The following is a 288,358-nucleotide window of genomic DNA, read 5'->3' on the forward strand; positions in this document are numbered from 1 at the left end:
TAAAAATGATAAGAAGAGAATTAAGGTCAAATGTATGGGTGGTAAAGGAAAATGCCCCTGGATGGCATACTGTGCTTATATGGATGCAATACATATGTGGCAATTAAGGACTATTGTTGACAACCACAGTTGTAGTGGAGAGCATAAAGTCAAATTACGTAATTCAAAATGGCTGAGTAAGAGTTTGGAGAAAACTGTTAGAGAAAATCCCAAAGTGAAGGGAGTGGAAATTCGTGAGAAGATAAATAGAAAATGGAATGTAGGTGTATCTAGATCCATGGCTTATAGGGAAAAAGACATTGCTTCAGACCATGTTGACGGGTCTTTTAAAGAGCAATATAAAAGGATCTATGATTATGCGAATGAGCACTTAACTTGTAATCCTGGATCCACAGTGAAGGTGAAAGTTGAAGAGAATAAGGATGGACCTATTTTCAGGAGGTTTTATGTTTGTCTAAAGGCCTGCAGGGACAACTTTGTGTCCTATAGGCCAATTATAGGCCTGGATGGTGCATTTTTGAAAGGAAAATATGGTGGTGAATTGTTAACTACTGTTGGAAGAGACGCAAACGACCAAATGCTTCTTGTTGCATATGTCGTTGTGGAAGTAGAGAACAAGGACACGTAGAGATGATTTTTGGAACTTCTGGTTAAAGACCTCGATGGGGAGGCAATATGTGCATCATTTACATTCATATCAGATCAACAAAAGGTAATTGACATGGAATTTTTCCCAATTATGTTTATTTACATTGTTCTTGAAATAAGACCTCTAACAACACTGACAATTTCAAATAACAGGACCTAATGCAAGCTATTCAAGAAGTGGTTCCTAGAGTTGATCAACGATTTTTTGTTAGACACTTTTATGCAAATTTCAGAAAGAAATTCCCTAGAAAGCAGCTAAAGCGATTGATGTGGAAGGCAACTACAACAACCCATCACAAACATGGGAAACCGAAATGAGAAAATTAAAACAGGTCAATAATGATGCTTTTAAATACCTCATAAAAATTCCTCCCAGGTTTGTTTTTCAATAAATGTTGTGTGAAATTATTCATACTTATAATAATGGCATACTTTGATACTAATATTTCATAACCTGTTACAATGTAGATACTGGTCACGATCAAGGTTCACCACCACATCTAAGTGTGATACATTGGTAAACAACATGTGAGAGGCATTCAATAGGGTTATGGTGCATACAAGGTCTAAGCCAATCATAAGCATGTTGGAGGAGATCCGGCTTTACTTGATGAAGAGATGGGCCACAAACAGAACAAAAAGTGAATTATTGTCTGGGGTTATTTGTCCTAAAATCAAGACTAGACTTAATAAGGAGTCCCAATTAACTAAATATTGGATTCCTAGCTATGCTTAATTTATTAATATTTATCATATGTGTTGAAATGTGAAGTTTCTGAATAATATTTGTGTTTTTACAGCTGGTCAGCACAGAAGTTGTTTGAAGTTCGTCATGTGTCTCAAGCTGGGGACAAGTTTGTAGTTGATATAGACAAATCTGAATGTACATGCAGGAAATGGGCTATCACAGGCATTGCATGTTGCCATGCGTTGACTGGTATGAAGTTTCTGAATTTAGATGCAGAGGACTTCATACCTTGTTGTTTTAGGAAGACAACATATGAACAAATATACTCTTCAATTGTGTATCCAATAAATGGTAACAACATATGGAAGATTACCACATATGATGATGTCTTCCCTCCAAAAAAGAGAACATTGTCATGGAGACCAAAGAAGAAAAGAAGGTTGCACGAATGAGAGTTGATTAGGGACGATACAAGAATGAGGAAGGCTGATGTACATAAAAGATGTGACATTTGTAGGGAACTGGGTTACAAAAGAACCTCTTGCCAGAAATCAACCCAAGAACGTGTTGTCAACCCTGACCAAACACAACAAAGTAACCCACCAAATGAACCAATCATGCCATCATCAAATGAGCCTCAAGCATAGGAGGGCAATTTTAATGTTTATCTCAGTGTTGTCAACAATTATGATGTTTCTGTGACAATTTCAGCACATATTTTTGTACCCTTTTACTCATCTGAACAATTTTACCACATTATTAATGTTTATGGAATGTTATCTTTGCTTTCGGAATGTATGAATTCCAAATGTTTGATATTGGAATGCCAAATGTAAAAGGATCAATTTGACCATTGTGTTAATGAATACTTGCCTATGTAGCGTTCAACTTATTTTTGTCAGGGACTTACTTTGATTGCTATATTCATTACGTTCGGCTTAAACTTCCTCATCCTCTTCAGCTACTATTCGGTATTTCTATATTGATACCACTCGGCCTTTAACTCAATTCTTTTATTCCTCCTCTCATATCAAACATACCGATCGACCTTTAACTCAATTACTCATACCGACCACCAGACCGAGTGGTCGACTACCGTACCGACCACGTCTAAATTGTTTTCCATTCCTACTTAAAATAAATCCACGTAATGAGACCTCACTATGCCACATGGTTATTAAAGCATACCTCAGCATGCCACCAGGCAAGAAAGTTAACAGCGTCCACAATAATTAACGGCAATAGCATTATTGACTCAATTTTACCAAAATAGGGACCCAATTGAGAACTTTCAAAATATAATGACCCAATTGATACGAATCTACAGAAATAGGGACCTCTGAAATGATTAAACCTTTTTTTTATAAAAAAATATTATAAACTAGAAAACACAGCTCTGATTGCATTAAAATTTTTAAAATAAAAACAAAATCGAATCATATAAAAAAGATGAACTTATTTGATATTTTTCTATGAGAAATTTTATGGGTTGTACTTCTACTTTTTTAGGTTTAATCATTTAGAACATCCCTATTTCTGTAGGACTTTCTCAATTAGGTCCTCGTATTGTAAAATCTCTCAATTAGGTCCCTAAATGTGAAAAATTGGATCAATTTACGGCTTGCCATTAATTTGGGTGGACGGCGTTAAAAAATGTTGTGCTTGGCAGGGTGATATTACTAAGTTTTACTGACGTGGCATACATTGGTTAGTGATTTGGCTTTCTTTTATTTACATATTTAAAAAACTTAATGAAATCAAAACGCAACACTGCAAAAAAAAATGCAACACCCGTGGCATGGCCGCACCCATCAGCGCCACTCACACAGCCATCATCAACCACCGCGGGAACCCATAACAACCATCCTCAACCACCACGGGAACCCAGAACAACGAGAAAGGACCCTCAACGCAAAAAAATAAAATAATGCAGAAAGGAAGAACCCAAAACGAAACATCAAGAACACAAGAAATTCCCATAACTCAAACTCATATTCAAATTTGAAACCCCCAAAATCATAGAACAGACAAAACCCTAAATCGCAGGATCCAAAACCCCAAATTCACAATTTCAGAAACCCTAACCCCAATGTTGCAAAAGAAGAACTCTAATTTGCGTTCCAATCTACAAAAAAAGAAACAAAAGCAACCCCTGGATCGCGAGCCCAAACACGTTCTCCCTTCGTCGCGAAGACGCTGGAGGGCGAGATCCTCGCGTCGCGAAACGTCGTGCTTGAGCCCCTTGAAACTCGTCTCTCCTTCCTTATGAGAAAACCCCAAACAGAACCCAGGACGGGGAAAGGAGAAAGAAAGGAACGAACAACGCGCCCTCACGATCTACCCGGAGAATACGAAGATGCTGTCGAGTCGCGCTCTCTCTATGCTGTCATCGTCACCGCCATTTGTCCCAGCACGAAACGCAGAAACCCTCTTCTCCTTGCAGGACGAACTAGAGTAGAGGAGAGAAAGGAAAACATTGCCTCCTCTGTAAGACGAACAGAACGCAATGAAATGAAAACGTTGTGTTTTGATTTTCATTCAAGTTTTTTAAATATGTAAATAAAAGAAAGCCAGCTCACTGACCAATGTGTGCCACGTTAGTAAAACTTAGTAATGTCACCTTGCCACGCACAACATTTTTTAACGCCATCCACCCAAATTAACGGCAAGCCCTAAATTAATCCAATTTTTCACATTGAGGGACCTAATTAAGAGATTTTACAATACGAGGACCTAATTGAGAAAACCCTACAGAAATAGGGATGTTCTAAATGATTAAACCATTTTTTTAATAAATTTTGTTATGGAAATAATGCTATTTTTTTCTCCTTTTTTTGTAATTCACTGTTTTCTTGGAAAATGGTTCACCTAACCATGTGCAATAGGAGATCTGGCACAAGAGAAACGTGCAAAAGTGCTGATGCACGAGTTTTAGAAGCAAAAAGTGATGAGTTACACGGAATTACAAATCATTTCTGGTTTACTTTTAGCTTACCTATCATCTTAAGTCTATTTTAGCATTTTAATATCATAGTCTGAAATTTTTACTTTTTTTCTAACTAAAAAGTTTATCTGATTATATAATCTAGAGTTAAATATGTTTTTAGTTCCTAAACTATCAAGCAAATTTGATTTTAGTCCCTCTTTCAAACTAAGGTACATTTTTGTCTTTCTCCTTAAGGAAACCTTAATTTTTCGTCCTCCAAAACCAACAACGTTAAAAAGAAGCTAAGATGGCTAACGCCTGGCCACGTGTGATGACATCTTTCCTTCCTAACTTTTGTCACGTTGGTAAGGAGCCGAACGGTTAAGGGAATACGGGTGAAGGGGTCGAACGGTTAAGGGAATAGGGGTGAAGGGACTGAACGGTTAAGGGAATAGGGTAAAGGAGGCCGAACGATTAAAGGAAGGAGGTGAGGGGGCCGAATGGTTCAACACTTAAGAAACCGTTCGGTCCATTCACACTTAATAGATATCAGATTCCATAACCAGAACATATAATGCTGAATTTTTCACTTAAGAAACGACTCTTCTTTTCATTAAAAAAGAACAAACCTACAACAAATTTACAACAAATCATCCCATTCTCATCAACATTGAAACTAAAATTATCTCTATTACACATAAAACAGAAACAAACAACGTCAACACCTTCATCTACTTTTGAACAATGAAAACTAATTTCTGTAAATTCACTATCATTTTCTAGTACTTTCCATTTCTTCACTATTCACCAAAGTTTCTTTGTTTCCTTCTCTCTTCACGTAGCTACCCCTTTCGTCAAACCCAACATTAGTGCACCATTTGAAGAAGTTGCAGCCAGCGTCTTCACCACCATTCCGTAAAGACAACATTCAACCACAATGAGGTGTTCTCAGAAATAGTACCACTAATTAATTATGTTCAATCTAACATACCTTATACTTGAAGCATCCCCAAAATTACTTGCCTCGATTCTTCATAGTTTTCGCAGTTCTCACCATAGATATTTGTCCATAATGGCAAATCGGTGAAGAAATAGGGTTTTCCTTCATCGATCTGCATGTCGATGAACAACAAGAGTGCTCCTTGGACATTCTCGTCGAAGAAGAACAAGCACAAGCACAAGCTCGAACACCACCACACCTACCCGCTTCGCAGAACTACAAGGTCGAACACCCTTTTGAATTAGGGATTGTGAGCTTCAGATCCAGGGATTAAATAAATCCAAATTGTTTTTCATTCCTTTAAAATCATTTAAATCCACATAATACCCTTATTCTGTGCCACGTGGTTATTAAAGGATACCTCAGCATGCCACCAGGCAAGAAAGCTAATGTCGTCCACAACAATTAATGGCAAGGGAATTGTTGACTCAATTTTACCAAAATAGGGACCCAATTAAGAACTCTCAAAATATGAGGACCTAATTGATACGAATATGCAGAAATAGGGACCTCTAAACTGATTAAACCATTTATGTATTTGTTTTATTGGTTTATTAAAGAAAAGGACTATTGGAAAAGTTTTTTTTTTTACAAAAAAGAAAATGTTTTGATTTTTTTTATGTTTTACCCTTTCATTTTTTGTTTGTGTTTTTCTTTTATTTATTGCAATGACGGTGTAATGTATTTTAATATTACATGAGAGAACTAGGTGACTCAGGTGAAGATGCATAACCACAAGGAACGAGAGTTGGACAAACCTGGAAAATAATAAGCAAAAGTCTTAAAGTTTAATTTCATAGTTTATTTTACCATTTTGTCCATAAATTTTGAATGTGAGACATTGTTTTTTTTTCTACAACGTGTAATAAAGTTGTGACATTTTTTTAAAAGTACTAAATAGTGTTATTCATGTAATTATAAATTTAGACACTTTAAAAATTAGGGTGTTACACAGCTTGTCTCAACATTAGACCTTGGTTGACACATCTCAAACTTTGACCCAGACTAGTCCATCTTGATCCTTGGACCTAGGTTAAGCTTCTTTCGACCTTTAGTCTCAACACAACTTGTATTGACCTTCAAACTCAGTCCTACACATCTTGACCCTCAGCCCAGGCCGATCTTTCTTGACCTTTCACCATATATGCAGGTCTCTACCTTTGCGTAGGCTGGCTTATCTCGATTTTTGGTTTGTGATGGACCGTCTTGAGCTTTAACTCAACTTAATTTGTCTCGACCTTCGTCCTAACCTATTTGACTCGACCTTCTTCTCGGCTTCGACTTGACAATAACTTTTGTTTGAGTTGACTCGGTTTAACATTTAATTCAAACTGACTCGATTCAAACTTCAATTCAAATGAACTTAGATCAACCTTCAAAGCAAGAAGACTTGGTTCAACCTTTAACTTAGACTGAAAGTGTTGTTTTTAAGAACTAATTAAAATCTTATAGTATGTCAAACCATTTTAACCCTTACTTTAACCTCTCTCCCTTACTTTACCTCTTTTGAGAGAGGGCTTTGAAAGTGGATTAAGACTTAACAATAGGTTATGGTTCAAATTTTGACATTCGTAATTAGCATAAATTCAAATGAGAGAATTTATATATCTTGCAGTATTTAATTGGCTGCTTGTAAGTTGCTTTGTAATTGTTTTAAACATTAGTTAATTGATGAAATAATGGGATTACATGTTCTCAAGCTAATTTGATATTGGTCTTGTAAATTATTTTGTCTATTATATCTGCTTCAATTATATTTATAAGATCGTGAAGAGGTGCTTGACTGGCTTTAGCTGGGGAAGTGAATTGGCTGAAATTCTAAGTTTACAATATGATTGGACATTATTAACTTGGCTTATCTTCTGGTTTGCTGCCATTTAGTCGCCCTATTGTGATTGGTTGGATAACATTGGATGAATAATCCTTTTAGTATGTTTATTTAATTCACTAAATAGCAAAATTGGGGGAGTGTTCATCCTATACAATAGAAACTTATAAATTACTTGTATCTTAGTCTTCTAATGTTATTTAGTCCTTTTTTACTTTTTTTCTTTTATCTCCTTTTATAGCTTCAAGTCAGTCTTTTTTAGTCAAGTAAATGGTTTCAAAAACAACAAAATACTCTCATAAATTGATATTTAGAGACTAAAAACTGCTAAAATAGAACAAAGGACTAAATTGAAAATTTTAAAATGAAAAATAATTAGAGGATCAAATCTAAACCAAAAATATTAATTCCACGCCTCAGTCATCTTATATAATTTTATGAAAAGTGTAAAGTAACGGTGTTTGATTTGCTAGTCAGAAACGATTACTTTTTCCAAAACTAGTTTAATATAATAAAAGAATATACAACTTTCACGTAATTGAATTTTGTACTAAAACTTATGAAACCTATTTTGGAGATGAAAGGCCTCCAAACATAATTGAGTTCACACCTACATTCCAGAGAAAACGGTTAAATTTCTTGATAGTAAGCTGGATCAAGAAAAGGAAGTTCACACCTACATTTTGAAAGAACCACAGCTTCTCGTACATTAGACTTGACTGGAATCCTGACAACAGCTTAATTGAGTTTTCTGTTTCAATTGCCACTGCTATTCAGCTTTGTAATAACCAAAGTCATCTGAGTATGACCACTGATCAGAAGGACAGTCTTCTGTCCATGTTAATGTGATTGAGCTTCTCAAAAACTCATCAACTTTAAGAACACCAGATCTGGAGTGCTTGCTGCATGAAGACGGCTATGATGCTGCCCATTAATATATTGATGACATTGACTGCGTCATTGTTGAGCTGCAAAAAATAGAAAAGTAATCATAAATAACTAGTGAAAAAGTACATCTTCATACTGCTACCAGATATACAAAAGTTAAGCTGGTGAATGTAAAAAATGAAATCCAGCTTTGAGCGCGCAAGCTCAAGCATTCTGTTTGAATTTGGACCAACATTTAATCTTATTAGCAAATTGGTATTCAAGAATTCCATAACTCAGAAGAAACTAGAACACATGTACGCAAATTTAATGGGCAAGACGGACTTTTGACATGGATCTGAAAATAAAATATTAGTGCTTTTGTTAACCTACCCATTTAAATCCTTCCTTCTCTTGAAGTGCAGCACCAATTACACTCTCGCCAAGATTAGCAATCTGAGCAGCTAGTACACATATAATTGCTTCATGTGAACCAACCTGTTTAACAATAAAAACACTGAAGCAAGTCACAAAAAGAATTTCAATTCATAAAGTCATCAACAATTGGCCATAAAAGAATAACTACATACGTAAAAGATTCTTCTATACTAACTTTGCAGTAGAGGTGATTTAAATGGGAGTCAAGCTATGTTCCCTGAACTTGTTGAGCCAATGATGTTTAGTCGCTTAATTTGCACTAAATTTCCCATTTTACTCCTATGATAAAGTTCCAATTAAAAAACATAAGAAGGCATTCACATAGTTCTGCTCCTATAATTTATATTCTATCCCTCACAAAAACCCAAACAGCAAATTGTAAAATTATTGATGTGGTTTATTTTATTTTCCATTCCCTTTCTCAATATCGAATTTCCCAATTTCATAGGCATGTCTACAACAATTAAGTGTTGTTGATGCCCCTGTTTCAGATCTAACAGTAAAACTATGTTTTATGTTATATGTCAAATGAATCCCATTTAACTAGTTCAAAGTTATGAAACAACAAATGAGAGAAAAATTATTCATTAGAAGGATGCACGGCTAAATTTCAGGAAAAGTATCTTAACTCTTTGTTGATATGTTGCATTTCATACTACTATTAGGTATCATTTTAGTTAGGAAGGATCGCATTAATTCATGTTTAGGACTTGGCTTTGTAAATTTGGTGGATCTTTCCTTTTTTGAGTATTATATATGCAGTATATCCTATTTACTTTGTATTGTAAGAAATAAAATAGCAGTCGTCCCTTTTCCTGCTATAGCAATTTCAGAATTTGACAGGACCTGCTAAGCACTACTATCTAAGATTTATACTTTTGTGTTCAATGATTAGAAAGCTGATCTGTTCATACTAAACCTACCACTCACTTTAAAATAATTTAAAAACAAAATCAATATCATGCTATTAAATCCCTCTAAGATGTTCTTTCAACAAATGAGTGCAACACCAACATCTTTCAAACACAAATCAACTGGCATAGAAATGCACTACCACCTTAAAAAGACCTAATGCAACCATTATTAGCCTTGCAAAAGTTAGAACTTTACCTCACACAAAACCCTAACACCACCACAATATAACCTAAAAAGGTTGCCCGTAATTCAACCAAATTCCATTTCCATAAGTTTGTATATTTAAGCTTATAATAACATAGTATTTACTATTTCAAAATCAATTTACTAGCATTTCAGACCCTAAACACAGCTTCCTGAATGCCAAAAACAGTAATATTGTAGGTTTTACAAGCCATCGAGGGGAGGACATGAGAAGCCTTCTGGCTATCATGAAGCAAATTATAAGAGCGCAATTCAAAATTAATGTAATAGAAGCTCTAAAAAATAATAAATTACTCTCCCTGTATGTACTCAGAAAACACTACATTGCTCAAATAGTAAAAATTGAGGTAAGTGGTTAATTATAGTAGAGTTTGTGATCTAGAGATAAGTGGTTGTTTATTTCTCTCGCATTAAAGATGGAGATGAATTGTGTCAATCCCAAAGTGATAGAGGTGGTTGCTTAGGTTTGGGAAGCCTATTCTCTATTTAGTATTTCAGTTTAAGAATTTGTGATTAGTATAGATGTTAAGAGACAGGAATTACTGAAGTACCTCACCCACGAGAAAACTGATAAAAGCAAGAACTACGGAAGCTACAATTCCTGCCAAGGTTCCTTCAACGCTAACAGCCCCTTCTGTGCCTCTTGGAACAACCTTAAATGTCGTAACTAGGTACCTGGATATTATGCCAGAAAATGTTTAGAATTGATAATCATAATTCACATTTCACAATTAATGAGAAACCAGGTTAATAAATTCAGAACAAAAGTACTAGTAGTGGCAATAAAAAAATGTACAAAAATATATTACATCTGATTATGTTATAGATTGAATTCACAATGCAATAGATATTGTCAGCATAATCCATGCACCACAACATATGGGTTACGCCAGGGTAGCTTCCAGTTGGAAAATTTATCACCAGAAATTACAGAACAGTTTAGAAGATCTCTGCATCAATAGGGAATCATGATTCTTTGAGGGGTTTCCTCAGTTCATGGCACAAAACTAATATTAGGGGAAGGGGGCAAGGTTCCAAGGTTTTAAAAAACAGTTTGCAATTGCAACTTTAAGTTCAAATGCAATGTTATGGTTTTTGGGGTCTCTTGTAATCACATTGCATCCACAATCGTGGCCACACCAACTGCATTCATCCAAAATTTTCCACAATATCAAGATAGCAGCAAAACAGTGTTTGCAATTTCAAACCTTGGGGTTCTATAAAAGCTAAAATATAAAAATGCATAACAATTCTTCATAAGTAGAGATTGATAACAAAATAACACAAACAACATACACATAGAGTTCACTACTCACGTTGTTTTTCCATATGCCTTCCCAATCTCACTTGAGACAGTGTCGCTCAACTTGGTACAGAAACTGGCAACAAACCCGAGCCTCCAAAGCCGAGAAAATGTCTCTCCCCCAACACCAAAAATAGTAAGGAAGGCGCAAATGCAACCAGCAGCACTAGATCCAATAACACTACCGGGACCCCTTCTTCCTCTTCTTTTCTCAGCAACCCCCTGAGCCACTTTCTGCGCCATTTTGACCTTTGTAGCAGCTGTACCCTAACAAACCCCAAACAAATCAAATCCAAAGAACACAGCCTCAAACCCAGAAGAAAAAGAAAGGAAAATTCTCACGTCCATTCTCGAAATTGCACAGAACTCCATCAATAAGCAATCCCTCTTCTCTAAAAAAAGCTCACCATTTTCGCCATACACTAAATCTAGAAAAACCTCCCCACCCACTTTCAGAATTGAATATAATTCCACGCAAAACCATTTTTTCCCTCAAAACTAATATCTTTCAAATCAAGTTAAGGAACAACTTGATCTCCCACACTATTTGATCTCCACAGTTGTCATTCTCAAAATAAGGAAAAACCACCACCCAATTTCACATCACAGTTCAACTAATACCAAAATTTTATCTCAACATTCATCACTCTCAAAGAGCCCACATTCCCCACCCCAGAATAAAACTCCACGCCACTCCCCAAACCCCAACTTTAAACTGAGAAAAGCACCACCTTCAAAACAAGCTTAGCAAGTAAGAAAAGTGAACTCACAATAACAAAGTAGACAGCAACAAGAAAGAACCCAGAGGGCCCAAAAGCGCGCCAAGTAAGCGTTCCGAGCAGAAAAGCGGCAACGATGCCGGAGAGAGACAGCCCAGTGACCAAAATCGGAGAACCCAAAAGAAATATCATGGCATTGCTGAAAAGCGCAGAGTGCCATGTGGCGGGAGACGATTGGACGAGGGAAATTGCCCCTCCAATGGCATCTTGGATGGACGAGACGTGCATGGCTCGAGGGAAAGAGCGAAGGGGACGAGAGTTGAGAAGTAGAGTGGTGGGTTTTGGAAAGGAAGAAGAGGGTTTGAGGTGGGAAGAAGAAGAAGAAGAAAAAGAAGAAGAAAAAGTAAAAGAAAAGGAAGGTACTGGGAAGGTTTGGAGAGTTGAAAAGGCCATAAATTTGTATTGTGTGAGATGGCGTGAATGGGAATTGAAAAGGGAAAATGAGAGAGGGTTACTCCATGTCGCTGATTCCATGAGGGTGGTTGCGTGTTGGGAAGTCTCTTCAGTACACACCACCAAAAATCACGGTGGCAAGTGTCATTGAATACATATCATGGTAATTTTACCCAAATGAAGACCTAAACCCTAAACTTTTAATTAACAATATTTTATGGAAAAATAATTTGTTATAATAATATACAATATAATCATAGTTATTAAATTTTTTTCAATATTTTTGTTACTTAAAAAGATAGTTCCTCTTGTAAAAGGTAAAATGCAAGATCCTCTCAAGTCATGTCTTAGTTTATGCACAACCTCGAATTATTATCATTATTCTTTACAAACAAAATTGAAGCTCCCAACACCGACATACTTGGTTGATAAACTTCTTTTCTAGCAGTTCATCAATCTGTCTCTTTAGCTTTGCTAACTCTGCCAGAACCATTCTGTACGGGACTACAAACACTAGTCCAACTCTTGGCACCAAGTCTATAGAGAACTCCACTTCTCTACTTAACGACAACCCTGACAATAATACATTCGCAAAATCTCCCACCACCGGGATACCCATTGTCTGCTCCTCAGAACTCTTCTTCTTCTCCTAAGCCATCACCTTAAAACACATGGCTTCATCACTAACATCCTTTAGGACTTCCTTGGTTGAGATAAACTCTAAACCATCTGAGTCTGGAAACACCAATTGTTGCCGTCTACAGTCAAGAAGAACGTGATTGGTAGTCAACAATCCATTCCTATATATCCAGGCCTTGAAGAGGCAAGGAGATCAAGTTCACTTTGAACTTGCATCCGACGACTACAATCAACATCCAACACAGGCTAAATTGGTCGAGATCTGACCCGATGCTGGTGTAGAAACCACCAGTTCACACCTTAGATCACTCACTAGTAGGGCACAAACGGTTGGGATCACTGATAGGGCTTCTTCCCTGGCTTTCCTCTAACAAACTTGTTCTTATGAGTCTTTTCGACTCGGCCTTGGTTCATCTCAGTATCTCTACTTTCTTTGTCTTCGTGACCAAGGCTGGAAACTTCTTGATTTTCAGAGGTACAATCATCGTCATTAGATCATACCTCAGCCCCTGTTCAAATCTTTGACACTTTTACTCTTTCGCCATACTTTGACTATAAAAACGAATCAGATACTCAATCTTGTCAATGTAGTCATGCACCGACATCTTGTCTTGACGCAATGCCAAAAACTCATGCTCCCTTTCGATCTTGGCACTACTCGGAAAGTATTTTTCTAAAAACATAGCTTTGAAACTGTCCCAGGTGATAGCCTCCCAGTTAAATTCCATCAGCCACTGCATACCATCCCACCAGTACTAAGCTTCTTCTTCTAACAAGAAAGTTGCGTAGTTCAACTTTTCCTCCTCTATGCATCTGATCACATGAAATATCTTCTCAATCATCCTGATCCAAGCTTCCGCTTTATCTGGCATAATCCTTTCGTTGAACCTTGATGGGTCATGCCTCAAAAAGTCATTCAACCTCAAATGAGTTCTCGGCTCCTAAGGGGTATGTTGTTGCTCCATCGCATTAATCATCCTATCAACAACCTGATTAAAATCATCGATTGAGGGGGTTTGACCATGAGGGTTAGATCAGCATGCCATGATCTACCACGTATGCCAAAGAATGCACATCAACACAAGTCAAAAGCATATACCAATTTCTCACATAAGTATACACAAATCATCACAACAAATCACAGAGACACATAATAGAAGTTAGTGAATTCACTCCCCAAAAGCCCGAAAATATTTTTTGTTTGAAAATCATTACTCTGATGCCAACAAATATAACACCCAAACTTGGGGATGTCACGGTTTACAAAAACTTTCCAAAAACATACGAAATACTTATTTGTCAAAAGGAAACATATGATACTATTATAAAAACTTTAACATTCGAAGATTTAAACAAATAAGTTTGTCCTCCAGTTCAACTAAAAAAATTAATTGAAATACAACTCAAGGAAATGAAAAAGTTCTTTAAATACATTTAAAATCTCCAACAAAAGTCTTTAGCGTGAATCCTCGTTTTACACCACTCCATTTTTCTGTAACAATATTTACTCCCATATAATACTACTCATTATCATCTCATTTACATGCATCAACAAAAACAAGTGAGCAAAACAAAAATATACATTACCCACAGTGTAGAATAACACAATACAAATCATACCTATTAAGCACACCGAAAAACATATTATTATCAATCATTAAAATTTAAAATCATGCATATATTCTATCTAACTCATACAAACTGTTCATACTCAAACAAAATCACAATAACACCCAAAATCAAAATCAATAACAACCTTTATCGGAAAAGACAAAGAATTAATGGTACATACAAATTCAATCTCATATATTCTCCTAATTACAATCAATAATCACGTTCATCATCACACAGTCAATAAACTTTAAATAATTTTAATTTTGCTGATTCAGAATCAATAACTTTATTTTTAAACAATAATTTTAATAACATGTACATTGAATTTAATTTTGCTGATTTTAAATAAAACTACAAATCGCCAATTCCTACTATATGAAATTAAATTATTTAACAATTTACTTATACATTTTTCAATATTATTTTCTTAAAAAGTTACAACAATTAAAAGTTATTACAAAATGACCTTACACTTATATATTTTCTATTTCTTAAATAATTTATTTATCCATCTCTTATTGTTTAATAATTAAAAAAATTAAATTTAATATCTTTTATTTTACAACATCCAACCATAAATATAAATATACTTCAATCTACTAAACATATATATTTTTAAAAAAATTTCATACCCTTTATTTTGATGAAATTCGAAAACAAAAATTGTAAAACCAATTCAGAATTCAGATTCCCAAAAATCGAATTTGGACTGGTATTAAGGTGAAAATTTCAACCAACCATGTTCAAAATTCGTGTCGAGGAACCCCATTCTAACCTACAGCCAAAACTCTACTATGTAGGTAAATATTGAATTTGAATTCTTTACTGAGTTTTTTCTGTATTATCCCTCTGTTGTGTCTTTGTAACATACTCATGACCACTGATTTTAAAATTTTAAAATATATTAAAAATATTTTTAAATTATTTTTAATGCTGAAGGACAAAACCAAAAAATCTAGAAAATCTGGACTCATAAATATTATCTATGCTACTTGGGTAATTGAAAATCCAACCTGTGCTATTGCAGAAAAAAAAAATATAATTTCCAGATCTTACAACTTGTATCATATGTTGATGAAAATTCAATATTAAATATGATTTTTTTAATGAAACATTAAAGTATCATACATTGCAAAATTTTATTTTTATTTAAATATTATCTTTCAAACTAAATATATTTACTATTTTTAAGTAAATTTTATTATTAATAAGAATTATTATTTAATTAAATAATATATAACAAAACTTCTTAATACATATTTTTATTTAGAATATTTTACTTAAAAAAAATTATGTTATTTTGAAAATGTTATATATATTGTTAATGTTTATTTATTTATAAAATTATATATATTCTAAATGTTAAGTTAAGAATGAAAGATTTATTGATGAAAAACTGAGAGGGCTGGCTCGCATTCCATCTCTTCTCTTTCTCGCAGGCGCGGCTCCTCCATTAGCCATTGTTGTTGTTAGGCACGGGATCGGAGATGAAAGTGAAGATCTTGCGTATCCTTTTCACATTCCGTTTAGCATCATTTTTCCCCTTTATTAGTTGATTGATTATTGCATCTTTGTTTTGGTACAGTATGCTTTTCAAATTTTCATTGCAGAAAACAAATTAAATAATAAAAATGATGTTTTTCTTGACTAAGGTCTCTGATTGGGTACCTCCTGATTTTCTAAACAGAGTAAGTTCTTTCTTTTATCTTCAACATAACTTACATGCTGTTATGAATTTGTTTTGCTTAGTTTATTTGTCAAATAATTCATGAATGATGCTTTCTCATATGTGTGGATTACCATGTTTGAATAGTTAAGGTTAGAGAAGATGAAAAGTAAGGAGGGAGTGGAAATAATTTTTAGGAGGACAGAAGTTGGTGCCAGTGTGAAATTGAGTTCCATTGCCTTTTCACTTCAATTTTCTATTAAACATGAAGAATTTAATTTAACCCTATTTTTGTTCTGAATTGTCACTCTCCTTTATCATTTTTTCTAGTCATTTGTAAATAAATGTTAAGCTCTTCCTAATTTTTTTGTTCTTTCTTGGTAAATGTAGATGGCACGGTATTGCTTCGTGGACTTGGGATGCTCAGGATGAAACGTGTGGGATCTGTAGAATGGCCTTTGATGGATGTTGTCCAGACTGTAAACTTCCAGGGGATGACTGTCCTCTGAGTAAGCTATATATAATTTTTTTATGTGGTAGACTGTGTTGTTATTATATTTGGACCAACTTGTCCTAGTTAAATTTCTGGATTAATCATTGTGCTTTGGGTAACTGTGTTAGTGATAGTGTTAAACTCAACTACACATTGTGTCACTGTTTGTGATTTTATTTGATTTAAGAGTCTCACACTGAGTAGAATATAAGCCTTAAGACTCTCCTATATAATGGACTAATTCTTAGGTTGGAATATCCTCTTGTACTTAAGTCTCAGCAATTGTTGCTTTTATTGAGAGTTATCTTACAGGAAAAAGGCTAATTATAAGCTAGATTAAGCTGCAAAGCCAATACTAATAAATGATTAAAGTTGTCTTAAAAGAGAAAAGAGTTACCATCTGCTCAGTGTCAATAGTGTGAGACGGTTATGGACATCAGGCATTAAGGGGGTTAACAATGTTAAAAGTGTCACATTGAGTAGGATAAGCTGTGAACTCTCTTACATGATGAACTATTCTTTTGGGTGGGATATCCTCTTGTGCTTAAATCCTAACGTATGTGTTCTGTTATTATTTGTGTAGACAGTGGTCCTATTGTGAGGGCTGAAGGAAGTCTCAGAAAAATGTTTTAGTTGTAATATCACTGCCTGGGCCTTGATTAACTAATCATCAACATTGTGTAAATGAATCAATGAAGCTTCCAAGCTTTGCTTATAAGTTTGTAGGATTATAGAAAAAGAGTCCTTTTATTTGGTTTCTTTCTCTTCACACATAGTACACTGTATCACTCTGTCCAAATTTTGTTAATTTTCTAAGTTTTCTAATTATCTCTAAAATTACATCGTTTGTAGTCCTAATTATGATGCAAATCTATTTAAAATGCAAACTTCTCTTGTTTGAATGTGTTGAACTCCTGCAAAGATAGTTGTTGCTCATGTGGGTGACTTGACATTTATGCAAAATATATACTCTAACATTGTATGTTACATTCTTTCCAACACACTTATATTAGGTGAAATTCATGACAATTTGGTTTGTTATTTATTGAGATTCTCACAAATTTACTCAACTAAAGTGTGTGTTACTGTTACTTTTTGGTTTATGCCGAAGCAGTTTCACATGATTGAGAACCTTTTAAGACATCAGTAAGATAAAAATATTATATTTTGAGCTATAAATTCCCGCTTGACTCCCCTTGAAAAACTGTTTGTATTAATGTATGGATGATATCTTTTTCTCGGTATCAAGATTTGCTTATCAAATTGTAGTGTTATGTTATTCTTTATAACGGAAGTGAGTAATACTTGTTCTTTTTTCTTCTTGCAGTTTGGGGTGTATGCAATCATGCGTTTCATTTGCACTGTATCCTGAAATGGGTTAATTCTCAAACATCACAAGCGCATTGCCCAATGTGCCGTCGTGAATGGCAGTTTAAAGGATAAGAGCATTGACTTTTTCCCTTAAGGGTGACTACTAAACATTGTAAATGTGGTGTTGTTAATTTGAATATACTTCAATTTTACCATGCATATAAATGTACTGGATTGTGATTAGTGTTGTATTGTGCCTCTTCATGGATTGTAGGGTTCTTATTTATATTTAGTTATTTCCTTTTATCATGATTATGCCAAAATTAAGGAGTGTCATGCCTGATTTTTCTCATATAATTAATCTATGAATTGGACATTTTTTACCCAATTTAGATAGGGCCCATCAATGATTTGGGATTATTCTTCATTAAAGTTTATGTGCTGATATCTTTACATTATTGGAATCCTTGTGTAACTTATTTTTATTTGCAGAAGATTTGGTATTTCTTTTGTTAGTCTCCAAATACAGGAGATCTCTTAATTTGGTATAAAATCTGATACAATATTTTCCTATTATATTGTCTGCTTGATTGTAATTTTTGAAATAAATACAGTTCCTAACAATATTTCAAATATGTACGCAATATTTTGTTAATTTTTTTATTATTCGCACTAATACATTGTAGTTTCGTAAATTGGTTTGGTGAGCGTTTGAAGATTCAACAGGTTCCTCAGTCTTGGCAGTGTTGGCCCGGAAACAAAAAAAATCTAATCAGAAACAGGTTTGTGAGGCAACATCTAACTACATAATTGCTAAAAAGTCACGTTTAGACATTAGGAACATATTATTACGTGTGTAGATGTAGATTGTGATTTGTAAGTACCATGTTTCATAATGAAGTCTGAAGTATTTGAAGCATGAAAGTGCCCTTGCGATGTAATTTTATTGTGGGTGGTAACCTCATGTTTTTTCTTTTTTAGTTTTTTAATAAAATCTTTATATAATGTTAGCGAGATATAACATAAACTTGGAAAATTCAAACCTTGTTGACTTTTGTGGAAAAAAATGCTCGACAAAGAAATATAGTATTATAAGTTTCAAATTCTCATGGGTTGAGACATCCCTAATATCTCATTATTTTAGTTATATATTAATTATTATCGATAAAGAAAAATAAATCATTGTAGATATTATACTGACACTAATATTTATTTATTAAAAAAAGTGAAAAATAATTAGTATCAACTTGGAGTTGACTAACGGATCTCTCTCATGTGTAAGTCATTTTACAATTTTTTTTAAAAAGAACTGATCTATTTTTATTGCGTGAAAATCAAGTAACCATTCAACTAAAATCACATTTTAGTGAACAGTGATATTTAAAAATTAATTTGATATTTTATTGTAGTATCATAATTTTGAATAACAACAAATGTCACAGACTTTAGAGGATGACCCTCTAGAGACCTGGTCAACCTCACCAGCGCAGCAAAATTGTTTGAATATAATCATGACATGGATATGTTAACACAAGTCGGTCAATCTGGAATCTAATTTAATATATTTTCGTCATGACATAAGGTACCCTTATTGAAACGTTACAGTATCGTCAAGAGCAAACAACTTTAAGGTCAAATACTTATCTTTCTAAGGAGTGTGGAGACACGGTTTTATTTGTAATCAGGCACTCGGACAGGTTTTTGAGACATGCAGAAGATTTCCATCCACTCATGAATCTTTCTAGGGTTTATCTCGCTATTTTTATTCAATGGTTGAGTAGCAATCGTATGTCGCGTTCCAATTTTGCCAAAATGTTAAGAGGGTGATTGCTATATATGCACATTACAAATTGTAAAGTAGTAATTTTGAAGTCATTCTTCCATATGGAGTCGTGTGGGAAGAAAGCGTGGTTGGTGTTGATGGGAGTAATGGTAGTTTTGGGTCATGTGTTAGGCACAAATGGTTGTTTCGAAGAAGAGAGGAATGCACTGTTAGATTTCAAAGCTAGTTATGGCAATGAGTCATACGTGCTACCTTCGTGGTTGAATGACCCAAAGAGCAATTGTTGCTCCTGGGAAAGAGTCACGTGCAGTTCATCTTCTGGCCACATCATTCATCTCGCACTTGGCAATCTTCATACAAAGGAAACTGGAATGGAACCATTTGTATTTCCATATGGTGAAATGGGACCATATAGGTATGTAATGAGACCATTTCGTTTGCAGCCCATGCGTAGCTTAAACTGGTCATTGTTCCTTCCCTTGAGGGAACTGAGAAGCCTTGGCTTGTCCAATTTTTGTTTTCTGGGATTCGTTCGGAATCAAGGTACAAAAAGCTATTGCATCTTCATTTACTTCTGTACTCTTTATTTCTTTATTTTAATTAATTGTTGTTTGGGTTCCTTAACTAGATATTTTAGGTCGAGTTAGTTCATCAGCAAACAAAAGAATATAGGAAGCATTCGGAGTTTTTCAACCCATATAGTAAAACATGTTTCGTACATATATGATAGAGAATGCGCTCATACTCATTGTTTCTTTCTTTTATCCTTTCAATGTGCCAATAATATGCATTTGGGGATGGCAACAAGTCGGTGAGGCAAGAACAATGTCTACTCGCAATCAATTTGATCTGAAAAAGAAAATTCACCCACTACTCAACCAGTTATCTGCACGGATATCTATTTAAAAAATATTCGCAAATATTTTAAAATCTATGAATACCTGCATATACTCGCAAACATTTTAAAAAAATATATTTTTATAAATTATTAAAATAAAATTCAAATAAAATTACAAAAAATATATAAAATATAATATAAGTTAAATTAAATATAAATTAAAATTTAATTTTAATTAAATTCAACCTTATAAAATATAAATTAATTTTAATTTTAATTAAATTTAACTTAATAAAATGTAAATTAAATTTTTATTTTTATTTTTTTAGGATAGCATATATATGCAGGTATGAATAATATAATATCCGCACTCGACTTGTTTATAAGCGGGTATTAAAATATCTGCTACCCGCAACCCACCGATAGTAAATATCGGCAGATACCAACTATCCGTCGCGGATTTTATCCACAAATATCTGTGGGTCTGTGGATGCGAATTTTTTCGACATTCATATATGCATTTCACATTGGTAATAAATCATCACAATATTGATTTAACTTACTTAATTTGTTGAATTCATTTTAACTTGTGTTATGTTGTTTTGATGAGTACTTCAGTAGTTGTTGTTCAAGTGACCTATTAATTAATCCGTGTAAATCTTCACCAAATTAGTCTTGTGTGCATTTCCTCCTCAATATAACCTATGTAAAATTTGAAATAAGTTATTTTTCAATAGTGTGGTGTGACTATACAATATGAAGTTGTGTAATTTATTTGGGGCTTTCACTTCTTAAAAACACAAGAGGAATAACCTAAATACAATTATTAAGATTTTTTTTAGAAAATATTATTTTTAAAATATATAAAAACTGCTTAATTTTTTTTAAGATTTATTTTCCTCCAAACACTCACATTATTATCACTACTATTTTTAAGTGAAATAATTCTTTAACTAAAGCTCAAACAAGCACTCCATTTTAATTTTATGGAACTAATTAAAATATTTTGATGTATAGGCATTTATTTAGAGAGACCTTGGATCTACCAATAAATAAATAATAATTCGCAAGTTTTAGCAAAAATAAAACCCACTTGTATATCCCTTTCATTATCAATAAAAAAAAAGTACTATATAAATCGATATATTAGAACAATTTTTTATCATTTTGTTCACTTGAATCGATTTGGAGGAGAGTGATTGAGTGGATTTAAGAGGATTTGAAAATAATTTTTTTTTATTTTTTATTTGAGTGAATTTGGAGGTAAGTGAGAGTGAATTTGGAAGCAACATTTGTGAGAATTAGTGTAGGATTTGATTGATGTGACAGATTAAAAAAATTTACTTCCAAATCCACACTCACTTACCTCCAAATTCACTCAAATAAACAACAAAAAAATTTATCTTCAAATCCACTCAATTACTCTCCCCCAAATCCATTCAAGTAAACAAAGCCTAAAAGTGAAACGGTTGAATTTTGTCCTTATAAATAGATTATTCGTTTTCAAATGATGTAATTTTAGTCATGCATCAAAACATAATTGTTTATAGTTTTAAGGTGTAAAAAAATCAAATTCTTATGTGAATTAAACAAAAAAAAATGTAATTGCATCATACTATAAGACAATTTTCTTGGTATAGAAGTTAAGCAATGTTTTTTTTTTCTCTCTTACTTTAAAGAATTAGTCAATACATATTTTCAAAATTCTTAGACTGTGTAGCTTAACTTCTATGTACAATAAAGTGAATAAAATAGAAGATGTCTTTCTACAAATCCAGCCCTTTTTGTTGAACAAAATTGTTTTTCATTCTCATCTTCATTCACATTATTTTGAAGAAAATCTTAAGGTGAAGTTGATGTAAATTCTTGTTATATTTTTGCAAATACCGTGTAATGTTCATTAAGAAAGCTGAATGAAGATTTTTACTAGACATTAAGATAGCAAACTATATAAATGTAAAGGTTCACTTTAAAAAGTTTTAGAGGAGAGGAGAGTTCACTCAGACACAATAACAAACGATGATATTCTTTAAAACACAAAATAAGTTGAAATGAAGTAAATGGAAAAAATAGAAAGAGGAGAAAAATGTGATAGAGTGTCCCTTGAAGGGGGTCCTAAGGCAATCCAACCCTTAAGTTGAATGGTGAAGTGTCACCACTTGAGCTTGCTCAAGATAAGGCAAGGATAGTTTCACTCCAAAGCAAAAATCTCACACCAAAGGTTGAATAAAGTGTTTATATTTCTTCAAATTGATCACCCTTTTACAAGTCAAGTATAACCCCTTAAATATGTGAGCATAAAGAGTCTCTAAGCAAGGAAAATATGACCTAAGGGTGTCTCTACAAATAACAAAAGTTAGTTTCTAGAAACTAGATTAACATTAGGTTAAAACGAAGACAACTTTGGTGTGGAAAAATGGTGGTTCCAAGTTGATTATGTCTAAGCATATGGTAGGCGGCCTAGGTGCATGTACCAAGGTGGTACAAGTTGCTTTATACTTTATGCCTTATTATTTCCTCTCTTCTCCACCTCATATGCGACCCACTTTTTGCCATGCCATTTAGGTATACCTTAAACCATTCAAATTGTTAAGACAATATTGTTTATAAGACAGGACCGTCTATCACTTTCATGTTTTAAAGTTTAAAAAACGATAAACGAAATGAGAATTTGACAACGTATAAACCTTGTAAAAACAATATCGTTGAATGAAAGACATTATATGAAACAAGCGTTACAACATCTGAAAGAACAAAGAAAGAGGTTTAGTAAACGCGCTACTAAACGATGTTTTATTATGAATTGAAATTGTGAGAAACACTAGAAGGGGGCTTGAATAGTGTTTCTGGAAATCTTTTTTGATGCTAATGTTTAACAATCCTTAGTAGTGATTAAATGATCCATATGGGCAGTTAAACCCTTGATTTGTAAAAAATTGCTTTGATTGAAGCGTTTATAGCTCCAATGTTTAGCTAATTTTCTATAGCGTCTAAGAGAACTAGCTCTTAAGGAATAATGTGTCTCATGATAAGATTGTTTGTCAAAGATTAGCTATGCAAAACATCTTTTGCATTTGTAGATAGGATGTTTGTAAAGCTAAGACACTAAGCACAAACATTTTGTACCTGTTTACTCAACTGATCTACGTCCAGTTCTCCTTTAAGAATCTTATAGGGTTCCATTATATTTTCAATGAAGTACATTTGAGTATTCACACTACTCCTGGCTACACTAGTCAAACTCAGTAACCCCCGTTATTGTGACTAGAACCGAGTATTACCCACTCCTAGTTGTGCAATATTCTTCATCACTCCTAGTATCCTTAGACAATCCTGATATCTTGCCGATACAGTGTCTAGTTGAGTTTTACCTACTCTCGGTTTTCCTAGTCAACCTAGTAACCTTCGTTACTCTGACTATAACCGAGTTTCACCCACTCCTAGTTGTGCTTTATGCTTCACCACTCCGAGTATCCCAAACAATCTCGGTATCTTCCCGATACGTTGTCTAGTTGAGTTTTACCTACTTCTGGTTTTCCTAGTCAACCTAATAACCTTGTTATTGTGCTATAACTGAGGTTCACCCACTCTTGATTCTGCAATATTCTTCACCACTTCTGGTATCCCTGGTCAATCTCAGTATCTTCTTGATACGTTGTTTAGTTGAGTTTCACCCACTTCTGGTTTCTACTAGACAAACCCATATAGTACCATTTAACCCCACTGAGTTAAACGTAAAGTGTTTGTATTCTCTTCATAATTTGCAATCAATCAGGCCGCTTACAAGTCCTTAGACGATTACTCTCACAGAAAGGATATGTTTACAATACAATTTAATCTAATAGACTTTTTGAATTTTTTTTCTCTTCTTACAAATGTAAGTTTTTGACTCTATACAGATCTGAGAGTATTTTCTAGAATTCTTGGTCTTCCATGAGGATGATTTTTCTTTATGTCTCTTATGTGCCCATCCTCTCACTCTTCTCATCCAGAGGTCTTCTTTTTATAAGCTTTATGAGAATTTAGCCATTAGATGATGCTTGTCTTTGATTTTCAACTCTTCATAGCCTTTGTCATAGGTAATTGTCATAGGTTGAAGTCTACTTGTCAAAGTAGACATCCTTTTTAAGTACTTCATCAAAAGTAGGTTGTACGAAATCTTTAGCACGACTTTTGATGGAGAGATCATTCCGTGAATGTCTTTTTTGTCTCTAACGTCCATTTCTTACTTGTATATAATAGAGAAGTGGATGCTTGACTTAGGCAATCTGCATAGAGTAGAGTAGATATGCATTCAAGCAGATATGTCCCTTTTGCTTTCACTTTTGTTGTTTTGAGACGTTGTGCATTTAATGTTATTTAATGCACGTTCAGAACAACTATAAGCTTTTCAAATTTTCGTTGGTAGATCAACATTTGATCTTTTAAGCATTCTAGTAGAGATACCAAGCAACTCATGAGAGTTTCATCTTGGATGAAAACGTCGTTTAGCACAAGGTATCACTTAGCCTATGCAGGGCTTTTCCTAGCAGCGCCTTATTTAGTGATTATTCATTTGGTTCAAGAGCGTGTTTAATAAGATATCTTCCAACATAAGTTTTTGAAACAATGTTTGTACCTTTTAGCTTTTTTACCAAAAACATCATTTTATACATCATAGTGAGATGTATTTGTACCTTTTAGCATTTTGTGAGGAAATCGTTTGGTAGAGCGTCTACTCATATATTGGTGCGTTTACTAAGACTTTTCTTTCATAAAAAGCCTTTTGATATGGGTTACACAAAGGTAATGCTTTGTTAATCATCTATTTCACTCATAATTTGTTCGTTAGTCCTTAAACCATGTGAAGATGCTAGACGATCTTGATTTTTGTCTTAGCAAACTTCATTTCTTCTTGTAGTATTGATTTGTTGTGCAACACTAACGTTTTGTATTATGTCTCTTCTTAGGAGTGAAGTGTTGTCTTTTAGGCTAAAGATACATTCTTTTATTTTGCAAATATTTTCTTTAAAAAACAATACCCGTTGCAAGGCATGTGTTTCTTGATTGATTTGTGTGCTCAATGCTTTACCAGATTTACTTGGACATTTCTTATGCTCATTACTTTGTGATTGTATATTTTTTAGGCATACTATATGTAGACTTCTTCTACTGATCAGACGCTTCTATGTCATTTTAGCTAATCTCTTTCGCGTTTTTCCGCCGTTTAACGCCTCATATAGCTTTACACATAACCTTGATTTTTACTCCTTATGGTTTTTGAAGTATAGATTCTTCTAATCTTTAGACATTGAATTAGTTAAGCCTATTTAAAACATATACAGTGAATAGTTGTAAATAATGAAGTGATACATATATCTTTCAGATGATGGCAAGTCAACGTTAAAGAAGTTAGAGACATTAGATCTGAGTTATAATTATCTCAATGAGAGCATAATGGAACTTGTGGGTACTCTTCCATCTATCAAGAATTTAAATCTTTCTGGTAATTCTATTCGTGGACCTTTTATGAAAGGTATGAATGCAACTACGTAAGTACTATTATATGTTTCACACTTGGAGATTATAAATGTTCTAAAATTTACTTTTTTTTTCTTTGTTCCAAGAATTATCACGTTTACCAAACTTGGAAGTGTTGTATTTGAGCATGAATTTTATTGGCAATGACACCTTTCTTGCATCTCAAGGTACATGTGTGTATCGTTGCTTTTTTAGTATCATTTAGTTGTTCGAGACCATTGGCTAACAAAGTGATGAACGCATAATAAGAATTCTACCAAAAAGAGAAATTACACTACTGCTTGCTAAAATTGCTAATGATATGAATGATGTTTCTTCTTTTATCTTAAAAAAAGTGCTAATAACTAATATTTACTGATAAAGAAAAACTTAAAAAAAGTGTTAATAAAACAGTTAATGCTCTTAATTAGAAATATGAAGGGATCAAACTATTTTCTAAATCTATACGCAACACAATTTTGTTAAGAATAATGTCCTTATATTCATATATATGTTCTTAGAATTTATTATTATATTTTTATTTATTTTTCATCAATCATTGAAGTAAATTTCGGAAACCTTGCAGATTATCAAAGCATGTCAAGATTGAAAAAGTTGCGGACAGTAGATCTGAGTTTCAATTATCTCAATGAGAGTATAATGGAACTGGTGAGTGCTCTCCCATCCATCAAGAATTTAGCAATGGTTGCTAACTTTTTAGGTGGCCCCTTTCCGATGAAAGGTAAGAATATCTGAATGCAGACAATTAATAATTATTTCATCTCTAAATTGGAGACCTTTTTCACATTCTGATTTGTTTTTGTTTTCTTCTTCAAGAATTGACACTTTTAGCAAACTTGGAAATGTTGGATTTGAGTGGGAATCGTCTTGTAAGCCACATTCCAAACCAAGGTATGTACTTTGTGCTGCTAAAGGTGTTCTTTGTAGTTCAGACTTTTTTTTATCAAGGTTTGCTAAGTTTTAGCTTATGTTTAATAATTTCAAGAAATTAAAATTTATGTATTTAAATTACAAACAATTTTCATTTTTTAAATAGTTAGATTCAATAGAATAATTAAAATGTTTCAAATTTAAATTTTCTTATTTAGATAAAACAATTTAGTTTTCCTTTTAAAGAAAATTTTTATTTTAAATATTTTTGGATAACTTGCCTATAGCTAGACTTTCAACTCAAAATGGCTCATCTTGATCTTCAATTTAACCTAACTCGTCCTGACCTTTGGCTTGTGCTGATTGTCATGACATTCAGTCATGATTGAGACGAGTCGCTCTGAGTCTAGATGGACTCATCTCGACCTTCGGCTTGAGCAACTAATCTGGATCTTCAGTCAGATTAACTCATGTCAACCTTCGACTCGAGTCTAGTCGTCTCAACCTTTAACCCACCTTAATCATCTCAACCTTCAACCTAGTTTATTTGTCTTAACCTTTGGTCATCATGAACTTTGGCACGGGCAAACTCACTTGGACCTTTGCTTGGACTAGTTTGCCTCGACCTTTACCCGAGTCTTCATAAACAAGACCTCCAACTTAGGTTGAATCTCCTTGACCTTTGGTCCTAGTCGACTGACTCAACCTTCGACTTGGGTAGATTTAGCTCAACCTTTTTCTTAGGTCGAGTCAGCTCGACCTTTTGCCATACCAAATCAACTCAACCATTGAGTTAAGATGACTCAACTTTCTTCCTGAGCCGACTCGATTCGTCCTTTAGTTTGGGTTGACCTTTAGTTTTGGTCGACTAGGGTCGATCTTCATCCTAAGCCAACTAGACTCGAATTTTGATCCAAGTCGACTCAGGTCGACCTTCGATCCAAATCAACTTGGATCAAACTTTGACTCGATCAATCTGGGCTCACTTTGGCTCTGTCCAAACTAATTTGGATCGATCTTCTATCTACATTCTTTTCAAACCAACTTGAGTCAACCTTTGACCCAACCATAAGCTCGACCATCAATTAAGGTTTACTTGACGTGTCCTTGATTCCAAAGTGAATGAGCTTAACTTTTTGCCCGAGTTAGAATTGCTCAACCTTCAACCTCTTCTAAACAATCTTTATGGTTGTTCAACCATCTCCTTCTAAAGAGTATTTCTTGCATTTTCCATCACATGTCACTTTGCATCATGGTTAAAGTTTTCAAATTTTACATTTACCTTTATTACTTCTTTGAGCTCCTTATGAAGACCAGCCAGATTTTATAGCTTATATCCTTAAGATTCTCACCCTTAATGATATTTCACATATCACAAGAGATATTCGTACAAAAGAATCTACCTTAAAAAATAATTTTTTGTATTTCATTCAAAATAGATCGCTGGAGTATTTATCTTTATCATGGTGGGCATAATTAATATCCTTTATTTTTTTCCTATTATACTAAGTTAATTAAAGGTCTTTATTTTTACGCTTAAATGTTTACTTCGTCCTCATGTTAAGAGGTGAATTTCTGTTTAGTACCTGGTTTTAAAAATGAAGACATTGGGTCCCTATGTTATGAAAAGTGTATGAATAAGGTCATGTCCGTTAAGTTGACAACAACGACGTTAAGTCCATGCTAATGTGGCCGTACTTTCTCTCTTCTCTCTTCTGTTGTCCAGCTTTTTCTATCTCTTGTTCAACTTTTTCTTTGATGATTTGTTGAACTTGTTCTTTCTTTGTGGACCTTATTCATATATTTTTCATAACATAAGTACCCAATGTCTTCATTTTTAAAACCGGGTACTAAACATAAATTCACTTCTTAACATGGGGACAAAATAAGCATTTAAGCCTTATTTTTATGGTGGAATTCTTCACTAAATAGATTGAGATCGAACTAATGACAAAAAAATGCCTTAATCCATATGAAAATAACAAAACATATGAAATATGTTTCTTTTCCAATATGCCTTAAACAATATGAAAACAAAAGGTAACACATTGTTTCATATAAGAATAGTCAATAATCATAAACAAAAACAACAATTATGAATCAAAATTGTCACCACCTATCCATCATATTCGTCCAATAAGGGCAAATCATGCGATAGATTATGTTAGTTAGAAGTACAAGAGTGAATCTTGAGTTAAAGTTTCAGATCATCTATACTGAACTCATAACCTAACTCGTATAAAAGTTAATTTGAATTAGGTCAAATTTGACAAAATCATAAATAAAACTCAATCCGGTCTTATTCGCTAAGTCATGTATTTACAAACTACAACGTGATGTTTGTGTAATTTTATTTGCTTACCGTCTTTTTTAACAAACCTTATCAATTAATCACAGGTTACGCGACGTGGACGGAAGCTGATTAAAAATAACCATCTATTTGCAAACCTATTGAGAGAACAATTTATATTGCTAATTCACATGGATTATAGAAAAATTATTAAATTAATTTTATAAGAAATTTCAAAAAATTGTCTAAAGGATACAAAATTCTGCATTTGTTTTTCTAGCTGCAACATTGATGTAATTTAATCAATACCTATAATAAACTAACACAATATTTCAGATGCCCATAGCGTTGAGTTCTATGTATTCAAGAAGTTGAAGACACTTAACTTAGCTGACAATTATTTGGACAAGGGAATATTAAAGTCGTTAGTTGCTTTCCCCGCTCTCAGATTTTTGGACCTAGGTTTTAATCCAATCAAAGTGGATCTTGATGAAAAAGGTATGTTTGCCCTACGATATTTCATTCTTTAACTTTGATTTCTGCATTTGAAGTATCAATTAAGAGTATGTATAAGCTAATAATATTGGTAAATAACCTCTTTTATTCTTTGCTGAAGTTTTGTCTGATCTAAGCAAACTGGAAGTTCTTCACCTAAGTAACGCAGGTATCAATGGAATTTTACCAAATCAAGGTGAGCATGTATCACTTCTGTGATTCTTTTTGTCCTTGTTCCAAATCTATTATACGTATACATAATTAGTAGCATATACTTTAAGTGTATTATTATTATTATAAGAGTTTAATAACTATACTTGTTGAATTATCAATCAATTAAAAATCACTCTCATGAATTTAAGGTAGTTGTAAAAATAAATAAATTTAAAGACATAGTAAACAATAGATTTTTTTTTTTTTAAATAACATAACCTGTCACTGTCTGAGTATAGGTTTGTGTAAAATGAAGCAACTTCAGGAACTAGATCTGTCATACAATAATCTGAGAGGAACTTTGGATGCATGCCCTGACAACTTGACATCATTTCGCATTCTTGATGTCGCCTTCAACTACTTAAATGGGAATGTGACACCCTTCCTTGCTCAACTGACATCTGTCGAGCTTCTTGGCATTGGATTCAATGACTTTGAGATATTCTCATTCAACTTTTTTGCCAACCATTCAAAGCTTAAGTATTTAATCATTGGCAATATGAAAGTGGAAACCGAAAATCCGCCTTGGGTTGCATCATTTCAGTTGGAAATACTCCGAATGTGCGGTTGTGAGTTAAACTTACCAGCAGAAATTCCAACTTTCCTTTCAAATCAAACTAGCTTGAGATTTCTTGATTTATCAAGAAATAACCTTGTTGGTAAGTTTCCTAGCTGGTTGCTCATGAACAACACAAATTTAGAAGAAGTCTACTTATTTGATAATTCTTTCACTGGACCTTTTGAACTACCCTTTGATAAAAATCATCGCATGGATCAAATGATAGCGTTGTCCATAGGAAACAACAAATTGCAAGGCGAGCTCCCTAACAACGTTGGATTCTTCTTCCCACGTTTGGAGATTTTGGATGCCTCAAACAATAAGTTTGATGGTCCTATTCCGGCTTCAATTGGAGAGATGTCAAGCTTAGTGCAATTGCTACTAGGTAACAATAACTTTTCTGGCAATGTACCTGAGTACATTCTTAACAGATGCTTCTCATTACTAAGATTGATGATTAACAATAACCAGTTCAATGGAACACTACTGAGTACCATCAGAAAGCTTAGGCTAACTTTCTTAGCTGCGTCACGGAACAACATTGAAGGAGCAATAACAGATGAATGGTGCCAACATGAGTTGTTAATGTTAGACATATCTTACAATAAGTTCTCTGGTGCACTGCCCTCCTGCTTCAAAACGCCAGGATACTTGTTCCTGCAGGGAAACAATTTTACAGGCACGATACCTGAATTATTCATGAGCAACCACTATAGAGCAGTAGCCATTGATTTTAGTGACAACAAGTTTACTGGAACAATACCTGATAGTGTATACAAGCTTTGGTCTTTAAATTTTCTTTTATTGGCTGGTAATCACTTGCAAGGCCAAATTTCCAGTCAAATATGCCAATTAAAACATATCAATATCTTAGACCTTTCGCAAAATAATTTCAGTGGATCCATACCTGCTTGCTTCAGTAATATGTCGTTCGGAAATGTTACCGTTCCCTTTTATGCTACTGATAGGGAAAAACTCACCACTGTCCCTATTGAAGTATTAATGCAACTCAGAACAAAAAATTTATATCTTTCCTTCGGTAGTGATAGATATCAGTTACTGTCCGAACTAGATTTGTCATGTAATCAATTGACAGGAGAGATTCCACACGAATTAGGAGATCTACATGGCCTTCATTCTCTCAACTTATCTCACAACCATCTAAATGGTCTGATCCCAGAGAGCTTCCAGAAGCTACAAAACATAGAGAGTTTAGATATTTCAAATAACAACCTGAGTGGACAAATCCCTCTTCAGTTACAGGACTTGCACTATTTGGCTGTCTTCAATGTTTCCTACAACAATTTGTCAGGAAGAGCACTTGAAAAGGGACAGTTTTGTACCTTTGATGGGAGTAGCTACAAAGGAAATCCGTATCTTACGTGGGATACCTGTAAAAGTGAAAGTTCAAAACCACCACTACGACCAACTCTGTTGCCTGATGAAGTAGAAGAAGAAAACTCTGAAATTGATTTCAATGTCTTCTGTTGGAGTTTTGCTGCATGTTATGTCATGGTAATCCTAGCGTTGGTGACACTCCTTTGGTTCAGTCCTCATTGCTGGAGAATGTGGTTTTATTTTGTCGACGCGTGCCTTCGTAAATGCTTTGGTCAATTTCTTCATGGTTACCACTAAGTTATGAAATAAATGGCTCATGTTAGATATGTTACTTTTAGGCTTAATAGTTTTTTTTTTTTTGTTTCTAATATTTAAGGAGTTTCTTTAATGAGATCTCAACTTTTCTTTTCGTTAATTCAGTTCCTATTTATTTTAAGAGTCAATATGGTCCATTTCAATAAATTGAGAGTGACAAATTTTGAAACGTGATTATGTGTAAATGCCTTTGAACTTCTCCAACTTTTGACTCTCAATTTCTACTCATACACATGTCTCTATTCTGTGCAAAAGCAATCTTTGAGGTATGGTGAGTAGAAACAGAGTGGATGAAGAATTGGATAAGTCTAAAGTCGCTGATACATGATCATATTTTAAAAATGATGTCAGCATCAATTTAACAGTAAAGACCACGTTAATTCCTTCTAAATAAAATAGGAACTGAAATGAAGAAAAAAAAAAATAGAAGATTACATTAAATAAATTCTTTAAATATTGAAATAATTTTTTTTATTAAACCTTACTTTTAACAATAAATGGTATGATAAGTGATGAAAAGACTGTAGTTTGTTTTATTTTCATCAAGTTCCTCAAATTTTGTCATACTTTTGAAGTGTTTAAGTAATGTGAAAGTATCGTAAAGGTACTCTTCAAATATTAAGAGTCAGTGTGTCTGTGTAAGATTTGAAGTTGGTTGGTTTAAAGTTTCACATTGTTATATGTTTATGCAACAACTATTGTCACTTCAGTTATTGATCATCAAGTGTTAGATGATTTTGAAAATGAGGTAATCCCAAAAATGTGTCTATTGGAAATGTATTTCCCATTATTGCTTTTTGATATCATGGTGCATTAGATAGTTCATTTAGTGGGAGAAATTTTATTATGTGGCACGATTTATCTAAGATGGATGTACCTAGTTGAGAGATACATGAAAATCTTTAAAGATTATGTAAAGAATCAATATTGTTGTGAATCTTCAATTGTGGAGTAGTACGTATGCCAAGTTGTGAACCAATAATAGTTTCAAAGAGTCAACATGATGAGAGATGTGAAGGTAAGGGTATTCAATTAATCCAAGATGAAAAATGTAAGTAAAAAAAATTGATGAACTTAAACAACATTGATGAACTTATTCTTTATATTTCCTAACACATTGTTGAAATCAAGTCGACACACCCACCTATGAATGAAAATTGGTTAGTTAACGAACATAACAAAACTTTCTTATCTATGTTTAAGAGAAAGGTTTACTCTCAAATTAATGTTTTCAAAACTATGTTGATGCTAGCTCCTAAGCCTAAAAATCATGTCATCACCTATAGTGATGTTAATTAATTATATATATATATATATATATATATATATATAATCTTTATGTTTTTATCATGTTTATATATTAATAACACCATGTATTTGTACTAGAATTAATATCACAAATCTCTTTTCTTTTTGTATGTTATCATCTTTTATTGTATAGTAAACATTTGAGATAAATATGTTTTAGTTCATAAACTTTGATGTGAAGTTGAAATGCGTTTATGTTTGAATTTTAATACATTTTAGTCTCCAAACTTAAAAAATGAATGGATATAGTTCTTTTAACCTAGTTATGTTAAATTTTTCTAATGTGTCAACTACGTTTCATGCTAACATTTCAATTGTGTACATCGTTTAACATGTTCCCACTTCAATATTAGCTGGGAAACACATTTGACAGATAAAAAAAAGTTAACGAAATTGAATTAAAAAGAATATATCTATTCATTTTTAAAGTTTGAGAACCAAAATATATCAATATTTTCATGAACGAATTTTAATTTTGCGTCAAAGTTCAGAGACTAAAAACATCGGAGACTAAAAACATATATAATTTTAAAATTTTTTCACTTTCTCAAACAAACACAACCAATGAAATCTAGAATTTTTAAACTAACATCTATTGCGCATTCTTTTATTGTTTTAGCTTTGGCCAACAAGATTTAAGGAAAAGGAATATAGATTGAGCATTAAGCTCCATTATAACAAGGGTCATTGAATGCCCATGTTTGAAAAAAAGAAAAGAAAAACAATTCAAAATATTTATATTAAATTTCAATCCTTTGATAGTTTTATTAGTATTAAACATTTATATTGTAGAATAAGGTTTAAAGTAATAATAATAATAATTATTATTATTATTATTATTATTATTATTGTATAATAATAATAATAATAGTAGTAATGAAATTGTAAAACTTAGTGAAACCAATTTTGTGTCATAAAAGCCAGAACTGAAAATAAAAAATATATCTATTCATGTCTAGTAAAAACTGGTTGAAAAGGTGAAAATTTTTCTACCTTACATTTAATAACCATGTTCATTCTTTGACTATAATCATATCGTCCTTTAATTACAACCATGTTAGACTAGGTCATTTATGAACTTTTGTGTATCTCAAAATTGTAACTTTTCATTTTATTGAGACAAATGAAAAAAAAAATAGTATTCTAGAGGAAAGTGTATTCTCGTATTAAAAGAGATAAACAGTAATTAGTTTCCCTGTGTATTTAAAGAGATAAATTGTAATATCAATTTCACTTGATGAGGATATTCCACCTAAACAATGTATGTCATCTCAAACTTAAAATTTATCATATTATTTTGTTACTAATATCCAACAGAAATCACCTAGTAACACATGATTATTTCAACTTTCAGATTAGCCCAAGTTACAATACTGATAACATCTACACTTCCTCAAGGGCAATAAAGAACCAAGGAGTCTTCCATGGCAATAAATAATCAAGAATAAGATGAATGAAGGTACTAATTTCCAAGTAGAACAGCATACAAAATTTCATTCCAAGCATCAGGAACACCAGCCAAACACCAGTGACTACAGTCATCAAAAGAAGTTCCACGCCCTGTGTAGATAGAGGGATGACCATCTCTCCTCAGTTGTGTAAGCACAGTGATGTCTAGCAATTCTACAGGATTTGCCATGTTACTGATAACTTTCTTCACAATATCCACACCAGGATATGCTGCCATTGCTCCTTCCTCTGGTTTAGTTTGCCTTAGGCACCCCTTTTTGCTGTTCAAATGAAGGAAGAAAAGAAAGAAAAGAGTAAGTCCATGAATGCAAATTCAAAGTTATACAAGTGAAATCAACTTACTCAACATGGGAAGCAGCAATTCCCTGAAACAAAACTCTAGTCTTTGAAGGGTCAATGTTAGAATCAACCCATTTAGCCCAAGTAGTGAGTCCAATCTTGAAAGCTTCCATGTGATCCATGTCCTTGATCAGCTCAGTCCCTATTTGAAAGTAATCCCACCTACAAAACATTAAATTGAAGTAATTAGCCACATGGCTACCTCCTCTCACAAAGCATAAAAAAGGTAGCTCAAATCAAAGGTTTTTCATTACGCTTGAGAGTGTCCTGTGTGAGTCCACCAATGGTAAGAATTGAAAATCAAAACATCAACTCCTTTCCACTGATCCCCAGAGCTAATGGTGTCCAACTTCAAAATCCTGCCTTTTTCTTTATCAATAGCCAAATCTACTAAGAACCCATTTTTCAACCACATGATTGAAGCTTTGTACTCCTACAATGTCCCAAAAGTTGAACCAAATTATAAGCCAATCAAACAACTACAAAGGCTCAACACTTTCCTCTGTAAACAGAAAAAAACAACTACCGGAAACGAAAACACGAGAAGTTGCTGTGTCTGACTCGTTGAAATGTAAGTTGAGTTTGGGACTGCAATGTGAAGCAGACAAGTGAGTGACTGCCACATGTTGTTACTTATGGAGTCCCCCACAAACATCATCTTCTTTCCTGTGTTTCTCTCCAAGAACTTCTTACCATCAAACCTGTCACCAATAACGCCATTTGGGGAGGGAAGAAAAAAAAATTCAAATTTGAAAACCTCATGATGACAGCTTGCAAGTCAGTAAAAAACAATGCTGCCATTTAAAATATATGATAAACTTTGGACTCAAAACTACAAATTAAACTAAAACAACTTGATGAATGAGAACTCAAAACTACTAACAAAACTGAAACAATTCGATATAAAACAAAGGTAGAGTTAAGTTAATCATCACATTACCTTGGAAGGTCACAACCAGAGGGCTTCCATCTATAATTGAGGTACTCCTTATCTGGTCTGCCATTTCTTAAGCAATCAAATCCTTGGCCAATGAAAGGACAGTCCCTTGAAGCATCATAGAGAGGGTGGGAAGAGGTTTCATCAATGACCCATTTTCCCTCAGAAAAATCGCATCTTTGGTATGGTGGAGGAGATGCCAGTGCCCATACAAAAGCTGAGGCTAGGAGCAGAGGACCCAACCACAGGGAGAACACCATTTCAAATTGCATCAGACAATGTGTTCAGAGCGCGTGAATGTTAACGTTTGTTTATATAAATAATATAAAAACATGTGGGGTTGGTCCTATGGGCATGTCTAGTGGTAGCTTTAATGAAAGTAATGCAGAGACAAACTATTTGTGTATATAGTTGCTGCATCAAATAAAAGTTAGAATAAGGATAGTATGAGAGATATTGATATTTATTTGAAATATTTAATAAAAGTAAAATGGTTTTAAAAAAATAATTTTTTGTAATTTTTAAAAGAAAAAGAAAATATAAAGAAAAATAATGAATGTAAAAAACTTATGTGTATAAAAATATATTTTTTTAAAAGTCATGGTTCACCATTAATTTGATCACGCGATGTGATTTACGTTTAATTTCTCTAAAGAAAAGGTGTTACTTATTGTTGAAAGTACAAGTTTATTTATAAATGTCAAAGTTTTATATTATGATTGTCTGTGGAAAGTTTCGGTTTCCCAAATCTGGGTTAATCATAATTGCTGTATTTAATAATAATCTGACGTATCACCTCTTCAATATTAACTATCTCTGTCTTCATAACAGTTGTTTTTCAGTTTTCAATTTAAAACAAGAATATTTTTAATTCAATTTTAAATTAGTTACTCTTTTCCTTATTTCACACTAAATATTTATGAATTATTATATTAATTAATTATTCACTCCATATTAATTAGATTAAGTGTGAGACCCCTAATAATTAGTAGTAGTAAATTCTGTCACATCACCATTAATACACTCCATTTCTATACTCACACATTAAAACCCACTCACCAATCCCATACACCACTCTGCTGTGCACTGTGAACCGAGCCTCATCATTACTCTGAAAACATTAAAAACGCACCCTGCATCACATGCACACACGCCACCTGCCGCGGGAGAAGCTTCCAATTCAGAGTTTGGTGTGCAGGTGTCGACTTGGGAGGCGTTCGTTCAAACGAACGTAAGCTTAACAAAATTAGATTTTTGAAAACTCTCTCTCTCACCTGCACCACTCATCTTCTACCTTACGAAACTCAAACCTTCATCTTCTCCAACTTCTCTCTAGAACCTTCCAACTTCTCTCTTCTGTAACTCACAGTTTCCTTCTCCGATCACGTTTCAGAACCGTAGGAACGTTCATCCAGCTGTGATCTTCCTTTTGGACCGAACATAATTGGAATCTAAGCTGGTAAGTTCCCTTCTCTAGTAGTTGTCCATTTAGGGTTTCATACGAAACCATGCTCTCGGTTCATGCATGGACTGTATCTGAGTAATCTCTGATTTTAGTATTTAGATCAAGTGAAAGTGTCTAGTGAAACTGAGGGTAGAACGTTGTAAGAGACAAACCCAACTTTTGCATTAGGGCGTACACTGCTATCCAGGTAAGGGAAGCTTATTAAATTTAATTCGTATGTGTGTCTTGTACTGTATGAATATGATGTGTGTCGCATGAAGTATGAACTGTGTTATCTGATTTTTGGTATATAATCATAAGTATGAGGTGTATATTGGTTGAGTATGCATGATCGAACGTTGCTGTACTACATGAACATGATATATGTTGGTTGAAATGTATGATATGGGTGATACATGTGAATATGAAATATGCATGCTTAGAAGTAGTGAACATAAGTGAAACTTGAATATCAACTTCCCTATGATAACGTATGTCCGACATTAAACGGTTCTCGACCGTTTGATGTTCCAGTAAACTTCTTTGAATTGGAATACTTTTCATTTGGGAAGGATTCTGGTCGAGCATGAGCTATGTAGATCTTTTACTTAGAGCTCATAATGAGTAGTGTCGATCTTCTACCTATCATTCGTACTGAGTAGTGCTCAGTCTTACACCAAGCGCTCATACTCTTTTCTTGTAAAATCTCTAGATGAACATAGTGTTGGTCTAACTTTAATAATGTTCTCTACCGTGCTCAGTCGTTTACTAGCATTGGTGTTCAGTCTGTGAACTATAGCAATTGGTCCCTCCGACAAAGTTGGCCAACCTTGATATTCCGCGAACCGGACCTCAGGTCGACCATCTGTGTCGACCGACCATGTTGAACATCCTTGTAATACAGATCATTTATCTGTGTTGACCGACCATGTCGAACACCCTTGTGAATACAGGTCGACCATCTGTGTCGATCGACCATGTTGATAACCCTTGTGAATACAGGTCGACCATCTGTGTCGACCGACCATGTTGATCACCCTTGTAATACAAACCATCCATCTGTGTCGACCTACTGTGTCGATCACCCTTATGACTACAGATTATCCATCTGTGTCGACCTACCGTGTCGATCACCCTTGTGACTACAGATCATCCATCTGTGTCGACCTACTGTGTCGATCACCCTTATGACTACAGATTATCCATCTATGTCGACCTACCGTGTCGATCACCCTTGTGACTACAGATCATCCATCTGTGTCGACCTACTGTGTCGATCACCCTTGTGATTACAGATCATCCATCTGTGTAGACCGATAGTGTCGAGTAACCTTGATTAATACAGGTCGTCCATCTATTTGGTAATTGGTTCTATTCTGTTTCGGAACGGAGTAAATTCTTCGGTTTTGTTCTCCACGGTTGTCCTCATTATGAAGGGGGTTGAACGTTTGTCTCTTTTAAGAAAGTGGAACATAGAATGAAAATGTAATTAAGAGGATGAATTAAGATGTGCGAACACTATGAGAGCTGAAATTGTGATTGTGGATTTGAACGAGCGTTCCAGGGTGGAACGTCTCATGTTGTTGGATATTAAATTGGTAAAGTATGACTGTGGCTATTGCTAATGCTGGCTTGGTCCATCCTGATATTCCGTGATACTCATCTTCATGTAGAGGAGAGTAGTTCATGTGTGGGAATGGCAGGAGGTCCTTAGTCCATAAGTTAACATGGGCGACGTAAGAACGGACTAACCTCGAGTGGCAGCTGTTGAGGGTTTCCCAGTTACTACACCACTCGGGTGCAAGGACGCCTGTAGCTACACAGTTCATACAGTCCGGACGGTCGTCATTTATATTGCTACTACATGATGATTATAAATTGAACTATGTGTTGTGTGGAATGAAATATTGTATATGTTTGATGTATTATGAAATGAATGATTTTACTTGAATTAAATTCAATAAGCTTACCCTGTGTTCTCTTCCTTGCGTTGTCGATCGTCTCTGTACGTCCGTCCTGTCAATGCAATGATCATCCGTGTGGATGTGAGCAGATGGTGAGGTGTTGCTCGAGGAAACGCTGGAGGAAGAAAACTTGGAGGAAGCAAACCCCGTAGATGTTGAAGTGAAGGCCGAACAGTAGACGTTCGGTTATATGTTAGATTAGATATTTCATTGTACTGATTTTTGGAGCGACCTTTATATTATTTTGGCAGTTCGGGTTGTATCCTTGCCTTGTAAACCGTTGGTTGGGTATGCTTAGGTCGAGCGTGGTTTTATAATTAACCTCTCGTAAGGTCGTTCGACCTAAACCTTTGCTTACGGTACTTAAGACTGATTTGGTTTATCTTTAATCGTAATCAATTCTATTATATGGTGTCTACTGTATTTTTGGGATGTTACATTAAGGATATATAATTAAAAAAGGTAGTCAAGTCTCAAATTTTAAAATTAAAATAAATGAACAATTTACAAAAATGCAAAAGATATTTAGACTTGTTTAGATTGGGATAGGTGAAAAGAAAAGGAAATGAGAGAAAAGAAGGTGAGATTTATGGTACATTGAGTAAAAAGTTTCTAGATGATAAAATTGACATGACTAAAAATATTTATCGTGTGTAATGCGAAGAAAAAAAAACAAACCTTTATTACTATTGCTAAATTAGATATGTGTGTGTAAACACGTGTGTGCGTGATGCATATATGTGTGCGTGTGAAGGAGTATGTGGGATGTGTGTAGGTGGATGAAGTGTGTGTATCTGCGAATACTTGTGCATATGTGAATACGAATACTTGTGTACACATACGTATCTACGAGGGTGAATACATGCATTAACGTGTGAGTAGGTGAGGGTGTGTGGGGATATACGTAGAGACGTTTTTGTGTGTGTAATAAATTGAAAATAAGGTTGAAAGTAGCGTTCAACGCCTTTCAACGCTAGAACCATTGAGAGCTCTATGTAACTGTGGCGCTCAGTGCTCTAAAGTGGTGCTTAGTTCCTGACAGTTTTGATAACATTCTAAAATGTAAGTTTTTATACAATTTTAAAGGCGTTCAAGGGTATTTGCTTCAAATTTATCTTTTATTGTCCCAAAACATGTTCACTTGAGCTTTTGCTAATTTTTCTCTACTAAAATTGATTCCTATTCATTTATTTCACGCACTCAAACAAATAGATTAGAGGTAAAAATAAGCATATACTAAATAAAATACAAGAAAACTAGAAAATCCACTGAACTTGAGGATAAAGCAAGGTAAAAGCTACGAAGAAGTTGATTTATTCACAAAATATACACACAAAACACGTAAAATCAATTGTTATCAAGCATCCCAAGTTTTAGCCTAAATCTCGCCCAGTCAACTTAGTTTTAGCTTAAGTGAAAATGTTCCAGTGCATATCTCGCCCAAGCGAGAAGGTTTAGCTTAGGCGAAAATACTGTTATCATCTCACGTAAGAGCCTCTTAAATGGCGTTTGTCCAATTTGACGGCAAGCCTCTATTTGTTTCAATTTTTCAAAAATAAGGACCTAATTGAGACACCGAATTTGTAGGGGACCTATTTGAGATTCTGGACGAAAAAAGTGACCTACCAAAATATTAAACCTAAATATTATTCATGTTTGCTGACATTGTTCGACACTATTTTTATCAAACATATTCTTTAGACGATTTAAGTTATAAACACTTGTTTGCTGACATATTTTTATCAAACATATTCTTTATCAAACATTGTTCGACACTATTATTCATGTTTGCTGACATTGTTCGACACTATTGTTGAATGTTTGTTTGTTAAACTTCAAAATAAAAGTTGCTAGACAATCTTGTCTCTCTAGACAATCTTTTTCTTAACCGTTTACATAAGCTTTTAGTAACTCTATATAAAGACATATAAGTTCAAGATAATCTGGAAACTTTAAAATAAAGTCTAGAGCCCAAAACACATAAAAATAACAAAAGACAAAAATTATAGATTAGACTTTCGCCTAATGAAGTCCGCTTGCCTAACAAACATAAAACTGATTCGGCCAACGAATTTAACATTATGTAACATTAAAATAAAATTACAACTTATTTAATTTTCTAAATTATTCTTCGATTGTACTCATGATCTTCATTTAAGTTTTCTTCTTCATGGAATATTATAAGATTCAAGGAGACGTGTTTTGATCCTTGACTTTGTCTTGAAATTTTTTTTCCTCAATTTATTCTTATATATGTTCAGGAGATAATCTTTTATCACACTCACTCTCATGTTCATTCTTTTTTATTCACAAGATCTCATCTCTCTTACTAACATGAACACTGAAAAATCTTTTAGAGATGAATCTTTATTCATATTTCAACCCTCATAATACAGGTAAAAAATTTTAGAACCATTCAAATCATATCAGTTGTCCAAAGATTCACATTCAAGATCCTCATAAAAAAAAATGATATTCCATAATATAATTAATTACACTTAAGTCAACATTATTTTAATACACTCCCTCATTTAACAAAACATACAATCCTCACAATAATTAATTTCAAGAAATTATTTAATTTAAACTTTGTAATTTAGACATGAAATTAAAAACGATGAAACTAATCAATAAATTAAATATAGACAAATTTTCCATTTACACCTAATACGGATGAACGTCATTTGGAAGAAAACATTTTATCACCTAGTGAGCGTGAAAATTTACCAATTCAAGAGGGAATTGAAGCAATAATAGCTTAAGGTTGAAAAGTCAATTATTCATCTGAGATTAAATAAAATACAATGTTCTGGTTTAACTTCACTTATTATATTTTAAATTAATTTGACTTGGTCTAATCTTATATTGTGTTGGGTTTATTTTAAAAAATAATTTTTTTAAATGATTTAAATTTAAAAAAAGATAAAAATAAAAATTTTATTTTTAAATTTTAAATCACAATTAAACTTACTTCCAATTTTATTACGACTTGATATCTAAATCTCTCTCTATATATATATATAATAAAATATATTTTTCTTTTTTATCGAGAAATATAATAATAGAATATTTGGAGTGTTTTAACTTTAGTTACAAATATACAATGCTATTGCTCTAAGTAATATGCAATTTCCACAAAATCTGTAGTTTGAAACAAAAGTTAATTTTTTTTAATTAACTTTTGTAATTCTTTTTGTGTTAATTAACTAATTAATTCATTTAACTCTTTTCTATTAAAGTATTATTATAGTATAAGATTTCTTTTACCGTTAATTATTAAGATTTTATTACTTTTTTAAATTTTAAGTTAATTAATTAATCAATTCATTTAACTTTTATTAATAAAGAAATTAATTATTGGAAAACATTCACCCCAAATTCTTTTTTATATATAGTATAACATTTTCTCACCATTAATTATTGATACATTAGTGCAAAAAAGACTTTAGACGTCTGTTATTTTGGACTTTTAATGTCTGATCTCTGTCCGACGTCTATATGAGTGACGTTAATGAGACGTCGGACCTATATATAGGTCCGACGTCTATATAGACGTCCGATCCATACAGGTTAGACGTCTCTGAGGTTGCTCCTAACTCATGGTGATTCGAGTTTACAATTTTATATTTTAGTTGAAGAGAATGTATTGTACATTTTTTTTATTGGATGGTTTTAAAAACGTAGTGGAGGGAATTGGAGAAGTACAAAACGCAAGAAATCACCGCCATAGAACGCCGCCTAAAGACACGAGAATAACTGCACCAAAACCCAACGAAAACGCATTTTAATCGGTTCAAATGAAAGATAATGCATCAAAGAGTGATGTAATCAGAGTAAAATTAATTTAAAACGATACAAAAGTGAGAAAACGAACCTAAAAAGCGTAACCCGTAGAGAGAAAACGCGACGAAAATGATGAACAATGAGTGCGCGTAATAGCTGTCTCGCGTTCACGGTGTTTTAATGCCAAAATTTAGATGTCGGTTCCCCCAATTAACAGACGTCTAAAGTGCTTTAGAAGTCGGAGTGGCGGGATCAGACGTCTAAATTAGTCAAAAAGTGACTTTTTAAATTTCTGGATTTAGGGTTTAGATGTCGGTTCCCCAATTAATAGACGTCTAAAGTGCTTCAGAAGTCGGAGTGACGGGATCAGACGTCTAAATGGAGTCAAAAAGTGACTTTTTAAATTTCTAGATTTAGGGTTTAGACGTCGGTTCTCCAATTAACATACGTCTAAAGTGCTTCAGAAGTCGGAGTGGTGGGATCAGACGTCTAAATGGAGTCAAAAAGTGACTTTTTAAATTTCTGGATTTAGAGTTTAGATGTCGGTTCCCCAATTAACAGATGTCTAAAGTGCTTCAGAAGTCGGTTCCCATCATAACAGACGTCTAAATAGAATAAAAAATTATTATTTTTTAACTTTTTCGTTTAGTTTTGATGTCTATTCGGGGGAGCCGACGTATAATAGTATTTAGACGTCAGACTCTTCCATAATCAACGTCTAAATAGTTGTTTTATTTACGAAAAATGCCACCGGTCATTTTTTACGTTGGATATCTGAGGGTCAGACGTCTAAAAGGTGACGTTAAAGGTATTTTTTGCATTAGTGATACTTTATTATTCTTTTAATTTTAAGGTTAATTAATTCAATAATTTATTAAAATTTTATTTATAAAAATAATTTTAATTATTATAAGAAAATTTTTTATCATAGATTTTTATCACAATTAATTATGGATATTTTATTGCTTTTTAATTTTTATGTTAATTAATTAATTCATTTACATTTTATTGACAAATGGGAAAACATTTATCCCAAATTTCTTTTTTTATAGTATAATATTTTCACATAATGATATTTTGTTACTTTTTAATTTTTTTGCTAATTAATTAATTCCTGTTTTGTTTTTCTATTATAGCATTACTATATAAGATTTTTTCACCATTAGTTATTGATATTTTATTATTTCTTTAATTTTTAAGTTAATTAATTAAGTAATTCCTTTAAGTTTTATTAGTAAAATATTTTTAATTATAGAAAAACATTTATCCAATTTTATCGTTTTTATAGTAAAATTTTTTTTTACCATTAATTATAATTGATATTTTATTACTATTTTAATTTTTGTGCTAATTAATTAATTAATTCATTTAAATTTTATGAATAAAAATAATTTTAATTAACGGAAAACATTTATCTTAATTTTTTTTTTCACCATTAATTATTGATATTTTTTATTTTATGTTAATTAATTAATTCATTTAAGTTTTATTGATAAAAATAATTTTATTTATGGAAAAGCACTTATCTCAATTTTCTTTTTTTTATAGTATATTATATTCACAACATTAATTATTGATATTTTGTTACTTTTTTAATTTTTAATTTAATTAATTAGTTAATTTAAATTTTATTGATAAAAAAAATTAATTATAGAAAAATATTTATCTCAGATTTTTTTATCATTAGTTATTTATATTTTAATACTTTTTTAATTTTTGTGTTAATTAATTCATTCATTCATTTAACTGTTATTTATAAAAATAATTTTATTTATAAGAAAACATTTATCTCAAAATTTTCATCTTATATTATAATAATATTTCATCATTAATTATATTTTTTTTTTAATTTTTGTGGTAATTAAGCTAGATTCAAAAGACAATTCATATAATACATTTGTATATTAAGCATCATACTTAAATCACATTAAATAAGTAAATCAAACATCCTAAAACATGCCAAGACTTAAATTGGATTATCCAGATTTGGAATGAATGTCGAATTATGGCGAGTTGTCCACTTGTTGTGGCCTCTACTGCTTTGCAAAGTCATTGCCAACGGGTTTCATCCTACCACACTCACAAGATTATAGTTTGTTCCACGCCTTGGATCATACTAGAAGCACTCAAGACTAAGACGTCTTACTACTCTCACCACATATGTTAATCTTCTGTACTTGAGAATGAAAGACCATTAACGTATCATAATAACCTTCAAAAGTGAGCTACCTACACTCATTCCTAACAACACTTGAAATCACACTCAGGAATTCCACCTTGAAACTCATTTCACCACTTTGAAACTAGATACACATCCATTAACTAAAAAATCACAACAAGATACTTGTCAATAAAATAAACATAGATAATAAAATTAATTTTCTAGTATTTTCTTTTCTTATATTATATAGATAATAGATTATTAATATTTATTTATTAATTTTTTTACGAGAAATTTTGCAAAAGGAAAATTTTAAAAATCAACCACTTTTCTTGTGTTTTTAACTCAAACACTAATGAAATAAATGAATAAATAATGAACGTGTGTGCAGAAAAATTGACAGAATTTTTTTCCAAAAACTTTTGGCAAAGCAGCACCAATTTTTTGCAAACTATTATTCATAGAAATATTTAAAAGTATTTTTCTAAGAAATTTTTTCCTAAAGAAATAAAAAAAAATGTGTCTAATTCTAGTAGTGGATATAATTATATAATAATAAAAAAAGTAGCTAAACTTCATTGACTCGAATGGAATCATCTGGTAGACTGTAATGCAGAAAATGATCTAGAGAAATTTAGAAACGTGAAATAAGGTAATGAGTGAAATATTAGAAAGTGATTTTTTAAGCCTAACTCAATCCTACAAAATCGGAAGTGAGGTTTACACATCACTTATATATATATTATAAATTTTTCTTATCTCTAGTTGATGTGAAACTTCCAATATACTCCTTTACGTTGAAGTATAAACATCTCGTATTTGATAGTAGAAATTGAATAATCCGATAGCAGTCTGACAACGGGTAGAAAGAGAAATATAATATCTATCTACTTATTATACATATTTGTTACCTATCATGGTTAACTTATGCAACAGACATTTCTTAACTAAATAGTTGAGTAAGTAATCATGAATTATGCTAGTTTAAATATAGAACAAATTCTATTACAAAGGAAGTACTGTCTTATCAAAGTATTACTTCTATTATGATTAGTTAGTACAATGTAATGGTTTTAGAAAAAAAGAAGAAGAAAGATATCATATAAATATTCATTTTTTTTAAATTCCATTTTGGACAAGAAAATTAAGAACTTACATGCATCTAATGATAGAAAAAAAAATGACATAAATTAGTGTGTATATGCATATAGAAGTTAAGAATTGATTGAATTATGAATAGTATTGATGTACATATATAGGTTATATTTGATTAGAGAGGGAATCCCGCCGACAAAAGGAGATAAACTAATTTTGTCAGTTTTAAACTTTGATTGGGGCACTGCAACAACCAACACATACATGCAAGTGTCTTCCGGTGGTTGACACTCAAAAGAATCTTGGACTTAACGTAACAACCTCAACCTCTTGCCCCAAAAACAACTCATCACATCTAACCAAAACAAAACATTTTTGCTATCTTACAAATTACCTTTTGTGGTCCATTTATTCACCCTTATAAATTAATTTTCCAAAATTGAATAATATTTAAAATTTATTTTTTGTTAAATGTTTCAAAGCATTCATATACAAAAAATGTGGAATTTCATTCTACCTTTTATATTGCGTATTTGTTTTGATAAGGCTACGAAATTAGTGGTAGGAAATTATCTAGTACTGGACCATTCTACGTAAGATCATGGTCTGACATCTTTTACGGCAGTGTTATTTATATTTTTTTTCCAATTTTATTAATTTTTTCGATTTTCTCTCTTAATTACCTTACCCTAGGTAGCGTTTCATTATAATACGTATTAATTTAACATAACTTTTATAGGGTAAGAAAGCATGGACATTTTGGTTCATTTTTCTTCTTCCATGACACTATAATACGCACCCACGAAAGTTGATGGTTTTCATTAAAATTTAATCAATCATAAGTTGAAACTAAGACAGAGTTGCATTGATTGAAAATCCGCACATAGTGAGTGAATTTTTTTGCCAATTAATAATTTATATATTAGAAAAGTTAAACAAACCCAATCTGAATGGAATTGCTTATCTTCGTTTATAGCCACAAATAATTGTTAACGTATTTGAGGCCACTGTCTACGAATTTGATCGTAATATACTTAAAAAATATAAGTGTTGTTTGCTTCAATCTTAATACTTGTGAGACAATAAGTCATTCCGGAAACTAATTAAAATAACTAATTTAATTTTAAAGTCGTGATAAAATAATGACTTTTCAATTTTTTATATAGATTTTTTGACGAGAGAATCGATCTCTATACTTTATTTCACATCGGAAACCTATTTAATCGATTTATATAATGATATTTTATGTATAACTGATATGTTTTATGTTGGATTTCTTTTCGTTAAAAGTTAAACATGTGAGGAATAAATGCTACTTCAACTTTAGTGATGACTTCATTAATTGAAACACAGTGCATGAACATGAAAATCCACTGTATCTCACGTAATTTTTTTCTAGTTGCTGCATCTGTGATTGAGATGTTATATTGTTATGATGTTACTTTCATGCACATCATCACCTGATTATCCACCACACACGTTCTTTCCTTAGAGACGTAGTGCAATATCATTATGCCATCAATATTTCCCCACTAATTTTGCAATGAAAGGAAAGTCTCCTTCTCAAATACGTTACATGGTTTGGCTCAAATTGTTGATCAAGTTTGAGATCAGCATGACTAACAAAAGGATAAGGTAAGTTGAAAAATAAAGAGTGTATATGTAGAATTGTAGATATAAATATTAGTAAATTAGTGCTTATAAATATTATAAATTAATAATTATGTTAAATTAATAAACTTGAAGGTGGAAAAATTATAAATAATTATTTCCTATGATGAATAATACGTAGTAATAGAATGATACAAAAAAAGAAGTAAATAAAGATGAATGATATAATCTTATTAATATTATTCACCTTAATTAGGCATGTTTCAATTAATGAGTGTGGTCATAAGCCAACCCAGTTTTCTTTTGTGTACAATTTTATTTTCTTTTGGTATAAGAATTGACTAACCCCCCAATTAAATGATGAATGAAATCAAATAATAAGGTTGTAAAGTATTTCATTCCAAGTGTCTGGAACACCAGGAAGACACCAATGGCTGCAATCCATTCCTGTAGGTCCACCTAGCCCATAAATGGAAGGGTGTCCATCTTTTCTTAGCAGTGATAGGGTTGTGATGTCAAGCAATGTCACCGGTGTTTTGATTGTTCTCAGCACACCCTTCAGCACCGCCACAGCCGGCGGCAATCCGCCGGGGTAGGTTGATCCGGGCACCGGTGTCTGCTGCCGGAGACAGGTCTTTGCACTTGGCTCATTCCATAGGCTGCCACTGAAAAATCAATGTTCAAATAAAAAAACGTTAATCTGATTAGAATATATACAAATTATAAAATAGATAATAAGGTTAGTGATTTTGCTTACTTGTAGTGAGATGGAGAAATTCCTTGAAAGAAGACCTTCACTTTTGTAGGGTCAACGCTTGAGTCAACCCATTTACCCCAGGTCTTAAGTGCTTCTTCAAAAGCCTTCATCCTATCCATGTCTTTCAAGATTTTATTTCCCAGTTGGATATAATCCCATCTGAGAAATTCATCAATTTGTTACAAACCCATTTCATAATTAACGAAAACTATAAGAAATTCAGATGATTTACAGGCTTGCAAAAAGTGATTTTTAAACGTGATTTGGTGCCCAAAAAGTGATTTAATTAAGAATTAATGAACTTACGGTTGAGTGGGTCCTCTTCTGTACCACCAGTGCCATGTGTTGAAGATAAGCGTATCAATCCCTTGCCACAGTTTGCTTCCTTCTATTGTATCGAGCTTCAACACTCTCCCTATCTTCTCTTTCACAACGTCAACCAGATACACGTTCCTATCTAGCATCACTTTAACCTTATACTCCTGCAAATTGTTTCATAAAATACGTACTCATCAATTAAGATTCCTTTAAGATAATCATTAAATAAAAAACATCAAGGAATTTTGGCGTCAGAATCACTTCAATTGCGCTAATTTGTTTACTTTTAAATAAATCTAAGAGGAAATTATTATTTTCTCCAAAAATCACAAAAGACCAAGTAATTTTGACTAGGTGATGCTTGTTTTTGAATATATATATATATATATATATATATATATATATATATATATATATATATATATATATATATATATATATTGTCCTTTACCTTAGTATCTATCAATACACGTTACATGCAATCACAAACCATGCATTTCAAACCTTTATATCGATATCTTGGAGGTAAAAAAAGGTTGAAACATTTCAAAATAGTTTTACTTTAACATAAATTATGAATCAGCATATGAGTAAAACGATCCATGATAACTATCAATTTATCATATGAAATAGCAGTCCAAAGGAGTTGGAAGGGACACGTAAAGACTTAATCAATAGAAAAATATTATCTTATACACCTAAACTTTTTATATTTATTTAATATTATTATTTTTTATTTTTTAAAAAATATAAAAAATTATATTTTTATGATTATTTTGTCTTTATACTCTATATCAAATGAACGTAAAAATGTAAAAATGTGTCAATGTTACCTAATCAATAGAAAAAAAGCTGAGGGCATTTGCTCAAGTAATTTAGGAAAATGAACAAGCAAATCAAAGGGACCACTTCTGACTTATTAATTGCAAATTTGCACCTTTCTCTTGTGGTTTCACTACAAACAATTTCTTACACATCTGTTTTCTAGCGTATTTTAGATGCAAAATTTATTGTTTTTGTTGCTACTTAGAATTTATGTACTAGAAGTTTGTCATATAGTAATAGTAGTTCACCCCAGTTTTGTACTAGTGTTTATAACACGTTTATTAACTTTAAAATAATTATTTTAAAGTTATATCAACAATATATAGGATTAAATAAAATTTTATCACCATAAAAAAAGTAATTTAAAATATAATTTTAATCCTTTTTTATTTTCCATCGTGAATTTTATTTATTTTTTATTCTTTTCTTATATTCCAGGTTATACATTGTCATTCAATTATATCTTAAATATAAGAAAAATAAATTAAATAAAATATAATATGAAAAGTTGATGATTGAATTGAAATCATATATATATTTTTATTAGAATAAAAATAAAGTAAACACGCACGTGTTTCCATGAGTTTAACATATAATGAAGATTAGAAAATCATACCGTTAATGTGAAAATTGAAACATCTCCGACTCTAGTTAAAGTATAATTTGAATTGGGCACTGCTGAATGAAGCAAACAAGTCAAGGACTGCCATTGATTCCTGCTCAGTGAATCTCCCACGAACATGATGCTCTTCCCTCTCATCTTCTCCAGAAAATCTTTCCCATCAAATCTGTAACCAAACATTACAATTTGAAATTTAAAAAAAAATAAAAAAATAACGACACATTTATTAAAATATATCAAATATTTTATTAACTATAGTGTAGACATTATTATAATTTATATTGTTTCTATAATAAATAAAAAATACATTAAAATTATTTTTTAAATATTTTAATATCAATTAAATAGACTGACATCACTTTTCAGAAAAAAGTTAATGAAACAGCTACATAGAAAACTCAACAACTGTTACAATCTGCCGCTGAGTTCACTTTCCAGTTCAAGTTGTTCTCCAAAAAGAGAGAAATTTGTATAAAAGGAAAATGGACACATTGGGAATTAGATGAAATGTAAAAGGTGGCAAATGGAAAGTGTTAAAAACACAAGCAAGAGTTTCCGACCATGGACGAGTGAACCTGAGTGAATCAACTGACACTGTTTTTTTATGGGGGCAGATGTTTTAGTTTCTACGTTAAAAAAACGGGGAAAGGAAAATGGAAATCTAGTGAAATGTTGGGTTGTTGGTTTGTAACTGACATGTTAAAAAGCACTTTTTGCTTAGCAAGTGCAAAAGTGCTTTTATGGGTGCACGTGAAACCGCGTTTTCCAACTCAAGCCAAACAAACATTCGGAACCTCTGTTTCCTCGCTGATGTCTTTCTCGTTTTTTTTAAGAATAAAACTCCCATTAGTAAGCATTTTACAGGCTGGATCACATGATAAGAAATGTTGGAAGTTATTAACTTTACCATTGGTCTATTTGAAAATTAGAAAATATCATTAATTATTATAAAATTAATAATTTTAAAAATATATAATGCGTTTTTAGTATTTTGTCATTAATCGAGGTCAAAATAAACAAGTAACAGAAACGAGGACCACATATATTTAATATAAATATTAATTGAGAGTAATTACTTTCATACGTTTGGAAAAATAAAAGTACTCAATATTTGTCGGTTTTATATTAGTAAATGTTCAAAACCTTGACCGAAAGTACTAATTAATACATAATTCTCACCTTCAATTTTAAGTGCTATATTTGTGAAATTTTAAATAATTTTTTGCTATTTATACTTTAAATATACGATGTAACGCAGAAAAAAAAACATAACTTATAAATATTTTATTAAAGTTAAGAAAATTAGTTATCTTTATTTTTTTAAAAAATAACCTTAAAATACATTCTGAGAAAAACGAGAGAACATTTGTTTGGCTTTAAAAAATCTTTAGTAGTCGTACAGCATCAAACTTTGATCATTAGTCAGTGCTCACAAAAATAAAACGGTTACCAGACAATTTTTTTAGGAGCACCACCACACACATAACTCTTCAATTTCAACCTAAAATTAGTATAACTGATATCGAAATTCAATAAAAATAAATAAATCTTTCATCAAATTTCAAAATTTAATAAAAAATATGAAAATTTTTATTCAAAATTCGATAAGTAAAATAAAAATTTTCTTATCAAATTCTAAAACTTGATAAAAAAAAATAAAAAATTTATCAACAGATTTGAAATTCAATAAAAAGTGAAAAATTGTTAACCAAATTTTGAAATTGTTAGATTTTTTTAATTATTGAGGATAGTTTTAGAATTTTAAAAAAATTTAGAAATATAAAATAAAATGATTGGAGATGCGGATGAAACACGTATTTTGGTAAAATATAAAATTTGAAGTCAACCAGTCCAAAATTAAAAAACTAATATAACACTAATGAAATCCAAAACGAAAGAGTACAAAATTTGTGAATTAAAGAAGTAGAGAGAATCAAAAGGAAAACCTGATGAAAGTTATATGTAATGTATAACAAGGAATTAAACTAGATAATATAAAAATGATTTAAAATGGTGGTATAAATATAAAATAAAGAGTAAAGAAAAAGGTCTGCGTTAGTGTCAGAAATGGGGAAGCAATTTTCCTTGAAAAGAAAAGAGTGGTAATAAATAAATAATTAGGTTAGTTATCATTCTTAAAAGTGTATGAGAGAAAAAGAGAAAGTAATGATAAGAGGCTACCAACCTGAGTAATTTGCTGGCAAGCGGCTGCCATCGATAATGGGTGTAAATCAGATCAGGCCGTCCATTCCCCTCGCACCTGAACTCGCGCTCGATGAAGGGACACGTGGACGGCTGATAGAGCGGGTAGGATTTGTCCAGCATCCATGTGCCCGTGAAAAAATCACCATTCCCATCATAAACTGAACCTCTCACCTTCAACGCAAGAAGAACCAGGAAGAAGAAGAACAAACAGAAGAAACCACGTTGTACACGCTCGCTCATTTCTCACTTTCTTTCTCTCTGTATCGAAAACGGTCCGAGGAAAGAAAAAACCAGACACAAAGGTGGTAATGCGGAATGAACTAAGGAGAGGTTTCTCTTTCTGCCTCTCTCTCTCTCTCTCTCTCTCTCTTACGAATCTGTGTTGTTCTTCGAACTGAGCTCTCTCAATGGATTTATACAATTGTGGCTGCATGTGTTTGTAGCACACTCTGAAGATAGAGACAGAGAGAGGGAGAGATTTATTTAATTTTTTTTTTGTTTTATTTTTCTTTTAGAAAAGAAATTGAGAAATTGGTTGTTACTACCAAATAATGGAGTGATGAAAGGGGAATTAGGGAAGCTTATGAGATTCGTCTTCTACCTGTGAGTTGAAACTGGATTTTCATGATGCGGAAATTGTTCATTAAGAGTTAAATAATGTCATATTTAAAAATAATTAATTTCGTATTGAAATGTATACAGCCAAAGTTATTAAATTTTTTCTTTTTTATATTAAAAATTTTATTTTCTGAATCATCTTTACTGTTTAAATTCAGTCAGACCATTTAAAGCGTGCTGTGTAATTTATTTTGTTTACTTCAATGTAATGTGTATTAAATTTTATATTTAATTGTTGGCATATATGAAATTTACTTACTCTAAAATCAAATGGAAAACTTACATTTAATATTATCCTTTTATTTTATTATAAATTTATTATTTAAATTAATTACATAATATTTACATTTAATTCATTATTAAAACTTATTAATATATTTAATAATTTTCAACAGAAAAAACATCGCAATGAAAATCTTCCTTATTCTCCACACAATTTTTCTTTATAAAAATTATTACTTTATATATATATATATATATATATATATATATATATATATATATATATATATATATATATATATATATATATATATATATATATATATATGTGTGTGTGTGTGTGTGTGTGTGTATGTATTAATTATATGTGATTATATTATAAGTATTTTAAAAATTAATTATAATAATATTATAACTAAGTATATTATAATATGATACTATTGATAATAATTAAATATACAAATTTAATATAATATTATGAATTTATTAAAATTACTAACTATTGTGACATTTATTAATATTTTAATTAATCTTTTAATAATCTGAATTTTTTTTTAATAATATAAATTTTAATTCTTTAAGATATTGATTTACTTTTTAGATAGTTATATAATGAATATATTTATACCATAAAATTTTAAGTGTATGATTTTAATTTCTATTTAACATATCTTCAAAATAATATAAATATAGTTAAATATTTATTTCAAATGTAATTTTAATTAAGATATAAAAAATTTTATAGCCTCAAAATTATAACAGGAATATGTTTAATTTTTAATTTATTTTAATAGAAAATATAAGGTATTATTATTTTTATTAATATTTTTAGTAATTAATAAATATAATATTTTTATTCAATTTCTTTTTGCAAAAAAATTATTATACTTGTAAAATAATTAAGTAAAAAGGTTATATAAATTTATGTTTTATATTATTATATAATTATCTATAAAGAAAGTTATTAATATTTGGTTTAAACCCTCGGTTGGTCTTCAATTTTGTATAGAAATCTCAGTTGGATCCTCATTTTTGTAACTGTCTCAATTGGGTCATATTTTTTGTAAAAATGAGCAAATTTTACCCTAACCGTTAAATGCTCTCAGACGGCGTTAAATTTAGCTGATGTGTATTTTATGTTTTGATGGTGTGACATTGTGCATTAAATTGAATGGGTGATGTGTTTTATAATCATTAAATCCACGTGGCGATGTTGCTTCTTCTTCCCTCTAACCACTGATCACCTTTCATCTTTTCCGCTCCTCCGCCCAAACTGCTTCCTTCCAACTTCCACCCTCAAACCCTCACTCTCCAGACATACACCTTTTCTCCCTCAATCGAGGGTAAAATTCTTCAGATTAAAACATTTTTACTGAAATAAAATTAGAGAAAGAGAATTAGGGATTTGGTCAGTGGGAGAAGAGGAATTGGAATCCTAGAGAAGACGAAGACAATCAACTGCGTTCTACCAACCCATTAGGGTTTTTCGCCTCCACCCAATCGGTTGTCGCGAGTCGCGGTCCAAGGCGTAGCCAGCACTACTGTTCACCATCGAAGGCATCACCGGCCATGGTTTTTATAAGAAGGGTGCCATGGAGGGTATGCGGTGGGTTTCACCACTTTGATTGATGGGTATTCAAAAAGAGGTGAATTCCAAAAGGTGGTGGAGTGTCTGAAACAGATGACAGAACGAGGGTGTTCTCCGAATGTGCGCAAAGGGGAAATTAAAAGAGAGGGATACAGTCTTTGAGGGATGTTTGCTCGGGCGATTCTAGTTAAGTGGGAAAGTTGAGGCTAATGCAACAGAGGAACACTGACGTAATTTTCAGACTAAGGAATTCTTGCACAGCTACAGTGGAGGAGGTTGTTAACTTAATCCTGCATTGGAAGTTCAATGTTCATTCTTTGCAGTAGAGTTAAGTCTGTTATGATTGGTGGCATGGTTAGTAAGACAAAGTTTGGATAGAAACTCAGAAAAATTGAATTACTGATCGAGTGAGGTGTGGGAACAGCGGCAGGGCATACCCATCACTCAGAATACCAACAATGATGGGAGAGACCCAATTCCAACACAGAGCGAAATAGAGAATCTGAACTTCGGAGAGAGAAAGAGAGAGACAGAGAGAGATTGCCGCCGACGAAGCTCCGACCGTGACCGATGGCCAGCAGGGAGGCTTGTGGCCTGACTTGATGAAGAACGTTCAGTGGTTAATGTCCAGATCCCTAATTCCCTTTTCAATTCACTCTTTCCTTTTCTGACCCTTTTCAATCCTTACATATTATTTTAACATAAATTAATTCAATTTTTCCACGTCATAATTTTTTAATTTAAATAAAAATTCCCTAATCAAACAATGCACATCAGCATAAACACATCAGCTAAATTTAACGTCGTCTAAGAGCACTTAACGGTTAGGGTAAAATTTGCTCATTTTTACAAAAAGATATGACCCAATTGAGATAGTTGCAAAAATGAGGACCCAACTGAGATTTCCATACAAAATTGAGGACCAACCGAGGGTTTAAACCTTAATATTTCAAAGTATTAATAGTTAAATTACTAACAAATTAATTAAAATATACAAAAAATATTTAAAACATTAATAATTTAATAAATTCATAATATTATATTAAACTTTAAAAATATGATTGATTGTGCATTTTGAAGAGAATTCAAACACTTGTTGATTAACTCAATTGAGTTAAAGGATTACTAGGCAACATATCAAGTTGATATCAAAATTGTCTAGTGGAAACCAGGAGTGGTTGAAACTCAACTAGATGAATATATCAAGTGGATACCAGGAGCGTCTAGGGATACCAAGAGTGATGAATAATACTGTGCAATCAAGAGTAGGTGAAATTCAACTAGTCAGGGTAACAATGATTACTTTGTGTGACTAGGGATACCAAGAGTGGTGAGAATACTTTGTGTAGCACTTTAACAATAATCTATTTTATCTCATATTCTTCCCAACACACAAAATTTTCATCCTCAAAAATTGTACTTACCAAGAAAAAGACATGGATATGCCCTTGACATATCTTCCTCTAACTCCCATGTGATATCTTGAGTTTTCTTCTCCAACTCCCATGTGATATGCCTTCACACACACGCACTAGTTAATTTCTTATAGTTTTCCCTTATATAACACACACTAGTTAATTTCCTATGCAGTTCCCCCTTATATAACACACACTAGTTAATTTCCTATGTAGTTCCTCCTTATATATTAGTATATGAGTTGAATGATTAAGATTGAATCTAAATAAATGAAGAATGATAATTTTAAAATTGTCTGAGAGTTGTATTCCTTAAATTGATTTTGAATAACAACTTTGAAAACTTTTTTATTCTACTATATGAGGTCACAATATTTTTGTTCAAACAAAAATAAAATAAAGACTAAACCTTACTTTTAGCTTTATTTTTACTTAAATGGAGGGCTTTTTAAAGTGAATATAACACTACAACTCAATCTTTGATTTGGTCATATTTTTGTTAAAATAAGCCAATTTTTACTTAAGCTATAAAAAAAAGTAAATTCTTTGTTTATTTCTTTTTGATTCTTTTCTTTTTATGGATTATATTTGAATATATGTAATAAATGTAAATTGAATATTAGTTTGTATATTTTTAATTTATTTGTGATTTCATTTAAATGAATTGTGTTGTATAGAATGATTATTAAGAATAATAAGACTTGGATCAATTTGTGGTCATATATACAGGATAATAATATGTGAATTATTGTTTGATTATTGTAATAGGTGTCATTTTACTTCGTTGATAATCTAAGCTACATAGATTAAGATATCATGTGATGAGAAGTTGAGAGAAGTGTTCTTGCATACCATGACATGCGTAGATGTGCGGTTTGGATTCTAATGAACTTACCTAATCCCTTATCTTAGGTTAACTTGTTAATCTAAGTAGTATGTGTTTAATCACGCGTTAGTGTTTAGTAGAACATATTTAATACAAATCTTTCAAAAGACATCACTTAATATTTTATTTATTGAATGTATTTGATATTTAGATCCACATGTGGTCTTTATGAATTTTGCATAGGTATTTTGATAAAATTAAATTGTTTTTGGTTTATTAATAATAATGTTTCTTTTTTATATATATTTTCTTAAAATTTTAAATTTATTTCAGTAGCTTTTAAATTAAAATAATTATTAAAATAAATTGTTCTAATCTACATATAATTTATGTATTATTTTAATCTAAAAAAATTGAAACTTACTTTAATTATTTTCTTTGTTATTTTGGAGGCTAAAGAGATTGTTAGTTAATAATGTTAAATATTACTTTTTGCTTTAACAATTTTAAGAATTGATATATGATTTTATCCGAATTTAGATTGCTTATTTTGTTTGGAGAGGGCTTCCTTGTTGGTGAGAGAGGAAGATCCATCTAGATTATGAAGTATCAACTATGAAGTGAGTATTCTTTAAAGGTTACTCATATATTTATAGGATCAACATGGAGCGTGTTGCTCCCTCCACCACCCCAAGTGCTTCTGCACCTCTCCACTATTTTCTTTTATTCTAAAAATACTCTACACCTCCCCACTATTTTCTTTTATTCTAAAAATACCCCACACCTTCCCACTATATTCAACAATCTTTCTCTTTTTCTCTCGATATTAATGGAGCATTCACATGACTCATATTTAAACTTGTGATATATTGCAAAATTTTATTTACACTTTCCCTTAAATAAGTTTGATTCAATCTTATTTTCATGTTCAATATATATTTTTTTCTTCAAATTACTTAATAAATGGTAAAATTTTGTTCTAAATTTCTAGAATTTTTTTTATATATACGTGTGTTTTTTTTTACATTTAATATCTATAATTTTTAACATTATATTATATTTTAACTTACCGACATGTTTGACTCAAATAATTTGAATAAAGTATTTAATTTATTAGATAAATAATATAAAAACATTATTAAATATTTAAAATATAAAAGAAAAGTTATTTGTTAAAGATTTGAAATTTATTTAGTTCTTTCGCAATTATAAAGTTAGTATATAATAATAATAATATATTATTTACTATGTTTATTATTTTGTATTTGCATCTAATTTTTAAGTTTATAAAATGGAAGTGTTTAGAAACACTAATGTTTAAGTTTCCTCTGAATTTTATATTTTGCAATATATCACAAGTTTAAATCTAAGCCATATGAATGCTCCATTAATGTAGAGAGAGAGGTATAGGGTATTTTTGGAATAAAAGAAAATAGTGGAAAGATGTAGAGTATTTTTGGAATAAAAGAAAACAGTGGGGAGGTGCATAAACACTTGGGATGGTGGAGGGAGCAACACCCCAACATGGATAGTTTTAGACCCGTCAATTTGGTCCCTCTTACATGGTTTGACCCTGATTCATGTGGGTTGGGGTCAGAAAAACTCGTAGGACCAAAAAACCCCTCATAGAAAAAGCCTACAAGATCAAATATCTACAAAAATCTTGTGAACTACGACCAACCATGGACATTTCTTTTAGAAGTAATAACTTGTTAAACAAATAATAACCCGTTTTTCTCTCTTACTAGTTTAATTTTCTTTTATTAATATACACTTTTAAATCTTATTTTAAGTAATTAAAATAATTTTTTATATTAAAATTATCTGAATATTAAAAAGGATTGTTATATAATAATTCATTTTTTATATAGTCATTATTATTAATATTATATAAAGGCTATTAGTATAAGTAAAATTATCTGTATACATCTTTCATAATTTTATTTTTTTATTACATTTTAAATTGAAAAATTAAAAAAATTATTCACATAGTAAAAGGTAACTAATCACAAATACTTTAACACAGTAAGATATTATAAACCACCCATATTCTATAGCAGCACGATTACTGTAAATTATTATTTTTTATTTAATCATTATTATTACTTTTTTAATTTTTCAAAAATATATAAAAACATGAAGCGTTTTTTCTTGCTTCAATCAACAAATTAGATCAATGTTTTAAAATTTGTACGTTTTCCATTTCACACCTTAAAATAATAATAAAAAACTCTAATGTTCAAATCCATAATTGTGATTTTCAGATTATTATTTTAGTGTTATACCTTCTTTAAATATTGATTTAATTTTTCAGTTAATTTTTTATTGTTTGAATTATTTAATTATATTTTAGAAGAATATTTATTTGAAATTCAATTTAAGATGTTAGATTATTGAAGTTTAAAATAAATAAAAGAACATAATTTAAAATTTTTAAAATATCTGATTATTTAATATTAGTTTTGATTCAATAATGACTACATATTGTTTTTCAGTTACCTCAACAATTATATAATTACATAAAAGCTTTAACGTTATCATTTATAGTCTCAGACCAATTTCATTAGTAAATATAACTTAGTGAAAAATTATTGTTTGAACTTTAACTTAAATATGTTAAATTAATTCTAGAAAATATAATTTAATGTATTCTTAGACTTTATTAGTCAATGCAAAACTCTCACACTAAACGTAATTATATAATATCAATATTTTTTTTTATAAAAGTCAATAATTAATAAAATCAATAAATATTTAATGTAATTATATGACGATATATAAAAAAAAATATATGAAATGTTATTATATATTTTAGTTAATAACATAATAATAAGTATGATATATAAATATTAATTTAAATATAATAAAATTACAATATTAAAATATTTAATATAATATATAATTCTATATGCATATATAAATGATACTGTTTTTAAAAATTAGTTAAAGTTTTGTAATGAGACTAAATTCACTTAATCCTAATCTTAATTTACTTGAGAAAGGACTTTTGGGGATTCAAAATTTCTTTTGGTTTTCACTTAAAAGACTTCCTAAAATGGAATTTTTTAAGAATGTATTAGAAGTAGTCCCTAGAAAATGGGTCAAATTGACAACTCTAAATAGTTTATGTTCTATTAGAATAATTTTCATCTTGAATAATAATAATAGTATAACAAATAATGATAAAAAATAAAATAACAACTAATATATCAAACTAGTGAGATTTAATAAGAATATGTGATAATAGTCTAAAATTGATGTAAATTTGGACTATTTTCATAAAAAAAATCTTAGTGAAGAGTGCTATTAATTATGTCTTTTTGAGCTTGGTGGTATCCATATATTTTTTATAATCTTAAAGAACTGGATAACGAATACCAGTAATTCCAAATATTGTTTTAATGCATTATTCAAAAAAGAAAGAAAGCAAGAAAACGTTCTTTCTTGCAAAATGAACATGCATCATTCTTATCTCTTTTCTAATGATGCAACATTCTTATCCTATCATCAAATTGTGATTCTAAAGATTCATCATTCAATATTTTCCCTATCAAATATCAACTCAATAAGGATTCATCATTAATGTGTTACGAAACTATTTAATTATTAAAGGAATAAAAGGAATCGTGTATGAGAAATATACTTTAAAGTATTTGGAAAGATATATCATGGTGTAATATTTGTGTATAAAAAATGATAATTTTTTTTGTCTTTCAAACCCATAATATGGTATTTTGTAGTTTTAAAGAAAGAAAATTTACACATGAATTTCTACTTTCTTTTGATATCTGATATTTTATTTTTAATTTTAATATTAGATTTTTATGATCGAAAATAATTGTTAGAAGATTGAGAAGAAGTATTTCCTCAACATATATATTTTTTTAAGAAAAAAACCTTTGTCAGTGAAATGCACTAGTGGAAAATATACTTTTTATAGTAATTTTTTATACCTATTCTAACACTAGTAGATATAAAAGTGAGATTCTTTTATATTTATTGTAGTACCAGCAGGTATAGAAAAAAAGTTTTTTTTTTCTTTCTACACCGGTTGTGACACCCGGGCACGGAGACGAGGGCGGGGAGTGACGCCGGTGCAAGAAGCATGGTGCAGGGGGCACAGACAAGGAGCGACTCCTGGCCCCTTCGGGTGGAAGGGGTACATGGATGAATCGAACATACACCGGAATGAGAGGGATCTGGAGACTGTGTAGGTATGGGACTATACAGTTGAAGGATAGCTTAAAGGAATTGATTTGACTACTCATATCACCAAAAATGCATTTGCTTAAAGGAATTGATTTGACATTATCCTAACTAGGTTAAGTATATCGTATTTAACAGTTTATATAAATTCTAAACGCGTGTTTATATATACGTGTCTTTCAAAAAATTGATATAATTCATAGCTTTTTGCGTAAAATTAATTAACACAGTTGAACGTGATATTTATTTTATATATATATATATATATATATATATATATATATATATATATATATATATATATATAAATTAATGTGAAAACGTTTCAACAGAAAAACCAATAATGAAAAAGAAGAATAAGGAACATTAATTCAAACCATCGTGTATGGAATATGGATATGTACGAAGGTTTGCCATGTCTACATGGATTATGACAAAGGTCATAATCATATTTATGTATTGATTAGAATTTTATACTTGCAAGTTGCAATTTCATTTCCACTTTATGAGCTTACGTACGATGCTTTGCTCGCTGCATATGCAAATATTTTATCTATTCCCAACTTATATAAATAAGACGGACTCTAAAATCCAATATTTCTCTCACATATGTTATGTTTTATATGTATGTCTAATATCTAATTTTGATGAATATGAAGTATTGATTTATTTTTTTAAGGAGATGATTTTTTTTGGATCTTTTTTCAAATAAATGATATACTTTATTAATTTTTTCATGAACTTGAAGACTAGTAAGTGAAATTAGTGCATTATTATTGTTTTGATGTCTTTTGAAAGTTTTTTTTTTAATTTTTAATATAGATGATTAGATTGTAAAAATCTCCAATGAGACATATACACTATTTTTCTTTCATGTTTCAATTAATGAGATGTAATTTTTTTTTCACATATACAACATGCTTTATGATCACTGACACTGTATCTCGACAAATTATTGTAAGATGAGAAGTCATTAATGGTGCAAAATAAAATTGCATGCATCAAGAAAGTTTCAGGGGATATCAAATATTTCAATCTTATCAACCTACAACAACTTCAAGTCTTCAATTAGTGGGTTGGAATAAACATTTATGTCATTTTGAGGCTGTTTTGGACCATATATCATTATAGACAACATCATGTACTTCTCTCATGCATAATCCAAATATAAGTTATAAATTATCAATATAACGAGTCAACAGCTGTGATTGATACTTAAATTACCAAATAGGTTCATTCCATCAATAGCTAAACCAAACCTAAGATTTCTACATTCTTGACCAAATTAGGGGAATTGTTTATCAATATTTTTCCATTGCTTTGAATCAGCTGGATGACGAAGCAACCTGTTAGTTGTTCTCTCATCTGCATGTCATCTAAGGTTTTTAACGTCTTTTGGATTTGTAAACAAACGCTTAAGTCTAGTCACGATTAGAAGGTACTAAACTATTTTCAAAGCAAAACCATTTTTTTCTATCTGATCGTTATCTTCACCATTGTTTTTTGACTTGTATCATAATAATCCACATTTTGGACATTTTTTCAAAACTTCAAACTCTTTCTTGTATAATATGAAATCAATCAGATATGCATGTATTCTTTTATACTCCATACCCATAAGACAACAAATTTTCTTCACATCATAATTACGAGTATGAAGTATCTGAAAAACACTAAAAGGAGAGTTGAATAGTGTTAATGGAAAAATTCTTTTCGCAACCCTTCTAATATAACACATTTGTCGAGTCTTGGATTTATCAAGTACATGCTTAAACGCTCGACGTTATAAATGATTGTAAAAGGTAATTACTTTTAACGTGGTATTTAGAACGTACACTGCAGTGTTTGTAAAGAACTTCCTTAGTTGAACAATAATCGTTTAGTGCAGAAGGTTCTTGTATTTAGAAATAAAAATGTAGTTGCAGGTTTTATAAGAGAAGCGTTTTTAGACAAGAGATAAATAGCAATTGAGCATATATTTTTATACTTCTTCACTCCAACTGAGCTACGTTCAATCTCCTCTGGAGTGGTTTCTACTATAATCTTCAACAAGATTACAATTGAGTATTCACACCACTTCTAGTCTTCTTAGTCACCGAATAACCTCCTGTTACCTTAGACTAGATGAGTATTCTCACTACTCATGGTCTCCTCAATCAATGAATAATCTCCTGTTATCCTAGACTGGATGAATATTCGCACCACTCTTGGTCTCCTCAGTCAGTGAATAACCTTTTGTTATCCTAGACTGAATAGTATTCTCACCACTCCTGGTACTAGACAACAATGCCTAGATTTTCTTAACTCAACCGAGTTCAACAAGTGTTTTAATTCTCTTTAGAATTGTAATTAACAATTGCTTACAAGTCATTTAGACTATTACTCTCACGGAGATGATGTAATTACAATACAATACAGTCTAAACAATCGCAGGTATTTCTTTTTTTTTTCTCTCTCTCTTTCTTACAACAATAAGCAAATATTACAATGAAGCTCGAGAGTATTGCTTTTCTTCTTTTCTCTTTTTCTGCTCAAATGTATTGCTTTTCTTCTTTTCTCTTTTTATGCTCAAATGTCTTCTTTTCTTAAGCTTTTTTTGTGCTTTTCTTTCGAATGCTTCTCAAAGGATGAATATTTATGTTGTATGCTATCCTCTTGATTCTTCATATGAATGATATTCTATTTAATGACTCTTGGATAAATGTTTGTTAGACTAAGCTCTTGGCCTTGATTCTTGTGTCTTCTCTTTCTTCGTGTACAATAGTCGTTGGTTAAAATCAACTTGTCAGAGCAGACATGCTTTTTTAGTACTTTGCTTGAAGTAGGTTGTACTTTCCTTTAGACACCGCTTCTTAAGTGAAGAACATTCCGTGAATATCTCTTTTGTCTTTAACGTTCGCTTATGATATTTTAATTGAAGCTTGGAGATGCGTATAAAGTAGATTATCTGCAAAAAATAGAATAGATTGTGCATGCAACATATATGTCTTATCTCTTATCACGTTATTTTTAAACATTGAATTTTTAGTGTCATTGCTTACCCATAATAACATTGCTAATGTGTTTTTTTATTATTATTATTTAAGGATGTTAGAGACGGGCTATTACTACTGAAACATGTTATGGATCATGGTTGTAATATACCTTCGTTTCGGTAGGAATGTGATTTGACATTATTCATTCTAATTTTACATAATTTTCCTCTTTTAGAAAAATTAGAACAAAATATGGCAAGTGTATATGATTATATATTCATTTATGAATTTTAAATTTTTAGATTTTTCATGAAGGTAATAAATGAATGGATAAATTTACAAAAACTTGATTTAGAAGAAAGAATTACTTTTAAGAGGATCAATTCCTTTCCTAATCGTATTAAGTTTTAAATTCTTTATGAATGAATTTTATCTACAAATTTTAGGTATATTGAGTCTTAATTGGTTTTTCGTAGTACAGTTGTATTTTTTTTATTTTTTTCTTTTAATATTTTAACATATAACAAATAATTGATAGATTTTGAAATATTATCATTATTAGATTTCTTGGTTCCATAGTAATGCCTTTAAATTTAATCTTTTCGAAAAAATATTAGAAATATTATTTAATTTTACCTTTCCAATTGATTTTATTTTATATGTATAAACTAATTAGATTTTCTTTCTTTTAAGAAAAACAACATAGATACTGGAAACTTTGTACAATGACAAAAGGGAACTTTTTACCACCTTATTAAGATTAGTTAACTTACAACATTGTCGGCCATAACAAGATGACAAATACGTTTTCCTTTTCAATAATATAAAGCTCTAATCATCCATCGAATAAATACAAAAGAAGGATATATATACCTAAGTATAATCTATGTACATGTACTAGGGGATGATTATTATATAATTAACCTTTGTTTAGGAAGAAGAATCCATGTTGATAGAATATAAATCTGTATCAGACATAAATGCTGAAGTCTCACCCATTGAGATGCTCTCTTCTGGAGTTGCAAGAGTCTTATTTTTCTCTCTCATATTGTAATATTGTTGCATCTCCAACTTCTTTCCATCCAATACTTCACTTGTATCTAACACCACCTCTTTAACATCAGTTTTTCCTTCAAGCATGCATACAACTGAAGCCATGGTGGGTCTGTGCATTGGAGAAACTTGTGTGCATAAAAGAGCCACATTAATCATTACCACTACTTCTTCTCTTTTAAAATCATTACCCAACCTCTCATCAACTAGGTCCATTAGGTCACCTTCTTCTCTCAAGATATGCACCTATAAAAACAAAATAGAAACAACTTACCTTTGATATATATTAAAATTGAATCTCTACAACATATAAACTTACGGTTGTTTTGTTTTTCAAATGTTGCACCACATTAATATTGTGTCTAACGAGGAGGATGTTCATTGGGAAAATACAACACGAATAAGATTTGAGCTCAATCACATAAGGGATTGACACCACTCTTAGTCTAAAATCTTAAAGCAACGAGTTAATGAATATGTTACTTTAATATAATACTCTACTTTCTCATTTCTATCTAATGTACAACTTGGACTCATTTAAATTCCCAACCATTAATACTGAATGATGTTTTTAGCAGAGTTTATGAAACAAAATTTTTCTCAGATATTGTACAATACAATTTGGAGATTATGAGAGTAAAAGCTTACCAAATCAACGAGAGAGAAACATCCATCCTTTGGCCAGTTCAAGGTGTTACTCTTTCCGCTAACAATTTCTAGTGCAACAATGCCAAAACTATACACATCTGCTTTGTCAGTTAAATAACCATGCATTGCATATTCTGGAGCCATGTATCCACTGCAGTGTTGAAAACTCATACATTAATACATTTTTCAAATCAAAATAGGTTGACCAAAAGAAATTGGTGATACATTTCACATATTTCAAGTCATGGTGCATGTAATCTTAAATATAAAAAGATAAATATAACTAAAAGAATTCATAAAAAACATAATATATATATAATAACTCACTAGGTGCCAGCTACTCTGGTAGTTATGTGTGTGTATCCCTCTTCATCAAGTTTGGCCAAACCAAAATCAGATATTTTTGGGTTGAGATCTTTGTCTAATAACACATTAGTGGCCTTGATGTCTCTATGAACTATCTTTAGCCTAGACTCTCCATGAAGGTAAGCCAAACCTCTAGCAATTCCAACACAGATCCTTTGCCTTGTTGACCAATCCAACTTCAATTGAGATTTTTCTGCTGCTGCATTTGCATTTATATCACAAAAAGTAAAACACATAACATACTGTAAACTGAACATGATTGTAGATTATTGATAGAGTTACCAAACTTAACACAGTTACAAGAAAATCATACCAAATAAAGCACGAGCAAGACTGTTGTTTTCCATGTATTCATATATCAGCATCAGTTGATCTCCCTCCATACAACAACCATAAAGTTTAACTAGACAAGGATGTTTCAAAGCAGAAATCATGCCAATCTCGTTTATAAACTCACGATTCCCTTGTCTCGATTTAGAAGAAAGTTGTTTCACTGCTATTACCGTGCCATCTGAGAGAACACCCTGCATATTTTCAGCTTTGATATTAAAGTTTTGCTTTATGTGTGGGAAGTTTTAAATAAAGTACAAAATGTTGAAAAATTCATAATACCTTGTAAACAGGACCAAAACCTCCTTCTCCGATCTTGAAGTTAATATCAAAGTTTTTAGTTGCAGCTTTGATTTGTCGTAAGCTAAATAAGCCAGTTTGGAAATCTACACCCATTAGTTCTGTTGAGATATAAGAAAAACATAAATATGTTTTCTGAAATCTTTCTACAATATTATGATTGAAGATGGCAATTATATTACATATGTACTGACACAATTAAAACCAAAATTTCATATATATATATATATTGCCAGTAGGTTTTCGTAAGATGTAAGTTTCGATATATTTTATATTTTAGAAACTTAAATTTCGATATATGCTTTTTGACAATATTTATGAAACTAAATATAACACGATTTGACAAAAGTAATATATTTACATAACATTGGTATGAGTGGGTGTTGCCATTTTAAGAATAATCATAGAAAATGCTGAATGTGTGAAACATTACTACATCAATCATCAAGTGTAAACATATTTAGTTAGTCAAAAAGGCACAAACCATATAAAAGTGTGAGATTTGGTACTTGTTATTTTTTTATTATGATCTCAAAACAGAGTATTAATAAATAGACAAAATTGCAATTATTTAGCCATATAATCACGTGAATAACTTATGAAATATAGAAATAGTGTCAAGTAATTTGTTTTCATCAAAATGCATTCTTTTGAAGCATTGTTTTAAAGATTCTCAAAAGCATTTAACAGGGATTTTAAATCATTAATTGATCACCCGCATTCTTTACCTCTAAATCCCCAATTGTTTTATATGCTGGCAAAATGAATCATGCTCAAGAATTTCCTTCTATTAAAAAAAAACCTTATAGTTATTATAATCTCTTGGTCCTTACCTTTTTCTAACGAAACCTTTCTCCTTAAACATCCTCTCCACCAAGCTATGCCAAATATTATGATGATAACAAGTGCTCCAGTAACTACAATTCCAACAACATAATGCTTAGGTACACCATCTTTATCTTCCTCTTGTGGTGTAAAATCTGTTTGATTATGAAAAAAATGGATTAGAAGATATATTATATCAGATGAGGTGATGACACAAGAAAAATAATGATTAATGTTAAGAAATGGACTTTTAAGTCTAACTCAATTTTACAAAATCAGCTTTTAAAATGAGGTTTACATTAATTTATATATTATAAATTGGTCTTATCTCTAATTGATACGAGACTTCGAATACATCCTTCACGCCGAGGTATATACATCTCGAGCATGAGACTAGATATTAACGGGTGATTTAGAGTGAAATAATATATCTACATATATTTGGCTAAGATAGACTCTGACTTCACTTTGGAGAAGGCAGTTAAACTTAGAAGTCCACTCTTAACAATTAGCACTAACCAGGATGAACTGATATAGCTGATATAAGAGGACCATGAACTGATCCAAAAGGTATAGCAGTTGTCCCTTTCCCAGCCCACTGCAACCGAATCTCTAAGGTACTGCTATTCACAGAAGCAGTGAAATTTTTTATGATTGCTTTACCAACTCCTCCGGCTTCTTTTGCAATATTGAAATCCTTCAGCACCAACTTTCTCTGCAATACTTCAATCCAAACACAAATGGTTCACAACGGATTGCAAAGATCAAAAGGAAGTTGTTCAATGTTACAACGTAGAAGACAAAGGTAAAATGCTGAAACCATGCACCTGAACATATATGTCAAATATACGCCTTCCAAGGCTGCTATAGGTTTGATCATCAGTGAACATAATTTCTGCAAAATGAAGGCTTATTGTGTAGCTTCCATTTCCCATGCAGAATGCATAATATGTGAGAGAAAGTGCAGAGACACGTGCATCCATGTACAATTCGCCATTGTTCATATCAAGCTTAGTTGTGTTAGACCAAGTATAGTAGTCTACGCGACCACTATCAAAGAAATGACCAGTGTTGCTGAATACCCAGTTTGATCCTGTTCGACGAAATCTTGCTGGTCCACCTTCTTGTGAATCATCATCATAGTTTATGTTTCCCTTCGATATTAACTTCCCTCCACAATTTACATAGAGAGAGTACCAGGCTGGGACATCCAAGAAAAGGTGAAAAAACAATGTAAGGAATCAACCATACTAAGAAGATTGTTAATATTGTTTTATACAAAAACAAATATATTAAAAACTAGAAAATTGGACAAGTTCAAATAATAAAGCATTAGCTAAATACTAATGTTAGAAACTTAGAAGATATAAACTTACTTTTAGGACAGTTGATATTCCCTAGACATGGAATCATTCCCCTGAGAAAATAATAGACATGTTAAATCAGTGTTGTCACAATTAATAATCATAAGATATAAGTATTATGAGATTAATTTAGCAGCAGCAATACAAATCTTACAAGTCATTATTATTTGCCTTCAATGACGATGCAAATAAGTTCCTAAGGCACATAGTAAATGGAAAAGGCTCAGACAATATAGTCAAAATTCTCGAAAATAGAAAAATTATGCAAAGCAAAAGATTCTTACACGCTTCCCTGTTGGCATGTCAATTGCTCTGGCTTTTCGATGCTTAAATTGTTGTATGACAGATCGCTGTCTCAATGTATGCATGTGATCAGTTCAGAACCAAAGATTAAACTAATAATTTTATCAAACACTTGGTGGCACAGAAACGTAGAAGACATAATTTAGTGTAAAAAATCGTAAGTTGCATATTAAGAATTACTTACGTGTAGTCTGGCCTATCTATCCAGTTGGGTAGTGGTCCATTGAAACGGTTTCCGGTTAAATATCTAGGTAAAAACAATTAAAAAAAATCAATTTTATAGTACTTATTAATTACCGATAAACTATCAATATGATTGAATAAAAATAGAAAAATATACTTTAAATATAATTCTTTTTACGGGCATTTGACACGGTTATTTTTTACTTTTTACTTTTTTTTAAAACATGATTTTTGGACACACCTAAACTTTTTAGGTTCATTTGACATTACTCTTCTCTATCTTTTATTCTCTTTTTCTTAAAATAAAATAAGTACAAAAACTTACATTTTTATGATCATTTTATCTTTATACTCTGTGTCAAATAAGTGTAAAAGTGTATTATGGTACCATTCCTCTTGTTCTTTTTCAAAAGAGTATGGGTAGCGTGACACATATTGATATTTATTTGATACACCTAACAAGAATAAAATGGTTTTTAAAAAATAATTTTTTGTAATTTTTCAAAAAAGAAAAAAATAAAAAGTAAAAAAAGATAATATCAAATAAATGTAAAAATATTATGTGTTAAAATATGAATTTTCTTTTCAAAAAGCCAAAAATTCATTACCATTTTATCATTATTTGATATGTCAAATAAATGTCAATAACGGGTGTTATGTTACACTTATTCATAAAAATATTATTGATTGACGTCTAGGGAAGCAATTGGAATATAAATCCCCGTAAACTAAGATAAATTTCAGTGATACCACCCAAGTATATGCAAAATAAATGAATTCACCGTGGTGAAATAATAAATCAATTGAAGCTAAAAAATGTTGCTTACAACATATTTATATCGTTTAGGCCACCCAAGGTTCTTGGAATCGGTCCAGTTAATTTGTTAAAGCTGAGATCTCTGGGAAAGGTATAATGTCATAAGAGAGGAAAATAATGTGTCAGACATCATGGAATGTTTAGCCCTACAATGCAATAGAAAAAACACCAAGTATAAAAGTGCAACACTTATATGTTTCGAAAATAAGCTAGAAATGTTTAAACTTTAAAGAAATAAAGTTTATGGAAAATTTCGATACTTTTAATTGAATTTTTATAAAAAATTTTTGTTCTTCTGAGTACTTAAAAATATATATATTTGAAGCTTTTTAGTTTGATTTTTTTGTTAGTTACTTAGCTTGAGTGTTATCGTGTCTTAATTTACTTATTTGTCTTTACTTATTAATTACTGTGATGTAGTAGTTAATGTAAAATATAAAGTGATTTTCATTTTAACTAACTGCAGTCTCTTTTTATATATATTAATCACAAAATTTAATATTTTTTAATAATAAAGACAAATAAATAAGATAGTAGTCACGTTATTTAATAAAAACTAAATTACATAACTCAACTGAAAAATAAATTTTAAATACTAATAATCTAAAAAATTAATAAAAACTTAACAAAAAGTATTTAAATTTATAAAAAACATCAAACCAAATTAAGTATTGGACACTTACAGTGATCGTAAGCCAATCAAATCTCCAAGGTATTCAGGAACCATTCCTATGAGATTGCAACTCCTCAATACTCTAGGAAACAATTTAACAATATGTAAATATGCAGCAATAAAAAAACATTAAAATCCTTTATTCATTATTTTTAATTATAAGAACATTTTATTAACACAATGAAAATGAAAAATTATAATAGTAATACTCACACTGTCTGCAAATTTGTTAAGTTTTTAAGTTGGGGGAATGGAGAATCTGGTCCTTTGATCAAGTCGCTAATTCTCCTGCATCACATCTCAAACATGTTGAGGATATAACAGAGAAAATTAAATTTTGAACAATATATATATATATATATATATATATATATATATATATATATATATATATATTTATTGCTATCAAGTTTTCAAAATTTAATTTTCTATATGTATATACTTACAAATCAGTGAGGTTATTCAAAAGAGAAATTCCAGAAGGAATTGGACCACTAAAACCACTTCCTTGCATCACCCTATCATAGTTAAAAACAATTACCCTAATAAACCAATAAATAAATAGCCTTAAATTGCAAAATAAGAAAGGTTCATACAGCCTCTCCAAACTTTTCCATTTCTGAATGAAATCAGGTAAAGTTCCAGAAAATTGATTGTCACCAAGTCGACTGCATAATAATAGTTATAAATTAAAGAAATGTTGATTTTTGCAGTGAAACAAAACATAATTAATGCAATTGAGATTGAGAATAATAAAAGTATAATAAAGGAATGACACTTACATGTGTTTTAGTGTAGTGAGTCTAGCAAATGTTGCAGGTAAATTTCCAGTAAAATAGTTGGATGTAAGAAGCCTATATAAACAACATTGAACATTAAATACATTAATAGTACAATGCACTTTCAAAGCTATTTTATACGAAACAAAAGAAACTCATTGAATCTGGAAATGATTTTCTCAAAATAATTATATATTATCTAAGCATTGAAGAAGAAAAATTGCATGTGAAGTTTTTTTTACCAATGAACACAAGTACCGTTGGTCTTATCTTTAGTTGATAATAGTGAAATGAAACAATATCCCCAACAACCAACATATTATTAGGATAGGTTCTAAGATCACGTTAAGAAGTAAACTTTAAACCTAACTTAATCTCACAAAACCGATTTGTAAGGTAAGATTTGCATCCACTTATATATATAAATTGATCTTATATTTAGTCAATGTGGAACTTTTAACAAGTACTGTTTAATTTTGTTGTGGTAAAAATTAATGAACCAAGCAAAATCAACAAATGGCTTACAATCTTTCAAGTTGAGGGAGATTCCCAAGCTCCAGAGGAAGCTCACCAGATAATTGATTGAACTCGACCACCCTATATATGCATTTCAAGTTTAAAGATAATGAGTTGCCAGAAACTTTTATAAATTCAAATGAAAAAATTACTGTATGTGTGGATTATCATAAACTTACAAACTTTTCAGTGTTGTGATGTTTCCTAGTTCTTTTGGTATTGGACCTGTTACCCTATTTCCGAGAATGGATCTGCCATAATTAAGAAACATGCATAACTGGTTAAATGTTTCAGAAATTAGTAGATGAAATTATGTAAAAAAATATAAATAAATAAATAAAGATTTTTAAATTCTTAAAGGTAAATGTTCGCTTTTGATAAAAAAAAAGAAGAAATGCTTCACCAAATTTATTATGGGTAAAATCGCTTATACTATACCATACTTTACCTAATTATCTTATTCAATTTATATGAATTCACACAAAAATTGATTGATCGTATTTCACTGTTTATTTAAATAATTACAGTACATGATACATTTCCATAAAAACTATAAAAAAAATCAATTCTCCTACGTATAACTTTAAAAATAACTCAATTCCACAGAGCTAGTTTATAAAATGAGATTTACATATAGTTATATATTATAAATTGATTTTATCTTTAGTTAAAATAAAACCTCCAATAATAATAATACTGTTTCAGATAAGTAACAAAAAAAAACATAGAAAATGGAAGAAAGGACAAGAAAGAGAGAGTACATGTTGACGAGGTTGACGGAGCCCCATTGTGAAGGAATTGTACCATTGAGGTAGTTTCTGGTGAGGTCACTGTGCCACATTTGAAGTGAAAATCAAACAAGTAAATGATGATTATGTCAAAGAGATCAATTTTAGAATTAATTACATACATTTCTTGGAGGTATGGCAATCTCACTAGTTCACTTGGGAGTGTGCCCGAAAGATTTTGTGACTTCAGAACACTGCATCATAATCATGGTGTATTCATCCAAAAATGAAATATTTGAAATATTTAATGTACATAATTTGAAATATGAACTGGTTTATAATATTTAAGAATCTAATTTGCGCAATTAGAATATGAAAAATATATATTAAGAGACTAAATGTGTAAATATATTTAATAACCTTGTGTAAAATGTTTGGAATTTTAGTTCTTGGTTCTTTTTCATATAAATATAACCCTTTAATTTTTAATTATTTATAATTTATTTTTTCTTTTTAATTAGTTAGTTTATTTTTTGCTTGGGCATTATATGTTGAGATTAGACATGTTACTACCAAATATAATTTAATTCTCATTTAATATATTATTAAAAAAGAAAATTTAATAAAGTTATATAGAATTAAAAATTAAGAAAAAAATGAAAATAATAATAAAGACTGAAATTACAATTAAGCCTATTATTTACAGGAATTTTCTTCATTTATGTCATTTTTCCTCTAAATATTATTGTACTATTGCATTGGGCTAAAACCCACAAAATCTCAAAAGTTGACCGTAATAGATATGAGAAAGACAGCTTCTTCCTTCACCTCCATATATTTCAATCTGCACTCCCATAGAGTTATGAAATAACCATTTATTCTTATCTTCTTCTTCCTTCATCTCTCTTGGAATAAACTTAGATATGAGGAATTTAGTTGTAATTTTATTTCATTAGTTGCCACTACTTTGAAATAAACTAAAATCTTAAGGAGTTTAGTTGTAATTTTGTTTCATTTATTTCATTAGTTTTTTTTATAGTTCTCCTGTTTGTTTTTATTTCCATTCAGTTTTCATATTAATTATTACAGTCCGGTTTTCATTCTTTATGTACTCGAATCAGGCCAATATGCACGACTATTTAAAGGCTATTACAGTTCAATAAAATACAACACGGTAAATTACAGTACAATTATTTTTATGTGTGTGTTTCGCACTTCAATCTTTAAAGTGGTATCATAGCTTTCATACTCTAAGTCCAAGTGATAAAAAAAAGAAAAAAGAGAAAGTGAAACAATGAGTGAAAAAATATGCGCTTAAGTGTTTTGCCAAAAAAGAGTGAATAAGATGACAAATCTAGAGAATGATATGTCCCTACCACAATTGACAAAAAAATCAATTATGACAATTGGAGTCTACATATGAAGGTTCTTTTTTTATTCCAAGACGTGTGGAATGTAGTAGAAAATGGGTACCAAGAATCGACAGAAGATGAAGAACAGACGGTGACCCAAATTGATGCGTTGAAAAAGACGTGAGTTAAAGACAAATAGACTTTGTACCAATCATATAGAGCAGTGGATGAATCAGACTTTGAGAAGATTGCAAAAGCTACATCTTCAAAAGAAGCATGAGAGATATTGGAGATTACATACAGAGAAGACAACTATGTCAGACAGGTTCGACTTCAAACTCTTAAATGAGAGTTTGATGACGGAGTATATAACTCAGGTAGAGACGATGTTCAATCAACTCAGCAGGAATAGAGAATCATTGTCAGCGAATCAAGTTGTGGAGAAAATCTTGAGATCATTAACATATGATTCCGGAAGCATTGTATGTGCTATTGAGGAGTGGAAGTGGGTATACAAGAAAAAAACCAACACAAATGAAGAGGTAGACCGCTACAAAGCCTGACTTGTTATGAAGAGCTACAAACAACTGAAAGACATTGACTATGATGAAGTTTTTGCTTCCATAGCAAGGAAGGGGACAATCTGGTTGCTATTATCTTTAGCAGCACAACACGAATGGAAGATACACCAGATGGACGTGAAATTTGCATTTTTCAATGGAGTTCTAGAAGAGGAGGTCTATGTGGAGAAACCTTTTGGCTACATAAGAAGAGGTGAAGAGAAGAAGGTGCTAAAGCTAAAGAAGGCATTGTATGGCTTGAAGCAGGTTTCACGAGTGTGGAATGAGAGGATTGACATCTACTTCAAAAAGAATGGTTATGAGTAATGTCCGTATGAACACGCTTTATACTTAAAGAGGTACAAAGGAGATATGTTGTTGGTTGTCCTATATGTAGATGACTTGATCTTCATGGACGGTAGAGCTGAGCTAGTCGATGAGTTTAAGAAGGTAATGAAAAGGGAATTTGAGATGACTGATCTCGCGATATCATGAAATACTTTCTAGGTCTGGAAATGGACCAAAGCTCGACAAACATCTTTGTGTCCTAAAAGAGGTATGTTGAAGAGATATTGCAAAAGGCGAAGATGATGAAGTGCAATCGAGTTTCTGCTTCTATGGAACACGATGCATAATTGTCCAAACATGGAGATGGAAGTCGAGTTTATGTTAGTAGGTATCGAAACTTAATTGGGAGTTTAAGGTACTTAATGAACATGAAGCCAAACTTGATATTAAGCGTGAGAATCACAAGCTACTTTATAAAGAAGTCGAGGTATTCACATTAGAAAGTGCTGAAATGGATACTATGGTACGTAAGAGGGACTACATTGTTCGGGTTGTTTTATACTAAGTTGGACAACTATCGATTAAGTGGGTACTTGGATAATGACTGGTGTGGAGACATGGACAATTGAAAGTTGGTCAAGAACTCGGTCAACCACAAAAGAAGCAAACACATTGACATTCGATTTCACTTTATATGGAAAAAGATAAAGGAAGAAAGTTCGAACATGTAAGGAATGAAAAACCAATAACTAATGTATTCACGAAATCACTTGTTATAACATCATTTCAGAAATACAAAAAGCTAACTGAGACAAAGGATGAAAAAATTTAAGTTTGGGAGAGAGTTTTGTTGAAATAAACTTAAAATATTAAAATATTAAGAGGTTTAGTTGTAATTTTGTTTGAAATTACTTTATTAGTTTCTCTATTTACAATTGTGGCGTCTGTTTTTATTTCCATTCAGTTTTCACACTGTTACAGCTGGGTCAGTTTTGTACACGGCCAATTAATATACTTGTCTAGTTTTTATTTCACTGTAGTTTTCATTATTTATGTAGTAGTCCCAAGCCCATGTGCAGGGCTATTTAAAGGTTAGAATAGTTTAATAAAATACAACATAATGAATTACAGTGCAATTGTGTATGTGTGTCGCTGTTCTATCTTCAATCTCTCCCTCTTCCTCCACCTCCATTGGAGTCCCTTCTTCCTCTTTCACCTCCATTGATGTCTACTTTCTACCTCCATCTCCGAAGCCCATCTTCTCCCTTCATCTCCACTGAAATCCTTTTCTCCACCTTCAACGTCCTTTCTTCTTCCTCTGCCAACCTCTCACCTCACGTTCTTTTTTTCTTCTAAATATTTTTCAATTTATATAAAATCTGAAATATATTTTTTTATTTTATATTCCTAGATGTACAACATGAATACCGTACAAATTTCTATTTGGTTTTGTATACGTAAAATTTCTATTTGGTTTTGTATCTCTACATATTAAAAGAAAAACCAAAATCATAGGAACACAAACAAACCAATTACAAAGCTCATAGAAAAGGAATAAATAGTGCTTTTAACATACATGATAAAAGAAAATACATGCTTAGACTAAGGAATAATGCTATTGCAATATTAATACATGACTTTTATGTAAAAGGATGGAAATATATTCAAAATATTTTTTATTTATTTAATTTTTCTTGATGATGAATAAAATAAAAAATGTTTAAAGTTTAAAGTTTAAAAAATAAAATTATAATATATAAGTAAATTTTCTTAAGTTAAATTAAATTTAAATTTCAATTATTTAATATCGTTATCGAAATTTCTCCTAATGTCAGGTTTGAGATATTTAATTCTTGGTGTGAAATAACATTCGAAAATTTTACATTTATTGACTGCAAAGAAGTTAAATAATATTGTAATGATATTTGGGGAGACAGTGAGATGAAAGGCTTACATGCTGACGACGTGGCAGATAGTAGCATTGGCAAAAAGGCAATTGCAAGTGACAGCATTTTGAATAGATGAAGTCCAATTTCTCTGTCCAGTGCAAGGATCTACGTTGAAATCCCAATCCTTCTTCCCAAGTCTCTTACCTATCTCTTTCATTACTTCCACTGTGTATCAAAACCACACACCACATTACTGTTAACTTTGTAAACACAACTTTCCTATAAGAATTTCTACTAGATAAAAATATGAAAAGCAATATTAAACATGACTTATTTATATAGTTAAAATTAGGTTATATACTATAAAAACAAAATTCCAAACAATTTTTATAACTTAATTTTGTAATGAAGTCAATTTCATTTTTTTTCTTTTCATTTTCTTTTAAAGTTTTATCCAAAATATATTTCTATATAATGAATGAGTTGTGTACCTTCATCTTGAGGCAGAGTAGCTCCCCAAGCCGAAGAAGAGATGAAAGAAAAGGCAAGAAACCAAAGATGAAAAAGTAGATAGAAACTCATGTTGATGATGATGGCAGGAAAGCTCTAGTTTGAGAGCTCAAAGAAGAGCTTATGAAATGAAGCAGCTAGATATAGAAACTTTAAGGATTATATATAAAGTTGACAGTGTTGAAAATAATATATTCCCACAGAAAGAGAAAAATTCGGCACCAGCTTTGCTGCTAGGTTTATGACTGAAAGACTTTATTTGCCAACTTGTGTCTAAACAAGAGAAAATACAAAGTGTTGAATAGAAAAGTTGAAGGTTGCTTTGAAACTATGACTAAGTTGTTACTACTTGAGTTAAATATATGAATGTTGATGAAGTATGAAGGAGGCTTCACGTGCATGCCTTGAAATGTGCGTCAAGTCAGAATTTTGTTTCAATTTATGATAATTTTTTCAGCAAGTTGCTAGTTATGATAATTTGATCCCAGTTATGGTGTTTCTAGTTATAAAAGTCTTGTTTCTTGGTTAACAAAGTCAATGAAGTGAGAAATAAAAAAAGAAGGTTAATGATAGAATTTATTATTCACTACAAGTTACAACGATGTTTCTCACGAAACTGGCTTCTTTTTCTATACCAATATAAGATTGATTTTGTAGTGTTTCGTCATTTTTTTTTTATTTGTCTGGGTAAAGCTTAGTGGTGAACTTTAACTCGTGATCATGGATTAATTTAATAAGTTTGGTCTGGTAAAATTATGGCTTGAAACCGACCAGCATGATTACAGAAAAAATGACAAAAGAAATTAAATAGTCTTTTATAAACTTTTTTTTGTACATTTGATTCTTTTATAAAAAAATAATAATTTACTTTTCTAGATGTAAGTTCGAGATCTACAAAATATTCTTCGTACTTTTCTCCGAATCAACTTAGATTATTCGGAATACTCTTAGTTAAAAGGCACGCTTAAGTAAGAAAAATCATAAATTTGCAATAAATACAATTATCCACTTCTTATTTTTGACCTATATTTATAGGTTTTGAAGTGAACTTATGATTAACGGACTTTTAATCACGATCCATTGATTAATAAACAATGCTTATCGATAATCTTTATTGGATGATGTTTAATAGCATCGATCATTAGAACTGGACAACCCTTTCATATTTTCTCCACGACCATACCATCATATAGTTGAACAATCATAAGGAATAAAAAGTAACTTAAAAAAAATGATGATTTGTTATTTACTACACAAGTAAATAAAAAATAAAATATATATATATATATATATATATATATATATATATATATATATATATATATATATATATATATACACTAAAATAAACTATAAAATAAAATTCAACAATAAATAAATAAGTAATATTTAGTAATATTACATGTACAAAACAATATTGTAATAATAGAAAATTTTAAAAAAATAATACAATTTACAACATCAACTAATCCACACTTTGATAAGCAAAAGTTACATGGATCGAACTGTCACACTAAAGAAATAGAAGACTTTTGGCAATGATCTGAGCATTAGTCTCTTTTGTATTCACAAAAGATGACAGTGTTTTTCATAATAAACATTGTTTTTATATTTAATAGTCTCATATTGAAGTCAAAATTTAAAGTAGTTTGAGTACTCCTTTCACTTTTGAAACAATTTTTATGGACAAAACTTTAATGGAACATGTAACATCCCAAAATTATACAGTCATCAACTATATACTTAGAATAATCACATATATTAATAATTCAAAACAGTTTTAAAACACAGGGAACGACAATAATGAAAAAGGCCGAACGACCGCTAATGTACAAAATTTAATGAGCGTTCACAAAAGATAAGGACGAACGGTTTACAAAACAATGACCGAACGTCCAACTATTTACAATCCACTAAATAGCGCTCGCTCACAGTCGCTCGCTAATCCAACTAAAAACCGAACGCCTTCACTGTTCGGCCTTCACTTCCACTTCTACGAGATTGGCGTCCTCCAAATTTTCTTCTAGTGTTTCTCCCAATAACGCCTCTCCATCTGCTCACATCCACATGGATGATCATTGCATAGACAAGACGAAGGTTCAAGGATGAACGACAACACAAGAAAGAGACACAGGGTAAGCTTATTGAATTTAATTCAAACCAAAACATACATTTTATACATATCAATTCCAGCAAATAAGTTCACAACATATACATTCAATTTATACATAAATTTCATCCAACATCCTGATACTAGACCGACCGTCCGGACTGTATGAATCATGTGTAGCTAAGGCGTCCGTGCACTCAGGTGGGGTAACTGGAATGCTCATCAGTAGCCACCTAAGGTTAGTCTGTTCTGTCCAAGTTACAGTTATGGACTAGACCTCCTGCCATTCCCACGCATGACATACTCCTCTCTACTTGAGAACGAGCACTCACGAAATATCAGGATGGATCACCATCTAAGCTTACCACGTTCATACTTACAAATCTCAATATCCATTCAAGAGTCGTTCCACCCTGGAACGCTCGTTCAAATCCACAATCACAATTTCAGCTCTCATAGTGTTCGCACATCTTAATTCATCCTCTTAATTACATTTTCATTCTATGTTCCACTTTCTTAAAAGAGACGAACGTTCAGCCCCCTTCATAATGAGGACAACCGTGGAGATCAAAACCGAAGAATTTACTCCGTTCCAAAACAGAATAGAACCAATTACCAAATAGATGGACGACCTGTATTAACCAAGGTTACCCGACACTGTCGGTCGACACAGATGGATGATCTGTAGTCACAAGGGTGATCGACACAGTAGGTCGACGCAGATGGATGATCTGTAGTCACAAGGGTGATCGACACAATAGGTCGACACAGATGGATGATCTGTAGTCACAAGGGTGATCGACACAGTAGGTCGACACAGATGGATGATCTGTAGTCACAAGAGTGATCGACACAGTAGGTCGACGCAGATGGATGATCTGTAGTCACAAGGGTGATCGACACAATAGGTCGACACAGATGGATGATCTGTAGTCACAAGGGTGATCGACACAGTAGGTCGACACAGATGGATGATCTGTAGTCACAAGAGTGATCGACACAGTAGGTCGACGCAGATGGATGATCTGTAGTCACAAGAGTGATCGACACAGTAGGTCGACACAGATGGATGATCTGTAGTCACAAGGGTGATCGACACAGTAGATCGACACAGATGGATGATCTGTAGTCACAAGGGTGATCGACACTGCTCATTATGAGCTCTAAGTAAAGGACCGACACAGCTCAACCTCGACCAGAAATCTTCCCGAATGAAAGTATTTCAATTCAAAGAATTTTACTAGAACACCAAACGATCAAGAACCGTTTAATGTCGGAAGTACGTTATCATAGGGAAGTTCATAATCAAATTTCACTTACATCCATTCATTTCTAAGCATGTATACGACATATTCGCACGACTCAACCATAACATACATTTCACCCGACATATATCTTATTCATTCAGCACAGCAACGTTCGATCATGCATATTCAACCAGCATACATCTCATACATTCAGTTCATATCAGGTTTACATACAACATACAGGTATAAATTAAATCACAATAAGCTTCCCTTACCTGGATTCAGTAGCGAACGTCCTAAGGAGTGGATCTTGACTCGTCTAAAAGAAGCTCTCTCCACGTTTCTCTTAAACTCTCCAACTAAACTAACCAAAAGAAAAGGAAAGGTTTAGCCTACACCGTTGCATGCAGCTGAAAACAGTTTACAGGTACCCCAAAACCGGTCGTCCAAGTGAACTTACCAGAACTGGAAGCTGTTCGGCTTAAAATGAAGCTCGCAGTGCAGGGAACGTTCCTACGGTGTTGAAACGTGAACGGAGATAATGGTGGTAAGTTGCAGAAGAGAGAAGGAGAAGGGTTCAAGAGAGAAGGAGGAGAAATGGAGATTCTGAGTTTGGAAGGGGAGAATGGTGCGTTATAGAGAATGGAAAGGGTTGTTTTCAGAAAATTCAATTTCCTTCCAAAGTCAAACGGACTTTCTCTGTTGCATTGACACTTGGCTTCCACTATCAAATTCAGAATGTTCCAAACTGACACCTGGCGGATGCATGCAGAGTGAGTGTGAGTGCATTTTAATGGAGGTGCACGTGTGACGAGGTGCATTTATGGAAGCACAGTGGTGACTCAGCACAGACATTAATGGGACGTGACAGAACACTACAAAAAAAGTGTTAATTAATGAATGGTATTTTTTTTTTCAATTTGCAGAGGTTTTATCTTCCGCAGACAATTTTTCGGGATTTTTTAAATCCCCACGGTTAGAATCACTACAATCGATTTGTAGAAATTTTTCATTGTAGAAGTTATTTTGTGTGGAGAGTGTTAATTTCTTCTATTAGTAATTATTATTTTGTGGAGATTTGAAACCTCCTCCGTTTAAAATAGTTCATACATAATTTTTTAATTTAATAAAGTCTATTTTTTATAATAAAAAATAAATAAAATATAAAATTGTAAAGTACACACAAAATCAATCAAAATTAACTTTATTTATAATTTAAAATAAAGTATATTCATTGACAATTACCATATAAATTTAAAAATACATAATTTAAGAAACATTAATGTTGAAGTCTTATATTTCTGAACGAATTAATAGAAAGTAACACAAACTCATTGCAATATCTCATAATGCTCTGAGCTTAATACTCTTTCAAAGACCGGAAAAAATCATTGATATCACAATAAACGACCAAAATTTATATTTCATGCATTTTTTATTCATAATTTGCAGCACCCGTTATCGACTTCATTCTTAATCATAACTAATTTATCATATAAAAATTCTCATAATGTTCAGTATTTATTATCATATAAAAATTTCTCATGCTTATTATACCATTCATTGCTAGAAAAAAAAAGAGAAAAAAAAAGTACAAAAATTTTTATCTTGAAAAAGTACAATTAATATAAACTAAAAACAAAATATCAACTTATTCAAAATAAAAATAACTATAAAATTTATCTCTATCTTATATTAAGAAAATAAAATAACAATACACTTACAAAATTAAAAAATCTATTAGAAATATTATATCTTTTATCTTTCAGTTAATTTGTTATTATTTATTATTTGTATTTTGGGCTTAGCCCATATTTTTTCAATTATAAATAGAAAACCCTATGTGTGTTTAACACAAGGGAGATTAATCCCATATATAATTTTCACTATATTTAACATGGTATCAGAGCAGGTTTTCTGATCTCTTTTGGTGGTCTTTGCTGTTTGTCGGTGGCCGGCCATCATGACCGCCGGCAGCCCCTAAAAATTTCATAAGATTCATTTTCTCTTCTTCTTAAATCTCAGCACCCAGAATCAAAGAGAGAAGTCTCCTGGGAACCACTGCCTCCTCTGAACTAGTCGCCGCTCAATCGATCGCCGCTCTCTGCTGCCACCAACCATACGTCGTCGGCCACCATCACAGTTTCGACGGGTGAACAGCAGATCTGGACCGTCTCTTCAAGCGCGACCTAACCTTGGCGGTCGCCGTCTTTGTCTCGTCTGCATGCGCTGTCACGCACCTCCACTCTCCGATAGATCTCGGACGCGTGTTCATCACGCGTCGCCTTCTCGGCGTCGGTATCAAACCGCGCCGCTGCCAGTCGTCTCACCGAACCTCCCTCTCTCTGTTCAGACCTTCCAGAGCAGCCATTGCTGCCATCGACATCTGTCTTCTTCTCGCCGCATGCTTCCGCATCTTCGGACCTCCTTCTTCTTTCTGCGTTTTTTTGTGCTTCGTCTCCGCCGTTGATGCACCAACATCTAGTCCTATCTTTTCCGCTTTCGTCATCCTCCAGCTCTGCCGTAGAGGGTTTCGTCTCTGTGTTGCTGTTCTTGCCTTGTTTTTCCTTTCTCATTGTATCTACCATAGAGGGTTTCCCCTCTGTGTTGCTGTTCTTGCCTTGTTCTTCCTTTCTTATTGTATCTGTCGCACAGATCTGCTGTATTTATTGCCTCCTTCTCCGCTGCTCTCCTTCATCCACTTTTGAAGTTGAAGTGTTTATTGCCTCCTTCTCCGCTGCTCTCCTTCATCCACTTTTGAAGTTGAAGTGTTTATTGCCTCCTTCTCTACTGCTTTCCTTCATCCACTTTTGAAGTTGAAGTGTTTATTGCCTCCTTCTCCACTACTCTCCTTCATCCACTTTTGAAGTTGAAGTTTCACAAGCTAATGTTTGTTCATTGACATGTGATAACCCATCTGTTTGCCTCACACTCTTGAAGACAAATCATCTAGTTCAAAACCAAGTTCAGTTACTTCAAGCTTGGTTCATACAATTTGTATGCTCTAGCTTGAGGGAGAGTGTTAGAAATATTATATCTTTTATCTTTTAGTTAGTTTGTTATTATTTATTATTTGTATTTTGGACTTAGCCCATATTTTTTCAATTATAAATAGAAAACCCTATGTGTGTTTAACACAAGGGAGATTAATCCCATATATAATTTTCACTACATTTAACAAAATCAAAACTACATATTCCAATTTTATCTTTATCAAAATTAAACTAAATATTACAGTAATCTAATCAAATAAGACTAAGATAAAATTACTTGTAAACCTTTAATTTAAATTTATCCCAAAAAAAAATGTCATACATTCACAATTATTAGTAAGTGTAATCTGATAGTTTATAGTATCACAATCACAGGAAAATTTGGTGTAAAAATAGTGTGAACGAAAAAAAAAGTCCTCCTAATTTCTTTTCTCCCAATAAGAAGAATCAATATGAACAGGATACAAATCTGCAGCTGATGAAGACGAAGCAGTCCATGGCCCATCTTTTGATGAACTATCATTTCTATGTGTTTCATTGCTCTCATTTTCTTCCATTTGAGAGTAATATTGTCTCATAGCCTCTTGCTTCTTTTCATCCATTACTTCAGATGAATCTGAAACAAATTCTGGAATCACAGTTTTTCCTTCAAGCATGCTAAGAACTGATGACATGGTAGGCCTTAGGTTTGCAGTGGCATTTGTGCACAGAAGACCCACTTTTATCATCATCATAGCCTCTTTTTCATTGAAATTTGTTCCTAATCTTCTATCAATAAGCTCCATCAGATTCCCTTTCTTTTTCAATATATGTGCCTGTTGAACAAAAGCCAACATACCAAGCATTTGAAAATAAAATAAAAGGAAAAATAAATGACAAAAAAAAAATTATGAGAGGGCACAAGTTGAATGTAATGAATGTAACACAAAAGTTGAATTACACGCCAGGTAACACAACATAAATATAGTGTGCAATGAATAATTTGATTGACACAAACAACTGCAGAAAATAGAAGTTACCCAATCTAAAAGATGCAATGCTTCTTGTTTGGGTCTCGGGATGGTATTACTCTTTCCAGTTACAATTTCCAAGGCAACCACTCCATAACTATAGACATCTGCTTTATCAGTTAAATAACCATGCATTGCATATTCTGGTGCCATATATCCACTGCATAATTCAAATCCATATTCATATCAAATTTCTTGAATCAAATCATCTTTAAATTTTGTTATTTGAACTATCATAACAACTTTACTATGTAAAGTTTCTTTCCTTTGTTTTTAAATAATATTCATGGAAAATATTCATTTGCTTACTAAGTCCCAGCTATTCTTGTGCTTATGTGAGTGTTGTCTTCATCATCAAGCTTTGCAAGACCAAAATCAGATATCTTAGGGTTTAGATCTTTGTCTAACAACACATTAGTAGCCTTTATGTCTCTGTGAACAACTTTTAATCTTGATTCTTCATGTAGAAAAGCCAAACCTCTTGCAATACCAACACAAATCTTATACCTGGTTGGCCAATCCAATCGCAAACAAGATTCTTCATTTCCTTCATACATCAATACCATTTAGTCATTTAAATAAGTTACAATAAATTGAGAACTACATTTGATGATTATTATGAAAACAAATACTTACTAAATAAAGCATGTGCAAGACTATTGTTTTCCAGATATTCGTAAACCAGCAACAACTGATTTCCCTCAACACAACAACCGTAAAGTTTGACAAGACAAGGGTGTTGCAAAGCAGAAATCAACCCTATCTCATTTATAAACTCACGGTTCCCTTGCTTAGACTTTGATGAAAGCATTTTAACTGCTATTGTTGTGCCATCCGATAAAGTACCCTATAATTACGAAATAATACACAATTTTTTATGAGTTTTCTGGATTATGTAATAGGTTAATATTCATAGATCAATCAAAATAGTTATGAGAAGTTATGTAATATGTTGAAGGGTACCTTGTAGACAGGACCAAAGCCTCCTTCTCCAATCTTGTTAGCAATATCAAAGTTATTCGTTGCAACTTTTATTTGACGCATAGTAAACAAACCCACTTGCAAATTTAAATGCTTTAACTCTGTCAATAAAATAGAACTAAATTTAGATACTTCATACATATTGAGAAAATGTTGTATTTTATTGGAATAAAATCTTTTATCCATTAAAAAAAATTATCCTACTAAATGAAAATAAAAATTGATTTTAGTGAATATGTAGTGTAAAATTATTACGTTATCAGATAATTGAAAATCATATTTACTATGACTTTTAAAATAATTATCATCAAAATGAGAAAATTTATCATTGATAAAACATTATAAAACGTTTTATATTGTTGTGCATATCCTATTTTCTTGTAAAGATTTTTAGGAAATGAAATGCAAAAATTTATTTGAAATCTAGGAGAGAAGAACAAAACAGCCACGTATATTTAACCATTTTATAGTTTGTCACTTTATTATAGATAATTACCTTTTGCTAATGAATTTTTTTTCCTAATATGAAGTCTCCAAGCAAGTACAACAAGAATGACAAATATTATTGCAGAAACTGCTATCGCAATTGCAACCCCTACAGCCATGCCACCTGAATCTGTTACTGATAATTGCAGAAGAGCAATAGGTGTCATTTGATACCTTAAATGCAAAATTGGAAGAATAAAGTGACATAGACAAAGTGAGTTACCACGAGTGGCAGATATAGCTGATATAAGAGGCCCATATACTGATCTATATGGGATAGCAGTTGTTCCTTTTCCAGCCCAATAAAATCGAATCTTTAAAGTTCCATTACTAACAGTAGTTGAAATTCTTTTTGTGATGTTCTTCCCAACTCCTCCTGCTTCATTTGCAATATTGAAATCCTTCAATTCTAGCTTTTCCTGCAATAGTTTCAATCCAAACCTTAATGGATTTTGACTTCTGTAGTTCTTGATATATAGAGTCTAAACTTAGAGTATTTCTACAAGTGAAGTCAAATGACTACAAAGACTGCTGCTATAGTACCTGAATGTAAACATCAAATATACGTCTTCCAAGACTGCTATATGTGTTATCATCAGTGAACATGATCTCTGCAAAATGCAGTGATACTGTGTACTCTCCATTTTTCAGACACATTCCGTAATAAGTCAAGGAAATGGGAGATACACGTGCAGTCCTATACAATGCAGAATCAGTCATAGAAAGCGTATTTTGACTTTGCTGGATATAGGCTTCTTTATTATCACCACCCAAGAAATGACCAGTATTGCTAAATGCCCAGTTTTCTTTGAGCTTTTTAGATGTTGCTGCCCCTGATGAATCCAAGTCATCATCATACACTATACCCTCACTGCTTGTCTCTTGTCCACCACCACAATTTATATGGAAACGGTCTAAGGCTGTTACAAAAGAAAAAAACTCAGACTTATAGGAATGCCATACTAATTTTTAGTTTATTATAAAGTTTAAATGATATTATTATGTGTTGGTTGTGTTTAAGAAAATGAGATCTTATTTTTTATTTTATTTTTATAAAGGGGTAAATTATATTTTCATGATAACAAAGAAGTTTCTTTTATTCTAATCAACATACTAAAAATAGTAAGTTATACTTTTAGTTATACCTCCGTTTATTCTTTTATTTGTTTTTCTTTTCTATATTTTATTCAATTTTATCATCTTCTGAATTTTGTGTCAGGTTATAATCAACCTTCTTGATACTTTCAATATAATAGAAATTAAAAACGGCTATAAAAGAAGTTTTTATTTTCAAGCAGCAACGATATTTAAAAAAGTTATTATTTTCAAGCACGAGTAATATTTAAAAAAGTTATTATTTTAATTAAAAAAAGTTATTATTTTCAAGCACCAACAATATTTAAAAATTAGAAAAATTAAAATTTATTTGTGAAGAATGTTAAAAGTTTCTTATTTTAATTTATTTGTTTTAATTCCTCATATAAACCATATAAAACGTTAAGAGTGGAAGTGTTAGAATGATAGATTGATTTTGTATTTTGGATTTATAAGATAAATGCTTAAGATTAGAAAATGTGTAAATAGAATTCTAAAAAAATCTTATCTAGAAATATTATAGAAGGAAGAATAAAAATATGTAAGAGCGCCTATCCATATATATTTCTAGATAAGTCCGTATAATGTGTAGAATCATAGGAATATTTTATAAATTTCTAGAAAATGAATTATAGTCCTTAGATTAATGGTGTAATAGTAAGATTCTAACCATTTACTAGTACAATAAGAAGAAAAGACACCGGTTATTTTTTATTATTGGCATCGATTCTGCAACCGAAGCATATGTGGGCGAGGTAAAAAGGTCAGACTTTATGCCTCGGTCATGGACTGAGATAAAACCAGATATGAATATGCGTCAGTTCTTAGATAACCGAGGCAGTATCGTATTTTTTTTTTCAGATGCAACTCGTTTCAGTACGCAACCAGCAACCAGAAATTGTTTCAGTTCTCAGCAACCAGAAATTGTTTCAGTTCTCAGCAACCAGAAATTGTTTCAGTGGTGCAAGTCATTGTTTTTCAAACAACCGAAAAATCCCAATCCCAATCTGAGATCAAAACAGACCTAACATTTCCCAATTTCAGAAACTCAAAGTGCTTGTGATTGTGAGTCTTCACTGGCCTGGCCTTAAGAACAATGCCAAAATCTACAAAATTTCACAGATCTAACATGGTTAAACTTCTACAACGAACAAGATATGAAGAAGAGGCAGAAGAACAAGAGTAGATGGACACCTTCTGCAACGAACCAGGAAGCTCCCTTACGGTTTCCAATCACACAGGGCTTCGACGGTTGGAGGAAGATTGTCGGTCTAGGGCGGCGGCGTTCCATTAAGGGGTGAGAGGGTAGCGGCGACTCGCGGTGGATGAAGATGAAGATATAGAGGGGAAGAATGGGGGAGGCAACAACGACGGAGGGCTCGCCGATCTGGAGCGGCTTGGCGATGGCGATCTAGAGCGGTGGATCTAGAGCGACGGAGCCAGCAGCGACGGAGGTAGCAACGGCGGAGGGCTCGCCGATTTGGAGCGGCTTGGCGATGGCGATCTGGAGCGATGGATCTAGAGCGGCGGAGGCAGCAATGGCGAAGGCAGCAACGACGGAGGGCTCGCCGATCTGGAGCGGCTTGGCGATGGCGATCTGGAGCGATGGATCTAGAGCGGCAGATGCAGTAGTGGCGAAGGCAGCAGCGGAGAAGGCTACAGCAGCGACAGAGGGGAAGAATGGGAGAGAACAGAGGGGAAGAATGGGAGAGCACAGACGGAGAAGAAGTGAGAGCACGAGGGAAGAAGAAGATGTTGGGCCGTGGAAATGAAAAAGATCAGAGAAATGAAGGGTCACACATGTGTATAGGCATCGATTGTTTGGCAACCCGAGACCATAGAACCTTTTCATAAAGTTGTCAGACAAAAAAGCAGAGTATAGGTCTCGGGTGTTCTTCTAACCGAGGCAATATCATCATTCTGCCTCGGGTTAAGATGTAACCGAGGTATATAGTCTTTTACGTTTCAGGTTTTGCATAACCGAAGCGTATATGGCGTGTTAGATTCCACTTTTTTTTACTAGTGATTGGTTGAGGAGGTGCCACTAGTATAAATAGGAGTGATTAGATCATATGTAATCAAGTCAAAAATTAGAAGCACTCAATATTACAATAAGTCTTTCTCTTTCTCAAAATTTTCTAACCTCTCCTAATTATTAGACACACTTCCTTCAAGCCTTTAAAGTTTCCTCCAATAAAGTGATACCAAGAGCCATAAGATCATAAAAGAAATGGAAAATACCAGAGTTCTCTGTCAAGTCTCGATGTTCACCAAGAACAACTATGACAATTGAAGCTTAAGGATGATAGCTCTCCTTATGCACATAATGTGTGAGAGGTGGTAAAAAAAGGTCAGACCAAGTAAGAGAATATAGATAGTTTTTCTCAAGCTCAAAAGGAGAGTTTGAGAGGCTTAAGGAAGAGAGACAAGAAAGTTCTCTATTTAATCTATCAAGGATTAAATAAAGATACTTTTGAGAAGATTTCTATAGTCAAGTCAGGCAAGAAAGCACAACAGAAACTTATGATCTCTTACTAGGAAGTCAGCCAAAAAAAGTATTTTTTGTATTGAGCTTGTGATTTGGATCAGTCTATAATTACAGTTTAAACATAACTAATCATAATTAAGTCTTTAATTAGAATAATTTTTCGAATTCACTTATTTTTACTTTAATAGTGCAATCACAATGATACTAATATATTTTAACCGTTCGATATTTTTTAGGATTGATTGTCTCACTATTTATTAGTCGGTCAATCCATGCTGAACAAGTTGCACTGATTGTAGCTTAGTGTAGAGTTGCATTAATTTTTGTTAATAGAGTGATATATTTACTTATAAATTATATATTCGTTGCCGAAAAAAAATATAAAACATGCTTGGAGGATGATAATTCTCCATTTATGTTTTGTACCATAAAAATATTGATGGGTTAACCGTTAATATGTTCAATTGCTTAATAGTAACAACTTAGTTTGAAAGAACTACTCATACTTACTTCTCGCACAGTCTCCACTAATCAGACAAGTAACAGCTCCCCTGTATGAATATTAAGAAAAGACCAAAACCAGGTTAGCGGAAACACTGAAACACAAACCTTAAGCTTTCAGACTCATTTATGAAAACAAATCCACTTTTTTTCTAAACATCAACTGGATTTTAATCTCAAACCAACTTTAATTTTTTGTAAACACCCAAATAGTAAGCCTTCCACAGAGAAAAATGAAATACACACACACACACACACACACACACACACACATATATATATATATATATATATATATATATATATATATATATATATTACCTTTCGCTCTTTGGGAAGCTTTCAAACAAGTTCCTGTAGGAGAAAAGATATTAATACTAATATGAATATCTTGATAAATTTACAGATAAAATAAATAAAATATTTCAGTTCTTACATTTTGCCTTCAGAATCTTGGCATTCGGAGTTTTTATAGGTGAAGTTGTTGTATGAAAGATCTCTATCAATACATGTAAAATGCAATTCAGAAACTAAGATAAAAACGAATCGGAGTCCCGAGAAGAAATTCATTCTTTCATTCCAAGATCAAGCATCTAGGTATAAAATATGAAATCTAATATACACAATCTAATTAACAAAGAATGTCTAAAGTACTTAAATTAAGAAAGCATAAATTAGGGTTTGAAATAGAACTCACATTGATTTTGCATTGTTATTAGATTTAACTCCATTAGCTACCCACGTAGGTAGTGTTCCATTAAGTAGATTTCCAGTGAGATATCTAAGAAACAATTAAAAAAAGATAAATTATGTAGTAGTCAAACATGAAATAATGCTAAGCTAATCATCGTTAGTCTCACTATATTTCTTTTCTCCTTTCGTTAAAATGACGATTAATATATTTTCTTGAAAATTAAGCAATTGTGTTACTAAGATGGTTAAAAATGCCAAATTAGAACCATATCCAAAAACGTCTGCTTCTAACAGATTATAAGGTGGTAAAATGGTAATAAAAGTTATGTACTGTTAATTAATGAGTGACTTGAATTGGGTATCAATTTGAACTTACTAATTGGATAGTATCATACACCATAAACAAATGTCTAAATTTGGAGGGATGACTTTTGAAATATAGATGAAACATGCTACCTAATCACATAAATGTCAAACCAATAAACAAAATACATTTGAAGTAATGTCATCCAATAAATTTCAATTTTGCTTATGAAATTCTATTTCATTAGTTTTTCTTATTTTGTTTTTGAGTCTCAAAATTTGTTTAGATTTAAACAGCAAAATAAAGTTTTTGAGTAGTGTTTTAGGGAAAATAATATAAAAATTTATGAGGTTTAAAAACAATTAAATAAATAAGAATCATCATAATATAATATTACAAAAATTATATATAACCGTATAAAATGAATAAAAAGTATATTTTTTCCACACCAAACAACAACTAAAAATAACTTACACGTATGTGGGTTTTGATAATAGGTTTTCAAATGTCTCTGGAATCTCTCCGCTTAACCTATTAAAGCTTAGGTCTCTGAAAGAAAATCACCCAAAACAAGTTAAAAAATTCTAAACAAAAGAAATAATAAAATATTAAGACATTTTTAGTGCATTAAGATATTTGAGGAATATAACGAGAAATTAAATAAACTATTCTCGGAGCTATTTAGCTCAATTATTCTTTTCAATTACTTTGAAAGTTAGACTATTTCAAATAAATAGCTAGTATTTTAACATATAAATCAATACTAAAAAATTACATTGAAGAGTTCATATTGGAAAATAGATTGAATGAGTAAACACTCACAAGGTTTCTAGACTATTAATGCTTTTCATGTTCCAAAGATATGGAGGTAATTCATCATTAATTTTGCAGTTCCTTAGTATCCTACGAAAGAATATCAAATTTGTGAATTTTGCAGCAAAAATAGGTTAACGTTCAATTTTTCATTTCAATGGTGTACACCTCAAATCAACGCCATATGGCAGTGACAAAAAAAATAATAATAATGAAAGCAGTTAATTAACTCACAGTGTTTCCAACTTTGTTATATTATTAATTTGTGGGAAAGTGGAATTCGATCCATTAATCAAGTCAGTAATTCTCCTGCATTCAATATTTTGATGAAAATAAGAAAATGGTTTGACAATATTAAATCATGATTACTTTATGAAACATTGTACTTACAAATCATTTAAGTTTTGCAGAAATGAAATTTCAGAAGGAATTGGCCCACTTAAACCACTACCTTGAATTTCTCTGTACAATAACAATTAATACAATTTAACAAAAAGAAGTAGAAATACGACAAAATTTACATTTTCATCCAAATAACAAATTGTTCTTACAATATTGTAAGATTTGTCCATCTTTGAATAAAACTGGGTATCCTCCCAGAGAAGTTATTGTCATTAAGACGGCTGCATGTTAACAATGGAAATTGAAAATTAAATAAAATTCAAAGAGGCTAAAAAAGCAACAAAATTCAAATTAACTAAAGGCAATAAAATGAAAAATTACAGCTCTCTCAATGATGTAAGCTTAGCCAAGGTTTCAGGAAGTTCTCCAGTGAAGTTGTTAGAAGTAAGATACCTGTTGGAATAATATAAATGCATTAATGAATTTGTCCATAACATCATTCTTGGATAACTATTTATTAATTTTTATCACAAACATCTTAAAAGGTATAATATTAATTAATCATATATACAGTTGTGTAGATTATACATAAAAAACTGCAAACGAAATGAAATTTGATTTTGGATATTGCATGACTTACAATCTTTGAAGGTGAGAAAGGTTTCCAAGATCCGATGTAATATTTCCAGTGAATTGATTGAATTCAAGGACCCTATATTGAGTAGTAGTAAGTTATAATGAACAATAAAAATTCAAAAGTGGGAAATTAAGATACTCTTGGATAGCCAAAAACTTACAAACTTTCGAGGGTTGTGATGTTTCCAATCTCTTTTGGGATGGGACCAGTAAGTCGATTTGCAAGAAGAGAACTACCATGAAATTGGAAGACATGAATTAGATAAATGTTTTCAGAAATAAAAACAATATTTGTAAATTATATATTAAAAGCAAAAAAACAGAGAAAAAGAAAATACATTTTGCGAAGTTTGGAGGAGCCCCATGCAACAGGTATTGTGCCATTAAGATAATTGCGAGTGAGGTCACTGTCAAAATAAAGAAAATGAAAAGAAAGTATATTTGTATATTCTTAGTGCACGCCTACACAATTAAGCAAAAGTATAAAAAAGAGAAGAAAAAGAAAGTAAGATAATGGAGTGAATGAAGCATCTTTATATAATTAATGGTTACATACATTTCTTCAAGGTAAGGTAGCCTTATCAATTCAGGTGGGAGAGTGCCTCTAAGATTTTGTGTCTTCAGCAATCTGCCAATTGTTTATGCAACATAAAAATTGAAAATAATTAGACAATATTATGAAAAATAATTTTTTTCATGACAGTATAACAAAGAAAAAGGTTTGGTAGTGAAAAAATGAAAAAAAAAAAAAAAGTGGAAAGTTTCCCATCAATTAAACATTAAATTAGTTTACATTGATTTAAATTATATTTTATAAATTAATTTTATAATGTTGAAAAATTTAGAATTAAAGACTATTATAATAAAATTTAATAAAAAGAATTGACTTTAACTTTTTTTAGAAAAAAATTTATTATCTCTCATGTAATGTAATGATTCAGAATTGTATATTTAGACCGATCAATCAACGCAAGTCCAAAGCGGACAATCGATCAACTCTCCAACACCTTCTAAATAGTATAAACCGATCGATCACCAAATGCGTTGATGACCGTCCAGTCTAGTCTCTTACATATTAATGACAATATAATTAATTAGGTAAAATATGCTTATAAGTTATTGAGTTATAATTGGACCAAACATAACAAAAAGTTCATTTCGACAAAAATATAGAAGTAAGGTAAGAAGACATGTGACTTGCATTTATTGGACATTTAAAACTTAATTTTAATAATTGATTAGTAATTGAATATTGACTTGAATGTTAGAGTGCCTTTAGTACGTATCGCTCACTCAAACTTAAAGATATTGAAAAAAAAAAAGAGAAACTAAGAGAAGTTTGGATTTAAATTGTGAAAATGTAATTCTTGACCTACCGAAAGAAACCTGTTTATAATATTTTATAAAGAAAAGACGAGAAATTTTCAATATAAGTAATTGAACAAACCAATTCGGATCTAGTTTCATAATTGGTGTAAAAGATAAAAGTTGGTGAAAAAATCTAAAATTTTGACAGAAAGAAACTTACATTGAAACAACATGGCAGAAGTTGTCACCGGCGATAGTGCAATTGCATTGGAGAGTGTTGGCATTATCACCGTCCGGAGTTACATTCCAGGGAGGCTTATTACTGCATGGATCTATATTTGTGTCCCAATTCATATTTCCAAGGGTGTTGCCTATATCTTTCAGAGCTTCCACTATAAATAACCAAATTTCAAAGGGCTGTCAGCAAAGGATTTCTTCATTAGCTTCCAAACTATATTTATATATATCGTACCTTCATCTGGGTGAGTGGTATTTTGACCAAAGGCAAGGGATGTGAAGCATATTAGAAGGACTAAAAGGAAGAGAAATTGAGAGAGAGTGATCTTCTTCATCATGCTGATTCAGTACCAATTGAGAATAGTTAGAAAAGAAGTTCGGATGAATTGCAAATGATACAGTTTTATGGTAGATATTTGTCTTTGCAATTTGAGAAAGTAGTTTCATTGCATCTTCGGCAATGAAAAGCAAAGTCAAGAAAATGACTTTGGAATATTAGTAGCTAGGAGTAATCGAAGAAGACCACGTAAGATGAAGCTACTGTTGTAGTCATCTATATATAGAGTGAGAATATAAAATAAAAAGGAAAATATACAAAAAGTAGAATTGAACTTTGGGCTATTTAGTCGAAGAAAAATATATGAAATTATTGACCACATATACAAAGAAGAACTTTGGAAAAGGTCCATAAAAAAGGATAAAAAAAATGGGTTATTTAAACCCTAAGAAATATTTGAATGTAATTGACATTCATAAAAATAAACAAAAAATTATAATTTAAAACTATTTTTTTATATAAATTAAGTTTTTTTAAAAGTATACATATTTATTTTTGAAGTGTTTGTTAAGAAAAATATCCAAACTGGTTCATAAAATGTCAAAGTCTACCATGTCGGCTAATTGTATTTGATTAATGGAAATGGAGAAAGTAAAACGATAACGAAGACTTTTCCAATAGCAAGAAATTACACTGAAGTTGGTTTGAGAGTTATGAACAATTATAGAACAACCTTTAAACGAGGTTGGTGAAGAACTTACGTTTTTCAAGGATCACTTTAAGACTCTCACTGTAGACATCTTTTAACGTGTGATCGAAATCTTATATGTTAATGGTTGTGATGAGATAAATATCTTGTGTACGTATTTTTATAATGATGTTAAATAACTAATTATTTAAATTAAAAATATGAAAATAAAAAATAAGCGAGAAGAATAACTTAAATAGATATTAAATAGTTATAATATTAGTGAAATTAAGCTATGTACTGTTATGTGTTGCTTGTATGTATGGCAGTAGAGATATGGTTTGAACCTAGCTTTGACCAAAAAGTGGATTTTTATTTCCTTGCTGTATTTTATTTTATTTTATTTTTTTCTCTAATTTTTTGGGTTGGGCCGAGAAACCTAAAGCCCAAACAAAAGGCTCAAAAGAAATTTTAAACTACTTAACTCATTATACAATATCCAAAAAAAAACTTATACTATTAAACTCATAATATAAGATCCAAAATAAACATATTCTTGATGAGATGATAAGATTTGAGTCTTCCTTCCAAAGATAACTTTAACTCTTTTTTATCTACTTGGCTATAACGGGGAATATATACCATCATAAGTGGACAAAAAAATTACAACAAAGAAAATATTGGAGGAAGAGATGAACAAAAAATATACATAATAAAAATGAATCAAAGAGAATATTAGAAGGGTTCTATTATTAATACATATTACATCGATTACTTTAAATTTGATTTAAATCAAAAAGTCTAAGAGGCTCTATTATCCTATTACATTGATTATTTTAAATTTAATTTATTACATTGAATATTGAATGAATAGATATAATATGATATTAGTTTATCAATGTAATATGTGTAATCAGTTCATTTAACAACTAACAAAATAGGTTACATAAAATTTTAAAATAATTTGTTTAGTATGACACTCCATCTTATACTTTTTTTTTATATAGAAAAGCCAATATAATATAGATTATCTAAAATAATTTGGTACAAAAAGTACTTTAGATATAAACTCAATTCAATTCAGGAATTGAATAATATAATTAGATACAGATGATTTTTCATTTGTGAATCCAATCAAAATCGGATCGAGTAACGGAATTATAAAAATCAAAACCAATGATAATAAACTAATTCAACGTAATACATACATACATAATATATATATATATATATATATATATATATATATATATATATATTAAAAATGTTTTTTTAATAATAATAACAATTTTATGTTTGATTTATTAATCTGTTATTAGTATTTTCGTTACCTTATTAAAATTATGAAATATTAAAAATATTTGTTTGGAGATTATTTTTGTTAAGAGGTGAAAGTTTTTTAATTACACAATTTGAAGAATTAATGTTAGAGAACATCTACTTGTATCTAAGTAGAAGCCATATATATGTAGGTTTGGAGCTGTTTCCAATCATAAGACTTTTTCTTAGATAGAGTTATCATGTGCTTTGTGTTCTCTTGAATGTGATCTATTGCACCATTAACATCACAATTCAAAAAATTGTCAATTGGTTATGTTGGCATAGGCTACATAACATTTATATTATATTTACTAGGTTGTGCACCTTATTTATTCTAAAAAGATAATTAGCACATCTATTATTGTTGTTGTCTTTTTTATTATTACTATATAGTTGGTAAAGAGTGTAATATGTTAACTAATCATTACAATAACTATTAACAACCTTATGATAATTAATATATAATATCACAATTATGGTTTGGAAAATAGTGTGAAAACAAAATTACACCCTTCTAATTTCTTTTCTCCGAAACTTGGTTAGTTTTAATAATAATAATAATAAATATTAATAATAACAATAATAATAATTATTATTATTATAATAATTACTATAATAATAATAATACAATGTTTTTTCATGTTAAAAATTAATTTTTATTTTTTTCTTTCTTTATAATAATTTTTATAATTATATATAATATAAACAATTATCATATTATAATACTTTTACTACTAAGAATATTTTGATAATCTTCAACTTTTATCAATTAAACCATTTCTTTTATTTGTTATATCGTTAAATCCTACACTAATTTTTATATACTTTACTTTCTAATCAACTTCCATTCACCTCCAAACCCTTTCAAAAAAATAATAATCAATTCAGTCTCAAATTTCTTCAAATTCATCCATTTTCTCTGTCTCAAATTCATCCTCTAAAGTGAACACAACCTTTTATTTATATATATATATATATATATATATATATATATATATATATATATATATATATATATATATATAATATCATAGTTATGGTTTAGAAAATAGTATGAAAGAAAAAAAAACGTCCTCCTAATTTCTTTTCTCCCAATAAGAAGAATCAATATGAAACAGGATATAAATCTGCAGCTGATGAAGACGAAGCAGTCCATGGCCCATCTTTTGATGAACTATTTCCATGTGTTTCACTGCTATCAGTTTCTTCCATTTGAGAGTAATATTGTCTTATAACCTCTTGCTTCTTTTCATCCATTATTTCAGATGAATCTAAAATAAATTCTGGTATCACAGCTTTTCCTTCAAGCATGCTAAGTACTGATGACATGGTAGGTCTAAGGTTTGCAGTGGCATTTGTGCACAGAAGACCCACTTTTATCATCATCATAACCTCTTTTTCATTGAAATTTGATCCTAACCTTCCATCAATAAGCTCCATCAGATTCCCTTTCTCTTTCAACAAACGTGCCTGTCAAACAAAATCCAACATATCAAGCATGTGAAAATAACATAAAAGGAGAAAATTGAAATACAAAAAAGTTATTAAGGACACAAGTTGAATGTAACACAACATGTAAAATTATCATATCTAAAAGTTGAATTACATGCCAAGTAACACAACATAAATATAGTGTGCAAGGAATAATTTGATTGACACAAACAACTGCAGAAAATAGAAGTTACCCAATCTAAAAGATGCAATGCTTCTTGCTTGGGTCGAGGGATGGTATTATTCTTTCCAGTTACAATTTCCAAGGCAACCACTCCAAAACTATAGACATCTGCTTTATCAGTTAAATAACCATGCATTGCATATTCTGGTGCCATATATCCACTGCATAATTCAAATCCATATTCATATCAAATTTCTTAAATCAAATCATGTTTAAATTTTGTTATCTGAACTATCATAACAATTGTTGTTTGTTTTTTTTTAAAAAATATCATAAAAAATAACATTTTTAGAAACTGCAATCGACTTACTAAGTCCCAGCTATTCTTGTGCTTATGTGGGTATTATCCTCATCATCAAGCTTTGCAAGACCAAAATCAGATATCTTTGGATTCAGATCTTTGTCTAACAACACATTAGTGGCCTTTATGTCTCTGTGAACAACTTTTAATCTTGATTCTTCATGTAGGAAAGCCAAACCTCTAGCTATACCAACACAAATCTTGTACCTGGTTGCCCAATCCAATCGCAAACAACATTCTTCATTTCCTTCATACATCAATACCTTTTAGTCATTTAAATATTAAGAATAAATTATAGTAAATTGAGGAACTATATTTAACGATTATTATGAAAACAAATACTTACTAAATAAAGCATGTGCAAGGCTATTATTTTCCATATATTCGTATACTAGCAACAACTGATCTTCCTCAACACAACAACCGTAAAGTTTAACAAGACAAGGGTGTTGCAAAGCTGAAATCAACCCTATCTCATTTATAAACTCACGGTTCCCTTGCTTAGACTTTGATGAAAGCATCTTAACTGCTATTCTTGTGCCATCTGATAAAGTACCCTGCAATTACGAAATAGTTCAAAAATTTTGTAAGTTTTCTGTATTATGTAATATATTATTTATAAAATTGCAATAGATCAATCAGAGTAGTTGTGAGAAGTTATGTAATATATTGAAGGGTACCTTGTAGACAGGACCAAAGCCTCCTTCCCCGATTTTATTAGAAATATCAAAGTTATTCGTTGCAACTTTGATTTTACGCATAGGAAATAATCCCATTTGCAAATTCAAATGCTTTAACTCTATCAATAGAATAGAAATAAAATTAGATACCTTATACATCTCGAAAAAATGCTTTGTTCTATCAATATGTTGATAAAGATAAATGTTATTTTTAGAGTTTGGTTGCCATACATTGTTATCAAATTATAAATCACTAATACTATAATTATTAAGGCAATGATTATAAAACTCAACACAAGTGTCACACATAAGAGGTTGAGATTGAAAGATAAAAAAAAAAAAACTATTTTATGCTATTAGTGTACAACTTTTTTTCTCTTATTTTAATCTACAAAAATCATACCAAACTGGAATATTTTATGCAATTTTTTTAAAACAAATCACAACAAATTGTATTTAGTGAATATGCTGTATAAAATGTTTACATTGTAACCTAATTACGAATGATTTTTACTATAAAAATAGTTATCATTAAAAGAAGAGCTTGATTTAAGATCATTATAAAAACAGTTTATACTGTTGTGCATATACTATTTTGGTGTAAAGATTTTAATGAAAATGAAATGTCAAAATCTATTTGAAATCTATGAGATAAGAACAAAACTAACACATATTTCACCATTTATAGTTTGTAACTTTATTATAGATAATTACCTTTTGCTAATGAATTTCTTTTGCCAATATGAAGTCTCCAGGCAAGTACAACCAGTATGACTAATATTATTGCAGAAACTGCTATCCCAATTGCAACCCCTATAGCCATGCCACCTGAATCTGTTCTGGAACTGTTTACTGATAATTGCAGAAGAGCAATAGGTGTCATTTGATACCTTAAATGGAAAATTGGAAGAAAAAAGTGACAGAGACAAAGTGAGTTACCACGAGTGACAGATATAGCTGATATAAGAGGGCCATATACTGATCTATATGGGATAGCAGTTGTTCCTTTTCCAGCCCAATAAAATCGAATCTCTAAAGAGTTATTCGTAACAGTAGTTGAAATTCTTTTTGTGATGTTCTTCCCAACTCCTCCTGCTTCATTTGCAATATTGAAATCCTTCAATTCTAGCTTTCCCTGCAATAGTTTCATGAAAAACCTTAATGGATTTTGACTTCTGTAGTTCTTAATATACAGAGTCTGAACTTTGAATAATTCTACAAGTGAAGGCAAATGCACTAGAAAGACTGCTATAGTACCTGAATGTAAACATCAAATATACGTCTTCCAAGACTGCTATATGTGTTATCATCAGTGAACATGATCTCTGCAAAATGCAGCAATACCGTGAACTCTCCATTTTCCAGACACGTTCCGTAATAAGTCAAAGAAATGGGAGATACACGTGCAGTCTGATACAATGCAGAATCAATCATAGAAAGCGTATTTTGACTTTGCTGGATATAGTCTAGTTCATTATGACCACCCAAGAAATGACCGGTATTGCTAAATGCCCAGTTTTCTCTGGGCATTTTAGATGTTGCTGCCCCTGCATGATCCAAGTCATCATCATACACTATACCCTCACTGCTTGTCTCTTGTCCACCACCACAGTTTATATGAAAATAGTCTAAGACTGTTACAAAAGAATAAAAAAAAAGTCAGATTTTAGGAATGCAATACTCGTTTTTATTTTATTTACGGAATTTAAATTTTATTGTTAAGTATGGGTTGTGTTAAAGAAGATGAGATCTTAATTTTTATTTTATTTTTATGATGAGCGGTAAATTATATTTTCTTGATAGAAGGACGAGCTAGATTTGTTAGATAGGTTTTGTAAAGGAATTTGTTGCAAGGGCTGAGTGTAGGAGCTAGAAGGGTCAGGATAGACCTAATACATAAATAAATAAATAAATAAATATATATATATATATATATATATATATATATATATATATATATATTTCTGATTATACCTTGATTTTGTGTATGGTGAAATTGGATAATATTCCAAGTAGAAAAATGTATTGAACATGTGATGTACATTAATCATGTATGTGTTTCAAAAGTAACATAAAAAAATACTTATAAAAAAATAAAGTATAATAAATAATTGTGTTAATAAGGATAAATATTATCTTAAACTCATAATGAATTATTACAGTAATTACTTAAAATTTAATATAGTAAATAACTAAAATTAAGATAGAATATTCAACAGAATATTTGATTCTCTTTTACTATTCCAGCTATTAAATTCATTTTGAGGTTTGTGAAAAATGAATTAGAAGAGATGAGAATTAATAGAAGTCTATTGGATACTTTTGCCTAAATCACGATTTGTAGGTTGATGAACATCCAATTCACCTATTCGAGAATGCCTCTAAGGAATAATCTTAGGAGAAGTAAAATTTAACAAATTTTGGTAACTAAATTATCAAAGAGACCAGAAACGTGGAAAGACAAATTTTTTTAATCGTTTGTTAAGTGAGCTTGCTTGGGTCAATTTTAGCTGAGTTAGAGTAAACTTAAATGAGGAAATATTTAGCAGAGATTTTATTAGTAGTAATATGATTTATTACTAAAAATATGGATAAACTTAAATGTTATAATTTTTACTACTTTTTTATTAATAGTAATATGTGTCACCTCAAATGACGAAATATTTAACAAATTTTATGAGTAGTAATATTTTGATGTTATAAGATAGAAAATATCAGTAGATTATCATTTGAGTTATATTCTCGAGATATTATGACTTGGTGAAAAATCAAAATGTAAGTGGATAAGTTTTTTCATATAAAGAGTGTGTTTTGCTAATAAATTGATATCAAGAACCAATTAGCTTGAGTGTCTAAGTGGAAGAAAGAGTCAAAGAGTTTGAGTAAGGTGTTCAACCTTGTAAACAATACCTCCCTCCCTAAGTTGACAAAGATAGTCAACTTAGGGAGAAAATCATAATAATTAGAGTCTGAAGATGAAGACTCTTCTGAACTCCCAAAAAAAATTGAGAAGTGGTTGAAGATGGTTTCCAAGAACCAGTCAACACCATGAATTGATCGAATGCCCAGATAAAATCATTGAAAGATGCGCATGTAAAGGATAAAACATCTTTGTTGGCTTTAAAAAGATAGTAAATGTTAAATCTTTAAGAAGCATGAGACATTATGGAAAAGACGTATATAAGGGAGATGATTGTGTAAAGTAGGTTCAGTATCAAAATTCCAAGGGAGAATTGAAGAGCATGAGCATGAAAAAGGGTAAAGAGTAAAGAGTAGTCAAGTATATATCTCGAATTGAAACAATGGTGAATCAACTCAACAGAAACGGAGAATTATCATGAAATCTAAAGACTTGTCAATGGTCTAGATTGAAGAGCTTGTTAGTTCATATATATATATATATATATATATATATATATATATATATATATATATATATATATATATATATATATATATATATATATATATATAAATGACATGTCTAATTGTTTAATAGTAACTTAGCTTGAAGAAAATATTCGAACTTACGTCTTGTACAGTTTGCACTAGTCAGACATGTAACAGGTCCACTGTAGGAATATTAAGAGAAGACCAAAAACGAGTTAGCAGAAACAATCAACCAAACCTTTAGCCACTTTTCGGACTGATTTAAGAAAAAGTATTAATTTTGTTTTTCTAGACATGGAGTGCATTTTAAACCAACTTTAATGGTTTCCAAATTCCCAAACCTTACCCAAAGAAAAAAAATAATATATATTACTTACTTTTGGCTCATTGGGAAGCTTGCAAACCAGTTCCTGTAGCATAAAAGATATTATTAACATTAATACACATATCTTGATAAATTTGGAGATAAAAAAGAAATAAATTATTTGAGTTCTTACACTTCTTTATTCTCTTGGCATGCCACGGAGGAGTTTTTATCAGTGAAGTTGTTGTATGAAAGATCTCTATAAATACATGTAAAGTGCAATTCAGAAACAAAGATAAAACCAATCGGAGTCTTGCAAATTGGAAGAAATGCATTCTTTGATGTATGTATAAAATATGACTCTATTCAAACAGTAGTAAAGGAAGAAATGTTTATATGCTACAGATTCAGCAAATGGCTGTTTATAACGCCAATCCTCTCTTATCAGTCACTGAAAAGTAATATAACAAGATAATAGAAAAAAGTGGCACAAAGATATGATTGGCTCAATTAATATCTTTCTTTGAAAAAAAATATTAATCAGAATATTATTGAAAATAATTCAATATTGTATGTTTAAGTCTCACGTCAAATAAAAATATCAAAGTTAAATAGTATGAAAGAAAAGCCTCATAAACTCATTACATTAAAATTTTAAATTAAAAGATGTTAGATATATTATATTTATTTTTTATCTTTTAGTTTGTTATTATTTGTTATTTGTATTTTGGACTTAATCTATATTTCTTCTATTATAAATAGATGGTCCTATATGTATATTCAACACAAGAAATATTAAACTACTATATAGTTTTCACTGTATTCAATAAAGTAATGTCAAACTTTTCATGTGAATTAGACTTATTAAGTCATAATAGTTCATCATGGTGATCACTTAGACCATTATAACCACTGGTGCAAAATCCGCTTTCAACATCACATGTTTAACGTTAAACCCCAAAACAATCTAAATGACATTTTTTTAAATAAAATCATGTATTAGACATCGACAACCTCATTTCCAACATCATAACTAAATTTTGGACATTGATGGATCCCTAGGCCGACATCTAAAAGGAAATAGACGTTGGCCAATCAAAGAACAGACACCTAAAGTTATTGAGTCATTAAAAACCTGAGCCGAAAGGATGTTTAACTGCATATATCAATTAGACATTAATGGTCAGAGGTCTAAGTTTATTGTTCAAATTAATACAAAATTGAGCAAGAAGTTAGTATAATGTACTCATTAAATGTCAACCGTTTAGGTTATCCGATGAAATGATAGTTAAACCCTAAGTAAAACTTAATTTCCGTTTGAGATTGATATAGTTTGTTATGAACATAGTACGAATCAAAACTGGATAAATGAACATCCCATCAATGAAGAGTATGAAAAATATATAAGTTTATAAGTTCTTGCAATATGTTCAGGAACATACAACTTTTGTGAACAAAACATATTTTTATCCTTATATTCATTGTTTTAATCAAATGTCTTTGGATTTGGACAACATATATAATCATCTGTTCATCTATGATATAATAAGAACTTGGCATAAAAAATTACTACACAAACTTATAATGTGACGATGAATAGATTATCTTCACGAATAAATGAATATAATTTAAAGAACATGATATGCAATGAACAAATTTTTAGAAGAACTCATTTGTATGATTATCTTAAAAACAATTAAGAGTAATATATTCAATCTAAATAACAAAGAATGTCTAAACTGTTTAAACGAAGAAAGCATAAATTAGGATTTCAAAAATAACTCACATAGATTTACGTCCTCCAGCTACCCACATAGGTAGGGGTCCAGTAAGTTGGTTTCCAGTGAAATATCTAAGAAACAATTTTAAAACTGAATTATGTACAAGTCAAATGCTAATCATCACTAATCTAACCACCGAAAAAATTAAATAAATTTGGAGGTATTTCTTTTAAAAGAAAAAAAAATGAAACAAACATATATGAGAACTTCTACAACATTGAGTATCATGAAAAATATCCATATATTTAATCCCGAAATTTTAGATCTATATCCTTATTGGCAAATTACATATATACATTTAAAGCAACAACATAGTAGAACTCAATAGATAAAACATACTAGCTAATTACACAAATGTCAAACCAAAGAAACAAAATAAATTCGAAATAATGTCATCCAATAAATTTCAATTTTGCTCATGAAATTCTATTTCGATAGTTTTTTTTTTCAATCTCAAAAATAGTTTATGTAGTATTTAAACAGTAAAATAAAGTTTTTAGATAGTATTTTAGGGAAAATAATAAACACAATTATTAGGTTTAGGAAAAGATAAAAAAGAACTTAAGAAACATCAGAAAAATATAGCCATTACAAAAAAAAAATATATTTAACCCTATACAATAAATAAAAACATATTTTTCCACACCAAATAGCGACTAATAAAATTAACTTACACGTGTGACAGTTTTGATAAGCTTCCAACGTTCTCTGGAATCTTTCCGCGTAATTTGTTAAAGCTTAGGTCTCTGAAAGAAAAATATCATCCAAAAATAAGTTATGAAATGTTAAACACAAGAAATAATAAAACATTAAGATACCTTTTTGGTGAACATTAAGATACGAATATAATAACAATAAAATCTGATGAAAGATTAAATAAACTATTCTCGGAGCTAACTTTGCTCAACTATTTGTTTTCAATTACTTTGATATGTTAATTTTCCGAAAGACTGTTTCAAATAAATAGCTAATATTTTAACATATAAATTAATACTAGAAAATTGCATTGAAGAGTTCATATTGGAAATAGATTGCATGAAAAAACACTCACAATGTTTCAATGCCTGTCATGTTCTCAAGATACGAAGGTAATTCGTCGCTAATTTGGCAGTTCCTTAGTATCCTACGAAGCAATATCAAATTTTGTGACTTTTTCATTTAAACGTGTACACCTTATAAATCAATCTCGTACGGCAATGGCAAAAAATTACTATTAATAGTAATGAAAGAAATTAATTAACTCACTCACAGTGTTTCCAACTTTGTTATATTATTAATTTGTGGGAAAGTAGAATCCGATCCATTAATCAAGTCAGTAATTCTCCTGCATTCAATATTTTGATGAAAATAAGAAAATGGTTTGACAATATTAAATCATGATTACTTTATGAAACATTGTACTTACAAATCATTTAAGTTTTGCAGAAATGAAATTTCAGAAGGGATTGGCCCACTTAAACCACTGCCTTGAATTTCTCTGTACAATAACAATTAATACAATTTAATAAAAAGAAGTAGAAATACGACAAAATTTAAATTTTCATCCAAATAACAAATTGTTCTTACAATATTGAAAGATTTGTCCATCTTTGAATAAAACTGGGTATCCTTCCAGAGAAGTTATTGTCATTAAGACGGCTGCATGTTAACAATGGAAATTGAAAATTAAATAAAATTCAAAGTCGCCAAAAAAGCAACAAAATTCAAATTAACCAATGGCAGTAAAATGAAAAATTACAGCTCTCTCAATGATGTAAGCTTAGCCAAGGTTTCAGGAAGTTCTCCCGTGAAGTTGTTAGAAGTAAGATGCCTGTTGGAATAATATAAATGCATTAATGAATTTGTTCATAACATCATTATTGGATAACTATTTATTAATTTTTATCACAAACATCTTAAAAGTTATAATATTTATTAATCATATACACTTGTGTACATTATGCATAAAAACATCAAACGTAATGAAATTTGATTTTGGATAGGCTTACAATCTTTGAAGGTGAGAAAGGTTTCCAAGATCCGGTGTAATATTTCCAGTGAACTGATTGAATTCAAGGACCCTATATTGAGTGGTAGTAAGTTATAATGAACAATAAAAATTCAAAAGTTGGAAAGAGAAAATGTATGATCTATTATTGGATAGTAAAAAACTCACAAACTTTCGAGGGTTATGATGTTTCCAATCTCTTTAGGGATGGGACCAGTAAGTCGATTTCCAAGAAAAGAACTACCATGAAATTGGAAGACATGAATTAGATAAATGTTTTCAGAAGAAAAAACAATATTTGTAAATTATATATTAAAAGCAGAAAAGCAGAGAAAAAGAAAATACATAATGCGAAGTTTAGAGGAGCCCCATCCAACAGGTATTGTGCCATTAATATAATTGCGAGTGAGGTCACTGTCAAAATAAACAAAATCAAAAGAAAGTAATTTATTGTTCTTAAGAAAAATTGATTGTTACATACATTTCTTCAAGGTAAGGTAGCCCTGTCAATTCAGGTGGGAGCGTGCCCGTAAGATTTTGTGCTTTCAGCCTTCTACGATTATTTATACAACATAAAAAATGAAAATAATTAGAAAATGTATGAGAAATGATTTTTTTTTTCATCAAGGGTGATCATATTCAGTATAAAAGAGTTCTTTTTTTTTCCAAACTCATGTTAAACAAAGCACTATGATTCTAAACCTTACTGATATGTCATTACATAAAAATATTATTGAAAAAACTATTATAATTATTTTAAAGAAAATAGAAGAAATTTTCAATATAAATAATTACACAAACCATTTCAGATATAGTTTCATAGTTGGTCTAAAAGATCAGAGTTGGTGAAAATATCTCAAAATTTGACAGGAAAGGGAATAGCTTAAACAAAGAAACTTACATTGAAACAACATGACAAAAGCCGTCAATGGAGATAGAACAGTTGCATCTGACATAGTTGGCTTTGTCTTTGTCAATAGTTACATTCCAGGGAGGTTTATTACTGCATGGATCTATATTTGTGTCCCAGTTCTTATTACCAAGGATGTTGCCTATATCTTTCAGAGCTTTCACTATAAATAACCAAATTTCAAAGGGCTATCAGCAAATAACTTTCTACATATATATATATATATATACACACACATATCGTACCTTCGTCTGGGTGAGTGATATTTTGTCCAAAAGCAAGGGATGTGAAGCATAGCAGAAGGAGTGAAAGGAAGAGAAATTGAGAAGGAGTGATCTTCTTCATGTTTATTCACTACAGAATTAGGAACATGGAGTATTTGTCTTCATGCTGATTCAGTACCAAATTGAGAATAGCTGAAAAGAAGTTCGGATGAGTTACAGATGATAAAGTTTTAAGGTAGATAAAACATGGAATATTTGTGTCGGCAATTTGAGAGAGAAAGTAGTTTCATTGTATTTTCTGGCATGAAAGTAAAGTGAAGCAAAATGACTTTGTATTATTTGTAGGAATAATGGAAGACCGCTTATGATGCACTCTTGTAGTCATATTTGATGTTGATGAGAAAAGAAAAGAGACAATTTAAAAATGAAAAATATACAAAAAAACAAAATTGAATATTTAGCTATTTAATAGAAGAAAAATATAGATTTATCATTATGAGAGATCAAGCTAAGGTTTCAGATACTTTGCAAAGATCCAGAAAAAAAAAGATCGAAAGGGAAAGAATTTAAATCCAAAAAAAATTAATTTGAATATAATTTTAAATAAACTTCTTTATAAACATTTATAAAAATATAAACAATTATAAATTAAAACTATTTTGACATAAATTAAATTTATAAGAAATATACATATTATTTTTGAAGTCTTTTGTTAAGAAAAATATCTATACTCATTCAGAAAGAGTCAAAGTCTACCTAGTCGTATTTTCCATGCAATTATTGGAGTGCATTTATTTGATGGAAACTGGCAATGGAGAAAGCAAAAGGAAGCTACCGAAGACTTTTCCACAGCAAAACTAGGTTGGTGATTTTCTCACTAGAGTAATAAAAGACAAAAAAGCATGTGCAAGAACATCGGTTCTTGAATGCCAAAACGAAAGACAGTCCCTTGTCTGTTGTTCTTTTGACAAAGGATAAGACCGCGGTAGTTTATTTTTTGGTGTCGGTGTTGTCTCAGATTTTAGTAAGTAGTTTTTTTAGGTGTTGCTGATCCTGTCTTAATTATAGGAGTGAATAGTTATGTTACGTGGACAGTTAAGGTTTTCTAACTTTTAAAATTTTTTAATGTTTTTTTTTTTTTATTTTATGTAATGAATAAGTAATACTTGTTGAGTCTTATAGAAAAATTACTAAAGATTGCTGTGACATTGTCGAGCGACCTGTCAGAAAAATCTAAAAAGCATGAAATAAGATTTAAGTTTTATCAAATTTGGGCAGCATGGATGGAAGCTTACTTAGAAGCTCTCAATGTATGGAGGTCACTCGAAGAGGATTATGAAAATATTAAGTAATCCAACCATGACTCAATGTTGTAAAATATGTTGAAAAAATCACGAGCAGTATTTCCTGAGGCGTGTAGAGTCATTGTTTTTAAGGACTTACCCGTGGTGTATTGCGCAAGTCGCCCACTGATACAATAGGAACTTCTCAGAATATTTCTGAGATCTCAGAACTAGCAAGGATTTCTAAAAAGAGTATAAAATAAACCCAGAATAATTTTAGAAGAGGAAAAGAAGAAACTAGAATGAGAAAAGACTCACTTGCGTGTTTTTGGAAGGGGGAAAAGCTCTTTATTTATAGAGTTAGGAAAGAATAAAATGAATAAAAGACAATAAAAGCCATTAAATATTTTACCGTTAATGAATTTAAACGTTATTGAAAAGCTCTCTATTTATAAAGTTAGGAAAAAATAAAATCAATAAAAGACAATAAAAGCCATTAAATATTTTACCGTTAATGAATTTAAACGTTATTGGCAATTAAAGTTATTGGCAATTAAAGTTTTAAACGTTATTGGCAAAAGAAAAAGATAAGAAACTTTTATTCTGGGTCTCATAGGATGTAATGCATCAGACCTGGTATAACAAGTTATATGAACCAGTCTTAGATTGAAATACTTAACACACAGTGTAGTTGATATAGCAAGCTATATGAACCAAAGACACTTGACGTGTGTTAGAGGTTTATCAATCACAATACACTCCCACAATCCTTGTTGTTATCGCTGTGTTGCGCTTAATAGGCCATGCACGTGCCCGGTATTCATGAGTGCTCTAGAGATCATGCCAAGATCTCATGCAAGCGGCCCCACTCGACACTCATATAGGTGATTTCATCAAGTGTCACTACAAAAAGTTAGATTTTTACCGGGGGTTATTTTTTCCGTTTCCGGCGGTTTTAACCCCCAGAAAATATGTTACCCGCGATTACGAAAACCGTTGGGAAAACCTGCGTCGTTAAGTAATTACCGGCGGTTTTTTAAAAAACCGCCGCAATTAGCGGGGGTTTTGAAAAACCGCCGGTAATAGTGGGGGTTTTACTAAAACCGCCGGTAGTAGTGGAGGTTTCACTAAAACCGCCGGCAATAACCGGGGTTAAGCAAAACCGCCGGTAATTTGTGAGGGTTTATGAAAACCGCCGGTACTTTTGAGGGTTTTTCAAAACCGCCGGAAATATAAATAATTTAATTTTTTTATTATTCAAATTACTTGATTATCATTAATAAACCAAAATTAAATAATATGAAACCAAAATTAAATGTAAACATTAAATATAAACCAAAATATTATTATATAAATTGTAAACATTAGAAATACAATTAATGTTTCTTAAAAATTAAAATTAACATGTTATGAATAATAATTATAGTTTCTTCATTATTTTCATCATTTGGTACTTCTTCATTTTATCCATCATTTGCTACTTCTTCATTTTATCCATCATTTTTCATTTTATCCATCATTTGATATGCTTCCTTTTTCAAATACCTATAGTATAAAACAATAATTAGTTAATAATATTTTAAAAAAATTATTAGACGAATTTAAGAACTATTGATGGTTGAAAAATATTAAAATATGATATAATAGAAACTAAATCCAAGTATATCTTTAACCAAAACTGAAAAGCCACAAGCGCCATATTCATATATTTCACTGCCCTTAAAATTCCCAAGTTACTCATGCAAGACGTGTAACACATGTCTACAAGCTAAATTAAAAAAAAAATCATAATAACTCACTTTTTTAAAGTTTAAACAAGCAGGGCCCTTATTATTAAATCTCATTAAATTTTTAAATTAAAGTAATTGAATACATGATGATTACCAATATATGTTTACTATGAGACATTTTTTGAAAAAAAAAATATTACAAAATTGTTATTATTCAATTATAAATTTTCAAAGCAATTCTAAAACACGTGTAATCATTCTAAAATGACAGAATAAAATACACACAAAATAAGAAACAAGCAAAAAAATTGAAGCATAAAAGCATAAATCAAATAACTCTAAAGGTTAATAGTTCAGATGACCAGCTGATGTAGTAGTAGTACTTGAGCGAAAATCAATCCTAAATATAATGCTATTCAGAATATAATAGCAGAGTTTCAGTTTTCTTTTCTCCCTAGTCTAGACCCCATTCAAACATATTCTGTTATGCTCTTATTTGTCAACTACATCTTCTAAAAACCTCAGCCCAATACCATCACATTTCATAGAGATCAGTGCTCAACCATGTCACCAGTTATCAGATCAGGCATCAACACAAAATTCCACAGTGACTATTACAAACATAATTCTACATCTTACCTTTGTCCGGTTTTGAGGGCACTTTTCATCTTTAGGAGGCAATGGTTCTATTGCAGCCCTTTCAAGTAGCAGTAAAACATAATCCACCAGTACAAACATGTCTTTCTCAACATGAACAATTGGTGCTGGTATTTCTTCAGCATCCAGCCATTTCACTTTAGCTTTTTGGTTTTTAGTCTGGCCTTCAAGAGCCTTCAATCCACTATGCAAGGAGTCCATTACCAAAGTAGAAGTGACCTCTTTCTCAATTAAGAAATGCTTTACAACTACTTTCAAAATTATATCTGTCTTCTCCCTAGACATGTGGCGCTTAGAAGTCTGGTCAATTTTCCCCCAGAAAGAAAAGAAGCTGCATGCATTTTAATATTTGATCAGAACAAAATACGACACCAGAACCCAAACGTCTGAGATACGTGGGAATTGATGATAATACATAATATCAAATAGGAAAACAATATGCATTCCAATAAAAAGAAAATATCAAATCATATTTAATTTCAAATAGGATGTAAAACATACATTTCAAGATACACATGAAATAGACATACTGCCTGAAGTAAGCTATAATACATCAAAACCACAATAACCTATTTCATTTGACAATGACATTCATTCCTCTTCTGTATCTTTTTTACAATATGGCTAACATTTTTTCTACTTTCCAGATTGAACGGGAATTAAATCAAATTTTTCAGTACAAGTGTTAAACTATTTATTGATCTGCAAGTGTGAAAAAGAATAAAAATCATCCATCCAAATAATTACAGTAGCAAATTACAGTAGCAAATACTTACCTCGTGAAGCTCTAAAAGCTTATCTCTGATATATTACACACGCTCACGAACCTCAAGACGTGAATCTCCGGTCTATAAAACAAAAACTACTAAGATACAGATCTCTATGTAAGGTCCACACTGGAATAAGTAATTGAATTCAAATATGAAGATAAGGAAGCATTCCTTAAGAATCTAAGTTATTTTGTGCATTATAACAAGAAGATGCTTGTTCTGTTTCTAGATAGTATTTAATCTATTCATTTTGAAAAATGACCTTTAATCGTGTATGCTTCTAAATTTTGTACCAAAATATCAAACTTCTTGAACTTATATTTCTGTTTCACGCTTCTAATTCTCTCTCTGTTGGCTCTGCTCTGAAATCAATGTTTTTCAAAACTGGACTTCCTGATGTCTTTCTCTTGAATCAGGATTATAGAAATCGCGATTCAACACGAGCTTACGTTCCCAGTACCTAACATACCTAACATAGAAAGAAAAACAAGAACTCTAAAACATATATGCATTCCAACCAAGACCATACATCACAACATGCTCAATATAACACAAAAATCAATCAATTTAACCATAACGATTTACATGATATTATAACCACTAAATTTGAATGGAATGAGGTTTCCCAATTTCTAGGGTTTTGGAAAGAGTATAGGACGATGGAAAAGAGAATTTAGATGAGGCTAAGAGGACGAGAGAATTAGGAATTGCAAAAGGAGAGAACTTAACTGTGACGGACGAAGCTCATGCAACAATGGCGGACAATGAATGAAGAGTCAGACGATGGACGCGACTCAGTCGGACGATGAGAACTCAGGCCAGTGTAGTGAACGACAAAGAACGGTGTCAAACAGCAGCTTTGCGGTGAACCATGAGGAAGAGGCGTGCCAAAGTGTATATGAGATTAGAGAAATTAGGAAGAAGAAAATGTGCGCGTGGAAGGCCAAATTAGGGGAAAAAAACAATTATTTTGCTCTTTCCAGCTCTTCCTTCCCAAAGGGCCGAATTTTTTTTTTTTTTTTAAAAAATTCATAACTTAACTGTGGTTTTTATAAAAACTGCCTGAACTTGTTGGAGGTTTTCAAAACCGCCAAAAATAAACCTCCCTTAAAATACATTATTTTGGTAGTGTGTATGCTGCAAATCATACACGTAAGGGATATGAAAAATCATTAAAAACTTTGTTTAGCTAAAATTCTTTCACCACATAGAATTTTAACGACAAAGTTTAACCTCTCAATATTGCAGTCTCTAACACTTTCACACACACCATAGGAAGGGACATAATTGATTAAAATCAATTTAATGCTATCAGAACTAACAAGTGACTTGTTTTTACCCATATGAACCTTATTCATGGGATCTTCAATCACAAAGGTTGGGTTACCATCACTTATTTGTTTGCTAGTGGCTTAAGTCTCATTCCCCTTGATGTTTCTAATATCATTTGTCTTCCTAGGGATTTTGTCAGAGGATCTACTAGATTCCGTTCTGACTTCACATAGTCAATGAAAATAGTTCTTTAGCAACTACTTCACCAAATTGTGTCTATATTATTTTCATTGTAATTCTTGTTTTTAGTTATAGTTATTGCCGATTGGCAATCACAGTGTATTGATACCGATGGGGTTGGTTTCATTCCTAATGGAATTCTCGCTAAGAAGTTTTTCAACCACTCAGCCTCACTATCAGCCATCTCAAGAGCGACAAACTCAGATTCCATTGTTGATCTTGCAATAATTGTTTGTCTGGCTGATCTCCATGTAATCGCACCACCCTTAAGTGTGAATACATAACCACTAGTGGATTTTGTCTCATCTGAATCAGAGATCCAGTTAGCATCATTGTACTCTTCTAGTACAGTGGGAAATCCACTATGTTCAATTACATAATCCATTGAATCTCTTAAGTATCTCATAAGCCTAGCAAGAACATTCCAATGTTCTTGATTTGGACATTTAGTGTATCTACTCAGTCTACCTACTGCATAAGCAATAACAGGTCTAGAAAAACTCATCAAGTGCAATAAGCTCCCAATTATCTGGGCATACTAAGGCTGAGACAATGACTCTCCTTTATTTTTCATTAATTTAGAATTAGCATCATAAGAGGTACTCACTGGTTTTAGGTCATAAAACCTAAACTTCTTAAGAAGTTTCTCAATATATTGTTCTTGGGATAGTAATATGTTATCTCCCTTCCTTATGATTCTAATACCTAAAAACACATTGGCTTCACTTATGTCTTTCATTTCACACATGAAATGACATATTCTCTACTTTCTACCACATCAATTCATAACCCACATGTACCCATTCCAAGATTTATATTTGGACAATCAAGTATATATATATATATATATATATATATGTGTGTGTGTGTGTGCGCTTTTCAATACAAGGATGTACTCTGACATTCACAATCCAACAACTATTCCATGAACACACTCAAACTAAATTGGACTGCATTTAGTCATTCAAATAATATTATACAAATTTAAAATATGCCTTAACCATAATCTGAACAACAATAACAACCAAGTAGTTCACATAAATATGTTCAACAATTTTTATCACATAATATTTGCGCAACAGTAATATAAATTTTAACATAAATAACCAATTTCCACCATTTAAAAAAAAAACTATCTTTACAGACATTTTGAACATGTTATATAAACTAATATATGAATATGAATAATAATCATATACTAATCAACGTCACCTTCTAGCATGAACGTGAAGCCATAAGCATTTTAATAAACTAATTCAAATTAATATCAGAATTATCTACTTAAATTATATACTCGTATATGTACATAACAATAACACCCATTCATCCATCCAACTACATCGACCAAAGATGACACCCATTCTTTTAATTTTTAATAACCCTTGAAAATGTAATTTTACACTTAAAACAGCCACCAAAATAACATAAATCAGAAATATCATTAGCATTCAACACACTACCTCTGTACCCATTTTATTCTATTTCATGTTACTTTAAATTTACCACCAGCTATCTATTCTACCGTCTCAAAACAGTCCAATAAAGTTGCAAAACAAGTGTTTTATGAAGCATTTTTATACTAAAACATCAAGGTTTTTTTTTTTGTTTTTGAAATTTACGTTAGCCCAGTGTAGCAAACCAACACAATAATCATATCAATTCTCAATCACCTAACTAAAATTCACATGGCATCTAACTCAAATTCACATGGGTTGCGTACCAACTTATATCAAAACAGATATGTTTCATTAATTCATACTCGTCATTTGAACATCTCCACAAGCATTCAAAGAGTACAATTTCAATTCCTGAATCATACAGCATAGGAAAAACCATAGAAAAACGTAGCCATTTTCAAATAACAACCATCAAACAACGAAAGAGATGGGTAGCTTCCCATACCTTTTTAATTTTGGACCGTAACTGATGTGTAAGTCCTTAAGCTTGTTGTATAAAAGTATTCTGGGTTTATTTTATATTCTTTGTAGAGATACAACACAAACTTCTCATAATACCTCTGAGGATCTCAGAACTAGCAAGCATCTCTACAAAGAATATAAAATAAACCCAGAATAATTTTAGAAGAGAAAAAGAAAAAAGTAGAATAAGAAAAGACTAATAAAATCAATAAAATACAATAAAAGCCATTAAATATTTTACCGTTGGGGCACTTAATAAAATGAATTTAAACGTTCTTGAGAATTAAAGTTTTGAAGCGTTGCAATCAAACGTTTTTCTTTTTTGCAATAATCTAACGTTATTACAACACTCAAATCATGAATCATGAATACAAAAATAAAATTAGAAAGCCTAAGGCAAAGGCATCTCTTTTATTAACACAACATCATTCAATTTAGATTTGACATATATAAATCATACACAAAAAATTAACGATAACATTTTTAAAATTAAATTATTAGAATTTAAGTTTATGCATTGTAAGTTTATGCATAAATTTAGTATAATTTCAGTTCAAACAATTTTGCATTGTTGTTTGAACGAGTGACCGACCACTTTCATTTCGTATATTTTAAAGATTAAAATGAAATGTTGTCAGAAGTTTTATCAAATTTATTTATTAGCAAATTATGACATTTTTTTTTCTAATGGGTTGGATCTCACCTTGTGAGAATTAAAATTTGATAATAATGAAGCTTGTTAAAAGATAATATGACTCAAAGTTGGATGAATACATTAGCAGCGTTAAGAATATGAAAATGCAGTTTATGAGATACTAAAATATGGTCAAAAGCAAACTATCTTTGTGAAAGAGATATATTGTTGTCCTTATGTTCGTTGTTTAAATAAAATACGTCAGGATTTGGGAGAAACATGTGATCACCTATTCATCTTGGGTATAATGTATAATAAGGAGTTACACAATTTGGACATGGAATGAAAGAAGTATTAAACAATCTCATGACATCAGAAACAACAAAATATATGAAAGAATAAATGAATGATTATTTAGAGAATATAGTATATGATGTTGGTTCAGTACGTATAATAGTTTGATATTATGTATGCTATTTTTGTGAAATTTTTTGTCTTGAAATTGAATGATCACGTTGTTGTTTTGGTGCATCTTAGAATAGTTGTTTTGCATGATGGTAAAGTAAAAATGTGTTTAACAATGGTCACGTAGGTGGGTTCAGTGCATATAAATATGGGTTCATGTTTTATAGTCTTAGCACTGGAAAACTCTTAAAAGAAAAAAAAAATGACGCTTATAATTTTGGAAGCTAACGGCTACAAAATGATATTATTGTAATGTATTTTCTGACTAAAAATAGTTTTGAGTGCAATGATACTTTTCTCCTAGTTAAGAAATTAATTTGTCTTAAGTTAGGAATGTACGATGATCATGTTGTGATGTTGTCTGGTTAGTGTGAAGTTGAAAGATCTGTTGGTTGTTTGTCTTCTTACCGTAGTTTGTATAGTTGAAAATTTTCCTTTTGTTTGTGTGAAGTCGTGGAAATGGATTCTCTTTGTCTGTGTGAAGCAATGGGAGATGAGAGGTTCGAGTATTGCACATTTTCATTTGTGTGAAACAGTGAAAAAAGTAAGGATGTTTCGTCTATAGATTTCTGTCTCGTTGTTAATTATAGCACTCAGTTTATATGTGTCGAAGTTTTTATTCATAAGTTTTTGAAGAGTAGGAGAGACAAGTTTTTGTTGTGACGGACTACTCGAACCGTTTTATTTTGGTAAAGAGATTGTGTATGGAAGAATGACCTACGGTTTGGTATCGGTGATGTGACTTTGTTATGATTTTTGGTTAAGGTGATGTGATCTCATTGGTGGTGTGAACTAAGGCTTTATTGGTTTGCAAGAAAAGTATTGTTCACACAAATGGACGCAAACAGATTAGAAACAGAATTCGCGTTCGCTTGCATGGATTGTCGAGGAAGGAAAATGGAGTAATTCTGGGATTCATTTCTTTTTCAATCATCACGTAAGTGACATGATTTGCAGGGATTATGAGTAATTCTCATATTTGTTCTTGCTACATTTCATAATTCCCAGCATACAACCTTTATTCGATTCCAATTTGGTGCTTCTTATTACGATTATACAAACTACATGTTTGCAGGGTTTGAAACAAAGCTACAGAATAAGGCGAAAGCATATGGTGGTGTTCATCCATGACCGTCAAAGTGGTTGAAGACGAAGACCATATCCGGATCCAAGAGGGAACTGTCCGGTTCCATGAAGCATGGGAGGTAGCGTATTCGGATCCATGGGTTGTACCCGAATCCAGGAAGCAATGTTTCCAGATCTCTTCACTCACAAGACACGTATCCTAATCTATGTGTTTGCCGTATCCAAATCCACATCTTCTCATTTCCAGATCTCTTTATAATTAATTTTAATTTGTTTTCTCTTATTATTATTATAAAAATAATAATAAAATATTTTTTTATATTAAAAAATAATTTTTATTTTTATTCTCTCTTTATAATAACTTTTATAATTGTATATAATATTAACCATTATCATTTTATATTACTTTTATTACTAAAGTCTTTTGTTAATTTTTAATTTTTAGCAATTAAAATATAAATTCTACGTTAATTTTACAAATTTTACTTAGAAATCCACTCTTATTTATTTTTAAATCCTTTAAAAATTTAACAATCAATTCATTTTCAAATCCTTTCAAATCTATCTACTTTCTCTCTTCTAAATTCATCATTTAAAGTGAATATAGTCTAGATGATAGTATCGAGTGTTTTGTGTATAGTGAATGAGTTTAATTATTATAAATTATCTGAGATTGTTTTGTTAATTCATTCTTGTTTGTTTGTATTATACGATGATAGTATAACTTGCTGTTATAGATGTTATTATATTCTTATCTTATTTAGTCCTCTTGTTTTCTTTTATTTTTTCTATTTACAATTTTTGATGTTGTTCTTTCTATTTTTTATTTCCGTTTTTTCTATTTATTCCGTTTCTGTTTGAATTTTTAATCTTGTTTCTAATATATTCTTAATTCAATTTCTGTTTTAAAAATTCTCTAAATTATTCTTCTTGTTTTTAATTTATATATTTTTATGGCTTTCATTTGTGAATATGGGTTTGACTTTAATAACTAATTAATTAACATATTTCCAAAATAACTATTTATAATCATGTTCATATGAAAATTACTCTTAATTTTAACAGGATCAAAAGCACAATTTTCAAATGCAATTTGAGACATATTTTCACCAATCCTATGATGAATATGAGCAAGTTTAATAACCCTTTCAACAATATTCAATGGCACAACTTCAACAATTTGTCCAAACTGACAAAGATATCATTCCTCCTTTAACATCCATCTTTAGAGAGGAACCGACAAGGCATGTGACATGAAATTTTAATAGAGAAAAAATATATTATCAGTTGTAATGAATTAAAAAATACTCAATGAGATTAACGCAATAAATATTGGCATTATACTTTGCAAGATTAACTTACTTAACAAAACTTAATTTGATGATTGAGATTTAACAGTTATATATAAGGTTAAAGGAACCGGTATAAAAGTACATTCTCTTCTCTTCATTGTGAGTGTGATTAAATGGTACTGTGTAATTGTAAGAAAAAAACATAACTCGTGAAACGTACAAAGTTATAAAGAAGGCTTAATAAATGTCAAATTAGTCCATCCTTTAAAAAATGCGTCAATTACGTTCTCACTTAATAAAATTTGCATCAATGAAATCCCTCCCGTTAAATCTGTACAAACGGCGTTAATTATTTTGCATCAAGATAATTAACATCGCTTGTACGGATTTAACGGAAGAGATTTAATTGATGCAAATTTTATTAAGTGAGAACATAATTGACACATTTTTTAAAAAATAGATTAATTTAATATTTTCGGACGAAACTGGAAATAAAATAAGATATTAAACTTATAAAGAAAGAGTTGTACTGATGTAAAATAATATAATTTTCATGACAGTCGGACACCGTTAAATTCTGTCAGTTGAACTAATGCAGTAGGTATCATGTCCCTGTCGCAAAGCTTTCCATTTTCTAAGGATATTTCAAAATGATGAGTTTGTTTTTGTTTTTTATTTCTGTAATATTTCATACCAAAAATATACATATATAAATCATTTAAAAAATAAGTTTGAAGCTCATAAAAAAAAGTTCTTTTTTAATTACATTTTATTACTTTATATTAACTCAAAAACCGCCAAAATATTAAACTTTCTTCACTTAATTAAATATTTACAGTTTTTTACTTTAACTATTTCAGAATTAAATATATTTTTATCTTAAAAGTATTTCTTTTTTAAATTTAATAATAAAATATTTCATCCATACACTTTATAAAAATTATATAAAACATTTTTAACAATTTTTGTTTTCGTATAACAAATAGAAACTATAATAATTAATCTTCACATGTCTTTTATTGAAATAATGTCTTATATGATTTTTATAGAAACTAAATATTTTATACTTTAATTGGAAATAAAAGGTATATTTAATTTTTTATTTTATTTTAGAATTCATAATTCTCTAAAATTTTGGTACGTTTTGTTTTGTTAAATTTTAAAAGGGTTTAATCCTTTTCGACATCCCTATTTGTGTAGGAATGTCTCAGATAGGTCCTCGTTTTCTAAAGTGTATCAAAATAGTCTTTAATTTTGAAAATTGAGATCAATTGAGTCCTTCCCGTTAAGTTGGCTGGATGGCGTTAAAAAAATTGATGAGTGGAATGTTGAGATGACGAATTGTTACTGACGTGGCATTGACCTGGCTTAATGGTGAGTTTTTTAGATTTAAAAAAGTGAAATTTGTAAATCAAAACGCAACGTTTTGATTTTTAACATAAACAGCGAACGTTTTATCAGAAGGAGGAATCCCTAAATTGATGAGGGTTTTGTCGAGGGTTGTCTTTTGTGGTTCCAATTTGGCGGACAATAGGTATCGTTTCTAGATTTGCGAGTGATCTATCGGTGGTATTTCGGTAGAATTAAGAAGGTGTTGGCGGTGAAGCACGTGGAAATCAGTTTTATGAGGTTTTAGCTCGTAATCCAGGATCCACAATAAAAGTCAAAGTTGAAGAGAATGTGGATGGAATCAGTTTTATGAGGTTTTATACATGTCTAAAGGCCTGCAAGGATAGTTTTGTGTCCTGCAGGCCAATAATTGGGTTGGATGGTGCTTTTCTGAAAGGAAAATATGGTGGTGAAATGTTAACTGCTGTTGGTAGATACGCAAATGATCAAATGTTACCTCTTGCGTATGCCGTGGTGGAAGTAGAGAACAAGGATACTTGGAAATGGTTCCTTGAACTTTTGGTTGAAGATCTCGGTGGGGAGGAAGTAAGTTCATCATTTACATTCATGTTGGACCAGCAAAAGGTAATGCACATGACCTATTCCCCGATTATGTTAATTATCTTTGAGGTTGAAATCATATCTCTAACAACACTGTCATAATTTGATTCAACAGGGACTACTACAAGTTGTACAAGAAGTAGTGCCTGGAGTTGATCAACGTTTCTGTGTTAGGCACTTATACGCTAATTTTAGAAAGAAATTCCCTGCAAAACAACTCAAGCGTTTGATGTGGAAGGCAGCTACAGCAACCCATCCACAAGCATGGGAAGCAGAAATGAGAAATATTAAACAGCTTAACGATGAGGCTTTCAAATACTTGTTAAAAATCCCTCCTAGGTTTGTATTTAAATTTCTATTCTTCAAAATCTGCCAAATATTCACAGTAACATTGATGAACATATATATGTTGTAGGTACTGGTCAAGATCAAGATTTAGCAGCAAGCCTCAGTGTGATACTTTGATTAACAACTTGTCAGAGGCTTTCAATAGTGTAATGGTGCATACAAGGTCTAAGCCAATCGTAACCATGATGGAGGAAATCCGACTTTACTTGATGAAGAGATGGGCAACTAACAGGACAAAAAGTCAATCACTTTCTGGGAACATTTGTCCAAAAATCAAGACTAGACTAAAGAAGGAGTCTCAGTTAACTAAATATTGGATACCGTGGTAAGAATGAGGTTTGTTCACTTATGATTTCTTTTAAAATGTGTTAATGGTTTATGATTATAATGTGTTTCTTGTTTTGATTTTACAGTTGGTCAGCAAACAAGATTTTTGAAGTTCGCCATATGTCCCAAGCTGGTGACAAATTTGTAGTCAATTTAGATGAAAATTTGTGTACATGCAGGAAGTGGGAAATCACTGCCATACCATGTTGTCACTCGTTAGCTGCTATGAAATTCCTAAATCTTGATGCAGAGGAATTCATTCCATGTTGCTTTAGGAAGTCAACATATGAAGAAACATACTCTTCAATTGTGTATCCAATAAATGGTAACAATCTGTGGGAGATTACCACATATGAAGATGTTCTCCCTCCACCAAAAAGAACTTTGCCTGGAAGCCCAAAGAAGAAGCGAAGGTTGGAGCAATGGGAGTTGGTGAAGGATGACAAAAGAATGAGGAAGGGTGGTTTCAAGAAAAGATGTGGTATTTGTAAGGAACTCGACCACAACAGGACTTGTTGCACCAAAGCACAACAAACACAACAAAGTAACCCATCAACTCAACCAAACATCCCATCATCAAATCAAGAAGAAGTTGCAGTTTAAGGGGATAAATGAACAACTTTAATGTATTTTTTAATGTCTCTTTGTATTAGACAACAACTTGGTGCTCTTTTTGTATTAGACAGTACTTTGGTAATCATTTTCTATTACACAGCTGATAATGCTAATTTTGATGTTAAATCCTCTTTTTTTGTCTTCTTTTCTAAATAATTTTGATGTCTTGTTTTGTAAATAACTCGTCGCCCACCGAGCGGATGCTCGCCCTGTGGACGCACGAGAGGACGCTGGCCAAGCGATAAGAGGACGCTCGCCCTGTGGACGCACGAGAGGACGTTGGCCAAGCGATAAGAGGACGCTCGCCCTGTCGACGCACGAGAGGACGCTGGCCAAGCGATAAGAGGACGCTCGCCCTGTGGACGCACGAGAGGACGCTGGCCAAGCGATAAGGGGACGCTCGCCCTGTCGACGCAGGAGAGGACGCTGGCCAAGCGATAAGAGGACGCTCGCCCTGTGGACGCAGGAGAGGACGCTGGCCAAGCGATAAGGGGACGCTTGCCCAGTCTCGATGCACAGTCCACGCTCGCTCAGAGAGATGTGGACGCTCGTCCAGTGTGGACGCATTAGAGAACGCTCCCTCAGCGAAAATAGGACGCTCGTCCACAGACGATGCTCAGTGCACGGTCGGCCAGTGAGAATAGGACGCTCGTCCACAGAGGAGGTGTATGATAGCAATATATACACTCATAAAAAACTGACCCTGAGCAATGCAGATTTTTTTAGACTCTTAAAAACACCTCAGATATGCATGACGCAGGTGTATGATAGGAGACTCATAAAAACACCTTAGATATGCAGATTTTTTTAAACTCATAAAAACATTACAACTTCAACATAATAACATTATTTTTACTTATCACATTTCATAACAAAAATAAAGTTTTCACTAATAAGAAGTCTGACTTTCATTGAAATGGAAGAAAAGTACAACACGGTTACAACCCATCAGCCCATTCTCATCAACATTGATACGCAAATTGTATTTATTACACATAAAAGAAAAACCAAAAATATCAACACCTTCATCCAGTTCTGAACAACCAACAAAGATTTCTCAAACTTAACTAAAATTTTCCTATTACTATCCATTTCTTCACTGTGCACCGAACTTTCTTTGTTTCCTTCACACTTCAAGCATTTGCCCCTTTCCTCTTCCACAACATCATTGAACCATTTGAAGTAGTTGCAACCACCCTCTTCAGCACCACTCTGTATAAACAACAATCGATTCTCAAAAACACTTCCACATAATACAAACGTCAAATAAATCATACCTTGTACTTCGAGCATCCCCAAAATTGCTTGCCACGATTGTTCAAGGTTTTAGCAGTTCTCATCGCACATCTGAGTCCATAGTGGCAAATCGGTGAACACAAATTACGGTTCTCCTTCCGCCACACAGTGCATGTCGACAAACAACAAGAATACTCCTTCGACATCGTCTTCGAACAACTACGTTCTTAAACCCACCCACCTGCGTCAACAACCTCCAACACGAACCTCGCTCTCGTCAACCAATTTGGGGATTTCTTCAATTTAGGGATTCCTCCTTCTGATAAAACGTTCGTTGTTTATGTTAAAAATCAAAACGTTGCGTTTTGATTTACAAATTTCACTTTTTTAAATCTAAAAAACTCACCATTAAGCCAGGTCAATGCCACGTCAGTAACATTTCGTCATCTCAGCATCCCACTCATCAATTTTTTTAACGCCGTCCAGCCAACTTAACGGGAAGGACTCAATTGATCTCAATTTTCAAAATTAAGGACCATTTTGATACACTTTAGAAAACGAGGACCTATCTGAGACATTCCTACACAAATAGGGATGTCGAAAAGGATTAAACCTTTTAAAAGTGAAGGAATATAGTTTTTTTAACTCAATTATTTTACATGTTTTTCATGTGTTAAATACGTTTAATGTTATTATTTGAGTAGTTTATTTGGTTTGACTTGTTCCTTCTCTAATTTGAAATAACTGGAAAACATTATAAGGGGTTGAATAATATTGTGAAATTTTTTTTGACAAAAAGTCCTTTAACAATTTTGTTAAGGATTAAACGGTTTACACAAGTTGTCAGAAACTTGATTAGTAAAGTACTGTTTAAACTGAAAGTTCAAAGATAAAATATTTTTCAGCATTTTAGCAAGCTACTATAGTCTTTTGAGAAAGACAATTCTTAAGAGAGATAGTGTTTGGTGACAAGAGCTTTATAAACAATTATGTTAATAAGCAATTGTAGAGTTTATAAGTAAAAAGTTTTGTAAAACTGAAATAATAAACACATATTTATTTTATATTGGTTCACATAGCTGAGTTACATCTCATTCTCCTTTAAAACCTCTTAGAGGGTTTCACTATAATCTTCAACAAGAGTACAACTGAGTATTCGCAACACTCTTGGTTACACCTAGTCAATCTCAATAAACCACCATTACACTAACTAGAACCGAGTATCACTCACTCATAGTTGTGCAGTATTCTTTACCACTCTTGATATCTTTAGACAATCCCAGTATCTTCCTGATATGTTGTCTTGTTGAGTTTCATCCGCTCCTGATTTCCACTAGACAATCCTTGTATTAACCTGATACACTACTTATCTAGCGTTTAACTCAATCGAGTTAATCATTAAGTGTTTGAATTCTTTTCAGAATATGCAATTAATCAGAATGCTTACAAGTTTTAAACAATTACTCTCATGCAAAAGATGTGTTTACAATACAATTCAATCTAATAGACTTTGTTTGTAGGATCTCTCTACTTAAAAATGTAAGCTTATAATTCTATGAAGATTGAGAGTGAGAGTGTGTTCTCTCACTCAACACATCTTTTTTTGGAGCCTTATTTATTGATTTTAGTGCATTTATCAAAAACATTATTTTACATATTATTTGCAAGATATAATGAAAGTTCGTGTAGTATTGTTTAACAATATATAACAAAAGTGCGTTTAGCAAGATTATCTTATGACATGTTGTTGTGTTTATTGAAATGTCACTTGACAATGTATTTACTAAGATATCAACATGTTTATTAAAGTTTTTCTTTAAAAATTAAGATTTCACAATGTTTTTTAAAAATATGCTTCCCTTCTAACGATATTTCCAATTATATAGTTGGTAAAGAGTGTAACACATTATGTTAACTAATCATTACAATAACTATTAAAAACCTTATCATAATTAATATATAATATCACAATTATGGTTTGGAAAATAGTGTGAAAACAAAATTACACCCTTCTAATTTCTTTTCTCCCAATAAGAAGAATCAGTATGGACAGGATATAAATCTGCAGCTGATGAAGAAGAAGCAGTCCATGGCCCATCTTTTGATGAACTATCATATCTATGTGTTTCATTGCTCTCATTTTCTTCCATTTGAGAGTAATATTGTCTCATAGCCTCTTGCTTCTTTTCATCCATTACTTCAGATGAATCTGAAACAAATTCTGGAATAACAGTTTTTCCTTCAAGCATGCTAAGAATTGATGACATGGTAGGTCTAAGGTTTGCAGTGGCATTTGTGCACAGAAGACCCACTTTTATCATCATCATAACCTCTTTTTCATTGAAATTTGTTCCTAATCTTCTATCAATAAGCTCCATCAGATTCCCTTTCTCTTTCAATATATGTGCCTGTTGAACAAAAGCCAACATTCCAAGCATGTGAAAATAAAATAAAAGGAAAAAACAAAGTACAAAAATTGAATGACACGCCAGGTAACAAAATAAATATAGTGTGCAATGAATAATTTGATTGACACAAACAACTGCAGAAAATAGAAGTTACCCAATCTAAAAGATGCAATGCTTCTTGCTTGGGTCTCGGGATGGTATTACTCTTTCCAGTTACAATTTCCAAGGCAACCACTCCAAAACTATAGACATCTGCTTTATCAGTTAAATAACCATGCATTGCATATTCTGGAGCCATATATCCACTGCATAATTCAAATCCATATTCATATCAAATTTCTTGAATCAAATCATCTTTAAATTTTGTTATTTGAACTATCATAACAACTTTACTATGTAAAGTTTCTTTCCTTTGTTTTTAAATAATATTCATGGAAAATATTCATTTGCTTACTAAGTCCCAGCTATTCTTGTGCTTATGTGAGTGTTGTCTTCATCATCAAGCTTTGCAAGACCAAAATCAGATATCTTAGGGTTTAGATCTTTGTCTAACAACACATTAGTAGCCTTTATGTCTCTGTGAACAACTTTTAATCTTGATTCTTCATGTAGAAAAGCCAAACCTCTTGCAATACCAACACAAATCTTATACCTGGTTGGCCAATCCAATCGCAAACAAGATTCTTCATTTCCTTCATACATCAATACCATTTAGTCATTTAAATAAGTTACAATAAATTGAGAACTACATTTGATGATTATTATGAAAACAAATACTTACTAAATAAAGCATGTGCAAGACTATTGTTTTCCAGATATTCGTAAACCAGCAACAACTGATTTCCCTCAACACAACAACCGTAAAGTTTAACAAGACAAGGGTGTTGCAAAGCAGAAATCAACCCTATCTCATTTATAAACTCACGGTTCCCTTGCTTAGACTTTGATGAAAGCATTTTAACTGCTATTGTTGTGCCATCCGATAAAATACCCTATAATTACGAAATAATACACAATTTTTTGTGAGTTTTCTGTATTATGTAATAGGTTAATATTCATAGATCAATCAAAATAGTTATGAGAAGTTATGTAATATGTTGAAGGGTACCTTGTAGACAGGACCAAAGCCTCCTTCTCCAATCTTATTAGCAATATCAAAGTTATTCGTTGCAACTTTTATTTGACGCATAGTAAACAAACCCACTTGTAAATTTAAATGCTTTAACTCTGTCAATAAAATAGAACTAAAGTTAGATACATCATACATCTTGAGAAAATGTTGTGTTTTATTGATATGTCGAAGAAAAAAAATATTATTTTAAGACTTTAATTATGATATAGTCCAATTATAGATGACTGTTAACTTGTTAAGGTAATAATTATAAAAGTCAACACACTTGTCACACATAATAGTATAGTTGGGATTGGAAGATGTAAAAAAACTATTTTATGTTGTTAGTATACTATTTTTATCTCTTGTTATACTTATAAAAAAATATACCAAGCTGGAATAACATCTTTTATCCATTAAAAAAAGTTATACTACTAAATGACACAACAAAAATTGAATTTAGTGAATATGTAGTGTAAAATTGTTATATTTATCAGATAATTGAAAGTCGTGTTTACTCTGACTTTTAAAATAATTATCATCAAAATGAGAGAATTTATCATTGATAGAACAACATTATAAAAATATTTTATACTGTTGTGCATATATTATTTTCTTGTAAAGATTTTTATGGAGATAGGAACAAAACAAACACATATTTCACCATTTATAGTTTGTCACTTTATTCTAGATATTTACCTTTTGTTAATGAATTTCTTTTGCCAATATGAAGTCTCCAGGCAAGTACAACAAGTATGACAAATATTATTGCAGAAACTGCTATCCCAATTACAACCCCTATAGCCATGTCACGTGGACCTTTGCTGGAACTGTTTACTGATAATTGCAGAAGAGCAATAGGTGTCATTTGATACCTTAAATGCAAAATTGGAAGAAATAAAGTGACAGAGACAAAGTGAGTTACCACGAGTGGCAGATATAGCTGATATAAGAGGCCCATATACTGATTTATATGGGATAGCAGTTGTTCCTTTTCCAGCCCAATAAAAACGAATATTTAAAGTTCCATTACTAACAGTAGTTGAAATTCTTTTTGTGATGTTCTTCCCAACTCCTCCTGCTTCATTTGCAATATTGAAATCCTTCAATTCTAGCTTTTCCTGCAATAGTTTCAATCCAAACCTTAATGGATTTTGACTTCTGTAGTTCTTGATATATAGAGTCTAAACTTAGAGTATTTCTACAAGTGAAGTCAAATGACTACAAAGACTGCTGCTATAGTACCTGAATGTAAACATCAAATATACGTCTTCCAAGACTGCTATATGTGTTATCATCAGTGAACATGATCTCTGCAAAATGCAGTGATACTGTGTACTCTCCATTTTCCAGACACATTCCGTAATAAGTTAAGGAAATGGGAGATACACGTGCAGTCTGATACAATGCAGAATCTGTCATCGAAAGCGTATTTTGACTTTTTTGGATATAGACTTCTGCATTAGTATTAGCATCCAAGAAATGACCAGTATTGCTAAAGGCCCAGTTTTCATATATCTTTTTAGATGTTGCTGCTCCCGATGGATCCGAGTTTTCGTCGTATAGTATACCTTCACTACTTTTCACTTGTTCACCACCACAATTTATATGGAAATAATCAAAGGCTGTTACAAACGAAAAAGAGTCAGACTTATAGGAATGCAATACTAATTTTTATTTTATTATAAAGTTTAAATGATATTGTTAAGTATTGCTTGTGTTTAAGAAAATGAGATCTTATTCTTTATTTTACCTTTATAAAGGGGTAAATTATATTTTCATGATAACAAAGAAGTTTCTTTTATTCATGATAACATGTCCAATTGCTTAATAGTAACAACTTAGTTTGAAAGAACTACTCATACTTACTTCTCGTACAGTTTCCACTAGGCAGACAAGTAACAGCTCCCCTGTAACAATATTAAGAGCAGACCAAAAACAGGTTAGCAGATTTCAAACTCATTTATGAAAAAAAGTCCACTTCTTTTCTAAACATGAACTGCATTTTAATCTCAAACCAACTTTAATGCTTTCTAAACACCCAAATAGTAAGCCTTCCACAGAGAAAAATGAAATACACACATATATATATTACCTTGGGCTCATTGGGAAGCTTTCAAACAAGTTCCTGTAGGAGAAAAGATATTAATACTAATATGAATATCTTGATAAATTTACAGATAAAATAAATAAAATATTTCAGTTCTTACATTTTGCCTTCAGTCTCTTGGCATGCTTCGGAGTTTTTATAGGTGAAGTTGTTGTATGAAAGATCTCTATCAATACATGTAAAATGCAATTCAGAAACTAAGATAAAAACGAATCGGAGTCCCGAGAAGAAATTCATTCTTTCATTCCAAGATCAAGCATCTAGGTATAAATATCAATTTATTCAAAAAAGTACTAAACCAAGCAATGTTTATATATTCAACATATTTACATATAAATGGGAGACTTGACAAAGTTAGATTGGAGGAACAGGGAACTAACCTAAAGGATGGAGACTCATGCTAGAGCATCATCATTCTTCTTTTTTAGTATTCAGAATATATATATATATATATATATATATATATATATATATATATATATATATATATATATATATATATATATGAGTAACCCCTTAGGAGAGTTAGACGTAATGTATCTTTAATTTTTGTGATTTTTATTATTTAACATATTTAGTTTTCATTATTCTTGTGTTTCTATTCTCAATCTTAACTACGCGAATTGATTGATTGCACATGTAAGTATCTTATTATTGGACACGATGTCAGAACCTAAAATAAAATAGAACAACTAAATGAGTGAGAGACATGAAGTTTATAGTTGGTCATTCCTAACATCTAAATTAATGCCTAAAGCAAAATTTTAATAAAAAAAGGTCTAAGATATTAGGGTTCTTATTAATAAGTTTAGTCTTTTTTTCTAAGATATTAGGACTTGTTAAATAGTCATATGAAGGTTAGAGTAATACTAGTACAAAAAACATTTCTTATAGCGACTATTTATACTAATTATAATTCTTCAAGTATAAAAGAGGCGTGATAACATAATTGTAAATATGATAACAACTTTCATAACTTATAACAAGTATAGAAAGTAGACGCGATGACATTTTTATAATAAAGAAGAAATCTTTTTATACCGATTCTAGTTATAATTGATATAGAATTTCATACATTTTATTGCTTCCTTAGTTTTAGATTTATTTCATATACATAAACAATTTTCATAATTTCATTGCTTTCTTAGTTTTAGATTTATTTCACATACATAAACAATTTTCATTTTTTAAAATTTTTTAGTCTTAATTCGTAAATAAACACTTTTTTTTAACAAAAAACTTTGTGGAAAACTGGACTTATTTACTTTATGACTTGTCCGATTTTGTACAATTGTCAATTTTATAACATTAGGTATAATAATGGGAGAGAGTTAATATTAAAATTCTCATTATAGCAAAAAAAAAATTCATTTTCAGCAATATAGTTTAGGTTTAATGTCTCGGTAGGTCCCTATTTTAATCAAGAATCTCAAATAGGTTCCTCTTTTTTTCGGTGTCTCAATTGGGTCATTTTTTGTAAAATTGAAGCAATTAGAGGCCTCTCGTTGGACAAACGATCGTTTAAGTTTGGGTTACGTGGCATTAAAAATGTATTCATTAATCTCACGTGGCGTTAAAAATGAGTTTTGTTTTAAAAATTTAGATTACACAGATGTTGAATCAGATTTAGGAAAGAGCAAAGTGGGGAAAATGTAAAAGTTTAAGTGCAGCCCCCTAGGGTCACGTAAGGGAAAACTTTTTCCCCATCTCTTCTCTGTTTCAATTAAACGCAAAACTCCAGAAGCTTGAAGCTTCTTCCCTTTCTCTTTTCACGCGAACAGACTCAACATTGGGGGCGAGAGTATTTTGCGGTTTCGAGCAGAGGCAGAGTCCTTGTGGAGGCGTAGCGGAGGAACGACGATAACAAATCGATGGTGCAACGAGGTCATGGCGACCGGTCCGATTCGTGGTGTAAGGAGGGAGGCTCCCTTTCTCTTTTCCTTTTCTACTTCGCCTTAAAGGGAGAGAAGCATTGATATGTGTCTCGTTTCAAGCTTTGGTTTCGAATTTTGCAAGGCAATGGAGGAGGTTTTGCTCTTCCATTTTGGTTTGGGTTGTGTTTCGCAGAAGAGGAGGCTCATTTTCCTTTCCTCGGTTACTGGTCATTCTCGCACAGAGGGTTCGTTTCGGCATCTCAATGGTCGTTCTCCTGGGTGCGAAGGCTTCCTCCTCCGAAGCAACATGCAATGGTAGCGGAATGGGTTGCGTTCTTGGTTGCGTTTCAGATTAGGGTTTTTTTTTAAATTGGAATTGGGGATTGGATTCATCTGTTTTCTCTGCAGATTGATGGTTATAATTTGGGTTTTGTGTCTTGAATTGGTGGTTCTACAAAGTGTATTCATGTTGCATTTCATTATCCATTGCTTCCAACCCGATGTTATTCACCCATGAACCCTCGCCCTTCGAATGGAATCGAAGAAAGAAGGCTTTATTTTCTCTCACACGAACCCTAATAATACGGAGCCCTAATTTTTTTTTCCCAAATCTCATTTGCATTTCTGAATTGCAGGGGGCTGCACTTAAATTTTTACATTTTCCCACTTTGTCCTTCCGTGATTCAACATCTTTGCACTCCAAATTTTTAAAACAAAACTCGTATGTGAGATTAATGAATATAAATGTTACGAAACTTAAACTTAAACGCCGTTTGTTTGATGACAGACCTCTAATTATTTTAATTTTATAAAAAAATTGACTCAATTGAAACTCTGAAAAGAGAACCTATTTGACATTCTGAATGACCTACCTTTAGTTTATCATAGTTGAATGGCAAAGGAAATAATAATTAAATATCAGATGTGGATAACATAAAACAAATGGTACCAAAGGAATAAAATTATATTTAAAGACGAGGGTCAATTCACAGTACATATTTACACTATAGCAAAAATAAGAATGTGTGGGTTTGGATATCTAATAAATATCCTAATGCGACATTTACATATTTTTTATTGGTGTGCACCTAGTAAGATGCATTATATATATATATATATATATATATATATATATATATATATATAAATTAGTTTTTTTACTGATAAAAAAAAGTAATCTAATATACACAATCTAATTATCAAAGAATGTGTAAAGTACTTAAATTAAGAAAGCATAAATTAGGGTTTGAAATAGAACTCACATTGATTTCAATTTCCTAGATTTAACTCCATTAGCTACCCACGAAGGTAGTGTTCCATTAAGTAGATTTCCAGTGAGATATCTAAGAAACAATTAAAAAAAGATAAATTATGTAGTACTCAAACATGAAATAATGCTAAGCTAATCATCGTTAGTCTCACTATATTTCTTTTCTCCTTTCGTTAAAATCACGATTAATATATTTTCTTGAAAATTAAGTAATTGTGTTACTAATTGGATAGCATCACACAGCATAAACAAATGTCTAAATTGGAGGGATGACTTTTGAAATATAGATGAAACATGCTACCTAATTACATAAATGTCAAACCAATAAACAAAATACATTTAAAGTAATGTCATCCAATAAATTTCAATTTTGCTTATGAAATTATATTTCATTAGTTTTTCTTATTTTGTTTTTGAGTCTCAAAAGTTGTTTCGATTTAAACAGTAAAATAAAGTTTTTGAATAGTGTTTTAGGGAAAATAATATAAAAATTTGTTAGGTTTAAAAAAAATAAAATAATTAAGAATTATCATAAAAATATAATCATTACTAAAATTATATATAACAGTATAAAATAAATAAAGAAAATATTTTTCCCAAACCAAACAACAACTAAAAATAACTTACACGTGTGTGGGTATTGATAATAACTTTTCAAATGTCTCTGGAATCTCTCCGCGTAATTTGTTAAAGCTTAGGTCTCTGAAAGAAAATCACCCAAAACAAGTTAACAAATGCTAAACAATAGAAATAATAAAATATTAAGACATGTTTTAGTGCATTAAGCTATTTGATGAATATAGCAACTCAATAAAATGTGACGAGAAATTAAATAAACTATTCTCGGAGCTATTTAGCTAAAATATTATTTTCAATTACTTTGAAAGTTGGACTATTAAAATAAATAGCTAGTATTTTAACATATAAATCAATATTAGAAAATTGCATTGAAGAGTTCATATTGGAAATAGATTGCACGAATAAAGACTCACAAGGTTTTCAAGTTAATGCTTGTCATGCTCCCAAGATACGGAGGTAATTCGTCGCTAATTTGGCAGTTCCTTAGTATCCTACGGAGTAATATCAGATTTTGTGACTTTTGCAACAAAAATAGGTTAACACTCAATTTTTAATTAATAAATCAATCAAAATAATTAATATTAATAGTAATGAAAGCAATTAAGTAACTCACTCACAGTGTTTCCAACTTTGTCATATTAATTTGTGGGAAAGTGGAATCCGATCCATTAGTCAAGTCAGTAATTCTCCTGCATTCAATATTTTGATGAAAATAAGAAAATGGTTTGACATTAAATTCATTATCATTACATTATAAAACATTAATTGTACTTACAAATCATCTAAGTTGTGCAGAAATGAAATTTCAGAAGGAATTGGCCCACTTAAACCACTACCTTGAATTTCTCTGTACAATAAATATACAATTCATCAAAAATTAATTAAAATATAACAAACATTACATTTTAATTCAAACATCAAATTGTTCTTACAATATTTCAAGATTTGTCCATCTTTGAATAAAACTGGGTATCCTTCCAGAGAAGTTATTGTCATTAAGACGGCTGCATGTTAACAATGGAAATTGAAAATTAAATAAAATTCAAAGAAGCTAAAAAAGCAACAAAATTCAAATTAACCAATGGCAATAAAATGAAAAATTACAGCTCTCTCAATGATGTAAGCTTAGCCAAAGTTTCAGGAAGTTCTCCGGTGAAGTTGTTAGAAGTAAGATGCCTGTTGGAATAATATAAATGCATTATTAATGAATTTGTTCATAACATCGTATTGATAAATAGAAAACTTGGAAAAGATATAACTATTTATTAATTTTTATCACAAACATCTTAAAAGTTATAATATTAATAAATCATATACACTTGTGTAGATTATACATAAAAAAACTGCAAACGTAATGAAATTTGATTTTGGATATTGCATGGCTTACAATCTTTCGAGGTTAGAAAGGTTTCCAAGATCCGATGTAATATTTCCAGTGAATTGATTGAATTCAAGGACCCTATATTCAGTAGTATAGTAAGTTATAATGAACAATTAAAATTCAAAAGTTGGAAATGAAGATACTCTTGGATAGCCAAAAACTTACAAACTTTCGAGGGTTGTGATGTTTCCAATCTCTTTTGGGATGGGACCAGTAAGTCGATTTCCAAGAAGAGAACTACCATGAAATTGTAAATTAGATAAATGTTTTCAGAAATAAAAACAATATTTGTAAATTATATATTAAAAAATACAACAACAACAAAAAAAGTAAAAAACAACAGAGTAAAAGAAAATACATAATGCGAAGTTTGGAGGAGCCCCATGCAACAGGTATTGTTCCATTAAGATAATTGCGAGTGAGGTCACTGTTAAAATAAAGAAAATGAAAAGAAAGTAATTGTGTATTGATTAATGTAGTTGGTGACAGATGCATACACAATTGGGCAAAAGTAAAAGAAAAGGTAAGATCGTAGAGTGAATGAAGCAAATTTATTGTTCTTAAGAAAAATTGATTGTTACGTACATTTCTTCAAGGTGAGGTAGCCCTGTCAATTCAGGTGGGAGAGTGCCTGAAAGATTTTGTGTTTTCAGCATTCTACAATTATTTATGCAACATAAAGGTTAGGAGATTATGCAGAAAGAGAGCGAATGGCAGAGTGAAAGAGTGCACAGAGATTGAGAAAACTGAGATGTATTTTCATTACAATTGAATTAGTGAATTACAAAATATATATGTAACAGAGGAGAAATGTGCTAATTGTCATTTTGACAGTTATAATAGTTGGATTAACACAACACTCCCCTTAATCCAAATTCTCTATAGATTTAACACAGTAAATTTCTCAACTTTTCAAATCTATTTTGCCTAGGCTTTAGTAAAAACATCAGCAACTTGATTTTCTGTGGAATAATGTATTAACTCTAATCTCCCTTTGTTGACTTGATCTCTCAATAAGTGAAATTTAGTTTCGATGTGCTTACTTCTCCCATGGAAAACTAGATTCTTTGACAAACTAATAGCAGATTTATTGTCTACTAAGAGTTGCACTGGTTTCTACACTCAAGCTTCAATTCATCAAAGATTGTCTCCAACCACACACATTGACATGCTGTTTCGACAGAGGCAATATATTCAGCTTCACATGAAGAGAGGACAACCACGTTTTGCCTCTTGGAACACCAAGAAATTGGTGCTCCCATGTATTTGAACAAGTAGTCGTATGTACTCTTCCTTTCTACCTTGTCGCCACCCCAGTCTGAATCACACCATGCCTCTAATACTCCATTTATGCTGTCAGACTTCTTAGGAAATAGAGACCGAAACTAGTTGTTCCTTCAAGTAGCGCAGGATGTGTTTGGCAGCTGCTAGATGTGACTGCCTTGGATCACTCATAAACCTACTTACCAGCCCAACTCCATAGCTAATGTTAGGTCTACTATTGCAAATATACCTAAGTGATCCAACAATCTGCTTATACAGGGTTGCAACCACCTTCCTTTCATTTGCTTGGTTGGTCAGTTTCAAGTTTGCCATGACTGGAATTGAGGTGTTGTTGCAATTCTCCATGCCAAATCTCTTCAAAACCTCATTGATATATCTCCTTTGATGAAGAAACATACCATATGTTGTTTGCCAGAATTCCAGCCTTAGAAAATAGCTTAGGTTGCCAAGATTTGTCATTTCAAACTCTTCTTTTAGACTCTTCAATTTCATCTGCTGAGTTTCATGTCACGAGTAGATCATCTACATACAAGCAGATCAACAAAATGCCTTGTTGTCCAACAGCTTTCACATGGACTCCAAATTCCACAATGCACTTCTGGAATCCAAGCCTTATAAGCAAAGCATTGATATGGTTGTCCAGGCCCGAGGTGCATGTCTAAGCCCGTATAAGGTTTTGTTCAATCTATATACCTTCTGCTCTTCTCCTTCCTTCTCAAATCCTGGGGGTTGTCTCACATAAACCTCTTCTTCTAATGGCCCATTCAAAAATGTTGATTTTACATCCATTTAGCAAATTTTCCAGCTCTTCTGGCCACTGCAACCACTAACCTCACTGTTTCAAGTCTTGCCACTGGTGCAAATATATCTGTGAAATATATTCTAGGTTATTGTAAAAAACCCTTTGCAACCAACCTAGCTTTAAGCTTTGCCACTTCTCCATCAGGTTTATATTTGGTCTTAAACACCCACTTAACATCAATGGGATACCAGTTCCCAAGTTTTGTTCTTCTCAATAGCCTTTAGATCCTCCATCATTGCTTCTTTCCACTCCTTTATATCAATAGCCTTCAAAGAAAGCAAGGTGTACAAGATCACCAGAACTCGTTATATCATATGTCTACAAATACTTCATGATCTGTGAGTCTAGTAGATGAAAACCTTGCTCTTTGAGATCTCCTATTATTAACTCCAAAATTAGTTGCAATTTGTTCATTATTATTAGGATTTTTGTCTTCCAACCATCTAGGCACGAAATATGGTTTCAAGTCTCCCTCAGCTTCCTTCCAATCAAATGTTGCAGTCTCATCCACTATCACATCTCTCCTAATGACAATTTTCTTCTTTTTTGGGTTGTACAATCTATATGCACCTGTTGGATGGTAGCCCACTAGGATAAGAGTCTCACTCTTATCATCTAACTTCTTTCTTCTCTCGTCTAGAACATGTTTGTAGCACACAGATCCAAAAATCCTCAAGTGATGTGCAGTTGGCTTGATTCCTGACCATGCCTCTTCAGGAGTGCAATTTGGTACTGCCTTTGTGGGACTTCTGTTCAGCAAATAAGCTACAGTAGAAACAACTTCTCCCCATAGACTATGAGGCAGCTTCTTTCCTTTGATCATGCACCTAGTCATGTCAAGTATCATCCTATTTCTTCTTTCGGCTAACCCATTATGCTGAGGTGTATATAGAGCAATTACTACATGCACGATTCCTTTGTCATCACGGAATTTGCCCATTTCACTAGAGTTAAACTCACCTCCACCATCAATCCTGAAAATCCTGATCTGAAAACCAGATTGTCTCTCCACCGAAGAACAAAATTTCACAAAATATGAGTACACTTCTTTCTTTTCTTTTAATAAGTCAATCCAGATTTTTCTAGTCCATTCATTTACAAAAATCAGAAAGTGCTTGTTACCTCCAAGTGATGACACGTCAAAGGGGCCACACACGTCTGAGTGGACTACATTAAGTGGCTATTTTGCTCTCTTGGGTGCAGACTTCTTGAACTTCTTTCTAGCTTGTTTCCCAACAGCACAACCTTCACAGATTTTATTTGGAGCGGATATCAGAGGAACTCCCTTCACTAACTCTTTGCTCTTTAATTGACTCAAGCTCTTAAAATTCAAGTGTCCGAATCTATAGTGCCATAGTCATCCTTCTTCTTCAACATCCATGGTGGATAAGCATTGGACTGCTGCAGCATTCAAGTTTACCTTGAATGTCCTATTGTTGGCAAAAGGAGCTTTGAGCACTGGGCGTTGTTTCCTTTCAAACACTTCTATGTGATTCTGTTGCATTGCCATTGTGTACCCTTTTTCTAAGAGTTGTCCCAAACTCAGCAGATTGCTCTTCATTGTTGGGACATACAGTACATCGTCCATGTATGCGATCTTGCGACTCTTGCATGTGATCAACACTCTGCCAATTCCTTTAGTCGTAATCGTGTTGTTATCCGCAAACCTCACGCTATTTTTTATGCTTGGATCAAGATTCACCAGCCACTCTCCTTTTCCTGTCATGTGGTTTGAACACCCTGTGTCCAGATACCAACTGCATGAGTCATCCTCTGCATGGCCCGTTACATTTGATAGCAACATGTGGTCTGGTTCTTGATCACACCTGTCCAACACATGGTTTGATTCTTGATCACACCTGTCCTCTGCCAACTTCCAGCATAAATCATCTTTAGCATTCTCCATCGTGCTCATCAATAACACATGGTCCGATTCTGAGTCACACGTGTCTTGTGCAAGGCTTGCTATCATTCTTGCCTTTCTTCACAGCTTCGTTGTGCCAACACTCTGCAACATAGTGTCCATATTTGTTACACGTATCACATTGGATGTTTCTTTTATCATAGTCTTTTCTGCCTCTACCTCTTGACTGCCTTCCACCTCTCTTTGTTCGCTGCCATTTTCCTCAGCAGATTGTTCAGAGCAGTTTGCATTTCTGCCTCCAGTTCGTCCACCTCTTGAACGTCCTCTACCTCTTCCAGCTCCATGACCCTTTAATTTTTGGTCAGTTCTGGTTTGTAAGGCTTGATTTGTACCTTGATTCATGCTCTTTTCAACATTTTTCCTTTCGATCAACCTCTACTCATGTGCTTCCAGCTAATTCTGCAATTCTTTAACTCTAATGGTTTCAAGATCTTTACACTCCTCTATGGCAACAACTATATGATCATATTGAGGAGTTAGTGTTCTGATTTCTTTTCAACTATCTTTCTGCCTTTCACAGTCTTGTCACAAGACCTCATTGCATTCACCACAACCTGGATTCTCCCAATGTATTCAACAATGGTTTCTTGCTCCCCCATTCACAGAAGCTCATAATGTTTTTGCAAAGACTGCAACCTAATCTTCTTTACCTTCCCAGAATTATCGTAACCTTCTTGTAGAATGTCTCATACCTCATTTCTCGTGGTAGCCTTGGAAACCTTCTGGAAAATTGCATCAGATCTACACTAATGCAACAACATTCTAGCTTTGCAATCCAGCCTCCTATTCTCCTTATACAATTTCTTCATTTCCTCTAAATCACTCTTCGAAGGTTCTTTAAAACTTTTCTTCACAATCTCATCTACTTCTTGGAAGCCAAGAATTGCATCCATCTTGACACACCAATCATCATACCCTTTGTCATCAAACACTGGCAGATTGATATGAATCATTCCAACCATCACTTCCAAGAGACTTTCTTCTTCTTGATAAGTTTTCTTGAACTTCACTACTCTTCACAGGTTTTCGCAACCTTGCTCTTGATACCACTGTTAGAAAATTATGCAGAAAGAGAGCGAATGACAGATAGTGAAAGACTACAGAGAGAGATTGAGAAAACTGAGGTGTATTCTCATTAGAATTGAATTAATGAATTACAAAAGGAATATATGTAACAGAGGATAAACGTGTTGACTGTCATTTTCAGTTATAATAGTTGGATTAAACACAACAATAAAAAATGAAAATAATTAGAAAAAGTATGAAAAATGATTTTTTTTCATAACAGAGTGCCTTTTTTTCAAAACTCATGTTAAACATTACAAAGCAGTATGATTCTAAACTTTACTAACCTGTCATTACATAAAAATATTATTGAAAAAGAAAAATAAAAACAAAAAACATGGAAGCCAAACCAAATCTGTGAACAAAGAATATATAGAAAATTTCTTTTAAAAGAAGATAAACAACTATAAACATGAGAAGTTTATATATTTATTATGAAAAAAAATCAAGAACACATAATATCATATCATTTTCTTGAATTTTATTTTGTAATCCTAGAAAACTCAACTTATACACAATGATTTTCCTTCCTAAAAGTATGAAAATAATTTAACTTTTTTCCTTTCTATATTTTCAAGTATTTTTTACATCTCTTTAAAAGATAAAGAAACAATTTTGAGAAACAGAAATAATCTTACTCAAGAATAGTTTCTAATCAAATATGTCAAAAGTCAATATTATAAAAATGGTTATTAGCAATAATAACTTCCATAATTTTAGCAGCATGTCGAAGTTATTTTGTGAAGTTATTATCCAATCTAACATTGATGGTCCAGAACTATTATAATTTTTTTAAAGAAAAGAGAAGAAATTGTCAATATAAATAATTACACAAACCATTTCAGATATAGTTTCATAGTTGGTCTAAAAGATCAGAGTTGGTGAAAATATCTCAAAATTTGACAGGAAAGGGAATACCTTAAACAAAGAAACTTACATTGAAACAACATGACAAAAGCCGTCAATGGAGATAGAACAGTTGCATCTGACATAGTTGGCTTTGTCTTTGTCAATAGTTACATTCCAGGGAGGTTTATTACTGCATGGATCTATATTTGTGTCCCAGTTCTTATTACCAAGGATGTTGCCGATATCTTTCAGAGCTTTCACTGTAAATAACCAAATTTCAAAGGGCTATCAGCAAATAACTTTCTACATATATATATATATATATATATATATATATATATATATATATATATATATATATATATATATATACACACACATATCGTACCTTCGTCTGGGTGAGTGATATTTTGTCCAAAAGCAAGGGATGTGAAGCATAGCAGAAGGAATGAAAAGAAGAGAAATTGAGAAGGAGTGATCTTCTTCATGCTGACTCAGTACCGAATTAGGAACAGTGGAAAACAACTTCAGATGGGTTGGAAATGAAAATTTTTAAGGTAGATAATACATGGAGTTTGTCTTTGCAATTTGAGAGAGAAAGTAGTTTCATTGTATCTTCGGCAACGAAAAGCAAAGTGAAGAAAATGACTTTGGAATATTAGTACAAGTGATCGAAAGAAGGCCACGTAAGATGAAGCTACTGTTGTAGTCATGTACTTTAGAGTGAGAATATATATATATATATATATATATATATATATAAAGGAAAATATACAAAAAGTAGAATTGAACTTTGAGCTATTTAGTCGAAGAAAAATAGAGGAAATTATTGACGACATAATTTTAGGTACAAAGAAGAACTTTGGAAAAGGTCCATAAAGAAGGATGAAAGGGGTTATTTAAACCCTAAGAAATAATTGAATCTAATTGACATTCATAAAAATAAAAATAAAATTATAAATTAAAACTATTTTTACATAAATTAAATTTTTAAGAAATATATATATATATATATTTGAAGTGTTTGTTAAGAAAAATATCTATACTTACTCAGAAAGAGTCAAAGTCTACCTAGTCGTCTAATGTCTTTTCCATGCAATTATTGGAGTGCATTTATTTGAATAAACTGGCAATGGAGAAAGCCAACAGAAGCTACCAAACAAGCAAGAAATTATATATAATGTAGTTGTTATATAGAAAATTTAAAAGTAGGCTGGTGATTGTCTCACTAGAGTAATAAAATACAAAAAACCATGTGCAGGAACCAGAGGACTATTATATACCTCATTCTTTTCTCCCTTCCCTTCCAATTTTTTTAAATAATGACAGTTCGTCTTCCTTGTGCAGCAAATCATATTCATTGTCCCGGAAAGATAAACCTTCTTTCTCCCTTCCCTTTTCTAATTGCAATGTATTGTATATATATATATAAAAGTGGTCTAGTAGAAAAAGTTAAAAGAAAATAAAAGAGGTGGTGATATAACTCTTCACTCTTAAAACTAACAAAACTAACAACAAATTTAAAATATTAATTATCGCAGAATCATATCGTTTTACTTGTATTACAAGACTCTACGAATAAACATTCAAAGTATAAATACATCAAATTATATAAAGACTGATTACAGTTTTACATAGAATCTTTTAATCTGTTGGTCTCCAATGATGAATTAGGGTAAAGGGGATAATGATCAACCGAAGATGAAGATGAAGGCCATTCAATTGATAAAGTTTGACTTTGATTATAGTACTGTCTCATTGTTTCTAACTTCATTTCATCCATAACTTCACTTGTATTTGAAACGAATTCTGAAACAAGACTTTTGCCTTCAAGCATGCTTACAACTGAAGACATGGTGGGTCTAAGATTGGAAGTAGCATTGGTGCACAGAAGAGCCACATTAATCATCACCATGACTTCTTCTTCATTGAAAGTTGACCCTAGTCTTTCATCAACCAACTCCATTAATTTACCTTCTGCTTTCAACACACTTGCCTAACTTGGAAAGGAAAAATCATTGAGAATCTTTGTAGAAAATCCAGCACATAGAGTTACGCAATTGAAAACCATAATTTAAAAAAAAAAAGTAACTTAACACAATATGTGAGATATATGTCTTAATTTTAGGAAAAATTATGAAAATCAAAAGTAAGATGTTAATCACAATTGCTATTATAGATTAACACTAGATGAAAATTGTATGACACTATTTCTTTAACACATACAACAGAAAGGGTAATTAGATCATTTTATGTAGTTTTTAGATTCGCATGAATAATAGATAAGTTTGTAAGTAAAACTACCGAATCAAGAAGACAGATCGTTCCCTCCTTTGGTCGGTGGATTGTGTTACTCTTTCCACTAACAATTTCCAAGGCAACAATTCCAAAACTATAAACATCTGCTTTCTCTGTCAAATATCCATGCATGGCATATTCAGGAGCCATATATCCACTGCATAAATTCAATTATATAATCACATCAAAAGAAAAGTATGGCTCAGTTAATCTCTTAACAACATTTGAATTTTTGTGAGTTGTCAAGATATAATGAAAGATGAGAAGAAGAGAAAGGCTAACTAGGTCCCAGCTATTCGAGTGCTTATATGAGTGTTGTCTTCCTCATCAAGTTTAGCTAAACCAAAATCAGATATTTTTGGATTTAGCTCTTTATCAAGCAACACATTAGTGGCCTTGATGTCCCTGTGAACAATTTTGATTCTTGATTCTTCATGTAGGAAAGCCAAACCTTTAGCGATACCTATGCAAATCTTCTGCCTTGTTGCCCAATTTAATTGTAAACTAACTTCTTCGCTACCTTTGCAATTTTATTAAAAATGGACAAGAAATAATATTTAGTCAAAACAAAGTTATTGCAATGTGAAATAAAAAAATAAATCAATGTTGAACATATATAAATTAATGATTTACCAAATAGAGCATGTGCTAAACTATTGTTTTCCAAATATTCATATACCAGCAATAGTTGATCTCCCTCGACACAACAACCATAAAGTTTAACCAGATAAGGATGTTGCAAAGCTGAGATCAAGCCTATCTCATTTATGAACTCTCGGTTTCCTTGTTTTGATTTAGACGAAAGTTGTTTGACTGCTATCATTGTGCCATCCCACAAAATGCCCTACATGTAAAGAATGGAATACACTTTATAATAATAACTAAATAATCTCAACAGTCACAATAATCAAACACAAAATTCAGAACAAAATATACATTTTAGATACCTTATACACAGGACCAAATCCTCCTTCTCCTATCTTGTTTGAAATATTGAAGTTATTTGTTGCTACTTTGATTTGACGTAAGGTAAATACACCAGTTTTCAAATCTAAATCCTTGAATTCTGCATCGATTTAAATCATCCTTAATAATTTTGAATAGTAAGCATTTTCCATAGCATGAATGCCCTAAATTAGATAAGGAAACATTTTTCATACTCACCTTTAGATAATGAGTTATTACTTTTAAGGCAAAATCTCCACCAAAGTATGCAGAAAACCAAGATGAGAATAACCAATGTTGCAACCACAATGAGAAGCACGACCCGTTTATGATGACCAGGTGGTGATGGAGGTTTAAAATCATCTGTTGGTGATAAGAAGAAGTACATGTATAAAGTATTATTGTAAATGTAAAGAAAAGAAATACAAGTTGGAGAAAAGACAACCCACCAGAAGTGACAGATATTGCTGAAATAAGAGGGCCATATACTGATCTTTTTGGAATACCAGTTGACCCTTTTCCTGCCCAATAGAAACGAATCTCTAAGGTTGAGTTACTCACTGAAGCAGTAAAATTTTCTGTATGTGCCTTTCCAGCCCCTTGTGCTTTCTTTACTATATTGAAATCCTTCAATACTCGTTTTCCCTGCAGCATTATTCCACCTTCAAACTATAATGTTTCTTTATAAAATGATTTTTGCTGATAAATAATGAGATATAGTACATACTAGCCAATGTACCTGAAATCATATGATTATTCTACTGGGAATGCAAACGTGAATACAAGTTCCACATTAGATAAAAATGAGAAAATAAAACACGGTATAAAGGTGAAAAACTCATTAATCCATTGTCTTAAGATTATTTTGAGTAAAAATTGATGTTAATTCCTTACATGATTGGATTCATATCTCATTAATGTTTATATCTCTTTACTGAACTTACTCTCTTCGATGAACCAAACATATATCATTGATCTTATAAAATATGATGTCATTAATGGATGAATAGAATAGAAGAAAACAAAAAAGAATTGCATTGGGCAAAAGAGAGAGAAAGGGTGGTGACAAGAATTGCTTAAGCATGATACCTGAATGTAAACATCAAATAGACGTCGACCTAGGCTTCTGTATGTGTTATCATCTGTGAACATTATCTCAGCAAAGTGAAGTCTTACTGTGTAATTTCCATTTGCGAGGCAAAATCCATAATAAGTTAAAGAAAGGGGAGACATTCTTGCAGTGCTATAGAGTTTGGCTTCAGCATCAGACATATAAAGCCTTGATATATTTTGTACTTCGTAGCTGCGTGCTTCTTTTTCACTGTTAGCGTCTAATAGGAGACCAGTATTGCTAATCGCCCAATATGACGAATAAGATATTGCTACTTCTTCCGATTGAACGCTTAAATCACGATCATATATTGTATCTCCAATTCTTATCACATCATTTCCACCACAATTTATATGGAAGGAGTAAGAGGCTAAAAACAAGACATTGAAATTTTAAATACTTTAATGCTTACAAAGTACGATAATACTTCTTATATTATAATAGTAACCGAACACACTGAAATTTTGAGACACAATTTACGAAAGTTAGTTGTTCGATCAACTTACTCTTAGCACATGTAGCCTTTATACAAGAATAGGGTCCTCTGAAAGAAAAATAAATAAATAATTGACTTATCAAGTCATGACCAATAAAGTAATTAAATTAAGCAGTATTAATTAATATATCATGAATTTCAACTAAATTTTAGTAAATACACTTGATAAAGGTAAAATGTATCCGAAATAAAACTTACGAGTTATTCTCACTTGAAAAGCTTGCAAAAACATTCCTAGGCATTTATATAAGACATAGATTAGTCGAAAATAAATTCATGAAAACATAGCAAAAATATGAACATGAATATGCAATATTACTTATTTTGATCTAGACATCGTGGTGCTCCTTCATTATCGTTGCTGAAATTGTTGTATGAAAGATCTCTGTGCACAAAATGTGAAATGTGGTAAAGAAAATAAGATGTCAAAAAATTTTATATTTTAATTACCATGAAGAACACTGAATAATTTGATCTGAGGAAACCTAAGTATTGATTAGAAAGAAACATGTGTTTCAAAAATAAAATAAATAACTCACATGGACTTAGCCTTCTTAGGTAATCTCCATTCATTTCTTGATCCAGTGAGAAGGTTTCCAGTAAAATATCTATTACATATATATAATAAAAAAACGAAATAGACTCATCAAAATGGTATCTTTAAGGGAAAAAGAATATATTTTGTCCCTTGAAAATAAGTAAACTTCACCTTATAGTCATTATACAAATTTGGTCTGTTTTTCATGCTGAAATTTTAAAATGCACTATTTCATACACTATGTGTAACGAATGTGTTTTTGGAAGTAAAATAATTTCACTTAACAACTTCATTTTAATACTATAATAAACATCAATGTTTAAATTTAAAAAATTTAAATAATATGTATGTTATCAAATAGATTTTCTTATTGAAGAGTATGCTGGTTAGTTATTTGGGTCATATATACATCATCTAAGTTGTTCTCAATTATCAATTCAAATACATTCCTCTGAAAAAATAAAAAATTACTCTATTAATAAAAGAGTTTATTGCTCTATTAATAAAAGAATCCATTCCTCATTAATAACTGATTTAATTGGATTCATAATCTAACAAATATTTCTTTGAAAAAATCGGATACGTACATATTAGTTGCGTTTAGTAGTCCTTCCATGTTTGGAATTTTGCCCCTTAATCTGTTATAGCTGAGATCCCTGAAATAAATAAAAATTTATTTTATAAGCCAAGGCATATGAACTTAGTGGTAGTGAGAAAATTTTCAGAGGCAAAATATATTTTTTTCTTTTCGTTAAATGAAATTAAACATATTATTGTAAATCTAATTTTGAATAAAAGAATTAAAAATATAGGAGCTAAATTTATTATTTCATGTATACTCATTTTTTTTCTTGTATTCTACAACAAATGTAATTACAAATTATTTGGTGTTTGTGGTCACAAAAATCTGAAGCAAACATGAAGAAATGAGTAAATAAGAACTTACAAAAGTCTCAAATTTGTCATGTTTCCAATATATTCTGGTATTTTGTCGTTAATATTGCAATTCCTTAATACCCTGCAGAATAGTTAAATATTAGAATAAGTATTATTCTGGGTCTTAAAATGGTGAAACATTTTTGTAACGGTTTTTGAAATAAAATACGAAATAAATTTCTGAAATTGAAATTTATTATATTATATCATGTGAGTCTTTACTATTATTTGTTTTTTATTTCTAGAAATTATAATTGCAGTATATTATTAATTTCATATATACCATTATCTGAAATAAAAATGACTTTATTAATTCAGAGTTGCTGCTACCATTAATCAGTACTCTTGTTTTTTATACATTAGTATAAAGTAGCATAAAAAGTTTTAAGAAATAAATTAAATGTCAAATTTATTTATATTCATATTAATTTACAATAATTCGAACACTACTCAAAACTATACAAAACGAGTTCTAATAGTGTATACTATAATCTTATATATCATAACTTAATGGTTATCACTTATTTCAATTAATATTAATGTATAGAATCACTACACCTTTGTTTAGACTTATTTCAATTAAATTAGTGAAAGCCATAAGTAGTAATTTATTCTTTAAATAGTAAGCAAAAGAGATCAAATAAAGACAAAAATAAATAAATAAATACTCACAATCGTTCCAATCGTATCAAGTTAACTGATGGAAAAGTTGACTCGGGTCCATTTAAGTCAGTAACTTTCCTGCATTATAAAATAATTATAAAAATAAATAAAAATAGAATAGTTCATTTTCTATTTTATTTTAGAATTATCAAATAAAAAACACTTTTTCAAAGTAAAAATTAATATCCTCTATTTTTTTCTCCAAAATTCAGATTATAAACGCATTTTTTTATCGAATGATAATAATAGTTTAAATTTTATTAAAAAATTAGTAAACATGTCACTTATTTAAATAAATGTATTAGTAGATATTATTTTTGTGATATAAAGTATGAGCGTACAAATTAGAAAAACAAAAAATAAGTAATTCAATCTGAAATGATAGTAAGAATATATTGTAACAATACTATCATATCATTTGATTTTGGAAAAAACAAATATATTGTAAAATTATTATAAAGAAAAGATTAAATTTTGATATAGGATGGTTAGAACAATAAATATGATACTTACAATTTGATTAAGCTTTGCGGAAATGAAAATCCAGATGGAAATGGTCCTGCCAAGCCACTCCCTGTAATATCTCTGACCAAACAAAACTTATGGTTGTATATGATCAATGAACCATAGAAAAACAATTAAATTTAATTTTGTGGAGAAATGGTTCTCACAATATTTGGAGATTTGTCCATTTTTCAATAAATTTAGGTATCTTTCCAGAAAATTGATTATCGCCCAGACGTCTGCAAATTTGTGATAAAGTAAACATGAAAAAAAGTGACAATTAATTCTGAACAAAATTCTACAATTAAAGGGTCCCAACAAAAAAAAAATTACTAATTCTATAACGTCTACTATATCTTCTTTTAATAATCTTGTGGTGAAATTAAAACTTGAAAAATATATTAATGCTTTATTTTCAATGCAAGAATGGAAAGTGAAAAAAATAATATTTAAATCTAAAATAGATTTGATTTGAGAAAGGTCATATGAAAACTATTCTAACACGTCTGATAATTTATTTTTACAAAAAATTATAAAATCACGTTATATTAAATTTTATTTATTATTTTATATATCGAGATTCAATTACAATAAAAATTTAAACTTAAAATAAATCATAATGTTTAATAATATACATATTCCCTAAATTATCACGTTAAATTAAATTTTATTTATTATTTATATTTTTTTCGCTCATATCATAAATTTGGTTTAAGTTACTGTTATTTGCGTGGACACAGCCGACACTATTAACATCAAGTTAGTGTCGCTTTAGTCGATGTTATTAGCATCCACTTAGCATAATTAAACTATTATCATTAACGTTTACTCAACGTCTACTTAATTCACATGTGTATTCCTTTTATAAAAAAAGATATCTTGATTCAAATAAAATTATTCTTCCAGGAGTCATTAATTCTAACAGTGAGCTTATATGCATTTTAAATAAATAGATTAAAAACTTTAAATCACAATTATTTTAATTAGAATGGATTATTAAATAGTTGGATCTAATGAAACGAGTTGATGGAAAGTAAAAATAGGAAGCTTACACATCTCTTAATGTACTCAGATTGGAAAGTGTTTGAGGCCACTCCCCTGTGAAATTATTAGAGTTAAGTAGCCTGTGGCATCAAGAAATTATGTAATGAGTTTCATGTGTGCAATTAATCCAATTTTCACCCATAAAAAAAATAAACAATATTAAACAAATAAAATTTACTTTATTTTATATATTATAAATTAGTTCTATATGAAACTTCCAACACATGACAGACCAACACATTCTTTGTAAGATGAGATTTGTACTCACTTATATATTATAAATTAACCTAAATTAGATCGATAAGATATGAATTTAAATGCTATAATATATTATATATAAGAAACTAAATGGACACCTTGGTAATTATAAACTAGTTAAAAAGTGAATTTTAAGTCTAACTTAATCCTAAAATTAAAATCAATTTTTAAAGTAAAATTTACACTAAATTATATATTCTAAATCAGTTTTATTTATTTTTAGTCGATGTGAAACTTTCAACATATATTATCTATTTTGCAAAGAGAAATAAAGGATGCCTTACAATCTTTCTAACTGTGGAAGATCGCCAAGTTCTGGAGGAAGATTTCCATAGAAATTATTGGACTCCAGACTCCTATTCAATTTAAAACAAAGTAAGAGAGAGTGATATATATATTGGTAAAATTCAAAACACACTGATTACTGTTCCATTACAATAGATATAGAAAAACTTACAAAGTCTTAAGAGTGGTGATTTGTGTGAGCACTTCAGGAAATGGACCACTTAGTCGATTTCCCAACAGAGCACTGTCATAAGAAATGCAAATCATGATAATGAAAGGTAAATTAAATAATGAAGAAACGATTCAAGCTCGAAAATGGGAGATGGAGAGAAAGCATACATGGTATTGAGAAATTTTAAGGTTGCCCATTCTTTAGGAACTGTACCGTTAAGGTAATTGAGGGATAAGTCACTGTTTCAAAAAATAAATAAATAACAAAATGAAAGTGAAACATAATATCAAACTTGTGATTTAAATAAGAAAGGATTAAATATAAAATTTGCCCTATCTAACTTTCACGTATTTTAGTTTTTAACTTTAAAAATAATAAATATAATTTTTTTTAATCCAATTATATTAAATTCTTTTAATATATCAAATATATTTTTAAATAATATTAAAACAAAAATAGTTAAATAATTTAAATACTAACATAAAAAATATTTGAGATATTAAAAAAATTCAACGTAATTAAATTAAAAAAATTGTATCCATTTATTTTTAAAATTTAAAATTAAAATATATTTAAATTTCAAACACAAACAAATTTTAATTTTATATCAAAATTTAAGAGTAAAAACATATTTTATTCTTAAAAATATTCAAATTAACTATATACTTAAAATCTAATGATTTTTTTTAATGAAAATCTTCGTGTAAATATGATAATAATTAAGAAGTTAAATATAAATGAATTTACTGATACTATTATCCTTGAATAAGAGAGTGTCACGTACATATTTTGAATGTAGGGTAACCCAACCAGCTCTTTTGGAAGATTGCCTTGAAGATTGTGTCCTACGATATCACTGTCATGTTACCACGAAAAATTTGAGAGTAATATTAAGTAATATTAAAATCTTATATATAAAAAAAAAGAATTTATATTCATGAATGGTAATATTATTTTAGTTTACACCCGTATTATATATATAGTTATCTATCACAAAGAGTTATGCTATAATTAAGACTAATTATCAAATCAAACACATGTACTTTAAACCAATTGCATGGTTACAGTGACAGAAGAGAAATTATCATATTAAGATGATATGGTAATGATTAATTTTAGCTTTTATTATTTTATAAACAAAAATAATAATAATTTAATCTTATATAAAAATGGCTCAAGACTACATAATAGTTTTAAACATATAATAATAAGTTTTCATGACAGAGACATTTTGAGGCCACACGATAAACGGTAAGTTGAAAAGTTTTAAAATTGACATTTTTTTTAAGTTTTCTTTATAAAAAATTATACTTTAAATCCTGCAATGATGAAATCTAAAAGAAAATAAATACGACTTCGTACCGAGAGGAGTATTTCATTAAATATTAATGTTTTTGATAAAAAATTGTAATAAATGAGACACGAGCAAATAATTAATGTTAATAATATAGTAATTAAAAATTATGCGTGTTTTTGTAGTGAAAATAAGCTTACATGCTAATAACATGGCAGAATTTGTCAATAGAGCAATTGCAGGAGACATTATTTCTGGGAACTAGTTTTGAATCATAAGGTCCAGGCAAACTCCACTTTAGATTTTCACTGCACGGATCTACATTGAAGTCCCAATCACTTTTTCCAACTGTTTTAGCTATATCTTTAAGAGCTTGTACTGCACAAACAGACATTTTAACATTAACGTTGTGTTCAGTACCTAAAGTCCTAAGTTAAATAAAAATGATAAAAGTAGATTCTTGAAAGTAAATATCTATTAGAAATAGAGTTAATTTATAATTTTTAAGTGGGTGTAAATCATATCTACAAACTGATTTTGTGAGATTAAATTAGATTTAAAATATACATTTAATATGATATCAGAATGATGATTAAAATCGACTCAAAATATATATGCTTCAACATATATAAAAATTTATTAATTTCTAAAAATTATATAAATACCTTATATAATTAAATCCAGATCTTATTAATACTCTGTCTCAAGATAAAGTTTCTCTTTGATAAACCTAACATTTGTTCTTTACATACAGACTTATGAAAATTTGTTTCTCTCAAAATAATAGCTAAAAGTATGTTAAAAAATTCAATATTAATAAGTTAGGAATAAACCGGTACAGAAGATTATAATATGATATATATTTTTATTTAAAATTTGAATATTTTTTTTAGGATTAAATATGTTTTTGGCCCCTTAACTTATAGTAAAAATTGGAATTAGTTTCTCTTTAAAACTTTGGCCTAATTTATTTTCCAAACTTTAAAAATGTATGAATTTAGTCCTTTTAACTAAATTTTGTTAGGTTTATTTGATGTTTGAAGTGCGTTTCATGATAGCATTTAAGTTGTTTATACCATTTGACACATTTTTGTTTCAATGTTACCTGAGAAATACGTTTGAAACATCAAATAAAGTCAACAAAATTTGGTTAAAAGGACTAAATTCACGCATTTATAAAGTTTAAGGACTAAATTAGTCCAAAGTTTTGAAAACAAACTAATTCCAATTTTCACTAAAAATTAAGGGATAAAAACATATTTAATCCATTCTTTTTATATATCATTCAAAGTTCTTATTTTTACTCAACCGAAGACTCAGACGACGACTATAACCATTTTTTAATGACTTTAGTTTGAAAGAAGTGAGAAAAACATATCATACCTTCTTCTGGTTGAGTAGTGGATCCATGAAGTGATGCGAAGCACAAGGCAAGAAGTGAAAGGAAAAGAAAATGAGAGAAAGTGGTTGTCTTCATGCTTGCTGATTCTTGAGTGGAAATGATGGAAACGTTTTTGCTCTGAATCGCAATAAATGGCGGAATCTTAAATAATGGATATTTTCTTAGCAAATTACTATTCTATCCTATTCTCTTAAAAATACTTTTGTATTGACTATTCAACCAATAATTGTTGTTATGTTTTTTAATAATATATTTTAGATCCGTGACAAAGTTAAAAGAAGATGACATCACGTGGAATTGTGGTTGGGAGAATGATGGTGATTTCTTTAATGATGTTTTAAAATTTTAACAAGTACTATCAATAAAAAAATAATTTATTAACGTATAAAGTTTTTATGATTGTATTCAAATAGATACCAAAATAAATAAATTATTTAATGAGGGTATGAAAGTAACTGCTTAACTTTTCAATCCATTATTGAAAGAGAGATGAATGCAAGTGAGAAGGACTGAAGAAAAAATTGGATACGGCAAAGGAAAGGCTAAGAAAGGACAATGAAAAAAATTGTATGGCTTGGGATTTCTCTGTCTTTATGATGGAGTTGGAAATAGACTGTAGCTCGTATTAATGTTTCTGTTATTGTAGTTAATGCTTCTAAGAGCATTATTTTGTCTTTTAGAATTATTTGAGATTAGGGTTTTCTGTTTTCTGTTAAGGATTTTAATTTTTCTTGATAACTTTCTTATTCTTACTGAAACCCTATATATAAAGGGTTTCAGTGTGTTGTCAAAGGTAAGAGAAGTGATACTCAGTTTAACAGTTTTATTCTATCAATAAAAGTAATAATAAAAGTGTTTTTATTACCTCTGTCACCGCGCTCCTTCTTCCCTGCAACTAGACCCTTGCTTCTGCTCATCCATCGCTGTTACAAGTGTCGCTAGAGTTCCATGGTGGGTTCTCCCTTTTCTTCTTTCTCTCTCTCACGAGCAGCATAAGCTGGACTCCACCAACTCTCTGACGCAAGGAAGCTTCTAGTGGAGTTTTCGTTTTAGGCCCTTGGACCTGAGTGCTTTGGGCCTCAGTTGTTGGGCTTCTATTTTTAATATGGTACCAGAGCAGGTCCTGTACCTGTTCTGCCCCTGTTTCTGCTGTGCTTAAATCTTTCTTGTTTTTCTTAGTGATAATCTTTTCTTGTCTTTCTTGCTGTTATGGAAAATATGGACCAATCCAACAACCCTTCTAGCCCTTTTTATCTCCATCCAGGAGAGAATCCAGGCACCTCCCTTATTTCTCAGATTCTTAATGAATTCAACTACACATCTTGGAGCAGAAATATGAGAAGAGCCCTCCTTTCCAAGAACAAGCTAAAATTCATAGATGGAGGGATCAAGAAACCTCTAAGGATGACCCCCTTTTTGATTCTTGGGAAAGAAGCAACATGATGGTATTGTCTTGGATCATCAAGACTCTTTCTGCCCAAATAGCAGAAAGTGTTATATATGTGGAAGATGCTCAAGAACTATGGGAAGAATTAAAAGAAAGGTTCTATAAAGGAAACTACTTTAAATTTTCAGATTTGCTCCAAGAAATCCACTCTATTAAACAAGGAGAAAGGAGTGTAAGTCAGTATTTTACTGATCTAAAGATCTTGTGGGAAGAACTAGAATTTCTCAAACCTATCCCAAGTTGTAGCTGCAAGATTCCCTACAGTTGTGAATTGTCTAAAATTTCTCATAAGTACAGAGAAATGGAACACATTATTTGTTTCCTGAAGGGCCTAAATGATTGTTATAATACTGTGAGGACACAAATATTATTGATGGAGCCTCTACCTAACATCAATCGTGTATTTTCTCTCATTATGCAGCAAGAAAGACAGAAAAAACATGACTCTGGCTTCACCAATCAAAGTGATATTAAGGTACTTGCCAACACCACTGAAAAACAGAATCTGTGGAGGAATGACCAGAATTGGAAAGGTCATAGACGTGGATCTGCATCTCACGGCCAGGGAAGAGGGAGAGGAAGAAACCCAAATTATGGGAAACAATGTTCCCGTTGCCATAAGATGAACCATACAGTTGATGAATGTTATTCTAAACATGGATATCCACCATGGTACAAGAAAAATGACAATAATAGTCAGAGTAATATGGGACAAAGTGAATGGGGTTCTGCCAATGCTTGCTCTACATCTATTGTCTCACTGATCAGTCAACAAAATCCTACTCAGAGTTCTGTTCAGAGTTCTTTCACTCCAGAACAAATGCAAAAATTATTACAAATGCTTGAAAAGGTGGACAGTCCTTCTCACAGTGTCAGCCAAATACACAAAGATACTGCAGATAACAAACAAGGTATGTTCTCATGGATTATTGATACAGGGGCCACTGATCATGTGACCCATGACAAGAATCAATTCATAACATTCAATAAAATCAAGCCAATATCTTTTAGAATGCCAAACAATTCCATTGTTACTGCATATTATGCAGGGACTGTACAATTTTCCAATGAATTGATAATCTTTAATGTTTTATATATACCTGAATTTAATTTCAATCTCATATCTGTCCAAAGTCTAACTAGAGATATAAATTGCACACTAACTTTTTCCTCTAAGATGTGTCAAATTCAGGACAGCTCTACATTGAGGATGATTGGATGTGCTAATGTGTACAAGGGGCTTTACTACCTGCAATCTTTTGGAAAGAACCAGACACCCAGTTTTGTTTTCTCATATGAGCATGTAAATATAAATTTGTGGCACTATAGGCTAGGCCATCCTGGACACAAAACTGTTGAAAGAATATGCAAGATTTTTCCTTATGTTCAAACTACTTATGATAATGCTTGTGACATTTGCCATTATGCTAAGCAACACAGATTGCCATTTCTTAAGAATAATTCTATGTCTGCTAATTGCTTTGATTTAATACACTGTGATATATGGGGTCCTATTTCCATCCCATCTATCCATGGGCATAGATACTTTCTCACTATTGTTGATGATTGTAGTAGGCATACTTGGGCTTTTCTCATGCATAATAAGAGTTAGGGAACTTCTACAAGCTTTTATCATAAAAATTAAGACCCAATTTAATAAAACTGTCAAAATAGTTAGAACTGACAATGGCCCTGAATTCAACTGTTCCAGCATATATGATTCATATGGGATTGAACATCAAAGAAGTTGTGTTGAAACTCCACAACAAAATTGTGTTGTGGAATGTAAGCACCAACACATATTAAATGTTACCCGTAGTTTGATTTTTCAGTCTAACATTCCCTATGCTTATTGGTCTTATGCCTTGTCTCATAGTATATTTTTGATAAATAGACTTCCTTCTTCTGTTATTAAAAATAAAACCCCCTATGATATATTACATGGTAATTCTCCTACTTATCTTGACCTAAAGGTTTTTGGTTGCTTGTGTTTTGCTTCTACTTTGGAAAGTAATAGAAATAAACTTGACTCTAGAGCTAGAAAGGGTATATTTCTGGGCTAAAAAAATGGTGTTAAAGGATATATTGTTCTTGATATTAATACTAGGGAAATCTTCATTAGTAGAAATGTTATCTTTTATGAAGACATTTTTTCCTATAAGAGTGAGCAAAGTAATAAAGATAACAACAATGACAGTGAAGACAAGATGTTTTTCCTTGATAATTTACCCTATAGCCGTAGAGGGGACTTGGTTGAGGATAGAGGAAACAGTGAAAGGCCAGCTGAGAGCACTAGTACCACTGCTGAAGGCAATAATCTAATAGAAGAGGCACAAGAAATGAATCAGAGAAGATCTAGCAGAACAAGAAAGACCCCTAAATACTTAAAGGATTACATACATCAAACTGATCAGCTCTCATCTGCATCCTTGTGTGTCAAAAATGGTTTGAAAACTCCTTATCCTATCACTAATTTTTTATCTTATGAGTCTTTGTCCAAGAAACATTTAAGGTACACTCTTGCCATGACTGCTGACAAAGAACCCAGTTCCTATGAGGAGGCTAGGGACAGTCCTGAATGGACTGATGCTATGCGAAAAGAAATCAAGGCACTATAAGACAATTCTACCTGGGTTTTGACTCAACTTCCCCCTGGAAAGAAACCCATTGGATGTAGATGGGTTTACAAAGTAAAGCACAAAGCTGATGGTGTAGAAAGGTATAAAGCCCGGCTGGTAGCCAAGGGCTACACCCAACAGGAGGGGATAGACTACTTGGATACTTTTTCCCCTGTTGCAAAACTTACTTCTGTTAGGCTGTTACTTGCTCTTGCTGCCTCAAGAAATTGGTTTTTACATCAACTTGATGTAGACAATGCTTTCTTGCATGGAGATTTAAAAGAAGATGTTTACATGGATCTTCCACCTGGATTAAACACTAACACCAAGGGACAAGTCTGTAAATTGACTAAATCTTTATACGGGCTGAAACAGGCTAGTAGACAATGGTTTGAAAAGTTATCTACCTTTCTTATTTCTGCTAACTATGTTCAATCTAAATCTGATCACTCTCTTTTTGTCAAGAAAACCTCTACAGATTTCACAGCTTTACTTGTATATGTAGATGACATTGTCTTAACAGGAAATTCAATGAATGAGATCACTCAAATAAAGGCCCTCTTACATCGATAGTTCCAGATAAAAGATCTAGGAGAACTCAAGTACTTTATGGGATTTGAGGTTGCTAGATCTAAAAAGGGGATACATCTCTGCCAAAGAAAGTATGCCCTTGACATCCTTGAAGAAACAGGAATGTTGGGAAGCAAACCATGCTCTACACCCTTTTTGAGCAACACAAACTCATTATATAAAACAGAGAATTATATGGATAATCCTAGTGCCTATCGCAGATTAATAGCGAAGCTTTTCTATTTGACTAATACTAGGCCTGACTTGTGTTTTACTGTTAACTTATTAAGTCAGTTTATGCAGGAGCCTACTAATTATCACTATCAAGCCTTGCAACATATTTTAAGATATGTCAAATCCAGCCCTTTAGAAGGACTCTTCTTTGCAGCTGACTCTGACATACAGATTAAAGGGTTCAGTGTTTCGGATTGGGCCACTTGCCCTAACACAAGAAGGTCAACTATTGGTTATTGTGTTTTCCCAGGATCCTCAGTGGTTTCATGGAGGTCAAAGAAACAAAGTATTGTATTAAGATCATCTACTGAAGCAGAGTATCGTGCTCTTGCTGCCACTATTTGTGAGATGCAGTGGCTTCACTACCTCCTACAAGACCTTCAAATTCAGCCCACTTCTATTGTTGTCCTCTACTGCGACAGCAACTCCGCCAAACACATTGCCCACAACCAGAGTTTCCATGAGCGAACCAAGCACTTGAGTTGGAATGCCACGTGGTTCGTGAGAAGATTCAAGCCAAATTTCTACGCCTTCTTCCCATTCGATCAGAAGAGCAGCTAGCTGATGTGTTCACCAAATTCCCTCACCGAACGCATTTCAAATCTATCATCCCCAAGCTTGGATTAGTGAACATCCATTATCCAGCTTGAGGGGAGAGTATTAATGTTTATGTTATTGTAGTTAATGCTCCTAAGAGCATTATTTTGTCTTTTAGAGTTATTTGAGATTAGGGTTTTCTGTTTTCTGTTAGGGACTTTAATTTTTCTTGATAACTTTCTTGTTCTTACCGAAACCCTATATATACGGGTTCTAGTGTGTTGTCAAAGGTAAGAGAAGTGATACTCAGTTCAACAGTTTTATTCTATCAATAAAAGTAATAATAAAAGTGTTTTTCTTACCTCTGTCACCGCGCTCCTTCTTCCCTGCAACTGGACCCTTGCTTCTGTTCATCCATTGCTGCTACAAGTGCCGCTGGAGTTCCATGGCGGGTTCTCCCTTTTCTTCTTTCTCTCTCTCATGAGCAACACAAGCTGGACTCCACCAACTCTCTGACGCAAGGAAGCTTCTAGTGGAGTTTTCGTTTTAGGCCCTTGGACCTGAGTGCTTTGGGCCTCAGTTATTGGGCTTCTATTTTTAATATCTCGGATTATAAAATAATTTTTCCGAGTTCATTACAGATGCATATATATATTTTAATGTTTTTTCATTAATAAGATTTAAATAAATCTCTCAATTGTATGAGGAATTTTTATAGGGAAGATACGCTATGAATGATGTACGAGTTTCTTAAGAAATTTTACAACACTTTTAATGTAAAATGAACTTTAAGATTCAATTTATGGATTTTTTTTCATTTTTTTTATATGTTATTCAATTTTATTTATATTATTTAACGTAGAATTTTCAACTCATTTAGATTTATAACCATTTCTCTCTTAAATATGAGTTGAATTTTTTCATAGGTTTTCACCACAATAGAAAATGATTATCTTTATTTATACTTATCTTAACTGCTTCCCTTTTAATCCCTTTCCTTTTTAATCTATTTGTTGTTGGATCTTTATTATTAAAAAACATATTTGTTTTTAATCATCAAGACTAACTTCACTTTATTACCAAAGTTTATTGTCTTGATTCTTCTTATAACTTATGTCATATAACTAATGTCATAGAGTCTTAATATTAGAGGTATTTCAAACTGTTCAGATTTTGAATAGGTTTATAACTCTTGATTCTTTTCAGACTGGTGTCATAGAGTCCTTATACTTCGGTTTTACAAAGGTCTGAAGCCAAAAGTGTGAACCAAATTTCAAAAATGCCTTTAAAAATTTTATTTTTAATTATTTCAAGAAGCTTTAGGTAGCAGTTCTTAGTAAAACTAATGTCATAAAGTAGTTAGTGCTTTAGTTAAGAAAATGACCGATACAATATGCGTTCGGAGGGTTAAAAAAGGGAAAATTTACAAACTCATGTACAATTTCTTCTTTGGTTTTCTTCTTCATTGCTTGCGAACCTGCGTTGCTCCATTACTCTGAATATCGTGGTCATTGCCTCTAACATCGCCATTAATGTTTGAACTCGTTGTTACTAGTTTTTCTTTCGTGAAGGTGTTTCTCCGCAAGGAGCTTTTCTTTCTTCGTTTGTTATCTTTTTTGGTCGTTTTTAAGTTTGTTTATGTTCTTGAGACTAATATGTTGTTTGTATTTGTGTCGAGGTATTGTTTGTTTTTGTGAGATTTTTTTTTGTTCAAAACGCAAGTTATTGCATCATTTTTCATTGTTGTCCACCTTTTATGCTCTCTGGTTCCTATTATTATGTTTAAAATTTACTTTTTAATATGACCATATAATTTTATATAATTTTGTAATAAGTTGTTCATTTTTTGTATGTTTGATATGTGATTAATTGTATGCTTAAATATATTGTTGTACTGAATTAACATAGTTTCTTGTTTTGAAGAAATATATTTTTTAAAAATGAATATAAAAGGAGATGGTAATAATTGTTACATCCCATTTTAACAATATAAAACTACAAAAATAAAAGCTACAAAGATGATAACTTACAACAAACTTGAGATTTCACGAGAAGAAAAGTCTACACCTTGAGAACAAAAAAAAACTATCTATATCGCTGCTTCACCCTCAACCCCTACAATAAGACAACTGGAAAGATGTCCTCCCTAAGCTCACACCCATTAAGGTGATCATTGCAAAAGTGAAAACATCAGACAAACAAAAACAAAAGTAAGGGTAAGCTAGTATGAACAAAATATCACATAATATTTAATTTTCAAATTATAAATTACACATTTTAGAATCACACAACGACCACAGACTTGACTCATTTGAATATACTATGAATGTCGAGCTATAACATGTTCTACCCTTTGTGTGGTGAAACAACTGACCCCTTAGCTATCACACAAGGTTAGTCCGTTAAAACACCCTTTGCCAGATGGAGAAAGGCCCCAAGGCTGGGACCATGGTGGGTTCTGCACTTGTGTGGTGGAACAACTGACCCACTCAAAGCTATCACACAAGGTTAACACTTTAACTTGCCCTTTTCCAACTAAATAAAGGCCCTTAGGCTAGGACCTCTTGCTGCTCTCACGACATGACTTATCACTCTCTACTTGAGCACGAATGATTATTAAAGTGTTAGGATAACCCATTAGAACTAAGCTTCTTACATTCATAATAGCAACACTTGAAACTACAAATAAGGAATTCCTCCTTGGAACTCTTTTCCATAACTTTATTTAGCAAAATAAAGGGAGGTAAAGAGGGTGTTTTGTACAAGGTAGCCCCTCTACTTATTGTTTTGTCAAAGTCAAATTTTATATGCTAACCAATTTGATAAATTTGAATTGCCTCCTAATATTGAGTCTTTTTTTGCAGGATTATGAAGATGTGTTTTCAATAAGGGTTCCTGATGGTTTGCCACCTTTAAGAGGAATTGAGCATTAAATTGATCTCATTTGGGGAGCTTCTTTTTCAAATAGGCCAACTTATATAGAAGCAACCCACAAGAGACCAAAGAGATTGAAAATAAATTGACAGAATTGATGAATAAAGGTTGGTTAGATAGCATGAGTCCATGTATTTCACATGTGATTCTAGTGCCCAAAAAGGATGGTTCATGGAGGATGTGTTTTGATTGTAAGGCCATAAACAACATCACCATCAAGTATAGGCATCCAATTCCCAGGTTAGATGAACTTTTTGATGAATTTTATGGTGCATGTATGTTTTCTAAAATTGATCTTAAAAGTAACTATAATCAAATTAGGATTAGAGAAGGTGGTGAATGAAAAATTATCTTTAAAACAAAATATAACTTATATGAGTGGTTGGTTATGCATCTCGATTTGACTAATGCACTTAGTACTTTTACTTTTATGAGGTTAATGTTTGTCAAAACTTAATTTTGTTTGAGTAAATAAAATTTATTTTCAAAAATTTCAAAGTAATAATAATAATAAACTAAATAAATATAAAATTAAAAAATATAAATAAATTAAATAAAATGGTCGTGATAGGAAATGGTATGGTGAATATAAAATGCGGAGGATTGTGGCACCTTTTTTTCTTTTTCGTCTTTTATATTCTCTTTGTTTAATTTTTCTCAAGTGAACTTCAATCATTCTCCAAATTGAACCAATGAAGGCTACCGACATTTATTTTAATTTTTTTTTTCCTTTTTAAAGAAGGAATTGGAAGGCCTCCAAGGGAGAGTTTCTTTCTCCCTTCATTCTCTTCACGGATCTCCTCTCAAAGACTTCCTTTCAAACAAAAATTTATTAGATCTTCCTTTTCAGGCCTCTTTCTTATGATTTTTTCTAACCGTGCACGAGACCAACCTTAACGTTCATCTAAATTAGTATGATAACCCCTTACCTCCTCATATATTTTGTGATTGTTTTCACTTGGTTTTATTTTATCTCTTAGCATCGTAATTATTCACTGCACACACTTTATCACTATACTCTTTATTTTATTACTACGCTTCTTTTTAAGATTTATTTTAAATTGTTATTTTATTTCATTTAATTACCTGTGTAAATATTATTAAAACAAATTAATATATATATATATATAAGATTGCAAAAATGGTTTGTAATGTTTCTAGTATTTAATATCTTTGTTAATAACCAACTAATGTTTCTTTATTTTTTAAATATTATTGTTATTCTCAAAAAAATAAAAATAAAAAGACAAAAATAAAAATCATAAAAAATGAAAATTATAAAATTACAAAAAAATGATTTTCTAATATTTTAAAAAGGATATAAGTAGAGCTGTCAAAACGGATCACCTGGCCGGCTCACCATGGATTGGCTGACTCATTTATTTAATATCTTTGGTGAGTAATCACTGACTTACTTAATTATAATTTTTTTTAAATAAAAAAAATTACAAATTTTCTATAATTTAAATCTAAACAAATTTCACTCCCAACATGGGTGTTTAACTAATTTTGAGAATAAGGAACTTAAATAATTTTTTCAAGCAAAAAAAATAATAAATATTTTTTTATAAAATTAAATTTTAATAAAATAAAATTAGGTAGGTGGGTTGGTGGGCCAACCTGGCCCATGGGTTAAACCCGCATGAGTCGGGTTTAAATGACCTGGGTTGAAATCTGACCCACATAAAAAATACAAATTTTTCAAACCCAACCCAGCCCGAACCCGTGGTGGGCCGGGTTGGCTCGTGGGTTGTGACCCATTTTGACAGCTCTAGATATAAGCACTCGTGCGATCACCCGCACTCTCAATCTAAAAAAATTAAATAACGGTGTGAGTACATGTGCGATCGTATGCATCAGTCCAATACTCATTACCCTCAATTCCTTAATCTTGCTGAATAATTAAATAATGATCGGCCGCATCAGCTTAGAAAATATAGTATTATAGTAGATAGATGTTTTAAAATAATGAGATCAATTATTTTATTTTAAAATAAGTCGATAATATAAATATAATTTCTTACACTTGTTTCATTACTTAAAACATAATTTATCTCTCTAGAACTCGTTCTCTAAACTCTCTCTATCTTCTCTTTAAGTTTTCTTACTCCTTGGGTTTGACGATTAGGAAGTTCTTAGGAGATCACTACTGAGTAGTCTTCAATATCTACAATAGGGCAAGTAAGTTTCTATCATTTTTTTCCTTTTATCTTCAGTCCATGATCATGCATTGAAATTTGTTTTTACATGTATCAAAAGTTTGTCTTCCTTAATTCTTGGTCAATTTGAGGTTCTAAGATTTTATTCCAATCATCAATCGGTCAATTGTAGGCTTTTCTAGAGTTCTTTGAGTGGAAGCAATGATCAGGTATTCTTAGAGCCATAATAATTCTTCCTAAGGTAAGGGAAACTAATTTGTCTTTCATATATGCAATAAGAAGTTTTAAATTTGTTATTGATGATGTGTTAGGTAGTTAAATGATAACTTGCATGTTCTAAATTAAGTAAATAGTTATTGTTGCGTTTTATGATGAAAGCTTGAGAAGTTATTTATGTATGAATTGTTGTGTAATTGAATGTATTATGGAATGAATATGTTGTTGAGGCGAAATTGTATGAATGATGATTGTTGTGAAAATAGAAGATTGAATTACTAATTGTGGCTTAAATTGATGAGTGTTGGAATGTCAATTTTTGGAATAATGAGTTTTAAAGAGGAACCTGAAGTTTGATAAGGGTTATAAGGTCTGGCATAACTGGTTTATGTCCTTAAATGGTTATAGTATGAAGTTAGATTGAAAGAAAGAAATTGAGTTCATTTTATACTTGTTTTAGGGTGAAATTTGAGGTTTTTATAGGTGAGATTTTTAGGATATGGTTGGTTGTGAGAAACAAAAGTTTAGGGACTGTTTTGAAGTTATTTCAGACTTATTGGAGCTTTAAAACAAGTAAAATATGGTGTATTATGTAGTAGAGAGTTTGTGAGGGTGTAATTGTACGATTTTGGTCCAAATAAGGAGTTTTGGGTAATGATTTTTTAAAGGAGTATATTTAGGAAGAATTATAGGGTTTGGAGTGAGTTGTTATGTCTATTCAAACTGGTTTGGACCCTTAACCTCTAAAGATTTGGTTTAGAAATAATATATTTGGTTTTAAGAAGCTTAAAGAGATGATTTTGAGTTTGGAGTAGCAAATTGGACTTATAGTGATGTTTCCAGAGGTTTCTTAGTGTATATATAGGGTCCTAAGAGGTAGTAGAAGTTGGGGGTAGAGTGTTCAAATTCAGAAAAAAAAGAGACAGCTCTCGGGTTTCAGGGCGTTGACTGCCAATTTTGGGGCGCCTGAGTTATCCAAAAACCCGAGGCAATACACGTTTATGGCACCGGTTATTACAACAACCAAAGCCTAAAGTGCCAGAAGACGTGTGGCAGTGTGATGTTCAGTGTGTTGCAGGTGTTGCAGAGGCCTTCTGCCTCGGTTCTCCACACACCCGAAGCAGTATCCCCATTTCAAAAAGTTGTCAGCACAAAAGACAGGCGGGCAGGTGGACGTTTATGCTTTGGTTCACAATGTAATCGAGGTTGTTGCTGGTTTATGCTTCGGTTCATTGTGCAACCGAGGCGTATAAGTTGGACATAATTACATGACTGCCACCGCATTTTTATAGGCATCGTTTTTGTCTAAACTGATGTCTATTATACGAGTTTAAAAGCCAATTTTGTAGTAGTGACAATAGACTGAAAATGTTTTGGTTTTTGTTTACTCTAACAATCTCAACCTCGCTTTAATCGTGCACCACTAAGATGAACTGAAACTATATCAAAAGAACAAAATAGGAAAGCCGGGGAGGACCACTTCCACTCTAGCAATTGCAACTTTGTCTGTGTTTATGTCTCTCTCCTCTCTCAACACTTCTTTGTGTCTCTTCTCTTTCACATGTTTGTCTCCTAATACCTCTTAACTAAATTTGAAAATTAAGTAAATAATTTCCTGCTATTTTGTTTCGGAGGTGAGGGTGCAGGGTGAGAGCGCAGAGGTATGAAGAAATGGTGGAGTTTGAGAAAGTGGAGAGAAAAATTTTTTTCACCAGAGAGAGGTTTTCAGAGGAGGAGGAGAAAGGTGTGGAAGAGTGAGGAAAATGCAGAGTAATGCCACGTAATAAAAACCTGTACAGCTCATCCAAGTTTCGCTAGGTAGGCAACTCTGTCGTTAATTATTTTAACGTTGTAAGCAAAAAGGACTAACGTGAACCGTTTTTAAAAATATAGAACGATGATGAACTTTTGAAAAAAGAAATGACAACTTTGAACACACCTTACGAATCGAGAGACCAAAATAGACATTAAACCAATAAAATACTTATGTCTTATGAATGACTTATTTAAAGATTGTTCTGGTATTGGTCATATGTAATTATTTATGAGATCTAATAATATTCAAGGAATTAATTAAGAGTAGTAATGAATCTAAAAATACTCAATGAGATTAACGCAATAAATATTGGCATTATACTTTGCAAGATTAACTTACTTAACAAAACTAATTTGATGATTGAGATTTAACCGCTAAAGTACGTTCTTTTCCTCTTTATTCTGAGTGTGATTAAATGGTACTGTAATTGTAAGAAAAAAACATGACTCGTGAACGTACAAAGTATTAATGAAAGAGTTGTACTGATGTAAAAAAAAACATAATGTTCATCACAGTTGGATACCATTAAATTCTGTCAGTTGAACTAATGCAGTAGGTTTCATGTCTCATGTCCCTGTCGGCAAAGCTTTCCATTTTACAAGGAATTTTCAAAATGGTTTGGTTTTTTACTTCTGTAATATTTCATACCAAATGTATATATATATATATATATATATATATATATATATATATATATATATATATATATATATCATTTAAAAAAATAAGTTCGAAGCTCACAAAAAAAGTTCTTTTTTAATTACACTTTATTATTTTATATTAACTCAAAAACCGCCAAAATATGAATTTTCTTCACTTAATCAAATATTTACAAATCTTTTACTTTAACTATTTTAGAATTAAATATATTTTTATTTTAAAACTATTTCTTTTTTAAATTTAATTATAGAATATTTCATCCATACACTTTATAAAAATTATATAAAACATTTTCTAACAATTTTTGTTTTCATATAACAAATAGGAAACTAAGAATGTCTTATATGATTTTGTCTAACATTTTCTAATAATTAATCTTCACTGTCTTTTATTGAAATAATGTCTTATATGATTTTTAGAGAAACTAAGAAAATAAAAGGTATATTTAATTTTTTTATTTTATTTTAGAATTTATAATTGTTCACTTGATACATTTTGTTAAATTTTAAAAGTGAATCAATATTTTATGTTAAATGTTTTTTCCGTGTTAAACACGTTTTATGTTATTATTTGAGTAGTCTATATGGTTTTGTTCTCGCTTTAATGTTGAAATAACTCGAAAATATTAGAAGGATTTGAGTAATTGTGGAAATTTTTTTGTCAAAAGTTCGTTTAACAACTTTAATTATAAATAATTATAAAAATAAATATAAATAATTTTTACAATTTAATTATGGATATTTTTATTTATTTTGGTAAATTATGTTTATTTATTTAGTTTTAAAAAATAGTTAAATTGAAAAAGAAACAGTTATATTTTTAAAAACCTGTTAAATTTAAATAAAACAATAATTTAAAGAATAAATTTGAAAAAAAAGTGAACATAAAAAAGAGAACCCCTTAGATATAGATATAAGTTAAATTTAAAAACATCTGTTAAATTTAAATAAAACAATAATTTAAAGAATAAAGTTGAAAAAAGAGTGAACCTAAAAAAAGAGAATCCTTTTATATATAGGTATAAATATATAGAGTGAAAACACTTACATTATGCATATGTGGACTCACTTTTTTTTAATGATAATAAAAAGTAATAAAATATATATATATATCCAATAAGTTTATAATAATTTAAAATAACTATAAATTATTTATGTTTATCAGTGAAAACATGCATACGGGTTTACTTTTCTTTGTGAAAATAATAAATGATAAAACTATTATTATTGTTATTATTATAATTATAAAATTAAATATAAATCATTTTTATAATTTTATTGTAAATAAGTTTTATTATTTAGTAGGTAATTTTTTATTAAAAAATGGTTAAATTTAAAAAGATCAAATTGAAAAATAATTAAATTTAAAAAAACTACCACTAAAAGGTAAAATTTATAAAATAATTATTTTATGTTTTAATTTTAAATTTTTTATTTAAAAGATTAAATTAAAAAATAAATGTGAACACAGAGTAATTCTTTTTTGATATATATATATATATATATATAATTATTTTAATTTAAATGATAAAATTGAAAAATTAATATAGACACAATCGAAAAAAAATCCTTTTTATATAAGTATAGACACAAACAAAAGAATTCTTTGGAGGCTAACTTCTACTTTTTAATTCTTAAAAGTTAAATATCATGTTTTTAGTCTTTATTCATGCTTGTATTGTTTGAAGCTATAGTTTCTACCATAAGAAGTAAGAGAAATTAAAATTTGTTTATAAGTGTAACGCCCCGGCAACTCACAGGTCACCCATCCCAGAATTACTACTCCAAGCTAAGCACGCTTAACTATGGAGTTTTTATGAGTTAGGCTACCGAAAAGCAAATGCATTTTGGTGATATGAGTAGTCAAATCAATTCCTTTAAGCTATCCTTCAACCGTATAGTCCCATACCTATACAGTCTCCAGATCCCTCTCATTCCGGTGTATGTTCGATTCGTCCATGTACCCCTTCCACCCGAAGCTGCCAGGAGCCGCTCCTTGTCTGTGCCCCCTACACCATGCTTCTTGCACCGGCGTCACTCCCCGCCCTCGTCTCCGTGCCCGGGTGTCACAATAAGAATTAAAGCAAAAGTATGGGTGATAGTTAAAATAAATTATTTTTAAATATAAAGATTGAATGAAAAAGTTCACATAACTTAATTCAATCAAACTTGAAACTTCTTATTGATTATAGATGATGAACAAAAACTATCTTTTGTTTATCATTAGCTGGGAATTCGAATGGAGAGAATTATTAAATAAGAAATAAAGTATATCATTTTTTATGAAGAGATTTCATATTTTACATATAAATGTTTGTATAAAGAGAATATTAATATATGATTATTGTTTTTCTTTCCTAATAATCAGTTTAAAAATTAATTAATGCTGAAAATATATGAAAGTATAACTCCGCAGAAAAGATTTAGGTAACAACGCATTAACTATAAGTCTAAAGCAAAAGTAAATACAGTAAGGTGCTCTCTGTCTTCCCCCCCTCTCTCTCTCCATCTCCTCGTTGGTAATCTTCTCTTCAATTCTCTTCAATTTCCGGTTTTCAGAATTTGTTTTTGTTGTTTTATTTATTTTTACTTCAGTTCATTTCGCGGAGATGACTCCTTTTCATTCGTTGAGTCATTTTTTCTGTTAATGATTGGAAAGTACTTATCTTTTTGCTGATATAAGAATTTTCGAATGAGTATCAGAAAATTTTCCGTTATGCTGTTAGGGTTTTTTAAATTTCTCTAGTTAAGGTTTGATTCTGGTGTATTGATGTTTGTGATCTGAACTGTTCCCAATCACAATCGTTTTTCTTTTATTGTTATTGTTAAGCCTTATTCCGCTAGGTAAGGTTCAGAAACGTTATTAAATGTGAAGTGCATAACTATACGTGCATAAAGTTTTCTCCTTGCCGATGTTTTTGAATGGGGTGATGAGAAAAGTTTATGTGAATTACTACCTCTGGTTCTGCAATTTCTGATATTAGTATTTTTTAAATTTTCAATTTGATAGCTAGTTTTATGTTGTGGTGTTAAGCGATGATTGCGATGCTCAGTCTAAATTTTTGCGTGGATGTTAGCTGAAAAGAAACCATATTAATTATCATCTGCTGCTATGATTTCTCCGCAAATTTGATTTCTGGAATGGAAACATATGATAAATTAACAGTCTCTGTATTGGTTGTCTCTCAAAGTATGGGGGTAGGGCTAGAAAAATGTTCAGGGGTTTAGTTTAGCATGCAGCTCCTGCAAAGAAAAATTTCCTGGTGTTTAGTTTTTGCATGCAGCTGTGCACAACCAATGCCGAGGATCTGGTTATTTGCAGTGAAGCGTACGTCCCTACTTGAGTGATTCTCTCTAAGTGGTGTTGATTGTAATAAAACCCTTGTTGCCAAGCCGTTTTAGTCTATAAAATTTACATAGTTAATCAGCTGGGTATTCTAGCATCATGATGTTTTCCGGGGGAGTGGTTTAATTTGCTGTGACCTCTTTCTCTGTGCCTTTTCTGAATCTTGGGGGTGGTGATTAGATTTTTCTATTCTTTTTTAAGTTTTTGATTGGAGAGGTTTTCTTTTTGTGCTTTTTGTTTTTATTTGGTTTGACTTCTGTTTTTCTTCTGTGCTTCTGCATTTTGGGGTCATACAGTTCATGACCCAAGCTGGTTAAAACTACTTTATTGATTCATTATTAGGGTCAGATTCAACTTGGGATATTTCCTAAAGTGCATTTGGTGTCTAAAATATAATTCAGACTTATTAAACTGAGAAATATATCTGTTAATCTTTTGGTACTTTTATCATGCTGCAAGAATATATGTATGTCTATAACTTTGTTCTCTTCATTTGATAGTGCCCTGTGACAAAGAAGAGAGAAGATGGCTCCTCAATTGGCATTAACCCACTCTTCTCTTATCCGTCTTCCTTCCTCTCCTGCATCTCTTGGTTTTGGAAGGTATTGTATTACAATTCACTACTTGATTTTTTCTCATCTGATGCATATGCTTCCATTATATATTTATATTTACATTCATAATCATTATTAATTTATGGTTATTATTGCTTTTAACTTATAAATTTATTTCACCACAATGAATTCAAGCAAGTGGAGCGTTTCCTGGTCATGTCGTGCACATGTTGTAAAATTTGTATTATGAGGAAACCCATATTTTAATTCTGTTGTTTAAGAAGACCTATATGTCATTAGTTTGATACTTTAGAGGAATATAGTAACTTTGTATGTTGAGTGTGTAACTGTTAGGTTTCTATGGGTTAAACCTAACCAAACAAACAATCGCACCAAAGAATGCTAATCTTGTATTCACAGTGGAAAGAATACTCTGTACAATCTCAATTGGGAGCCTAACCTCCCCCCACAGGGTTAAAACTCCTGTCAAGTCAACAACTGTCAAAACGTAACTAAAACAATACAAGAATTCTATTTATACATTCCCTCTTTCCCGCCTCTCCTAACTGCCTAGGCAGTTAGGCTATTAATGCTTTCCTCTTCTCACATAAACTCTCCATTCTCTAACAGTAACACTAGTGCTTTTCTTGTAGTAGACAAGCAATTGAATTTGTTGATTGGCCAATCCCCTTCTGTTTTTAATGTAACTTTCTTTCACTGTCAAAAATATTAAGGGTTGCTGGAAATAGGTCTTCTAACAAGGATCGATTTAAATTTCATAAAAGTAAATCTAGAAATCATGCTTATTAATCTTTCAAAGTTAATTCAGTTCTGCCCTTTGGTGAGTATGTTTGCAAGTTGATTTTGAGTGGACACCTGGGGTGATAATCAAATCATTGTCTAGCTTTTCCTTGATAAAATGTCTATTCACCTCAATATGTTTAGTTCTATCATGCAGCACAGGGTTGTGAGCTATACTAATTGTAGATTTATTGTCACAATATAACCAAATAGGTTCACACCACCTTATCTTCTGGTCTTCCAATATAATCTTCAACCATAAAAGTTCCCATATTCCTTGGACCATTGCTCAAAATTATGCTTCAGCACTTGATCTCACTACTATATTTTATCTTTTGCTCCTTAAAGTCACTAGGTTTCTACCAAGGAAGGTGCAACATCCAATAGTTGAACCTATTTGTTTGTCTCATGCTTTTGAACTCTGATGGGTTGTTAATGTTATATCATGGTTCCCCTTGCTTGTCTATTTACATTTGAAACTCACCTTTTCTTTCTTATTGGTTTTAAACCAGGAATAAAGATTCGATTCCAGAAAGAGGCTGTATAATCAACAGGACAAAGAATCATACCATGACAGCTTTTGCAGGCAATGCTCTTCGTAAGTTAGCATCTTGTTTCCAAATTTTTTATTTTTTTTAAAATTTTCTATCTAGTTTTAATATTTAAAAAGTTCATTAATTTGATTTTAATAAAACAATAGATGGTTGCAAAATATTTGCTGTAAGAATAATGAAAATGATGGGATATTTGAGACTTGTATGTTGATTTAACTAATCTCGCGACAACCTTTTGCTTAATACCAAGACTTTTGTACAAGGACACGTATACAGCATGTCATATAAAGGCTATACCTTTATCAATTGGTATGTATTATTTGGCTCCAGTGCTCACATATTCTTTCTAGTTGTTTAATCCCCAAATTGTTTGTGTCAGGTAATTCAGCTATCCAACTCACTACTGTTTCATCGCCTCTATCTTCTGATAAAGAAGCTCGCCTCTCACTCAGACATCTTATGTCTCAAAGATGCAATACCAAGTTCTGTGGACAAGCATATATATATCATTCGTCTGGTTTCCGAATCCCAGAAAATGCTGAGAAGCCAGAATGGTGGTGGAGAGCTTTATCCTGTATTCCCTACCTAATAGCATTGCAGATGTCTGCAACTGGGTTTTATCTAGAACCTATCATTCAAAAATTTCCATTCTTTCAGAGTTTGATTTTCTATATCCCAGGAGGTGTCAACCGATTACCAATCTGGTTTCCCATGTTATACTGCTATCTGGCTATTGTAGGAGTGGTGAAAAACAGGGACTTACCCCTTATCTTCAGATTCCATGTAATGACGGGAATGCTGCTGGAACTTGCTCTACAGATAGTGTACATTTCAAGCAACTTCATGCCACTTATACACTTCCCAGGGGGCACATTGGGGTCATATTACTGGGCTGGTGTTGCATTGGCATTTATTTTTATAATGATAAAGTGCATAAGGTGTGCGCTTCTGGGAACATTTGTGAGCATCCCTTTGGTCAGTGAATCAGCTTTCATTCATTCTTTATTTGGTTTAGGAGGATTACAACGGCCTTTTTAGGATGTTATGATCAAGAGTAAATGATTTAAAGGTAGTTTTTCTGTTTAATCAACGGTTCTCTATATTTCTTGTAGTTGAATTTTATTGTTGCCTTCAGTAGAAGTAAATGATAATGTTTTTTTGTTTAATATTCTTGCTGGTTGTCTTCTTTTTCTCGTCTTTCCTGTCCTATATTAAACATGAAAGGTAGATATATCTTATACTTGGGTTTATGGGCTCTTGCTTCTAGAATTTCTCAGGGTTCTAGGATCCTTTGAGGTAAAATTACGAGTTAAAAATGTATTTTTTTTTTACAAAAATTAAATGTAAAATGTTCTGCACAATGTTTATTGTGTGAAAATATCATAAGTAGTTGAAAGGCAAGATTTTTTTTATATACCATGTTGAAATGTAAGCTGAAAATGGAAACAAAAAATGTACAAGTCGAAGAATTAGTTAAAAACTGTGATGTCATCTTATTTTAAAATTAATGTTTGGTAGAATTTTTAGAACGACCATTAGTTAAAATTACGTGTTAAAAATCTCATTTTTACTAAAATTGAATGTAAATTGTTTTGCACAATGTTGATGTATGAAAATATCATATAAGTAGTTGAAAAGAAAGATTGCTTTTTAACGATGATGAAAAGTAAGTTGAAAAGGAAAAAAAAATACAAGTTGAAGAATTAGTTATCAACTTTGAAGTCATTTTGTTGCATTATTAATGTTTAGTAGAAATTATAGAATAGAAAATAGGAATGTATTTGTATGATACTTTTATATTTATTAAATTTAATTTAATAAATCATATTATAGAATAATTGTACTTAATTTTTTTCTTATGTACTTTTATTGATTTGAATTTGATAATACATTAAGGAAGAGTTTTGAGCCAGGTTTAAAATAAAATGAATTAACATTTTGTGAATGTACATTTTTATTATATTGATTCGTATACTAATTAAAATGTTTTAAGATATAATGTTAATTAATAATATAATAAGTAAAACCCTGTTTGAAAACGATTTGTAAGTATAAATTATGAATAATAAAAATCATGTTATCTTAAAAATAAAAGAAGGAAATTTACAAATACTACAAAGGTGAAAACACTTAAATATAAAAGCAAGATTAAGATAACATTAAAAAAAAACTATTACAAGTTACTATAGTTTATTCATTCTAATCTCTACATGATATCATCTTACTTTTCTCAATATTTATCATACTATTTTTCTATCATATAATTAGTAGATACTAAATGAGCTTAAAAAGAACATATATATAAGTTAAAAGAGATAATATAAATATAAGAATAAAAAATTAAATTTTGTTTAACTATAAAAAAAAACAAATGAATAGTTAAACCTATCATGAAACACAAGATTAAATCATACATCACTTCAAAATTGCATGAGGGTTTTGTTAACCTTTTTCTTTAACCCTTAGTGTCTTCTGACTAGTGATATTGGGTTTACCATGTCTTAAATTATTTGTGATTGAACTATGATATAACCAACAATCTCAGCAAATCAAGCAAATGGATGCAATTCACAGACTCTCAGTTTGTTTTAAGCATCAACGTGAGCCAAATTAATGTCTGTAGCTGTTGAAGAAGAATCAGTCCATGGAACGCCTTTAGTTAAGCTCAAACTTCTTCTGTTATTTGTTTTATTTTCATCCATTTGACTGTAATACTCTCTCATTACCTCCAGCTTCATCTCATCCATCACTTCACTACACTGTGAATCAAACTCTGGGACCATTGTTCTGCCTTCAAGCATACTTAGCACTGAAGACATAGAGGGCCTGTAGCTTGAATTAACATGGGTGCAATGGAGAGCCACTTTGACAACCAACCTTACCTCATCTTCATTGAAATATAAATTCAACTTTGGATCAACTAGCTCCATTATGTTACCTCTCTCATTCAACAAGCGTGCCTGAAGGAAAACAGAAAAACGTTTTTATTTGAGAGTTTTATATAGTTGAAACACAACCTATGCTGAGTAGCAACTGTGTAACACTGTTTTAAGTGTGAAGATTCTGAATCACAGCATATTGGACACTTTGGTTGCATCTAGAATTTCACAAAAGATTATAATAATTGTTGGAAGTCCTGTGTTGATTAGATAATGTCAATTTATAAGTAGTTGCAAACTTCTCCTTACAAGCTGGTTTTGTAGAGTTGAGTTGGGTTTAAAATCCACTTAACAACAGTGTCATTTGAAGTACTTGAATCAGTAACTTTTCAGTAAAATCATAGAAAGGTGAAATGCATGCAATGTTTTTCTGCTAGAGTTGCACAGCATGGAAATTGAATCATAGGTTAACACACCACATAAAATTATATTTTTTTATGTATATTCAGAAAGATATCAACAATGGAGAATGTTGACAAAAGAAGTTACCCAATCCAGAAGATAGAAAGCTTCCCCTCTCGACTGCCGAATAGTGTTTCTCTTACCACTTAAAATTTCCGAGATAACAACTCCAAAACTAAAAACATCTGCTTTTTCAGTTAGATAACCATGCATTGCATACTCAGGAGCCATGTATCCCCTGCACAATTGAAATACAAATTCAAGCAACCTTATTAAATAACTGTCAAAAACCTTTCTAGATTGACTTTGATAAGGCTTGTAAGTGTACAATCACCTTTCATAAAATATCTAGATAAAAAGTTTGAGCTTCATGAACATAAACTATCAGTGTAAGTTTTTTTATACTGCTAACTAATTAGAGATCAGACTAAGTTCTAATGTAATGATCATCAAAGTCAACAAACTTGTCATGGTGATTTATGATTGAATGGCAGTGTAAAACCACTTTATACGAATAGTTAATATCCAATTTTTCTAAACAAATATAATATAGTAACTCACCAAGTCCCTGCAATTCTGGTGCTTATGTGTGTATTTTCCCCCACACGAAGTCTGGCCAAACCAAAATCAGATATCTTCGGGTTTAGGTCTTCATCAAGCAACACATTAGAGGTCTTTAAGTCTCTATGAACTACTTTCAGTCTTGTTTCTTCATGCAGGAAAGCTAAACCTCTAGCAATGCCAATACAAATGTTTTTTCTTGTTGCCCAATTCAACTTTAAATGGCTATCTTCTGAGTCTTTGCGAGTGACAAACATCAGACAGCAAGTCATTTAGACTTGTATACATTTTAAGATTGAAAGAACCAAACAAGAGTATATCAGAGCAATGACTTACCAAATAAAGCATGTGCTAGGCTATTGTTTTCCATATATTCATACACTAACAACAATTGATCACCCTCAGCACAACAACCGTAAAGTTTAACCAGATTAGGATGTTGCAGAGCTGAGATCATGCCAATCTCATTTATGAACTCTCGGGTTCCTTGCTCTGATTTAGAGGAAAGTTGCTTAACTGCTATTGGTTTGCCGTTGGGCAGAATGCCCTGAATCATGGTCATTTTTGTGTAATTTCAAAACACAGATTTAGTCATGAATATCCATAAATACAATAAAATTGCACAAAATAATTATATAATTGGAATACCTTATAAACAGGACCGAAGCCTCCTTCTCCAATCTTATGGGAAACATCTAAGTTATTTGTTGCAACTTTGATTTCATGCAAGGTAAATACACCAGTTTGCAATTCTATGTCCCTGAGATCTGCCAGTAAAAGAAAAAAATTATACATATTAAGCTTTTGGAAGAAAAGACTAAGAAAATGAGCAAACATGTGGATATAATTGTTTTTGTTAGATATATTGCGTTTAATGTTAAGTTGTAATCAAAGAGTATAACTGTCTTAACTGTTAGACAGTATAAATACTCTTTGTATTCTTTCATTGTGGTTAATGAGAAAATTTAGTTTCTTGTTTTCTCAATTCCTTTGCAGACCTTTCTGTACTTATGGTGTTTGTGAGATTTTGTGTGTAGTTGCTGTGTGTTTGTGAGTGCAGGTGCTGTCCCTAGTCCAACGTTTACTTTCATCATATAGAATTAGCAAGATAAGCAACTAGAATGTATGGTTAAATCTCATGAATAAAAAATCAATGTTGTGCTTGATGATTCTCAAATGGTTCAAGTAAATGATTGAAGAATGGAAATCATGATAGCAAATGTAGTTACTTTGTGATTACCTTCCATTGATAAATGTTCATTTCCACCAAAATGTCGTCCGAAGTTTGAGTTTGACATCAAGCCCTCCACCAAAGAATGCCAACCAAGATGACAACAACCACTAATGAAAACCCTCCAACGAAGTACGCTAACAGTAATCAAGATGACAACAATCACCAGTGCAACTGCAATTATAACAATCTCTCCTGCAGACATGCCACCTGTCGAGTCTTCTTTTGTTCTGGTTCCACCTGCAGAATCTGTTTGGTTATTAGATAGATAGAGCTACATGAATCAGATAATACCATAAAGGTGACCATATAAAAAATAACACTTACATGAAAACCCATCATATGTGACAGAAATGGCAGATATAAGAGGACCATTTACTGATTTATATGGGATATAGGTCGTCCCTTTGCCTGCCCAGTAGAAACGGATCTCCAGGTCATTATCACTCACATGAGCAGGAAATTCTTTTATGACCTCCTTCCCAACTCCTTGTGCTTCATTTGCAATGTTAAAATCTTTCAACACTCGCTTTCCCTATAACGTTTCAAATACAAGCCTAAATGAGTTTTGCTAATGAATTCTATTCAAAATTATTGTGGCAACTGTTTCTGCTTATGAAGTCAATGAACTGATTGCACTAAGGTTCTTCTGTTTTATAAATACTTTTACAAGAGAAAAATAAGAAGAAAGAATGAAATGAGTTTCTCCATATGTTAAAACTAACCAAACTAGTGACTATTTGGTTAAAATGTTGTACCTGAATGTATACATCAAACACACGCCTCCCTAAGTCTCTGTATGTGTTATCATCAGTAAACATTATCTCAGCAAAGTGAAGCTTTACTGTGTAGACTCCATTTGCTAAACAAAATCCATAATAACTCAATGACATAGGAGAAACACGTGCATTCTTATATAATTCAGCATTAGTCATGTCAAGCCTAGTTTCATTTTTTGTGGTATAGGGTGGAAACTGTCCTTGAGGAAGAGTATCATTGTCCATGAAGAGACCTGTGTTGCTCAATGCCCAATTGTTTCCAATTTGTTTATATACTGCTGGTCCAGCAGGATATGTATCTTCATCATATGTTATACCTCCAATAATAGTCTGGTTTCCACCACAATTTATGTGTAGAGATGTAACTTCTGGAACAAGAAAAGAGGGTCAATCGTCAAAACCATTACAAAAAAAAGTCAAGCAAAAAATGAAATGGTGATAATGAAGGAAATTCATTCAAATCATAATATTTCATCAGACTACTTTTATCTTTTCTTTTCCTGCTTTCTCTGGACATGCACATTGTTGGAAATCCAAGTATGGGTTCAAGTCCCATATTAAATAGAAATGAGAAAGTAGAGTACTGTATAAAGGTGAAAGACCCATTAACTTATTGTCTTAAGGTTTTTGGTAAAGAATGGTGTCAATCCCTTATATAGTTGGGTTTAGATGTCATTGGTGTTTGTATACACATAACATTAACTTTATAGCTGCCATTTTCTTTTCTGTTGTTGATGGTGGAGGTAAGGAATCCATACAAGAAAGATAACTTATGTTGTTGCAGACGTTGGCAAAGAGAATTACAATATTAGTAAGACAATTTAGTTTACAGAAGTTACACATTTTGTTAACTTACTTTTAGTACAGGTTCTATTGCTGCTGTCACAAGACACTGGTCCTCTGAGGGAGCACAAAATGGATAAAAATAACAACATAAATTACACAAGAGAAAGGAAAAGTCAAAGAGTCCATATCTACATGTTATAAAAGGTAGCACATGAGATATAAAACTCACAAGTTATGCCTTGAGAAGCTTGCAAACAAGTTCCTATGACATAGAAAGAGATAGTTAACACTCAGAAAACAAAAAGAGCAGAGAAAATAAAAGAGAGCATGAATATAAGTTTTCATACACATTTTTCTGGTAGCATGTTTTTGGCTCTTGGTTTCCAACACTGAAGTTGTTATATGAAAGATCTCTGCATAATGTGAACAGGGTAATTCAGATGCTTAGAAGATGAAACAATTTCATTAGGTCAATAAAATTATTTTGATATCAAATACTTCTTGCTTTGCTTTCCCATGGAAATTTTCAAAGGGGTTATATGTGTAATGTTCAAATTAGGACTCACAAACTCCTGTCATTGTCCATTGTCCACTCAGGCACCGGTCCAGTGAAGAAATTTCCTGTTAAATATCTAAAGCAAATTTTTTATCAATACTTAAAGTAAAATAAGATACAAGAACCAAAGCTGAGAGCACACCATTTATTGATGAAGCTATCAAAAGATAAATAAGGTAGTAGTCTGCACTGTAATGATTCCCTACCAGGCTTTCTTTTTCTTTCCTAAGTAGAATTTGATTTATTTGAATTATGATAAGTTCCCAGATTTTATTAACACTGTAAAGACAGGTTCTTGGATGATCTTCCTGTGAAAACCAGACAGCCTTGTCTGTATCTAGTGACTGGTACACATAGACATATGAAGATATGATAAAGAGGCAAAATGAGGGTATAATATATGAAACCTAATGATCATTTGATTATCTATAAATTTAAAGTAGCTTCTGCAAAGTATGCAGCTAAAGTACAATATCTAAATATTATCTTACTTTATTCAGCAACCAAAAGAATATATGTATTCCGTTTTGGACTAAAATTAGGAAATGTTAAAAATTCTCACATGTAGGCTGCTGCACTTAATTGTTGAAGGTTTCTTGGCACTTGTCCATATAATTTGTTATAGCTTAGGTCTCTGAAAGAGAAATTTTATCAAGAAAATGTCAAAAAAAGTGCTGAGAATAAAAATCATAATATGTATTTTCTACATGTGAGGACCACAAGAAGCATGCCATGTTATATCCATTAGACTTTTCAAATTGTAAGGATCTTAGATGATCTTTGGGAAAAAAGAGAATTGGAACTTACAAAATTTTCAATTTCGGCAGGTCTGCAAGATACTGAGGAAATGTGTCATTGATATTGCAACTCCTTAATATCCTGTCAAACAATCAAATATATGAATTCTGCAATAACAAATTATTGATATCTCATTCTTTAGATTTAGACGTTCTCAAATCAGTACCTACAGTGAGGCACTGACTTCAAGAAAAGAATTAGAATAAAACAATTAAAGTAATTCACTCACAAAGTATTCAGATTTTTCATATTTTCAAGTGGTGGAAAAGTTGAATCAGGTCCGTTCAAGTCACTAATCCTCCTGCATTTCATATTTAAAGGATGAAAAAACAACACTTAGAGAGAAATTCAGTGTTGAGGCCCTACTAACAAATGAAAGATTAAACTATTTATTTAGTCTCTCTAATCATCTAGCTTTAAAATTTTAGTTCTTATACGAGTGTTGGAAGTTCCACATCAACTAGAGATAAAACCAATTTATAAGGCTAATTTATAATATATAAGTGGGTGCAAACCTTACCTTACAAGTTGGTTTTGTGGAGTTGAGTTAGGTTTAAAATCTACTTCTTAACATAGTATCAAAGCCGCTTAAAATCTACTTCTTAATAATAAGAAATAAGTTTTAATTTCTGTAGTTTTTTTTGCTAATTTAATACTATAACAAACTTGTGTAGGGATTTTCCACCACTAGAAAATGCTTTCTGGTGTTAGAAGCCAAACAAAATTTTATGCATATGTGGAAATGAAATTTTCTTAAATAGAGACTATAAAACTTAAAACAAGATCAAATAGAAAAGCTAAATAAATGGTCTAACTTAATATCAGAAGTTCATGCTTACAAGTCGGATAAGTGTGGAAATGAAATTCCAGGAGGAATTGGTCCACTCAAACCAGAGCCTAGCATATGTCTTCAAAATAAGATTACATTTTGATCATATTTAAGGATCAACAGTCGAAATGAAATCAAACTACAATAACAAAAACAGAGGAAAAGAAAATGTTTTGTACAGGTGACCAAGACTTGTCCAATTTTGAAGCCAATCAGGTATGTTGCCAGATAACTGGTTATCACTTATTCGGCTGCCACATGTGTGAACAATCATGCAAAATTACTGTCAGTTCCAAATCAAAATTTATAATATAATTCAAAGTAACTACACAAAATTTAAATAAGAACCATACCATTCCGTCATTGCAATAAGTCTCGAAAGATTTGCTGGCAGTGGACCAGTGAAGTTATTGGAGCTTAGATGCCTGTAGTAACAATAAATCACCAGCACTGACATGTTTCATTATCATGAACTTAACAGCTATTATACACAAAACTTAGGTGAAACACTTTTTTATGTCAACATTAGAGGATGGTCTTGATTGTCGAAGACTAAACAGCAAAATTGAATGAAATGAAACAGCAGTGTGAACTAAAATGTAGTGCTTACAGTTCTTGAAGGAGGACAAGATTTCCGAGTTCTGAAGGAAGATTTCCAGATAATTGATTGAACTCAAGGATCCTGTGCATTTCAAATTATGTTATATTGAAATGTTATACAGAGAAACTCAATGAATGAGGAAAGTAAAACCTCACAAGCGTGTAAGATTGGTGAGGTTTCCCAGCTCATTTGGTATTGGACCAGTTAGTCTGTTTCCAAGGAGTGAACTAGAGAAAAACACAAATTAGATTCATGTAACATGAAACAAAGTAACCCAGGAATGAAAATCACATGAATTTGAATAATGTTTGAGACAAAAATGTTAAAGGGTGTATTGCTAAATTATATAGTCTTTCCTCACACGCATGATACAAAACACAAGACACCATAACAATACCTGTTGAAAGTCCCATGTTTACTAGATAAGACCAATTTATATCAGAGACATGTTAGAACCTAGATAAAACCCTTATGTGCAATTAATCATATGCTGAAGACATAATGAGATAATTCATAAGTGGGAAGAGAAGCACACATTTTTTGAAGATTGGAGGAGCCCCATTCTCGAGGGATGGAACCACTAATGTAGTTACGACTGAGTTCACTGTACCAAAATAAAAGAAAGCAACAAATCAGATTCACAGTGAAACATTAGCATGCACACTACTTCACACTATTCTTCAGAGTATTAAATACATTTCTTTGAGATAAGGTAATTTGTTCAGTTGTGGGGGGAGAACGCCTTGAAGACTCTGTGATTTCAGAGCTCTGTCACAAAAAAATTGAAAATTAGTTACAAGTATCTATGAATATGATAGAAAAACAGAGTATTTATGATAATTTGTGCATGCAAATTTGTCTTTTTCTTTTCTTTTATGATATGCAATTGGCGGGATATATTAATCAGTTTTAGTTTGATTAATATATGTTAAAGAATTTTATCAAATAGTTTTGGTGAAATCTGTACACCAATATTATTTTTCCATTCATAAAATCTCGTTTAAGAAATCCCGGTTCTATTTGAACCAAACACTGAGAAATAACCATTGTTGTTGCTTTTTTAGAACTGAAATAATAATTGTAGTCGATAAAGAGAATAAAACAGTACTCATGTATGTCATTTTCACGTTTAAACCGTATTTTCAAAAGTTTATGAATTTTTTTAATAACTTTTATTATCTTATTAATCTTTATGTTACCATTTAGATGATGAGTGTAACATCCCAAAATATCATAATTACCATAAATCAGGATTAATTACAATTAACAGTACAGTAAACAGTCTTTAAGATTTAACAGAGCTCAAGGGACAAAGCCGAACGGCTACAGTACAAAAATAACGAGCGTTTCAGAGAAACAGGAAAATAAATCAGAACGAACGGTTTTACAAAAGAAGTAACCGAACGTCCTTAAGATGAGCTAAGGTCTACAACCTAACATCTACGAGCGCTCTAAGGCTCGGCCTTTACATCAACTTCCACCAGATTGGCATCGTCCAAATTTTCTTCTTCCAGCATTTCTTCAAGGGATGCACCACCATCTGCTCACATCCACAACGGATGATCATTGCAAGACAGGACGAACGTACATGGATAGTAGACAACACAATGGAAAAACGAAAAGGGTAAGCTTACGTAATTTAAATTCATACTTCAACATTTTTATTCAAACCATCATACAATCAACTCATATACGCATAACATCAATCAAACATAAATATACTAATGCTAGACCGACCGTCCGGACTGTATGAATCTGTGTAGTTACAAGCGTCCTTGCACCCGAGTGATGTAGTAACTGGGATACACCAAACAGCTGCCACTCGAGGTAAGTCCGTTCTTACGTCGCCCATGTTAACTTATGGACTAAGGACCTCCTGCCGTTCCCACACATGAATACCCACTTCTACTTGAAGAGGCGTATCACGGAACATCAGGATGGACAGCGAGTCTTAACTTATCCACAGTCATACTTTACCAAAATCACTATTCCATATAAAAGTCAGAGTCGTTCCTCCTTGGAACGCTCGTTCAAATGTCAATATCATAACTTCATTTCTTAAATCGTTCGCACACCTTAACTCTTTCATTAATTCACATTTTCATTCTAGGTTCCACTTTCATACAAAGACGAACGTTAATTAACTGTATGGACGAACGCTATTTGAGATCAGGACGAATGCTATTTCAAATTCAGGACGAACGCTGTTTAAAATCAAATACTTATTCAGTTGTACGAGCGCTTGATAGGAGACCTTGCGCGATTTAGAACGATCGTTCGATATAAGGCCGAACGATATTAAAGACGAACGCTCGATATGAGGTCGAACGCTATCAAAGACGAACGCTCGACATGAGGTCGAACGCTCTCACAGACGAACGCTCGACATAAGGTCGTACGCTCTCAAAGACGAACGCTCTCACAGACGAACGCTCGACATGAGGTCGAACGCTCTAACGGATGAACGCTCGACATGAGGTCGAACGCTCTAACGGACGAACGCTCGACATAAGGTCGAACGCTCTCAAAGATCCAAATAGGGACGCTCGTTCACGAGCAGAATTCTTTCCAAATGAAGGAATCCATTCTAAGTTATTTTAAGAGGAAACCGAACGGTTTAAGACCGTACAGTGACGAGCGTCATTTATCAAAGACATGATTTAAGTGCAGATTTCTCAACCTTAACAATTTTCCAGATTTCAACAATTTAACTTATACTTTATACTTCAAATGAATCTCAAATCGATGAACTTTATACTTTCACTTCCAGATTAATTCATATTCAAAAATCAACATACTAACAATTCATACATTATAGTATTCTTCCATCACTCATACGTTTCAACCAGCATGCAGTTCAACAACCCAGAAATCATATCAGCAAACATCCATAACAGCACAACAGGGTTCGTTCATGCAGATCCAGAAAAACACGTATACAGAAATTTCATACAGACAACCCACATCATGCTTTCATACACTCATACACGTATAAATTTAAATATATGTAAGCTTCCCTTACCTGGATAGCAGTGTACTTCCAACAACAAGATTTTAGGGTTTCCTCTAACCACGTCTTACACCCAGGTTTCGCTCAACAGTTCCCACGTAAATCTAAGACACCAAAAATCAACATAATTCAGACCTAGAACTCATGCATGCAACCAAAACTAGGGTTCGCATGAAACCAGAGGAGACGACGCTTAGAAAGGAAAACTTACCAGTTCCGATCCAAGTTCTGTTCGGTCCAAATGAAAGATCACAGCTGGACGAACGTTCCTATGGTTCTGGAAAGTGAATCGGAGAAGAAGAAGATGAGTTACAGAAGAGAGAAGGGCAACTGGTTTTAGAGAGAGATCAGAGAAAATGGAAGGTTTGGTTCTGAGGAAGAAGACGAGTGATGCAGGTGAGCGGAAGGGTTTTTCGAAAAATCATTTTTGGTTCCTTCCAATTCCAGACGAACGAGCGTCTCACTTTCGGACACCTGCACCTCCACTCAGACTTCCAAAACTTCCATCGTGACAAATGGCGTTCATGCAGGCAGCGTTCAGCGCGCAATTAATGCCTGGGACGTGTGGCGCGGCTCATTTATGGAAGCAACTAGGTGATTCATCAGCTAAATTAATACTGATTTGACACCTAATTACGTTTCTAGTTTATCGGGATCTCACAATGAGTGTGTCACCGTAAAAACACAATGTTCACTCTCATATATTCATATCCTTCTACTTCATAAAATTATTATTTTGATTTCTTACTAATTTAAGTATAGATAATAAATAAGGTGACAAATTCGGATTAATATTAACTTTTTATTATATTATTTAAATGATATAAATATATATTATTATGTTGTAACTTAAAAAACTAATACATATAACTTAAATTTTCAACATTAATTAAATGAAATAAATTAATATGAAAACATAATAATTCTTTTAATTATTAATTAAATCATTTATATTTAATTATATATAGAGAGAAAGTGAACACGGTAATATTTTGATAATAAATAAGAAAACTTTTTATACTTATTTTAATTATAATTAATATAAAATGTTTCCAATTCATTCTTAGAAGGATTTTCCATTTGTAATGGAGAGAGACACGATTATCAATGAGACCATCTTTATGCAATACATTAATGAGTATTTATTTTTATATAGTATTTTACTTTTTCATTTTAATTTAATGTGAGAATTAGATTCACGTTTAGATTCTCAACAAATTGTTCCATTAATCTGATTGTATCTTTAATCAATATAAAAAGTGACACTTTCTATATTAGTTTATAAAAAGTCTATTTTTTATATCTACTTCTACACCAGCTCTATAACCAATACATTTTTAACATAGAAAAGTTTTTGTTTTCACTAATGATACCTCATGCATGCTCAACCAATTTAAAAAGCAACAAAAACTTGACAAAAGTTGGTAGAAGTATAACGATACAAGTCATGAATCTCTCCTCGTTAAATTTTATATATGCAACATATTTATATTGTTTCATATATGTTTGTTTTTATCTTTATTTGTCATACAAAATACTTATAAAGGATGAATAGAAAACTTATACTGATATATAGTTAACTAGCTTCATATTGACGCGGTAAAGTACAATTTGAGTTTAAAAAAACATTAAACTGATTAATTTTGTTACATTACAAAATGCATTTGTCTTAGTGTTTATATTTTCTTTCTTTAGAAATAAAATGCAAGACTAGCACACCATTTTACCAAGATCACTTTGTTTCTAACAATTTATCAACTTACATATTATTGAATATTTGACCTTTGTTTGTTGATCATTAAACATGTCTTGAACATCCCTAGTTCGACGTCATGCCTTAAGCATCACGAGCTGAATTTCAGACCTTAGGCATATCAAAATTTACATTCTATAGAAAAGAGTTTTTTTTTTTTTTTTAATCGTACACACATCAAAATTAAAGACAGTGAAGAGAAAGGGACATACATTTTCTCAATATGGCAGAAGCTGTCATTGGGTATTTTGCAATTGCAAAAAATCCCATTATCGATTGTCTTGGTCCAGTTGCATGGATCCACATTGAAGTCCCAATCCTTCTTTCCAAGTGTTTTAGCTATATTTTTCAGCACTGACACTATAACATAAACAAACATTGAATTTCTATAAGCAATGTGACCACTGAAACAACTTTTTGTTTGTAACAAGAGATACATTTACATGCATTTCCTACCTTCGTTCTCTGGCAGTGTGCCCCCAAAAGCAAGCCATAAGAAGCAAATTGGAAGGAGTAACAGGATGAGGAAGAAGTTGGTGGTGTTCATGGTGGTTGGCATTGCAATGGAAAGTGAAGAGAAGAATGGTGAGAAATCAGACATTAAAGGAGGAAGGCGTGAAGAAGGGTCCAGGGAAGACTTTAAAGTCTCTGCAACGTGTTCACCAAACACAGAATCAGTCAACCTTGCCATTGTTATTATTTTCAGCTTAGTCTTTCATTTTCTTCAAAGTTTCATCATTGTGTATTGTTTAATTCCATGATATGATTATATGTAAATGCATTTTACACACACCATTTATATTTGCTAATGTGTATAACATTGTTCTACTATATATTTGTGTGTGAATCAATTTTTGCGAGTTTAGATTTTCTTTTACTGGACTTTTTTTAGTGCTATTCTCTGTTGATCATTAAAATACACTGTTGATATTTTAATTTTTTAATATATATATATATATTTTAATTTTTTTAATATATGAAGATTTTTCTTTATTGATGTCGCCTGAAATTGTTTTTAATTAATGTTTGTTAACAATTAGTTAAACTAAATTGATAAAGATAAATTTTATGACATTGTCAATTGGATTTCTTTTTTTTAAGACTTTTTAATTTCATGTGAGTTGAAAAAGTTTTCTAATCCAAATGGGCAAAAATCATGGCGGAAAATTTTGAGTCAACACTTGGAAAAACGAATTCTATCAAACAGGAAAACAAATTATGTTAATCATCAAACAAAACAATTATTATAAACATTCACCAGTAAAAAAAAGTTTTTTTAGCGCGCTATATACACCTCCAATGTAAGACCCTTGAAAATATTTGTAATTCAGATACTAGATTAAAAAGAAATAGTAAAAAGTGAATAGTAAAAAGTGAATAGTAAAAAAAAATTAATTTGTGGAAGGGATAAGTATTCCACGTTGTCTTGAGTCATAAGAGATCAAAATTCATCAAATTGTGAATAAAAAATTATTTTTGTAATAGTAAAATGAATAGAAAAATGAATAGTAAAATTTTTTGCTATAAATAGCCAAGGGGGGAAGGCTGAAAATTTACACAAAAAACTTAGAAAATTTTTGAAAGAAGAGAGTTGGAAAAATTTCTAGTTGCAAAGGGGACATTCTGGAAGTTTTCGGGGAACGAGGAGATTAAGTCTGTAATAGAGGTAAGGGAAGCTACTCTTGAATCTTGAGTACACAATACTTTGCTTTGGTCTAATCCTAAATCTTGAATATGGAGTATTTTGTTTCTGGATGATCTTGAATTTTGAATGAGAACATGCTTTTGTGATGAGACCCAAGTTTGATGGTTGTAAAACGTGATATTGATTCTGTTATGCTAATTGTACGTTATTATTACTTAGAACATTTAGTTATTTCTTTTGCAATTTTGGAAGGATGAGAAGTTGTCTAACCGGCTCTGCCAGATTCAACTTCTTATTTCCCCAGACCTTTTATTGTTTCTTATCTCTTTATATCGTATTTTTGGAAGGACGAGAAGTTGTCTAACCGGCTCTGCCAAATTCAACTTCTTATTTCCCCAGACCTTTTATTTCTTATTTATTTATATTGTATTTTTGGAAGGATGAGAAGTTTTCTAACCGGCTCTGCCAAATTCAACTTCTTGTTTTCCTAGAAATTTTATTGTTTTATCTATTTTTTTTATTGCATCTTTCTGGAAGGATGAGAAGTTGTCTAACCGGCTCTGCCAGATTCAACTTCTTGTTTCCTATGAATTTTTATATTAAGATTATTTTGATGGTAGGGGAGCTAATCCTTTCTTACATATGATATTTATACATGTTATGATCATGAATATGAGTTATGAACATGAAAAATTTTTGGTAATGGTAGTTATCTATTCACTTGTGTAAATTTAGTTTTCTTGATTATATTTTTTCTTATTTTCGAGTTACTGTGGTAAAACATTCCTTTTAATTGTTTTTACCGTTGGATTTAGCTAAAATTTTAATCCTAAGACCTATTTCTTCACTTTGACCGTTCGGATCATTAATTAAGAGTCTGTACTTGGAGAAATAAGTTCTGCATGTTTGAGTAAATTAATTACCCTTGTTATTGTGTTACTGAGTCCTCTCGGTAAAATATAGATTCTGTTCTATTTGACCGTTAGATCAACCTGAAAATTTGATATATGATTCCTAAGATATATTACTATAATTTGACCGTTCGGATTTGTAATTAGAAGTCTATGTGTTGAGAAATAAATTTCGAAATTTTGAAAAGTATGATGAACACTATATTTTGTTCTAAAGTTATCATGGTAAAAACTTCATATATATTTCATTTACCGTTTCATTGAGCCCAAACTTTAATATGTAGTTCCTAAGATATGTTGATGTATTTTGGCCGATCTATGACCTTTGATTGGTGAAAATATGTTGAGTTATATTCGTTATGGGAAAAATGAGTTTATAATATGAAGTATGATATCTGGCAATATGTTTAATTTATTGACACCAAAACGAGTTATTGTCAATTTATGATTAAAGAATGAACATGATTGAGTTAGGTGGATAAGAGGGTATGAATTGTTGATTTTATGAAATGTTGGAGTGGATATAAGAAATCATTACTTATGAAATGATGTTTACTAATGGGAGTAGTATGTTCGGTTTATACCATGAGAGCTTGATATGAGCAAAGTAACACCCAAGGTTTATGAAAGCAGGCAGAAAGTGGTCTGACCATAAGGCTTTGACATAAACATATGATTCGTAAGTTTTATGAAAGTAGGCAGAAAGTGGTCTGACCATAAGGCTTTGACATAAACATATGATTCTTAAGTTTTATAGAAGCAGACAGAGAGAAGTCTGACCATAAGGCTTCAGAAAGTAAGACATAGTATACAGGTAAGGCTTAAGGAAGCAGGCAGAGAGCGGTCTGACCATAAGGCTTCGTGAGTAAGCATGGTATACTTGTAAGGTTTATGAAAATGAGAAAGATGGTATACTTGCAGAAATACATTATTGAAACATTTATATTATAAGTAGGTTTAATGATTGTATGATATGGTTGGCTTACCCTTATTTGTTTGTGCTATGATCATATAACTCATGTTATATGTGAGCAGATAATGTTACAGATACGGTTGAAAAAGCTTAGAGACGATGAGAGGGATGCGGGGAAAAACTTTCAGGGATTTTTGTAAAAAGAATAAATTTGCATTGAAAAAATATGTTGTGTAAGACTTATAAGTTTAATTTCGAATTTAAGTGGTGAAGACTATATTATTTAAAGTTTGTAAGTTTGGAATTGTACTTTGGAAGAATTGAAATAAAGTTTGATTGTTTATATCAGATATCAAATTAATTTAGTCTTTACTACCAGTAATACCCTTTAAATTATTTGGGGTGTTATAACCAATGCCAGATCTGTGGTCATCGTGAGCCTCCAGAATCTCCTTCACGTCTCTGTCTACGGGGAACATGCCTATTCGGCCACCATTGCGCGTTTCTCCCCCAACGGCGAGTGGGTCGCCTCCGCCGATGCCTCCGGTACCGTCAGGATGTGGGGCACATGAAACGACTTCGTTTTGAAGGAGTTCAGAGTCCTCTCCGGGCGCATCGACCACCTTCAGTGGTCCCCCGACGGCCTCCGAATCGTTGCCTATGGCGAAGGCCTACGATCTTCTCGAAGCTTCTCTGTGTGTGTGTGTGTGTGTGATATTATGTTTGACTTCGTTTATATGTGTGTTGTTGTTCTTACTGAAACATGCTTTGAGTTCTTACTATGCTATGAACCCCCAAAATGAAGCCTTGAGTTCTTACTATGCTTTGTGTGTTGTTGTTCTTACTGAAACAGGCTTATTGGTTGGCTGACAGTGAAGAGATGATGCCTAAGCCAAAGGAGGAGCAAGAAGTGAGGAAAGTGGTGATTAGGAAGGAAAGCTTTGGGGACTCTGAGCTTGAAGGTAGCAGTGGTCAACAAATAATGTCAAGGAGATGAGGATGGTTGTTTACCAGCTTTGGGAACATCAGAAGATCATTTCACAGTGAATCAGTATCTTAAAATTTGAAAAAAAAACAAGTTACCACCTCGGTTACCTAAAAACCGAGGCATAATCCATTCCTTTCAGACTCAGTTCATAACCGAGACATAAAACCTACGTCTTATTACCTCGTCTGTATATGCTTCGGTTGTAAAACCAGTGCGTATAAACAAAAGCAACCGGTGCCATTTCCTCATAATGTAGTAGTGATTGATAAAAAGCAATAAAGATATAGAAAATAACATTTTAAAAATGATGGTTGTTTGAATATAGAGAGACTTTAATATTTAAAGATTTTAATATAAACAGTTTTGTTATCAACAAGTTTTATTATTTTAAATCACATCAACTCTCTAGAAACTATATTTCTAGAGTTCTCATACTTCTTTATATTGTCTAATTGAATAACCGAGACAATATGATTGATTTTAACTGAGTTCTTCAATTTAGACTGATTAGTTTCTCCATTTGAGTAAGTTGAGTTTCAACATTTTTCCTTGATTTTTTATTATTTGTTGCATGTGACCTTGTTCTACTTACATACATATTTTGAGTCATCAATATGAGTCTCTACTGATTAGTTGTTCTAATGGTATGCCTTGATCGTGTTTGTATTGTTCCTATGTGCAAATAAGACATTTTGTGAGCTTGAAAGGGGTTTGGGTTTCTTTTAAGCAAGTTTGTCTTTCTCTGAGGTAAGGGAAGCTAATTACATTGTTTTAGAGTTGTATATGCTTTGAGAATTTCATTTTCATGTTTGGTTTGATGAGAATGGTTGAATTGTTGATTGATTTCGATGTTGCTTGTTGAATTGGTTAATTGGAATTGAATTGGAAAAGTGAGAATCTGATTAATTGAGCCAATTGGTATGTGTCTTGACATTAAAAATTGTTTGTTAACCAAGTACTAAGTAAGGAATACCAATTTGATCACTTGAATAGGTTCCATTTTCACAGATCACTAAATTTTCATCTATTGATTTATAGTATAGCGTTGAGCGATGACAAGCTAGCATTGAGCGCCACTTCCTTGTGCAGGTCTGTGAACATTTTAGCTCTAGACCATTGAACATCATTATTTGTGAATGCTTTAACACTGAGAGGTGGCAAGATATCACTAAGCGTCACTTTTTACTACAGGTTTGGAGCAATTTTGTTCTTGGACGCAAAGCGACAATAGTGTTTTGTTGAACGAGTCTTTTTATGAGGAGAATGATGTTGAACGCCAAAACTGCTGTTTAACGCCACTTTTTATGAAAGGTTTGGTGCTAAGTAGTAGGATTATGCTACCGAGTGCCACCTTCTACAAGAAGCTTGGCGTTGGGTGCCATCTCTGAGTATCAATGCCTATGTTTGTTATTTTCTTCTTCTTTAGTTGTTTGAAATAAATCTTTAATGAATCTTATGTGTGTTTATAGTATTGTGTATTGTCATTTGTGGTGATGATATGATTGTGGACATGGTGATGATGTTCAAAGAATTTCAAAGATTAATACTAACTATCTAATGCAATGTAACTTGAGATAATAAACATGCCTCGTACCTTGTTCACTCACCACTACTATGCAACTAGTTTTTTAAACAAAATTTAAAATGAGAAAGATGAAGTGCAGTTTCACCAATACCACAACTAATTTGTCAACCTAATTAATCATAATGAATTTGATTAATTATGAGATCTTTGTTAATAATCCTAATTTAACTCTAGAAATCATTTACTTTAGTTTGTCAATTTCAAATTATTGTGAAACATATTAACTTTTAGTTAACAATAACAATTAAACTAAATGACATTTCTTTGTAAAATTAGAGATTAATGTAATATTTTTAACAAATCAACAAATGAATAACTCTCATATTATTAACTCTGAAGTAAATATTCAGTCATATTTGTTCAATTATTTGAGTCTACTCATCGTGTAGCACGATAAATAATTACGCAGCCTGATTTTCAAAATGTCAAGACTAGTTATTCTTTGTGGAGCCCTTCATTAATTATTTGTTTTATCCAACAGATGTTTTTTCTTCTTTGTTTTTTGAAAAGAAGAAACTAAGGCCAATCACTTACAGAAAACATGGAAATTGGTCAACAGATTTATAATACAATTATGTTTAATATCCAGTTTTCCCCTTTGAATTCGGACAAGGAAAATTTCCAAAACAATAAACAGCATGGTTGAAAAATAAAAAAAGCAGCCTTGTATTATATGTTTTTCTTACGGTTCTCCATCTTAAAATATGAAAGTCCTAACTAAAGTACGAATTGGTAAAGGCTATTTCTGTTTCTCAAATGAAACGCTGGATTGCTAGTGAAAATTAACGAGAGTTCAGAAAAGTGTAACCAAGCAACATAATTTCTCTGTAATAATAAAAAATATTTTCATTTTATAATTCTAATTAAAATTGTTAATATTATAATTCCGAGCATCAAATTATTTTATATAGGGTCCCGGCGACTTAGTCAAGACAATAAAGAGAGGCGTATGTGAAACTTTTTAATTGTGTTAAAATATTCATTTTGTTTTTCGAAGTATAAGGGAAGGAAATAAATACAAATGAAAAACAATCGAAAAACAAAAATTAAGTTACAATCTTAAGAAGGTTATGTACAAGTAAAAGTTGAGAAACTAAATTTAATGTTAATTTTTTTATGATATATTGTTCTTTATTTTTTATTTAATACTTTCGTACTACTTAAGAGTAGAGACTAAAAATTAAATTAAACGTGTATTTTTCTTTTAACCTTTTGAGATATCTTTTAGACAAGCGTGATAGAGTTATGAATTCTAAAATAAAAATTGTATTACACATGGTCAAGTACCATTTGACCACATTAATATTGGTCTCATTTTAGGACACTATGGTCCAAAAAATAATCAAATATGTTTTATGTAAACATGTTCATTAACTACACTTAAGTAGCTTGGCTGATTACCTATCAGCCTATATTAGAGCTAACAAGGTATTGATTATTCTAAAACTTGGTAGAATATGATCAAACAACAGACTCTGATCAGGTAAATGGTCCATTAAGCCCAAGCCCAAACCCATTAGGTGTCAGCCTATATTAGAGCTAACAAGGTATTAACTATTCTAAAACTTGGTAGAATATGATCAAACAACAGACTCCGATCAGGTAAATGGTCCATTGAGCCGAAGCCCAAACCCATTAGGTAAGACCCACAAGTAATAAATTATAATATAAATAGCATAGTCATTAGGGTTCTCATTAATTACATTTAACCCTTTGTTGACATGTGAGGCTGGCTTGAACATCAAAGTTTCTTCTGTAGACATAACCTCCATTCACCTTATGGAGGGCGAGTATTGAGAAGGAGAAGGACAAGTGCTTTAGAGAGTAAAGGTTGAAGAAGTTCGTGAAGTTGACGTCTTTACAGAGTACCTCTTCATCTCTATAACAACAAAAACAAAGTTACAAAGAGAAACCCTTATTCTCTAGGAGAGTTGAAAAAGTGGTTCCAGAAATAAACCCTTGATTTCCTTAGACCTTGACTAAAGGGCTTGTTCAGGTATGCGCAACAGTCTCACATTGCTTAGGAGTTTGTGACCAAGGACAAGTTAAGTACATCTTTCTCATTTACCTTTTAAGACATCTTTAAGCACAAAATCATGATGAGACTTCAAGTTTCAAAGAAAACAATACCTCAAATGCTATAATTGATCCTAACAAATGTTGTTGTCATAAAGTACTTGAACCTGCATAAAGGGTCAATGGGAGTGGCATCACCCTTGAGGAGTGAGGTGCCACTTAGGTCATCCTAGGTAGCTCCAATTTTCATGTTACCATAGCTTTAAGAATCCATCTTTGTGTATTTGTTAAGAGCTTCTTTCAAAGTCTATATACGGAGACTACTGATCCATCACTTATAAAGGTTTGAACAATTTGGAATATTGTAGTCAATTTGATGTAATTATTGTGTAAGTGAGGAGAGTGCTCTTTGAATGTTCTTATGCTCCTTCCCCATCTTGAACCAAGATTTAAGTGGTGACAACCACCACTCATGTTGAGTTGGACCATTCCCCAAAGGGCATACCATAATCTCCTTCTTCTTCCTTTCCCTTTCTTTTCATCTTTTATTTTTTTCACTTCAAGTCTTTGTCTTATGTTTATTGCTTCTATCACCTTATATATGTTCATGTGTTCTTGTTTTGTGTTCATTTCATCCTCTTAATTGAATAATCTTCTCCTTCTCTTTATTTCTTAGAAGTGCACCTTTACATATGTGTTGGATAAACATAAATGGGTCCCACACCCTAAATTAAGGGTCAATGCTTTTCCATGTTTTGCTCCATGGTTTACTTCATGTTTTACTCCATGCTTTACTCCATGTTTTAAGCTTTGCTGTTTTGGTATTTTGTATGAAGCCCTTCTATAAAAGGGTAGAAGCAAAGAAGTGAAGACACACCAACATAGAAGCAAAAACACAAACCATCGTGAGAGAAGTGAAGCCACGATGAAGGAGAAGAAAAATAGAGAGAGTGTAAGTGTGAGAGTTTTGTATACCATCCGAGAGGGTGAGGTATTTACATAGAGATCCTCAGATTTTGTTGGATAAACATAAATGGGTCCCACACCCTAAATTAAGGGTCAATGCTTTTCCATGTTTTGCTCCATGGTTTACTTCATGTTTTACTCCATGCTTTACTCCATGTTTTAAGCTTTGTTGTTTTGATATTTTGTATGAAGCCCTTCTATAAAAGGGTAGAAGCAAAGAAGTGAAGACACACCAACATAGAAGCAAAAACACAAACCATCGTGAGAGAAGTGAAGCCACGGTGAAGGAGAAGAAAAATATCTCCACTATGAAAGTAGGATTACAGTGTTTCTCTCACTCTCTGAGGATCTCTCAATAAATATCTCACCCTCTCGGATGGTATACAAAACTCTCACACTTACACTCTCTCTATTTTTCTTCTCCTTCACCGTGGCTTCACTTCTCTCACGATGGTTTGTGTTTTTGCTTCTATGTTGATGTGTCTTCACTTCTTTGCTTCTACCCTTTTATAGAAGGGCTTCATACAAAATACCAAAACAGTAAAGCTTAAAACATGGAGTAAAGCATGGAGTAAAACATGAAGTAAACCATGGAGCAAAACATGGAAAAGCATTGACCCTTAATTTAGGGTGTGGGACCCATTTATGTTTATCCAACAAAACTCCCCCATAAACTTAAATGGATCTTCTTTCCCATCTTTGCATCTTGACTTAGTTGAAAAAAGGTACTACGACACCAGCACCTTCACAACAATCTTCAACCTTCTTGGTCTGATATGATGACTTTCTGTTGATGTGGTCTTTTCCTCCAACTTCTTTTTGGGATCTACCATATCAGGGTGTACAGTTCCATTCTTCTGATCTCTCTTCAAGAATCTACATTCTGGCTTCTTGTGACCATCTTTTCCACAATAAAAGCATGTCAGACCTTTGGAACGAGACTTGAATCTTCCTCGTGACTTTTCACGTTTTCCTTTGCTTCTGTTTCACTCCTTCCTCTATTCTCAACAACATTGGCTTCTGAGTGACTACTCGATCCCCTTTCTTTCCTTCTGGATTCTTCATTCAGTAAACTGTCTGTGATGTTATCCAGACTGAGCTTTCCATCTGGTGCTGAGTTACTGAGAGTGACCACCAACGTGTCCCAACTCTCCGGTAGAGAACTAAGGAGTAAAAGAGCTTGTAACTCGTCATCAATCTTCATATCCGCCTTCATTAGTTGGTTCACAATACCTTTGAAGGTGTTGAGATGCTCAATCATATTCTGGTCGTCAGTGTACTCCAACTTTACGAGTCGTCTGACTAGGTGAGCTTTGTTCCTAGGAGTCTTCTTTTGAATCATTGATTCAAGCTTTGTCCATAACTCATACGCATTGGTATAAGTCGATACATGCTCAAAGAGACTTCTGTCGATGTATTTCCGAATCATAGCCACTGTTTTACGATTCAGAATCTCCCAGTCTTTTTCGGCCTTCCCTTCTGGAATTTCCGGATTTGTGATCGGTTCATACAAATCCTTGCAGTATAGATGGTCTTCCATCATCGGCTTCCAGTAGGAATAATTATCTGCAGTTAGCTTGAACATGTCTCCTTCCATCTTGAGTTTTACAGGATTCTGACTTTTTCGAACTGGTAGCTCTGATACCACTGTTGGGAAACAACGGTACTTGTTCCCTCCTCTGTGAATCCCTCAATGGGCACTATGCGGAAGCGTAAAATGAAAGCGTAGAGAAAAATAACACCTGAAATTTTAACGTGGAAAATCCTCTCGGAAAAAACCACGGGACCTAGTCCAGAAAAATATCTCCACTATGAAAGTAGGATTACAGTGTTTCTCTCACTCTCTGAGGATCTCTCAATAAATATCTCACCCTCTCGGATGGTATACAAAACTCTCACACTTACACTCTCTCTATTTTTCTTCTCCTTCACCGTGGCTTCACTTCTCTCACGATGGTTTTTTCCGAGAGGATTTTCCACGTTAAAATTTCAGGTGTTATTTTTCTCTACGCTTTCATTTTACGCTTCCGCATAGTGCCCATTGAGGGATTCACAGAGGAGGGAACAAGTACCGCTGTTTCCCAACAATATGTACAACTTTATATTTATCTTAATGTCCAAAATCTTTCTTTTCACTTTCTTAAGAATGTAAGATGGACTTTTATATGTTACCAATGAGGACATAATATAATATAACTATAACTATAAAATAAATCATATATATTTAAATGATTATCCTTCATTTCTTAGCTATTTTTCTTTAATGTAAATAACTATATTGTCTGGATGAATTTCGGCTTGCATTTTATTTTACAACCTTCACTATTACAAAATGGGCTTTTGATGACGGTTAAAACGATCCTCCAACGACAATTTTTAAACTGTCGTAAATATAGTCATCGCTAAAAGTCTGGACAAAATAACAATGATTTAAATGACCATCGTTAAAAAATTGAAAACCATGACGATTTGATGTTGTCTGTCGTTAAATACAATTTTTTTAAAGTAAAAATGTCAATTCTTCAAATGCTTTAAACTATCTTTGAAGCAGGGTTGACCTTTGAAACAATATCAACAAAACAAATTAAAACCCCACTCATACTAAAAAAATAAAAATAAAATAAAAAAACTTGCCTAGGAGTGTGAACACAAGGGTAAGAATAATATGTCGCGAGACATAAGTGAACAAGTGATGACCAACAAAAACGTGCGAGATGGTAGCAAGAATGCAAACAAACATATAACAAAAATGTAGGTGAACGACGATGAGCAACATCATAAGTAGAACATGTAGTAATGGTGGCAGACGTTAACGACAAAATGAGTGACGACCAACAATAGCAACATAAGCGGCGACATTGCATTTAGTAGTGACAACAATGTAGGTATTGAGAAGGGTGGACAATGACACAAGATGCTGAGAAGAGTGACGATGAGAGAAAACTCATGTTTGTGGGAGCGGGAAGCAAAAATAGAAATATGAACAAATGTGTAGAGGTAAAAAAACAACAGCCTTCAAAAAAATTATTAAAGTAACCTATTTGTCCTTATCTTTTTCTTTCCGGTTTCTTCCTCCTCCGCAAATATATCCATATCTTCCCTTCTTCTTCCGGAAGTGCCCCTTCTTTTTCCTCTAATGACACACCCCTATTTTCCATTTATCACCTTCTTTATTCATTCACACACCTCTTTCATTCTTCAACTTCATATTTTTTTCCTAAAAATATATTATATATTATGTAATTTAGAATATATATATATATATATATATATATATATATTTATTTTGTATTTTAGATTGTATTTTTTGGAATATGCAAAATAAAAAATAATTTTAGATTACACAATTTAAAATAATTTTTTATTTCAATTCAAAATAATTTACAAATTTTATATTTTGAATTATGTATTCTAAAAGGTCGCTTGATTGTATACCATATAACTCAAAATAAAAATCCTAAACTAAAAGGTAAAATTAGAATTTTCAAATGTATACGAGTGCTTGATGAAATTGTGGAGGTCCAGTAAGGCCACGTTTTTTTCTTCCATTGGTTGTTTGTTAATATGAAAGTAACAACAACGTCTATAGAATTTAAAATACAAGAAAAATAAAATATTATTGGTAAATATAATGAGATTATTATTGTTTTGAGAAGGAAAAAACATTATTAGATAACTCTCTAAAAATGGCAGCAAACACTTCAATGCCATGAAAACACTTACAGTTACAAATCAAACATGTTACAATCAAGAGGGAAGACTTAACCCAATGGAAAACAAGAAAGAAATAAAAAGTTTATAATACAAGAAAATTATTTATACAAATGAATCCAATTTGGTTGGAATGTCTCTAACCTCTCTTTTGCAAGTAAGAAGAATCGATGTTTACAGGATAAAGATCTGCTGCAGAAGTAGATGAGGAAGTCCATTGCTCATCCTTTGAGATACTCAACTCTTGGTAGTATTGCCTCATTTTCTCCATCTTCTTCTCTTCCAAATCATTTTCCTCTGAAAACACTTCCTCAATAACAGTTCTTCCTTCCAGCATGCTTACCACTGATGACATGTTTGGCCTACGTTGTGTAGTAACATTCGTGCACAACAGAGCCACCCTTATCAAGACTAACACCTCCTCTTTGTTGAAGTCTGTGCCCAATCTTCTATCAACTAGCTCCATTAGATCACCTTTCTCTTTCAACAGATTTGCCTGCAAAATACAACATTAGTATTATCAAAGACAGTTCAAATCAACACTAGTTGAAAATGCTTACCCATTCAAGAATGGAGAACGATTGTTCTTTTGGACGGTGAATGGTATTGTTCCTTCCATTTATAATTTCCAAGACAACAACTCCAAAGCTATAGACGTCTGCTTTATCAGTCAAATAACCATGCATGGCATATTCTGGAGCCATATATCCACTATAAGATGAAAATGAAAAAGTTTATCAGTTGCATCACATAATAATCCTTTCTCTTTCTTCTAAGTCACTTATCTCAATAAGATTCCTATTATTTCTCTATGAAAGTAAGAAAGAAGGCATAGGAGCTTACTATGTTCCAGCTATTCGGGTGCTAATATGAGTATTTTCTTCCTCATCCAGTTTGGCCAAACCAAAGTCTGATATCTTTGGGTTGAGATCTTTATCAAGCAACACATTAGTGGTCTTGATGTCTCTATGAACAACCTTCAATCTTGATTCTTCATGGAGGTATGCCAAACCTCTAGCAATACCAATACATATCTTGTATCTTGTTGCCCAGTCCAATCTTATTTGGTGTTCTTCAGGTCCTTCATTGGTAAAATCATAGAAATCAGACCACACAACCATATTGTCATATTCATTACTTAATATATAAAATAAATGATAATAAGTAAAATTTGATGATATAATAAGGAGACTTACCAAATAAAGCACGAGCAAGGCTATTGTTTTCCATATATTCATATACCAATAAGAGTTGATCACCCTCCACACAGCATCCATAAAGTTTAACAAGACAAGGATGTTGCAAAGCAGAAATCATGCCTATCTCTGTTATAAACTCACGATTTCCTTGCTTTGATTTAGAAGAAAGTTGCTTCACTGCTACTAGTGTTCCATCTGATAGACATCCCTGCATTTACCATGTATACAGAGTTATTGCAATGTAAAATGTGAACTTGTATAAATGTGTGCTAATATAGACAATTTAATACATAATGCAAAATACCTTGTACACAGGACCAAATCCTCCTTCTCCAATCTTATTTGCAGCATCAAAGTTGTTTGTTGCTACTTTGATTTCTCTTAAAGAAAACAAACCGGTTCGCAGGTCTAAACTCCTTATCTCTGTTAATTGAGGTAGAAGAAATGTCAGAGACCTTTTACAATGACAATTTTTCATGTTTACGCTCTCTTGAGTGCAAGCCTGCTACTTGATACTTAGCAAGAAAGCCAGTAGTCTTAAAGGTTAAATAATAAGATAAACCAATCAAGGCACATACTCAATCTTACAGAACATGAAAAAATTTCATTTTTTTTCACATTCATAAATCTGTGTTTTAGAATAATGTTTGATTGATAATCATGACAATAATTAAAGGAATTTCTTTGCTTACCTTTTTCTAAAGAATTTTTCTTTCCTAGACATCCTTTCCACCAAAGAATACCAAGTACAATGATGATAACTATTGCTACTGCAACCACAATTCCAGCCACAGCTCCTGCAGATATGCCACTTCCATTTTCTGAGGGTGGTGTAAAGTCTGTTTGATACAAGAGACATTAGATGATAATATCTAGACCACATAGTATGATCATAATAAACTTTTATAGCAAATAACAACTCACTAGGTTCCACTTGTATAGCTGATATAAGAGGACCATATACTGATCTAAATGGGAGACTAGTTGTCCCTTTTCCAGCCCAATACAAACGTATCTCCAAAGTACTATTACTCACAACTGCAGTGAAGGGTTTTTTTATTGCTTTACCAATTCCTCCTGCTTCTTCTACAATATTGAAGTCCTTCTGCACCAGCTCTCCCTGCAACATTTAATTCAAATCTTAATGGTTCATGATGAATACAAGCCTTAAATGTTTCAATCTTCTTACTGTTTAAAATATTGTAGCAAATAGTAATTGGTTTGATTAATGAAGTTTCCATGGAGACTATAAAGTGGAAAATATACACTTATTAAGATATTTATGTAAAATATGAAAGATCTTTATGAAAAAGGTAAAAGTGTTAACCATATACATATCTATACCTGAATATAGATGTCAAATACTCGTCTTCCTAAACTGTTAAATGTTTGATCATTAATAAACATGATTTCTGCAAAATGTAGATTAACTGTGTAGTTTCCATTTCCCAAGCAAAATCCATAGTAAGTTAGAGAAGTGGGAGAAACTCGTGCATCCATGTAGAGATCAGCTTTGTCCACAGAAAGAGATGATTTATTTTGCGAGATAGAATAGTCGCCAGCATCCATAAAGTTACCAGTAGTGATAAATGCCCAATTTTTTGATCCACTTCGGTGAAATCTAGCTGGACCTCCATTATCTAAATCATCATCATATGTGCTTTTGCCTTCTGTTATCATCTTTCCACCACAATTTATATGAAGGGAGTATGAGCCTAGGACAAACATGACAAGGTCAGCAATGATGAAATTAAGAAAAGAAGATCTTCAAAATGGCACCAAACTAAACCTAAATGTATTGTTTGTATTATCATAAAATGTTAAGTGATTTCACATTACTAACTTTTAGAGTACCAAAATAATAATTTGTACACAAGCATGGTAGTTTTGGTTTCCTTTACTTCATGAAAGGATTCAAATAAATATTTATAAAAGGTTTCTTTGAAGAAACTTACTTTTCTGACAGACATTGTTTCCCAGGCAAGCAGCTGTTCCTCTGAGAAAATGATCGAAGGGGTGAAATGAATTAGCTTAATATCATCAAAGCCAATATAAGATTCCTAAGATAATAAATTGAAAAACTATATACTTGTAATAAAAATAGTAAACTTACGAGTCATTGTGCGTTTTGGAGCTAGAAAACAAGTTCCTGTGACATATAACAGAAGACTATGAGTTATACTCTTCAATTTGAAACCAAAAATGCACATAACTACAAGGATTCTTACACATTTCCATTCTGACATGTAGGACTCCCTTGGATTGTGAAGTTGTTATATGAAATATCTCTGCATACAAGTTATAAAACCATTAATCCAATAAAGAAGAGGCAGAATCAAACTACAAAGCAATAAAAGTTTCAAAAATATTTCTTTACTACGAATAGGTGAACTATTCCTGTACGTAGGATTTGAAAGAGAACTTACATATTGTCAGCTTTATATGTCCATGCAGGTACTTCTCCATTGAGAAGATTTCCAGTTAAATATCTACGTTACATTAAATATGAAGGGATTAATATACAGAACCTAATATTTATTGATGATCCAACATTAAGTAAAATAAGCTAACCATCCTTAATTACACCCATTTACCAGTGTTCTTGTTCTCTGTAAAGTATACTCTGAATTAAACGTAAAATTTACTTAAATATCATCTAATTAAATTTAAGAGATTTATTCTTTTTTTGTATTGAATAACTTAACTCAATTATGATTGGGTTGAGTTGATCACCAATGATTCAAATAAACCATCACCTCTCAATAGAAAAATCATATCTTGAAACAAACCATTTTATTATTTTTTTGGTTTTTATAAGGTAGCAATAATACTAATAATATATATATATATATATATATATATATATATATATATACTTAATAAAAAAAATTGATATGATAAAACAAAATAAAAATGAATTAAAGCTGAGGTATTACATGTAATCAACATTTCTCAGGGCTTCATAGTCATTTGGAATTGGTCCAGTCAATTTGTTAAAGCTGAGGTCTCTGAAAAGGAAACATATTTAGAATGAGTTTGAATGCAGTAGAAGAAAATGGTCAAAGCAAAGAATTTCTGCAACTTAAAGGAGTGTAATTCTGAAATAAAAAGGATATAGAAGCTGCAAAATAAACTAAACAATATCAGAGAAAATGTACAATCAAACAAAGTTGAAAAACATGTACTTACAAGTTTTTCAAGGTTGTCATTGTCCCAAGATATGTTGGTAGAGTTCCATTGATATTGCAATTCCTCAAAATCCTGGGAAAAACCAAATGGATAGGATTATGTTATTAGAGCCTCTTGCTTGACTTCTTCTAATTTTATTCCATGAAAGAGTTAAAGATTTAAACTCACAGATATTTCAACGTCATGTTATTAAGTTGTGGAAAAGTTGACTGTTCAGACCCATTCAGATCACTAATTCTCCTGCATTTCACATTGGAAAAATAGTTAAGGAAACACAGTTGAAACTATCATTGGTTTTGAAACTTTGCTTACTAAACAAATTCATACATACAAGTCAGTTAAGTTTTTCAGAAGTGAGATTCCAGAAGGAAGAGGCCCATCGAATCCACTCCCTTGAATCACTCTGTCAAACCATAGTAATCATTAATAACTTCAGAAAATAAGACAAACTGATTCAATCAATAGAAGCATAATTAAATAGAAATGAAGGGGTGTTCATACAGTTTTTGGAGACTTGTCCAACTTTGAATAAAATCAGGTATCTTCCCAGAAAACTGATTGTCCCCAAGTCGACTGCATAATTCAAGGGTTAAAATATAAGCAAGGGTTACATTAAGTTCAAAAACAATTTTTTAAACTAGTCATCATTGAATAGTATAATAAAGATTTAAGCTTACATATCCTGCAATGTAGTGAGCTTGTTCAATGATTCAGGTAACTCTCCAGTAAAATTGTTAGAGGAAAGTAGCCTGCATATAATTGATAACAGCAAACAAGAACAAATTATGAATTTAAGCCATGGAAACCAAAGTAGAAGATTCCAAAATATATGTAAATGACAGATAAATTGAAGTGCTTACAGTCTTTGAATTTGGGGTAGATTCCCAAGCTCAAGAGGAAGAGCTCCAGATAGTTGATTGGCCTCCACGACCCTGCCAATCTCAAGATAAAGCACAGTTCCATCATATGACTCTTCAAATTTCTTTCATAATAATTTCATGTGTATGAAATGGAAAATTTTTCTTTGATAATTAACAGAAACTCACAAACTTTGAAGAGTGGATATGTTTGCTATCTCTTTTGGTATTGAACCCGTTAATCGATTTCCGAGGAGGGAACTGTTATGATCAAGAAACATGTTACCATCATAGATTATCTTGTTGCAATGTATAGATAACAAATACCCAGTTTCACAAAACATGTAACCTAACATGCAACAAAACATAGGTGTAATGCTCTAAGTGCTATTGATATTTCTGTCTTGCTAAAATTTGATTTGCATCTCTCAAGAACCAAAACCACCTTAAATATCAGCATTTAAAAGTCTGTGTTAAATTTATGTTTATGTTATATACAATATATATTACCATCATGTGATGGTCAAGTATTCTATAATACATTGATGATTTTAAGTTCTAAAAAAAGACAGGAAAATCATACATGTTGACAAGTTTCGTGGTGCCCCATTCTTTGGGAATTGAGCCGTTCAGGTAATTGCGACTAACGTCACTGCAACAAAGAATGTGTTGTCATGCAAAACAATTCATAGATGTTTGCAACACTGGTAAAAATAAGCAAATTTTTCATCTGGAATTGAATTTGAGAAAAGTTAAGGATTACTTACAATTCTTGTATGAAAGGCAATCTGAACAGATCTTGAGGGAGATTGCCTGGGAGATTTTGTGCTTTCAAAATTCTACACAGTTATTTATCATCGAAATGGTTAATCTTCTAAATCGATTAAGTTATCTACATTATTCTATCTTTCTTTCATTCCATTTTTTAATTGAAATGTTTCTTTGTAACACTTCAAAATTTAATCTTGTATCACAACTAAAATTATTAAACATAAATCTAAAATACAATTTATGCATTAAAAACTATAAATTTTAATAGTACAATGCATAAACTAATATAACAGAAGTTTATCTCAAAACCCTACATTTTCAATCACAATTAGAACATATAATTTTAACATTTTTTAACTGTGTTCAGGATTAAGTGTTTCATCAAAAAATTATGTAATTGGATTAACTGAACTTAAGCTGAAACTATTCATAAAAATCAGATTTTAAATCCTGATAGAAGCTAAACATTTTAGTCAAACAGCTTCACCAAAAAGATCTTGTATGTTATGTTTGAAATACAACTATTTGCTGTGTGCACATTGAATATGATCTTTATGATAAAAAAAGGAAACTAAGAAACGTTAAGACTTAGCTTTCAGTGTTTCAAAAGCTATGGTAAAGTAGAGAAATATACAATTGATAGACACCCCCACATGTCACAGACAAGTTGAAAAAAAAAACAAACATGTTGCAGAATCATCAAGGTGGTGGGTTTAGAAAAGTCAAAGGTGAAAAATTAATGAGTCATTTACTTTTGTCATGAAGCAGTATATTATGTACTGCAGAATAATTGAGCACCTCAAAGTTGACTGAAGCCATTCATGTGGACCTTTATTTTGTTTACACTACATTTATGGCACATGGTGTTACAGTCTTCGATCTTTTGGCTAGTTTTACAGATTACTTCAAACTGCAGCATTATTTAACTCAGTTTAATTTTTATTTTCATCCTGGATTTTTCTTCTGATATAATAGGGAATCTTTATGCAGAAACCTTTTCCAAATATGTTAAAAACATGATTCACTATTTTTTTATCCACTCCCTACTCTTTTTTAATAATTTTTTATCTTTTTTTATGTGATATAATTTTTCTCTCTAATTATATATTTAATTTCATTGATATAAAAAGAGAAACAATTAATTATAGTAAGAACATTGAGAGAATGTAATTATACATAGTTAACTTATATTAGTATAATTTTAAGAGTTATCTTATTTATGTGTTTTGTAATTAATTTTTTCCCTCCACATTAATTGAATAAAATATATAATTAAAAAGGTATATTATCTTCAAATTTAAAACCTAAAGAATGAACATTATTATTTTGTCAAAATACTAAAAAGAGTGATAAGGATTTGGAAAAGGAGAGTCAGAAAAATATATTAAAATCAAAGCAACTTTATTGACTTTTCTCGAAATTATAGTGAATGACTAAGCATTGAAGGATATTTATGATGATAGGTTGAGATGAAACTATTTTTCCATTGTTTTGTTAACTTTTGTTACATAATTTAATTTATATATTAATTAAATTACTTAATGTAAAATTTTATCATCAAACAAAGTTGTAAGTGAGAAAAAAAGTAGGTGTTAAAATATCTTTTTTCTGGTTCTAAAAAGCAATGTGATGAAGAACCTATGAAGAACATTGATCACAATTACCCTATCACAGACTAAAAAACCTATGAAGAACATAGAGAATATGAGTAAGAGATTTACATGTTGGTGACATGACAAACTGTGTCATTGTTATAAGAGCAATTGCATCTTAATTCATTTTCACTCCCTTTTACTTGTACTACAGATGTCCAATTACGTTCTCCACTGCAAGGATCTACGCTGAAATCCCAGTCCTTCTTCCCAAGTGTCCTAGCTACATCTTTCAGAGCTTCCACTGTCATCACAAAATCATCAGTAACTCATCTGATACCAATTTCTTATATGAAACCATGTCCATGATTATGAACTTCACTCACACAGAGAAACAAAAAGATTCACTATGAGGAGTGGTGAAAGCTATTCACATACCTTCATCTTGTGGAAGAGTGGCTCCAGAAGCTAAGGAGGCAAAGCAAAACACAGCAAGGAGCAGAAGGAATAAGAAGAAACGAGGGTAACTCACCCTCATGGTTACTCTTTCTGATTTGATGAATGAACAGTATTATTAAACCTTGGAGTTTTTGAGAAGGGATTCAGGAACATATATCACCACCAGTGTATATAATAACGTGATAGAGAAAGATATTGAGTGATCAAACAGGAACGCAGACCAAGACTTGAACTTTTTTGGTGAGAAATTGAATCAGACAATCTCACACGTTGTTAAAAATGTAAAGGGTGTTTGCAGAAAGATGTATGTCTGTGCTGATTAAGACAAAGTCAACTTCACAAGTGGTGGTTCATTTGTATAATTTAATGAATATAATGATATAAAATAGCAATGATTTTAGTTTCCACGAGATATTATAAGAGATAAACATTACTGAAAAATATACAAGAATCGAAGCCACTGAACACTGTTCTTTTATAGATAAATCTTAGAGTGGTTGTTGACAGCATGAAACAGTTGGCTTTGTCAACTTTTTCGTACAAATTTCCATATTGTAAATGAAAAAGAGGACATGAATTTGTCAGTTTATGCAGAAAACACGGTTGTGAAATTAATGTATGCTATCACGAGCTGACACAAGTTGTTTTATCCAAAAGTTTAATATTTTTATTAGAATTTTGCTTGTGTATATATTTTTACACTGTCAATCTTCACGAATAATTCCTTCTGTAATTTTAAAATACATATTGTAAAATTTGATTAATCTGTTTCTGACAGTTTGAATGAATGTGGGATAAGTTTTTTCATTGCTAAAACAAGTATTGTTATAAAATATTTCTGGTTTAAAGAGTTGGAACAAGTTACAATGTGCGATGCATGATTGAGCTTTGGCAAGTTCACTGGTTTTGGTTTTCCCTGGTTTTGATTCTTCTTTGCCTGCTAACCTAAAAGGTGTGGGTCCCTCTTATTTTTCTTCTCTTCTTTTCTTTTTAAATTTCTTCTCTTCTTTTCTTTTTTAAATTTCTTCTCTTCTTTTCTTTTTTAAATTTCTTCTCTTCTTTTCTTTTTTAAATTTCTTCTCTTCTTTTCTTTCTTAAAGTAGTTTCATTTTCCATATTTTCTTGTCGGCTACGGCAATTGTTTCCATCAAAATTTGGAAACGGACTCAATGATTTTTTCTAAGGAAAGTTACTTAGTTAATTTTTATGTTTAAATAATTAATTTTAATTTTTGATAATAAAAAATATAAAAGTAATTAATTAAAATTGAGTAAAAATAACTAAAGTTACTTGTCTTTTCTATTAAAATTCACTACATCATTTCCTGAAACTTCTTTCCCTAGTTGTAACCAATAAATTCCTCAATCTTATCAAAAACAGAAGTTACGAGGAATAAACCTATAAGAGCGTGATTGCAGTGTTTAAATGCTGTTATTCAGTCAGACAACAATGTAGCTTTGATGAAGACTTGATCGAGTAACAAACAACTCTGTTCCATTCACTTCTTTATACCAATAAAAATAATTTATATTACAATAATCTAATTTAAATTTTATGTGTTAATGGTTGGATAAACAAGTTCATTTAAGACACTAACAATTACGAGAGTTTTATTACTTTAATTGAGCCAATCCAACTCATTTATTCGAGTATGTTATGGGAATGATTGTAGAGAATAAAATTAGTACTTAGTAATTACTTATTTCATATAAAAAAATTTGCTTTATTTACTTGGTATCCATATGTAAAATATTTGAATGTTTTTTAAACTAAGGAAATATTTTTTTTTAAATGCTAAATAAAATTATTTAGAAATTAGTCTTTAAAATATAATTAAAACTAGATAAAAGTAATAATTTTAAAATACAATTAAAATAAAATTGTAATATAAAAATATTAATACAAATAAACTTTTCCCTTCTAAAAATTAAATTTAAGTGAGTTAAACAAAAATACGAGAGTTTTAAAAAAAGTGAGTTAAACAAAAATATGAGTTTTAAAAAAACTTAATTACCTACGTATGAACAAAACAACAACAAAAATTCTTGGATAAATTACTCATAGATAACTATTACCTACAAATTTTAGAAATCTATAAGTAAATTCATACGTAATTATGTATAGGTAATTATGTATGAGCAAATATACGTAATTACATATAATTTATCTACAGATTTATTCTTACCTAACGTTTTCAGAAGCTTTAATGAAATTGGTCCTTTTTTACAATACTTATTTAGTCTTAGACATATTGGAAAAGTCCTCATATACTTGAAAATAATTATTGCAATGACGTAATATATGGAATTTATAATATAATCAAGAGTGCCATTAAATCAAAATTCAACATGTTTATATTTAAGTTCAACAATAAAAAATACAAAGCATCATACAATTCTAAGTAAGATGACAATTAATCGGATCAGATATAGATAGTATCTATCTACAACTCGATCCATAAAATAAAAACTTCATCCACAATCCACCTATTATTCGCGCAGGTATTTGATTCAAAAAAATCCGCATATATTTTAAAATTCGCGGATATCCGCAAATGTAAAAAAATGTATATTTTGTTTATTTTTAAAATAAAATTACAAAATAATATATATAATTTAATATAAATAAAATAAAATATAAACTAAATTTTAATTAAATTTCATCTAATAAAATATAAATTAATTTTATTTAAAATAAAATTAAATATAAATTAAATTATTATTTTTATTTTTTGTGGTTAACGAGTATCGTGATCGGGTAGTATAATATCTGCACCCAACCCGTTTATAAGTGGATATTAAAATTTCTACAACACGTGGATAGTAAATATTCACGGATACCAACTATTCATTGCAGATTTTATCCACAGATATTTGTGACACAAATTTTTTTGTCATTCCAAATCGCAAGTCACTCCTAGATTAGAAAAATATTCTTTCAACAACTTAATTTTGGTTAATTTATTGAGTACTTTTTATACAAGTCACTTCTAAATCAAGTATTTTTTCCCAATTCATTCATTGTTCAAACAAGTATTCTTTCAACAAACACTATAATAAAATCCTTGCAGATCCACTTACAACATGTGACATAGCTACACCTCACTGTTGTTCATTAATACGACCATGTGTTACCGTTTGCCACTAACCACCAACTCTAAGCATATTGCAAGCTTCACAACTCGCACTCGAAGAAGTAGCGCTAGTCGTATACCCAAGCATGAACTAGGCTACTCATGAGAGCACCATTGCGCGCGACCCACTCATTCTAGAAGCATCAATGAAGCAAACACGACAACAATCCAGATCTAAAACTGCCAGACCTCACCAGAAAACATAGTAGCAACCATGAATGACGACATTGAACGATGACATGGAAGATATGGTCTCCAACACTACAAGTTTGTGCCTCTATCCTACTTCGGTTCTGACATCGTACCCACTGAATTATGCATTGCGAGAGTGATAGTGGGAGCACAAATGAGAGTGACAACAATGACAGGAGCGCGAACGAAAGAGACAACAATGAGAGCTTGACCCAAAACTACGATGAGAAATCAAGTCACAACGATGATCACGAGGGCAGGGAGGAGACAATAGCCACCTAGGTTATGACACCATTTGTTACCACTTAATGTAAATATTTAATTGTTACTAATTTATAAAATCTAAGAACTAATTGAAATCATTTTAAACGAAATGATTAAATTAAGATTTCAAAACAAATACGAGGACTATCCAAAATTTAAATCTAATAAAAAAAATAAAATATTTAAAACATTAATTATTTTTATAATCTCAATAGAATAACAAAAAAAATTACTAACATGGCATATATGACATGTGTTATAATGTGAAGAGCTAGTCCATGAAACAAATTTAATGTACCTAGTAATGAGTCATTTAATCTTCAACTTTATTTTTTACAGCCAAATGCATGAATATTCAACTATCATTATTTCTTCTAACAAACTTGATGTAATTAAATAAAGTTCACTCTTTAACATGGTAAAACAAATAAATATTTAAACTTATTGAAAAAAATCATTCTTTATAAAACCATAACAAAATAACATAAAAAATAAAAAAGAAAACAAAAGTAGTACTTTCTGTATGCAACTTTCACAATTTATTAAAAGAAAATACTACTTACTTAAAATTGTTAAAAAAAATACATACAAAGAAATCATGTTTTCTATGCACAAACTTAATAAAATAATAAAAGAAAACCATTGATTTCATATGCATATCAATTACTAAATTAAAAAAAAAATCTCCATACACTGCTTCAATAAGATGATAAACTAAATTGTACAAAAAACAATGGAAAATACAACTTTTACAAAAAGAAAAAACGAAATTGTTCTACATTGATGACTTCCTTACAGTAAAATAATTAAACTCATGATTATAAAACACTTACAAATAAATTTTAAAAATTTGTCCTAAGAAGTGGAATGGCAAATTTTCCCAATAATACTTCATGCAAAATATAAATTATATGTATTTTACATTATTATTACTATTATTATTAAAAGTATTTATGTTGTAGCCACAAATTAAAATTATTTGAGTTAAAGTGAAAAGACACTGACAATAGAATCACAACTGGTTTTACAAGAAAAACCAGAACTTGGTGTACAAACTCACAACTAGAAAAGGAAATATTAAAATGTTGTGTTGGTACTGCAAATTTAAAAACTGTGATTTGACATTTTTTCTTTAGAGATAATTTCTCTTGTCCAAAAAAGATGAATCAAGATGTGTTGGATAAAGATCTGATGCAGATGTAGATGAAGCAGTCCATGTCACTTCTATACTTAGCTCACTGTAATATTTTCTCATTGCCTCCATTCTTTTCTCATCCAACACCTCACTTGCTTCTGTTACCACTTCATTAACAACACTTTTACCTTCCAATATGCTTACTACTGATGACATTGTCGGTCTAAGTGTTGTAGTCACCTGAGTGCATAAAAGAGCCACTTTTATAGCCACCAATACCTCCTCTTTCTTCCAGTCTGACCCCAATCTCCTATCCACTAGCTCCATTAGATCACCTTTTGTTTTCAACATGTGTGCCTGACAAACAAAACAGTATAGACAAAATTTTCATTCCAAATAAATCAAAGTTCAAAACAACCAACTATTCAAACATATGTTTTTTCTACCCAATCAAGAATTGAGAATGATTCTTCGTTTTGTCGATGAATGATATTGTTCCTTCCAATTATAATTTCCAACACAACAATTCCAAAGCTATAGACATCCGCTTTATCGGTCAAGTAACCATGCATGGCATATTCTGGAGCCATATATCCACTATAAGATGAAAATGAAAAAGTTTATCAGTGGCATGACATAATAATCCTTTCTCTTTCTTCTAAGTCACTTATCTCAATAAGATTCCTATTATTTCTCTATGAAAGTAAGAAAGAAGGCATAGGAGCTTACTATGTTCCAGCTATTCGGGTGCTAATATGAGTATTTTCTTCCTCATCCAGTTTGGCCAAACCAAAGTCTGATATCTTTGGGTTGAGATCTTTATCAAGCAACACATTAGTGGTCTTGATGTCTCTATGAACAACCTTCAATCTTGATTCTTCATGGAGGTATGCCAAACCTCTAGCAATACCAATACATATCTTGTATCTTGTTGCCCAATCCAATCTTATTTGGTGTTCTTCAGGTCCTTCATTGGTAAAATCATAGAAATCAGACCACACAACCTTATTGTCATATTAATTACTTAATATATAAAATGAATGATAATAAGTAAAATTTGATGATATAATAAAGAGATTTACCAAATAAAGCACGAGCAAGGCTATTGTTTTCCATATATTCATATACCAATAAGAGTTGATCACCCTCCACACAGCATCCATATAGTTTAACAAGATGAGGATGCTGCAAAGCAGAAATCATTCCTATCTCATTTAAGAACTCTCGATTCCCTTGTCTTGATTTAGAAGAGAGTAGTTTTACTGCTATCAATGTCCCATCAGATAGACATCCCTGCATTTTCAAGGATAATGTTATATGTCTTGAATGTTGTGAAATGATTCTAAGACACCAATATTCAAAATTATATACAAATTACCTTGTACACAGGACCAAATCCTCCTTCTCCAATCTTATTCTCCTCAGCGAAGTTGTTTGTTGCTACTTTTATCTGTCTTAAAGTGAATACACCTGTTCGTAGTTCCAAACCTCTTAGCTCTGTTAATTAAAGAGAAAGAAATATCAGACTCCCTTGTGCTAAAAAAATTCATGTTTACATTATATATAATCCACGTTGCAACTTTCTGATTTATGAGAATTATTTGCCTCAAATGACCAATACAAACACACTTAAGAAGAAAATATATTAACATTTTTTCAGCAAAAGAGCAGCATACTTTGAGAAACTTTTCTGTATGAGTCCACTCAAGTACGTGTAGTTAACTATATTTGTAAATATGGTTAATTTTGTTGTTTAATGAAGAAATTAAACATAAAAGAATGGTAGTTGATTATAAGTTTTGATATAATGTCATCATGATTTGTTTCTTTTATTTTTTTTTTCTTTATGTACTTTTACACATTGCTTTCATTCATGTAAAATTATCAATATATAGTTAATGATATCATAAGATTATTGAAATATATATCTTTATAGTTACCGATTTCTAAGGAACTTTTCTTCCTTAAGCAGCATTTCCACCAAAGTATACCAAACATAAGGATGATAACGACTACCACTGCAACCACAATTCCAACCACAACGCCTACTGATATGCTACTGGGCATGGGAGGTGGATTATCTGCATGATAATTATACAAGATCTTAGATGATATTAAGATGATGCAACATGGAACTTACAAAGAGTAACAACCTACCTGAGTTCACAGTTATAGCTGATATAAGAGGACCATATACTGATTTATATGGGAGTGCAGTTGTCCCTTTTCCAGCCCAATTCAGTCGTATCTTCAAGGTATTACTGCTCACAACAGCTCTAAAAGTTTTTCTGATTGCCTTACCATTACCTCCGGCTTCTTCTGCAATATTGAAGCCCTCCTTCACTAGTTCTTCCTGCAGCAAATTAATTAAAAGAAAATCTAAATTATGATGATTACAAGCCTTAAATATTCAAGTCTTGTTGAAAATATTGTAGCAAATGGCCATGTATAAATTAAGTTAAAGTAGTGACTATAATGTAAAAAAATGTATATCCTTTTGATATTATTCTTGAGTCTATCAAGAGGAGGTCCATCAGGGAGACACAATCATCAAAGAGGGATTGACATCACTCTTTACCCAAAACCTTAAGACAATGAATTAATGGGTCTTTCATCTTTATATAGAGTTCTACTTTCTTATTTTTATCCAATGTGATACTTAGACTCACTTGAATTTTCAACAATTTTGTGTTTAAAAACTATCCAACATATTCTCAATACAACCTATGATGACACTTCCGTTTTATATGTGAAAAGCCCCAATGATAAAGGTAAAAAAAGTGTTAGCCATATACCTGAATGTAGATGTCAAATACTCGTCTTCCTAAGCTGCTAAATGTTTGATCATCAGTGAACGCAATTTCAGCAAAATGCAGAAATATTGTGTAGTTTCCATTTCCCAAGCAAAATCCATAATAAGTCAATGAAATGGGAGAAGCTCGTGCAGTCATGTATAGATCAACATTCTCTATAGAAAGCACAGATTTGTTTGAGACTAAATGCTTTCCCTCTCTGTCGTCATTATTCATAAAGTTACCAGTAGTGCTAACTGCCCAATTTCTGTTTCTATTCCAAAGAAATCTAACGTCACCTCCATCAGCTACACCATCATCATCATATGTGCTTTTATTGACTAAGACCTCCTTTCCACCACAGTTTATATGAAGATTGTATGACACTATAGGACGAAAAAAAAATAGTATCAATTTATATAAAGTGTAGCAAGAAAACAACATGAGTAAAGTATATTCCTTTAAATTGTAATTTTGTAATCTATTTTCGTCCAACAATCTGTTTTCATTCTTATTGAAAATGAATATGAAAGGAAATGTTAACTCAATTATAGGTATAGCAATTTAAAGAAAAGTGATAACAAAATATATCTTTTTGAAGAATATTACAACTTTAGGTTATGAAAATAGAAACTTTGTTAACCTCTGTGGATATCTTTTATCCACCTGTGGAAGATTGGAGTGCATAATAGGAGTTATGGTGTAAAGGACGATCATCCTATCTTTATTAGAATATGAATCAAAGGAACCTCATCTTCTATCTTTTCTTGAGTCGGTGGCATTTTTGCATATTGGGAAATTTGTTTGCATGTGACTCTTTTGGGTTTAAATGAGATCTGAGTCTAATCATATAAGGGATTGACATCACTCTTTATCCGAAAACTTAAGACAATTGGTTAATAGGTCTTTCATCTTCTTTATATAATGCTCTACTTTCTTATTTCTATCAAATGTGAGATTTTGACTCACACTTGAATTCTCAACAATTTTATTTTCAACAATTTTATTTTAAAGAATGAATAGAAAAACCTAAATAAACCCAAAGCATAAAAAAAATGTAATTAAAGGATTTCTATAAATGTTTAGAGAGAGCTTCCTACAGTAAGATGAGTATGTTAGTTTGGAATTAATTGACTTAAGTTAACTATTTTTGAAATAGATTATATCCTTTGAACAATTAAGAAAATAAAAACATAAATAGAAGCCAATACAAAACTAATATGCCAATTAGTTTCTAAGTAAAGAAGATGATATTCGTCAAACAATATACTCGTTGGATGAGCCACCAAGTGAGAGTGACAATTTAAAATTTTTAGATAAAGCTTTAAACAATACAATGACGAGTCCAACTAGTTGGATGAGAATGGATGTGACTCCCAAGAATTTAGATCGTTGGACACGTAGTATTATTGTTGAGAAAATATAATTTTAAAAAATCTAGAGAGCTCATGCATGGATGGTTCATTCAATAAATGAGGTATGAATTAGTTAGATGATACACTCATAAGATAAGACGATACATTCGTTGGATGAGTGTATATGCATGTTAGGCAAGGATGAGGAAAATCTTTATAAAACATTGAAGTGAGATGAAATGATTATAAAATAATGAATGAAAAGTCTATAGGATTGTGTATAGCTATAATAACAAATTATCTTCCCATATTGACCGTTAATATAACTTTTTCTTTTTGGTAAATGATACCTTTAATTTAATGATATGTTTTTATATATTTCTCTCCTTAATACTTCTATATGGTTAATAATAATAAAAGTCTTATTCCAGTTATTTTATATCATAAAAAATAAAAGTTCTTATTATATCAACAAAACAAGATAAACGAGTACCAATATGGAAAGAGAAGAAACTAGGATAAATTTTAACCCATCCATCTCGCTATGCATTTTTATAAATACTTTCAAAAAGATACGTAAGAAAACATAACATTAAAAGGTTTAAAGGAAAGCTTAAATTAAAATGTAAAAGCATTCAGTTGAAAATTCTCCAGAAGGAAACTTACGTTGTGAACATGTATAACCTTCCAAGCAAGCATCTTCTCCTCTAAGACAATGATGAAGGGAAATAATGCCATTAACATATTAAGATCAATATAATATCACTAGCACAAGGGAAATGAAAAAATTTAATGTAGAAAAATGCTAACTTACGAGCCATTCGTGATGGAGTTAGCAAATAAGTTCCTATACATGAATAGAAGATTATGATTCAGGTCCTTATATTCAAACGTAAATGCTCACAATTATATGGATTCTTACCTATCTACTTGATTACAAGTCGCACTCTCTTGGCTTGTGATGTTTAAGTTGTTATATGAAATATCTCTGCGCAAAAGTTATGAAATTTGATTCAGACTCTAATAACCAACCACTAGAAATATGAGAAAATTACCACCAACAATCCAAGAATTAGAATGCACATTCAAACTCCGAGACAATAACATTAAAAAATGATTATCTCTATGTGAAGTTGGAAATTTATTCATTGACTAGAGTAAACTAAATTTTTAAACAAGAGCGAACTATTCCATAAACAAAACAAAGATAATTTAGGATTAGACATATGATATCAGAAGTAAACTCCACATAAAAACCAATATTTAGTTAAACAGAATATTCTCTCAAATATCCTATCATTTATGATTCTTGATTTTGACGATTCACAATATTAATTTTCTTTTATGGTGTATTACAATAATTTGAATTATTCATCAGCATCATATTTAGAAAAGTATTTGTCTATATTACAATAATTATAGGATCTTGATTATACATTACTATTTGTATTTAAACAATACATCATCAATGCAAATTATTACATTCAATACCATTTTCTATCTTGGTATTATCAAGCAAACAACTCTTTATCCATAACCACAACCATCATATCATCCGCTGCCAATCAAAAAAATGGCCTACTTTCTACAATCTTTATCAAGTTGGACAGGGACAATTATCCACTATGGAAATATCTAGTCTTACCAGTGATTAGAGGATGTAAAATTGATGGCTATATACTAGAAAAAATAAAATGTTCGGACCAATTCATTATTGCAAAGAACACGACAACAAAAGTCAATCCTAGATATGACAATTAGCAAGCTCAGGATCAAGCCATTCTAGGATGGTTGATGAATACTATGTCAATTGACATTGCAACTCAATTTCTTCATTGTGAAACATCCAAACAACTTTGGGATGAAGCTCAAAGTCTTGTTGGTGCACATACAAATCCTGAATCATCTATCTGAAATCTAAACTTCACAACACACATAAAGGAGACATGAAGATGGAGCAATATCTTGGCAAGATGAAAAATCTTGTTGACAAGTTAAAGTTGACAGGTTCACCAATCTCTAACTCTGATTTAGTGATTCAGACACCAAATGGTTTGGATTTTGATTACAATTCAATGGTTATCAAGTTGTCTAACTAGATTATCATGAGTTGGGTTGAATTTCAAACTCAATTGTTCAATAGCCTTAACCTGAATGTCTTTGCAAAATGTTGCTACCAAGACGAAGTTTAGAGGCAACAAAATTGGATCCCAAGATGATTGGAGAGACTATAATTTTAGAGACACGAGAAGTGACATAGGAAGAGGTAGGATGTCAAAACCAACATGTCATGTATGCAGAAGGATTGGCCACAATGTTATACAATGTTATTATCGATTTGATAAGTCTTATACAGGAAAAACTCAATCTGTTGAAAGTGAAAAACAAGAAACACACAGTGCATTCAGAGCATTATAAAGGTCAAAATTATGAATGGTATTTTGATAATAGAGCCAACAACTATGTGACTCACCAAAGTAACAAAATTCAAGAACTTGGTTAAAATAGTGGTATGAATTCTTTACTTGTTGGTAATGGTGAAAGACTGGAAGTAATGGCCTCAAGATCAATCAAATTGAATAATCTTCATCTGCATTATGTTCTTTATGTTCCAAAAATTACTAAACATTTGCTGAGTATTTCAAAATTGACTGCTGACAACAATATTCTTGTTGAGTTTGATGAAAATTGTTGTTTTGTGAAGGACAAACTGACAGGGAAGTCTCTTATAAAAAGAGAACTTAAAAATGGCTTGTATAAACTATGTGACAATAAATACTATTATGTCTACATGTTTTTTAAAGAAAATTGGCATAGAAAACTTGGACATCCTAATAATAAAGTTTTGGAAAATGTCTTGAAGGAATGCAATGTGAAGCTTGCCAATTTGGAGAATTGCATATGTTGTCTTTCAAAAACTCTTCCTCACATGCTAATGAAATTTTAGATTGAATTCATACGTGATCAAGTCCTACAAAATAAAGTAATTGTGGTCAATGTTCCTATTACTGATCAAATTGCAGACTGTTTAACTAAACATCTCACTCATACAAGATTCAACTTGTTAAGAGACAAACTTGGCATGACCATGTCACCACCAATTTGAGAGGGGGGGATTAAACTGAATCAAATATTTTGTCAAATATCCTATTATTTATTACTTTTGATTTTGGTGATTCAGAATATTAATTTTCTTTTGTGGTGTAATATTACACTAATTACCGTAATTATTCATCAACATCCTATTTAAGAAAGTAGTTGTCTATATTACCATAATTATAGGATTTTGATTGTATATTACTATTTGTATTTAAACAATACATGATCAACCCAAAGAACGTATGTAGTTTGTTTAAGATGAAAGTGTTAGAAGTCTCACATCAATTAAAAATAAGATCAATTTATAGTATATAAGTGTAAACCTCGTCTTATAAACTAGTTTTATGGACTTCGGTTAGACTTTCTTAATGTGGTATCATTATGTTTCTTTTAAAAAAAAAATAGAACCTGATTAATTATTTTCACATTTATAATCATCTATATGCTTTTAAAGATGAAGGATCACTCCAAGAATGAGAGTGCAACTAGTGTGTTAGGTGTTATTAGTATATTAACCAAGAAAGAAATAAACATAACAAAAGAAAAATACTAAAATGACACTAGTGTTGACAGCAATTACAAAGTCTAATACATAGTCTTATCATACATTGGAGACAAAACATTAATAAACATCTTTATTTACAGATTAAAATAGGATTTTAGTGACTTAAATTTGATTTACTTTTGTTTTTAATCTTTCAAATTAAAAAATTTGCTTGTTAAGTCCCTAAAATTTATAAAATTATTTTAATCCTTCGACAATAACATTTTTACTATTCTTGTTAACTTGACTAATGACATTCACATTAAAAATGGTACTTGTAACTAAAATAAGGACATAATGATTTATTTTTAAATTTTTTTTATTAAAATGCAATTTTATTCTCTGTCAGATTTTATTTTATTCTCTCAATTTAAACGAGATATGTATTTCTCTCAAAACTAAAATTGATTTTTTAGTTTCTCAAATTTGAAGAGAGTGAATTAACATTCTTAATTTAAGATTGAATGTAAAACTTGTTTAATTCAACACGTTATATAAAAAATATTTATAAATGACTAAAAATATCTTTTCTAGCGATTTTCTAAGATATAATGTATCAAATATATTTTTATGATAAACTTTTCATGGTTTTAAACTCTAAAATATATTATACTGTAAATATATATATATATATATATATATATATATATATATATATATATATATATATATATATATATATTAGTCACATTGGCTACAAGAAAATCATTCAATAACAACTACTTTTAGAGACAAAAATAATTAGTCATTATAGTGACTAATTTAGATATTAAGGTTTAAATTACATATATAAGGTTGGTTTAATGGGTTTAAAAGGGAGGATAGGAAAAATTATGGATTCAACTTCTCCCATTAACAAATACTAACAACTAATATTGCCGATAGAAAAAAAAATCTAAATTGGAAGTAATAATGAGGTGATTATATTATGCAATGGATGACTAGATACATCCACTCATCATGTTTGCAAGGATGGGCTAAAATCATATGTGCATGTCTATATCTTGTTATTCAATCAAGGAATCAACTAATGAAAAAATGAGTTTGCCTAATAATGGACATGTATCGGCTTTTTTTTTACTAAAGTAGTGTAATTTTTAAAAAAAATTTACCGGGTAACTTTTAAAAAAGTTGTAAATATGGATAAGTCATGCCAAAAATAGCATGATTTTATTATAAAGAAGTCATACTTGTTGGGTACAAACAAAGTCCCACATCGGATAAAATAAGAAATACACATGGGTTTATATACACATAAGATACATCCCTTAAAAAGAGACATTTTGAAGCGGTACCAAAAATAAATCCGTGAGAGCTTAGTCCAAAGCGGACAATATCTTACTAATGGGGTGACATATGGATATGCGTGTATATTAAAGTCCATGGTTCAGGTCTGGCAACTTTAAGTTCATAGTATTTTCACTTTAGTATATCTTCAACTTAAAAATGTTTTGCACTAAAGTTGTTAAAATATATTAGTTTAAGTGAGTGTAAGTGAGTTTATGTAATACATATATTATTACTATAAGATTTTGACTCAATTATGCATGTCAAATTCTTTTCTATTTTGTAAATGTATATATATACAAAATATATTAAAGTATACTGGTTGACAAAAAAAAGTATAACACTATTTAGTGACGAAAGATTAAAAATATTATTTTCTATAATTTGGAAACTAGAAATATAATTTTTAGTTTGAAGACTTAAAAGAAAAAAGTATCTGAGAGAATAAAAATATATTTAAAAAAATGAGATATTCTATCCATATTGGTGTATATATTTTATGTTTACTAGGCCAACAACATGGTCACTACTTAATATCCATGGACAAGAGCATAAACTATATAACAAAATTAAAATAAAAAATTTCATAAATAATAATGTGGAAAATGATAGAATAATCAAAAGGATAATGAAATAAGAGTATACAAAATTAATTACAGAACAAGAACAAATAATATGTTTCTATTTATTTTTACGCTTCATAAACAATGAGTATAGCTAAATTAGGAAATCTCTTTATGGAAACAGAACTCACATTGACTTGGCATGCTCTATCCATGAAGGCACGGTTCCATTTAGAAGATTTCCAGATAAGTAACTACAATAGAAGAACATTTTGAGATTAGTATATAAAAATCTTAACACTCAACACTATGAGAAATAAGTTGGTGAGTATCTCAGTTCCTTTCGATAAAAGTCAACCATTCTTTCGAAAAAAATTAATGTTACACTAAAGGGGAACATGAATAACCCAAATACGGCAAATGATATTAATATCACAAGGTTGTAGAACCAAATCTCACGTGTTATTTTTAATTAGAGCATCCAATTCATAATGCATGATACATTTCCAATTAGGATCCAATAAAGCAAGGGTGAAATTTTTACAAAAGAAGTGATATTATCTGGTGGACAATGGAAAGAGAAAGTTAAAGAGTCTTCTAGGTTTATAGACATTAGTCATGCTATGGGTGACCATGATCCTAGTAAAAGGAGCGAGTTGTGACGGAGGGCTAGGGTTCAGAGGCAGGGATAGGCTAGTATTGTAGGTTGATGTATTGGATGAAGGGAGGGTAATCTTGCAGCATATGGTTAAGCAAAGGCTTCGATCAAGATTGGGCCAGGGGTGAACAAGGGAGGGATGTATATCATCAATAAAATTGTCATAAGTAGAGATAGGGGAAGAAAACATATGGACAAAAGGAAATTGTGTTTCATAACAAAAAATGACAGGTCATAATATATTATTATCTTTTTATGGGACAAATTAAAACATTTATAACCTCTGTGATTAAGGAGATAGCCTAAGAAAACACACGAAGTCGACCATGATTGTAGTTTGTTAATGATAGGAGAAGGAAACAAATGATAACAAAGATAACTAAAGACTCGTAAATGTGTATAGGAGGGATCATGATAATACATAAGTTGAATGGGAGACTGATTAGACAAGGCTTTACAAGAAAGTATATTAAAAGATAAGTAATCATTTGAAGGGTGTGATGCCAAAACAAAGGAGGAACGAACGAATCAGTGAGGAGAGTGTGAATCATGTTGTTAATGATTCATATTTTATATTATGCTTTGTGATTTTAAGAAGAAGTATAGGACAAGAAGATCATTATCATCACAAAATTGATGAAACAACGCATTATTGTACTTACCCTCATTATCACGTTAAAAACATTTAACTTTTTGCTATGTTTGAATTTGATTAATGAGAGATGTGAATCTTTCAAAAACTTAAAATTTAGTATCTAAGGAAAATGTCCATAGGAAATCAAAGTAATCATTAAAAAATAAAGAGAACGAAGGGAGTGAGGATGAGACAGCAGGTTGGTGGAGGAAAGGCACGACAACAATTAAGGGCAGCGATAACAAAAGAGAGAGCATTGGAGCGTGAAACGGTGCAAAAAAGAGAAGAGCACAACGTCAAATGCTAAAAGGCGATGTTTGAATTAGAGAAAGACTTGTCATGCCATCTAAGAGAGAAAGATAATTTGAATATATATGTGTTTCATTATGCATTGGATATATATATAACACTATGATATAAATCAAGTTATACACAACATAATTATAGGAGATATAATAATCTAATTACATAAATTTGATTAGTTTAATTATAGAAAATTAATTGTTAATTGATTTAATTTCAAATGAATAATTCAGATTCTTCAATAAATAACTAGTATATTCTATATTTTGCATACCTATACATTAATTTCAAAATGTTTTCCAATAAAACCGCTGTTTGTGCTACTTAAGCCTTTATCTATTCGACTTTAGGATAAAAGTAGAAAATACTCAAAATCAATAGATTTGTGTTTGAAGGTTAATATATCTCAAATTAAGAATGGTCTGAAAAATTCATACACGTTTTTCGCTTTTTTTGCTATGGTCTCATAGGCATCCGGAATTGGTCCAGTCAACTTGTTAAAGCTGAGGTCTCTGAAAAAGAAAACATTTTGAACTTGAGTTAGTAGTAGTAAATTTCCTACAACCAAATAGGTTAGAGAGAAATATTAGAGTTTGAACATCAAAGCTTTAAGCATATGCAATGCAATAAAATTAAAGGTTATAAAAGAATCTAAATAATATGTAATAAAATTTTATCATTAGTTAAACAAAATGGAAAGTATGCAGTTACAAGTTGTCCTTTAAATTTGTCATTGTTCCAAGAAATTCGGGTAAATCTCCAATGATGTTACAATTTCTCAGAATCCTACATCAACATAGATAACATCCTTTTATTAGTATCTCTTGCTTGGTTTGTCCAGATATATATTAATCAAACAGAAGAGTCAAAGCAATAAACTCACAAATACTGTAAGTTCATCATTTTATCAAGAGGAGGAAAAGTTGAAGTTTCAGATCCTCTTAGATCACTAATTCTCCTGCATATATCACATTAGAGTATTGGCAAAGTCAAGACAAATTAAATGAAAGTTGAATTTTGAAACCTTGCTTACTGCATAAAAATGGCAAATTCATACATACAAGTCAGTTAAGTTTTGCAGTTGTGAAATTTCAGAAGGAATTGGCCCACTTAATCCACTCCCTTCAATCCTCCTGCCAAATTATACAAATCATTGGTGACTTCAAGAAACAAGACAAGCAAATTCAGATAATGGAAAAACAAATGAAGTAAACCAATAAAGGGAGATAAAATGTAGAGTTCATACAATATCGATATATTTTTCATATTTTGATGAATAAAGTCAGGTATCTTCCCAGAAAATTGATTGTCCCCTATTCGACTGCACAATGAGACTTTTAGTTTAAAAGCAATATTCTTTAAATTAGTCATCACTCCATAGTATAACAAAATATATAAAGCTTACAAATCTAGTAATTTAGAAAGTCTGGCCAGTGAGATTGGTAGTTCTCCAGTAAAATTATTGGAGTTAAGTAACCTGTATATAATTGATGTCAACAATAAATTAGAAAAAATAAAAATATCCAAGCCATAGAAATTATACTAGTTTCAAATAGAATTTAGTCTTGGTTCTACCGAGAAGGTGGTTAAAGAAAAATACAAATTCTGAGTTTAATCCTATAAAAGATTGACATCAATTTCTACCAAAAACTTAAAATAACAATTTAATAATTATTTTACCTTTTTATAATGTTTTACTTTTCTATTTTTATCGAACTTAAATTCACGTTTGAATTTCTAACATTTAATTTTACAAAACTTAACATATAAAACAAGGATTGTCCAAAGTCTTATAAGTACTTAATAATGCTCATTCAGCATCCTTAAACAATCTCAAAAAATGAACTTAAGGCAAAGGAGACACAATTAATAGATAAGAACTTAGATCAAGTTTCATAGAATGAAAATTCTAGGAAAGGTATTAATTAACAAAAGAGGTGTAAATGGAAAAAGAATAAAGTGCTTACAATCTTAGAATTTGGGTTAAATTACCAAGCTCAAGAGGAAGAATTCCAGAAAATTGATTGGCTTCCAAGTTCCTGCTCATTTCATGCTAAAGTTAATTAAGTTCCATTCCAGGCTCTTTAAGTTTAATACACGTTTTAAATTTTGCTTCATAATTAATGTTGTGTTTTTTTAGTCTAAATAATTGCATAATAATATATGCATCAATCACTTTTTTTTTCTGAGTTCTGGAAAGTGAAACTCACAAATCTAGAAGAGTGGATATATTTGTTATCTCGGTTGGTATTTCACCTGTCAATCGATTTGCAAGGAGGGAACTGTACCATTAAGAAAACAAAAATGTCATTAACTTATTCTTAGTAACCGACGGTGTTCTTGAAATTCAAACTATATATAGATTTCCTATTATGTGAATAAAGTGTTGTAGAAATTGATGATTTAAAACTCAAAATAAAGAATGACAGGAAAATCTTACATTTTGACAAGTTTTGTGGAACCCCATTCTTTAGGAATTGTGCCATTAAGGTAGTTGCGAGAAAGATCACTGCAACAAAGAATGTGTCTTGACAAGGGAAAAAAAGGATATATATATATAATTTGTGATTGAATGTGAGTAAGTTTAAAAATTACATACAGTTCTTGAAGGTAAGGCAACTTGAATAGATTCCGCGGGAGCGTACCCGGAAGATTTTGTTCTTTCAAAATTCTGCATGTTTTAAACCACAAAGTAATTTATATGTAATAAGTCAATTACATAAAAAATAAATATATGTTTAACTATCTAAACTCTATATTAAAGATTTTGGCTCAAAACAAATCAAATTTAAAAAGAGTAATCAATATTTTTATAGTTTATACTTAAAAGTTGCACAAATAACAATGATTTATCTTATAATTATAGTAAAACATACTGACAGTTTTTAGAGTTTAAGGAATGCCGTAGTCTTAACTTTCAACCTTGTTACTCAATTTAATGTTCACGAACTAATGTTTTTGGTAATTAAGAAAGACATAATTAAGTATTATCTATAATTTATTTTCGTATAGATTCACATTTCTGTCACTGTTTCATGTCACAAATCTGCTAAACAAATAAATTTATGCTATTCTCGCAAAATCAACATTGAACTTGGACTGGGACGATCCTATATCAATATAAATTGGTTTCGTCCTTTTTTTAATTAATTATATTTATTGTTTTTTTTTATTTACGGTTAAAATTAAAATACAAAATAATAATAAAAATGAAAAGAAAAATAATATTATAAAATATAATTTAATATATTTAAATATATTAAATTATATTAAAATATTAAATTAAATAATTATTAAATTTTAAATAAAAAAGAAAATTTTAAAAACATTTGCTCAGGTATTGAAATCCGTTAACATAGATATCCGACTAATAAATGTTTTTAATTTTTTTTTTAAATTTAATAATAATTTAATTTAATTTAAAAATCTAATATTATTTAATATATTTTTAGATTTTAATAATTATCAAAATATAATTTATATTATTATAATAGTTATATTAAAAAATTAAAATTAAAAATAATTAAAATAAAAGTAGTAATAATGAAAATGAAAAAATAAAAAGAAAATCATAATATAACTGATTTAATATATTTAAATATATTAAATTATATTAAAATGTTAAATTAAATTAAATAATTAATAAATTTTAAACAAAAAACGAAATTTTAAAAAAATTTGCTCTTGATATCAGTTTAACGGATTTCATCGACTAATGTTTTTCAAATTTAATTTTTTATTTATAATTTAATAATTATTTAATTTAATTTAAAAATCTTATATTATTTAATATATTTTCATGTTTTAATATTTATTAAAATATAATTTATGTAATTATAGTAGTTATATTAAAAAAATTAAAATAAAAATAATTAAACTAAAAGTAATAATAATTAAAATAGAAAAATAAAAATAATAAAATAAAAATAATAATATAAATTTGATTTAATATATTTAAATATATTAAATTATAATAAAATATTAAATTAGGAAGAAGTGCAGGATGATTTTAATAAGAAAGAGAAAAAATTAAAAAAATATTTATTAAGGTTAGAGAAATTTTTAAAAAGATTGAAAGTGTAGGATGAAATTTTGGAGTTTGAGGTGGAGGTTGAAACACCTCATAAAGAAGGATGGCTACCACGGAAAAATGGATTGAAAAGAAAAAGAGTATTCTTTTAGCATTTTCATCTCTTTTTCCCACGCAATTCAAAAAAATATTTTGGGTTTATAATTTAGATATTTAGAAATATATTTCAAATTACATAGTTTAGAATACATTTTCAACTTAAGAAATTTGAAAAGTTAGATAAAATGTTATCTGGAATGCATTTCTTCTAGATTACGCAATTTGGAAATTGAGAAATGTATTATAGATTACGTATTATAAAATACATTTATGTATGAATTCCATAAATATGAAAATGTATTTTAGGTTATGTCAACTAGAATACATTTCTAGATTACGTATTTTAAAAATCCAAAACTACATATTGGAATGTGTAATTCGAAATATATTTTTAAATTATGCAATTTTTAGATCCAAAAATACATTGTGTAACAGAATATTTTTCAATTGCACAATCCAATCCAAACATGGGCATTTTAGAAGTTGTAAACACCTTTGTGGTGATGCAAGAAAAAATCACCGAGTGCACAAAGTAATTGCCAGTACAAAATAGAAAACATTTGAACCGAATATATTTATGTCATGAACCATAAATAGAAAGAAACAACCTGTGTGGCCCATAAATAGTCTCAAGCAAATTTGATAGATTAACAGAGGATGATAAACAATAAAGGAAACTCAATCACAAAAACTCTCCAAAACATGGGGAGAAGATGGTCTTGATCAAGAAAACACCTTTCGACCCTCATAAATTTCTTTATCGAAGGAGGATTATATTGTGAGAAATAAGTTAAAATAAGGTGACCAGTTCATGCTACAATGTAATAGTAGTGAGTTAAAAATCTTTATCTAGTGCTTATGAAAAGATACAAAATGAGGTGATGTCAGGAATTAAAATGTAAGCCATATTACCACACTAAATAAATCTGACAAAATTGACTTATATATAAAAAAAAATATAAACTCATTATTTAAAAGTTTTGGATTGGAGATAAGACAAATTTTCTTGTATGAGTTTGTTCATGACTTATTCATACTAAAAATGTCTTCACTCAAGCTAAAGTATACCAATGTGAAAGTGACTAACACATTCTAAAGATGTTCCGGTAAAAGATAATGTTGACTTAGACTATGATAGAGGAAAAAGGAAGGAAGGAGGAGGAAAAGGAAAGGAGAATGCACAATGATGACAATGGTGGTGGCGCGACAATGACTCATCAACGGTGACTGTCGAATTTGGAGGACTAGGAGGAGGAGGAAGTGGAAGAGGAAAAAGAATACTAGGAGGAGCTAAAGGTAGTTGTGAAAGACTAGGCGGAGGCAATAGAAGAGGAGGAAAGAAGAAAAAGAAGAAGTAAAGGAAGAAATGAAAAAAGAAGAGGAAAGGAACGAGGAAGAAGATTATTGAATTGAGATGACGAATTTTATTAACAATAAAAATTCATCGGTAATGGCAAATTTGAGATCATTGATTATTACCAACAAATTTTGTGACCCATTAGTAAAACTTCTCAATGACCATTTTATTTACATATTTTTTAATATCGGTAATTTTTTAGTAAAATTAAATTTTTTATGAATTTTCACGATTATTGATAAATTCTTTCCATTAGTAATATGCGATTTTATTTTAATGACCATTAAAACAAAGTATATTGCTACGAAGGAAGGAAACCTTATGGCCAAGAGAGTTTAGGTAGAGATTTGAAGATACAATTACAATTTGGGGTTTCAAAACGGGCCAACCCGACTCATTCATGTCCAACCCGACTCACCATTAAGGAGTGAAGTCGAAGTTGGAAGAAACGTATGTGTGAAGAAGGGTTATGTTTCCTCAGCATGGTAGGCAACTCTCTCATCTCTCTATGTTGTGGTGTGGGTGGGTGAGAATGATGAAGCAAAAAAAAACAAAAAAAAATATTAAATGGACAATAGGTTGTTGGTAGGTCGACCCTTGTTTTGACCTGGTTGGCATATTAAGCTCCTCCGAGCTTACATGTTCAAATATGTGACCTGATTCATCATTTTATGTCGGGTTGTCTACCAACCCATTTTGACACCCCTAACAACAATCTATATAATAATCCAAGAATTAATCTACAATGAAAAAACTTAACATGTGGACATCAAATTATGTTTTGTAAAAAGGATATTTCTCAAGGGTATGTGAATTTGATAAAGACAAAAACATATCATAATCTCTTTGATATGCTTATGAAGGTTATATCCGGTAACAAGTTCTTTCATTTCTTGGATTTGATCCAACCGATTCAGGATCAAGCCTATAATAGGCTTAGTGGCAAGTAGTGATTCTTACCAAAAAAGATTTGTGCTAAAACAAGATGAATATTTGTAAGATTAGTTCATAAAATTTGCATCCACTTATATACTCTAAATTAACATTATATATAGTTAATGTGAGACTTTCAACACACTCCGTCTCACGAGGGATATACATCTTGCACCTAGGTCTAAATATTAACGGGTAATCTAATAATGATTTGATAGCGAATGAAAACAATAAATCCAACAAATAATAAACTTTGATAGAATACGTTCTATTCATTACTCTCATACTATGTTAATAAATAGACTTAATTATAACTCAATCTTATAAAACAAATTTTGTAAAGTAAAGTTTACTGAGTAAATTGATTTTACCTCTAATGAGAAACTTCTAACATTATTTTTCTTAAAAAAAAAATTCTTTATTTACCTTTTAATAGTTTCATTTTTCATTTGTGAATTCACTGTTGTCGTTTTGTCATTTATATGGTAAAGGCTTCTAATAGTATATTTGTTTTGAGCTATTCCTCAACCTATCCAACCCAAAAATAAATTTTGAATAACTTTTATTTTTTAAACTTGAGCTATATTCTGTAAAGAGAACCTAATTGATTTCATTTACTTATAAACTGTGATAATAAAATAGAGAAAAAGTTAACGATTTACATGCGGGTGACATGGCAGACGGTTCCGTTGGGACCGTCACAGTTGCATGTGACATTATTTTTCTCAACATTATTTTTATCCTTCGTTGACCAATTTCTTTCTCCACTGCATGGATCTACGCTGAAATCCCACTCCTTCCCAACTGTCTTACCTATATCTTCCAGAGCTTCCACTGTCATCACAAAATCATCAAACACCCATTTATATTATTTCTTATATTTTACAACTCATTAAGCGAAACAATTTAACAAATATAAAACTAATTGAGATACGAAATCATTATGTACATTTTAAAAATATAAAATTCTCAATCTTCAAATCATACTCTTTCTGCATATGTTTTTAGCTAGTTATTAAATCAGTTTTCACAATTAATAATCAGAATTTTAGCCGCTTTGAATTTAAATTATAATTTCACTTCAAGAATATATCAACGGATAGGTTTTCACTGATTTTGATATTAAAAGTAAATTTTAAATCTAAAATCAGTTTGAAAAGTAAGATTTACATTCATTCACATAATCGATATGAGATTTTCAACCGTTTTTGAATACAAGTTTCAAAAAAAAATTAATATCATATATCCAAGAGCTCAAAATAAAGAAGATAAAAACATGATATTGTTACTAATGATCATGTTGGTGCTTAACAAGACATAAACTAAGGTTTTACAGAGATAGTGATTTTAGCTAACTGGTGCAGCTATTAACGTACCTTCATCCTGAGCCAGAGTGGCTCCAGAAGCAAAGGAGGCAAAGCAAAAGGAAGAAATAAAGAAGAAGAAGAAACAGTGGTTACTCATAATTGTTCTTGCTGATAATTTCCTGAGTAAACGATTACTTAAGGCTTAGAATTTATGGTATGAGAAGAAGCAACATGGCAGAAACAGATATAAGTCACTATCTAGATATATATGAAGAGACAATGACAAGTATGAGTTGAACTGGTTTAGGAATGAAATATCAAAGAAACTAATGAGAGAAAAAAGAAAGTTGAAAAGTCACCTCCAGAATAGTTGCTATCATAATATTATGAATATTATCGAATAAAAAAATAATTAACTCTAACAATATATGTGATTTTATTTTACGACATAATATCAAGATAAACATTCATCATCATCATCTTAAAAAAAGTAATACTTCAGCACTCTTAAAATATATATATATATATATATATATATATATATATATATATATCCAATTAACAATCTCATTAATAATATAATAATATATATTAGAATTTTAAGTTAAAAATATTCATATTAATTAGTTACAATATGATTTATTGTCTTTTATTTTTAGGGATGTCAGTCAACTCCTTATTTCGGTCTGGATGAAGACTAGTATTCATCATTAATTGTTCTTCTTTGTATTCAGTCTTAAGCTCATTTGGTTGTATTTCCAAGAAACCTCTTCAAATACTAAACGTTATACAAAGTCATTTTTCCTTTTTCTCTTTTTATATTATATATTATTTTTTAAAATTATAATTTGTTTCATTTAAAAAAAATCATTAAATTACAATTAATTTTAAAATAAAAAATACTTATTTATTATATTATTATATTAACTGAGTTCAATTATATCTTATAAACTAAAATTATTAGTATCTAAAATAGTTTATATTATTACTAAAAATTTATAATTAATTTGTAAATTAAAGTTTAAATTAGTCTATAACATTCATTATCAAGAGTTTAAAGAGAAAGAAAAAAAACTTCACAAAATTTAAACTCCCTAAATACGTTCTAAAGATTAAAAATATAACCCAAAACTAATTTTAACTTTTAAAAATACAGTAAGTATATTTTATTTGGCGATTATCTCTATAAATAATGTATCTTTTATAATTGGATATGGTAACATGCATTTAATATGAATATTACAATAAATAATAAAATTAAAAAATAATTTAAGTAATAAGATATTTAATCAATTTTAAAATATAAATTTTAAACATAATTTAATCACAAAATAATCCTAGATATTTGATTATTCCCAAAATCACACTCAAAACCACCGTGCAGATAATTGATTATAATTAATGATAATCGATTATAACTAATGATAATTGATTATTGTCGAATCGAAATACATTCTTGATATAATTTAAGCATTATACATCAACCCTAGATCACATGGAAACATAATTAACACGTATACATGCATTCAAGCATTACATACTCATGTAAACATACTCAAACACATATGATACATCACTTGAATCATCCAGATTCAATCATTGACATGTTATACCTCCAATAATGGGATGCAAAAGAGTCTTCGATAAAAACACCAATAGGATTTTCAATCAGTCAAACTAACTAAACATAATGCTTACAAATGAGAACCAAGAAGAAGAAAATTCTCCAAAATAGAGCTGATGATACGAGACTGTTTTCTCCCAAACTAGACCTCCGATTGGTGATCCCAACGATCAGAATGAAGAACCATACATCTGGAACCCAGTGTCCAAAATTCAGCCCGATCCAATGGTGAATAACTTCACAACGACTAAAACACCAGTCCAGATTTTATGAAATTCTCCAAAAACAGAGTTGTTGATGCGAGACTGTTTTCTCCCAAACTAGACCTCCTATTGATGATCCGAACGGTCAAAAAAGAATAACCATATGTTTAATCCCCATTGTCCAAATATCAGCCCGATCCAACGGTGAACGACTTCACAATAACAAAAACACTAGTGCAGATTTTATGTTATGTGAGAATGACTTATTTTCTTCCTTTCTCTCTCATTTGGCTTTTCCTTCTGTTCAAACGACTCTAATGTGTCTTACTAATTTGACTCATCTCCACTAAAACAAAGTGAGACATAATGGTCCACACTATTTGGCCTATTCTCCACATAGGAAGGGAGCCCAATAACCCAACAGTTACAACATATAGTTGCATAGAAACCCCCAAGCATAATAACTTTGTTCTCCCTTAGCATCAAACCCTTTGTTGGGATAACCCAACAAAACATATATAATACATTCATAGGGAAAACTCATGATAAATATTACATAAATCTTATGTCAATTCATACGTAAACTCTTACCCAACAATAACCACAAATAATCATAATCATATACGCATGTATCAAAACAATGATTACCAATCAAGATAATCAAGAACACATAACATACAACCATAAACAAACAAAGGTAAGTTTCCCCTTACCTTGGTCAATCATAAGGATTTATCTACAACCCTAAAACACCACTAATCTTTCTTTAGACTAAGAGTTTCCTGTCTCTCTCTTTTCTTCTCCCAAAATGTCAATCTTTTCTCTTCCTCTATTTTATTTCTTTGATTTAGAGTTTTTAGGGTTTCTAAACATCAAATCACCCCTTAATTTATTTCTACACTCATTAAATAAAGGTAAAAAACCCTTTTGCCTCTATGAAAAAATATAAAAATAAAGAAATAACATAACAATTGTGTTGTAACAAAATATACACTCAAGAACATTAATTTCTAAACAAAAATCCAAAGTCTTAACAATTTTATTTTTAAAACTCTTATTTTTCCCGAATCTTATACATCCACTATGAGAACTGATAAGTTCTTTGATTTGTCAATGGTGCACACGATACTTTTGAAATCTTTTGTGAGTGATCTCAAGATTTTTCCAATAACGTGGCTAGGTGGCATTTGTTCTCCATTCTTGCCGAGTTGGTTGACCACCTTCTCCACCTGAGTTACGTACTCGATTACTTGCTCTTTGGGCCCATCTTCAACTCTTCAAACTCCTCTATAAGAGTTTGTCTTCGGACTTGTCTGACACGATTGTCACCTTTATATGCAACCTCCAATATCTCTCAGGCTTCCTTTGCTGATGTGACATTCATTATTTTTTCAAATTCTAACTCGTCTACTACATTATAGAGAAAATACAATTATGACCCATCTCTTGCATGTGTTTTCTTCAATGCGATCATATGTACCATTGTCTAATGTCTGTCCTCATTGGGTTCATTGTACCCATCTTCCAGCATATCCCAAATGTCTTGAGATCTCAGCAACGCTTTCATTTGTAGACACTAATTATTATAATTAATTTTTTTCGTCATTTGTGGCACACTCGTTCTGTTGACAACTTTTGTCATCTCTGTCACAAAACACTCAAGCATTCACTGTTTCCTGCCTCTTCTTTCTCTTTTTTTTTTCTCTCTCAATGCTCATGTCATAAAGTTCTGATACTTTATTAAAAATAATCAATAGCCTCATACAATGAATAAACTATATGAATATATATACTACGATTCATTAAAAAAGAAGACTATCAAAATAGTCATGTACAGACCCGATAATAAAAATAGAAGTAAAACAACCACTAATTAGTCGGACTGTTACACTACCTCAAAAAATAAAAACAAATCAATTGAAAAATGCCTAATTTGAATTTTATCACCACCTAACCAAAAGGAAAATGATACTTGAACAACTTCATTTGACAACATTTAGACACGGGACGTGTCTAAATGTGAGCGGTCCACGTTTTTAATGAAAAAGCTATTCAAATCTGACGTGGCAAGGGCCGGGCAGGGGTTAGAAGTTGCGTTTGAAATTTGAAATTCATTTCCAACATTGTAGAGAGAGAAGCGGCGCGAACATTCAGAGGGAGGCTGTGACCTAGAGAGAGAGCCCGAGAGAGTTGGAGAAAGGTAGTTCGAGCGAGAGAGGTCCGACGGATTGCTTGCCGGAGTGCCGCCGGACAACGTTGAAGGCCGTCGGAGGTCCTCAACCCCTCCAGCCGGTTCTGATTCACGGTCGCCGCAGCTCCGACGTTGGCGAACGAACCGAAGACGGCGTCGTCTTCCCTCCGGCCCAGCGAACTAGGTGCGCGTTTTGAGTCTCGCTTCGTCCCACCTGCTTCCCTTCCTGTGTTGGACCTTTGCATTCACCGCCGGAGTGCCGCCGGAGCATCGCCGGAGTGCCGCCGGAGTGGCGACTGTACGGTGGACGAAAAAGAGGGATTTTCCGGGTTGTTAGTCCCACCCACACATTTTTCTTCCTGTGTGTTCCAACCTGCACACGTTGTGTTCACTGAAGGTTCGTTTGTTTTATTTCAGTGGAATGAAGCTTTAATCTATGTATGATGTTGTTTGTGGATGATTTTGGTTATGTATGATATGTTGTTTGTAAGCTGTAAAAATATGACTTGTTCGATGACGGTGGAATGTTGTTTATGTATGATGGAGGTGGTTTGTTAATAGTATTTGTTAGATGAATTAAATGTGTGGTGATTGATACTATGGACATGACACATGGGTTATCACATGGAATCATTAAAAGTGTAGAACTGTAGCACACTGATTCACATTTTATTCGAATTGTTGGAGAAACAAAAGTGCATTATTACATTCAAACTGTAGCAGACTGACTGGAAAGAAACACACGCAGCTGCCACGGTTCACATTGGACAATTGAGCTTTGGCAATTTAAGGAAGCAGTTACTAATTCACTTGAGCTGGGAGGGTGCACTCGGTCCAAACAGCTGATGCTTGTCCAGCTTAGTGAAGCCACGGTCCAACACAAAATCACACATCCCGCACCAAGGCAATGAGGCCCACGAAAGAAGGGAATGTAGCACTCCAGCCGAAGAGAAAACAGAAGAAAGCAAGAAGTGGTGTACACGTGATGTAGAGCTGGACACGGTGCATTCCATTTTGGAACAAGAAGCACACTACACGTTGGAGGCAGCAGAGCATACAAGAAGCGTGGGAGATATTATTTTCTTTGGTTCAATTGGAAGACGCATGGCCTGCACACTGACGCCCCAAGAGAATAACAAACACATCCAGCATGGTCCGGAGGAAGAAAATAGAAAAGAAAGAGGCTGCACTCATTCACGCTCGGGGACTGATAACTGCCACCTCCAGAAATGCAGAAAGAATAGCTGCACGCTTGCTACCACTTTGGTTTAGGAATTCTCTGAAAAGAGGAGTGGAGAAATTATTTTTGTAAGAGAGGTGGAGAACAAGAGAAGGTGGACGGCCAGGAGCAGGGAGATTCTCCAACAACAACTCTAGGTTCTCATCTTTTTTCCAGGGGCTCTGGAAGAAAGGGGGACGACATTCAGCATGCAGATGGGGACGGGAGAACTCTCTCATATTGTTTTTGTTTCTTGGAGAATGTTGCCTTGAGAGAGGAGAACTGCACCCAGCCCACACCTCAGTACACATCCAGCTGCCATATACTTCTCAGACGGACTCTCTCACCTTTGGCTCTTGGTCTTTGGAACGTTGCTTTTGGAGATAGGAGGACTGCATCCATCTGCCAACTTGGAGGCGCACGTTCACTAGCCACCGCGTACGTACACATCCAGCTGCAAATGGTTTCGCTTGGAACGTCTTTGGAGAGCTTGGAATGAGAGGTTGAAGCAGCACTGCATCCAGCTTGGAACGTTCTCTAATATTAATTTTATATTTTCAGGTATAGAAAGTTGAAGCAGCACTGTATCAAATCCAATTTTTAAACAATTTAAGATAGGATATTTTAAATCTATTTAAACTGATAATTGTCAACACCCAATTTCGTCCGGATTGACTAATAGATTTGTTTTATTCATGAGTGTAAAATAAAAATAAAATTAAAACATAACAATAAAAAAAAAGAGCGTTCGTCCTCCACCGTTCGTCCTTTGCCTTATTCGATCGTTCGTCCATTCATTCCTTTACGACGTTCGGCAATTCTCAGCTTCAACCGTTCGGTCATAGTGTTTTAGTGAACGTTCGGTCTTCATTTGAACGTTCGGTCTTGGTGAATTCTCATTTGAACGCTCGGTCTCCATGATGTTTCTCTTCAGCGTTCGGTTTTGAGCGTTCGGCCCAGTATGGTTTGATCAGCAAACAGTGCTCAGCAAAATAGCGTTCAGTCACATTATGTGAATGCTCGTTCGGTATGCTTACTCTCAGTTGAACGTTCGATCTTGATGGGCGTACTTCCAAACAGTATATAATAGGTGTTAATCTGGTACCGTTCGGTCAGGCTTTGATTTGATACTGTTCGGTTAGGTGCTAATGTGATACCGATCGGTCATGTGTTGTGATCTTTCGGCCAGGGTGCAAAACGTTCGTCCCAGTGGTATCCGGTTTAATAATGTTTGATCATATTTGTTTTTAGGTGGCGAGCGTTCGGTTTTGGCATTTTGATATGCTAGTGATTTTAACGCTCGGTTTTGGCGTTTTGGTAACTTTTAAGCGTTCGACCTGGATCAGAGGTTTGTGTATGGTCGTTCGTCATACAGCGTTCGGTAGCAGATCCCATATTGCCCGAGCGTCCAAAAGTAGTGGTGGCTGCGTTTTTAAATTTGTTTTTAAATTTGTCTGAGCATTACAGCGAGGATTCCCACTTTCAACTGCCAAAAATGTCTGCCATTAACCGTCCTCCGAAAATGTCCACTCACAGTATGGGTTTCTACAAGAAGAGAATATTTTTTGGCTGAGTATGGGTTTCTGAAAGAGAGAATCATTTTTTTTGCTGGCACTTTCACTTTTGGGTTGTCATACACGAGTGCCCATCTTGCACCTCTGTACAGATTCCATCTGTAAAGCCTGCTACACCACTACAACACTCTCGATGCTGGGAGAAGAGGATTTTACAGAAAAGGGGAGACTCACCAAGAAAGGGGGCAGGAACGCACTTACTAAAGGTTACGAAAAAGGGAGGAGAGGATCGGTTTTTTTCCTAGGAACAAGAGAGATCAATCCAAGGAGGGAGGAGAAACAGAGACTGGTTACTGGAAAAAGAAGGTCAGCCACAAGGAGAAAGAATCCATCGATACGTGTCCTATCACTTTGGCGTAGTATAGAATTAAGGTCCACTATCGGTTTTGTGTCACTCCATGCCCGCAACCGCAACTACAATTCATTTTCAAACAATAAAACCATCATACCCTATTTTCAAAGAAAGTTATAAGTTTTGATAATATTAAATATACTTACATTGTAACCTTCTTCTTTTGTGCAATCCATGACTACCAATCCAACAAAATTACAACAACAATGTAAGATTAACCAAAGAACATGTATACAAATCAGTAACACAACAAAATCCACTTGGGAGACGTATCATACATATCCAAATCCATCCACAAACAACATCATCCATGTATTAAACATTCATTCCACTGAAAAAACAAAAAAAAAAAACCAACCTTGAGTGAAGACGACGTGTGGCGGTTGGAACAGAGACGATTGCCTAAGTTGTGGGTGGGACTGACAACCCGGAAAACCCTTCTTTTTGGTCCACTGAACAGTCCACACTCCGGCGACACTCCGACGATGCTCCGGCGGCACTCCGGTGGCACTCCGGGACAAGGCCGAAGCAGCTAGGACGAAGCGACACCTTGAACGCGCCCCTAAGTCGCTGGGCCGGAACAGACGGAACACGATGACGTGTTCGCTTCGAGCGGTCGACGTTGGAGCTGCGGCGGCCGTGAAACGGAACCGGCTGGACGGGTTGAATATCTCCGACACGGCCTTCAACGTTGTCCGCCGGCACTCCGGCAAGCACTCCGTCTCTCTCTCTTGCTCGAACCCCCTTTCTCCAACTCTCGGCCTTTCTCTCTAGGTCACAGCCTCCCTCTGAATGTTCGCGCCGCTTCTCTCTCTACAATGTTGGAAATGAATTTCAAATTTCAAACGCAACTTCTAACCCCTGCCCGGCCCTTGCCACGTCAGATTTGAACAGCTTTTTCATTAAAAACGTGGACCGCTCACATTTAGACACGTGTCCCGTGTCTAAATGTTGTCAAATGAAGTTGTTCAAGTATCATTTTCCTAACCAAAATATCCCAATTTACCTAGCCAAAACTAACACTTAAACAAAATGACATAGCAACAATAAATCAAAACAAAATTACACTTTTAACCTTTTTTTTAATTTTAAATTTATTTAACAAATATTTGAGGAACTTAACTTCAAAATAAACAAACAATACAGCTTTTGACAGAACCCAAACAAACCCCTAAACCTTAAACTGTTACCTCTTGTTTCCATTTGCTTCAGTATTAAATAAAGAAAGAAACCTTATCCTTCTCACCTCTTTTATCCATTTCTTAAATCAAAACGTAAACACTCTTTCTGAAAAACAAAAATAGAACAACATACCCATCGTTCAAATTTGAAATTCTTTAATCGTTGAGCCCAACATCGTCTTCGCTCTCATCTTCGTCCACCGTGCAATGAGATTTTCAATTTCAAAAAACTTTCAAAAGCAGAGACGCACGTGAAATAAAAGAAATGGAAAAAGAAAAAAAATAGAAAATGACAAAGAAAATTGACTTTTTTACGGCTGTTAGTATAATAGATAGGGGTGATATAGTAAATGACAGAATCGAAATGACTAAAAAACCAAATATTTGCAAGCGTGACATTAATAAAGGTATGGACAATGATGTAATTTTCCTATTATGTTATTTTCTTATAAGGATTAGCGTTTTAGTTATAGTAGATTAGCGTTCATAATAATAATTTATGCTGGACTTGGTGCAAAAGTCTTCCTTCTATCTAGTTTCGAAAGAAAAGCATAATTATAAGACGACAATAGATATAAAGAGAAACGTGTAATATTAAAGGACACAGCATTAGAGTGAGACAATTTCACGTGTAAATGTGGAACCACGTGTTCACCTTGAATTCACGATGCCATCCATTAATTATATATAAGCTTGCGTTTATTGTTTTTAAAGCAATGGGATCTCTCTCTGGACTTTGTTTTTCTTTACTGATAAAAAAACGAATAGAATATAGCAGCATGAGTAACTCATTTTATGGAGATTATCTTTTTATTAAACTCATGTTATTATGAAAATGTGAACACCATGGCCCCTTAGATCTTAGTCAAACCCATAATCATCAGAATCTATTAGTGTCCTCTTTCTATATATCTTCAATAACCACCACATGCATCTTGATCTTGTCTCATCAACTTATAAACATTTTGTTACTATTTACTTCTATTATAATTCTTTTTTTATTTAAATATATTTTAGTTTAGATCAAATTAGCGAGTTTCAATTTGCATTTTATAAAAGAATATTTATTTTTTATCTTTATAAATTTTAAATTATTATTTTAGTCTTTTATATATATATATATATATATATATATATATATATTAATTCCTTTGAATTTTTTTTATCTTCTCCAAAAGATTTTAGTCATTAGCACTCATTTTAATTTAAGATTGATTAATAACATTTATTTTGTGTCATTGATGATAGAGGACTATTAATTGATTTTATAGAAGAAGAATTTTTTCTATGACAATTTAAAAGATCTATGACAAAGTTAAGGAGCAAACAATTGGAAGAATAAATCTAGACTAATGATGTTCAATGAAGATTAAAATTTAAAAGACATGAAAATCATGGCTTGAAACATAATTCTACAATAGTTTAGACAATAAAAAAATATTTATAATTTTCTTTTAATTATAAACAATTTGTTTGTTTTTTTTATTTATATTTGAACATAGAGAGTGTGTTAAATGCACTTCATACTTGTATTTAATATCCTTCTCTTGAAGTGATATCCCGAGAGCTAGTAGATTTATCAAACCTTGGTAAAAGAGTCTTAATTCAAAATTGTGTAAAACATTGAAGCATACAAGACAAATAGTATTTTCCAAAGTTAACAAAAGTGTCAGAGGGTTGTTGAAGTACAACATCTTTAGCTCATTTTCCAAGAGATTGTTTATGTGACATATGTTTTATACATCTTCTTGGAAAATGAAGGAGACATACATTTTTGTAGGATAATGTATGCATAGAGTTATATTTTTGTGAAGTACAACATAGCTAAAGACAATGGGTGTATCATCTGAGGACAACATTGCTTATTAGACGTAAAAAGAGACTGCATAATGTTATATCATTTAACAAGCGAAACACATTCATCTTACATGTTTTATACTTTGTTATTTGATAATACTTAATTAAAATGAGTTGTTGGATATTTTTTCTCTAACAAACATTAAGTTTTTAATTCCAAAACCCTTTTAATGAAATTTTTAGATCGAAATTGGATATTAATTAGTCTTTTAAGTTTAGTTTGATTTTTTTTAAAACAAATAAAAGATTCCATCTACTTTATATATATATATATATATATATATATATATATATATATATATATATATATATATATATATATTATTAGTATTATTGTTACCTTATAAAAACCATTAATTTGGAGAAATGACACTTAAATATATATGATCAAAAGCATGAAGAAGGAATAAAAAAAGAATAAAAAGAAAAATATATTTAAATAAAAAAGAATAAGCTATGATTCATTATATTGGACCTCAAATAATGGAAATAGACTACTCTAAAGGCATTCAGATTACGAAATAAGCAAACAAAAAAAAGTTATAGAACCTGAAGTAGAAGTCTTTTAGATGCACCTCACTTTCCTAACATCATGTACCAATACACTAGCAAAAAGTTGTGAACCCATTCAACAAGATTCCTTGGTATGAAAATGATAGGTCAAATTTGAAGATTTCAAAATATAGAGAAAGAGTAAGTTGTTGTTGTATAAGCTGACAATAAAGAACAAAGATCATGAACAAATGATTTCTTGAGGCGTGTAGATCACTATCCTTAAAGACTTATCTGCGGTGTATTGGGTAAGTCTCCCAGGATATAACAAAAACTTCTCAAAATTGCTGAGGATCTTAGAACTAGCAAGGATCTCTATTAAGAGAATAAAATAAACCCAGAATATTTTTAGGGAAAGAAGAAAAAAGAAAGAATGAAACTAAGAGAAGAGAGAATAATGATTTCTGATTATATGTTTTGGACTGAAAGAAGTGCTCTATTTATAGAGTTGGGGAACCAAGCCCATGATCCACGTAGAAAATTAATTCTTAATAAACTAGTAACGTTGAAATGAAATAAGAACGTTGGGAGCGATATTTTAGATTGAAGCATAAGATTAGGAGTTGTAGCGTTTCTTGTGGAACGTGCACAACCAAACCAATACTGATATTTTGCAATATAAGTATATAACGTCACTATTTTTATAACAATCCCCCACATATTGCAAAATATTATATATATATATATATATATATATATATATATATATATATATAAACAAAAGAGAAAAGAAATTATTCTAGGTTTCACAAGATGTAATGCATCAGAACTAGTATAGCAAGCTATATGAACCAGTCTTAGATCAAGAAACTTAACACACAATATAGTTGGTATAACAAGCTATATGAACCAAAGACACTTAAGTGTGTTAGAGGTTTATCAATCATAGTACACCCTCACAATCCTTGCTATTATTGCTATTATGCGCTTACTAGGCCATGCGCGTGCTCGATATTCATGAGTGCTCTAGAGATCATGCCAAGATCTCGTGCAAGTGGCTCCACTTGACACTCATATAGGTGATTTCATCAAGTGTATGCTGCAAATCATACACCACCCATAAGGGATATGAAGTTCATTAAAAACTTTGTTTAATTACAAAGTTTAACCTCTCAATAATGCAGTCTCTAGCACTTTCACACACATTATAGGAATGGACATGTTTGATTTAAAATCAAATTAGTGCTATCAGAACTAACAAGTGACTTGTTTTTACCCATATAAACCTTATTCATGGGATCTCCAATCACAAAGGTTGGGTTACCATCACTTGTTTGTTTGCAAGTGACTTAAGTCTCATTCCCCTCGATGTTTCTAATATCATTTGTCTTCTCAGGGGTTTTGTCAGAGGATCGGCTAGATTCCGTTCTGACTTCACATAGTCAATGGAAATAGTTCCACTCTTTAACAGCTGCTTCACCAAATTGTGTCTTAATTGTATATGTCTATTCTTTCCATTGTAATTTTTTTTTAGCTATAACTATTGTCGATTGGCAATCACAGTGTATTGATACCGATGGGGTTGGTTTCATTCCTAATGGAATGCTCGCTAAGAAGGTTTTCAACCACTCAGCCTCATTACCAACCATCTCAAGAGCAACAAACTCAAATGTCATTGTTGATCTTGCAATAATTGTTTGCCTGGTTGATCTCCATGTAATCGCACCACCCCCAAGTGTGAATACATAACCACTAGTGGATTTTGTCTCATCTAAATCAGAGATCCAATTAGCATCATTGTATCCTTCTAGTATAGCGGGAAATCCACTATATTCAATGGCATAATCCATTGAACCTCTTAAGTATCTCATAAGTCTAGCAAGTGCATCCCAATGTTCTTGATTTGGACATTAAGTGTACCTACTCAGTCTACTTACTACATAAGCAATATCAGGTCTACAAAAACTCATCAAGTGCAGTAAACTCCCAATTATTTGAGCATATTGAGGCTGAGATAATGATTAACATCATAAGGGGTACTCACTAGTTTAAAGTCATAATACCCAAACTTCTGAAGGTTTCTCAATGTATTATTTTTTGGGATAGTAATATATTATCTCCCTTCCTTATGATTGTAATACCTAAAGTCACATTGGTTTCACCCATGTCTTTTATTTCAAATTTTGATCCTAGAAACAATTTAGTTCTAGTGACAATCTCATTGCATGTATCAGAAATTAATACACATACAAAATGACATATTCTCTACTTTCAAATTTAGAATATTATCAAGAATATTATCAATATAATTAGGTGAAAAGATAAATTTATTTCTTCAAAAATATTTAAGATTGGTAAATGAGAAAATACCTGGTTGTGCTTTTCTCTTTGTAGGTAGTATATGAAAATTTACTCAAGTACCTCATCTTCTTCGTCCTCATCTGCGGTCCTTACAAATGCGATCAGAAGCCATTGTTGCTGCAAACACCTTGGCAGCCTCCGGGAGTTATGGGTTTCGCAAACATTGTCTGAGTTTTGAAAACAAAGTTTTGATCATCTAGGATTGAGTTGTTGATGTCAGTCATAAGTCCTTAAGATTGTTGTATAAGCTAACAATAAAGAACAAAGATCACGAACAAAGGATTTCCTTAGGCGTGTAGATCATTGTCCTTAAGAACTCATCCGCGGTGTATTGCGCAAGCCCCTAGGATACAACAGGAACTTCTCAGAATTTCTGAAGATCTCAGAACTAGCAAGGATCTCTATAAAGAGAATAAAATAAACCCAGAATATTTTTGAGAGAAAGAAGAAAAAAAAAAGAATGAAACTAAGATAAGAGAGAAGAATGATTTCTGATGATATATTTTGGAGTGAAAGAAGTGTTTTATTTATAGAGTTGGGAAACCAGACCCATGATCCAAAATATCTCCTAAAATATTTCTTAGAAAGTTAATTTTTAATAAAGTAGTAATGTTGAAATAAAATAAGAACGTTGGGAGCGATATTTTAGCTTGAAGCAAAGACTAGGAGTTGCAGCGTTTATTGTGGAAGTGCACAACCAAACCAATACTAATATTTTGCAATATCAGTATATAACGTCACTATTTTTATAACAGTTATACACTATAAAAAATAGGGTTAATTGATATTTGAATCTTTTAAGAGATTAATAGACTTTTGTTATATTTAATTTTATTTATCTTATATTTAAACAATAACTTTAATTTTATATGAGTTTGAACCAATTCTAAGAAATCATTGGATTCAAAACTTGAAAGTCAGAACTTAATGGTCGAAAGCCTCAAAGTCTAAATTGTTGAACTCTAAGTTAATTCTAAGTGCTATTGGAGAAGCCCACTTTGTTAGAAAATAAGCATGATTAATACCGTATTCATCATGAATAAAGAAAATATCGATTAAATATGGTGGTTTTAAAAACAAAATCTATTTTTTTTGGTCCAATTTTAAATTCTTCTTTCCTCTCTGACTTTGGTTTTCTTTCAATAACCATGGTAATAATGTTTGAAACATTTGATTATAGCCAATTTTAATGTATATAACTTTTTTTATTAAATTGTGAAAATGTTGACTTAGGGTTTTTAATTATTTTCGAAATTGCAGGCTACCAAATAATAATGGCAATGAGATGCTTTTAAGAAGGAAAATATAATGAATATGTTATTTATTAATAACTATCAAAAAGCTTATTTGAAAGTGATGAGCACAGCATGGCTAGTGAAAGATGAAGAAATGGTGGCAGTTGCTGACTCTCATGCCGAAGAATGCTGACTCTCATTGGCCGAAGAATGCTGACTCATCCATACACTTTCATTAATTAGAAAAACCTAATTATTATTATTATGACTACTAAAAATTAAACCATTATTAAATACTACTATTAAATTGGTTAAAATAGTTTTAAAAATATATTTTTAATTTATTTTTATAATATTTCCACATTAGATATAGTAATATTATTAATTTTTTTAAATACTTGTTGTAACCGAGTTTGAACTAGTTAATAGAATAAACAGTCTTTGTTAACTATAACTTTTGTGTATTTATTACAAAATTAAGTTTTTTCTACTATTCTCATTAATTTCGCTTGTAACTATTTAAAGGAATCATAAATGAAAACTAGAAATATTTAAGTTCCGATTAATTTTTGTGTAGTGCATAATTAAATATAAGTAGTCATGTTAACATAAATTTTAAAATTTAAATACGTGTCATTCTTATAATAGTTTGGTCCTAAAACAGACAAAGTCCAAGACACTTTGATAAATCCCGGAGTAGACAGACACCCACTTAATTAATCATATTTCATAAATAATAATTAATTGTTGTATTTATTTTTTTTTTTCACTTTTCTATACCTATATATACATATTTTTTTAATTGTTTCCAAATTTGTTTTCTAATTTTATTTTTTAAATAAATCATTTTAAAATAAAATAATCATTTTATTAATTGTATTTTTAAGTAATTATTTTTTAAATTTAATGATTTTTGGGTTTAATTATTTTATTAAATTTAATTATATTTTAAATTATAAAACTATTTACAAAATAAATACAGTTATAAAATTATTTTAATTTTATAATTATAATTTTTTATTATCATAAAAAAAATAACACACATGCATGCACATATTTTCCCTACTAATTGATAAATAAGTTAAAAGTAATTATCTCAATTTAATTTTACAATGGCAGAGTAAATAGAGTTTGTTTATTATACAATCATAATGTAAAAAAATTACGTCCAAAAAATTAAAATTAATTCTTAAAATGATTTCAAAATAGTTGTAATTAAAAGTCAAATTTATTATGCACAACTGTCTATATAAAGAATTCAAATAAATTATTGGAAAATAAATTGAAAAAAAAATGTCAAAACTGTAAGGCAAAAATCCATTTGTTTAGAAAAAAAAAAGTATTTTCTTTCTTTGTTTTTCGATGTGATACTTTTTTTATTTTGATTCACGTAGCTTTCTGACTGTATTATGAATGTTGAAGGAAAAAATATCCCTTCAAAAGTTTGTCATAGGTCAGATACCCTTTCCCTCCAACAAATACTTCTTCTTTCTCTTTTCTTCTTCTCGTCGTTTTTCCTTTATTTTCTGCAACTCTGTTTCAAAACAGAAACAACAGATTAAGGTAGTGGTCCTGATCCTGATACAAGACATGACCAAGATGCGGTTTGTGATGTCTTCAAGCTCCAAGCATGTCTCCATCTTCTTCACTTTTTGCTTTCTGGCTTTGGATCACTTTCAACACTTTGGATCTAATGCTCAACTCATACCAAAAGATGAAGGTGCTTACTTAATTTCCATTTTGCTATGTTTTTTTATGTGTTGGGAATTGTAACTTCCAAAACTAAAGATAAACTGTCTTTTACTTCAACACCATCCTAGCAAAGTTGGGATCTTTCTCACATGTAGTGCAAACCCAACATTCAAAATTTAGTTCATCAACTTGCATTGCTTTTTCTCTCATCAGATCCATAGGGGTATCACCTTTTTATTTTCTTTTCTCTTTCTATTTCTCTTTCATTAACATTTAAGTAGTTTTTGTAAGGAAGTTCAGCATCTAACTTGCTCAAAATAAATTAAAATATATGTTTGGTTTCTGTAATCCCTGTAGTCATTGAATAATCACTGCCTTGGCCTTTTAATTTTCTGGGATTGTTTGGTTCTGATTGATTGGAAGGAAAGAAAATGGGAAGAGGTAGAAATTTTAGAAATTTAAATTGAAATTGAAATTGAAATTTAAAGAGAAAACAAAAGGAAAGAATATTTTGTTTTTCTTTTGTCCTTCATAAATTTCCATTTATTTGTTCAATTAAATGAAAGAAATATATCCCCACTCAGATTTCTTTTCTGTTTATGTTACTTCCATCATTGAAAGCAAAGAGCTTGTATCCTCTATCATCATTGAAACAAGGGATTTGTATGATTTATTTTATTTGTATGATTTATTTTATTTCTTGTTTATGACATTATAACATTTTGGAGTGTTTTGAAGATCCAATGAAATCACAACAATTGTTCTTCACTGTTCCATGTGAAATCCTCTCTAAACGACAATGGAGCCATATTTTTTGTTATATTATTGGGGACCCACTTTTTGAAATTACATTTTTGTTTGACTGGTCTCATAATAAGAATTCTGAATGAATATTTTCTGCCACTTATATTTTAGTTTTATTCTTTAATCACTCTCACAACATTGATTAGCATTATAATATCCGTGATTGTAGCTATCTCAAGCCATGAATCATGAAGTTGAGATAGCTATGGAATAAGCTAAAAAGGTTGAAAATTGTTAAATAAATGAGGGTAGGTTGGTAATAAAAGAAGCATGTGATTATGTCTAAACAGTGGAAGTGGCAGACTGTGTGTCAGATTATGTTCATCCTTTTTTAGATGTTTGCCCTTTTGGTGTAAGCACTAAATAGTTTTGAAATTTATTTTTAGCACCTTTTTCAGCAGTGAGAGAGGTTGCACGGGTGAATCTGTGTAAATGCATCACCAATAGAGAAAAATCACTAAAATATGAAGAAAGTTATATTTTCATACTGTAAATATAATCCAATCATAAACTACAATGTGATGAAAAGGTCACATCAGTTACCCTTTAAAGCATTTCACACTGTGATGAGGATTATTCTCATGAATTTTTTTTTTCTTTCTTCTGTCACCAGCTGCATTAGTAGCCACCTTTTTTTCGCAATTCTGTTCATTTTTCACTTGCAGAAAGAGAAAAAAAGCACTACTATTTTGGTTTTAAAAGTCAAGGGACAAAAAGGAAAGTTCAAATTAATTGTGATGAAAGAATTTTGATAGATGAGTCAAATTACGTGTCAACATGCTCTAATAGTACTTTATTCCTTATGATAAACACGACATGAATGTATAAAATAATGTCATGTTTTGTGCTCCTTAAACCATACAATTTCATCAACTTAAGGTTTGGTTATCATTATTCAATAATCATTATTTTTCTCGTTTATTGACTATTGCTAGTATAATAATAATAATAATATTATTATTATTATTATTATGAGAAGGGTTGACCATATGAAATTTGGAAACTTATTATCTTTGCATGCATGCAAAGTTCAACTTCTTATATTTATAGGCCACCTCATTTGACTCAGTCAAATTCTGCACGAAAAGACAGCATCGTGCTCAAATTGTTGAGGCCATTGACTATGAGAGTTGAAAGTGAGTGTTGCTAAATCTTTCTGACAAATGTGAAGCACTTTCACATTAAGAGATTGATTAAATTAATTAGTAGCACAACATGTTTTTGCATGTGATGTGAAGGGTTTTTCAGACTTTATTTCAGAATTTTACCAACCTAAAATGAGTTTTTTTTTTGCTTTGTATACTTGCAGTTAAAATACTACAAACAATATCAGACAAGGTAGAGAACTTGAATTGGAGAGTTACACAAGGTTCCTGCCAAGGGGGTAGAGGGTTTGATAACAGGAAGATTTCAAGGGATGAGGATCAAATCATAAGGAATGTAACATGCAATTGTTCTTTCAATAATGGCACTGTTTGCCATGTGACATCCGTGTATGGCTTTTTTTCTCAGATCTTTTCCTATTACTATTTTATAATACAGTTTAACTTTGTGCAATTTATGAAAGTTATTTACACCAGTAGACAGCAGTGTGAGTTTGAGAAAACTAAATAAAAATAATTGTGCTGTATTTTAAAAAGCAATGCACTAAATTAGTCCTTGGAATTACAGATATTGATCATTTGAAATGGTATCATTTTAGTCCTCCCATTAGGATTTGATATTTTGATCAACGATCTATTAATTTAATTTTGAAGTGTATTAGTCAACATGGTTCCTGATATTAGTACCAAATTGATTGATACTGAAATGTTAAAAACTAGCTTGACTAGTAATGCAATTTGAAGGACCAAATCAATTATAATTATTAATTTCAAGAAATATAATTTCTCAAATACTTTGTTTCTAGTTTTAAGTTCAAACCTCACTGCCTATTGTACATGTTTTTTACTCTAATTTCAAGAACTAATTTGGTAAGTAAACAGAAGTTTAGAGACTAATTTAGTGCTAATAGAGACCTAGATCACCTTTGGTTACTTTACATTCATTCTTGTTTATTAAAGTAAAAAGAAAATTCATTTGAGAATTCTATTTGGACACATTGGTTATGACAGTGCACTCAAGGGTATCAATTTATCTGGACTTTTACCGGATGAATTTGGAAATCTAACTCGACTGAAAACACTGTAAGTGGTTATAAATTCTTCATCCCTCTTACTTTTCTAGTTGTATGTTCACAAAATTTGTCTGTGTTAGAAGAACATATTGAATATGAATGAATCAAGTACATAATTATTGCATCACGAGTGTTATTTATTTAAACATTAGAAGTATTCATTCCAGTTCCTTCATTTGAAAATGAAGCATTATTAATTTCATCAAATGCAAAGAAATCTACTTAGAAAAAACTAACTGAAACTCTTACAGTGATCTCACTCGGAATTATTTCAATGGCTCAATTCCAAAAAGCCTTGGACGCCTCTCATCAGTTGAAATTCTGTAAGTCATCATTACCTCTGTATCTGTGTTCTTTTGTCTTGCATGTGGATAAACAGTGCACAAAACTTTTACATATATTCTAATTAAACTATTTTCTTTTTTTATTCAAAACTGGTTTGTATGATTTGCCATGTTCACATAAATTCAATTACTCAATGTACAATTGTTACCATGATTCAGGTCACTTCTGGGAAATCGCTTTACTGGTTCAATTCCTTCAGAAATTAGTGATATGACTAGTCTGCAAGAACTGTAAGCGTTTGAGAAAAACATGATGTCATAGTGATTAACATTGGAAGTGGAATAAATAAATTTGTAATACATATATACAGGAACTTGGAAGATAATCAACTTGAAGGACATCTTCCCCCGAGCCTTGGAAAAATGAGCAACTTACAGAAATTGTGAGATTGTTTGTTTTATTTCAGTAATTTTCATTTGATGTACATAATCAAATTCAATCATTAGTTTGTCTTCATTGATGCATAAATATCTACAATTTCTACTGTTTTTCCCCACAGCCTAACTCCTTTTTCTATTTTTGATTTCCTATATATGAACATGCAGACTTCTCTCTGCAAATAATTTCACAGGGACAATACCAGAAGCATATGGAAAACTCAAGAATCTCACTCAGTTGTGAGTGATACGATATGATGTCATAAAATTTGTCCCTATATTTTTATTTTGTCTTTGTTAAATTATGAAACCACCCCATATTTTCTGCAGTAGGATAGATGGGAGCACTTTGTCCGGGAAGATACCCAGTTTTATAGGGAACTGGACCAAACTTGATAGATTGTGAGTCTAAATTTTAGCTTATTCTGACCTTTTCTCTCTTGAAGAACCAAATAATCCTATATTTGAATTGTATTACTGAGAAAACATTGTTTTAAAGGGATTTGCAGGGCACATCCTTGGAAGGTCCAATTCCTTCTGTCATATCTGAATTGATCTATTTGACAGAATTGTTAGTACTTTCTTTCCCCTTTTTAGAATATCCAAATTTTTACATTTTGTCTGCATTTTAAATGGCTATGGAAGGCAATCTCCAATAGAGAAACATTTTCTTTTCATTGATGAAACATTTATATATCAGGAGAATATCTGATTTGAAGGGACCAACAATGACATTTCCTAATCTGACGAATTTGAATCTCTTGCAAAGACTGTGAGTTGAAAACATCATTGCTCTTACGTGAAGAGCTATATAATTCATTTAGACTTTTAATGTTTGGTTTTTTCTATTACTCAGAGAATTGAGGAATTGCTTAATCACTGGTCAAATTCCTAGTTACATTGGAGAAAAGCAAAGTTTAAAAACTCTGTAAGTTGCATCTAGAGTATGTTACTGGCTATAGTTGTACCTATCACTATATATGCTTTAAGCCTCTTTGTATAGACCTGTTTACCACTATTGGACCATCCATTAATGTCTAGTCTCACACTCGAGATGTATATACCTCAGCATGAAGGAGTGTGTTGGAAATTCCACATTGACATATAAGTAGGAGCAAACTGCATTTACAAGCCGGTTTAGTGGGAGTTGAGTTAAACTTAAAGTTCACTCCTTAACAATCTTCAATTCTATTGTCTTTTCGAAGACTTACTTTTAGACACTCTTTAGCTGTTTGTGTAGTCGTTTGAAAAGCTATTTTTTCAAATTATTGAACCAATTGATCTGTAATATTGTGTTCCAATTTCAAAAGGCCTGAAAAATGAGAAAAATTAAAAATTATTGGAATCTTGAAATTTCCTCTCATATTCTGCTGCTACAGTTTGGCTGTGGCATGTGCCATTACTTCATTTTAGTAATTTTATCTTTTTTCTTTTGTTCAGAGATCTGAGCTCCAACATGCTGACTGGTCCAATTCCAGATTCATTTCAGGACCTGGAAAAAATAAATTACTTGTAAGACCATATTTTCCTCTTCCGACAAGAAGATTAACTGAAAGGATGGATGTGTGGATGTTCCTACAAATAATTTGGTCTCAAGAATGTTTTTTGCTTTTTCTCGATTGAATTTTCTCTGATATAATGAAGCATGTGTTCATGATGGGTGCAGGTTCCTGACTAACAATTCTCTAAGTGGACGAATTCCTGATTGGATACAAACCTTAAAACAGAAGATGTAAGCATGTTTTCTTGAATTTTTACCAGCCTCTTAGTTTCATACTTTAGAATTAGAATTCTCTGAATTGTGAAATTTAATCTCGCTTTATGTTCTCTTGCAGTGATTTATCATTGAACAATTTTAGTGAGAGTTTTTCACATTTTTGCCAGGTCTTGGATGTGTAAGCTTCTTTTTGTCTAAAAATTATTTAAAGCATTTCTTCACTTATGTCAATTCTAAGCATGGTATTGTTATTATTACTGAGCAGGAACTTAGCTTCCAGCCTCTCTCCCTCAGCAAACACTTCGTATGTTCTTTCTTATGATCTAGTTTTAATTCAATATCCGCTTTGAATCATCTGTTGAATTAACTATTCATCTTGCAGATCGTCTTGTTTAAAGAAAGGCCAACCTTGTTCTGGGAAACCCCGGTGTAAGTGTCTAGACTTGGAAAGTAATCATGATTTTATAAACTACAATTGTTTTGTTTTGTCGATGAAATTATGATAGTTCCATTTTGAAATCCGAACTAAAATGCATTAGAGATCAAGTTTTGTTTTGTTTGTTTTCTGTCCCTGCTTTTTCATTAAGCTTAGTCATTTTTCTTAATGAACTATTCACTTTCACTGTGTTTCTGCAGTTCATTCACTGTTCATAAACTGTGGAGGACCTGAAATAGAATTTGAGGGCAATGAATATGAAGCCGACCTCAATCTACGAGGTATATCAAACTATGTTGTTAGTGACGATGGCAAATGGGCATATAGCAGCACTGGAGTATATCTAGGAAGGGATAAGGCTGATTATGTTGCAAACAATCAGTTTAATCTGAAAATTAATGGCTCTGAATACTACCATACAGCCCGCATGGCCCCACTATATCTTCATTATTATGGTCTTTGTATGCTGAATGGAAATTATAAAGTGAAACTTCATTTTGCTGAGATAACATTCTCTGATGACAATTCATTTACCAGCCTTGGAAAGCGTGTGTTTGATGTTTCAATCCAAGTGAGTAATGAAGCAAACAATTGGTTTCATATATTATGTTAGGACTTAAATGAGTCTCAAGACACATCAAGTGGCTCATCCTAGTGACTCTTTACATGTTAGACTCGTTTTCTATCTGGTTTTCCAATTAAGCAAGAGTTCTGAAGGTAGATATTTTCATCACTGTACATTGACAGGGTTTTAAATATTTGAAAGATTTTAACATTGTGGAAGAAGCTGGTGGAGTTGGTAAGGGAATCACTAAGGAGTTTAATGTGAATGTTACCCACAACACCTTGGAAATCCACTTATCCTGGGCAGGGAAAGGAACTAATGCTATTCCTGAAAGAGGTATATATGGACCTCTTATATCTGCTATCACTGTGACCCCAAGTAAGTAGCTTTGATAACAATGGTTTGATCTCTATGAAATCAAGAAATACCTTGTCTTTTCATGTCAAGTAAACATTTCCACTTTGATGTAGACTTTAAAGTTCCTTCACATGGACTGTCTACTGGAGCAATTGCTGGAATTGTGGTTGGGATATGTGTGTTCATCATATTGATACTCTTTGCACTTTGGAAGATGGGTTTTCTATGCGGGAAAGATGAAACAGACCAAGGTAAGATTATATTCCAAAGGAAGTTGGTGCCCTTATGACTTGATTTTTGGTCATACTAGGTTCAGATTGGTTTGAAGTCAATCATGACGAATATGCATTTGTTATAGTCTTATAATATTGTAATAGACATACTTCTGTAGATATTAATATCAGATTATATTACAACAAAAAGTTTTACTGCAAAGATCTGAATTATGGTGATTTTAAGTTCAGAAAAAATGCACACTTGGGTTCTCATGAAAACAGTTCTGTAATTTCTCTCTTTTTACTTGATACTTTTCATTGAGTAGCTACATCTACCTTGTTGCAGAACTTCTAGGTTTGAAGACAGGCTATTTCAGTTTAAGACAGATTAAAGCTGCTACTGATAACTTCGATCCTGCAAATAAGATAGGTGAAGGAGGCTTTGGACCAGTATACAAGGTAACTTTGGATAGATTACAATCATCTCAAGCTGTATGAAGTTTTGAAAACATTGGGGTTGACTCTTTTATCCCCAATATTTTACAAATAAAAACATGTACTGATGACATTGTTTATTCACAGGGTGTGCTGTCAGACGGTGCTGTGATTGCTGTTAAGCAGCTTTCCTCTAAATCAAAGCAGGGGAATCGCGAATTCATCAATGAAATAGGCATGATATCTGCTTTGCAGCATCCAAATCTTGTGAAACTTTATGGCTGTTGCATTGAAGGAAACCAGTTGCTTCTAGTATATGAATACATGGAGAACAATAGTCTTGCTCGTGCACTGTTTGGTAAATGCTTCATGAACATCTTTGGTTGTGTATGCCGCTACCAAGTTAAATCCAACTGAAAAAGCTTTTCTCTTTTAGGTAAAGAGCATGAGAGGATGCAATTGGACTGGCCCAGAAGAATGAAGATTTGTGTGGGGATTGCAAAGGGATTAGCTTATCTCCATGAGGAGTCAAGGTTGAAAATAGTACACAGGGATATTAAAGCAACCAATGTCTTACTTGATAAGCATCTGAATGCCAAGATCTCTGACTTTGGTTTAGCCAAACTTGACGAAGAAGAGAATACCCATATCAGTACAAGAATAGCTGGGACAATGTTAGTACTATGCCAAACCATTGTAGACTTTGTTCCTTATGTCATTGTTTTTTGAAATAACTGACACAGGGGTACTAAATGTTTCTTACCAGTGGTTACATGGCTCCAGAGTATGCTATGCGGGGTTACTTGACTGATAAAGCAGATGTCTATAGCTTTGGTATTGTAGCTTTAGAGATTGTTAGTGGAAAGAGCAACACAAATTACAGGCCAAAGGAGGAGTTTGTGTATCTTTTGGATTGGGTAAGTTACACTTTAAATGTAGACATTATTAATGTTTCTCTTTTCTGATATTGTGGTTTACTTTCTTGATTCATAGTTTATGATTTGGTTGAAGTGTTGTAATACTATTTGTTGCATTTCATTCAAGGCCTATGTTCTCCAAGAGCAAGGAAACCTTCTGGATTTGGTGGATCCAAGTCTTGGTTCAAAGTACTCCTCAGAAGAGGCCATGAGAATGCTACAGTTAGCACTCCTTTGTACCAATCCTTCTCCCACTCTTAGACCACCTATGTCATCGGTAGTGAGCATGCTTGAGGGAAAAACTCCAATTCAAGCACCACCAATAATCAAAGGTAGTGACAATGCACAAGATGCAAGGTTTAAAGCCCTTGAGTTCTTATCACAAGACAGCCAAACTCATGTCTCTTCTGCTTTCTCACAAGATAGTATAGAGCAAAGAAGCAAGTCAATGGGGGGACCATGGGTTGATTCCACCATATCTGTAGCAAGTAGAACCGATCATTGTTCTGATAAACTTATTACAACTCCAAATGACGAGTGCTTCGAAGTTGGGGCAGTCAAATCACCAAATTCAAATTCTTTTGTAAAGGATATGAACAAAAACTAGTTACGCTGATAACATACATACAAAACTATGAAGTCAAACATCCGGTTTCAAAGTGTACAGAAAATTTTTCTTTGTTGCTTACTAAAGGTTTTCCCTACCTTTGTCTAATCGATATGGCATTCAATTTCAATTAAAATTTCAAAGCTCTTACTGAGTGATTTCTTGGGCTTGAAATGCCTCTATTTGATAGCAAGAAAGGTTGAATATCGTATAAAACAATCAAATGTAGTTTTAGGTAGATATTATTGTTGAGTAGACATCGATGATCCTGAAGGCTTATATATATGATCACAGACTTAAAGTGTGACACATTTGCATCAAGATTATTAGGCTTGGACATGTCATAATTAAGCATTACTGTACGGTATAACATCCTTCAGACGTTTGGTTAAGGAAATGTTTAAATAAACCTTTCCTTAATTGTAAGAATAAAAAAGTAACTACTTTATTTAATAAAGTAAAATTAACTTTGACAAAAATTCATGAAAAACTCCAACAAAAGTTAAATGTAGGGGCTGATTTTAACTTAGTAGGAAATTTTAACATATTTTAACTTTTGTTATTCTGCAAGTATTTAAAAAGATTTTTTTCTAAATGATCGAATCCAATCAAACTTAAATACAAAAATAAATTATATTTTGACTTTGAAACCAATTGTAATAATATTCGCTGCAATTCATTCAAAATGAAAACCCAAATTCTAAAAAACCACGTAATAATTGGTGTATTTAAAGTTAATAATCTTTAGCTGAATGGAAGGAACCCAGCTTGTCAGAACTCTAAACACCAAATTGACAATTGAAACAGCCTACTTAAGTATGAATAATAATCTTCATCATGAAGAAATCAAAGTGTTATTAATTATTTTTCCTGTTCATATTACAGATGGTGCCTTCCTGTTTCCTAGGACTAGAGCTCTTCTGGTTTTTTACATGCTCCACTTCCAATGAAAGATCAATTAAGAACAATTTTGTCGGCGACCTGATTGAACCAAAACATGTTTGTTCTAGATCGAGATTATTTAATTCAGCTTGAGTCCAATTTTGAACAAATATGAATCAAACCAAAAAAAGAAAAAAAAGAAGATCGATTTGGATTCTAATTTTAACTTGGAAAAAATCTAATCGACCTATGAATACCCTTAAGGAGAAGATTAAGTTCTTTTACAAAGGGAAAATCCTTCCCTAGTAAATAATATTAACAACCATTAGTATGTGAATATTAATACTAATCTAAGAAAAAAATAACAATGAGAAGTCCTACAATATTTGAATCGAACTTCTAGAAGTTAAAGCCTGCAAAATAGTTAGAAATTCAATAGTAAGTACAAAGCTCCAAAATGACAAACTAATACACTACCAACCAAGGCAGAACTTTCTATTCACATAAGACTGTAAGCTTTGTTGTTAGGATTTTTTTCTTCTTCTGGATTTCCTGCAATTACTGTTCCAGGAATCAAACCTATGTACACTTCATGCAAAATATAAACAGATCGTACCAAACACTAGAACGCTATCAAAACTCAATGCCACTATTTATTTGAATGGAGAAGGAAGGGCGCCCAACGGTGGAGAGAGGTACATCAACTCTTAGAACAAGACCTGAGTTCCCCACATTTCCATTCCACTTTGATCTGCCAATCTGTACAACACATTATAAAAGAGAGGCGAACCATTTAGATTATGAAACAAAACAAAATCCTTTCACAGTAAACTTTGGAAATAATAGTCAACAATTAGTGCCAATAAAAATCTATAATTGTAATAAAGCATCAAATAATGAATAACAATGATAGATATTCGTGAACTGGTGTAGTAATTTTCAAGCCATTAGTATGTTAAACACTAAAAAAATTGCTTCCTATTTGCTTACTCACGCACATATAGCAACGAGCAAGTACCTTTGATGCTCAGATACAAGTTACTCAAATTTAAGATACCTTAAAAATTCATAAATTATTTAATTCAGATATAAAATATTGGTAAATAGTCATTGATCCTTTCTTATGATGATCACAATTTACATAAAAGACATTTGTGAATATAACAAAAGAATTTAGTTTTTATCAATATCATAGTCAATCTTGACTAACTATATCAATATTGACTCTACACATTTAGTAGCTTACAATTCAGAAACAGCAGAAGCTCCTTATTCTATCATAAAAATGTTTTCACAACATTAGGAAACATCTAAAATGAGTCCTGCATAATTCAGGAAGTGATGCTCATTCAGAAACAACTTACAGATACTGAAGCAAATGCAGAAGGATAGGTCATGAAAGCACATCCACAAATTAGATTAAGTTTCTCTTTAACTGAATGAATGAGCTCTGCCCGCAACCCTGGATTGCTTCCCCCAAGAGTAGGACACAAACTGACCAAATAGCAATTATAAAAAAAATATCAGGGTGCATCAAAGAAATTGCAAATATAAGTTTCGGAGACAATAATGAAAAGCACCAAAAGATTATATGCTTTGGAAACATTTACACAATTAATGCATGCTTTAATTTGCAGAATTTGTATTTGCCAACAGCTTTTTCTTAAAAGCTTAAGCTCTTCCAGTAAGATTTTGATTAAAAATAATTTTGAAAAAAAAACAAACTAATCCAAAACACACTTACTGATTATTAAAGAATACAAATATAACAAAGTGGGCTAAGGCCCACCAAGTATTGCATGACCCCATTGCACTAGATTAAAAACCAGTTTTTCAAAGGAATAAGGATATTATTCACCATAAGATCCTTTTTTTTAAGAAAAAAATGTGTTCCTCAAAATATTTTGAACTAAATGGTTTTGAATACAGAGGCAAAGTGGATACAAAAAAAAAAAGACAAAAAAAAAACACATTGGTAATCGGGAGACTAGAAGTTATATATTACATATCCAAATTTCTCAATTCTAAAGTAAATCTTACTATGGAATCGAGCATGGCAGCTTACAGAGTCCATTGCTTCGTGAAACAGGCTTAAAACAAAGAAAGACAACTTCGAAAGCCTTATTTTCCTCACATGAATGCAACCATCAAACTACACTACATTTTATTTATTTAGATAATGAACTATACTTTCAAAACTGTGGCATACTACATGAATACAACTTTTGAATTTCGTAGCGAAGAAACTTCATCCACAGTTGGAGGAGGATTTCTCATCTAAATTGGAGAAATTAATTCTAAAATGTCAAAGGAAGTAGACAAGCAAGCAATCATCACATCCACAGATAACTTCAACTACGTAAAGCAGCACAATAATTTTCTACAATAGGTAACGTTAAGAAAGTGCCTTAACACCTATGATAACCAGAGTGTACCATCGTCCCTTTCCCCCAGCCCCAAATGTGACATCTTACCTGAATTGAACGGATGGTCTCACCATGAGACCAGATCGCTTCCAGGCCAAGGCTTGAGCAAGACCCAAAGAAAATGATTTGTCAGGCCATTGTACCATTGGTGTTATTCTTGTTCCCCACTTGTTCTAAAACAATTGGAGAGTAGCCAATATTAAATCCATGCAAAAGAAAAATAGTTCAGGCTAACATATTGTGAACTTCAAACATCATTTACTCAGAGTCTTCAATAACTTGAATTCTAACCTTGCATGAAAAGCTGAATCTCATTTCCCCAGGATATTGACCCTGAGCTTGAAGAAGACCTCCGCAAACAGGAAGGAAAGCACTGGTACTTAGACCCTCACCAGATACGTAGGTTAGTTGCCCATTAGGAAATTGAAGATCCACAAATGACTGGGTGCAGAAAGAGGGAGAAAAATAATTAAGACAGGAAAGTTATTTCAGGGGGATAAAACAGTAGACAAACATTAATCTTAGTTTTTAACTGATTTATGCCAAGAGATTCGCTCGTGTAAGAGTAAGTTATATTTTACCTAAATGTCAAATTCAGTATTTCATCATAATAATCAATAATTTCAGTGGCACTATAGCCGAAAGATTTTAAAAATAGTGGACATAATAGATGTGCTTTTTCCTTGGTATAGTGGAATTACCATGAAATAAGCTTTAAAGACCAACTTTTGCCCCCTAAAAATTAGTTGAGTTACTTTGGGTAAAATTGTGATTTATCTCCCCATTTTCTAAAGTCTTCTTTTGCATCATGATAGAATTCAAAACCCTTCTTCCTTGACCGTTCCCGAAAAAGATACCTTCTTTTTGAGTCTTTTTGACCATTCTTCCTACACATTTCACAACATTACTCTTTTACTTGTGCTCTGATCTCTCTTCTTCCGTTAGACTTTCTAGTTCATATTACCCAAAGTTATATGTTCTTTACCAACTAATTTCACCATCTTTCATTTCTTTACCTCATTAGTGTGTACAATAATACAACTTATTTTGTATTATAATATTTAAAATAGCAGTCATCCCACTTTCTTATAAGGAGTTTTCAAAGTTGGTCACTACCGCTACTTATAACTAAGGTTTTAAATCCAATCCGAATTAATTAGTTTGTAACCACCTTTGAATAGTACATCCATTGAACTAGTTTTGATATTTGAAAAATACCCAGCATAAACAGTTTTAAACCCTAACACCATATTTTAAAAACATTAAAGTGCCTAGTAATCTGCCTTTTGATGTTTGGCATAATTGGTGGTTCACTAATATTATAAATTTCATCATGGCACTGAATAAGTAAATAAAAAATAGAACATACACTTTTAAAAGGCATCACACAGCATATTCTAACAACTTACACAAGCTACGGGATTCAGACAAAGCATCGACATTAATAACCACCTTCTGTGCTTTGACCACACTGCAGGACAAAGGGAATGCATTCCATTCTGACAACAAAAATAATGACCACGTAAGCTAACAAAAAGCTATATTTGGGTGAGGAGCACTACATGGAGCATCCACAAGCAGTATAACAGAGATGATGGAAACCAAATAAGCAGCTCTAAAAAATAACTAAATAATTATACCGAGTCCGAGTAATTTCAAGAAGAAAAACGAGGCATACAAACTATATTATAAATTGCTACTGTCATAAAAGAGGACATAAATTATCATAATGTTCAAGATGAATAGCCATAGTAACATGGGGACATCATTTGAGCATACTTTACAATAGCTGGCTTGGATAGGAAATCCAACTCAATGAGCAAATAGTGCTCAATGATTAAATGCATATGGTATAATGAAGGCCACATGCTAAGAAAAGGTTAGAAGTATCACTGTCCAACACATATCTGATACCAATAACACATTCAATCCATCCCAATATGCATCCAAAAAATATTGATTATGTTTATAGAAAATTACATGATATGGCCGTGCAATTCAGAGTACAACATACTGAATAGACACTTACCACGATTTTTGTTTTTAAACTGTTAATTTTTTTCTGCCTTAACCTTTCACTCTTCTACCTTGTAAATTGAACCAAATCATGCAATTAAACAGGCTCCCCAACTCAACCACGACTAGTAGAGTTTGAAAACAACACACCCATACCAAATGCATCTAAGGTAGTGAATAGTAGGCAATTATACAGGGCCAAAACTTCTTTTTTGATGAGGCTATTGATGTTTTTGTCATATTCTGATGATTCTAACTGGGACAGGAAAATAGTATACTTTTATGATATGCTTATCTTGGAAAAATATATATGATAATATGGGTAGAGGAAACATATGTAACTGTGCTTACTTGTTATGGTCGTATATGTTTATTATAAATGTGATTGTAGCAAAGTCTAATCAGCCAAAAGAATGTTATCTTTACCTTTCTATCATAGCCATACCACAACAAGTGCTGCTTTGACAAATGAACAGGCAAGAGGAGTGTTGAATCACGGATAAAGAGAAGAGGTCCAAGCTGAACTAAGAAAAGAGATGAATTTTCATTTCCAGTAGTAGAACCACCATGTGATGCTTCTAGTCTCCACAAATCTCCCCTTGCAACTAAAGAACCTTCCACTTCTTGAGTTCTGCTATCATAAGTTGACGTAAAATTTATTATCCCCTGTACAAGACAAAATATAACACGTCAATGAAATAAATAGAGTAAAACTTCAACAACGAAAACAGAGAATTTAGTCATACAAAGCACAGATTCCAGAGCTTGCACATTTTTCACAAACATTTCAAAATAAATGTTGAAAATAAGAAATATTTCTGAACAATCAATCAAAATTTGAAAACTAGTAGGCAATATATTAAATTGTACCATGGAGGAATCGATATAAGTTTCTGCCCCAGAAATTATAACTTAAATAATACAGTTGCTACGCTCAATTGCTATTGCTGTCTATGTCATAAACAAATAATTTACTCTGACCTAGTTAGTGCAAGTAGTCATTATTAAAATTCCAAGATTTATGCAGCACATATCACAGGACAAATTGAGGGCATTGACGAGAAACAAAAGTCCATGTACAGATTTTACAAATGATATAGAAACCATTTGCTCAACTGTTGCATTTCCGTTATCTAACATATGACTTGTGCAACTATACTAAGACCCAAGATGCCACTGCACATCTCGATCATAAATCCCAAAAAGAAGCAGAAGCAATGAACAGAAAATAACTCCAATGCAAATTCAAGCACGTTAACAATTCTCTACACCTCTGATAGGGGCTCAAGAGTTCCCCACGAGTTTGGATTCTCAAACAAAAACATAACAAAATGACCAAGGACAGAACCTCCTCAAAATGACATTTAACACCAAAATCTCACCATCAAAGACACAACCTAATCAGAATAACCACTAGATCTGAAACAGAACAAAATTTTAGAAATATAAACTGTTTCTTCTGCGCATGAACACCAGAATTGCACAGTAAACCATAGCTAGTAACTACTTCAATAGCTCCTCTACAATCACAGATGCTCCCCTTCCATTACAAAAACAACTGTTTTATCACACCATCAATAAACAAGAAATTAAACAGCAATGGTTGATCACTTCCACATCCAAAAAAACAAACATATAGTCCACATCCCAAAATAGTATATGCAAATGAACAAAAAAACCAAACATATAGTCCAAAACCAAGGGTTTTTACCTGACGCCTGCCCAGAAGACCAATAGAGCCAATGTTAAACCCACCACCACCCTCTTCCTCAGCACTTCCACCGCTACCGCCACTAACACTCTCAGCAAACCCATGATTTTTCAACCTCTCGCTAAGCGACCCCAACCCCAAATCCTCCGGTACAGCAATCCCGACTCCTCCTCTCTGCCACCCCTTATCCCCACCCTCCACCCTCACTGAACTCTCCTCATGCTTGAACGGCACTGGCACCGGCAACGACCGGAAAAACTGCTGAACCAGACCATTCAAGCTGGCCCCAAAGTCCGCCCCAGCCTGCCCGATCCTGTTCCCGATGTCAAAAATCGCCGACACGCCATTGATCCCGTACTCCTGAGTCGCCAAAGCGAAGTCCCTCTTCCCGAATCTCTGCGATGAAAACTCCAGATCAAAGAGCTTCGATTGCGGAGGGTTCGGCCACACGAATTGCGTAGGATTTATATGCGTATGAATTAATCCGCTGAAACCCTGGGCAAGCCGGTCAGCCAGGTCCTGCCCGTGACGCTGCACCTCTTCCCATGCCTCAAACGACCTTTCCACAGACATCTTCTTCCTCAATAAAACTCACTAACTTTCCATGATCTTTAGGGTTTCACTTACAATCACAAATCTAATTTAAACAACAAGGACTCAATCGAATCAAAGCATCGATGAAGGAATCTGAATCTACCTCTACTATATTTCAAAACAAAAGCAATAGAAGACAAAGAACAGATTCTTCTACAACAAAAACTAACAAACTTTTACAACTGGCGTAGGGTTTCCGTTTGGGTTTCACTTAAACTCGCAAATCTAATGGAGAGAAAACGAATCGAGGAGCGAAAAGACTAACCTAAAAGAAAATAACAGGAATCAAATACACAAGGAGAAGAGAATGTTGGTAAAAGTTGAAAAACCAACGAATCAAAGCGATAAACAATGAATTTGGATGTGCGAAGGTTGTGGTGGCGGTTGCGAAGTGAAGTAGTTGAAGGAAACGGTGAGAATGATAAATGGAAATGGAAAGGGGTGCGTGATACGCACTGGGTTTGGTTTACCGACACGTTGCTTACGATTAGCGTAGTGTAGTGGATGAGGAGGACCAAGATTTTTTTTTTCTTTTTTTGAGCTGAATGAAGCGCTACTGATAAAAATGATAATAATGGAGAATGGAACCGGTCTCCAGAAAAAATGAACCCAAATGCTCAACCAATAAGAACGCGTGAATACTCGACACATTACGTGTGCCCACACCACAAAAGCAAATTTAATCTCCCATTTTTTTAGATTTTTTTATTAGCATGGAAATGTCAATTCACTTTAAAATATAATTCTATTTTTTTGTCTTTATATTTAATAATCAAATAAGACATTCATAACTTAATGGAGATTTTTAAGGTTTTTGTAATTTTCAGTTTTGTTTCCAGAATTTTAAAACAAAAGATGTTGAGTTACAATAGAGTTGAATTAGGTTTTACTTTTTTGTCTTTATATTTAATAATCAAATAAGACATTCATAACTTAATGGAGATTTTTAAGGTTTTTGTAATTTTCAGTTTTGTTTCCAGAATTTTAAAACAAAAGATGTTGAGTTACAATAGAGTTGAATTAGGTTTTACTTTTTTGTCTTTATATTTAATAATCAAATAAGACATTCATAACTTAATGGAGATTTTTAAGGTTTTTGTAATTTTCAGTTTTGTTTTCAGAATTTTAAAACAAAAGATGTTGAGTTACAATAGAGTTGAATTAGGTTTTACTTTTGTTTAAAATAAAAGGCTTTAAAAGAACACAAATTTGGTTTTTTGACTACATTTTTTATGTTGCCAATCTGATGTACTTTTTCAAATATAACTAATTTTATGTTTTAACGTAGTCTTTAATATTAAAATGACAAGCTGAGTTTAGATTTTATGCTTTTATTTTTGCATGAACATCTGTTAAACCATTCTTATTATTATCTCTTACACCACCATAGAAAGTACAAGTAAAAGCTAATTTTAAATTTTTAAATTTTATGTTATATATATAAATTTTTGTAATGATGAATCTTACTATTCACAATACAAAATAACTCATCATTCAAGCCCAATATTTAATATGTATATGGATTCAAGATTATATCATTCTGCTATTTCCTTTTTCCCTATTTCCCTCCCCCAAACTCCCTCTAAGAAAATGAAATAGAACCGAGAAGAACCTAGAAACAATAAATAACCCCAAACATAAGATAAAGATTAAAAAAAAAAGACTACTGGAATCTTCAAAAAGAATCATGATATATTTTTCTGTATAAGGTTAAAAAAATAGTCAAATACAAACAATAGAGACAATCCTCCATTGCACTTGACTATATCCTAAAAAGGCCGTTGAAATCCTCCTAAACTGAATAAAGAATGAAGGAATGCTGATTCACTAAGTACAGGGAAACTCACAAATGTACCCAGAAGCGCGCACCTTATGCACCTTATCATTACAAAAATATATGCCAGCGCCACGCCAGCCCAGTAATACGTTCCCAATGTTCCCTTGAAGTGTATAAGTGGCATGAAATTGCTTGAAATCCACACTATCTGCAGAGCAAGTTCCAGCAACATTCCCATCATTACATGGAATCTGAAGATAAGGGGCAAATCCTTGTTTTTCACCACCCATACAATAGCCACATAGCAATATAACATAGGGAACCAGTTTGGTAATCGGTTGACAGCTCCTGGGATATAAAAAATCAAACTGTGAAACAATGGAAATTTTTCAAGGATGGGTTCTAGATAAATCCCAGCTGCAGATATCTGCAATGCTATCAGATAGGGAACACAGGATAAAGCCCTCCACCACCATTCTGGCTTCTCAGCATTTGATGGGATTCGGAAACCAGAAGAATGATATATAAATGCTTGTCCACGGACAGTAGAATTGCGTCTTTGAGACCTAGGAAATCTGAGTGAGAGGCGAGCTTCTCTAGCGGTAAATAGTGGTGACGAAACTGCAGTGAGTTGGATAGTTGATTTTCCTGATATGAAGAATTTGGGGATTAAACAAATAGAAACAATTTTTAAGCACTCGAACTAAACAATATATGCAATTTCAAAAAGGGATAGCATCTAGATGCCATGGTGAATAAATGTCTCAACGTTGAAATGAACCAAATGTAACGAGGAGTTTAATTAAATCAACATACAAGTTTCAAATATCTTCTCATTTCATTATTCCGATAGAAAATATTTTTGTTAGAGATCTTCTTTTATTAAAATCAATTTAATGGAGAAATTTAAATATTAAAATCAGATAGAAAATCCTTAAAAGATGCTGGAGAGCATGATGCTAACTTACCAAGTGCATTGCCTGCAAAAGCTGTGATGGCATAATTCTTTTTCCTGTTGATTATAGAGCATCTTTTTGGAATCAAATCTTTATTCCTAGTTTAAAGCCAATTTAAAGAAAATGAGTACCAAATGCAAATAGAGACAATGATTTAAAAACACCAACTTATAAGTTTTATAGCCCACATATACAAGTATTACATTGACAAAAAGCATCTCTGACATGGCACAATTACGACAGAAATGCTTAAAAATGTGTCCTAATTCTCAAAAGTCTAATTGTAACAAGGTCTTTTTGTGTATAAGCTAACTGGGATTTAACCTAACGCACTTCGCAGTTCAAGATTTACTGCAAATTAGCACACCTACCAAATCAAATGCCTTTCCATTTAAGTCCCAAGAGGCAGATACTTGAACCATCATTTACTTATTTAAATTAAAAACTACAAACAATGACCCTACTACATGTGTCAAGGCCTATGCTCTGCCCATATGGTTAAGGGGACCTCAAAAATCACGGACAGTGAAAAACCACCACCATAATTCAATAACTAATAACCACGATCTCAAAATTTAATGCTAGAAATCACAACCCTCAGTATTTATGACAACAAGATTCAACATCATAAAAAACAAGAGGATTGATCAATCGCCAAATTCAATTGTTTGTCTAGGTGAAAAACTCCAGTGGCACATTGCTTACTTAAGAAAGATAATACATAATTGCTCATACTATTCCGTTTAGGTCGTCTTAAATTACAAACTTGGGTTTCCCACAAAAGAAGTTATACAAGATAATGAAAACAAGACAAGAAAAGGCTCCTCTTCTTGAACTCATTGTGGATGTAAATTCATATAAATCAAAGGCTTACCATATGAGATAGTAAACATTCAACAACAACAGCAAATTATAAGATTAGAGGAAAATGAAAATTAGAAAATTTTAAGCTGTGAGAAACGTAAATACCTTGCTAAACAGAGAGAAGCAGAAGAGGGAGGAACGAGGAGAACAGAAGGGTGGGCTGTTGCCAATTGGGTTGTCATCTTCTCTCTTCTTTGACACTATCACACGAAAGAGAACAACATTATAAACACAAATTGATGTAAGTTTGCATATGATAAAAAAAATAAAAATCAATAGTTTATCACCTAAATTTCATTCAATCCCCTTCTCAAGCATTCCATCGAACTCCTTGCATGCATTAGAAATTCAAGATAATAGATAAACTAAACTAATTCATTTCAATTGGAAACTAGAAGGTTTTTTGTTGTTCAAATAAGATGGCAGAGTCACACAACGCCGTGACTCTTGAGAAAGAATAACAGAAAATGGAGACCGATGAATTGGAAAGGAACACTATCTTTAGAACATAGCTTTTTAATTATAGGTAATTAACATTATTGCAAGAGGCAAAAAAAAAAGAAACAAAACTTACAACAGAGGAGAGAGAAAGCGCAACACATATACACAGAGGTGGTAATGGAAGATGGAAATGAAAGTAAAGAATGTGTTTTCATTGAAATTGATTAGAGGAGGCGCATTTATATATATAGTAGTTCTTTACACCGCCTTACTGTGTAACAGCCCCCATTCATTCCGATTACGTTAGGTTTTATCCATATGTTTATACTAATTAATTTTAATTTAATGACATTTTTCAAAGATTTCTACCCTCTACATGCAAAATGAAAATATGATGAAAGGTTAAAAATGCATGAGAAACATTGCCCAAAAATCCATTGAGTGTATATCAAAATCTAGAGTAACATGGGGTTATAGGACGAAATTTCCATTCGTTGACTGGATTTATGAAGAATTTGTCATCTTTGCAAAATTTTTAAAAATAAACTCACTCTTTTAATCAAACTAATTTTCAAAAAGTTTCAAATGTTTAACTTGCATTGTTTCCACGTTACACCATTCCAACCAATTTTAACCACTTAACATCCCAAAATATAATATTAAAATATACAAGAGTCATTACATATTTAATAAAATAGAACAATATACAAGACAAAAAGTATAAAGTTATTACAATCATCTAAATAATTATAAAAAAAACTTTATATACAAAACCACTAATCAAAACTATATACATCCATAAAGTCTAAAAGACTATAAATTTACGGGTCCTCTCTCCAAATCCTGCTCCATGAACACTTCATCAACCTCTGTTCATACCCACCAGATGATCATAGTCAAAGTAAGAACAAGAAAACATAACAACAAACACAAACAAAAGGGTAAGTTAGATACAAAACAATTTATATTATACTTAAAACATTGCATACATAAATCATATAGAACATGAATCAAACCAAACATTTTAACATGCAAGGACCTGGATAGGACTATCCGGATTTAGTATGAATGTCGAGCTATGGCGGGTTGTTCACTTGTGGTGGCCTTTACTGCTTTGCAAAGTTATTGTCAATGGGTTTCACCCTACCACGTGGTTAGTTTGTACCGTGTCTTAGGTCATACTGGAAGCACCTAGACTAAGATATCTTGTTACTCTCACCACATGTGTCAATCATCTCTACTTGATAATGAATGACTATCAGAGTGTCAGGATAATCCCCAAGATTGAGCTACCTATATTAATACTAACAATACTTGAAACATCCAACAAAAGTTTCTCATTGGAACTCTTTTGCATGACCTTTCCAATCAATAAACAAGTAAACATATCACTTCATATATCACTGTATAACTCATAATAAACTATCACACATGCATCAAAGAAGTCAAATCATTTCATCACAAAACACATAACAACCCAAAAATTGAAAACTCAAAAACTATCTAAGGGGCACTAGCCAGTCTTGCATTATATTAGACTTGCACTCTAGAATTAGTCAATCATGCATTAGTTTTAATTGCTATTATTCACAGTTCAACCAATGCATTTGATAGTCTATCCAAGGTTCAACTCATGCATTGCATTTCGAATTTCAGTTTAGCATTGTTAAATTGTGTGCATCATTTCATTAGCATTCTAAATTTATTCACAATTTTATTCTGCATTTGACTAAAACACTACTACATAAGTGATTATGCATAAGGGTATATCCGTCGATAATTATCCGTCGATAATTATCGAAGGATTTGTTCGTTGGTAATGGTTACCGAAAGTCAAATTATCGACAAATTTGTGACCATCAGTAAGCCATCAGAAAATGTCAATTACCAACGAAAATTGGTTGTTTTCGACAGATTATGTTCATTAGTAATTTCAATTTTTTTGTAGTGTTTGCCCGACCTTGAGAACTAGATCGTCTTTGTTTCTGTGTTACAATTTATAAATAAATGGACTAAACCTTTTGATATCTTTATTTCAGTTCTTTAGTCGTGAAAAATAAGTCTTACGACAACTTCTATATAAAGCTTCTTGGCCATATTAATCAGGTTGAACAAAAAATCAATAAAGATAACATGAGATTTTAGAGTATTTATGAGTTTCATTCTCTCTTAAAATCCTAAATACTCTTAAAAAAATTTAGGTGATTCTTTTAATATCCATAAAATATTAAATATGTCTTTTCATACCTTTTTATTTTTGTTTTTTAGAAAATTTCTTTAAATCTTTTGGATATAACGAAAATCTATGATATATTTTTAATAAATTTATTTAAGAAATAACCCTTATATATAACTTTATTATATTATAATAACTATTTTATATAAAAAAAGACAATAAAACAAATTGAATATATATTTCCTAATTATTATGATTTTGAGGGTCATACATTTTCCCTAACAAAAAAATCAATTTCATCCTCAAAAACAAAATTTCTTATTTATTATTCTATAACCTCATTAAGTTCCAAAAAGAAAACTTCCCAAAATAAAATTTAACTACTATACATAAAACTTTACCCCTTTCAAGCATCCAACTCTAACACCAAGAGAAATACTAAAAATCTGTAATGAAACAAACACAACAATATATTCATTTTATAAGAGATTATGCACAGTAGACATAGCTTACTCCCCCCACAAGTCACCTAAGACCTAAGTGTTATGATACCAAATGCAACATCCAAATTTTTGGCTTTCTAAAATATATAATTAACACAAATTACATGATTTAAAATAAAACTATATTACTATTTTATTTTATATCTTAATAAAAAAAATTATTGTTTTACAAACACAAACTTTATTGAAAAAGGAAAAACCTAAACTAAAAGATTGTTCCAAACATTTCTTGATATTGATCATTATTTCTATGTTGTGCATATTTCTCAACACCTATATTATCATCTGCTCTCACATAAAAACGACCGTCACAGGTGAAAAATATAATCACCAAAATAGAAGGATGAGCTAACATACAAACATCAACATATCATAACAAGAATAAACATATAGCAACTCACTCAAACCTTACATAACCACGTGTCTCACAATGTCGTACAATTATATCGATTGTTTCACACAACCACACAAAATGTATTAACAATCCAAATAATACACATTATTGAACTCAACGTCAAGATTTGATTTGTAACTCTCCACACAACTTACCAATATAGTTGTCACCTCCCATTACTCTCTTTAGAATCCTAGATGAAATATACATATGTCATTTCGCACTACTCTTCTTGAGAGCCCTAATGAAGTATACATTTGTCACTTTCAATTACTATCCTTGAAAATTTTGGCAAAGTACACCTTTGATACAACTACCTGGAGTTACCCTTCACCACTTTCTGTCGAGTCATCACACAAGCATACATTTATGTTTTCAAACAAACACATATTAACATGTCATCATAAAAATATTAAATAACATTTACTCTATAATTTAAAGTCATAAGATAGTACACCACATACAAGCAAGAAGGTAAGAAAGAAAACAAGAAAACAATGTAAATTGCCCATACCTCTTACTCTTTACCTCTTCTTCAAATCTACTTAGCTGCATTTTTTTCTCACCCTTACGTAACATCTGCTCACTCATTTATTATATATATTCATAAATTTCATTCTCTCTTAAAACCCAATATTCTAAAAAATATTTAGGTGAAGTGATTGAGCATGTCTATCCTTGAATATTGTAGTTAGATTTAACTATATCAGACCAGTCTCTTTTTTAGGTTAGATTAAAAGTGTTTAGGAAAACATTTTAGATTAGAAAATTTATATTTTGTATTACAAAAGTTTTATTTTAAAATATATATTTTGTCTTGGAATTTTTCATATTTTTAGGTTTTTGTTAATTGTCAATGTTTATAATGTTTTAAAAAAAATCTCAAATATTTACTTTTGTTAATTTTGTAACAAACATAAATTTATATGAATTAATATATTAACATACTTAAATTTACATATATTATAAAACTCATAAACGTAAATATTTTTTTTTCTTTTTTAAATTGATATACAAAATTTATGTTCCAATTGAAAAAAAAATGTAAATTTACGTTTATTACAAAATTAACACAGGTAAACTCATGTCTGTTTTTAGTTTTAATGTCCATTATAAGTATAACATTGGACATTTTATGGTTGTGAAAAATACTTTCTCCATTAGTATTAAAAAAATTGATTAACTTTGTAAATATTATATATATATATATATATATATATATATATAATATTATCTTTTAATTAGATTAATACTCAAAAAGTTCTAATTTTGATATTTTAAAATCTTGATCAAATCCAATCTAACTTGTTCAAAAATAGGTTAAGTTAGATTAAGTTAGATTGAATTTAACATAAACAAGATAAATAGAAACAAACAAGCTCTGTATTCTTTAAGTAAATTAAATAATAAAAAATTATACCCATTTCAACCCGTACACATTGCCAATTAATACTATATGTATATGTATCCTTGAAATTTTGATATATAAACTCTTATAACTTCGAATGTATGAATAGTTGAATCCAACAATAAATAATTCAAATTAATGAAAAATTAAGATTTATCAAAAAAAAAAATCATAATGATTGAAAAAACATGGATGGTAAAGAAAAAGGCATATCAGCAATCAACACGACATGGAAAGATAACCTAATATTCACGTGCTAACCATGAGATTGAATATTTCAACCATCATAGTCTCCAATGTTTCTTTAGCTTTTTTTGCTCCTTTGATTTTTATATATTTTAGTATAAATTTATATATTATTGTAATTGATTATAAATTATTATAAAAACCAATCATAGTCAGAATTCGTAAATCTATAATTGATTTAAATAAATAGCTAGAGCGGGTTCAGACTTAAAAAGATTAATTTGACCTTCTAAAGTTGGAAAATATTATGCACGTGTTTTTGTTTTTAAAATTATTATGTTAAGCTAATGAAAATATTATGCACGTGTTTTTATTTTTTAAAATTATTATAATTTTAATTATAAAATTAAATATAATAATTTTTATAATTTTATTGTATATAATTTTTATTTATTTTGTAAGTAATTTTTTTAGTATATAGTTATTTTAGTTTAAAAATTATTAAATATAAAAAAAATAGTTAAATCAGATAAAAATAATTAAATTTCAAAAAAATATCAAAAAGTAAAATTGGTAAAGTAATTATTTTAATTTAAAATAATCATTATTAAAAGGAAATTAAAGCCTTACGCATAAAATATATAACGAATGCTTTTTAGCTTACAATCCCCTTTTTAAGATTAAATTACAAGTAAACTCATCTTATGAGAAATATAGTTTTATGTTTTCTATCCACTAAAGATAGAACTTGAAAAACTATAATAGAAAGGATAATATTAATTTTACAATATGGTATTTCTACTGAGTTGAATTAAACTCAAACCTCCATTTTAAGACAATTTATTAACTAAATAATTATACTTTTTTTGACATGATATATTTATGTTAATATTAGTTATCTCAAATATATATTTAAAATGTTCTTTAGTTGTGTTTCATATTATTTATTTCTAAACTTTAATTTTATGAAGCAAATAAATCGATTTGATCTAGTTATATATCAAATTAATTGGATCTTAAAAGAATTAATTTAAAGTTTTTTTTATGGATAAAGAATTAATTATAAGTTACTTAACTTTTGAAGAAAAGAAATTCTTATCGTTAGTTGTTGGCATGTTTTAATGTATTTTAACCCATTTAAGAAAGAATTTGACTGTAATAGATGGTGTAAGAGAGATTAATGATGATCTCTTGAATGTGACAAATAGATTATAGTAGGTTCTTGATATATAATAAATAAGAGTCTTTTTGATCATTCTTTATTCATTAAAAATATTTAATGGTGGTTGATTTAGTCAAGGGTTTATTTCCAAATGACAACTTGACCCACTTTAGGGTTAGTAGAAGCTGGAGATTTTGGAAAGAGAGAAAGAAATGGGGTATTATACTCAAGCAAAAAAGTAAAGGTGGTAGGTGGGATTTTATTTACAAAAGACAAATATACAAGTGTAACACCAATACATAAGTTTCTATGAACTTATTTAAGAATAAAAATGTTTTTTTTATAGAATAATTACTTGTTTGTAATAATTTTGAAAATAATTATTTAAATAATTAGAAGTAAAAAAAACAATTATTTAGTTTTTTTACACGTAACTTAGAGTTATTAAGAGAAATATGAATTCTCTCTTAGAGGGTAGGAAAAAGAGAGGAGTGTAAAATTGCTATATAGGACCAACTTTATCTCTTTAAGCTTCATTCTTTACTATAGTCAAGTCCCATGCTTTAAACAAAAAATTAGGAATGAAATATCATTATTAATAATATTATTTTTGTTACATTATTATTGAACCTTGTATCATTATAATAAAGTTTGGTTGGGAATCATATATTAAGAAAATATTATCTTCAAGTGGAAGTCCACCCATAAATAAGAACAAAAATATAAAACACAAAAAATTTAACATAGGTTCAACACCTCAAGGCCTATATATATGCAAAACTTAACAAAAGTATTATTACATAACGTCTAATTTTTCTAACAAAAACTATAAACCTTCAATAACACAAAACTACTCAAACCCCCTCTACACCTAAGAGGCTACTAAGTTATGTGGTAACTCTCAAATCAACTCATCACTTTTATAATAGTTTTCTACTTTTTCTTTCTTCACTTTAGTTAATTTGGAACTTTGGTGAATACCCACCTCAAAACATCATATTTCCCTTCATCAAAAGTCTAACATATTAAAAGATCATCTTCATGATTGACTACATTTTCAAAATGAACACTCTTAGATTTTCTTATCATTCCCTTCATGTGTTGCAAGTCCTTTTCAAATTCTTGACATTTAACATGCATGTGACCAAACTCTCCACAACAATGGCACTGAACATTAGTAATATCTTTCGATTGAAATTTACCTTATTGGTAACCATATTTCTTTCTTAGCTCACCTTTAGTTACTAATATTTGACTGTCTTCTGAGCTTTGATCATCACCTACCATTTGTTGACTCTCCTTCAATGATCTCACCACATCATCTAGTCCTAGTGTACTCTTCCCAACTAGAACTGCATAAGTGGTTTATAAGACGTGGGCAATGATGCAAACAAAAGTAATGACTGTTCCTCATCTTTAATATTCTCATCACTTGCATTCATAAGTCTGGATACTAATTCATTGAACTTATTAATATAATTAACACATTACCTCCATCTTCCATCTTCAATGAGTACAAGTCTATCTTCATCATCAATCAATTGGTGAGAGTTGTTTATGCAAACTTATTTTCCAACAAATTCCACAAGTTCCTTGGAGAGGTCTCCCTCAACGCAATCACTTTAATTTTAGGAGCTAATGTCAATCTAATTGTGTTCATTGCTTTGTTCTAAATTGTATTTCACTCTGAATATTTCATCTCACTATGTTTTTCATTTTCTAAAGCACAATCTAGACCTTGTTGTACCCAATAGTGATATGATCTTTCTTGTCTAAAAAAGATTGTGATCTTTTTAAATCTGGATTCCTTCTATAAAATAAACAAGAAAATACCAAAAGATATATAAGAAGAACGCATAATAAGACAAAGATAAATGAGGTCATAATCTAGCACATTGATAAGTCAAAGAAGATTCGTCATAATTTAGCACATTGGTAAATCTAACATATAAATTTGTGTACTAGAAGAAAGTGAGTTAATTGATTTTTCAAAATTTAAGGCTCTATCATTTGTTTTGCATTAAGAATAATGGTGAACAAAATAATCACCAAAAATAATTCATAACATGGATGAATCTAGCTCAGAAGTATTTTTGTGTGCTATGTGTAGGGTTGATGAATCAATATATCATCTTTTTCTTAAGTTACAAGGTTAAATTTTTGTCACATGCAATAAATGAGTAAGGTTACTAGTGTTTTGTATAATATAATCAAGCAGCACTTACAACAATTTATTTTACCTAGCCTATATTGCAAAGGAAAAAAGACAGAGAAGTATGTGAATGACAATTATATGGAGAATATGAAAATAGTGTTATATTTAGGATTGAAAGGTCAGACAAAAATATTCAAGTTAGCCGAAATGAAAATGTTAATTTTAGCATTGTTAAAATCATATACCATTGTTATATTTTTTTTCCTATAAGGGATTTCAAAAAATTGAAAAGAAAAAAAGATGTATTTAGATTATCTTTACATTGTGTTTGGACAGAGATTTCAACAATTATAAGAAATTGAAATAAATAGTATTTGAATTACTTGCAATTTAATTCTCTTCATTTTTTGAATTGTTTGTTAGGATGGAATAATTAAATTGTCTTATATTTTAATATTTTTGTTTGGATAAAGAAATTTAATTTGTATTTTAAGATAAACTCAACTCTATCCTTAAATTTGGATTGAGTTAGCTCGACCTTTAATCTGAGACAACTCGTCTCGATTTTCAATCCGGATCGACTCCCAAACATTCAACCAGACTTTTAACCAAGATTAATTTATCTTGACCTTCAACTAGAATCGGTTGATTTCAACCTTTAGTGTAGTCCGATTCAATTCAACCTTCAACACAAACTCATTCGACTTAAACCTTGATACAAGCTAACTCAACTCAATTTTTGACACGGACCGACTTGTTTCGTCCATAGCCCGAGTCGACTCAGTCAGACAATCAGCTTGAATCTATTCGGCAAACAATAAACCCAAATCAATTCGACCGGACGATCATCTACTTTTTTTTCTCCTTAAGGCTTTGTTCTTTTGGGGGTATTTGGGGGAGATGATTTAAATGAATTTGAGTGGATTTGAGGGTAATTTTGTAGTTGTTTTTTTGAGTGGATTTGTGAGTAATTGAGAGTGGATTTGGAAGTAAAGTTTGTGAGAATTAGTGTAGGATTTGATTGATGTGACAGATAAAAAAAAATTGTTTAATGGATAGAAGTTGAAGATTACCAAAATGCCCTTAGTTATTAATGTAATATAAAATGATAATTGTTAATGTTATATTTAATTGTAAAAAAGTTTATAAAGAGTAAAAAATTAATATTAATTATTAAAATTAATTTTAATATTGTAAAAAAAAGAAAAAGAAAAAATAATTTTTTAGATGAAAATAAATTGTATTATTATTATTTTTTTTTTATTATTATTATTATTATTTTATTATTATTATTATTATTATTATTATTATTATTATTATTATAATTTAAAAAAGTTAGTAAATTACATTAGATAAATAAAAGTGTTAGCCTTTTATTTTGATACACAATATATGTGAACATTCACAATTACTATAAATAATTATTACAAAAGTTAAGGTAAAGGTGGGTTGTTAAGAATGGATTATTTACAAGTTGCTTGAACTAAGATTATGATAAATATTTAATCGTTTTTGTTATTTATACGAATTAAACACGTACAAGGGAGTATACAACTCATCCCTACCGAAAGACTCCTTTGAGAGCTTATGAAAATGATAGGTCTATTGATTAAATGGCCTTAATTAGTTAGTTAGGGGTCAATCAGTGAGTTACTCAAATAAGAGAACTTTTACAATCCAGCTTAAGTATAAACTAAGTTGATCTCATAAAAGAAGCTTAGCTCCTTTTCTTAAAAGTAACCAAAACGCAACACACACCTTGTGCAAGCTCTCCGGCCACGACATCGGCCCCCAGTAACCGTTCGGTAGCGGAATCAAGTAGAGTGGCCACTCTTCTAGCCTGGGACAACCTCTCCCTGTAGTAGTTCATCTCCCTGCTCAGCTGGTTGTTCAGCCTCGGATCCTCGCACGACATGTAATCAATAGTATCGGCGGGCCACGTCTCCACGCCCCGCCCAACTGTCTCGACCGCCTCCACTAGCTGGTGGCGGTGACAGGAGTTAACACTGGAGAGGAGCAGCGTCCGGCAGCCAGAGCCGGCGAGCGAATCGCCCAACGGGTTAGCCTGCTGCTATTAAAACGAAATCGTTCAACTCCCTCTGTCTTGTATGGGGCTGCTGTTGCATGTGCACGTTCATGGACATGATCTCCTGCACAGCGACGCCAACAACCTTCCAAACGCATCAGTCATAACGAATGCAACTATGGGAATTGAATATCGCACCTAGGAACCGAATACAACTTGTGTAGCATTCTTCAAATCCCATAAGAGATGGAACCGAATACAGCACGCTATGGAACCGAATACGCATTGTGTGAAATTTCTTGAGAGCAGTGGAACCAGATATGCTTAAGATGGAATCGAATACAAAGATGTGGATTTTCTTCTCACCACTGGAACCCAATCCCCATTTGTGGAATCGAATACACGGCCCTGAAGAACATCAAACTCTTCTTCAACTGCTGCTTGAAGCTTTCTTCATCTTCATCCATCAACCTCCTCAACATGAAGCTTCTTCTTCATCATCAATCAACCTCGTTCTTCGTCCTCATCTCGAGAACATCCCTCCAACTTGCAACAACCACATTCAAATCACAAAAATAGATTACCTTCATGAACTCCCTTGCTGCTCTCACTCTCAACCAAGCGTTGCAAAAGCAACAAATGCATGGCCAGTGAACCTGCAAAGTTAAAGTTACTCCTCACATGGCCACAGTGTAGCTTTGTTTAGTTGTGACAGCACAGTGTGTGGTATTTTACAAATATTAGAGGACACATATGTCATTTGAACGTAAATCAGCGCAAATCTCTTCAAGATGGCGGGATGGTTAAAGCACTCTTATCTCGCAAATCAGCGGATTTTTTTCTTCACAAATCAGCGTAACCGAACAACAACTATCTCATAAATCAGCGCTCACTTTTACTCGTAAACAGTAATTTCTCTTGAAGCGAACACAGTGTAAAGGAGAAGTATTTGAAATTCTTCTATTTTATTCATTTAAAATATTTTCTAAAAATTTCTTAAATTATTTTTTTTTCAATTACTTTATTCAAAGAAGCCATTTTAATATAAAGAATTTTAAATTATCCAAACACAACTTCAACATGATGACCTAAACAAAGCTCACTCGATCTATACCATCATTCTGAAATCTTACTTTTACAATGACTGCTATGATTTTCAATTCACTCTTTCTATATTCACCATCTCCACCAGCAATAAGAAGAAAATATAGGCTGTTTCCATAGGAAAGTTTTGTTAAAAGCCATAAACAATGAGTGTCTAGGATCTGTAAGGCACAAATTTTTGACAGAATCTGATTTGTATATTGGCTGGAGTGGTGTGCAAGAGCTTTTGTTAGTACATCCTTGGACAAAGTTGAATACATAATAAAGAAGGCTTCATAGTGGTGGAATAAAGGGAGAGCACATGTGAATTAGAATTTAGACAGGGTCAGAAATTATGCAGGGATACACCAGAATGCAAAGAAGATAGAAGAAGCTATTTGCAGAAAAAAGAGGCAGAGCAGGAGCATGGATATATTATTTCTTTTCAGAATCCTATCATGGCAACTTTTTCATTAAGTTCATTTTAGCAAAACAAAGAGGGTGAAACTTTTGCAGATTTTTTCTAGTCCCACATTGTGCTCTTGTTTTGTCTTTCTATCTAGGTTTAATCCTTTTTACCGTCCCTATTTGTGTAGGAATGTCTCAATTGGGTCCTCGTTTTCTAAAGTGTATCAAAATGGTCCTTAATTTTGAAAATTTATATCAATTGAGTCCTTTCCGTTAAGTTGGCTGGACGGCGTTAAAAAAATTGATGAGTGAGATGCTGAGATGACGAACGAACGCTCGTCCTCCAGCGAACGAACACTCGTCCACCAGAGAACGAACGCTCGTCGACCTCTTACTGCTGGACGACCGTTCGTTCCACACTGGACGACCGTTCGTTCGGTGGTCGACAAGCGTTCGTTCGCTGATGGACGAGCGTTCGTTCGCTGGTGGACGAGCGTTCGTTCGTCATCTCAGCATCCCACTCATCAATTTTTTTAACGTCGTCCAGCCAACTTAACGGAAAGGACTCAATTGATATCAATTTTCAAAATTAAGGACCATTTTGATACACTTTAAAAAACGAGGACCCAATTGAGACATTCGTACATAAATAGGGACGTAAAAAAGGATTAAACCTTCTATCTAAACAAAATATAAAGCACTTTTAACTTTTGAGGGCATACATGGTTATTAAGTATTTATATTTCTATATAAAAGTAATAAAAGTACATATTATATTTATATATATTTGTTTTGGTTTTTATTGAGTTTAAAAAACTTTAAATATATTATTCACATACATAATTTTTTATTATGAAAATCATTAAATAGACTTTTTCACTAATATTTAAAAGAACAAAATAAGCTCTTTTTTATAAAACACAATTAATTTATGCAATAATTAGAAAATAAAGTTTGAATAAAAATAATACTAAATGATTTTTTATTAGCTAATTTTAACACACGAAAAGTTTTATTCATTGATTTTTTTTAATTATTTATTGTTTATTTAGTTATATAATAAACATAGTATCAAAAACTCGATGAACAAAATACATTAAATCAAGGTTTGTTTAATTAATACTGGGCTGTTTCTGAAACCTGCTGTTCCCTCCACATGATTAATTCTGTTTCCATGATTTTATTTTTCATGTAAAAGTAAAATACAATTATCATATTCCACTACCCAAAAAACATTGGTGATTTGATGTGTCTGATTTCTTCTAGTTTGGTGGTTAGATCTTCACTCCTGTCCCTCTCTTGACAGTTCTTAAACATTTTAAAAAAGATGTTTTTTTACAGGTAATAAAATACAATTATTTGTTTGAATATTAGAAAGAAAGAAAAGAAATTCAGTTATTAGGGAGAAAGATGATGAATTAATTATTTTGGATTTTCAAGAAAACTTCATCTTTTCTCAAAGAGATAAAAGGAATTCAAACCTATAACTTATATCTTAAATTTTGTTTTATTTTACTCTTATTCTTTTATTTGTTCAAGACTTTCTACTATAGCCTATTTAAGTGAATTTTGAAGACAATATAAGAAATTAGCCATTTTTTTATCATTAATTGTGTGTGAATTTCTACTTGTAAATAAATAATAAGTTTTTCATGAATTTTTATATACGAATGTTAATGTGTACATTATTTTACATTATGTATTGATTTATTTATACATAAACATAAAATGGATTTTTCTTTCATGTCTATGAAAATAATCAAATTTTTAAATTTTGGCATCTTGACAAAAATAATTTTGAAAGAAATAATTTGAAAGATAGGTAATAATGAAATGAAAATTTACATATGGGTATTATTAATGAAGTTTATAAAGTTATAAGATTGATATAGTAAAAGTTGTGAGAGGTTGTATATTTCATTATCCGTTAACATTTGATAGATATAAAGTTAGTTTAAAAGTGAAAGAGGTGATAGATTTAACGGTCTTATTAACAAAAATTAACTAATGTACGAAGTTTATATTAATTTATTTTAAAAATTAAAATACAAAGTAATTGTGAAGATTATCAATTAAGATGACCATATCATTAATAGATATCATTAATAGATATTGGTGTGGGGGAAGAGAATGAGTATGTAAATATCTCCATTGTTCTATACTCATACTCATTTTCATTTTATATTACTAAAATGTACTTAGTTTATTAGGTAGTCTAACAAATTATTTTTACCATGTTTTTTAATCCTTGGTTTCATGTCATTTGAAAAACTTTGTTTCTATTTTTTTTTTCTCTCTCTCAATTGTTTTACCCTTTCAATATTATTAATTTTATTCAAATAATCAATATATTTTTTTTTCTTTCATCACAAGCTCAATTAAACATTTGTTTTCTCTATACATATTCATTCAAACTGTGTATTATATTTTAGGAAACACAAACCTCAATTTTATCGAATTAAATCATTTATTGAGTAAACATTTGATCACTTATTCTTTTATTTAAAATTTATATTTATTGTTTATATTTTTTGTCACATAAAAATGTTAGAGTTGAAGCCACGCAAATATTTTCTATAAAAACAAAGCATTACTTCAGAATTTTCAAACAATTTTACAAGCTATGGATTAATTTTTATTTTCACATGATTTTATTTAATTTTTATTTTCACATGATTTTATTTATTTCATGGTAATGCAATGAAGTTTTAAATTTGTTATTATTCCATAATAGTATTAAAAGTTGTTTTTTTAATTAATTAATTACACATCACATTCTAAAAACTATTCCAATAACAAATAAATTATCTTATTTAAGTCCTAGTAAAACTAATTCAATGTTTCATCATTCCATGTTGGAATAGCTTGTTTGGTTTTTTCTAAACCTATATTTAATATTTCATTACCTAGATTAACTGTTAACCTTCCATAAGTTGAACCCTCACTCTTCTGTGTTTCCTTATTAATAATGTTTTGTTGCTAGCAGCAAATAAAGAATAAATACTTTTTTTAATTTAAACTTATGATTCATTTTATTATAAAAATTCTTCAAATTACTAACAGCAGCAATATATTCGTTAGTAAATTTATATTATAGATGGATTTTATCGATGGATTTGAAAATTTTATTTATCGATGAAATTTTACCGATGATAATATATCTATCGATAAATTTATATTATCGATGAATTTGAAAATTTTACTAATCGATAAATTTTACCAACAAAAATATTATCGACGGACAAAATCTTTCGGTAAATCCATCGATAATGTATATGTCTTTTACCGACGTAAAAAAATATTTAGTAAATTCGTCAGTAATGTACACGTCTTTTACCAACAAAGAAATTTGTCGGTAAAAAGAGTGAGAACTTTCCCGCCTTTATTTTAGTTATCGACGGAAAAGGCCGTCAGTAAATCTGTTGATAAAAATAGTGGCAAAATATTCTTCCAAATTCCGCCTCCACTATCAATATATGTGGCAAACATCACGCTCATTTCAACTTCTCATTTTTCCTTATCATCTTAGTGTCATACTTCTTTCCATTAGCAGTGTCACCCTCCAATGTTGGGTCACTGGAACTTCTTGCCACCACTACTCATTTCTCCTTTTCATTTTTTTTTATCGTCTCGTAGTTTCATCACCGCTGCTCTCCACCACTGTGGGATCGCCACTGTTGCAACCCACCACTGTCCACTTTTCAACCTTTCCGACGAGCTCAACTTTTTTGGCATGCACAACTTTTTCGACGAGCCATTGCTGAGTTGATCTGTGCGATTAGGAACATCACCGGTCTTGATAACATCATTTTTCCATCTTATTTCTCTTACATATCTGATAATCGTAGATAAACTCTTCATTTTCAAGAACAAAACCTTACCTTTGTGGAAAAATGTCATTTTTCTTCCTCCTTTGATGGTTCTATGATTTTAACTTTTGGAAATAAATGGGTTGTTTGATTGTTTGGAAATGAGTTGGTTATTTGTGTGATGCTTTTTTGGTGGCGGAGTTCGTTAAAACGAAAAAAAAATGAAATAGAGAGAGGAAGGAAGAGGAAGAAGATGAACCAGATCGCGGTATTTACTGATGAATTTACCGACGAATTTACTGACAGACATTTCTATTGGTAATTATCGAAGAATTTATCGACGAAAAAATTCTTCGTTAATTACCGACGGATCAAAAAATTCGTTGTTAAAATATACTGACAACCTTTTTATTGATGAAATTTTGACTGTTGGTAAGTTGTCGATAAATTACAATTGTCGACGGATGTTATACATTATCGACAGAATTTGGTCGTCGGTAATATCAATTTTTCATGTAATTTAACTCCTGTTTATTTTCATTTTTTATAATTTTTAAATTATTGAACAAAATCAAATATTTATTTAAATTATTTTTATCATAATTATTAAATTAAATCATATTACATAATATATAAAATTAATCTTACTTATAACTTACAAGATATTTTTCACTTCATTATTTATTTTTGATGAAGATTAAATATTCCTATGTTTATTATGTGGTTACAAAAAATATATTTATCATATTTATTCCTAAAAGAAATAACTAATTCATATTTTAAATTATTTATTATTTTGACAAAATTTTGACTATATTTTACTGGAAACAAAAAGTATGAAGAACTCTCTTAATTAAAAGAAAATAAGACTTAGATTAAAATAGTTCTGTCCTTTGATTATGAGATTTAGCATTTTACTTATAGGTAAAATAGTTACAAATTGTTTTTATTCTCCAAAAAGAAGTTAGTAATTAAAATATTACAAAAGATGATAACTTTTTAAAATAAAAATTATAAAGATAATAACGACCTATAAAATTGTCTATACATTGGTATTTATCAATAAAATTTAAACTAAACACAGAATAAATTTAGGCCTAAATTTTGAATCCATAATTTTAGGTAAACTTTTAGGACGTTTAATATTCATCTTTAAGTATAAAGTGAGATTCCAAATGATTGAGCCAATACATTTATATTTCTACCAAAAGAGATAAGTATATGATACTTCTACAAGAATGTCTACAATATCTATCTATTTCCATTTTTTTTTCTAATTTTAAAATTAAAGGAATTTTATTTTTTAAATAATTAAATATCACCCAAACATATTTATAGGTCCCTAAACATTGGTATTAAGAATGGGACCATGGCTCGACAAGTGAAGGTGAAATGAACCTAAAAGTGGTTCTTGCATTGGATTGGGACCCTCCATTCTCCATTATCCCTACACCAACATATCAATGTATAATAATCATCACCATCATTCCACCTTCGCCCTTCATTGCTTTGCACCCCACAACGGTCCCTTTTCATTGGCACGTGCACCGAACTTTACACGTGCGTCCTTCATACTCCATTAGGTCTCCTTACATGTTTCAAGGAATCAATTTAAACATGTGGGTGTGTTATCCTTTAGGTATGAATCAAAAATTATAACAATTTATAATTCGGTCTTCGTATTTGTTTTTTTAAAGTTTCAATCAGGTTATCATATTAATTTTAATTGAATTTTTATTTTTAAAAGTATTATGCAATTTGTTCTTTTTACGAACAACATTAATTCATGGGTCACGTTTGTGATTTTTTTAATTTTTATTTTTAAGTTTTATTTTTTAATCATTTATTTATTTTTAAGAAAAAAATTATCATATGTCAAACAAGGATCTTGTCATATATCAGTTGTAACGTGTTACTAATAATGTCACGTATAGCTGTTAGGATAAATGTATGTCAAAAATCTCATTTTTAGTCTTTTTATTTCTTATTTTATCTCAACGCATAATTAATTTATTTTTAAAATAAAACAATTTTATCTCTATTGAGACTAAATTTATTTTATAAATAAATTTTATAATGATATTTTTATTAAATATTTTTAATAAGATTAAGTTTATTTAAATTTATATTTTATATTAAATTTTATTTAAACTATGTTTCAAATATTTATATACCAATAATTTTTATGTAAATGTTAGAGTTGATTTAAAAATAACAATTTTATAAATTCAAATGTAAAATTTTAAAATAATTTTATAACAATTTAAAATAAATATATTTAAAATTTTAAAACAAAACTTAAATAAAATTTAATGTAGAATATAAATTGAAATTAACTTAACATTGTTAAAAATATTTAATAAAATATCAATTTTAATAAAAATATCATTATAACATTTATATATAAAAGTTAAATAGGGTTGAGTGAGATACACGTGAGAGAAGGAGTATGAAATTATTATACATAAACATTTGAAACGAAATTTAAATAATTTTAAATAAAATATAAATTTAAATAAACTTAATATTGTTAAAAATATTAATAAAAATATCAATTTTAATAAAAATATCATTTATAACATTTTTATAAAAGTTAAAATTAGTTTTAATTTAAAAAATGATAAAATTGTTTCAACTTAAAACAAGAATTAGAATTGAATTGAGACAAAATAACAAATTTAATAATTAAATTGAGATTTTTTTATATGACACATGTCGTAAGAATTACACGTGACACTGTCATTATCGTATTACACTAACCCTCACAAATTATTTTACAAAAAAGTTAATAAAAAAATAAAATTAAAAATTAAAAAATATACATATAAAAAATCAAAAACTAATGTGACACGTGACTTAACATGATTAATATATTACTAATAGAGCTTACGAATTTGCATCACATTTTTTAAAATAAAAAACCAATTAAAACAACTAAAATCTAAAATTTTAATTGAAATTTTTGAACTAGGAAGACCAAATCAAGGTATAAACCTTCCAATTTCTTTTATCTAAACATATTCTTAGTGTTTTTGTGGTCTTTAATGCTTTTTTGTGTTATCAATACAGTAATTGGCCATGTGACATAACGCAATTGCTTTGTATTTTGATGTGAAAACGATTGAAAACCCACGTTGACTTGTTTTGGTGTGTTTGTAGTTATTCATAGCCATTGAAGTTTCCTTCAATTTCATAAATCCAAAAAAAAATATATCATAATTTATAGCCAATAAAACTAAATTCTATGGCAATGGCAACTTGTTAGATGATGTATAGCATTTTTATTTCGATTTGATGAGTATTCTAAGACTGAAATCCAATCTTTAAAGGAAGCTACTAGAAAATCAAAGTCAAAACCTACATGTATTTGTCAACGAATTCTCTTTCACCTTAACTAAAAAAATAAGGGATATTTTTCTCTATTGTAATTCTCTAGTCTAAAAATAATTATTAAATTTTTCATAGCCCTAGACATTTCTCAACTTAATATTTATTTATCTGAAATTTCACCTAAAAGGAACTAAGGTGGTTTGAATTAGGGTAAATATTTAATTGCCTAAAAATTGTTTTAAATGAATTAAACAATCTGATAGACAAAATAAAATCAAATTAAACTAAAAATGGAATTCTAGGTATAATAGAATTAACCGTAACCTCAATATTTTCCTGTTTAGTTCCTCTTGTGTGATTCTCTGAAAAGAAAGATTCAAAAATTGTTTCTTCTTGTACTTTTCAATTTTAATTAATTTTTTCTTAAATCAAATTCAATCCAAATATTTATTTTTTATTTATAATAAAATTATTTGAAAAATTCAAATTAGCTAGCATCTATGAAAATGATACTCATTTTCACTTGTTAAAACTTATTTTTAAAAATTAATTTTCAGTAAATGTAATGAAAAACATTGTCTTACCAACTTATGGAAACATTTTCTTAAATGTAATGAAAAACATCATTATAACGAATTATCATACTAGACAAATGCTAAAAAGTACTTTTCATTAAAATGCATAAAGTATTCTTCCCTCTAATTCTTTAATACTTGCTCTATATGGTCTTGAATTAAAAAGTTATTTTAATATTTATTTATGAGCAAGAGTTATTTAAATTTCTTGAGGAGCGTTTCTAGGAAACATTTTGACTTCACACTAATCATAGTAAGAAATCTGAAACCCATCAACCTAAATGTGTATGCTTATAGATTCATTCAACACAAACTAATGCCATAAGGAAGAAAAACATTTTCCTTCTTAAGTCAAATCCTCATTAACATTGGTGTTTTTTTCTTGATTGTGTTGGTTTATATCTAAACCAAACACACCCATATAGTGATCATTATAACCTATCTTTTCATTGGTGTGACATTGAATCTATCCTTAACCAAAGCTCTATCCTTAGCCCCATCTTTTCAGTATCATAATTGACTTCTACATTTCAAAACAAACATGAAAAAAAGTTATTTTAGCTGCAAAAAATTGCCTATTATTTTCTTTTGAATATTTTCTTCAGATATTTGTTTCTTTTTTTTAGTGGAAATTGGGTCTTATTTGTGGTAGTATATGCCATGAGTGTTGTTCTCCAAACACTAATTAAAGGCAGCATGGTTGGTGGGAAAGAAGACATGTAAAAGGAACTTGGTCCATGTCCTTAAAAGATTCATTTTTTGGCAGCACCGAATTACCCCTTTTTCCATCCAAATTTGACAATTGAAAGATAAAGTTCATGTAACTCTTTCATCTCTTCAACTTTCTATTTTCTTATAGTAAAACTTTATCCATCAAGTATTAAATAATCCCTTTCTTTTCTTCCTTTATATACGTATAATTGGAAGTTTTACGTTAACCAGAGACAAGATCATTTATAATATATAAACAAATATAAATTTTATATTATAAATTAGTTTTGTAAAATTAAATTAAATTTAAATTTTATTTTTTAATCTGATATCATACTCAAATAAGAGTTAATTCACTTTTTAACACGTTATATTTAAGATATAAATTTTATTTGTTAATTGAATTACATATTTAAAGTTATCATAAAATTAAGAAGAAGATGGCAGAAATGGAAATGAATTTTACAGTTGATGATAGAAGCAGTGAACAATGTAGGGAAAAAGGTTGCATTAATTGAAGGCAATTTCTGAACTTTCATTAATAAAACCCACATGGCTATGGCAAAAAAGGTAGGTTAAAATCATGCTCCACACTTGTATGTTTTTTGGAGTTAACTTTTGAAGGCACCAAACAAAAATAAAAGTTAGCACTGCTTTCACTATTACTAACTCACTTTTATCAAACCCCATATCATGCCGTTTGAGAAACAATTTCATTTTCATGCATCACTCCTTTTACTTTATCATCTTTTTTTCTATTTCACATTTTCTTATTTAATAAATTCAAATATAGATAAATATACTCAACGCATCATTAACTATTTTCAAATTGGAGATTAAACTCTCTATATACTTAGTGTTATATTCTTATTTTCTCATTTTTACTAGACAAATGTAACTAAAATGGAACGTTGGAACATAATATTTAATTTTTTTATATAAAAAAAATTACAACTAGTTAATAAGAATAATGACCCTAACTTCCTGTTAGAAAATAACCAAAATGTTTATTATAATATATATTTCTTTTGTTTTTCTGTAAGTACTATAGTATTGTGTCGCCAAAATTATATTGATTTGATGCATATGAGGAGGGTTGAATATGTCAAGTTAAGTTTTGGGTTTGAATATTGTAATTTATAAATATGATTAGAATATTTTTGTATTAATTTTGTATTAAAAAAAAACAGAGAGAAAAGGAAAATTAACAAATCCAATGACATTCAACTGAAAGTAACCAACTTAGCTAAATTCAGAAAAGAATAGAGAGAGAGAGAGAAAAAAAAGAGAAAAAGGAAAACCAAATCAAAGTCATCATAGAGTCTCTCTACCCAAAACAAAA

At 31.2% G+C, this 288,358-nt stretch overlaps 19 protein-coding genes, 1 long non-coding RNA gene and 1 pseudogene across 29 annotated transcripts in view; 7 read left to right on the plus strand and 14 right to left on the minus strand.

Annotated features, from left to right (window-relative positions):
* Positions 1 to 7,573: 7,573 nt before the first annotated feature.
* LOC108332591 (protein VTE6, chloroplastic) lies at positions 7,574 to 12,128 on the minus strand. Its single transcript, XM_017567912.2, has 5 exons — positions 11,588 to 12,128; positions 10,831 to 11,084; positions 10,066 to 10,189; positions 8,351 to 8,455; positions 7,574 to 8,058 (listed from the first exon to the last, which is right to left on the minus strand). The coding sequence occupies exons 1-5, from the start codon at positions 12,068 to 12,070 to the stop codon at positions 7,966 to 7,968; spliced, it is 1,059 nt and encodes a 352-aa protein (XP_017423401.2). The 5' UTR covers positions 12,071 to 12,128; the 3' UTR covers positions 7,574 to 7,965.
* Positions 12,129 to 13,520: 1,392 nt separating this feature from the next.
* On the plus strand, positions 13,521 to 17,955 carry LOC108332590 (anaphase-promoting complex subunit 11). The gene is made up of 3 exons (XM_052870242.1): positions 13,521 to 13,576; positions 16,299 to 16,417; positions 17,729 to 17,955. The coding sequence occupies exons 1-3, from the start codon at positions 13,521 to 13,523 to the stop codon at positions 17,842 to 17,844; spliced, it is 291 nt and encodes a 96-aa protein (XP_052726202.1). The 3' UTR covers positions 17,845 to 17,955.
* Positions 17,956 to 19,396: 1,441 nt separating this feature from the next.
* LOC108332548 (receptor-like protein 56) lies at positions 19,397 to 33,203 on the plus strand. 3 transcript variants are annotated; one of them, XM_017567869.2, is made up of 8 exons: positions 19,397 to 20,038; positions 25,699 to 25,848; positions 25,940 to 26,020; positions 26,419 to 26,574; positions 26,670 to 26,744; positions 29,350 to 29,511; positions 29,630 to 29,704; positions 29,961 to 33,203. In XM_017567869.2, the coding sequence occupies exons 1-8, from the start codon at positions 19,549 to 19,551 to the stop codon at positions 31,913 to 31,915; spliced, it is 3,144 nt and encodes a 1,047-aa protein (XP_017423358.2). In that variant the 5' UTR covers positions 19,397 to 19,548; the 3' UTR covers positions 31,916 to 33,203. The 3 variants fall into 3 exon arrangements, with proteins under 3 accessions (XP_017423358.2, XP_052726262.1, XP_017423359.2); XM_052870302.1 differs by lacking the exon at positions 25,699 to 25,848 and having other exon boundaries at positions 19,400 to 20,038; XM_017567870.2 differs by lacking the exons at positions 25,699 to 25,848; positions 25,940 to 26,020 and having other exon boundaries at positions 19,402 to 20,038.
* Positions 33,204 to 34,505: 1,302 nt separating this feature from the next.
* Positions 34,506 to 36,313, minus strand: LOC108333216 (protein trichome birefringence-like 42). Its single transcript, XM_017568595.2, has 5 exons — positions 35,991 to 36,313; positions 35,577 to 35,751; positions 35,305 to 35,483; positions 35,054 to 35,212; positions 34,506 to 34,971 (listed from the first exon to the last, which is right to left on the minus strand). The coding sequence occupies exons 1-5, from the start codon at positions 36,257 to 36,259 to the stop codon at positions 34,704 to 34,706; spliced, it is 1,050 nt and encodes a 349-aa protein (XP_017424084.1). The 5' UTR covers positions 36,260 to 36,313; the 3' UTR covers positions 34,506 to 34,703.
* Positions 36,314 to 48,255: 11,942 nt separating this feature from the next.
* LOC108332447 (protein trichome birefringence-like 41) lies at positions 48,256 to 53,241 on the minus strand. Its single transcript, XM_017567712.2, has 5 exons — positions 52,753 to 53,241; positions 50,562 to 50,733; positions 49,109 to 49,284; positions 48,803 to 48,961; positions 48,256 to 48,710 (listed from the first exon to the last, which is right to left on the minus strand). Exons 1-5 carry the CDS (start codon positions 53,010 to 53,012, stop codon positions 48,416 to 48,418), a joined length of 1,062 nt encoding a protein of 353 aa, XP_017423201.1. The 5' UTR covers positions 53,013 to 53,241; the 3' UTR covers positions 48,256 to 48,415.
* Positions 53,242 to 65,348: 12,107 nt separating this feature from the next.
* On the minus strand, positions 65,349 to 78,276 carry LOC108332588 (probable leucine-rich repeat receptor-like serine/threonine-protein kinase At3g14840). Of its 3 annotated transcripts, none has more exons than XM_052870303.1 (24): positions 78,088 to 78,276; positions 77,662 to 77,821; positions 73,690 to 73,761; positions 73,541 to 73,609; positions 72,959 to 73,030; positions 72,789 to 72,860; positions 72,267 to 72,338; positions 72,081 to 72,152; positions 71,931 to 72,002; positions 71,698 to 71,772; positions 71,495 to 71,566; positions 70,822 to 70,893; positions 69,996 to 70,058; positions 69,793 to 69,858; positions 69,663 to 69,704; positions 69,521 to 69,561; positions 68,972 to 69,345; positions 68,664 to 68,859; positions 68,153 to 68,299; positions 67,302 to 67,420; positions 67,003 to 67,213; positions 66,651 to 66,885; positions 66,324 to 66,474; positions 65,349 to 65,921 (listed from the first exon to the last, which is right to left on the minus strand). In XM_052870303.1, the coding sequence occupies exons 1-24, from the start codon at positions 78,176 to 78,178 to the stop codon at positions 65,553 to 65,555; spliced, it is 2,985 nt and encodes a 994-aa protein (XP_052726263.1). In that variant the 5' UTR covers positions 78,179 to 78,276; the 3' UTR covers positions 65,349 to 65,552. The 3 variants fall into 3 exon arrangements, with proteins under 3 accessions (XP_052726263.1, XP_017423399.1, XP_052726264.1); XM_017567910.2 differs by having other exon boundaries at positions 66,651 to 66,888; positions 78,088 to 78,275; XM_052870304.1 differs by lacking the exon at positions 70,822 to 70,893 and having other exon boundaries at positions 66,651 to 66,888; positions 78,088 to 78,275.
* A 6,488-nt stretch (positions 78,277 to 84,764) lies between these two features.
* On the minus strand, positions 84,765 to 95,717 carry LOC108332994 (probable leucine-rich repeat receptor-like serine/threonine-protein kinase At3g14840). Its single transcript, XM_052870308.1, has 23 exons — positions 95,586 to 95,717; positions 95,334 to 95,505; positions 94,362 to 94,433; positions 94,144 to 94,212; positions 93,967 to 94,038; positions 93,810 to 93,881; positions 93,551 to 93,622; positions 93,379 to 93,450; positions 93,218 to 93,289; positions 93,062 to 93,136; positions 92,489 to 92,563; positions 91,715 to 91,798; positions 91,454 to 91,516; positions 91,339 to 91,371; positions 91,027 to 91,067; positions 87,477 to 87,853; positions 87,157 to 87,352; positions 86,944 to 87,069; positions 86,430 to 86,548; positions 86,103 to 86,313; positions 85,776 to 86,013; positions 85,476 to 85,626; positions 84,765 to 85,271 (listed from the first exon to the last, which is right to left on the minus strand). Exons 1-23 carry the CDS (start codon positions 95,686 to 95,688, stop codon positions 84,876 to 84,878), a joined length of 2,961 nt encoding a protein of 986 aa, XP_052726268.1. The 5' UTR covers positions 95,689 to 95,717; the 3' UTR covers positions 84,765 to 84,875.
* Positions 95,718 to 98,624: 2,907 nt separating this feature from the next.
* Positions 98,625 to 109,216, minus strand: LOC108332996 (probable leucine-rich repeat receptor-like serine/threonine-protein kinase At3g14840; annotated as a pseudogene).
* A 2,986-nt stretch (positions 109,217 to 112,202) lies between these two features.
* Positions 112,203 to 114,302, minus strand: LOC128194691 (uncharacterized). The gene is made up of 3 exons (XR_008246011.1): positions 114,057 to 114,302; positions 113,334 to 113,405; positions 112,203 to 112,888 (listed from the first exon to the last, which is right to left on the minus strand). It is a non-coding gene; the product is annotated as an uncharacterized LOC128194691 (long non-coding RNA).
* A 4,682-nt stretch (positions 114,303 to 118,984) lies between these two features.
* On the plus strand, positions 118,985 to 123,463 carry LOC128194679 (uncharacterized). The gene is made up of 5 exons (XM_052870243.1): positions 118,985 to 119,108; positions 121,827 to 122,209; positions 122,301 to 122,524; positions 122,601 to 122,858; positions 122,947 to 123,463. Exons 1-5 carry the CDS (start codon positions 118,985 to 118,987, stop codon positions 123,461 to 123,463), a joined length of 1,506 nt encoding a protein of 501 aa, XP_052726203.1.
* A 3,109-nt stretch (positions 123,464 to 126,572) lies between these two features.
* Positions 126,573 to 141,996, minus strand: LOC108332999 (probable leucine-rich repeat receptor-like serine/threonine-protein kinase At3g14840). 2 transcript variants are annotated; one of them, XM_052870306.1, is made up of 24 exons: positions 141,757 to 141,996; positions 141,457 to 141,628; positions 136,030 to 136,101; positions 135,803 to 135,871; positions 135,610 to 135,681; positions 135,451 to 135,522; positions 135,168 to 135,239; positions 134,996 to 135,067; positions 134,839 to 134,910; positions 134,681 to 134,752; positions 134,477 to 134,554; positions 134,112 to 134,186; positions 133,477 to 133,557; positions 130,441 to 130,506; positions 130,326 to 130,358; positions 130,100 to 130,140; positions 129,476 to 129,855; positions 129,156 to 129,351; positions 128,930 to 129,067; positions 128,228 to 128,346; positions 127,901 to 128,111; positions 127,772 to 127,811; positions 127,274 to 127,424; positions 126,573 to 127,119 (listed from the first exon to the last, which is right to left on the minus strand). In XM_052870306.1, exons 1-24 carry the CDS (start codon positions 141,854 to 141,856, stop codon positions 126,724 to 126,726), a joined length of 2,850 nt encoding a protein of 949 aa, XP_052726266.1. In that variant the 5' UTR covers positions 141,857 to 141,996; the 3' UTR covers positions 126,573 to 126,723. The 2 variants fall into 2 exon arrangements, with proteins under 2 accessions (XP_052726266.1, XP_052726265.1); XM_052870305.1 differs by having other exon boundaries at positions 127,574 to 127,811; positions 141,757 to 141,995.
* Positions 141,997 to 142,877: 881 nt separating this feature from the next.
* Positions 142,878 to 153,427, minus strand: LOC108332993 (probable leucine-rich repeat receptor-like serine/threonine-protein kinase At3g14840). 2 transcript variants are annotated; one of them, XM_017568287.2, is made up of 24 exons: positions 153,296 to 153,427; positions 152,113 to 152,290; positions 151,403 to 151,474; positions 150,786 to 150,857; positions 150,619 to 150,690; positions 150,446 to 150,517; positions 149,912 to 149,983; positions 149,027 to 149,098; positions 148,869 to 148,940; positions 148,365 to 148,433; positions 147,703 to 147,774; positions 147,344 to 147,412; positions 146,758 to 146,826; positions 146,538 to 146,603; positions 146,417 to 146,452; positions 146,229 to 146,266; positions 145,701 to 146,092; positions 145,061 to 145,256; positions 144,831 to 144,974; positions 144,614 to 144,732; positions 144,300 to 144,510; positions 143,949 to 144,186; positions 143,673 to 143,823; positions 142,878 to 143,364 (listed from the first exon to the last, which is right to left on the minus strand). In XM_017568287.2, the coding sequence occupies exons 1-24, from the start codon at positions 153,387 to 153,389 to the stop codon at positions 142,999 to 143,001; spliced, it is 3,012 nt and encodes a 1,003-aa protein (XP_017423776.2). In that variant the 5' UTR covers positions 153,390 to 153,427; the 3' UTR covers positions 142,878 to 142,998. The 2 variants fall into 2 exon arrangements, with proteins under 2 accessions (XP_017423776.2, XP_052726267.1); XM_052870307.1 differs by lacking the exon at positions 147,703 to 147,774.
* Positions 153,428 to 157,988: 4,561 nt separating this feature from the next.
* LOC108332587 (uncharacterized mitochondrial protein AtMg00810-like) lies at positions 157,989 to 158,744 on the plus strand. Its single transcript, XM_017567909.1, has one exon. It carries the CDS (start codon positions 157,989 to 157,991, stop codon positions 158,742 to 158,744), a length of 756 nt encoding a protein of 251 aa, XP_017423398.1.
* Positions 158,745 to 168,926: 10,182 nt separating this feature from the next.
* On the plus strand, positions 168,927 to 174,629 carry LOC108333000 (protein TIC 20-IV, chloroplastic). 3 transcript variants are annotated; one of them, XM_052870309.1, is made up of 5 exons: positions 168,927 to 169,023; positions 170,351 to 170,452; positions 171,718 to 171,803; positions 172,139 to 172,828; positions 174,492 to 174,629. In XM_052870309.1, the coding sequence occupies exons 2-4, from the start codon at positions 170,376 to 170,378 to the stop codon at positions 172,795 to 172,797; spliced, it is 822 nt and encodes a 273-aa protein (XP_052726269.1). In that variant the 5' UTR covers positions 168,927 to 169,023; positions 170,351 to 170,375; the 3' UTR covers positions 172,798 to 172,828; positions 174,492 to 174,629. The 3 variants fall into 3 exon arrangements, with proteins under 3 accessions (XP_052726269.1, XP_017423798.1, XP_017423799.1); XM_017568309.2 differs by lacking the exon at positions 174,492 to 174,629 and having other exon boundaries at positions 172,139 to 172,925; XM_017568310.2 differs by lacking the exons at positions 168,927 to 169,023; positions 174,492 to 174,629 and adding an exon at positions 169,063 to 169,832 and having other exon boundaries at positions 172,139 to 172,925.
* LOC108332586 (probable leucine-rich repeat receptor-like serine/threonine-protein kinase At3g14840) lies at positions 174,074 to 186,686 on the minus strand. The gene is made up of 24 exons (XM_017567908.2): positions 186,461 to 186,686; positions 186,217 to 186,364; positions 181,938 to 182,009; positions 181,777 to 181,845; positions 181,397 to 181,468; positions 181,251 to 181,322; positions 180,994 to 181,065; positions 180,820 to 180,891; positions 180,651 to 180,719; positions 180,041 to 180,112; positions 179,821 to 179,892; positions 179,576 to 179,647; positions 179,024 to 179,089; positions 178,805 to 178,870; positions 178,687 to 178,719; positions 178,528 to 178,571; positions 177,651 to 178,039; positions 177,220 to 177,427; positions 176,902 to 177,141; positions 176,310 to 176,428; positions 175,998 to 176,208; positions 175,662 to 175,899; positions 175,188 to 175,338; positions 174,074 to 174,719 (listed from the first exon to the last, which is right to left on the minus strand). The coding sequence occupies exons 1-24, from the start codon at positions 186,603 to 186,605 to the stop codon at positions 174,348 to 174,350; spliced, it is 3,144 nt and encodes a 1,047-aa protein (XP_017423397.2). The 5' UTR covers positions 186,606 to 186,686; the 3' UTR covers positions 174,074 to 174,347.
* A 12,029-nt stretch (positions 186,687 to 198,715) lies between these two features.
* LOC108332998 (probable leucine-rich repeat receptor-like serine/threonine-protein kinase At3g14840) lies at positions 198,716 to 207,206 on the minus strand. Its single transcript, XM_017568303.2, has 24 exons — positions 206,786 to 207,206; positions 206,477 to 206,651; positions 204,752 to 204,823; positions 204,568 to 204,636; positions 204,174 to 204,245; positions 203,988 to 204,059; positions 203,805 to 203,876; positions 203,629 to 203,700; positions 203,459 to 203,530; positions 203,296 to 203,367; positions 203,128 to 203,199; positions 202,875 to 202,946; positions 202,365 to 202,427; positions 202,167 to 202,226; positions 202,052 to 202,087; positions 201,894 to 201,934; positions 201,283 to 201,653; positions 200,863 to 201,058; positions 200,631 to 200,777; positions 200,243 to 200,361; positions 199,936 to 200,146; positions 199,583 to 199,820; positions 199,300 to 199,450; positions 198,716 to 199,235 (listed from the first exon to the last, which is right to left on the minus strand). The coding sequence occupies exons 1-24, from the start codon at positions 206,883 to 206,885 to the stop codon at positions 198,879 to 198,881; spliced, it is 2,982 nt and encodes a 993-aa protein (XP_017423792.1). The 5' UTR covers positions 206,886 to 207,206; the 3' UTR covers positions 198,716 to 198,878.
* Positions 207,207 to 211,341: 4,135 nt separating this feature from the next.
* LOC108332997 (probable leucine-rich repeat receptor-like serine/threonine-protein kinase At3g14840) lies at positions 211,342 to 230,693 on the minus strand. Its single transcript, XM_017568295.2, has 24 exons — positions 230,561 to 230,693; positions 229,847 to 230,018; positions 225,365 to 225,436; positions 225,206 to 225,274; positions 224,976 to 225,047; positions 224,733 to 224,804; positions 224,171 to 224,242; positions 224,012 to 224,086; positions 223,827 to 223,898; positions 223,649 to 223,723; positions 223,477 to 223,551; positions 223,203 to 223,277; positions 221,362 to 221,424; positions 216,600 to 216,665; positions 216,492 to 216,524; positions 216,344 to 216,384; positions 214,326 to 214,708; positions 213,688 to 213,883; positions 213,471 to 213,611; positions 212,909 to 213,027; positions 212,613 to 212,823; positions 212,260 to 212,497; positions 211,977 to 212,127; positions 211,342 to 211,887 (listed from the first exon to the last, which is right to left on the minus strand). Exons 1-24 carry the CDS (start codon positions 230,646 to 230,648, stop codon positions 211,528 to 211,530), a joined length of 2,991 nt encoding a protein of 996 aa, XP_017423784.1. The 5' UTR covers positions 230,649 to 230,693; the 3' UTR covers positions 211,342 to 211,527.
* Positions 230,694 to 246,204: 15,511 nt separating this feature from the next.
* LOC108332992 (probable LRR receptor-like serine/threonine-protein kinase At1g53430) lies at positions 246,205 to 255,640 on the plus strand. Its single transcript, XM_017568286.2, has 24 exons — positions 246,205 to 246,500; positions 248,586 to 248,769; positions 249,391 to 249,462; positions 249,704 to 249,775; positions 249,956 to 250,027; positions 250,108 to 250,179; positions 250,343 to 250,414; positions 250,505 to 250,576; positions 250,674 to 250,745; positions 250,875 to 250,946; positions 251,031 to 251,102; positions 251,615 to 251,686; positions 251,841 to 251,906; positions 252,010 to 252,069; positions 252,157 to 252,195; positions 252,274 to 252,320; positions 252,528 to 252,898; positions 253,075 to 253,270; positions 253,363 to 253,500; positions 253,811 to 253,923; positions 254,047 to 254,257; positions 254,336 to 254,573; positions 254,666 to 254,816; positions 254,944 to 255,640. Exons 1-24 carry the CDS (start codon positions 246,371 to 246,373, stop codon positions 255,421 to 255,423), a joined length of 3,144 nt encoding a protein of 1,047 aa, XP_017423775.1. The 5' UTR covers positions 246,205 to 246,370; the 3' UTR covers positions 255,424 to 255,640.
* An 892-nt stretch (positions 255,641 to 256,532) lies between these two features.
* On the minus strand, positions 256,533 to 263,579 carry LOC108334249 (uncharacterized). The gene is made up of 7 exons (XM_017569992.2): positions 262,459 to 263,579; positions 261,174 to 261,413; positions 260,141 to 260,230; positions 259,023 to 259,172; positions 258,780 to 258,904; positions 257,670 to 257,799; positions 256,533 to 257,064 (listed from the first exon to the last, which is right to left on the minus strand). The coding sequence occupies exons 1-7, from the start codon at positions 263,029 to 263,031 to the stop codon at positions 256,939 to 256,941; spliced, it is 1,434 nt and encodes a 477-aa protein (XP_017425481.2). The 5' UTR covers positions 263,032 to 263,579; the 3' UTR covers positions 256,533 to 256,938.
* Positions 263,580 to 264,726: 1,147 nt separating this feature from the next.
* On the minus strand, positions 264,727 to 267,261 carry LOC108333434 (protein TIC 20-IV, chloroplastic). Of its 2 annotated transcripts, XM_017568871.2 has the most exons (4): positions 267,224 to 267,261; positions 266,755 to 266,849; positions 265,798 to 265,883; positions 264,727 to 265,477 (listed from the first exon to the last, which is right to left on the minus strand). In XM_017568871.2, exons 2-4 carry the CDS (start codon positions 266,829 to 266,831, stop codon positions 264,822 to 264,824), a joined length of 819 nt encoding a protein of 272 aa, XP_017424360.1. In that variant the 5' UTR covers positions 266,832 to 266,849; positions 267,224 to 267,261; the 3' UTR covers positions 264,727 to 264,821. The 2 variants fall into 2 exon arrangements, with proteins under 2 accessions (XP_017424360.1, XP_017424362.1); XM_017568873.2 differs by lacking the exon at positions 267,224 to 267,261 and having other exon boundaries at positions 265,798 to 265,841; positions 266,755 to 266,843.
* A 21,008-nt stretch (positions 267,262 to 288,269) lies between these two features.
* The window catches only part of LOC108332298 (BES1/BZR1 homolog protein 4), a 4,450-nt gene continuing 4,361 nt past the window's right edge, over positions 288,270 to 288,358 (plus strand). The window contains exon 1 of the mRNA XM_017567477.2: positions 288,270 to 288,358. This exon is cut by the window's right edge and continues 725 nt beyond it. The gene's annotated coding sequence lies outside the window, so the exon portion shown is untranslated.

This window comes from Vigna angularis, chromosome 11 (genome assembly GCF_016808095.1).
Source record: "Vigna angularis cultivar LongXiaoDou No.4 chromosome 11, ASM1680809v1, whole genome shotgun sequence".
Classification (NCBI taxonomy): Eukaryota; Viridiplantae; Streptophyta; class Magnoliopsida; order Fabales; family Fabaceae; genus Vigna; species Vigna angularis.

Coding starts and splice junctions, on each gene's coding strand:
- LOC108332591 (XM_017567912.2), bottom strand. CDS start 12,070: ATGGAATCAGCGACATGGAGTAACCCTCTCTCATTTTCCCTTTTCAAT. Junction 8,456..10,065: donor TCAGTTTTCTCGTGGGTGAG/GTACTTCAGTAA, acceptor ATTGTTAAACAG/GTTGGTTCACATGAAGCAAT. Junction 8,059..8,350: donor AGAAGGAAGGATTTAAATGG/GTAGGTTAACAA, acceptor TATTTTTTGCAG/CTCAACAATGACGCAGTCAA.
- LOC108332590 (XM_052870242.1), top strand. CDS start 13,521: ATGGGTCATGCCTCAAAAAGTCATTCAACCTCAAATGAGTTCTCGGCT. Junction 13,577..16,298: donor GAGTTCTCGGCTCCTAAGGG/GTATGTTGTTGC, acceptor TGGTAAATGTAG/ATGGCACGGTATTGCTTCGT. Junction 16,418..17,728: donor AGGGGATGACTGTCCTCTGA/GTAAGCTATATA, acceptor TTCTTCTTGCAG/TTTGGGGTGTATGCAATCAT.
- LOC108332548 (XM_017567869.2), top strand. CDS start 19,549: ATGCACATTACAAATTGTAAAGTAGTAATTTTGAAGTCATTCTTCCAT. Junction 20,039..25,698: donor GGGATTCGTTCGGAATCAAG/GTACAAAAAGCT, acceptor TATATCTTTCAG/ATGATGGCAAGTCAACGTTA. Junction 29,512..29,629: donor AGTGGATCTTGATGAAAAAG/GTATGTTTGCCC, acceptor TCTTTGCTGAAG/TTTTGTCTGATCTAAGCAAA.
- LOC108333216 (XM_017568595.2), bottom strand. CDS start 36,259: ATGCAATTTGAAATGGTGTTCTCCCTGTGGTTGGGTCCTCTGCTCCTA. Junction 35,752..35,990: donor TCTGGTTGTGACCTTCCAAG/GTAATGTGATGA, acceptor TATTGGTGACAG/GTTTGATGGTAAGAAGTTCT. Junction 35,484..35,576: donor TTCTCGTGTTTTCGTTTCCG/GTAGTTGTTTTT, acceptor GGGACATTGTAG/GAGTACAAAGCTTCAATCAT.
- LOC108332447 (XM_017567712.2), bottom strand. CDS start 53,012: ATGAGCGAGCGTGTACAACGTGGTTTCTTCTGTTTGTTCTTCTTCTTC. Junction 49,285..50,561: donor TTTCAATTTTCACATTAACG/GTATGATTTTCT, acceptor AACAATTTGCAG/GAGTATAAGGTTAAAGTGAT. Junction 48,711..48,802: donor ATTTCTCCATCTCACTACAA/GTAAGCAAAATC, acceptor TTGATTTTTCAG/TGGCAGCCTATGGAATGAGC.
- LOC108332588 (XM_017567910.2), bottom strand. CDS start 78,178: ATGAGTTTCTATCTACTTTTTCATCTTTGGTTTCTTGCCTTTTCTTTC. Junction 71,567..71,697: donor TTAACAAATTTGCAGACAGT/GTGAGTATTACT, acceptor ATTGTTTCCTAG/AGTATTGAGGAGTTGCAATC. Junction 65,922..66,323: donor GTTTCTCTCTCGTTGATTTG/GTAAGCTTTTAC, acceptor TTGTTTTTATAG/GTGCATATCTTGAGAGAAGA.
- LOC108332994 (XM_052870308.1), bottom strand. CDS start 95,688: ATGATGAAGAAGATCACTCTCTCTCAATTTCTCTTCCTTTTAGTCCTT. Junction 94,039..94,143: donor TCCTCCAAACTTCGCAAAAT/GTATTTTCTTTT, acceptor ATTTCATGGTAG/TTCTCTTCTTGCAAATCGAC. Junction 86,549..86,943: donor AAAAAATTCATTAGCAAAAG/GTAATTATCTAT, acceptor TTTTATTGACAG/AGTTAAAGCATTTAAATTTG.
- LOC128194679 (XM_052870243.1), top strand. CDS start 118,985: ATGACCGTCAAAGTGGTTGAAGACGAAGACCATATCCGGATCCAAGAG. Junction 122,525..122,600: donor TTGTTAAAAATCCCTCCTAG/GTTTGTATTTAA, acceptor TATATGTTGTAG/GTACTGGTCAAGATCAAGAT. Junction 122,859..122,946: donor ACTAAATATTGGATACCGTG/GTAAGAATGAGG, acceptor TTGATTTTACAG/TTGGTCAGCAAACAAGATTT.
- LOC108332999 (XM_052870305.1), bottom strand. CDS start 141,856: ATGAAGAAGATCACTCCTTCTCAATTTCTCTTCTTTTCATTCCTTCTG. Junction 134,187..134,476: donor AGCATTAACTTGAAAACCTT/GTGAGTCTTTAT, acceptor ATTTTCTTTCAG/AGACCTAAGCTTTAACAAAT. Junction 129,352..129,475: donor TATTTGATGTTTACATTCAG/GTACTATAGCAG, acceptor AAACTATTGCAG/GAAAAGCTAGAATTGAAGGA.
- LOC108332993 (XM_017568287.2), bottom strand. CDS start 153,389: ATGAAGACAACCACTTTCTCTCATTTTCTTTTCCTTTCACTTCTTGCC. Junction 149,984..150,445: donor CTTCCACAGTTAGAAAGATT/GTAAGGCATCCT, acceptor TTGATGCCACAG/GCTACTTAACTCTAATAATT. Junction 144,511..144,613: donor GATTTGGTCCTGTGTATAAG/GTATCTAAAATG, acceptor CTTTACATGTAG/GGCATTTTGTGGGATGGCAC.
- LOC108332587 (XM_017567909.1), top strand. CDS start 157,989: ATGGGATTTGAGGTTGCTAGATCTAAAAAGGGGATACATCTCTGCCAA.
- LOC108333000 (XM_052870309.1), top strand. CDS start 170,376: ATGGCTCCTCAATTGGCATTAACCCACTCTTCTCTTATCCGTCTTCCT. Junction 170,453..171,717: donor GCATCTCTTGGTTTTGGAAG/GTATTGTATTAC, acceptor GTTTTAAACCAG/GAATAAAGATTCGATTCCAG. Junction 171,804..172,138: donor TTTTGCAGGCAATGCTCTTC/GTAAGTTAGCAT, acceptor TGTTTGTGTCAG/GTAATTCAGCTATCCAACTC.
- LOC108332586 (XM_017567908.2), bottom strand. CDS start 186,605: ATGTCTGATTTCTCACCATTCTTCTCTTCACTTTCCATTGCAATGCCA. Junction 181,469..181,776: donor TCCTCCAATCTTCAAAAAAT/GTGTGCTTCTCT, acceptor GTTTTTCTCTAG/TTCACTCCTTGGAAACAGAC. Junction 174,720..175,187: donor CTTTCTATCTTCTGGATTGG/GTAACTTCTTTT, acceptor GTTTTCCTTCAG/GCACGCTTGTTGAATGAGAG.
- LOC108332998 (XM_017568303.2), bottom strand. CDS start 206,885: ATGAGGGTGAGTTACCCTCGTTTCTTCTTATTCCTTCTGCTCCTTGCT. Junction 203,877..203,987: donor CTACCCCAAATTCAAAGACT/GTAAGCACTTCA, acceptor AATTATATGCAG/GCTACTTTCCTCTAACAATT. Junction 199,451..199,582: donor ACCCGAATAGCTGGAACATA/GTAAGCTCCTAT, acceptor TTCATCTTATAG/TGGATATATGGCTCCAGAAT.
- LOC108332997 (XM_017568295.2), bottom strand. CDS start 230,648: ATGAGTAACCACTGTTTCTTCTTCTTCTTTATTTCTTCCTTTTGCTTT. Junction 225,437..229,846: donor GTCTGCCATGTCACCCGCAT/GTAAATCGTTAA, acceptor TAAAACATGCAG/AATTTTGAAAGAACAAAATC. Junction 213,884..214,325: donor TATTTGACATCTACATTCAG/GTATATGGCTAA, acceptor AATTTGCTGCAG/GAAGAACTAGTGAAGGAGGG.
- LOC108332992 (XM_017568286.2), top strand. CDS start 246,371: ATGACCAAGATGCGGTTTGTGATGTCTTCAAGCTCCAAGCATGTCTCC. Junction 250,180..250,342: donor ATGAGCAACTTACAGAAATT/GTGAGATTGTTT, acceptor ATGAACATGCAG/ACTTCTCTCTGCAAATAATT. Junction 253,501..253,810: donor GAAAGATGAAACAGACCAAG/GTAAGATTATAT, acceptor ACCTTGTTGCAG/AACTTCTAGGTTTGAAGACA.
- LOC108334249 (XM_017569992.2), bottom strand. CDS start 263,031: ATGTCTGTGGAAAGGTCGTTTGAGGCATGGGAAGAGGTGCAGCGTCAC. Junction 259,173..260,140: donor GTCTGAATCCCGTAGCTTGT/GTAAGTTGTTAG, acceptor TTCTGCACCCAG/TCATTTGTGGATCTTCAATT. Junction 257,065..257,669: donor CTGCATTTGCTTCAGTATCT/GTAAGTTGTTTC, acceptor TGTGTTGTACAG/ATTGGCAGATCAAAGTGGAA.
- LOC108333434 (XM_017568871.2), bottom strand. CDS start 266,831: ATGACAACCCAATTGGCAACAGCCCACCCTTCTGTTCTCCTCGTTCCT. Junction 265,884..266,754: donor GCTTCTCTCTGTTTAGCAAG/GTATTTACGTTT, acceptor GCTTTAAACTAG/GAATAAAGATTTGATTCCAA. Junction 265,478..265,797: donor TTTTGCAGGCAATGCACTTG/GTAAGTTAGCAT, acceptor TCTTCATATCAG/GAAAATCAACTATCCAACTC.